Here is a 245785-nt window from a genome sequence, read left to right on the forward strand (position 1 = left end):
GAACCTTGAAGCTGGACAGGGAAGATGCCTCTCTTTAGGAAAAACCATATTGGACAAAGGATATTTGCAGGGTAGGTGGAATTAGAAACCATAACAGGAGGAAGCAGAGGTTCAAAGTGTGGCATGAGGTTGTTCTGGAATCCAGTGGGGCCCTGTCTTTCCCCAGGAACACTTGTGTGCTCTGAGAAGGGGAGAGATGTAATAAGTGAGTCCAAAGAGGCCCATGCCATTCTGCCAGGTAAATCTGAAAGAATCATGCCAGGAGGAGTCCTACACCTTCTTCTTTGCCTTTGCCTGCCACCATGAAGAGAGCTAAACTCTGAGAGTCTGGCAAGAGAGGAAAAATGGGGAATCACAGGAATTCAGAGACAGGAAGAATTATCGAGATTTTCAGGCTGTCCTCTGGAGAAGGCAGCCACCCTGGGGACTTCCGAGGTGTAGGGGTACAGTCCACTAAGTGGGAATCTGAGCAGAGTTTCACCAGTGTTGGGGACTGGATCAGGAGGCTACAGCCCCAGGGGGCAGAGGGAGCAGAAGAGTCAAAGGCTACAGCCCCAAGGGGCAGAGGGAGCAGAAGAGTCAAAGGCGTAATTCAGATTCTAAAACCTGCCTCTTTTCTGGGCAGGGTCCTAGATACAATGTTTGAGTGCACTCAGATCCTGACATTTAACAGGTGGAGGGAGACAGATTTTGCAAACTAAAAGCCAAGGGAACTTCCCTGCAACACGAGAGGGGTGGGGGGCTGGGGAACATTCACAGGACTCCCGTGTTAATAGAACCTGACAGTGTCTAAAAGGCTCACACTTCTGTGTATGTGTGTATGTGTGTGTTCATTCTATGATCACTAAAACATAGTTAAAATTTACTGAACATTCAGTTTCTACGGTTACCTTCCTTAGAGCTATACCAGTATTTCACACTGAAACTTTGAAAATTGTACCTTTGAAAATTCAGTTAAATGCAATTTAACCAATGTTTATTCAGGAATGATTACACAGAGAACACAGAGGAACACAGAGGAAGTATTGAAACAGTAATAGTTAATATTTATTGAAGATTTACTATGTACCACATACTGCATCTTCATGACCACCTTATGCATTAAGTACTATCATTATCATCCTAGTTTTATAGGTAAGAAAATAGAGGTTCAGGAAGATGAAGCAAATCCCCAAGGATCACACAGCTAGTTACTGGCAGAGCAGGGACCCAAACCGCGAAGCATCTGACTGCAAAGAGAAAGCTCTCGGCTTCCATACAAAGAACTTGTAGTGTATATCGGCAAAATACTCAGATGAAAACCCCACACGGTGACCTTGGTTTCTATCCCTTATTTTACCCCTTACTTATTTTATTGTGCAAAGTAAGGTGTTAAATATCATATTCGTGCAGCTCACTCTGAAAACCTGCTATGAACATCAGGGTCAACCCTGTAAAATATAAAAAGGCACTTCGCTAACTCTGATGCCTGAAGAGAAAAAGGGCGTCTTCCAGTCCAGTCCGTGTCACCTGAATGCTGCTTGATGGATCTCCACGTTCACCCTTTACAAGCCAGTCTTTTAGATTCGAAACCAAGCCCCAGGTTCAAGCTAAGGAGAATTAAATCCACCTGCTCCGAGAAGTGCAGATTCCTAACATGAGTGGCCTGCGTGGGACAATTGGTGGGACCTGGACGGAGAAACACTGGCCTTTGGGTCGGAATCCATATGCAGCCTCCCCGCCCAGTGAACGCTGGCTCTGTCACAGGTAAGTGCGCCGCAGTGACAGACTGCGCAAGCCAGCCACTCTAACAGGGGATCCACAAAGGAGGCAAATTACACCTCTTTGGGGGCAAGGCTCAGTGAACCGGGAAGGGGTGCTGGAGGCTTACTCTGAGCTGCGGGGAGGAGGGGTGGAGTGGTGAAATGTTGTGAGACAGGGACAGGGAGCGGAAGAGAACCGACGTTTGCTGAGAATAGCCTGTCCGTCTCACCGATCACCTTCACAGAAGCCTTCATAGGAAAACAAAAAGTAACCCAAACTCTAGTGCATTCCTCAAGATGCCTCCAGAAAGCTAATGATTTTTGTTCCACTGAGGAATAAAATTGTCGACAGAGGAGAATATTCTTTTTCCCCATTATGGAAGTTGGCTGGGACTGTGGCGAAGTCCATGAGGAAGCGGTAGGCCACGCTCATTACAGTTTAACAAGCTTGGAGCCCAAGAGGCGAAGGAGCCAGAGGAGTAGGGGTCAGAAGGCGCAGGGGATGCTGAATGGGCCAGATGGGCGAATCACACCGCGGACAAAGAACTCACCCCTTCGACTGCTGGGCCACTGCCCTGACCTCCCAACAAACACCCAGGGCACAAATTTGTTCCCCCTTATCAGCTGCTTAGCTCAGCAGCTGCTACCATGAATTTCTGTTTCCGCGTCCTGCTTTTTACGAACAGTTGCCTTTTTGTCTAACTTTTGTGTGAGGAGGGAGGAGGCCGACGGGCCAGGAGCATAATGGAGAGATGGCGCGGTCACTGTTCAGAGGACTGAGGGCCTGAATGAAGTGTTTCAAGAGGGGCAGAAAATAGATTTTTTTTTTCTTTTTCTTAAACAACCTCTGGGAAATCCGGAGGCCTAGAGAACACATATGAAGTGCTGGTTATTCATTCTCTCCCCAGTCACTCCGATCAAGGGCATTTTCTTCTTGGGATTTCTGTTGCGGGGCGGAAGCAGTGGGCATGTGTGAATGGATTATAGATTGTTTGTGCCGAAACCAGCCATGAAAATAAGAGCTGGCCCGTAGGCCAGGCTTGGAAGGGAGCAGACCTGTCGAGGATTAGTGCGGAAATAAGTGAGAATCAGGCAGGGAGTCTGATGAGAAAGAAATACTGTACACTCTATCCTTCTCTCTGGAAGCAATTACGTGTGGTACCACAACTCCTTGGGTAGAAACCTGAATGGGTTTATTAACAAGGATTTCAAAGTGTTTTTGTGATAACAGGATACAGGGATAATGGAGTCTGGTGGCCGCTTCTGTGAGAAAAGTGGGTACTTCAAAGATACCCATTTCTTGTGAAAATTAGGTATTAAAAATTATGGCAGTGCAACAGAAGAGCAGGGAAACGGAATGCAATGAAATAGAAAAATAAGAAACATGTTTTCTTCTCTTCTCTTACCCAACAAAATTACTGTTTGATTTCCCCCTGTGGCATTTTCAGAATATCAGGGAACTGTTTATGCCCACTGGATCGGACAAGGGGAAGGTGGCAGGGAGGTGGAGAGAGGGAAAATCAGTCACCCTGGAAACGACCCCAAAGGAGGGGTCAGTGTCTCCGTGGCCCCTCTCCTCCACATCCATTTCTAACTCATACCCTCTGCACTACTTTGGCCTTCCCCATTCATGTGGATCAAACGTGGTCCAGTGGGTATTTGTTGCAAAGAACCCTGGGCTAGGTGTGGTGTAAGACACAAGGCTGATGAATTAACAATGAGGATGATCACTGGGGATCAGCTGACCTCGGTACATTTGGAGCTCACCGGTACCAGGCCTTGCTAAGCACTTCCCAAACAGAAGCTCTTAGTATCCTGACAGGGCCTCTGGAGCCTGGGCTAAATCCTGGTTTACTTCAGAGAGTTATTTGACTTCTCCAGGTTTTATTCTGTCATCTGTAAAATGGAGACAATAATGGTACCCGTATCAAGCAGGGTCCAGTCAGGATTTAACAGAAAGAACTGGTTTCACGGGTACTTCAGAGCTGAATGAGAAGGAAGGGAGTTTTGAAGCAATCACAGAGGGTAGCCTCAGTAAGCAGCTCCCACCTCTAAGGCTGGAGGAACCAAGGGAAGAGGCCTGGACGGCTAAGAAGCTAGACCTGTAGAGGAGAAGACCCCTGAAGTTTATGGGGGCCTGTGAAGCTTGTTATAGAATGTGGGAGGACAGTGGAGGCTGCATCTGCTGCTGATGCTGGGGGGTTGGGGAGTGAGGGGATACTGAAAGGCAAAAAAAAAAGCAAACCCAGAGAAAGGAGGCAATGCCCCACTCTGGCCTTCTCTCTCTCTCTCTCTCTCTCTCTCTCTCGCCCCCTATTGGCAGAAATTAATAGGAAACTTGAATCCAAAGAACTGCTTTACAGAGTCCAAGCACCGGCCATACACCAGAGGATAAAAAAGTAGATCTAGAGCCGAGAGAAATAGTTTAAAAACAAGCTCAGTATTTTATAAAAATATGATGGCATTACATGAGTTGATACTTATAAAGCACTAGAACAGTGCCTGGCATGTGGAAGTACATTATAATGTGCTTTTTAAAAAACAAATAAATACATTAATCCGCCAAAAACCAATGTAGGAAGTCATATTAGAATCCCAGTTTTATTCACGAAGATGACGGGGCTTACGGAGGTCACATAAAGTGCCCAGGGTTATACAAGCTCATCATTGGTGAAGTCAAGACTGAATGCGAAGCTGTTGTTTTTACTTCTTTGAGCCCCTTTGAGGTGCGGAAAAGACAAGCACATAAGTCAATTACTTCACAGATAGACAGACTATAAAAGTGCAATAGGACAGCTGCAAATAACAGACTTTGGGGAGCATGCGGAAGACAGAAAAGCTGCTGTGGGCTGGGGAATCTGGGCACACTTACCTGCTGGTGGATGTGGTGTTTGAGTGGAGCCGGGGAGAAAGGACAGGGTCTAACTGGCAAGTACCAGAAGCAGAAGAAACTACTTGAGCTAAGTCCCAGAGTGCAGGCATGTGTGCCAAGTCTGAGGACTGGGACAAAAATGTTCCTGATCATTCTCCTTTGGCATAAACAGTAGAGCTGAAGTATCTGAATATAATATAAATTCTATTAAATATAATAGAATTTAATGGGAATTAAAGAGTTCTTTTAGGGCAACCACGAACATGAAATGTTGTGTAGAATATTACACATTTGTGAAACAATGGGATTAGCCAAAAATTAATGAATTTTTAATGCACCTCCATTTTTTAAACCCATACGTAGAGACATTAAGATCTGCCTACAAAAGACAAATGGTCTTGTTTCAAGATAGCTGACTGGACTAAAACTCTTAATTTGAAGCTATTACGATATCCTTTCAGCGGTACAACAAATTTGGTTTCAATCAAGTCCACTTCTTGGACGGTTATGCACATATTTGGTTCACTTCCATTTTATTTAATTCAACAAACTGAATGCATTCTTGGTGCCAGGCGCTGTCTCAGGTATTGAACATGCAAAAAATTGCAAATGGTGGTTCCAGCCCTCAAGGAGCTCAATCCAGTAGGGTAATGGATAGCTATGCAAATCTTGGGAATCCAAAATGGAAAAGCAAAGGTACTAAGTGCATTGGGAATATGGAAAGTGGCCAGGGAGGATGGGAATGGAATTTCTTTCCAGCCACCCCAGGAAGCAGCATCACAACCATGGCAGTAAATGAGACGTGCAGGGAGAGAGGCCAAAACAAATTATGGAAACTCATTAGTTTTATCTAGTGCTGGACCAGATCACAGCACTGGCTAGCTAAGGAAGTCAGAGTTGTAGGGAGTTGGAATAAGTTCTGGAAAGTTTCTATGACTTGAACCTTGTCTCTGTATCCTATGGTTAACTGTAAAATTAAAGAAATTGTCCTAAAAGCAGAGATGGAAACCGTGCATGCCAATAGTAAGAGCTAACGGTGTCTGAGCATCCACTCTATGCCAAACACTTTAATATAAAATGAGTATTATATCTAGACATGCAGTTTTTTAGTCCCCAGGAACCCATTTTCCCCTTCTTCCTTGTAGTAGAATATGTGCCTTTCCCATTACAGACAATATTTTCCAGGCTTCCCTGTAGTTTGACCGTGACTTAGTTTTCATCAATAGAATGTGAGTAAAAGTCACGTAGGTAACTTACACGTCACTTCCCCAAAGAAGTGCCCTTCACTTCCTTTTTCCCCCTTTCCACTGGCTGGGAAGCCCATGTGGTTTCAGTGCTTCTGGGCACAGTAGGACACCTGGAGAAAGGACATGGGCTCCTGAACAGCTCTGTGGCAGAGAGCCCTCACCTCCTCTTGCTACTGCCTTCTGCTGCTAGGACCTCTCCTTTCCTGCGGCCAAAGATCAAAACACACGAAAGAAAGACAACATTGCTAGAATTATATCTGAGTTAAGAAAGGAGAGGCCACAGATGGGGACATGTGAGAGACTCTCATAAGATGTGAACTGTACATGCTTCAGTGAATAGATTATATAAAAATTATATTGGCTTGTTTGGAGCTTTTGTTGTTTCCGTCCTGGCTTCCAGTACAGTTTCGAATGACTGAGGTTTACCTATTAAGTGTTCTCCAGGTGAGAGAAAGGTCATTGTATCAAGCCAGGCAGACTCATTCAACAAACAGGTTTGGACCATTTGCTGTGTGTCAGGAATCAAAGACGAAAATACACCCTGACACACAATTTCACCTCTCAAGATTTGTTGACTAGTGGGATGATGTGCACATATAAAAACAGTATTGAGAGGAAAGTATCAACCCAAACTGTTTGTTTGTTTGTTTGTTTGTTTGTTTAAATCATGTATTGGCTTACGTAAATCTGCAGTTCAAGGGTTCACCATGTCTGCCGCTGCCCCTTCCTAGATTCAGGATCCTCTCCTCTCCCTCAGGAAGAATCTCTTTCAGTCTTCTTTACAGTCCAATCTTTATGAAAGTGGCTGTCCCTTTCCTTCATTCACCCAACTATCAGTTGGACAAAATTATACAAAATTTACTTCTCAGCTCACACCCTGAGCTGAGAAGTGAAGATACAGACGTTTACAGGCAAAGAGCCTTTCCACATGAAACTTACATCCTAGATGGAGACAGACAATAAATAATTAGAGAAATGAGCTAATGACTGGCTCTGGCAAGTTCTGTGAGGGGAAAAATCCTTCTCTCTATAGTCCCTCGTGGAGGCGGACATTGGATGAAGTGGAAGAAAGGCCTTCAGTTGACAGTTTTGTGGAGACCAGAGAGAATGAACACTGTAAGTAGAGGTGACAGCAAGTACAAAGGTCCTGGGGTGGGAAGAAATTGGATGGGGTGGAAACACAGGAAGGAGCAAGTGTGGTTAGAGTGCAGTGAGAGACAGAGTGGGATAGGGTTCACCCTATCTTCAGATTCACCCGAAGAAGTTCATCTTCTTCAGGTTCACCCGAAGAAGTTGCAGAAGACAGGCTGTGGGATAACCTATAGACATCCAAAAGAGTTTGGATTTTATTCTACATACAATGAAATGTTTGCTTTAAAAGGAATCTCCTGGCTACTATGTGGGCAAAGTATAAAATTAAATTCAGGACTAGATGGACCTCAAATCCTTGTCTGTCCACAGCAATCCATGCCTGGGCTCCACAAGGTACGCAGGAGCCCTTTTGGTAACTGTAGATCCTGTATCAGTGATGTCCCATAGAACTTCCCGCAAAGATGTAAATGTTCCCTATCTGTGCTATCCAATCCCAAGCTGCTAGACAGGGGCTCTTGAGCACGTGAAATGAGGCTAGGTGTGACTGAGGAAATGGATTTTTAAAATTTTATTCCATTTAAATTATTTAAATTTATAGATCCACATGTGGCTAATGGCTATTGTACTGTGCCGTGCAAAGCAACACTGGGTGTCTGGGGATTTCAGCTTTGAAACCCAAAGCCAGGGCCTTCCCGCAAAGGTGAGTGAGCAGAGGGCATGTTACTCCCTAAACGCTAACACCCTCTGTGCGTTCAGCTTGTCAAGATGGAGACGATCAGGAGGCATTCTGAGCTTCATTTTGCCCCTGGGGAGGCACGTGCACAGGGTTAAGAGGCGCCCCACGGGCGTCCTCAGGGGAAGTCCCGCACTGCGAACAAAGGTTTGGGGACCTCTCTTTCCAGAACACATAAGCCCTGCGCTCTCGCGGCCGCGGGTGCGGTGCAGCCCTTGGCAGGAGGAGAACATCGGACCGCAGCGCCTTGCCCCGCCTGCGACACCCGCTCCGGGCGCAGGACAGGTGGGCTGGGGAAGGAAGGATCCGCGAGCCGCCGAGCGACGTTGGAGGTTCGGGGCCCCTCGCCGAGCAGTTGCCTCTTCCTCGCGGGGATGGGGGCGGGGGTGGCGCGGGCAGTCACCCGCACCGGATCTGCTTCCCGGGCTTGCTTTCGCTTTGGCGGGGGCTTGGCTAGGCCTGCGCACCGCAAGCTAGCGGAGAGAGCCGCGCAGGTGGCGGCCGAGGACGGGCGGAGGCTGGTGCCTTTCGCCCTTCAGGACCCGCTGCCTTCTGCCCGAGGAGGCGTCCCGGGCTCTGACTCCGTGCCCTGAAGCGCGCGTGGCTCCTGGTTGGCCGTCAGGCACCCCTGACCTTGGTTTCTCCCCGGTGCCAGGTCTGCGCAAGGACCATGGGCGCCACGCTGGGCACGGGCGCGCGGCTGGCGCTCCTTCGGGGCCAGGCCTGCGGCGGCGTCCCGCGCTGGACGCCGTCCGCGTCCGCCCGCGGCTGCCACTCCAAATCCGGCCCGGCTCGCTCCGTGCCCCTGAAGAAGCGCGGATACGATGTCACCAGAAACCCGCATCTCAACAAGGTAACGGTCCCGGAGGGTAGGGTGGCCCTAGCCGCTGTCCTGTGGCGGGCCGGGAGGGGCGCCCCGCCTCCTGGGTCTGGGCTGGATCCTCCCAGGCGCCCTTCCAGAGGTTTTCCATTTTTGTCCTGCAGAGAGGCTTCGCGTTTGTCGGTTTGGCTCCCTCCCCTCCTTGCTCTTCTGCGAGGAAAGCGGTGACCGGTAGTGCAGGGCGCCTCATCGCTTCCACAAGAACAATAAAGACTGGTTACGGTCCTCTGACCAGTCTGACCTGTGGTGGGAGCTCCGCCTGAGGTTAGCCAATTCTGTTGGTCGCGGGTAGTTCATTTAGCCTCTGTCAAGCACGTTTTCTTATCTGTAAATGAGAGACAGTTGCCCCTGGTGTGTAGTGAGATTTAGAGAGAAAATGGAGGCAGAGTTCTTAGCATAGGACCTGACACCCAGGGAGAACAAATGTCAGCTACGGTTATAACTGTTATTCTGAGAAAAAGATCATTTTTGAGAGCTGGGGGGAAAAGGAAGGCTAGAATTACAGAACTTATAGACCTTAATGGCCATCAAAGATCCTAATTCAAACCTCTCCTTTTATAGATGAGAAAACAAAACAAGGAAAACTAGCTCAAGGTCACCAGCTAGTTAGTTCTGGCCCTGCCACTGGAATCCAGAGCGTGGTGCTGAAGATTCTGGGAGTAGAGTTTAGTATTACTGGAGTTAAAGCCCTGGAAGCAAAGAGACCTTGATTTAAGGCCTGTCTCCCCACACCTCCTCAAATTAACTTGGGCATCTCATTTAATACCTACTTTTACGTAGATATTTAGGTTCAACTTTCTCCTGCCTAACATGGATATAGTGACAGAACCACCATTCTTACCTCATCTGGTTATTGTGACAATCAAATGAATTACTAAACTTGAAATACTATTTTAAGCTATATAGAGTGCTTGATAAATAGGTAATCACTACAAAATAAAATTTTTAATAATTTCTTTGACTCAGAATTGCGAAATGCAAGTGAGAAAACACATGTGGAAAGGTTTTTTTGAGAAATAATATTATACAGATGCTAAGTATTAGGATCATTTTCTACAGAATTAATAGAAGAAGCTAAGGGGAAAAAAAATCTTTCAACCTCTGCTTATTGCACTGCTCCTTGGTCCCCCCACAAAAGACTGTAAATCTTTTGTATATTACTACTTTGGGATATTTAAAGTGTCTTATGAATTGTAATTGCTTTGGTAGCAAACTGGCTTGACCAACAGATACCTTTTACTAAATATGTAGAGAAAGGATTGCAGGCAAGGCTTGACCCTGCAGTGCAGATGGCGTCTCTAAGGATGCAGGTTCTCTCTGGCTCTCTGTTCTGCTTCTTCAATGTCATCTTTGTCCTCAGGCTTCAGGCAGTGGAGTCTTTCACCTCAATGCTGGCATCATCTCCTATCTCCTTTTCCCACACCGCACTGTGCAAAGATAGAAAGACATTTTCTTTGGGAAAGGAGGATACTTTCTGAAGCCTCAGAGATCATTGACTCTGATTGAATTCCCTTCCTATCCTCCAATTTTCCTAATTTAAGCCAGTCAGGGCTCACCCCTGAAATTAAAGCAAAAGTTTAAGGTAGGACCACTCCAGCTGGTTTAGAGTAAGAGGATGGGATTCCTCCACAACAAATCTGTGTCCTGTCATCAGACAAAGAAGGGGTTGGTACTGGAAAGCAAAACAATAAATTCCCACTACAGACTCCAGGGGTTTTGATAATACTTGCCTTAGAAGTACTGGCATATTATCAATCACCACTTACTGCTTTGGGACTAGTTTAAAAAAAATAAAGGAAGGGCTTGAATGTCTTCTTTTTTAGCCCTAAGTTTGGGGCTCCTTAAAAACACTTTTCCCTTGTCCCTGATATAATTTTTTCTCCTCCTAAATAGTAAAAGTGGGACATTGTCCATAAATCTAGGGGATCGGACCCTTTTGTAATGTTCCAAAATCTTTATATGTCCCTGAAGTCCGTTGATGCTGGTCTGGGGTGAGGCGGGTATCTGGGGTGATGCAGAGGGCTGGAGGAGGAGCAGTGGAAGGAGAAGCAGGGCAGGGAGCTGCTGAGGACGCCCTTCACTTCCCTCTGGAGCGTCCTTCTTGCTGTTCGGCTGACCTACAGCACTCAGAGAGAGTAGGCTCTTTCCATCAGCCAGCTGGGGCGACCTGCTGAGTTAAACAGAACAACTGAGGTTATCGCTGAGAACATAAGAGAATGGCAGCTTGGCAGGGAACTGCACTTAGAGGGTGGGTCTGTGGGTGGATCCTCCCCCCCCCCCCCCAGATTGTGAGCTCCTCCAGGGCAGGGGCTGTGTTTCATGCATTTGTGGTGGCACAGGGTAGTTGCTGGAAGATCTAGCAAGGCCATGGACATGAATATTAGCATTACATTCTTGCAGTGTGTTTACTAGATTCTTTTTAATTTTTATCTTTAACTATTTTTTTAAACTGATGTGTGGTTGACATACAGTGTATTAGTGTCAGGTGCGGTTGTTGCCAGAGGTGAGGGAGGTGGGGGGATGGGTGAAATAGGTGAAGGAGATTAAGAGGTGCAGACTTCCAGTTATAAAATAAGTAAGTCACAGAGATGTAAAGTGTATGTGTTCACTAGATTTGCATCCCACATTATGAGTATTTTTCAATTGCACGTTTAAAATTTTTTAATTTAAATTCAATTTATTTAACATATACTATATTATTAATTTCAGGGGGTAGAATTTAATGATTCATCAGTTGCATACAAATGCCCAGTGCTCATTCCGTCAAGTGCCCTCCTTAATGCCTGTCACCCAGTTACCCCATCCCCCCCCAACCTCCCCTCTAACAATCCTCAGTTTGTTCCCTAGAGTTAAGAGTCTCTTTTGGTTTGCCTCCCTCTCTGTTTTTATCTTATTTTATTTTTTCTTCCCTTCCCCTGTGTTCATCCATTTTGTTTCTTAAATTCTGCATATGAGTAAAATCATATAGTATCTGTCTTTCTCTGATTTATTTGGCTTAGCATAATAGCCTCTAGTTCCATCCACATCATTGCAAATGGCAAGATTTCATTCTTTTTGATGGCTGAGTAATATTCCAGTGTGTGTGTGTGTGTGTGTGTGTGTGTGTGTACACACCACATCTTTTTTTTATCCATTCATTTCTCAACGGACATCTGGGCTTTAGATAGGTCAGGAGAGACATTTAAGAAGCTTGAGGGCAGAGCATTGTCAGGAGGTGGAATTCTCCAGAAGAATAGCTGCTAAATAGACCAAGCACCACCGCTGTTCTATAATGAATGGATCTGGTTACTGCTCTGTCATAATCTCAATGCGAGATCCGTGACAAGCTCAGGGACCCCTCTGCCCTTGTCACACCACTGTTGTAAGGATCATGGGAGATGCCTGGGAAATCATTTTGAAAACTGTGGTGAGATAATCAGATGATCATGTGGACACTTCCCAGAGCTGGGGCCGGAGGAGCCTGTAGAGAAGACCTAGTCTGGAAGTTTTCAGATTATGGGTCACAAATTGTGGGACTTGAAGTTAGCTTAGTGGGTCTCACCAGCATTTTAATTTTTTTTAAAGTGGTACAAGCTTCGGCAGCACATATACTAATTTTTTAAAAAGTGGGTTAGAATAGAATTTAAAAACAGCAAATGCATTAAACGTAATAAAGAAGAGTGTTAAATCACCATGTGAAATGCTGATCTTCACTGTGGATTTTTGTTTAAAAAAACAAAAGCTTTTGAACATTGTTGTTCTCATTCAACACGTCAGTTTCAGATGAGGGAACAGACTGAGAAAGTCAAGTAACCTCACAGAGACTGTCATTTGTTGCACAAGTGGGCAGAAGCAGCCCGCCTCCTGAATTTCAGGCTAGCGAACAGCGATGACATTTCCCATGTACATCTGCTTTGGCTGATTTAGACGGATTCCTAATAATGATAGGGTTGGAACTAGATGATTCTGAGTTCTCTGCAGGAGTCTGTGTTTTCTAAGTCGTACAAATGCTCTGGTACATCAATTTTTATTTCCTTTTTCACTCCTACCACTCATCTCAGATTTGCACTAGATCTTTTCTATTATCCATGGTGACTGTGGCAACAGAGCAGAGCTTTCATTCTGTATTACAAGATGTCAGCCATATTTTACTTACATTAAATAGGCAACGATGTACTCCATTTCATCGTCATAGGCAGGTATCATCCCCATTCTGTTCAGGTAGCAAATGGGCCTTCAAACCATTTCTGGGCTCAACTTACCTATAGCCTCTCTTAGGAAGGGCTGTCCTATTCCCTGCTCCTGAAACAAGATTTGAGCACCACCCCCCCACCAACCCCGCTTGTCTTATTGCTCTGTGTTTGTTTCCTTTTGGCCTGAGCACCTGTTATAAGGTCTGGTTGGTGTTTCTTCCACCCTGGGCCCTGGGTACCCTGCAGACGGACTCTCTCTGACACATGATATTTTCTATATCTGACTTGAGATGCTCAATGAATATTTGCTCTTGAAATGACCTCAATTGAGGCATGGCCCCTTTGCTGTCAATGTTATTAATCCTACTGCCACTACTTTACAGTTAGCCTGATGCCCTCATTGTCTGGAAAAATGCCTACCAATGGCCTGTTTGAAGGAAAAATACCTCCTTGGCTCTTATCTCCCCACACTTAAGGACATTTCACTGCACAAGTCTGTTATTTCCCAGAGCATATCAACCTCCTCCTTTGACCCACATGCCAGTGATGGATTTTTGCCTTCTACCACCCACCAACTGCTTCTTGGCAGTTTTTCTTCTTGGGCTTGATATGCAGGGAAAGAATGAGCAAGAAGAGTGTTTAGATCACCATGATCACACACCTGCGCCTTTCAGGCCGTGGGACCTCCGAGCTGCAGGGCTCTGTAGGTAACCACTTTCCTACGTGGACCTGGCGCCTGGAGGTCACTGAACGTGCAGAGGTCCAGTGGCCAGTGCTGCGGCATTGGCTGCACGTCTGAGGTGGCACGGGTTTTAGCTCCATCTTCTGTACACAGTGGTGAGTCATTAGATTCTCATTTGGTGCCAGCTTAGAACTTGACCTTGCCTCCTTGGCATGAGGGGAATCTGTCCCACACTTGGCTCATCGATCTGTCAGGAGATGGTTGCTGGGGCTATCGAGATTGAACAGTTTGTTGGGGATGCTGCTTTCTGTCCCCAAAGCAGACAGCATAATGTACCTTCGTGAGACCCGTGCTTCGGGCAGGATGTTGAATTGGGCCCCCCTGACTGACAGAGAAACAGTGGGTTCTTTTTTTTTTTTCAATAGCTAAAAAGTTTAATAATTCATTTTTAAGCTTAAGATTACAGAAAATCTCTTCTCAGTTTGGGAGTGATTGCAGCGATGGTCCCAATGTTTTATCCATCCTGTATCCATCATTTTTTACCATGTAACCTCATACTCTTTTACCACTGGGATCAGAGTGTCCTACTATATCAATTGACACTGAGTTCAACCATGTGATTTGAAGCAGTGGGTTCTTAAGTCAACACTGTTTCCATGATGTATCAGTTCATTCTACACTGGCGCCTCTTGTACTGTGACTCAGGATGTTGAAGCGCAAATATTGTTCCAGTATTTTAAGAACAAACAAGCAGAGGCAGGTTGAAATTAAATCCTACCTTGTTGACTACTGTTCTGGCTTCATGGGACTGATAGCATTTGGTGTCAGGGCATTGTGCTTGGAGTGGCTAATGGAACTTGTATTCGTTTGGCCAAAGTTTAGGCAGCTGTGAAAACCCCAGTATGGAGACTTAAATGAGATAGAAGTGTGTTTCTCTAATCAACAAGCCTGGGTCGACAACTGCAGGTCAGTGTGTGGCCTGACGTTGTTGCTGTGTGTGTTGCTACGTTCTGTGGTCCAAGGTGGCTGCCCTAGCCTCTGCCAACGATTCCACACAGAAACCAGAGGGAAGGGGAAACGCCTCTTGAGGGCACAATCTGAACATTGCAGATGTCGTTTTCACTCCCACTCAGCTAGCCAGAACTTGATCATAGGCTGCAGCTAGCTGCAAGAGAACCTGGGAAACGCAGTCTGTAGCCTGGGGTCCGTATGTGCAGCTAACATTTCTACACCATTAAGGATATTGGGGAAACTGCCACAAAATGTTTCTCTTTGAACTTTTAACTTTTTTTTTAACTCTTTTAACTCTTTTAACTTTTTTTTAAAACTCTTTTAACTTTTAACATTTTTAGTGTCAACTTTACCCCAAACTTTAAAATCCATCCATTTCTCTCCATCCCTGCTACCTCCAGCCCTGCCCATCCCTTCATCATCTCGTGTCTAGATTTTGCAGGAGCCTGCTCATTGATCTGCTACCTTCCCATCGTCTTCCTTCAGATTCTCAGAACCACATCTTAGGAGGTTAAAACCAGGCACACATCCTTAACCACTCTCCTTCCTTCAGACCCCATATCCAGTCCTCCAAATAGTTCTTTCGCTGTATTTTTGGACGAGGTCTGGAATCCAGCCCCCGCGCACCATGGCTCCCACCCTGACCTAAGCCACCGACGTTTCTTGGCTGGGTAACTGCAGGGGCCACCTCGCTGCTGTCCTTGCTTCCCCCTGAGCTCCTCTTGTTTACTTGTGCACGGCAGCCAGCACCTCTTGTGCACGGCAGCCAGCGTGATCCTTTTAAAACCGTTTGACCACGTCACTCTTCTGCTCAAACCCCACAGTCAGAGTCCTTAGAACAGCTTGCCTCATTGGACACCCCCTGCCCTCGTCTTTGCTGCTGCCCAGCCTCACTTCTGCCAGCTGGCCTCCCTGCTGTTCCTCACACACCCTCAGCATGCTCCTGCCTCAAGTCTTTGCCCTGGCTGTTCCCCCTTCCTTGAACACATGTCCCCTCAACAGCCACATGTTAACTCCCTCGCTTTCTTCAAGGCTTCTCCCTTTCTCAGGGAGACCCACTCTGCCCCACCAGATGTCCTTGTGAATGCCCTGCACTCTTGGCCCTCCTTAATGTGGAGGGTTTTGATACTTCCTAATGTATTATTTAATTACCTTACTGAAAATACCCTTGTTTATTGTTTGCATTTCCTCATGACGATGTAAGCTCCGTTCGGGCAGGCATTCTTGTCTTATTTGTTCATTGATGTATCGGAGGCACTCAGAACGGTGCCTGGCCTGTATGTGGCGCTCAATAAACAGTTATTGGATGAGTGAGTCATTCAGAGACTTCTGCTGAGGCTTCTTCTTCTCATCCCTTCCCTTCACCTCCCTTTTCACCAAAGCCCCTGTCTTTCACCCTGGTAACTCTTCTTCCCCAGGGCCCCCCTTTGCAGTGTTGATATGCCCAGGATCACCTCTATCTGGATTGTAGATCACCAGGGCTAAGTAAATAACGTTCAGACCAACTTTTGGAAGTTCATGCATCACTCCGGTGACATTTGTATCCTGTGGAAAACCCACCAAATAGTCTTATTTCAAGCTTTGCCCGCATACCATTAGTTTTGTCTAGAGGCAGTATGTTTATTTTCATGTAATAAAATGTTAACACAGGGACCCTGCCACCTGTTCTAAAAATGATTGTAAACAGCGAAATCTAGATCATGGAAATAGCAACGCTGGAGGCACATGCCATACAGAAATACACGTGTTCTGGCTCAGACTTGGGCCAGCTGGCCTCTAGGCCAGTCTAACTCCAGGCTGTCAAGGTAGGGTGTCTGTAGATGCTTTTTTGGGCTCATCCTCAGTCTCCCTGTTTCCAGCTTCTCTTGGTCCTCTTGGACCTTTGTAAGCTCTAGGGCTATGGCTTTATTTTACTTGGCATTTTTGTCATTTCTACCAAAGGTTTATCATCTACCCTCTTCTTTCCAAATGCCAGTTTTGTAGTGAGAGGGGAGAAAAAGGTCTTTCATTCATAGGGCCCCTGCAAGGGGATCAGTCATGTGCGGCACTTCTGTTTGCAAAGACATGGACTATAGTCCACTTCCAGACCTTCACTTTGATGTGTAGAAAGTACATTGGGAAATCCTTTGGGGTGGAGTCTGACTGCCCGTCTGATGCAGAACACAAAAGATGCTCTATGATGGTGCGATGAAAATCTGAGGGATACCCTCCTGTTGGGGTGCTGAGGTCAGTGGTTAAAAGCATGCCTTCATTCTGTACCCAGATGGTTGCCTGGCAGCCTGCTTATAACACGGCACTGACCGAAAGGACTCAGTAAGGAGTAGAATGTACCCAGTCATTTGAGGAGAGGGATTTTTTGATGGAAAGATCGTCAGCTTTGAGAAACTTGAAAAGAGAAAATCAAAGCTGCATTTGCTTTTAAAAGTTTTATTGAAAGCTGGAGGGACTAAAGAATTGAATTGAATGATTAGCAACTTGAGAATATTACTTTTTTTAAAGCATTTTATCTGGATTCTGCACCACTGTTGGAAAGCAGAGCTACATGATGCCCAGAGCACACCTGATCCTGAAACATACTCCCCTGAGGTGTGGAACTCTGGAGGGGGCAGACTCTGGTAGTTCCTTTGGGTCCTTTTTGCTTTGCTCTTTCAGAAAACAGAAGGAGGGTGCTACCGTCTGCATGAGTTCGTATCCCTCCTGAGCTCCTGAGATGTCCCATGACTTTCCCAATAAGAGAAAGGAAGCCAAGTGCCTTCACATCTGAAGAGGAGCTGGGTCTCCACTCACAGTAGACAGTCTCTCCTCCCTCTTTCTCTGGTTTCTGAAGGATGCGGTGAGTTTTCCAAGCCAGATTCCTTCTGTACCAAATTTCCTTCCCTAGGGGAATGTCTTGTGGAGGGAATTTAAGGAATAATGATAGGAATAGCATTTTTTTAGGACATGCAATGTGCCCAGAATTGTTCTAAACAGTTTCTGTGCATTAATTCATTTCATATACTATAGTGTTGCGATGTATGCTCTTACATTCCAGATGTGGAAACTGAGGCCCAAGGAGGTTGGCTAGGTTACCTAACTCACCTAAGAGCATAGGGGCAGAGCTGCATCTCAAACCCAGGCCATCTGGTTGTAAGTCCACGTCCTCCCCCACTGTGATGCACAACCACTTCCCGGGCTCCAAGTGCCCTATCTCTTGAGACTGGCGCGTGGAGTCTGATGTCTCTGGGCCATTCCCTGTCATGGGCCTCTGACGGACTGTTAGCCCTTCCACCGGCTCTGTTAGATCAGACTCCGGGAGCTGGAGAGAACTTCGAGGATCATTGGATGCCTTCTCTTCACCCTTTACATGTGTGTAATTCTCCCAAGACTCCTTTATTTATCAAAGTTATTCAGTCAACATTTGCTCCATATCTGTTTTTTTTTTTTTTTTTTAGATTTTATTTATTTATTTGACAGAGAGAAATCACAAGTAGATGGAGAGGCAGGCAGAGAGAGAGAGAGAGGGAAGCAGGCTCTCAGCAGAGAGCCCGATGCGTGACTCGATCCCAGGACTCTGAGATCATGACCTGAGCCAAAGGCAGCGGCTTAACCCACTGAGCCACCCAGGTGCCCCATATCTGTTCTTTTTTAGGCAGTGGAAACCCAGTGGTGAATACAACCCTTCTTTGGCCTTCAAGGAGCCTATAGTGTAAACAGGGTGACGGTGGAACCAGTTAGGAAGCAGGAAGTTCAATTCAGAAGGTCTGTGTAATGGGAGGTGCATAGGTACTCGTGCTCTCTGGGGCCACCTCTGCCACTCCAGCTTCCTCGATGAGCCACATGGAAGTGACTCATTCATTCCTCCCACGCCTTCGGCATTTAGCTTATGTGGTCACGGCTCTCTCCCACATTTGGTCTCAGTCTACAGACACAGTGTGCATGACTGTCTCCATTTCAATGTCATCTTCAGAGCCAGGACCACGTCTGAGGCATTGCCAAGACCAGACACAATGGCTTCTTCATAGTGTACCTTCAATAACAATTAGTTGGATGAATCCCTTTCCCCTTCCCCCTGAACAGGTCAGAAACCATTATGGTGAAGACAGATAATATACAACCCCATTGGCCATCTCTTCTAAAAAGATGGTGACAATATAAATTATATTTCGATTCTCCTTGGGAGTTTGAGGACTTTGAAAGTGAAGGGAAATCTTTTGTTCTGATCATAGAAGTTTCGGGAATCTACTGCTTTAAGAGAGTCTCCTGCTCTGATGGCCTGCCTGATGTATGTCATCTAAGGGACAGAAGGCTTACGATGAGATTCTTTATTCTAGTCCTTTGAAGACACTAGATTTAGGCCTGCTGTAACTAACAGCAGGTTAAAGGGTTTTGGAGTTTGAAGGAACATAGCTCAAATCGATTGCGTGTGACCTCCCAGGGCCATGGCCTGTGACTAGGTGTTATGCAGCAGGGCACACAGGCTACCATTGAGGGGCTGGGACCCAGAGTTCCAGCTCCAACTCTCATTCACTAGATCTGGGACCTTGGAAAGGCCATTTCATTTCTCTGAGTCTCAGTTTCTCATCCGGGAATGGGGAGGATAACAAAATATATCTATCTCCCAAGGGTGCTTTCATGTTTAAATGAAATAATGCAGGTCAAGCATATTGTAAGTGCTTGGTTAGTTCTCAGTCAACCCATGTCTCTGAAGTTTCTGCTCCATTTTGAACACAAGGCATCACCCTGGAGCGTGTGGACCTGCCCTCTTAGAGCATCTAGTTCCAAGGAGAAGGGAGGAGCAAGAGATCCAAACTCATCTTAAGTCGGCATGCATACTTTCGATTTTGGCAGAGGTTTGCTAAGAGAGGAATGAGTCAAGGAAGAGGCATGTTGGGTGGAGGCACAATAATTTCTCTGTACTTGATGGAGCTTAAGCTGGATGTTCTAGATATTTGTCTGAAAGAAACTTGAGTAAAAATGTCTGTAGCAGCAGAAAACTCAAGGGCCATTTGAAGAGCTGGTACTTCTGAAAGTTGAAACTAGGGTCGAAGGGAGTGGCCACCATCATACCCTGCAGGAATCCTGGGACTTTGTCCCAATATTTTGGCACATCCTAACCAAGGTTTTAAAAACTAACTCTGAAAAACAAATCCAAATTTAGCTCATCTGTTTATCTGCCAGTCTGTCTTTGTAACATGTCTCTGTCTTTCTGTCTATCACTATAGCACTCTCAGTCTCCCGAGATTATGGTATCAAGACAGCAAGACAAGAGCACGTCAGCTCTGGCAGTTTAGCATAAAAGTTAAAATGTTGCTTCAAATCCAGCTAAATCGGGCATGGCGCACCTCACCGAGCTGGCGGCCAGACCGGGCGGGGAGCCTAAGCGAGTCCTACTGTCTCCACACACTTGGCTGTGGTGATTAATAAATCCTGACATTAAAAATATTTTAAATGAGGATCCTCCCTCTGTTAGAATCAGGATGAGCGTGCCTCCAAAGACTATTCACAAATCACCTGGTCCAGCCCTCCGTCTTGGAACAGACAATATCCTAACACATACCACGATTTTACAGGGAGGGTTTCTGAGACCCAGACAGCCTGCCTAGGAAGTGAGTTGAGGCGGATCCTGGCCCTTCTTGGGTGGTGTCTGTGTCCCTTAGACCTTCTGACTTTGAACGGGAGCACTTAGCTTGCCCTCGGAAAATAGCGCCTGAATCTGCCTCACCGACTTCCGTGGAGGGCCTGTGAGTCTCCTCACGGAAAGGAGATGCTTAAATATTGACATTGTCATATGTTGCTCATCTGAACATGTGCTGGTGCAGCTCCTGCTGTCAGCTCTTGGGGGTCCGTTTCTGAAGAGCAGACCCACTCCCAACTCCTACCGCCTTCACTTCAGGTGTTGCGTTTCCCTCTGCAGTAACGCGATCGTGACGACAAAGCATTTGACAGAAAGAAGGCTTACCCCTCACATCGTGCTCTCCCGTCTTACCTCTTTTATTTTTGGTCTTTTCCACCCGTGATTATTTGTTTTGACTAGTAAGATCTCTTCAGGTCACAGGACAGTGAATAGCAATGCTATTACCACCTGATAAAATAGGCACAGATATAGATGGTGTGGGAAACAAAACAAAACAAAACCCTATTCACGGCCATTTTTAGAAACGTGCTTTGAAATTCGCCCATCGGAGCTGAAAGATTTCCACTGTTCTCACACTCCAGGAGCTGGCAGCAGCTTCTCCTCTCATCTCAGGAGCCTTGGGAGCCGCCTGGCTGTGTCTGTGGGAATTGATGGCACGGGTGGACGTGGGGCACCTGCCAGGAGGTGCTGGGAGTGAGGGCCTGCCGAGCAGAGGGACTGTCTGACCTCCAGGAAGCCACCCGGGCTGCAGGGCCTTGAGCATCCTCAGCTGCTCCTTTGTTGACTGAGCTGATCGGTGTTCCAGTGTTCCGTGACCTTCTACTGGTCAGCTGGACACCGAGTCAGGTGTGTCTTCTGGAACTCATGATTGCTGGAGTGATAATATTAGAAATAATAATAATAATAGACACGTACAGAATGCCTACCCTGCCAGGTACTCTTATAGATGCTTTACGTATATTCTTGCCAAGTGGAGAAAAAATGGTGAAGAAAGTCAACTTTTCCTGTAGCTCTCTATGAGAGAGATAGCAAGTCAACGAACAGAAGTATACAGGTGGTTGTTGGTGGTTGAGGGGAAATGAGCAGGGTCCATTTGAGGAAAGAACAGAGGGTTGACTTCGGCGGAGGGAAGACCTCTCAAGGAGACGATATTTGCAAAGGTCCCTAATGTAAGAGGGGAAACCAGGATAAGTGTGTTTTGGGCAGAGGGAACGGTGCGTGCAGAGTCCGGAGGCAGCAAGCAGCTTGACCTGGAAGATTCTGAGCACAGACAATATGCACTCCAGCGGGAGCGTAATGAGCAAGGGGAGGGGGCCGCCTGAAATCCAGGTGGAGAGGACCTCGGGACCAGAGCGTGCAGGGCCATGGCGTCTGTGGGCCTAGCTTCATTCCCAGTACAGCAGGACACTCTTAAATGTTTCTAAGCGAGGAGGTGATAAAGTGGATTTATGTCCATGAAAGATCTGTGGAGAACAGGTCGGAGAACCAGAGTAGAAGCAGGAAGACAAGAAGGGGCTGCAGAATTAATGGGACCAAGAAAAGATGGCGCTGGCACGTGGGGGGTGACAGGGCAGAGGAGAGAAGTGGCTGGGTTGGAAATGGAGTTTGAAGGTGGAACGGATGGGACAGGACCCTGTGTCCTCTTCCTTCAGCTTCGCCAGGACTCCATCCTGCATTTTTCACACTGCCTACCCTCCATGCAGCTGCCCTCTCCCCCACCCCCCGCCATGTACTGCCGTACCTCCTATCCTTCCTCAGCACACCTCATAACACCTCATAATTATAAGGAAGTAGGAGGTTGGTGTTTTACCTTTGGAGCTTAGGAAGTGCTTCTTGATGGGTCGTCTCATTGGATCCCCACAAAAACCTTGAGTCAGGCATTTGTTTTCTAAGCGGGGGAGACCAGGGCCCAGAGAGCCCAAGTGAGTCTCTCAGACCATGAAGGGGAAACAATGAAGGGATCACTTCAGATCCTCTGAGACTTCACTGGTTTATTAAACAAATATCTGTGGCGCACCTTTTGTGTTCCAGGTACTGTGTTGGGTTTGAAAAAGAATGAGATGCATCAGTCGTGATCCTTGCCCTCAGGGAACTTACGGTTCAGACTTAAAACCTCATAAATGTAATGCAGTGTGATAGGCTTTATAGTACATTAAAAATATGCTGTTAATAATGTCCCGTGGAGAGAAAAAAGGGTGAGGTTTCTTAAAGTGGATGACCTTTGATCCTTCTTATAACAGTGTGTTCCATGAAGTGAAAAGGGAAATCTGCTCTGATTTGTCTCCTAACTACTTAATTTTCTTGCTATGTCAGGGCAAATATCTATACGATATAAAGGGGTTCCCTGGGTGGACAGAGTAGGGGAAAGGCGTCCTGAGCAAATATGGCAAAATGTCATGGCATGTGAGGCAGTGTGGTAATTCTGAAGGACAGAGTGTGTAGGGTGTGGAGGCTGGAGAGCAGGGCAGGGGTCAGACTTGGATGGGGCTCTGGGACTGCTCCTTGGTTGCCAGAAGAGTTTGACCTTTATCCTGAAGGGCGGGGGTGGGGGGTGGGGGGGTGGACCTCTTGAATGTGACACTAGGGGATTGGAGCAGTAGGCAGATCACTCTGGCCAGTGGAGGGCACAAGAGCAGAGTATCGTTAAGAAGGAGTTCATTACTGAATGGCAGATGAGGAGGGCCTGATATGGTGCTGGTGAGGTGGGCACAGACGTGAGAGGTGCCAAGGAACCAGAAGTCTGCATCCGTTCCAGAATTCCTTGAGTTCCATCATAGCAGTAAAAGTCCAAGATTTATTGTCAGTATCCCAGAAAAACAAATGAAAACCTAATATTTATCCATCAGGAATTTACACAGCTTAATCAGGATATTATATTCCTTTGTCTTTGCCTAGAATTAAACGGAGTAAAACTATTAATACTGGTTATCTTACACCAGGATCAGAAATTTCGCTTGGCTTACACGTTGTATGTCTTAAACGTTGAAGAATTATTGTAAGTGCAGGATTTCTCAAAACATGAAATTCCACAAGGAGTCCTTTGGCACTGGGGAAAATTACTAATGAGGAATTGCTAACTTGGGCTTGCTTTATTTTAAGTGTTTTACTCTGAATACTGGTGTGACTGGCCTTTATCTAGCTAACCATGGTCACCTTAGCCAGCATTTTGTCCTTATGGAGACATTGCCCTGCCTCCCATATGGTAATTGCCATCTCTGCCCTTCCCCCACCACAAAGATTGGACGAGACTATTTTAACACCAACAGAAGTCCAAGGGCCTTGCTTTTTCTTCCATGTTTTCCTTCAGTCCCCTGGAAAAACAGTAACTCCTCACCTCGAAAATGGAAAGAATATTCATTGTTTGAAAAGTGTATTTTCTCGATGAGACTTTCCTTCCTCTGTTTTTGTTTTTGAGAAGACTTAGGTGGAATAGAAACAAGGATTTGAGATTCATGCCAGATGAGCCTTCCACAGATTTGGCCCTCCACGGGCAGTGTTGCTGCTTTCACCATTGGATTGAACTTTAGCTCATCTTTTTCTTTGCTGAGTGCTGGTTTGTCTTTATGGACCATAATTGCTGGAGAAGGAAAATAGAAAGTCACAAGTTTATAGGATTTTTTTTCTTTTGGGGGGGGAGCTAATTCCACCCAGTATCCGTCACTCGTCTAGGTAAAAAGCTATTTTAAAGATTTTTAAAGAGGTGAAGTTTTCAAAGAATCAGCAGCACAGATACCTCAGTGAGCCAACTCTTGTTTTTCCTACATTCTTCGGTGTCATCTGGGCAAAGCCCTCTGTCACATGTTATGACTATAATCACGAAACTATGAACATCATAGAAAAAGTCCAATGATGAAAACAAGCTTTCCAAAATGAGAATTCTTGGGAGGCTAATAGTCTTAGAGTTCTTGCAGAATTGTAAAAGATCTTTGGTCAAACCCATTGGATCCAACCATGGGTTTCCCAAGACTTTGATCTTGGGAAACTCACTGTGTCCTATCACTGCAGTGGTCGTCTTTAATTCTCTTCTTCTTCAAAGGAGTGAATTTTTATAATGGGCCTAACCCTGTAAGCATTTCATAATATTGTAGCTTCAAAGAAGGAAGGCTGTAAACACATTTGCATCCACTTAGCTGATGGTTTGTAGATCTGAGGGACTCTTCGTTCCCTGCGTTCCACAGGGAAAGCATTTATTTCATTGGTTTTGCCTCTGAAGTGGAGTTCCCAACAACCCACTCAGAGAGGAAATGCTACAGTAATATCTTTGGTAGAAAAACGTCTTCTGATGTACTTGCTCTGGTGTTTGTGGTATAATTCTACTTCTGCCTTAAACTGTTTTATTAATTTTACTGCCACTTTTTTGTTTTCCATACCAAGTGAGTAAGACTTTTCTCCTACTTCCTTCTTGTCTTCTTGGTGTCAGGATGTGGTATTTAGCCCCCTAGAGTTGCATAGGGGTCACTAAAAACTATACTTAATTTAGATACATATTACACATTCATGCTTTTGAAATGTACTAACGTGTGCCTTTCATGGATCCCCGTGAAACAGAAATCAGATCATGTGTGCTTGGTTGACTCCCCAGTTGTTGAGAATGGTGATACTAGCCTCTGGGGTTCAGAAACCCTCTCTTCCCCATTTCTTCCCATCAGAACTAAGGGCTTAAGTCTGGAGGCAAGATCCTGGGGCTAAGGTATAAGGGAAAGATGTATCCCAAAGTAGCAATAGGAGAGACACCAAGCCAGGAAGGAGAGAAGAGAACCTGGGGGGTGGGGAAGTGGGCCAGTGGTGAAGGCCAAGAAGAACTGAGTTGTGTGTCTTGTTAGAGACCATAATAATAGGAAGAACATGACAGACAGGAAGAGAGGTGAAGAGAGAGGAGTGAGGATCAAGGTCCATGATAGGTAAGGTAGGATAGTTCAAGGTCAGAATGAATGACTGCTGGCTGCCTATGGAGCATTAGCATTTTGGTGGGTCTGGGAACCTCTGAAGAGGTAAGGCGGCTTCTTAAGAAAGCCAGACTGGGCTGAGCAGCTGCAGATGGCCCAGTGAGTGCAGGAGGCCTGAGGTCCCAGATGGCGTCATTCGAGCACACAGTGGTCTCAGGCTCAAGCTGTTTCTCAGCCTTGGGCTCACAGCCACTCACCTCTGCATACTGTGGCAGTTGCCCTGCACAGCCGCAGTTTGAAGGACATCAGACACCCACTGCCCCCACCAAAGTTCAAGGATATAAGACCCAGAGGCCCTCTAGCTTTCGGAAACCCCATGGTCTACTCTTTTTTGTTTCCATACTATGGTAGCCATCAGGGTCAGAAGCTAATATGTTCTGTGGATCTCCACCAAGCCGAATTCTCCTATTGTGGGAGTCAGTATACCAGAGATGTCCTTGGAAGAGTCTTGTCTAAGCACCAGAAAGCTTTCCCACAGTCTTGTTTTGTTGTCTCTTCTCTCTATATCAAGGACTTCTCAAATTGTTATCATTCACCTGTACCCCCATCTTACTAGTGAAGGAATGTTAGAAGTTAGGGCAGAAACCTACAGGTGGCTGTGGTTTGACCTTGAGGCCAGAGGTCAGTTCTGGCCTCACATCCACTCTCTCTCTGCCCACTGGCAGATGTTCAGACCACAGGTCCAAAGGTGAGTTCTGATTCCCATCAGCTCCACTCGCTCCGTTCCCTTATACCTCCAACAAACCACACCCACCTCCAGTCACCCACCCAACCACACAGAACCAGAGGACTGTATCACCACTCTCTGCCATCTTGGAAACTTTGAATCACATGACTCTTAGTGCAAAGCTGTGTTTCTAGCTTAATTTGAAAGAATATTCTCATTTCTTTCACCTTAAGTGTTCCTGCTTCATTTTCATGCCTGTGAGCATTTTAGTATGTAGAAAACAGAGGGGAATTCTGTCTACGACTTCACTGAGATCAGCATGGCTGAGTTTATGAATTCTTTTTCTTTTTTTTTTCCTTTGAGAAAAGATCAGCTTTGGATCCAGACACAATAGAAAGCTCAGGTCTAGGATTCTGGGATTTGAACACCACACAAGGGTATCCTCTGAGTCCTTTTTAGGGAAGTCGTCATTTATATCCTAGCTCAGATGTATGCTTCTGTGCCAGCAGTAATCAACTACAACAACATGTGGGGGAGATGTTTCTCCTTGGGACAAATATTTGGGTGGGAGGTTTGTGTTTCAAGATACTGAGCGCTGATGGTAAATAAAGCCATTTTGCTGTGATTCAATCACATCTTACTCATTCTCTTGTAGGATCGTGTGAAGGGAGATTATGTACATTGGGGAGACGCAGGTCATGCTTTCCCATTGAATAGATCTGTTAAAGGAAAAGGCATTATTTCCTTCCCAGCTTCTTTTTAGACTCAGATGAGAATAGAAATCTCATTATTAAAAAAGAACAAAAACAAGAATAACAAGCCTTTGTGGGAAAGCCCTGACTCCTGAGCCAGGAAACCTCAGGCTCATAGAGCGAGGTGAACGCTGGCTAGGGAGAGAAGAGCTGAGCAGCCATCCTTCTTGGCCGTGGATCCTTCATGGGGCCCGGGGACAGGATCCACACCCATCTCCCAGCTTCTGTTTCTGGAGGTCAGGAGATGATTGCTTCCACGGCTCCTTCTGGGCTGACATTCAAAATGGGCTCCATGAGGGTGATTTCCTCAGGGGCTTTCCAGCCAGGGGAGAAGGCAGAGCCATTCACATTTCTGCGAGGAGGGGAGCGGGGAAGGGTCCTTGGAGGAACTCTGGTTTTGGAGTTCCTGGAGGGACATGGTTTTGCATCCCGCCCTTGCCACTTACCTGCTGTGTGATCTTAGTTAGGCTACTAGATCTTTCTCTCCCCGCCTCTCGTGTCTGCAGACCGTGGCTAACTATCCCAACTTCCCAGAGTCGTTTTCAGTATTAAATAAAAAAGGAGGTAACATCTCTCTAAAGTGCTTGCTTAACCCAGCACCTGATGCACCGTAGGAACCCAGCATATGCTCCTTAGCTCCCTGACCCTTTTACTGCTGTTGACATCCCATTATATATATAAGAGTTCCAGAAACCTGCAAGATCATGTATCCTCCAGCCACACGCTGCTCTCCACGGAGCTTCCACCTTCTTTCCAAAGGAGCTTCTCGGTTAAGGAAGACACAGTAAATAATGCCAGCTTCCTTCCATGTGTGCTGTGGGTTGCGATTCCTTCCTTCCTTTCTCTCTCTCTTTCTTTCTTTCTTGCATTTGTTTATAAAAATCAGTAGCAAATGCCGATTTCCCTTTCCCCTGGTGGCTGTAATTGCTGTGTTCCTTTAAATTAAGGTCTTGATTGCAGAAATGAATGCAGCTGTTGTGTTCTCCATCCGCACAACCCCGGGGGTCCCGTGGGTGTCCTGCCTCCGGGGCTCCCAGTTCTTTCATCATTCAGGAGGAGGTTTCCACCTCAGACTCTGGGCTTGAGGTTAGTCTGGAAGGGAACAGCCCTTTGGGCTTTTCACCGAGGGGAAGTGGGAGCATGGGGGGGGGTGGGGGAGTGGTGGTGGTGGCTCAGGTAACCCCTGGGGCGGCAGAGCCGGGCATGGGGGCTCTGTGGGAGCTGGAAGCTGGGTAGAATTCATGTTAAGTTGTTTCAGTAAAGGCAGAACCAGGTGTGTGTGAGTGTGTGTGTGTGTGTGTGTCTGTGAGTGTGCGAGTCTGTGTGCACGTAGTTCAGGATCTCATCTGTTCTCATTCAATGTGCCTATGGTTTCCTTATTTATCGCCTCATCTCCAGTTTCTCCCACTCTGGGTCCAGCTTCTTTGTCAGCCTCCACTAGATGAGATTTTTAAAACATGCTCACTCCCCTTCTTAAAACTTTCTGTGGCTTCTTCCCACCCATAACCACAAGTACAAACTCCCAAACACAATGGCCGAGGCTTTTCTCAAGGGAATCCCAATCCAGCCTCCTCATCTCTCTCCTCACTTTGCGCTCTTTGCCTGCCCACACCAGACTTGCGAATGTTCTCAAGTGCACACCAGGCTGTCCCTCCTTCGAGCCTTTGTGCCTGCTGGTCCCTGGTTCCTCTTAGTTCTGACAGCCCTGGGGTCCCTTCCTCTGGAAATCCTCCCTGACACCTCCAGACATGAATGCAAGCTCTCCCCGGCTGTATCTCCATGTTATGCCACCGCTGTGGCTCTTACCACGTTCTTGCGATGATCTTGTTATTCTCTTCCCAACTGTGCTAGGGTCCCCACAGCAGCGACGGTTCCTTCAGTCCCAAGAGCCTGCCTTGGTGCATCACTCAGTTCGGTGGCTGAGTGAGTTCATGAGTTCACGCACTAAGTGTGTGTGTGTGTGTGTAGATGTTCGCTGTGGGTAAGACCCAGCCGTGGTTGGTCTTGAAACCCTTTGGGGATTCTGTATATAGACCTCTGTAAAGATTTGCTCATTGTGGATTCCATTTTATACTTTTAGTTCTTATGGAGATGCAAGAATCGTAGTGGGCAAATGGCAAATCCTTGCCACACAAATTGTTAGCTTCTCATTTCCTTTCATAGATCCACTCTGGTGGCCTCACGGGCCTCTGAAAGCCTAGATTTTAGGCCCCACTCTGCTGCTTACCAGCTGCTGTGTAACTACAAGCCAGGCACTGAAGGTGAAACCAACACTAACATTTTTAGGGGACACTGCTGTGACATGACTTTCTCATTCAACCCCACACCACCCTTTGAGGTCACCGTTTATTAAGTCCATCTGTCTTTTCTTTCTCTTTCTTTCTTTCTGTCGATAAAGAGAGTGAACATTAGAGAAGTTAAGTCACTTGCCCAAGATCACATACATAGCAAATAAAAGCCAAAATACATGCCACTCTGATTCTCAGACTTGCACCTGTTCTTCCTGATGGCTTCCTCTTCTCCAGATCTCAGTTTCCCCATCTGTCATCTCCTAGGCTGTCAGGGGAGGAAGGGAGGATGGGTGGCCCATGTCTCCTGGTGTGGGGAGTGTTGTCCCCATGGCCTCTGGCCTGGACGAGTCTTCTCTGGAACGAGTGCTGGCTGCAATGGCCAGGCACTGCTCTCCAGCCCAGACCATGACCTTGATCCTCCTCTTTAAGACTGTTTACTCTAAGAGGCAAATACTGGAATACCATAATTAGTTCCATTTATAGGTAGGAAAAACCGAGGCACAGAGAGGGTAATAGGCATCATTAAGGCCTTCCAGGAAATTAAACCTAGAAAGTCTGAGGCCAGACCTCCTTCATGCTGCCTCCCAACACCAATCCACAGAACAGACTCCAGTTCCCTCACCTGTCAGAAGCAATAGGCTTCTGCAAGGGCCCATGGAGGTTTCCTCTCTATTACCCTGATGACTAGTAAATGGTCTCTGCCCCCTCTGCCGGTCACTGTGGGAGCTTCTGCCTTCCCGAGATCTGGGGACTAGGTTAAACAAGGTAGCCCCAGGAGAACAGGAAGGGAAATAACCAAGTCAAAAGATCAGAGTTCCTATCCTGCCTCTGCCCTTTCGCCAGCTCGTGCTGGTCCCCCAACCTCCGTGAGTCTATTTCTTTACAAAATGAGGATAACATCACTGAGTTGTTCTGGGAGTGACATAGGTTCTCGGATATTTGTAAAGCCCTTGCCTTGGCTTGGGCTGTCTTAACAAAATACCATCGACTGTGAGGCTTACATGACAGACATTTACTTCTTGCAGTCCTGGAGGCTAGAAGTCGGAGGTCAGGGTGCTCGCGTGGCCGGGCTCTGGTGAGCACCATCTTCCTAGCTTGTAGTTGGTGGCCTTCTCTCTGTGTTCTCACCAGGCCTTTCCCGAGTGCAGGCACCTGTGCAGAGAGAAAGCTCCTGTGTCTCTTTGTCCCAGCAGAAGAACCCTGCCCTCGTAGCTTCATCTTAACCTAATCACCTGCCAAAGGCCCACCTCCAATCACACTGGGGATTAGGTTTCAACATATGAACGAGTGGGGGGGGGGCACAAATATTCAGTCCGGAACAGCCATCAACCAGCAATATTCATCATCATGAGTTAAAAAGGAGAAGGAAAGATTGCAGGACCAGCTACCAAGACCTCCTAGTTTGGGGGACATCTTAAGGTCACCTGCGAAGCTCTCGTGCCTCAAGTTCACGGGCAGTTCCTAATTCTTTAACAGTGCCTGGTGACATCCAGAACAGAGCAAAGATACAGTCTCACCCCTGAAGAATCGCAGTGAAGAATTTCATCTAAATTAACTTTCATCGTTCCTTATCATCGATTAGAGTTTCAGTTTGTCCCCGAGGGAGCAAGCCAAGTCTCGTGTTCAAAGGCACCTGCCGAAAAGTTTCCCAGAAAGACAACAGTGGACACACCCGCTGCTATCTATGACTTTTCCCCCCCCACAATAAAACCCCAAAAGACTAACAAACAGACACAAAACCCACAACCATTTCCAGCCCATAAATGTGGCCTTCTCTCCTACCTGAGCCTTCATGCAGAGTAAACAACACCTCGGGGGTGGGACTAACAGGCTACCAGCCCCTTTGTTGTTTGGATAATTTTCTTTTGGAGACACAGATCATTAATTTCAAACCAAAAGCCACAACTTTCCTGAATGACAGGTAAGCCGTGGATCGGACTATGAGCTAAGAGCCCTGGGAAGTCCGGTGTTTTTGTTGCTCTCCCGGAGGTCAGGCTGCCTGCTCCTTAGCCCACAGGACCGGCCAGCCCTGTCGGGAGGCAGGTGTGGGGCCTCATGGCTGCTCAGGCTGCTGGGGTCCAACAGTGAGCTCAGGCAGGGGTGAATGTGGCTCACTGACATGCGCTGTGGCCCCCGCATTCCCTGGTTCATTTGGGGAGAAGGATTTATTTATCTTTTTAATTTTATTTTCTTGGCAGGGGGAAGGAGGATTTAAATCCGGGCCTCCACTTCGGACTGACCAGGGGGAGACTTCCCTGAACACCTCTCTCAGGTCTCCCACTTTTTCCCTCCCTCTCCCTCTTCCTTCCCGTTCTCTTGCCCCCAAATGGCTGTGTGTTGGAGTGGAAGGACGGGGTGTGTTTTGGGTAGGAACTGGGGACTGAATTAATGGAATGGATCAGGGTCAATGCGGAGTAAGTGCAAAAAAGAAATCCTCGTTCCTTGTCATTGCTCCCATCTTGGACTCCAAAGGCACTTTGGTGACAGAGTCAGCACAGCACTGTGAGCTGGTGGCCTTGCTCTCATGTCAGCTTGGCCGCTACTGGCGGGCCAGCCACTGAACTGCCCTGAGTCCCGGGTCCTACATTGAGATGCTGGGATGTAACCTTACAATATCGCCATGATAACCCAGTGAGATAGCAGGGGCAAACATGGCTTGAGAGGTCTAAAAGTGCCGTTTATATTAACACCTGTATTAACTATAACATTTGTCCCCAAGGGAGCAAGCCAAGTCTCGTGTTCAAAGGCACCTGCTGAAAAGTTTCCCATCTATCGTAGCACTTTCCCTGGGGCAAGTACTGAACTAAGCATTTTCTAGATACTAACTTTTGTATCTCATGATGACTTCCGGTGGTAGATGCTGTTATTATATGCCCATTGTATAGAATTTGAAACTGAGGCACAGAATGAAGCAACTTGCTGCAGATCACACAGCTACTGAGTGGTGGAGCTGGGATTCAAGCCAGAGCACGCTAGCACCAGAGTCCGAGCTTTCAACCAAGCTTCTGTAAACATGAGCTGTAGTCTTGCAAGGACAAAGAGGCATGGGTCCTGATAGAGTAGATGTTGTCCATCCCATTCCCTGGCTTCCCTTGGTCCATTGGCCTCAGTCCCTTCCCCTGATTTGTGGGCCACCATCCTCTGTGTAGCCCATCTCAACCGCCACCTCACTGGGTCTGCTCTTCCTCCAAGATTCTACACTGTCTCCTATGAAATTCATCTCCTTCCTCCCTATTCCACTGGATACGCAGGGTAGGCACCTCTAGGCTGTTGAATTCTTCTATACTTTCTCCTCACCCCATGTCTCCTGTCCCAAAGTCCTATTGATTCTTCCTTCCCAAAGTATCTCTCAGCTTAGCTACCTGGTGCCACTATCCTGGGCCAAGTCCCACTGCGTGCTGCCTTTCTCTCACTGCACCCTCTTGACAGCTTGCTGCTCTGCTCCCACCTCAACTGACCGCACGTCCTGCCCCAAAACAGCTTGTGAGGGCTTTGTTCTGTCATGTACCGTCCCATTCGGAAACACTCAGCTACGATGGCCTGACAAATAAACCCAAGCTTCTTGGCCTGTTGCTTCAAGTGTCCTGTGAGGAGAGCACTGCAGCTTGGCTTCCCCCATTACTTCCCTTCACACATACTGTGACCTGGGAAAACACACTCTTCCTCCTTCCTGAAAGTACCTGGACCTCCCTGCCTCTTGGCCTTCGCTCAAGCCATCCCACCACCTGAAAGGACCTCCCCAGACCACCACCACGCCATCTTCATTTGTGCCTAAGTAACCCCAATGCCCATGGCAGATACTTTTTTTTTAATTAATTAATTTGTTTGAGAGAGAGCAAGGGAGAGGCAGGGGGAGAGAGCCTCAAGCCGACTCCCCACTGAGCACGGAGCCTGATGGGGGGCTTGATCTCATGACCCCAAGATCACAACCTGAGCCAAAAGCGATAGTCAGATGCTTAACCACCTGAGCCACCCAGGTGCCCCCAAGGGCACTTCTTTCATACTTCTTCTTTCATACTTCTTATGAAAACTTTCAAGATGCTCTCTTCCTCCCTAGCTCTGATCTCTGTTACCGTCTGGCCTGAGGAAGAACAAGCATTTGAATTTCGGATCAACCTGGATTTGTAGCCCAGATACCTATAACACATATTACTTCTCTCCCTTGCTTCCACTTCTATAGCAATGGAGTCCCAATGTCCCTTCTGGTTCCCTTTTATTTCTCTTGTTATATTTCTCCTCCATGCCCTTATTTTCTAGTTGTTTAATATAGACAGTGGAACATAGCATTTGGGAGGAAGGGCTGTAGAACCAGCATATCGTGGGGTCAAATTCTGGCTTTGTCTCCCTTAACCCTGTAACTCTGGGCAAATTGTCTAGGCATGTGGTGCTCAGGTTCCTGATCTATAAAACAGGGTTATTAGCAACAGGACCCCTCCTGTCATCATTAATGAAAGTGAAATGAGCTAATACCACAAAGCTTTTAGCACCGTATCTGGTACATAGTGACTCAATGTCAGTCTGTCCTCGGTCACATCTCTCCTGTGTGCCAGCCAGCTGACTGGAAACCGTAAAGCTACTTGATACTCTGCAAAGAGGAGTTTCTGTGGCTAAGGATTAAGAAACCAAACCCCCAGCCAGGCCACACAGTGCTCGATGGTGACTCAGTGGTCACTGCAGGAATGCGTGTTGGAGACCCACAACGTTTTTCTGTGGGAACCCTCAACATCCTGAGTCTGCGTCCCTGGGCGCAGGGGCTCGTGTTGTGCTGGGGAGGAGAGTGACTAAGAGCAACCTTTTGGCTGTGGTGACTGACTCATGAATGAGAGGAGTGAGCGGAGGGGGCTCTGCAAGCCCACGTCTCTGTGTGTGTTTCCTGGCAGTACAGCCCTGCCCCACGGCCCAGGGCTTCTATGGAGGGGTTCGTGTAACTGCGCACGTTTCCCTGAAGGAAACTGCCTGCCTGGGCCACTGCTCACACCTCCTGTGCCCACCCATGGCCCTGGAATAGCAGTTCTGCCCTCGGTCTCCTCAGCACGTTGTCACAGAGAATCAGTGCATCCGGGGCTGGGAAGAGCCTTGGGAATGGGGCCCAGGGCCCCTCCCCATTATGCAATTGTGAAGACCGATGTCCCAGGGGAAGCAGGAGAGTTAGCAGCAGTCAGGACTGGAAGCCTAAGAACTGTGTTCTTTCCCAGAAACCCTGCAATCCTCTGTGCTAAATGAACAGAGATGAGGACAGCCAATTCTGAGCCCAGTGTCTGGCACCAAGCAGGCATCTAACAGGGTCTGTTATGTGTTATTACCTACTCGTTTTAAGACTGTTTCAGATTGCCTTTGTCATGCCACTGGTTCCTGATGCATCGGGAGCTTTGTAGAGGATACAGCATGATTCAGCAAGTCTGGGATGGGCATGGGAATATTCTTTCAAGTTCGTCAAAGAGATTCAGCTGTGTATTTGGGTTTGGGAACACAGAGACCCCTCCGTGCCCACTGTTTTCCCATCGTGAGTGTGGCTCTAGTTCTTTCCCATTTCTTCATTCTCTACAAATGAAAGGCAGTTTTGTGGGTGGGCTGGACTTAGCTTTGGAAAATTCTGACTGGAGTCTCTAATTTGTACCCGTCTTAATGAGCTACGTCCCACCAAGACATGGATGTGCAACAAGGGAGGGGTCTGTGTCCTCTCAGGAGGCGGGAGAGCACAGGGGATGAAAACACCGGCTTCAGGATTGAAAATCCTTGTTTGAATCCAAAGTTATGTCATTTATTGTCAGGTTCCTTTAACTCCCCAGGCAAGCTGCAGGACCCCCATTTTTGAAGTGCTTATTACGCATTTTGTTCTACTCAGCACCTACAATCCAGTAGAGAACATCTGCCCCCCACGGGTCAGGAGGCTAGAGAACAGGGGTGGTGGCGGGGAGGCACATTCTCCAGCCTCCTGCTCCCCCCGTCTCCCGCAGTGATCTGGGTTCATCAGTGACCTAGGCGGTACGTCCTCTCCAGTATCTTTCCCATTCATGCCCTTCCTGCCAGCCTTGCCTGCCCCCTTTCCAGGGTCTGTGTGGCCCCCATTTTTTCTCCCCCAAGGACTCCTGGTGAACTCTCACTTCCTCTCAGCCCTCCCCCTACCCATTGCCTCCCTATTGCTGACAGACCCAGGCAGCCCTGTACAGGCACCAACCTCAGCCTGAAAAGCCCTTTGAGAATCCTGACACAGGCCTCTAGTAGCTCACTCACACTTATTAACATGATTACTCAAAGAATAACTACGGTTTCTGAGGAGAAATGCTTGGATGTTGCCATTCTGAGAAGACGCCAAGAAGTGTGTTTTCTCTGGGCCAGAGGCCTCATTTGACAAATCGGTTTCGTTCTGTTGATTTTTCTTGGCATTTGGACGTGTCTGAGGTAAACACTGTGGGAGGTTTGGTTTTTTACCTGAAATTGTAATGTTGCTTTTGGGCTTGGAAGCTCGTGTATAAAGCACCCAAGTTGCTGTTTAATCTCCACAGCGAAGAAAAGGCCAGAAACAAACTCCTAGGGGTCTTTTTCATGGAAACCCAGAAGTAGTGCCATCCATAGCAGGATGAGGGACACAGGAGAGTCACTGGAGACAAAATCCAATGAGGTGTCCAGCTCAGGCCCCTGGGGTGGGAGCCCCAAGCCTGCAGAGTCCATCTGCATTGATACAACTCTTCGAGCGAGTGTTCTCAGTCAGGGTCTTGTGATCAGAAATCCAAACTGCTACTGCTCGCTCCTTTTTCCTTTATTAATACGAGCACTGAGTCAAGATGGCTCCTACGCTGCCAACGTGGCCTTGAGCTCTCTTCATTAGGACTTTGTTGGGGGGCGCCTGGGTGGCTCAGCTGGTTAAGCCTTTGTCTTCGGCTCAGGTTGGTTCTGGAATCGAGTCTCATGTTGGGCTCCTTGCTCAGCAGGGAGCCTGCTTCTCCCTCTGCCTGCAGCTCCTGCTGTGTGTGCTCTCTCTTTCTCTTTCTCTCTGACAAATAAATAAATAAATAAAATCTTTTAAAAAAGAAGAAGAAGAAGAACTTTGTTGGGAAACCCCATACAGAAAACAGATAACAGCAATGAAAGGTTCACTGGGGGGATTTAGATCTTTACTTACAAGTAAGTCGTTGTTTGCAGAGCCCCTGTATTTCCCTGGGTTCTAGAGCTCTGAGAGCTCCAGGCCTGGTTCAGATGTGGTTTCCTCTCCTGTGTGCTTCATACAGCTTCATTGTCACACTGCAGGGATAGCCTTAAACCTCAATAGTTCACGTTTTATTATTCATATCCAACTTCAATCACAGTTCCTTGCCCGTCAGAGCTGACTAAGGAGGTGCCTGGCAGGAGCAGGTGGGCCGTACGCTCAGCCAGCAGGGTCATTTCTGAAGGCTGCCTTATTGAGTAAGAATGATCGCTTTGCCCAAAACCTCAGGCACCCCTGGCTTGTATCAGCTGGGCCACATCTGACCTCTGGAAGCAATGCCAGAAACCCAGGGCTCAGCAGAAACCCAGGACAGACAGAACTGACTTTCAGATGGGAAGACAGTGTAGACTGGCTAACGCTGTTTCTTTCAGAGAGGAAAATCAGAGTTTTAAGTGGCTGGTCTTCATACAGTGCTTACGGCTCCCGGTGATGAAGGTACTTGTAACCAGTCTAAGTGTACCTGTTCCTGGGAGATAATAGGAAATCTAAGGTGGAGAAAGGGCATCTTGTCTAAAGCTTAACATGTGGTCAGTCGTCTTTCTTCAGCTTAAGAGAGTGTTCCTAAGTTGTTTTTAAACTGTTTTGGGGGGTGCCTGGGTGGCTCAGTGTGTTAAGCCTCTGCCTTCAGCTTCAGGTCATGATCTCAGGGTCCTGGAATCGAGCCCCGCATCAGGCTCTTTGCTCAGTGGGGAGCCTGCTTCCCCCCTCTCTCTCTGCCTGCCTCTCTGCCTACTTGTGATCTCTTTCTCTGTGTCAGATAAAAAAAATAAAAATCTTAATAATGATAAACAACTGTTTTCTAAAGCTTTTCCTTAAGAAAACAAATGATTAGAAGCTCTGCATCTTTCTCTCGCAATGTGTTTTGAAACCCCATAGAGAGAGCCACGCCTCTGGGAATAGTCCAGCTGCTCTAAATGTTATAACAAAGGACTACAAGTTCAGGGACATGAACCCAAAATACTAGACATTCTCATGACCCCTGTGAGAGAGATAGTAGGGCTCCAGTTTCCAAGCCTGGGTTTTCTTTTCCCAAAAGACAAATCATCACGCAGTCCCATTGAATTCTCTGTATAACCAGCCAGCTTTTGTAGGAGCAAGGGGAGGGGGTGCATGAGGCTCACAGGTTTTTGTCTGTGGGGACTATGGGGTGTGTCCATGGAGAACATCATCAGGGAGGAAGAATGGACTGGCTCCATGCTTGAGCTAATCAGATGACAACCATAGTCACCTTCCTTGTTTGGTTTTTTTCATCCCGTATTTGCCAACAGGAAATACTAGATTTAGAGGCTTTTCTCCATGTGAAGTTTTTCCCATACCTGTGTAAACTTTTCTGTTGGTAAGACTGGGAAACTAGAGCCACAGAAGCCCATAATTTAGTCAAGATTCACATAGTGGAGGGTTTGGAACACTGGTCTACATAAATCCAGAGTCTGCCTTCCCACCTCCTGTCTTGGTTACCTAATCCATTACCTAGAAAGGAGATGGGATCCTAGACAGGTAACCAGAACAGAAACATTATATTAAAGTTTCCAGGGAGGACGAATGTCTGGATCAAGTTTTTAGTTATCAAATCATCTACAAGGTCAGGGGCAGACACAACTGTAGGATGCTGGTTCTCAACCTTGATGGCACTGAATTATTTGATGAATTTTAAATAATACCAATGGCAGGTCCTACTTCCAGAGATTTCAGTAAAATTTGTCTGAGATATGGCCTGAGCATCAGACATTTTTTTTTAAAGATTTTATTTATTTGACAGAGAAAGAGAGAGATCAGGCAGAGAGGCAGGCAGAGAGAGAGAGAGAGAGAGAGAGAGGAGGAAGCAGGCTCTCTGCTGAGCAAAAAGCCCGATGTGGGGCTCCATCCCAGGATGCTGAGACCATGACCTGAGCCGAAGGCAGCTGAGCCACCCAGGTGCCCAGCATCAGATATTTTTAAAAAGCTCCAAGGTGAGGGACACCTGGGTGGCTCAGTGGGTTAAAGCCTCTGCCTTCGGCTCAGGTCATGATCCCAGGGTCCTGGGATCGAGCCCCGCATCTCGCTCTCTGCTCAGCGGGGAGCCTGCTTCCTCCTGTCTCTCTGCCTACTTGTGATCTCCCTCTGTCAAATAAATAAATAAAATCTTAAAAAAAAAAAAAAAAAGGCTCCAAGGTGATTCAGATGTGCAGCCAAAATCGAGACCCACTGCTTAGGAAAAACAGAAATGGTGTCTTGGTTCTAGCGGTCCCAGCAGTACTGGGGAGGAGGTGGATGCAGGACAGGCAACAGAGATCAGCCAAGGCTGGGACCCAAACTGTCACACTAACTACTTGCAGTGATTTCTGTGGGTGCCAAAAGGTCGACTCTTATGTACAAGCTTGTTACTATTTTGTGTACTTAAATCTTGACTCTCCAAACAGATTATAAGATCCCTCAGAGTTTGAAATGCCAGTACCCAAAAGATGTCTACCATCTCTGCCATCATCCCCAAACTCTGTGATCAGGAGGGCAGGACCTATAGTTATTCTTAATCTCCCGGGCTGCAGAGCAAAAAGGCCTGGCACGTGGTGCCTAGAGGTGGGGAGGATGGGAGCATCTTCATCTAGGGGCATGGTCATCCATGGAAAGGGTAATATTTTCACATTAATTTATTCCAGAAGCCCTTCTGCTTTGGTGTCTGAAATGGGGATATGTTTGTGTACACTGTAACCAAAGCCACCCTTTTCTGGCAAGTTCATGGGTCTCTTGCCAGAACGTTAGCCTCCCTGCTTCTCCTTTGGTGCAGGTACACAGGCTTCTGCCTTACAGCAAATCAGCTGGTGAGGAGGGCCTTGGCAGAGAAGCTGTAAGGAGATTCACAGGGTCCGGCGGGTTGTGATTTTGAGGTTGATACTGAATCCTTCAGAGTGAGGAGAAAGGGGCAGACTTCACAAGTCAGCAAAAAAAAGCTGCCAAGAATGTGCTTGCCAAGTAGCTGTGTACATGATTCTCAGAGCCTTGGAAATTTCACTGTGTGTCTGATTGAAAAATTACATTTGTGGTCTCAGGCCAGGCAAGAATAAAAGAAATAACATACTTAATATTTGTATGCTTCTGGGCTGAGAAACTTTTAGTTTGAAAAAGTTGTTCTCCCGAAGTTGAAAATCACAAAGGACAAGCAACTTTGGTTAGAATTTTGTCAGAAGTCCAGCACAGTCCTCACGGCCATGATACAGAGGGGCTCGAAGAAGGAAATTGTTGAGCAACTGTTTGATTCACAAGCTAGATCCTTGCCACACACTATGTTACCCATGAAGATATTTTCAAAATATGAGACTATCACCCATCTGCTTAAAGCCTGTCAGTGGCTTTCCGGAACCTTGTGGAACACAAAACCAATCCATGGCATGGCCTACAGGGTCTTGCTGGACTGGTCCCATGGTACCCATGGTCTGTCTGCTCCTTCCTGCTATGGGGCACCGACAGGCATGCTTCTCTCTCCCACGCCCCACACCAAAGCCTCTAGCCACTCTTCACCGGTTGGTTCCGGCCCCTCCTTCAGATCCCAAGGGAAGTGTATCTGTGAGGATCTAGGCAGGAGTCTGAAACCACACCAGTTATCTGATCCAAGGGGCTATCCTATAACAAACCACTGAACAACGGCAAAATCATTAACTAAATAAATAAAAAGAATAAAAAGGAGATTCCAAGGTGGGGCTGGGAAACTATGGCCCACGGGCTAAATGCAGCTCATGTCAGGCTTTAATGACCGGTGAGGTCAGAATGGATTTTACATCAGTAAAAAAAGCTGTAGAAGTCCAATACACAATAAAGACAGCACGGGGCCCAGAAAGTTTGAAGTGTTTGCTCTCTGACCCTTCACAGAAAAGTGTGACAATCTGCACTCTGAGGCATCACGGGGGTGACGGCTGGGAGACGCAGCTACCACCCCTCGGTTTGCGGGAACAGAAGTGGAAATTCCTAAAACGCAGAAACTTCAAGAGGTGGCCCAAAGGCCTCCGACCCAGACCAACTATTGTCTCTGAGGTGGGGCATGGTGGCGCAGAGGACCTCAAGCTCCGCCTAACTGCTGCCTCAAGTAAGACCATTGCTGCTGGCCCAGAAAGCGCTGCAGGGACACATGCCACATGCAGGTACAGGGAGCCTGCAGAAGCGCGCCAGGAGGCAGGCAGGAAGGAGCAGGCCCTTCTGTCCCCTCCAGGCTTCCAGTCTCCCTCCATTGTGCCCTCCAGTAGAGCCCAGCATGAAGGCAGCATTCCAGCCCCCAGATCACAGCACAGACATTTGGGGAGCAGGTTTGGAGCATAATCATGCAATACTTGATGCAGGAAGCCTTCCCTGAACTTCCCCGTGTGCTCGGTGCCCTCCCTCGTGTCTTTATTCCATGGCGTGTCTTTTCTCCGCAGCTTTTCCGGCGGGAACCGGGGGGTCATAGCAAGTGCTTTACACGGTGCTCACTGCACCCGCACAGTTCTAAGTCCTTTCCAAGATGAAATCTTCCCAACAACCAAAGACAGATACTCTGTCATGCCCATTTTACAGATACTGAAATGGAGGCATACAGACATGAAATAACTCATGGCTTGACTCAGCTGGCAGTCAGAAAAACCAGCCTGTGGACTAAGGCGGTTTTGCTCCAGGAGTCTGTGTTGGGAAACCATCCTCTACTGCCCCTCAGTTTCATTTTACATCTGTGAATCTTGAGTCAGTGTTGTGTTTCCCTCACTAGACTGGCTTCACGAGGGCAGACATCAGATCTCTTCCCGCTGACCGTTGTGTCCCCTGGGCCCACCGCACAGTCTGACACACAGAAGGCTCTCAAGAAATACTTGTTGAATGGATAAATATGGGGGAATGGGAGTCCAAGAAGAGGGAAGCTAACGGTTAACTGTCCGAGCTAGGATTCCAACACCAATGAACTGGACTGTGGAGCCCGTATTCTCCCCAGCCATGAGCGAGCCCACGAGGGCTTGCCAGCCAGTGATGCATGAAGTTCCCGAGGATGGCCTTGAGGCACTATAAATTTCCCACTGTTCTCTGTATTTTGAACAAATGATAGTGTTCCTTGTGGTCTTCGGGCTATCCAGAATGTGTGACCAGCTATAATTCTGCATTCCCTGGTCATGCCGCATGAGAGAAATCATTATGCTCTATACAATCTCCAAACCAGGGAGTGGGGCCTTCCAGCAAAGCTTGCTTTCTTTCTTTTTTTTTTTTTTAATTAATTTCTTTTCAGTGTAACAGAATTCATTGTTTCTGCACCACACCCAGTGCTCCATGCCATACGTGCCCTCCATAATACCCATCCCAACCTCCCATCCCCTACCCGTTCAAAACCCTCAGATTGTTTTTCAGAGTCCGTAGTCTCTCAGATTGTTTTTCAGAGTCCGTAGAGCCCTTCATGCTGGGCTCTACTGGTTCACCTCCCCTTCCAATTTCCCTCATCTCCCTTCTCCTCTCCATCTCCCCATGTCGTCCTCGTTATTTGTTATGCTCCACAAATAAGTGAAACCATATGATAATTGACTCTCTCTGCTTGACTTATTTCACTCAGCATAATCTCTTCCAGTCCCGTCCATGTTGATACAAATGTTGGGTATTCGTCCTTTCTGATGGAGGCATAATACTCCATAGTGTATATGGACCACATCTTCCTTATCCATTCATCCGTTGAAAGGCATCTTGGTTCTTTCCACAGTTTGGTGACAGTGGCCATTGCTGCTATAAACATTGGGGTACAGATGGCCCTTCTTTTCACTACATCTGTATCTTTGGGGTAAATACCCAATAGTGCAATTGCAGGGTCATAGGGAAGTTCTATTTTTAATTTCTTACGGAATCTCCACACTATTCTCCAAAGTGGCTGCACCAACTTGCATTCCCACCAACAGTGTAGGAGGATTCCCCTTTCTCCACATCCTCTCCAACACATGTTGTTTTCCGTCTTGCTAATTTTGGCCATTCTAACTGGTATGAGGTGGTATCTCAATGTGATTTTAATTTTAATCTCCCTGATGGCTAATGATGATGAACATTTTTTCATGTGTCTGATAGCCATTTGTATATCTTCATTGGAGAAGTGTCTGTTCATGTCTTTTGCCCATTTTTTGACATAATTATCTGTTTTGTGTGGGTTGAGTTTGATAGGTTCTTTATAGATCCTGGATATCAGCCTTTTGTCTGTACTGTCATTTGCAAATATCTTCTCCCATTCCGTGGGTTGTCTCTGTTTTCTTGACTGTTTCCTTTGCTGTGGAGAAGCTTTCGATCTTGATGAAATCCCCAAAGTTCATTTTCACTTTTGTTTCCTTTGCCTTTGGAGACATATCTTGAAAGAAGTTGCTGTGGCTGATATCGAAGAGGTTACTGCCTACATTCTCCTCTATGATTCTGATGGATTCCTGTCTCACGTTGAGGTCTTTTATCTATTTCAAGTTTATTTTTGTGTACGTGCTGGGAAAATTGAACAGCTATATGTAGAAGAATGAAACTTGGCCGTTCTCTTACACCAGCAAAGCTTTCTGAGACACACACCATGTTAACTGACGGTGGTTATGTCTGATGAGGAGCTTAGCAATGGGGGCAGGGATTCTTATCCTTTTTATTCTACATACAGCATAGGGAATAAAATATTTGGACTTCATTTTCAAATAGCACACTAAAAAAAATCTTTAATTTAAAATATAGAAAAAATCATGTTCTTTTAGCAAATTGAAACAAAGTTAAATGGTGCTCATGACGTCAGGTCCACATTCTCACCCATTGGCATGTCCTCTGCTGCTCCCATCTGCATCTCTGGTCTCTCTTCTCTCTTCCCGAGAAAGCTCAAATACTTGCTGGAATCCCCATGCTTCATTTTCTCTGTTATTGCAACCTTTTGCAGTACTGTTCTACTCAGAACAAAGCCACCATCCCTGCAACTGTATACGAGGCCCTCTGTGATCTAGCCCTCGGAGCAGCCCTTTGGCCCTGGCTCTTTTCCTCGGTCTGATGCCAGAGCAGAAGCTCAGGGGAACTGGAGGGAAACAGCCGAGAAAGACAGAAGAATGGAGGGGTTTTACTAACCTTCGTTCATTGTTAACCTTCCAACTCACTAATAAAATTTAGTCGGTAAAATAGCCAGTTTTCTGCATGGACTATTTTAAGACCAGAGAAATAGATCTTAGTTCCCTGTGCTGGTGGTCTCAGATATTCCTATGAACAGAAGCAGCTCCAGAAACTCTGTATTAGATGTGACCCCGGGTAGTAATCTCATTGCCCTTGGTGGGGGGTATGGAGGAGTCATCTCAAAACTCCATTTGTATGGTAAGCATATTGTTTTTAGTTGATTCTGTGTTTATTAGGTTGGAGAGGTCTGTTAGAGAATTCACAAATTTCAAAGTCACTGCTAGTGAAAGTAGGTACTACATCTCTTCTGATTAAAACAAACTTGATCTAGATTAAGTAAAATAGAGAACCGAAGGCTAGAGGGGTGTCAGACAGATCCAGTCACTGGCACTCGGAGCAGGCCTGGGGGAACACTGGAACCAGGGACTGGGAGGCCCTCAGAATGCTCCAGCTTCTCTCCTTCCTTATTGCCAACAAGCTAATTTCTTCGACTTCTCAGTTTCTCATTGTGGGAAATATGGCTGCTTCACAGCTCCCAAGTTTACATTAAAATGCCAATTTCAAAGAGATACTAACTCGGCCATCTCTTAGTCCCAGTACTAAATTATAAGAGAGAGAATGTACTGGTCCAGCCTGAGTCGGGTGGCCACCCCTAGTCGAGTCACTGCTGGAGGGAAGAGGCCGCACTATACGTCTGGGCTGCCAGAGGGTGCGTGGGGTCGTAGTGATGATATTCACTGTGTTAAGGAAAAGGCATTTGTAATCACCATAAGGAAACGTGGATATACCCAGAGAGTTTGATAGCTGCTTGCTATTGAACTTACCTACTGATTAAGCTGTGGATTAAGCTGTTACTTCTATAACAGTGCCTTCGTTATTTGACTCTTGACCGTCTGGTAGCTTCAAACAGTATGAAACAAAATAATAATAATTATAGTAGTAATAGTAATAATAATAATAATAATAGCAAAGACTTACCTTGTACCTTAATAAACCAGACCCAATTCTAAGCACTTTGCTCTTTGTTAATTCATCTAAATTAATCCTCACAACAATGGCATCAGGTGGATGTGATTATGATTTCCATTTTAAAGATGTGCTAACTGAGGCACAGAGGACAAAGTCTTTTACTCAAGGTCACACTGGCAGTAAGAGGTGGAGCCAGGATTCGAATCCAATAGCCTAGCTCCAGAGTCTGTGTTCCCGGGAGAGTGGTAGGGAATGGCTGAAAGGCTCCAAAGACAAAGCTGGAAAGACATTCTGGGTTGGATCCATTCACCAAATAACCAAGAGGGACTCATCGGCTGACGATGGCAGCTAGGGCTAGGAAGGAGATGCTGCACCAGAAAGTGAAGAGGCAAGAAACCATCACAAAAATATGAATGGAAGGAGAAAAAGACTAGGCAAAAGAGGTGCTTGTGAGGCAGTGTGAAGTCGGGAAACCATAGCACAGAACTGGCAAAAAGCAGAGAAACACCATCCCAGTGTTTTTCAAAATTTGGTCCTTAGACCTACAAGCCCTTGGAAAAAATGCAGTTATCTGGCCCCTACTCTGGACTGAATCAGAAGTTTATCAAATCTCCCAGAAGACCACAGGATTTCGCAGACATTGTTAGGCACTCATTTCATGATTGTCCTGAGGGAGCCGCAGACAGCTTTGCGCACCCCCAGGACCCTGGAGGCCTCACTGCATGTGGCAGTGTCTTCCCTAAACCAGCTTCTGGGGCAGGGAAGTGTGTAGTATGATTTCTAATGATGCATTGATAGTAAGATCTCAAAGGAGAACCCGGACTGCGAAGCTTTCATTCTAGCTTTGTCACAAACTAGCCATGGCAGATACCTAAGGTTTCTTTTGTCAAGGTTGGATATAGGTTAGACTGGACCAACGGAAGTATCTGGAAAAGTCCTTCCACACATGTCCTTCCTTCAGTCCTGCTCTCTTCCGCATCCTGCTCTGCCCAGGGCAGACAGTAAACAATCAGACACTCCTGACTGAGCTCACTTCCCTGTATTAATCACAGTGCCCCAGGCACCCACTGACAATTGCTTAAAGTTGGCCTCCCTTTGAAACTTATATGTTATCTCTACGGTAGATGATCCACAGAGTTTTTGTAAACTCTGAAAATTCATAGCGTTCTTCAAGGAAAAAAAAGTAATTTCATTGTTTGTCTTAAAGGGTTCATTTTCATTCCTATAAAAATTCATGCAATAACTGTTTTCATATTTTGATTTTCTTAAGTCTCAAGCAGACCTTCTCTCTCCCAATTATTCCAATCTAGACTGTAATTATGATTTGAATGTTGTTTGTACTGAAAACCCTGTAAATCTTCATTATTCAGTTATGCTAAGACGTTGGACTAACTTGACTGTAAACTTATGTTTTAGATCGACTTGAATGTGAATACAGCTTTATTTAGAAGGACAAGTGTAAAGTTTAAAAGCAGGGGGGCATGGATGGCTCAGTCAGTTAAGTGTCTGCCTTCAACTCGGTCATGATCCCAGGCTCCTGGGATTGAGCCCCACTTCTGGCTTCTCTGCTTCTCCTTCTTCCTCTGTCCCTCCCCCTATATGCACATGCTCCTGCTCTCTCTCTCAAATAAATCAATAAATGAATAAATGAATAAATAAAAATATTTAAGAAAAATTTTTAGAAAGGAAAGAAATCCTTAAATTTTAAAGTATTTTAGGTAAAAAATATAAATAAAAACTTTCTGGGGCGCCTGGGTGGCTCAGTGGGTTAAGCCACTGCCTTCGGCTCAGGTCATGATCTCAGGGTCCTGGGATCGAGTCACGCATCAGGCTCTCTGCCTAGCAGGGAGCCTGCTTCCCTCTCTCTCTCTCTCTCTCTCTCTCTGTCTGCCTCTCCATCTACTTGTGATCTCTCTCTGTCAAATAAATAAATAAAATCTTTAAAAAAAAAAAAAAAAACTTTCTGAAGTGTTGAAACCAGGCCTGGCCTGCTGATTCCTTATAAATTCTTAGACCGGTTGTAAATAATTCAAAGTTTTGCTTTTTTGTTTAAGAATACTAAGGATGATGCTTATAAACTAGCAAGCCTAAGGAGAAAAAAGTTTTTAAAATATGGTACAGTTGACCTTTATTGTTCTTAAGTTCCACGAATTCTGTGCCAATAAAAACATGAGTTTTCTTTCTCCCATTGGCACTGGGTTGAAATTGCTGAAAATGGTGATTTTGCTCCTTTTATTAACCTCAAGGAACATTGTGTTGGGATGGGAAATGAATATTTTAAGCAGGCAAACTATCTTCCCAAAGCAATTATGGAGAAATCTGGAATTGGCCTGAGTTGGTGGGTTTTGATACTCTGATTTGGACTCAAAACTGAAACATTTTGGTTCTGGACACTCCTTTGTGAGGTCTGGAAGGGTTCCCTTGATATCAAGTATGTCCTGGATCCAAACCCAGACCTTATTTCCGAGGAGGCCGAGTCCCGATCTTGGGCTGTGTTGCATTATTTAACCAATCACAAGGCCTGAGAAACCTCACACTCTGATGGGAAAATGTTCTAAGACAAGTGGCCCTGGGTCAGATGGAGCTTATTATGTGAAGCCTCAGGAAATTGGACTAAGGCCCTGGAGGGCAGAGAGATTGGCTGAATTAGTAAAATGTCTGAATTATAAAGTGTTTGACCAGAAAAAGATGTATTTTGTGAAGACACACAAGTAGCTGAGACTAACTCCTTAATGAGCCTTGCCTGGTAGAGATGCCTAGAAGGTGAACCTTCCCTTTGTAATCCGCAGAATAAATACAAAATGAAGCATGTGATCAACTTTCTTAAATGATTGTTCACTTCCGCCTGATCTCCGTTCTCCCTGCAACTCTATGGCATGACGGAAAGAGGAGTGCCTCTGTAATCCAGCAATCAGAGTTCAGACGCTAGCTCTGAATTCTCTCGCATAAGGCCTGACGTATTAGGAAAGAGAAGACGTATATTCTAATACACTAGAAAGGAGAAGACCCTCTAAGGAGACAATGTGACAGCAGCTAACAGTGGTAACTGATGCCATAAACTGGTGCTTAAACTCTCTGATCTTCAGTTGGCTCATCTGTAAAATGGAGCCATGGCCTCTGCCTCACAAGGAAAATCCAATGGCCCATGAGCCCCTACCTGCTTGTCCTCTCCACAGGGCAGTTTCATCTCCTCCTGGTCTTTCTCTTGCTATGCCACCTGGTCAGCCAGCCTCCCGGCTCTTCTCTATTCTGGCTTTATGGGCTTTGCTGCTCTTTGTCCTCAGCCTGGAACCTGCTTCCTCCACTTTGCTCAGCATACCCCCTCCCCTCCTTCAAGTGCTCCTTCTCACAGGCCAACTTTGACCGACATTTTTAAGACTGTGACCTGCTCTACTGGCCATGTCTCCCTCTAGATCTTCCATATCACATTTGACTTTTTTTTTCCTTAGCATTCATTGCTAATATACGTCTTTGTTGACTTACTATGTTTATTGCTTATTATCTGTCTCCCAACCGAAGTATCCTTTAAAAGGGGTAGAGAGTTTTATATCAGTTTCTTTCATTGATGTTGCACCTAAAAGAGTGACTGGCACAGAAAAAGACACTCAATATAATACATTTTTTTTTTTTTAAATGAGTAAATGCAAGCTAAGTCTCCAAGCAACCAAAGAGCCTATGCAACACAACACATGTGATTTATTCTGAGAGTGGCCCTGGAGTCCCTTGCACAGAACCCTGTTGGCCCTTAGTTTTGGTATAATCCCCCTAAATAGGCTCTCTGGTTTCCCACCTTACAACATTTTAGAAAAGGGAAGATCTTAAAAGGTGGCAATGTGACAGCAGCTAGCAGTGATCACTGACACCTTGATCACAAGAGAGGAGATGGGAAACTTAGAAACAAGCTGGAAAAATTAGATCCTATGTTTGAGACCATTTTATGAAGGCAAATAGCCCCAGAGGACTTCATTCACATGTAATGTTAGGCATTTATGGCATTGAGAATGGTGATTACAGTTGTAAAGATAAGGTTGAATAATGTTCATCAAACCCTACTTAAGATAAAAATATGTATCATATACTGCAGTTCAGTAGGATGTGGAGTGAATGCCTAGTAAGTTCCAGGCACTGGGCTTGGTGCTAGAGATTTAAAGGAAGATGTGTTTTGGTAGTCTGGAGTGTGAAAGAGATAATGTAAACAATTTTAATTTTGTCCAGAGATATTGAAGTTTTAGCATTTAAGAAGGCACAATTAATTACACTGGAAAATTTACTTAAATAAAAGAGCTCATTCCCTGGATAAGTTGCTATGAATTAGTGCGAATCCCAAAGTTGGAAGAGCATTAGTCAGCCAATCAGGCTTACACCAGAAGGATACATTTGCCGCTCTAATTAATGTAGGGTATTTGATCCAAGCTCTTAACTTCTCTCCACTTACCAAAGGTACCATGTTGACAAGTAAGGTCAAATTTGGTGACCAAAAGAGCACTGACATTAGTTGCAATCATATTTTTAATACTCTAACACTCTATCATGCAGTTTCAGTATTATTCTGTAATTTTTCATATGAATAGTTTTTTCAGCAATGAAGTTGCCGATTCCTTAACATTAGAAACAAGGTCATAAATGTGACCAGGTCAGTGTTGTGTATGTTCAAATTTAGATCTAGCTAATATTTATTCTTTGTCTCCTATATGCAAGCTCTGTGCAAGGCATTTTTCCCACTATCTCACTTACTCCTTATATTGTTTTGTAAAGAATCTTGTGATGTAGATATTCTTATCACAATTTCTGGACTGAGGAAACTGAAGCTACTTAGGTTATTTATGCCCTACCTCTTGTAAGTGGATTTGAATTCAGGCCCTAGACTTCAGGCTAGGATCAGTGGTCTTGAATAATGAGCTTTGGTCCTGCCCTACTTAGTCTTCACTGAAGTTTAATGTCATCTCAGAATATTTTTTTGATCTTGGATTATTTATTTTCTTTTTGTCATTTGGACCCCACTTGTAGATCGAGTTTCACATCTGTGCTGCGGTTTAGCACCCAAAAAAAGAAATTTTATATATGATAGAGCCAGAATGTATTTTTCTTTATCCTTTGGTTATTTTTCCTTTCCTACTCACATAGTTTGTGGTTAAATTATTTTCCTTAGACTTTCATACTAAAATAATTTGTCTTTGGGTAGAAGCCAAGCACAGACCATTTTCAATTCTCTACAAGATTGTTTTTCTAAGCAGTTCAAATGAAAGAATTCCCATGCCTCACAATGGGCATTTGTAAGTTGGTTATTTTGGGCAGTCAGTGCTAGAATGTAGTCTCATTTCAAAACCTTGCATCTTCTTACTACACCTTCCCTGAGGAAACGACCCAATAGCTACATAGAAAACAAGAGCAGTGACCTAAAAGCCCACACCAGTTACTGTTTCCAGATTCACATAACAGTTTCCTTCATGTTGAGTTTGAAATTTTAATGAGGTTAGTTAATTTTCCACTTTCTACATAGCTATGCATAAAAATTTCTTCTTACCTTAGAGGGAACTAAGAACTGGAATGAAGAACCCGTGAACTAATCAAAATAATCCCATGGTTTAGACTTATCAAGCACTTATCTCATACCAGGAATAATGCTAAGTGATTTATCTACCTTATTATAGTTAAGACCTACAACCCCCTGTGGTAGATGAACAAACACTCAAAGAAATAATTTGTCCAAGGTCACTCAGCTGTAACAAATGCCAGATCTGGGACTCAAAACCAAATCAGGTTGGCTCCAGAACCCCTTCTATTCACCTCCTTAAACAAAAAAACAAACAAACAAACAACAAAGATTGTTATTTTGAAATATTTTAGACACAAAAAAGTTACAAAGAAAATACAGAGAGTTCATGTATACCCTTTACCCAGGTTGGCACATACATTTCCAGAATCATTTATTAAAAATAAGAAATGGATGTTGGTACATCGCTATTAACTAAATTCCAGATTGTATTTGGATTTTATCAGTTTTATCAGTTTTTCTTTCTTTTTTTTTTTTAAATTAACATATTCTGTATTATTTTCCCTGGTGGTAGAGGTCTGCAAATCATCAGGCTTACACATTTCACAGCATTTACCATAGCACATACCCTCCACAATGTCCATCAACTAGCCATCCTATCCCTTCCCATACCCCCAGCAATGCTCAGTTTTTGTGTGTGTGATATTAAGAGTCTCTTATGGTTTATCTCCCTCCCAATTGCATCTTGTTTCATTTTTTCCTTCCCTAACCCCACAATCCTCCACCTTGCCTCTCAAAAATCCTCATATCAGGGAGATCATATGATAATTGTCTTTCTCTGATTGACTTATTTCGCTAAGCATAATACCCTCTAGTTCCCTCCACCTCATTGCAAATGGCAAGATTTCATTTCTTTTGATGGCTGCATAGTATTCCATTGTGTATATATACCACCTCTTCTTTATCCATTCATCTGTTGAAGGACATCTAGGTTCTTTCCATAGTTTGGCTATTGTGGACATTGCTGCTGTACACATTTGGGTTCATGTGCCCCTTTGGATCACTATGTTTGTATCTTTAGGGTAAATATTCAGTAGCGTCATTGCTGGGTTGTAGGGCAGCTCTATCTTCAACTTTTTGAGGAACCTCTGTACTGTTTTCCAGAGTGGCTACACCACTTGCATTCCCACCAGCAGTGTAGGAGGGTTCCCCTTTCTCCACATCCTCAGCAACATCTGTTGTTTCCTGATTTGTTAATTTTAGCCATTCTGACTGGTGTGAGGTGGTATCTCATTGTGGTTTGATTTGTATTTCCCTGATGCTGAGTGATATGGAGCACTTTTTCATGTGTCTGTTGGCCATCTGGATGTCCTCTTTGCAGAAATGTCTTCATGTCCTTTGCCCATTTCTTGATTGGATTATTTGTTCTTTGGATGTTGAGTTTGGTAAGTTCTTTATAGGTATTAGATACTAACCCTTTATCTGATAGGTCATTTGCAAATATCTTCTCCTAGTCTGTCAGTTGTCTTTTGGTTTTGTTAACTGTTTCCTTTGCTGTGCAAAAGCTTTTGATCTTGATGAAGTCCCAGTAGTTCATTTTTGCCCTTGCTTCCCTTGCCTTTGGTGATGTTTCTAGGAAGAAGTTGCTGCGGCTGAAGTGGAAGAGGTTGCTGCCTGTGTTCTCCTCAAGGATTTTCATGGATTCCTGTCTCACATTGAGATCTTTCATCCATTTTGAGTCTATTTTGTGTGTGATATAAGGAAATGGTCCAGTTTCATTCTTCTGCATGTGGCTGTCCAATTTTGCCAACACCATTTGTTGAAGAGGATGTCTTTTTTCCATTGGACATTCTTTTCTTGTTTTGTCGAAGATTAGTTGACCATAGAGTTGAGGGTCTATTTCTGGGCTCTCTGTTCTGTTCCATTGATCTTTGTGTCTGTTTTTGTGCCAGTACCATACTTAAGACCCTTTTTCTATTCCAAGATCCAATCCCAGGGAACCACATTTCATTGTGTTGCCATGTCCCCCTAATCTGTCTGCTCTGGATACTTTCTCAGTCTTTGCTTTTATGATCTTGGCAATCATGAAAAATACTAGTCAGGTATCCTATAGAATTACCCCCATCTCCCAGACTGGGTTTGTTTAATGTTTTCTCATGATTAGACTGGGGTCATGAGTTTTTTGAAAGAATATCACAGAGGTAGAATCCTTGTTCTTTTTTTTTTTTTTTTTTTTTAGATTTTATTTCTTTATCAGAGGGGGGGGGAGAGGGCGAGCACAGGCAGACAGAATGGCAGGCAGAGGCAGAGGGAGAAGCAGGCTCCCGCCGAGCAAGGAGCCCGATGTGGGACTCAATCCCAGGACACTGGGATCATGATCTGAGCTAAAGGCAGCTGCTTAACCAACTGAGCCACCCAGGCGTCCTGGTAGAATCCTTGTTCTTAAACGTTTCCTGATCCTGTGTCACTTTCAGTCGTGCCTATGTTATAGACTGGCATTATATTTCTGTCTGCCGTTCTACCTGAGAAGCAACTACAACTGTAGTGTGGTTTGGAAAAACACAAAAAGGCAGAGGTTCATTTAAGTTTGTAACATAATGAGAAATCACATGATGACTTACTTATTTCCATATTGCCAGTTAACAGCTTGTGGAGAAATTCCTAATAAATTCCTAATGTTCAAGTGAAGAGAAGTTCCAATGTTTTAGGTGTTGAAAATCCGTCCAAGAGAAGTACACCTAAATATGGCAAACATTTTATTTAAAAAAAAAGTTTCTTTAATGCTGCTTACAATAATACAATGTTCAAAAAATAACATAAATGCCTGACAACAGAGGAATATTTACATAAATTGTAGCATATCCCCATGATGGTATAACACACAACATTTTATACACATATATCCATTTTAAAATGATGTTCATAAAAGGTAAATATTAGTATAGCTAATATATAGTGGGAAAAGCTAGATACAATATTGTATATTTATCACTGTCACAGCTAATGATGTACATACGCATGGTCCAAAAATGACTACAGGATAAAAGACAAAAATGTCAGCAGTGGTTGGTGAGTGGTAGGATTATGAGTAAGTTTTACTTCTTTCTACTTTTCAATATATTCCATGCAATTAGGATGTTCACTTTTCCTTTGTTAAAAAAATCAATCAATCAATCTATCTATCTATATGTATACTTATAGATACATTTCCTCCCGACCAAGGAAGAATCCTTGAGAGCAAGACAGATGAACTGGGCCTCATCCTCTCTCTAATCCCCAAGCCACAGCAGCCCCAGGTCAGAAGCTAACATTCTTGGGGTTGGAGGGGGTTGGGAAGAGGACTGAGGTGCTCTGCCACCATCCACCTCACACCTCCATCAGCAACACCCCCTCCAAACACTCGCATACCTTGACAGCCCTCCAGAGGCAAAGTGCTTCCCTGTAGCCTCTTGACTGTAGACTGAGAATGAGGGGAACACTTCCTAGCTCTGCGATCTCGAATCAAGAGATAAAGAACGGGCCAAGGGGTGTCCCACAGCTTGGATTTGAACCTTGGCAGATAATGTTACCTTTGTGCCTCTGTTTTGTTATCTATAAAATGGAAATATTATCTGTATCTACCTTGTGAGTTTGGGGAGAGGACAAAGTAAGTTATACCTATGAAGTGCTTCCAATAGTGACAGGGGGCGTCTGGCTCGCTCAGCCCGTAGAGCATGTGACTCTTCATCTTGGGGTCATGAGGTAAGCTGCGCATTGGGTGTAGAGATTACTTTAAAATTTTTTTATTAAATTAAAAAAGGGGCGCCTGGGTGGCTCATTCGGTTGAGCATCTGCCTTCGGGTCAGGTCATGGTGTCAGGGTCCTGGGATCAAGTACCACACCAGACTCCTTGCTTAGCAGGAAGTCTGCTTCTCCCTCTGCCTGCCACATTCTCTGCTTGTGCTATCTCTCTGTCTCTCTGACAAATAAATAAATAAAATCTGTTTTAAAAAATTAGGGGAATAAAAAAAGAAGGACTGTGCATGGTACATAGTAAGCATAGTAAGTACCCAGTGAATGGTCTTTAATATAATGGCTTGTGATGGAACCATTAATTTTTATTCACCAGGAATCTGAGAATGCTCTACTAATTGATTTCTTGGGCAACCTCCAACTCTGAAACGCAGTGATTCCATTTATCCAGAGGCTGTAGCTTCTGAAGCTGTGACTCTGAAAAATACAGGCAGAGTCTAAATGTGACCAGAAGCTAACTAACATCTATTTGCTTGGAAGAAGGGTGTATAAATTCCAGCTTAGATTTCTGAAAGTCAGAAAAACATGTCCCAAAAGGACCTCCAGCTGAAGGCTCTGGGTTTTTCAAGCTGGATCACATTTAAAAAAAAAAAAAAAAAAAGAATGTGGATCTGCAAGAGCGGATGTATTCTTACAGCCAAAAATCCTAAAAGTTCTCTTGTGGCCCCATATGACATGATTTAACATTTCAGACATTATGTGAAGAAGAAGCTGATTAATATATTTAAAGTGGTGAATGCTATAGAACTTTAGCACCAAACACTTAATATTTAATGAAATATTAAGAATAATGCCAGGATAAAAGAAACAGCTTGACTTGTTCTAGGCTAGGGGATACAGTGAAGCTATTGAAATGCTTAATTTCCAGAGCCATTAATTCAGGGTTGGCAAGTGAAGTGAATGTTTGGGTTAGAGGACCTAGCTTTTGGAGACCATGAAATAACTCCTTAGATACCTCATTGGTGACCGTTGCCAAGACGCTGTGAAGACAAAGAATTGAGGTCCAAGGTAAGAGAACCACCTTGGGGATTGGGAGACTCAGGTTCCCCAGGGAAGATTGTTCTCATTTTGGGGAGCCCTTCATGTCCAGCCTGGCTCCCTGCATGTCCAGACAGAAAGGAAAACAGGTCTCCAGTCTGCTCATGTGGCAATAAAGGGGTCTTGGACTCACGGCAATGTCGTAATCCAGCCCGTGTGTTTTGGATCTAAATTAATCCCAAATCAGGCCAGTTCAAGAGAGGATGTTTGAACCTAGTTGAGATGAGTTTGCAACTTCTACATGAATAGTAGAATAATATTTTCAAAGCATTTTGCAACCTCAAGTGCTGTAAGCCTTTAGGGCTAGACACATCCGCGTTTGAATCCCAGATCCACAGTTTATGAGCTGTAAGACTGGGGCAAATTACTTCAGTTCTCTGTTGCGTAGTTCCTTCTCGGAGGTGCTGAGAAGTTTAGACGAGATTCTGTTTCAGAGTCCCAAGTGCAGAGTTAGACACATAGTGAACGCCCAGCGGTCACAACAACTGTCACCTAAAGGTTCATCTTTTCTCCTCACAATGCCCCTTTAGGTAATGGTTGTTGTGGCCCTTCTTTTGCAGAGGAGAAAACTGAGGTAGGAGAAGCTGAGTACTTGTCGAAGATCAGACACGTAGAAGCAGAGGAAGAGCCAACATTCACGGCCCCATCTTCAGACTTAACCTCTAGGTCTTCCCATTGCATGACAAGGCAATGCCTTCCTTTGGGTGCAGCACCAACCAGAGACTCATTTTTATCAGCCAAATAAGTGTTTTTGGAGCAGCTACTTCTCTTTGTGCTCTTGGGAAACCAGTTTTTTATCCCCAGAGACTCTGGCAAAGTGGCCAGTTATGCTGTCCCAGATTTTCTGATCCAGAACCCAGGCAGCTGAACATCCAGTGAGAACAGGTGAGCAGGGGTGGGGGTAGTCCCCATAGGTACAGGTGGTGAAGGGGTGGATGGAGGCAGGGAGTAGTGGTGGCATGGGGTGTGAAATCTACGGTCCAAGTTCAGGATCTGAACCTGTGTCATCTGGCCTGGGGCGATATCTGGACTTGGGGGCTGTTCTAACCCAGAGCCACAGCTGCCTTAAAACTGGACAGCCTGAGGTCTTCCATTGTGCCCTGGCCTGTCTGGCCAAAAGTTCGTTCAGTTGTGGTCAGTGAAGCACTTAGCCCCTGTTGTCAGCTAGTCACTGTCTGGGTTTTGAGTTGCAGTTGAATCCCCATCATCTCTCCCTGAAGTCAAAAGCAGACAGCCAGTCATCATTCATGCCTGTCAACACAGACTTCTGCATCCCGGCCAATCTGCCTTTGGGTGGCAGATAAGCACCCCTCTCCTCCCCAACACACACACACGATTTAAGGGAGAGCTACGGGATGTCAGAGTCAAGCCAGCCACCCCTGTCCGCCCTGGACCAAAAGGCTTAGGCCTCCCGGTTCTCTAGTCTCCAGCCACAGAAAGGAGGCCAGAGAGACAGTGGAGCCACCAAGTCTGGGGGCTAAGTCCCTCAGAATGGGCCCTCTAGAGGCCTTGGAATGGAAAGTAAGAATGTCTTTCAATCTGACTTTGCTGTGCTTTCCACTTTTGTGCGTGGCATCCCTTGCCTGGCGTACCCACTGATTCCCACATTTGTTACTCCAATGGAAATGCCCCTTTTGGGGGCCCCTGGGTAGTGCAGATGGTTAAGCATCTGACTCTTGGTTTCAGTTCAGGTCATGATCATGATCTCAGGTGTAAGACTGAGCCATGGCTTGTATCCAGCCCCGGCTCAGGCTCCATGCTTAGCGTGGAGTCTGCTCAAGTCTCCCTCTCTCCCTCTCCACCTCCCCTCTTCTCTCTCAAATACATAAATAAACCTTAAAATATATAAATAAAAACCCTTTTCTCCATGCAATATCAGGAATAGTGTTTCTTTACCTCGAGGCTATTTAATATTTAGGTATTTAGTTTCTGCTTGTTGGTAATTTTTTATTATGAAATATTTCATACATAGAAAAAGTATAAATATAAAGGATATGTGGCAGTCATTATATGAAACATTGTAAATACAATTTGATGTCCTCTCTAAGCCCCTCCTGGATCATAGCCCTCTTCGTTTTGCCGCCCCTAAGGTAATCACCATCATAATTTTGGTATTTAATAATTCCCATGCATGTTTTAATGCTTTTAATACATATGGATGTATTATTAAATTATCGTCTTTTTGCATATCTTTAAACATCTTAGCAATTACGTCAAAGTAGGTATGCTTCAACTTCCTCATGTCTAAGATGGGTTTGCTTATAATATCTACTTTTTGAAGGTTTGTTGTGAGGACGAAATGAGTTAATACATGCAAAACACATAAAGTTCTACCTGCCAGTTAAGTGTTAAATAAATCTTAGCTATTATTATCATTATATTTTCTACTTACTGTACTTTAAGAGTTATCCATGTAATAGTTTCAGTCCATTTATTTTAATCACTACGTATAACATTCCATTATATCAGTAAACTGAAATGTACTTCTCCTGGCCTATGCTAAGAACTATTTAATTGTTCCCAATTTTTGCTATTAGAAACAATTTTGCAGCCAACACTTCAGTACATGTCTCCTTGTATGTGGGCAAGTTTTTCTGGCTTTCATGTAAACAAAGAATGTGAAATTGCTAGTATGTAACTTTAACATATATTAACTCACTTCTGACTAATATATTTATACTGGGCTGTGTGTGTGTGTGTGTGTGTGTGTGTGTATGCAAATCCTGAACATTACTAGCCGACTGTAAGCTCTTAGAAGACCGCCAGTGTCTTTCAGTCTTTCTTTGATGTGTGCACCCAGTGTAGGAAGCATACAGGTCTAGGTGACAGGATATAATAATTAAATTGCATGGACTGCGTCCCAGGGGTGTCTGTGTTCTGGAAGGACACACTTGGGACACCAATAGTCAGGTTGGTGGTCATTTGACCAGAGAAGGCTTTCACTGAAAATTCATGACGGACCAGGCATCATATGTACACTCTCAGCCGTGCCTCTCATTAATGGCACTTCTTATTGTTGGGTGTTCAAAACTCATCATTCAGCTTGCAAAGTCCAGTTTCTGATGAGAAAGCCCTGTTCTATTGTGTTTAAAAGCACAGATCAGAGTTCAAGTCCTAATGTCAGCCCATAGGAACTGCATTGCTCTTGTAATGCAGTTCCTATGTTCTTACTCCCGTAAGCCCCTGCTTCCTGATCTGTAAACGGTGCTAATACTAATATCTACCTAAAGGGGGGGCTTGTGACAATGACATAAGAAAATGCAAGTAAGGTTTTTAGCACAGTGCCTAGCACATAAAAAGTGCTCAGCAGTTGGTAGCTCTTACGATGGTCATGTTGATTATGTCATCCATTCACAAGAAGATGCACGCCCTTTTAGGAGTGAGCACAGCTAGAAGGCATCAGGAACTTCTGCTTTCTTCATTGCGCTGTCAACCATCGGCCTGTTACCTGATTTGAAACGTTAGGATATGAATGCATATACATTCACAATGTATTTGATCCCAGCCTTGCTTTATTTGGAGAATGGAGAAGCTTTGTTTTGTTCTCTGATTTTTTGTTCAACCAATAGATTTGGCTCTAATTCACAGAAAAAAAAAAAGATAACTTCTTTTATGTCTCTTGATTCCCTTTGGAAACTGGGGCAGCCTTCCAGGCCCAGGAGGGCTGCACACTTGAACCTCTAGAGGGAGTTTACGGGGTATTTGAGTCCATTGCTTTGCCTCTGGGCAAAACTGCATTTAAACTGTACCTGAAAATATTGCTATCATGAGTAGATTCTTGGAGAAAATTTCCAGGATCATTTTCCAAACTAGATTCAAACAGTGCCCAGCCTGCTTCCATCACATGTGCACTTAATTTTACTGGAATTAGGTTTCCTTTCAGAGTGGTCTCCAGCTCCCCACAGTGGCCCCTCCTAGGAATTTTCCTAAATTAAGCAAGCGTGCGTGAACTCCAAGAGACTCATGTCTTATCTTTTGGCTGCCTCTTTGTCCCTTTTCTAGAAGCAGGCATAGCATTTCACAAATAATGAGCAACTGCTAAAATTAACTTGCTAGATTTATCCCATAATGTATGGAGCTTTTCCTGTCTCTAAGAAATACCTCCTGTTATTTTTGTTTTTTGTTTTCTTCATTTGTAACCTTATATTTAAAGGAGTGTACTGCTCATGCTTAAATTAATCAGCTCTGGGGTAAAATGTATTTCTGTTCCTCTAAACAACAGCCTGGTTCCGAGCGCTTGGAAAATAACGTAACAGGTACATTTGGCTTATGGGGCAGTCAAAGGATAATCTTCTTGGGAGTGGGCCTGAAAGAATGATTCTGGAACCCCAGTCTCTTTCTGAAGGAGAGAAAGTAGAGGAGTGCCCTCCTCCAGTATCCAAAGGGCTATTGGGCAGAATGAAAAGTAGACTTACTCTGCATCTCCAGAAGGCCCACAAGGGCCTACAGGTAGCATTGAGTAGGAGGTCAACTTCTGCTCAATGTAAAGAAATACTTTCTAAAAACCACTGACTGCTCCATCTCTGGAAGTGTTTGATTGGAAGCTGAAGAAACATCTAGCAAGGATACCGCACGAGGGGGTGGAGAGGACTCTTAGATCCCTTCCAACTCTGCAATTCTGTGACTCTCTTACGGGAAGGGCCTGCTTCCCTATTTGCCTCTTGATGGTGATATTAACTTGATTCTTTGGGGTATTTTTCCCCTATAGTGAAAAAACTGTGTCTCTTAAGTCATTGGTGTTACACGGTCATTGGCATTATATATATTAGTGTAATTGGTGTTAATGGAACCAGAGAGGACAGAATGGGAGTGTGTGTGGTGGAAAAGGGAGAGAGGACAGGTGAGGGAAGCCTCACAGACCTGAAGACACTGAAAGATGAGAGAATTAGGGAAGGCTGGGGGTCTCCAAGGCAAAGTTATGAGAAGATGAAAGATCTTGGTTTATTCGAGGCATGAGGCATTTTCTGGAATGGTTTGACTTAGGGCCATCAGGGTAAGGGGAGAAGTAAAAGTTAAGAAGGAGGTGTGATATTCAAAATATTTAATGACCTATATGGTTGGGATCTAAACCAATCAAAACAGCAGCTAGCTATGTCTCAGTGCTATTGGAATACCAGATAAATATCAGCCCAATCAATAAGTCTGCAAAGTAATTTTTGACCAGAATATCCCAGACAAGGAGTGGCACAATTGAGAATGATCGCTCTGAGAAGAGAATGGATTGCTCAAATTCTTAAGGGCTGTGAGTGTAAGTTCACTAGAATTTATTCGGCAAACTTCAAGAAGCAACACTGCATTGAGCCATAAACCCAGCCATGGAAAATAAACCTAACCCTCAGCCCACAACAACAACGATAACAACAAAACCCACAATGTGCCAAAATGAAAATCAAGCTGTTGGTTTACAAGAAATGTAACCCTGTCTCCTTCAGTTGTTCTCTATGCCAGACTGGTTTTCAGGCGATGCCTGGTTTGGAATGGATTTGCAAAGAATTTGCTGAAAACCGCAACCTCACATGTTTACACTTCTTTCTCCCAGTGACACATGGATTAGAAAAAGAAATAGGGGTGCTTAAGACAGGAGGGGTAATCAGCAGATAATCCGAAGCCAGGCAAATGACCTCCATATCAAAACCAGTCAACTGACCAAAGTCTCCGCACTGCTCCACCAAAATTTCTCCACTTTTCCGTCTGGGGAGAGTCACCAGCACTGTGAACTATCAGTCAGTTCCCAGTGGGCACTGGTGTATTTTTTCTGTCATCCCTGAGTAAGAACACAAGGCCTGAGCAGCATCTGGTGAGCATCAGTTACCGAGCTTGTCAGGGGGTATTCTGAGGTACTAGCAAGCTCAGGGGCCACAGGAGGAAGCCTGCATAAAGGAATGTGAGAACGCTGATGGGGATGCGAAAATAGCTTCACCAAAGGCGGACCACTGATCGATTCTTTCGGGTCAAGGCCAGGTTTCCAACTGAGTGGCATTTGTGTGTGTAGCTCAAAGTGGCCAGAAACACCCCTTTCCCTTGCTGACCACAAGGAGAAACTTAGGAGATTTCCACAAACTCTAGCTCCACAGTTTGTGTCAAAGGCTCAGGAGGGAAGTGATGTACTTGGAGCCAAGCATGTGGTCATGGGCAGGGGAACTCCTGAGCCTCCTTCTCCTCAACCATAAAGTCAATCCTCACTCTTCTTGCGGGGATTGCTGTGGCCTTCTCATAAGATAAGATACAGCAATGAATAGATTGCTCGTTGTGTAAGTGTCATATGACATGGCTGTTATTGCTCTTCTCAGATGAGCTCGGATAGCTGTGGGGGTGGGGGCGGGGAGGTGGAGTCTTCTCCTGGCTACAACTTGAAGCCGCCGACCCCCAAATCCTTCTCTGGGAGGGACACAACAAAGGCTCTGGAAGCTCTTAGAAGGTTGGAGTGGAGAATTAGTCCATTGTTTCTGGGCCAGTAAGTTGGGGCCCTCTCCTCAGGGAGGGGAAAAGCATTGAAAGTGTCCTGGAGGAAGAGACTTGCAGTGAAAAACTTTGAGCTTTGGAGTCAGACTGTCTGGATTTGAAGCCTAGCCAGCTCCTCCCTCTCTGGCTCTATGACTCAGGGAGGCTGCTTGTCCATTCCATCTGTAAAAGCAGGCGTGATTTTCATAAATTTGTTTTTAAAGGGTTGTTATAACGATTTCAAATAATGTAGTTCAGGAGCGTCAGGGTGGCACAGTTGTTTGAGTGTCTGACTCTTGATTTTGGCTCTTATCATGATCTCAGGGTCATGAGATCGAGCCCCATGTTGGGCTCTGTGCGCAAGGGGAGTCTGCTTGAGATTCTCTCTCTCTCCATCTCTCCCTTCCCCTCTATCTGCACTTTCTCTCTCTAAAATAAATAAATAAGTAGTTGTAAAAAAAATAATAATGTAGTCTAATAGAGCCTAAAATAGTAAATATCAGTGAATAATGACTATTGTTAAGTACCACTGATTTCAATATACAGCTGGCCCTAGAAGGAATGAAGTGGTGGTTAGGGGCACCAAGCAGTTGAAAATCCTTGTGTGCTTTTCACTTCTTAGACTTCACTACCAATAGTTGATTGGAAGCCTTACCTATAGGAAACAGTTGATTAACACGTATTTTGTTAAGTTAACGCTTACAAAGGATTAATACATATTTTGTATGTATTATATATATTGTATTATTTCAATAAACTAAAGAAAAGAAATGGTTTTTAAGTAACTTATAAGGAAGAGAAAACATGCTTACAGTACTGTACTATATTTATTTTTTAAAAATTCACATAGAAGTGGCATCGTGCAGTTCAAACCTGTGGTGTTCAAGAAGGGTCAACTGTAATTCAACAAAAAATACTTGTTCATACAAATGCTACATGTGGCAAAGTTACATGTGGAATCTCAAAAAAAAAAAAGGAAGGTGAACACACAGAAGCAGATTAGAATGGTAGTTGCCTAGGGCTGGGAGAAATAGGGAGAAGTTAGTAAAAGGTACGAACTTTCGGTAAGGATCTGCTCTAATGCATAGCATGGTCACTGTAGTTGCTGATGCTGTATTGTGTAACCAAAATTTGCTGAGAGTGAAAGTGAAGTCTTCTTAAACACACACATATACAAATGGTAACTATGTGACGTGATGATTACATAATTAACTCGACACAGGGTGTACATATAAGGACTCATCCTGCTGTATACTTTAAATATATTACCTGTTTTTTTGTCAATTATTCCTCATAAAGCTAAAAATAAGTACTTGTTTGCAGAGGAAATGCCGAGTCCTAGATGGAAAGGGACTCAGAGCGCCCCTGAATCACAGATGAGAAGGCTGAGAACCAGAGAGCACGGCTCTGGGTCACATAGCTATTGGGAGCAGAGTCGCACCGTCCACACTAGCCTTTGAAGCCAGAGTGATCTCCTGTCCTTCAAGCCTCTGAAATGGAGGACGCTTACAGGTGTCAGAGCCCATGACTCAGAAGCACCTCCAGCCTTCTGAGTGCTGGTGGAACAGCATGTCCAGGTGCTCTGAGGAGTCACGGAGGGCAGTGCAGACTGGAAACCAGGTTGGCACAGCCCAGCCCGGGGCCCTGAGCAGCAGAGCGACAGAGTCAGAGGAGAGGCTGAAGAAGAGTTACATCACCAAGTCTCTCTTTGAAGATAGGGAGCCACTGTAGGACTTTAGAGGACAGAGTAACCTAGTCAGACCTGTGTTTTAGAAAACACTCCAGGAGTGCTGTGCAGACACCATCCTGCCTGGTTTGCCCAGGACATCGGCACAAGGGTGAAGTTTATGGAGTGCCTGTGTGTGTGTGTGTGTGTGTGTGTGTGTGTGTGTGTGTTGGGGTTAGCAGGGGGATCCCAAAGAGCTCTTGAATTCCTGGTGCAGATTCTCATTTTTCTCATCTTATCCTCACAACAGCCCTGGGAGGGAAGCAAAGCAGTTAGTACCAGCCCTGTCCTGCAGATGAGGAAAACCAAGGTGCAGAAGTGAAGCGCCTGCCTGGGCCTGAAAGCCAAGAAGCTGGCTCTCATTGTAGTACTATACACCACACTGGGTTGTGTAGGCTGTAACCATGTCTGTAGTAAAAGTCTTTTGCTCTAAAGTAAACTAAAATAACTCGAGGACAAGAGACATAGTATATGCTTAGTAAATACTTGTTAATTTTTTTCTATTACATACTACAGCGTTTAGTAACAAATTTCAGTAACAAATTTTGACAAATGCAGTTTTCCATAGCAAACATCTATAGTGTCAAGGGCATAATAGTATTTATAAATATTGAAACAAACTTTTTACTATCCTAGGAAGTCTATTTGAGTAAGAGACTTAGAAACTCAGCTTTAAGGTAACAAAATAATCTACAGAATGGGAGAAAATGTTTGCAAGTCATATATCTAGAGTCCAGAATATATAAAGAACTCTTATAACAAGGAAAAGATAAAGAAACTTTAAAATGAACAAAGTTACTTAAATAGACATTTCTTCAAAGAAGATGTACAAATGGACAATGGCCCAGGAAAAGATACTCTGAATCATTAATCATTAGAGAAAATGTATCAAAATCAGAGTGAGATGCCACTTCACATCCACGAAGATGGTGATACTAAAAAACAAAAAACAAAAAACACTGGGAAATACCAAGTGTTGATTAAGATGTGGAGAAACTGGAAACTTTGTACATTGCTGGTGAGAATGTAAAATGACTCATCCACTGTGGAATTTGCTGTGGAATCTGATTCAGCCACTGTGGAATTTGTTGTGGGGGAGTTCCTATAAAAGTTAAACAAAGAATTACCATATGACCCAGTAAGTCCCCTTCTAGGTGGATACCCAAAAGAGTGGAAAACAGACACTCCAACAAATGCATGTGTAAGAGTATCCCTAGCAGCACTCTTCACAGCAGCTGAAAGGTTGAAAGAGCACAGATGTCCACAGGTATGGATAAGCAAATAGGAGTGCACCTGTACAGTGGAGATGAGCCAGCCATGACAGGGGATGAAGCACTGGCACGTGTTACAGGAGGGACGAACCTCGAAAACACGCTAAAGTGAAAGAAGGAAGACCCAAAAGGTCACTGATTATATGATTCCATTTCAATGAAATATCTAGAATAAATATACCAAAATAGCAAGATCTATAGAGACAGAAAGTAGCTGCGTGGTTGCTTAGGTCTAGGGGATGGAGGAATGGGAGTACAGAGAGCAGCTGCTGAATGGCAAGGGTGTTTCCTTTGGAGATGATGAAAATAATTTAAAACTACATAAAGGGGTTGGTTGTACAACTTGTGAATGTGCTAAATGCATATTTACTTATTTATTCTTAAAGATTTTATTTATTTGTTTGAGAGAGAGAGCATGAGCAGGGCGGGGTGGGGGAAGGAAAGAAACAGACTCCCCACTGAGCACGGAGCTCTATGCTGGGCTCGATCCTAGGACTCCGGGATCATGACCTGAGCTGAAGGCAGACACTTAACTGATTGAGCCACCCAGATGCTCCCTAAATGCATTTTTAAATGGTTAATTTTAGTTTTAAAAATACATAAAATATAAGGACACCAAGGTGGCTTAGTCAGTTAAGTGTCTAACTCTTGATTTTGGCTCCGGTCTTAATCTCAGGGTTGCAGGTTGAAGCCCCATTTTGGGCTTTGCTGGGCCAGGAACCTACTTTTAAAAAATATGTATGTATATATACACATATTTGTATCTATATCTACACACACACACACATTTAAGTTACAGCTATAGGTATAGTAATATTCAATAGTAATTTTCTTAACTATCTATTAAAATGTCATTTCAGGCCACCTGGGTGGCTCAGTGGGTTAAAGCCTCTACTGGGATCAAGCCCCGCATCAGGCTCTCTGCTCATCAGGGAGCCTGCTTCCTCCTTTCTCTGCCTGATTCTCTGCCTACTTGTGATCTCCGTCTGTCAAATAAATAAATAAAATCTTTTTTAAAATGTCATTTCTAATCTAGTGGTTTTTACTTAGCTTTTTTTTGTTTTTTAAGAGTTCAGCTTTTTATTGAACACGTTACAGAAGAAGTTTAGCCGGAAAGACCAAAGCCCATGTCTTCGTCAGACTCCTCTGATTCTTCTTTGTTTCCATCTTCTTCTCAGCTGGGCTGGCCGTGCTGCGGGGGGGCAGGACCAGCTGCTGGGGCAGGTCCACCAGCCCCTACATTGCAGATCCGGCTCCTGACGTTGACATTGGCCGAGGCCTTTGCAAACAAGCCCGGCCCGAAAGGTTCAACACTTACACCCGCTGCTTTAATGAGGGCATTGATCTTATCTTCCGTGACTGTCACCTCATCGTGGAGCAGGCTGAGGGCCACATAGATGCAGGCGAGCACTGAGAAGGGTGGGCAAGTGCTAAGCCGGTGTGGCTGGGCACAGTGTAGTCGCCAGATGAAGTGAGGGTCTCACCCCAGCGTGGCCTTAGCTTCCTCTAACATATTGCATTTTTTACTCAAGAGTTAACTGTCTCCCAGATTACTTACAGAAACTGTGCCACAGTTTCCTCATCTGGCAAATGAGAATCATAATTGCACCTGCCTCAGTTAGTTGTTGAGAGGACTAAATGAGTCAGATGTAAGTTTATACCTATGTAAGTCTGCTTATAACCACATTAATCTATTTACATGATGTAATTTAAATATATTTGTATATGATTACATTTATGTCATATAGAAATTCCCTTTTATCCAGTTCTCAACTGTTTCTCAACAAAACAAGTTATAATGTGCAGAGAACATTGGTTTTATGAGGGGACCCTTCTTGGCTCATTCTTTCGTCTAGGAGATGGCCCCTTTGGAGCCAAGTGTGCTCTCTTGCTTCAAGGAGTTTTCCAGGCAGACATTAAATCCTCATGTGAGAAGGTCATGCTGTGTACACCGGTACTTCACAGAGCTGGATGGGTGGACAGGGGCCACAACAAGCCTGTTCTCAGTAGGTGTCTAGTGGGCTTCCCCCTCCCCAGCAACAAGAACTATGTGGCTCCACTTCCCTTCACAGTTCTTTGACCAGAAATATCCATGGCCCCTGTCCAGCTTCAAGGAAGGCTAGATTTGTGGAGGTACATGGCCTCTTTGGTCAGCTGCCAACTGTCTCTGCCACACTGGTTTGGAAGAAGTTCGCTACTGGTTTTGACCTGACCTTATAAACATGTTCCTTGGGACTGAATTCTCATTTCTAGTTCGGGGTCCCAGTACTAGGACCCCTGTAGTCACATCCTTTGGTACCGTACCTCAGGTCTTCTAAATGCAAGTCCTTATTCCTGAAAAGCCATTCATGAGTCTGGGTCTCTGCCACTCATCTAATCTGCTTACACAATTCTGGGTATTATCTGATGTTGAATTCCCAGCTCTCCACATACCATCTATCCACCTGAGTTTCTACCTTATGCTGGACCTGTCAGTCACACTTTCTCTGGCTGCCTGTTGCCAGAGCCTTTCCTCTGTTTCCTGTTGGACCTCACTATGGCTGTTATCCACAACCCGATCCACTCTGGTTTGACACACTGCCTCATCATCCAAGACCTGGTTCTAATAGGGGAGATGGAAAGCATAACAAAAAAAAAAAAAAGAGAGAGAGAGAGAAAGTGCAGGAAAGGAAAACAGAAAAGAGAGGCATGGTGACATCACGAATGAACATTACATGTAGAATGTGGTTCAAGTCTACACTCGGCCACTTACCATGTGCATGACCTTAGCCAAGTCCGGAACCTTTCTAAAATTGGTTTCCTCTGTTACAACGTGAGTGAGGTAGATCAGATGATTGTTAAGGTCCCTTCTGGCCAGTATTTTTTGATTCTACATGTAGTTAAGAAGCCTCCTGAAAGTTTCTTGGACTCTTCTGAGAGGAAGGAAGGAGGCTGGAGCATCCCCACTGACTGGAGGTGTTACGGGCTGAATTCTTAGGGGAAACTACTTAGGAGTATCCAGTCCTTCTGGTTAAACATTTTCCTGGACTTGACTGAGGAAAACCCAAAAACTGTGCCTTCAAAAATGGAGAAGGGGGAGAGTTGGCTTTAAATATATTTCATCTGACTATGATGAAAGTATTAAAATGGCACAAGTAAGAAATTTATAGGGCACTTTACATTCTGCTCGTTTTTGCACTCGTCAGAAAAGCTGAAATTCAGTATGTTCTCAAATTAGCTGAAGAAACCCCTTGTCAAAGACCCCTCAATCCATCTGGTTATCATTATTAAAGCATTATGGGGTGTGTGTGCTTTCCATAGGAAAAAAATGAATAATCCCTTCAAATATGTAATTTTATAGGTTTTGAAATATGAAGGCAACCATTAAGGGAGCTATCAAAGCAGCCTGAGGCACAGGGCAAGTTGTCAGGGGAAAAATATAAAAGAATTTTCAATAACTGAAGGTTCAACTGATTTTAATGCCAAAGCCTAGGATTGTTACAGAACTTCTTGGAATTCCTAAAGACTGCTGTTCCTTGCATGGAGGAATCTGAACCAAAAAGATATATTCTGAATCACCTGGATCATATTAAAGTGACGGGGGCTTGAAGGGGTAGAGAGGGGGGCCCCCAGGTGTGCCTAGGAGCACCAGTGCCCCCACCCCCCGCCCAAGCACAACACAGCTGAGAGCCTCTGTTCTTCTGACTCAGGCATTTTGTTCCAAGAGCACTGTGCCCTGGGCCAGAGTTGCCTCTTAGACATCAACCCAAACAAGACAACATTTTCCCTTAAGCAAAACATAGTAGAAAGAATGAGGGCCTGGAATTAGATCTTGAGCCAGATGCAGACTCCCAGCCCACCCACTCATAAGCTTTGTGACCCCGGGCCAGCACAGTGCCTCGTTCATAGAAGATACTCAGTAAATCCCTCGTGACCTAAACTGTGTTTCTTCATCTACCAAATGACGATGGTAGGAATCACATCATAAGCAGGTTATAATGGTTATATGGGTCAACCATGCTCAAAGCAGTGCCGGATACATTATAACCACTATATATGTATATATGGTGAAAAGAATATTCTGAAAGTTTCTAACAGGTATTTAAACACTCCCCAAACATTATATATAATATTTTCATTTTCTTTATTTTTTATTTTGTTTTATTCACTTTTTAAAATATATTTCCATACATATTATAAGACCTTCTCAAAGTCTTCAAAATCCTTCAAAGTTCTCCCTTCTACCATTCAGTGCTTTATAGTTTACCAAGTGCTTTTAGTGGAAGAACTGACTTGACCCTGCCCTCAGCCCTGCCCTGCAGAGATCCCCCCTGGCTTGTCCTGCCTGTGAGACTTGGTATTTGGCTGGAGAAACTTGCTGCTGACTCAGCTCCTAGACACCTCCAGTCCTAACAGGACACAGATTTTCTTTTCTTTTTATTAAAGATTTTATTTATTTATTTGACAGACAGAGATTACAAGTAGGCAGAGAGGCAGGCAGAGAGAGAGGAGGAAGCAGGTTCCCTGCTGAGCAGAGAGCCCGATGCAGGCTCCATCCAAGAACCCTGGGATCAGGACCTGAGCCGAAGGCAGAGGCTTTAACCCACTGAGCCACCCAGGCGCCCCATGGACACAGATTTTCCATCCTCATTCCCTACTACCATCGGGGGTTCCCTTGCAAAATAGAGGAGGTGATTTCACTGTTGCCATCCCTGATTTGGGGCTGGGATTGTTTTCTCACTGGATGAAAAAAAAAAAATAACTTTGAAACTTGGCATTTGGATGGGTATCTAAACGTCTCTTCAATCTACTTGTGTTTTGTGAGTTGGTAAATGTGTGGAGACAGAGAAGAAAGGGGGAAAGTCCTTAAAGAATGCAACACTGCCGTTAACTGTAATGAAATTGTCAAAAAAAATTTAGACCATAATCCTCAGTGCTAGTGAAAATGCAGTAGGATGGTTACTTAGACCCTGATTTGGCAGTGAGACTAAAAAGGCTTAAAATTGCTTGACCACTTTAGAATGTAAGTTTCATGAAGGCAGGGATATTTTGTCTGTTTTGAAACGTGTTTGTTATTGCTTAGTACTCTATTACCGATTTAGAACATTGTCCAGCAACTAGCAAGTGCTCATTACCTATTTGTTGAATGAATGAAAGAATGAGAGTTATCAGTCTCTACAGGCCCATAGCCGTTTAATCTAAAAAACAGTCAGACAAAGATAAGATAAATAAGATAAAAACCAGAAATGCAAACCAAGTGCATGCTCATCAAAGCTTAATTTATGATAGTGAAAGGTGGGAAGCAATTCTACAAAACAGGAATTATTAGATAATCAGTTGGAGTGTTTTTCAGTTTTTTAGTAATGCTTTAAAAATTGAAGTTTTAGGATATGGGAAAATGCTTATATAGTTTTAAGTGAAAAAAAAAAAGACCTGGAAATTTCATATAGAGTATGATCTCAACTCTGTCTGAACAAGTATTTTTCTTAAGCATAGAAAAGATGTTGGAAGAAAACAGACCAAATGACTCGGTGTTTATCTCTAAATGATGAGACTAGGTATAATTTTTATTTAATTTTCTTAACTTTTCAGTGGATATAAGCATATATGACTTCTAAATTTAGGGAAAGGTAGATGTTACAAAATCTCTATTGAACTCAGAGTCGGTTGGCGCTGAGGCTTGTGACTCCTCTCCCCTCTCTGCAACTTGCAGGTTGTGCGTTGATATTCTGAGACTTTGTGTAGCTCATGTGATGTCTGTGAAATATTAAGCATTAAACCAAAGGATGTGCTGATAGCTATTGATACTATTCTTACTCCCGGGGTACCGAAGTGGCAGCTTTTGAGAATGCTGTGCAGAGCATCGTGAGGTCCTTGTGGGATGGGTGGTGGAATTCTGGACAGGTTGGGCATGACCTTGTCAGTTCCCAGAGGGGGACCCTGTCTGTCTTGTGTAGTACGAGTCCGGCAGATGGCTAGCTTGTTGTGACGATTTGTCAGGGTGACGGTGAACCACAGCGCTGGTGCGCAGAGGGGAGTCAATTTCCCACACCTACAGACATCATCTCCATGCCCCTTCTCTGTTATCTTTTCACTCACAGTCGCACTGAATCCTCGTCATAACCCTGTGCAGAGGGGTCTATGTTAGCTTTTAGATGAGGAAGTGGAGGCCAGTGGAAAGGTAAACAAATTACCTGAAGTCACATACTTAGTGACCAGGGGAGCCGGAATTCAAATACAGCTCTCTTTGACTCCTCAGTTCTGGGCTCTTTCTGCCTCACTGCCCTCTTTCCAGAAGAGTGACCAGGCAGTTTGTGCTGCGGGTCTTGTGGAATTTGAGGATTTCCATGCATATTCCAGATGGTACGGTGCTAACCTTTTTTGTGGTTGCTAGCCAGAAATAAAGAAATTTTCAACATCTCAAAATCTGGATAGGAATTGGGTAAAATGCTCCTTTGTGGCTGGTTTCAGGAACAATCCTTAGATAAGTGGCTTATCTCAGATGTGGAGACCAAGCTAGCTAACATCCAGCAATTATCTGTGAAAACCATGCTTCCCATTGGTTACAGTGAGATGCCCTGTGTTTGCCCCCTCAAGGCCACAGGACTTACACTTCCCTCCTTGGATTTAGGGAGGTTACCACAGCTAGGGAAGTGTTCCTTGACCTCTCTGATAGCCTTCGTCTCTTGAAGCTGGATTCTGTTTATATTGTTCTTCCAAGTGGTATTTTTTCAACACAGCTCAATAGTCATTGTGGGACAGTCTCCCTCCCAATGCCAAGAAAGTGGCTCTGAGCATATGATAACTGTGCTGTTGTCAGCTTTGTGAACCAACTGAGGGACTCTAGAGAAAAGCCCCAGTCCACTGCTGGTAACAACCCAGTGCCATTCTTGTCACAGTGACTGAATTCTTTGGACTTACCTGTCCATGGTGTTTCATGGTGCTGTGACTACAAAAACAAAATCAGCCAGTGGAGAAGCTGGTCTGGCCGGAGAGATAACGGGAGGCAACACGGCTCCAATTCCCAGGCCTTGCTTACTCTGATTGCAGTCAGGCTGGGGCTCTGGGTGAGATTTTTGTTAACAGGAGGTATGTTACTTTGCTGGGGCTCCCATAACAAAATACCACAGACTGTGTGGCTTAAACAACAGAAATTTTCTTACAGTTCTGAAGTTTAGAAGTCTAAGACCAAGGTGTTAGCAGGCTGGGATTCTTCTGAGGCCTCTTTCCTTGGGTCACACTTGGCTGCTTCTCCCTGTGTCTTCACACGGTCTTCCTTCTGTCTGTGTTGTCTGTGTCCTGATCTCTTCTTTAAGGACACCAGTCAGAGTGGAATAGGATCCACTGGACAAAACCAGTTTTACTGTAATTACCTCTTCTAAAAAGCCTTAGCTCCAAATACAGTCATGTTCTGTAGAACTAGGGGTTAGGACTGTACCACATGAACTTGGGGGGTGGGGGATGAGCAGGGAAGGGAAACAATTCAACCTATAAAGGGAGACCCGTAGAGAATCAGAATCAGAATAGAACAGTCACTCGACACATTCCAAACCATGAAGGCTGATGTCTGCCAACTCCTCCAATGCTGGCGTAGCTAATCAGACCCTAGGAAAGGACAAGTGTCAGGGAGACTGTGAGGACTCCAGCACAGATGCCTAAGCAGTGCTGAGAAATAGAAATGGGGACTGGCCTCAGTTTCCCTGGCTTGAAACATCTAAGCGCTGCATGTTTTCTACCTTCCCCCAAATAGCTCAGTACACAAGGAGGCAACTTACTGTGCTTTCTCTCACTCTGAGAAGGACCTTGAAGCTATCTATCCCTTTCTTCCTCTCTGTTTGCTCTGCCCTGGTACAGAGCATCTTCCTCCTTCACCTGGACAGTGGCAGGGGCCTGTCACTGTCCCCTAGCCTCCAGGCTCTGCCCCTCCCCGGTCCTTCAGTTGGCTGCCAGAGGGCTCTTCAACGTGGAGATTAGATCCTCACCTGTATGCATGATTGCCTTCCCCGTTGCCTACAGAACAGTTAGAGTTCCTTAGCAGGGCACGTGAAGACCGTGCTTTAAAACACTATAATTAACTGAGCTTGCATGCTCAGACCTGGATTTCAATTTGGTCAGACCTCCCCCAACCCAAATCCTGCTGCCTGCCCCCAGTAAGTTCCCCCTCCCGGGATCTCTTGTCTTCCTCCGAAAACCTGCCCTGCTTTCCCTCTCTTGCCTCTAGGCTTGAAGAAATGTCCAGAGTCAAGGACTAATTCAAATGTAGCTTCTCTGTGAAGCCTTCCCACTCACCCCAGCCCTCAAGAAGAATCATTCTCTCCCTACTCTCTACCCCCAGAGCAAAACTGTGAGTTTAATATCTTGAATTGTTTCCTTTTCTTAACTTTGTCTCCATCCCTGGAATGGGAGCTCCTTAAGGAAGGGACTTTCTCTACTTCATCTCTATACCGCCCTGCCCCACACTGCCCCTTGCACAGAAGGCACTTAACAGCCTCTAGCTGAGTAAAGACATGAAGTCAAGGAGTCTCTCCATCGCGTTGTTGTTGGTCTGTGCTTGGGAGGCTGCCAGATTGACTGATGATGTTCTTTTCAAACTTGAATGACGAACCATGACCCTTCTGCTGCGGTAGCTCTGCAGTGCTTGTGGGCCCAGCACCCTCCTGGTGTGGGGCCGTTCGCAGGAGTGCTGTAGCCCCTCACCCCCTCACCGCGCTCCGGGGCAGTGCACCTGTAAGAACTGCGCATGCGGGGGCCAGGAGCAGTGGCTGCGCTGTCGGAGCTCGGGCCGGGAACAACCCACCGTGGCTACTCTGCAAGTGACTCCCCTTACTCATGTCTTGCCTCTGTGGCCTTCCAAGAATAAGATGCAGAAAAATGTTCCATCAGGGCACTCGGAAGCTGAAGAGATGCAAGTACTTGGCCACCGTGGAAAAGAGCAAAGCTGGAGGGGACCTAAGGGAAAAAAACAATCTAACGCAAAATATTTTCAGACATTTCTTTTTACCATAGAATCTTCTTCTTTCAAAGGAAATCTTGAGTAAGGAAGTCCAAGGAGTATCCTAAAACCTGGGTTACACTGTAGTAGAGGAAGCAAGACAGATCACTCTTCCCACGACACTCTCTGCTTAACACCTCTGTAGAAACTCCGAGGACCCAGCACAGTCCCTCAAGTCCACCCTGGCCTATCCTAATCTCGTTGTCCAACCCTGAATACCGATATTTATTCATTCATTCATTTATAGTCATTTGTTTTCCCTCTGTCCCACCGCCCCCCCCAAACATTTATTAAGCTCCTACTACCACACAAGCACTAAGGGAAAAAGAAGTAAGACACAGTGCTTGCCATAAGGAAACCTAAGAGTCTAAATGGGGAGTCAGACTTGTAAACAAACCCTTGCAGTAAATCTGAAAGCTATTTTTAGAGCTCCAAGTCTTGTGGATGACAGAGAGGTCAGCACCATGAAAGGAGAGAGCAATTGATTCTCCAGTCAGTGTCCAAAATAAAGTGGTCACTATTCCCTGGCCAGCGAGATTTATTTCCCGCCATCTGTGGCTAAAGGAATAAAAGAGGGACTTTCCGTGTTCAGACATCCCAGCTCAGACGGTCTCCCCAGCGGCGTGGGTGCTGAGGGCACAGAGCAGGTCCTGGGTGGTGATGGAGGTCAGGGGACTCAGGACACACAGCCACCAGCCCACAGAGAGCGGGGCCAGCTCCTTGGCCCGATTCTTTGGTCCTAGGGCTCTAGGGAGTTAAGAAAGCCTTTGTGCCCAGAGATCTTAATTTTTTTTTAAAGATTTTATTTATTGGACAGACAGAGATCGCAAGTAGGCAGAGAGGCAGGCAGAGAGAGAGGAAGGGAAGCAGGCTCCCCGCTGAGCAGAGAGACCAATTAGGGGCTTGATCCCAGGACCCTGAGATCATGACCTAAGCCAAAGGCAGAGGCTTTAACCCACTGAGCCACCCAAGTGCCCCAGATCTTTAAATCCCATTGTCACTCATGAGGAAACTTCAGAGAACCCAGGCTTTCTTTCACCAGAAATGAATTGAGCTCATTAGTAAAGGGCCCTCCCTGACCCTTCATATTCCAGTGGATGGACAGGCCATGGAGAGGGCAGTCGCAGCATCCCCAGGCTCCATTGGAGGCTGCCATTTTTGCCCCTCATGGCCCAGGGCCTGGGACAGTGCCTTACCCCGTTGGTTGATGTGTTCACTCTTTCTGCTCTCTAGAGAGCCAGAGGTTTTTAGAGGCTGAGATATGTGACTTGATGTGGTCATTTTTTACTGAGTCTCCTTTGACTTACGAGCCTGGAGAGAACATGAATTTAGTCACCTTGCAATGGTCTTTTCAGGGCACCGTCTGTGTTTGTGAGGGCCTGACATGGCACCTGTTTGCAGTGAGAACCCCTAAGCACTTACAAAATAAGGAACTTGCATGTACTTGCACACAGCACATGTTACAACTTAAGAAAGTGAGGGAACTTAATGCGTATTGGGGATGCATTCTGAACTGGGCACCGGTGCCTAGCTCACTAGATTATTAAATGGGCAATTATTGTGGTATTATTTCTGTAATGTCTCTCCCTCTGATCTGTGAGCTCCAGGAAGGCAAAGGCTGTGCCTGTCTTGTGCACTGCCATAGCCTGGCTCCTAGCATGCTGCCTGATGAGCAGGAAGGCACACAATAAATATGTTGAATGAGCATGCAAACTATTTTATATGACCTCCAGATGACCCTGTGGATTTGGTATTATTAGCCCACTTACAGATTAACATATTGAGGCTCTGAGAAGTTGAGTGACTTGCTTATGGCTCCACAGCCGGCCCTAACTACAACAGTATTAACCCACGGCTTTCCAGCTGAACCCTTACATACACCTGAACCCAGAAGTTAACAAGAAAAGAGAAGGAATCCGTCTTCCCAATGTTCTAGGAACAACTCTTGTTCTGCCTTCTTTTTAGATGAACCACAGGTTACTCTCTCATAATTATAATTTTATGTCCTACCAGGTTTCTGGTAGTGGAGGAGCATGTTTGCTAATAAAAATGCTGAAGGACAGCCTATTCCACAGTCTTTCTTTTGGGATGTGGTTCTGACTTTAAGAATGGAAAACATTTTGGGAAATGGAGGAAGGTGTGGACAAGAGCAGCTATGAAGGGATTTATCCCAGGGTTAAGGCTTGAGTTAAGCTTGGGATGAGTAATATTTACCAAAGAGTTGAGGCTGGAGTGTCCAGGGACAGTGGGAGCCAAAGCATAGAAGCGGCAATGAGGAATGCGAAGAGACCCACCTGCCTGGAGCAGACACAATTGAAGATCATGTCTTGACCCCACTTAAAAGCCTACAGGAGCTCCCTAAGCCACAGGCCTCTCAGCTAGACTCCAAAGCCCCCTGCGACCTGGGCCTGCTTTCCCTGTACCTGTCCAGGCCCCTGGCCTCGTCATCCCCTGAGCAGACCCCTGGGGCAGACTGCAGTGGCCTTGAGCTGTATGCCTCCTGGGCCTCAAAATCACTGTGCTTATGGATCCTTCAACCTGGAATGTTTCCTCTTCCTCTGCCCATCGGCCAGACTTCTGCTCGATCTTACCTTAGATTGTGTGTGTGTGTTTCCTATTTTGTTTTATTTAAATTCAATTAATTAATGTATAATGTATTATTAATTTCAGAGGTAGAGGTCAGCGATTCATCAGTCTTATATAATGTCCAATGCTCATTCCATCACATGCCCTCCTTAATGTCCATCACCCAGTTACCCATCCCTTCACCACCCCCGCTCCGCCCGTCCCCTCTGGCAACTCTCAGTTTGTTTCCTATGATTGAGAGTCTCTTACGGTTTGTCTCCCATTCTGGTTTTGTCTTGTTTTGTTTTGTCCTCTCTTCCCCTAGGATCCTCTGCCTTATTTCTTAAATTCCACACATGAGTGAAATTATATGATAATTGTCTTTCTCTATTTGACTTATTTTGCTTAGCATAATACCCTCTAGTTCTATCCATGTCATTTCAAATAGCAAGATTTCATTTTTTGAATGGCTGAGTAATATTCTATTGTATATATACACCACATCTTCTTTATCCATTCATGTGTCGATGGATATCTGGGCGCTTTCCATTGTTTAGCTATTGTGGACCTTGCTGCTATGAACATTGGGGTGCAGGTGCCCCTTCAGATCACTACATCTGTATCTTTGGGTTAAATAACCTGTAGTGCAATTGCTGGGTCATAGAGAAGCTCTATTTTCAACTTTTCGAGGAACCTCCATACTGTCTTCCAGACTTGCTGCACCAGCTTGCAGTCCCACCAACAGTGTAAGCGGGTTCCCCTTTTTCCACATCCTCGCCAGCATCTGTCATTTCCTGACTTGTTAATTTTAGCCATCCTGACTGGTGTGAGGTGGTATCTCATTGTGGTTTTGATTTGTATTTCCCTGATGCCAAGTGATGTGGAGCACTTTTTCATGTGCGTGTTGGCCATCTGGATGTCCTCTTTGCAGAAATGTCTGTTCATGTTCTTTGCCCATTTCTTGATTGGATTATTTCTTCTTTGGGTGTTGAGTTTGATAAGTTCTTTATAGATTTTGGATACTAGCCTTTTATCTGATATGTCATTTGCAAATATCTTCTACCATTCTGTAAGTTGTCTTTTGGTTTTTTTTTTTTTAATATTTTATTTATTTATCTGACAGAGAGAGATTACAAGTAGGCAGAGAGAGAGAGGAGGAAGCAGGCTCCCCGCCGAGCAGAGAGCCCGATGCGGGACTCGATCCCAGGACCCCGAGATCATGACCTGAGCCCAAGGCAGCGGCTTAACTCACTGAGCCACCCAGGCGCCCTGTCTTTTGGTTTTGTTGACTGCTTCCTTTGTGTAAAACTTTTCATCTTGATGAAGTCCCAGTAGTTCATTTTTGCCTTTGTTTCCCTTTCCTTTGGAGATAGGTCTGGCAAGAAGTTGTTGTGGGCGAGGTCAAAGAGGTTGCTGTCTGTGTTCTTCTCTAGAATTTTGATGGATGCTTGTCTCACATCTCTGTCTTTCATCCACTTTGAGTCTATTTTTGTGTATGGTATAAGAAAATTGTCCAGTTTCATTCTTCTACATGTGGCTTCCAGTTTTCCTAACACCTTTTGTTAATGAGGCTATCTTTTTTCCATAGGATATTCTTTCCTGCTTTGTCAAAGATTAGTTGACCATAAAGTTGAGTGTCCATCTTTGGGTTCTCTGTTGTGTTTCTTTGAGCTACATGTCTGTTTTTGTGCCAGTACCATCCTGCCTTGATGATTATAGTTTTGTAATACAGATTGAAGTACAGGATTTGGTTTTTTTTTTTTTCAACATTCCTCTGGCTATTTAGGGTCTTTTCTGTTTCAAAGGGATTATCCCAGCTTTGTGGAAAAAAAGTTGATAGTATTTTGATGGGGATTTCATTGAATATATAGAGTGCTCTAGGTAGCATAAATGTTTTAACAATATTTGTTCTTCCAATCCACAAGCATGGAACATTTTTCCTTTTCTATGTGTATTCCTCAATTTCTTTCATGAGTGTTCTGTAGGTTTCTCAGTATAGATCCTTTGCCTCTTTGGTTAGGTTTATTCCTAGGTATCTTGTGGTTTTGGGTGCTATTGTAAATGGGATCAGTTCCCTGATTTCTTTCTTCTGCTTCATTGTTAGTATATAGAAATACAACTAACTTCTGTGCCTTGATTTTATATCCTGTCATTTTGCTGAATTCCTGTATGAGTTAGTTCTAGCAATTTTGAGGTGGACCCTTTTGGGTTTGCCAAATAGAGTATCTGCAAAGAGTGAAAATTTGACTTGTTCTTTGCCAATTTAGATGCCTTTTGTTTATTTTTTTTGTCTGATTGCTGAGGCTAGGCTTCTAGTACTATGCTGAATAGCAGTGTTGATGGTGGACATCTCTGCCACGTTTCTGACTAGGGGAAAAGCTCTCAGTTGTTCCCCATTGAGAATGGTATTCACTGTGGGCTTTTCATAGATGCCATTTATGATATTGAGGTATATTCCTTCTACTCTACACTGTGAAGAGTTTTGATCAAGTAAGGATGCTGTACTTTGTCAAATGCTTTTTTCTGCATCTATGAGAGGATCATAAGGTTCTTGTCCTTCTTTTATTAATTTATTGTATCATGTTGATTGATATGCAGTTGTTGAACCACCCTTGCAGACTAGGAGTAAATCCCACTTGGTCATAGTGAATAATCCTTTTAATGTACTGTTGGATTCTATTGGCTAGTATTTTGGTGAGAATTTTTGTATCCATGTTCATCAAGGATATTGGTCTGTAATTCTCCTTTTTGTTGGGGTCTTTGTCTATTTTGGGGATCAAGGAAATGCTAGCCTCATAGAAATAGTCTGGAAGTTTTCCTTACTTTTTTTTTTTTTAAGATTTTATTTATTTGACAGAGAGATCACAAGCAGGCAGAGAGGCAGACGGGGGCGGGGGGGAAGCAGGCTCCCTGCCGAGCAGAGAGCCTGATGTGGGGCTCGATTCCAGGACCCTGAGACCATGACCTGAGCTAAAGGCAGTGGTCCAACCCACTGAGCCACCCAGGCACCCCTTTCCTTACATTTCTATGTTTTGAAACAGCTTCAGAAGAATAAGTATTTTTTTTTATTTTTTTAATAAATTAATTTATTTATTTTCAGAAAAACAGTACTCATTATTTTTTTAAGATTTTATTTATTAATTTGACAGAGAGAAATCACAAGTAGACAGAGAGGCAGCCAGAGAGAGAGAGAGAGGGAAGCAGGCTCCCTGCTGAACAGAGAGCCCGATGCGGGACTCGATCCCAGGACCCTGAGATCATGACCCGAGCTGAAGGCAGCAGCTTAACCCACTGAGCCACCCAGGCACCCAGTATTCATTATTTTTTCACCACACCCAGTGCTCCATGCAATCCATGCCCTCTATAATACCCACCACCTGGTACCCCAACCTCCCATACCCCCGCCACTTCAAACCCCTCAGGTTGTTTTTCAGAGTCCATAGTCTTTCATGATTCACCTTCCCTTCCAATTTACCCCACTCCTTTCTCCTCTCTAACATCCCTTGTCCTCCATGATATTTGTTATGCTTCACAAATAAGTGAAACCATATGATAATTGACTCTCTGCTTGACTTATTTCACTCAGCATAATCTCTTCCAGTCCCGTCCATGTTGATACAAAAGTTGGGTATTCATCCTTTCTGATGGAGGCATAATACTCCATAGTGTATATGGACCACATCTTCCTTATCCATTCGTCCGTTGAAGGGCATCTTGGTTCTTTCCTTAGTTTGGCGACCATGGCCATTGCTGCTATAAACATTGGGGTACGGATGGTCCTTCTTTTCACGACATCTGTATCTTTGGGGTAAATACCCAGGAGTGCAAACCAGGAAAAGACCCTACCAAAAAGGAGAATTTTAGACCAATATCACTGATGAATATGGATGCTAAGATTCTCAACAAGATCCTAGCCAACAGGATCCAACAGCACATTAAAAATATTATCCACCATGATCAGATGGGATTCATCCCTGGGCTACAAGGATGGTTCAACATTCGCAAATCAATCAATGTGATACAACAGATTAATATGAGAAGAGAGAAGAACCACATGGTCCTCTCAATTGATGCAGAAAAAGCATTTGACAAAATCCAGCATCTGTTCCTGATTAAAACGCTTCAAAGTATAGGGATAGAGGGAACATTCCTGAATCTCAACAAATCTATCTATGAAAGACCCACAGCAAATATCATCCTCAATGGGAAAAAGCTTGCAGCCTTCCCGTTGAGATCAGGAACATGACAAGGATGCCCACTTTCACCACTCTTGTTCAACATAGTATTAGAAGTCCTAGCAACAGCAATCAGACAACAAAGAGAAATAAAAGGTATCTAAATGGGCAATGAAGAAGTCAAACTCTCTCTCTTTGCAGATGACATGATTCTTTATATGGAAAACCCAAAAGACTCCACCCCCAAACTACTAGAACTCATACAGCAGAAGAATAAGTATTAATTCTTCTTTAAATGTTTGGTAGAATTCCCCTGGAAAGCCATCTGGCCCTGGACTCTTATTTGTTGGGAGGTTTTTGATGACTGCTTCAATTTCCTTACTGGCGATGGTCCGTTCAGGTTTTTTATTTCTTCCTGTTTCAGTTTTGATATGTTATAAGTTTCCAGGAATGCATCCATTTCTTCCAGATTGCCTAATTTTAGCTTAGATTTAACCATCTTTGCAAACCCTTCCCATCCACCATATTTGTGACCCCCAAGCAGTCAGCTTCTTTCTCTATACCCCTAACTCGTGCTCTGTTTGTATCTGTTTCTCTATCAGACTTCATGTTTGCACATCCTTGCCCCTGACCCAGCCTTCCATTCCTTGCCCCATACCCATCCATTTGAATTACGGGAAAAACAGCCTTCCTTATATCTTCAGTCCCTTCTAGAACATTGTCTCCAGCTCCATCTATTAACATCTGTAACCCTCACCCTGAGTTGACTTCTCGTTAACCACTCTCACACCTCTTTTCACACTGCCCAGCCCTCCAAGTCAGGACATAGGTAAGTATCCTTTCATTTCCTCTTATTTTAAAACCCTCTCTCATCCTCCTATTTAAACAAACAAGTAACTTCCACAGCAACCAAGTCTGCTTCCTTTCTCTAAGAGTTGTGCTATTTAGAGACACTGACCTTTTCTCCTTTTCATCACTGTCACTTAACCACCTTTCATTCCTTGAGGACTTTGGCACCAGCTTATAGACTTTCTCTACCCCAGTCCTACCATCATCTTGGGGGATTTCAGCATCAGTAGGACTGGCTCCTCTAACACTTTGGCATTGCCCAACCGGGAAACATTTCCTTTGCATTCCCCCGAAGCTGCTCCCAGAGTCACACCCTGGACCTTTGGCACTGAGTGAAATTCCTCTATGTGAACCACAGAAATCCTGGAATCAAAGAAATCGGTGATTGTAACAATATGCTCTGACCAGAGACACTGTGTGGTTGGCCAACTCTCTGTGCTCCCAACAGTCTTCTGTCTCCTGAACAATCCACCTCACCCACCCACCTACCCGTTCCAGTCATCACTCCTGGTCACCATCCTAATCCAGTCCAGCTTGGAGTGCATGGTCCAATTCCCACCCCTCCTGGCAGTGCCCCAGATTTTGTGCACCTTTATATTTCACTGTACTCTTGAGAGAAATCACAACCCTGGATAAACCCGGTGATCACCAGCATCAACGGAGGCCCTCTTGGGGCTGAGAATTTTCATGTTTCTCTGATCACCTTATTCTCACACTCTCTGCAACCTCTCTTTCAAAAACTTCTCCATTCTGACATCACCAGCCCTCCCTCCCCACAGATGATTCCTGCATGGGGCATGAAAGTGCACAGCACTTCCACATGTCAGAGCTTCCTTCCGTCCTGTTATAGCAGCTGAGGGGACCTCTTTTCACCTCTCTATCTGGGTTCTGTCTCCCATTCTCTACCTTCTTGAAGAATTCCCTGCATCAGCATTTCAACGTGCTCAAGCATCTCTGCCTGACACCACACACATTTAGTAGCCAAAGTTTTGGAGAGTTCTATGTGTTTTCTGTTTGTTTCCTCACCTCCTGCTCTCTTCTCCGAAACTCTGGTTTTCCTGGAGCTGACCTTCACTGGCTTACAGAGGACCTCCTCTTTGCTGAATACAGTATATGGCTTTCAGTCCTCATGTTTCAGAGAAATTCAGCAGTGTTGACCACTCCTTTCTTCCTTCCTTCCTGAAACACTCCTCTTTGGCCATCTTGTGACAACCCAACTTCTAGTTCCCCTTCTGTTTCTCAACTGTCCCTTCTCAGGTTCTTCCAGCAGCTTATCCTCCTTTATCCAGATTTCAAATGCTGGATTTTCTCCAGGCTCCGACCTAGGCTCTTTCCCCACTCTAAAGTCTCTCCATAGAGTCTCTAATTACCACCTGTTAGCTAACAGTTTTCAGATTCATTCTCTGGTTCTCTCTCTATGGCCAGACATGTGGATGTCCAGATGCCTACTGGACATCTTCAGGTGGCTGTCTCACAGGCTGTCAGACTCAGTATGTATCAAGTACAATCTGAGATGTGCTCCTCTCCTTCCACCCCCTCCCCCAAATATCCTGGTCCTCACTGTTGGGTGTCCCACCTCAGCAGTGCCACCACAGTTATCCATCTGGTTATGTTGGCGATGATCCTTGACCTCTCCCTCCCACTCAACCCCAAATCTCGTCCGTCACCAGCTCCTGTTCATCTTCTCTCCTCTGTACATCTCTTACCTTCCAGTTCTCTCCATCTGCACCCACCATTCTAGTCCAAGCTGCTGTTACCTTTTACCTGGACTATTAAAGGAATCTCCCAAGTTATTAGCATATTCTTAGTCCCTCCAAAAATTCTCCTCACTGTAACTGAAGCAACCATCTGCAAAAACAAACAAACTGAAAACTGTGAAGTCAATTATATCTCTTCTGTTTCAAACCTTTCTGTGTTTTCCCATTGCCCTGAGGCTGAGAACCCAAGTCCTTAGCAAAGTCACCTATATGCTGCACCATCTTGGTCCTGCCTGTGTTCCTTCCCCTTTCCAAGTCTTTAACATGCTGTTCCTTCTCCACTTAGAGTATTACTCTGCTGAACTCTGCCTTGGCACTTGGCCTAATTAACTCTTTATTTAGCTTTCATATCTCATCTTGAGTTGCTTCCTTAGAGAAGGCTTTCCTAATCACCTTCTTCCCAAAGGAAGCTACATCAGGGCTCCCAGTTCCTCCCATGCCTAAATAGCATCCTCTGCATCTGTTCTGTAGTATTTCTTATCATAAAAGGGTTCCTTGGGTAATCATTTATTTAATAAGTGTCTTCCCTGTTAGCATGGGAACTTCTCTTTTTCACAGCTGTACCCCCAGCCTGCATACTGCCTTGCACAGATGAAGTGCTCAAGAAATTTTTGTCAAATGAATGTCATCGCTTTGTTTTGTAACTTTGTTTGAACAACAAATCACTTTGTCTTGTATCTTCTATGTTAATTTCCCCTGCTGGAACATGAGATTCAGGCTTTTTCATCTCTCTTTAAAACTGTATCTAGAATTATATATTCACACAATATGTGCTAGTTGAATGAATGAATGAATGAACAATGTGTAGGTTAAGAAGAATGGGCAGATGGTGAACATCTCAGCAGAGACAGCAGTGAGAAAATCATTCTAAGGTCCTTATCTCACGCCTTGGATTATGTGGTTTGCATTAACTTTCAGCCATAAAAATACTTCAGAGATTTGTTCCCTGTGAAAAGCCAGCCTCTGATCCTGGTTTCTCACCAAGGTTTAATTGCCCCCAAAGCCCAGATATTTAACTTGAAGCTTCTGTTCTTTTTTCTTTCTTTTTTTTTTTAATGGGAAAGTAACAGAGAAATCCCTTTTTTCCAGACTTAGTAGACATGGCTTGGTTTCTGTCTTCTCCATAAGCATGGCAGCTGATGTTCTCTCTCTGTTATAAACCTGCCCAGTGCCAAGACACTCATCAAGGTTTTCCACTAGGGACAGAGAGAGACCTTGCTACAACAGTGTGCTATGATTAGTGGTATCACTGTGCTTTGGCACTAAGCCGTCTTTATGTTTTAAGGCAATAACATGATAGAGAAGTATATTAAATAGTAATATTTTCCTGTCTTGTCATTGCTGCTCATTTAAAAAGACAGATCTTTACTAATAAGTCAACATCTACCCAGCCTTCCTCCTTAAAAAATTGTCCTAAATGAATTTCTATTGTCAAATAGAATTCATCACAACATGAATCTGCATGTTGTGGATTAGAATTTGTGCAAAACTTTCATCTCCTCTTCTGTGCAGTTTGTCATAATCCCAGAGGTACAGGTGAAAAATCCCTGACTCCTCAATAATCGGCATTTATAGGTGGAGGCCTCGTGCTTGAATTTTAAGCCAGCAACCCAGGTGCTCTTGATGTACAGTGAACTTTGAGACTCAGAGTACTTAATTATAAGTTTAAGTCAAAGACCTTGCATCCTTCTGTGACTTTAGTGATGAGCAGACACACAGAAGTGCACTCTCAGCCTAGGACGCAGCATGTGCCCACACAGGGGTGTGGAAATGCTGGCCTTTGCTAGGAAAAATAAAGGAGCTTGCTGTATTGAAGGCTACCCATGGAGGCTGGCAGGAGATGAAGCCGAAATAATCCCTAGCTCATGAAAAACCTTGCAGACTTTGATAAAGGTGTTTTAGGTTAGGAAGTGAAACGGTCTAATTGGTTTTTGGAAACTGTCTGGCAGAGGTTCTAGAAGGTGCATTCCAGGAGCAGGGCAATGAAAGCTTGGGTGACAGTAGCTGAGCCCAGAGCCCAGAGCCCAGCTGTTGAAGAACCATTTGTTGATTAGAGACCAGGGATGATACTGAAGAGAACAGGATGATGAACATGAGCAAGTCGGAAAAGAGAGGAAGAATTAGAACCATTCAGGAGATAAAACTCCATCTGAACTTAGCAATGACTTGGATATGGGTAGAGTTGTGAGGAACACAGGATCTGCCTCTGAAGTTCCTCCTGGGCTCATAGGTGGTTCCAGTGTTGAGGAGAGAATGCAGGATGGAGGTCTGGCAAGGGAGAGGAGTTTGGTTTGGCCCATGTGGTGTTTGACAGGCTTCTGAGACGTATAGGTAAGCATGCAGGAACAGACGGATATATGCATCTGGAATTAAATGATTCTGGGGACATGATGCAAACCATTTCCCTTGCCTGCCACCAACTGATCACCCAGACTGTTGTATTGAATCTAACAGTCACTGGCATTAAGTTAGTGAGTCTTACTAAGCATCAGACACCCTGCTGCACATGTTATGAAATAGGTACCGTTAACCATCTGTCTTACAAAGGAAGAACCTGAAACCTGAAAAGTTAGGTAAGGTACCTAGGCCATGCCGCTTGTGAGGGTCAGAGCAGGGATTCGAACCAGCAATCCAGTAATCACTCTCCTGAGCTACAGTGTTTCTCAAATGTTGAAATCACACTTGTGGTTAAAAGTACACTTTACATCACAGGCCAACACCCACAGATGCCCATTACACATGTGTGCATACACTCACGCAGGCAACTATGTAAATAGTGAGAAAAACAGCTCTTACCCTGGCATGCCAGCAACTCAGCAACCCTGGCTGGCTCAGTTGGTTAAGCAGCTGCCTTCAGCACAGATCATGGGCCCAGAGTCCTGGGATCAAGACCCATATCAGACTTCCTGCACTGCAGAGAGCCTTCTCCCTCTGCCTGCTGCTCTCTCTACTTGTGCTCTCTCTCTCTGTGTCAAATAAACAAATAAAATCTTAAAAAAAAAAAAAAAAAGAAAAGAAAAGAACCTAGTACTTACCCTTACTGCTACTAATAATGCAACCTGATATTTTTCTACTCAAGTCTTTATCATCTTTTTTTTTTTTTTAAAGTAGGCTCCACACCCAGTGTGGAGCCCAACACAGGGTTTGAACTCATGACCCTGAGATCAAGACCTGAGCGGAGATTAAGAATTGGATGCTTAACAGATGGAGCCACCCAGGCGCCCCTATTGTCTTTTAAAATGGTGGTTACTTCCTACTAAATTGAGTTCACAGCCAGAGTTTGACTGAGTTTGACAAACATTGCTCTGTTTTGTTCTCCTGGGGCACATAATTCATTTCTCTTCCCAGGCCTGGTCATTCCCTCAGCCTTTGAGGGGAGAACACTGAGTGTTGCTACATGTGTCCCTCCTTTTTCACTCAAGAAGGTATTAAAGGTAAAAGGCTGGGGTGTAGTGGAATGAGGCCAGCCAGGAAACACTCACTTTGTGGTATAGACGGATCAAACCTCATCTTTTTTTTTTTTTTTTTTTTTTTTAAGATTTTATGTATTTATTTGACACAGAGAGATCACAAGTAGGCTGAGAGACAGCGGGAAAGCAGGCTCCCCGCTGAGCAGAGAGCCCTATTCCTGGCTTGATCCCAGGACCCTGAGATCATGACCCAAACCAAAGGCAGAGACTTAACCCACTGAGCCACCTGGGCACCCCTCAAACCTCATCTTTAATGGGGCTCATGAAGGTTAGTGCAGAATGTGCAAAACCACAGCACAGAACGCGGTGCAAAGCCGTGTGTGAGCGCAACAGCAATCGCTAGTGTGAACTTCAGTGGCACCCAGGCCTTGGGGTCTAGTCCAGCTCTACAGCTTCTTCCCTGCATCCCGCCAGGCAAGTGAGTTACTTCCAGGGTATTGTGGGAGGAGAATATTGAAGTGATACTTTGGTTCATTCAACACCCACCATGAGCCGGTCCCTTAGTAGGAACTGAGGAAATAGTGTTAATATCTTTATTCATTTAAATCATATCTTATCATATCATCATCTAATCATATCATTAATATCTTTATTCATTTAAATAATAATGTATACACTAACTTACAAACTGAATATTCCAGACTATTCCCTAATGACCTGTCAGTCAGCCAATGATGTATGGAATCAGCCAGCTCTTAGTGGGTCATTTAAAGGAGACTTTAAATATTAATTTCACTCAGCACAGGATGTAGGTCTTAGAAGAGGCTGGCGGCTCAGTGTCACTAAATGTGTAGGGCACAGAGTTGTTTATTTCAAGCCATCTGCACGTGTCCCTTTGGAGTAGACTGTGTCGCTCTAGACCACCCATGCTGCCTGTGTGCAAATCCCGGGGCCCTGTCCAGAAGCCGTCGGTGGGAAAGAGCTAGTTCATTACGTGCATGTCATCCCGAAACATGCAGAGCCCAGAGCTAACGATATTTATGAAGCGAGAACTTTTTTAGAAGACTTTCGAGTTCATTAAGTGCAAAGATGAGATTCTAATCTCATGGGGGAACAAAGCTCCAGTTCAGGGCTGATCGTAGAATCGAAGCACTGTGAATCAAACAGAAACAAGCCATGTGAGCTTGCGGTGCAACATTTCCTTTCCCTCTCTTGTAATACAAATCTGATTTAAAAATGGAAATACAGTTCAGATAGCATTCCTGGTACTCGAGCTTTTACCTTGCAGTCTGATCCCTTTTGAGCATCTCTTATTAATTTTAGATTTGTATCAAGTCCTCATTACTAGTTAAAATTTATCAGATGCCTAGTCTTAAACTCCAGGATTTACCCTGGAATTTGGGTGCCCCAGCTCTGAGTACCAAGGAAGATGAACACAGTGGATTGAGGGTAGAGGTTAGAGAGGGAAGAATACACAGGAAGGGAAAATCTAAGGATGCTCTAGGCTGCTGTGCCTCTCAGAAGCACGACAGTTATGCAGCCTTGCTTTCTTTGCCACACTCAGCATCTAGTAAGGACCCAGGCACAGCTCCATTGACTGAGTGCCTCAGATGTGCTGGCCATTGGCTAGGCACACCATGCAGGGGGTTTCAGTTGGTTCTCACAGCAATCTTGTGAAATGGGTATTATTATCTTCATTCCACAAATGAGGAAACTAAGGGTCAGAGAGGTTAAGAAAGTTGTCCAGGATCACACAGCTAGTGGGGACAGAGCCACAGTTTGAATCCAGAGCCAGTATCTTCAAAGCCCTATCTCCCTTCTCCTTTGTGTACCTGAACTCTGCTATTTTGCTGAGCACCCCAGCCTGCCAGGCACTAAACTAGTCTGCATAATTCCAAATTAATTCCAAAATACAAAGAAGTGTAAAGGCCACTGATTTGAATGAAAAGATCACTAGCCTGAAATTCCATGGACGCAGAGGCCAGATATATTTGGTCTCTCACTGTATATCGGGTGCCTATTACGTGGCTAATCCTCAAAACACACTTGTTAAGTGAAAGGTTACTTAAAAATTAATGAACCAAAAATTTGAAATGGAATTCAAAGTTCAAGTCCTGTTTCTACAACTTGCTAGGGACTTGGTTTTGGTAAATCATTTAATTCTCTTAGCCTCAGCGTTACCATCTGCAAAATGGGCAAAACACTCTCACAGCCTGCCTTCTAGGGCAGTGGTTCCCAACCCTTTCTGTACCTAGGAATAGCCCATGGACCTTTAGCAACTTCTCATCCAGGTTTCTGTCTCCAGAATTCTGACTTGCTGTGGTAGGATGTGATCTGGACATTTAACAGTTCCCTAGGTGGTTCTAATGGGTAGCAACTGCTGGAAACACTGTCATAGGGATATTCTTTTTCCTTTTGGGGGAATTGTCAAACATAGCAAGGAAACAAAACTGCCCTGTAAAACCTAAGAGGCAATTAAATAGAATCAGTTGTTATAAAGTCAGTCCAGAAGGACTCTGGGCCTCGAGCTCCTGCTTCCCGATGTCATGACAGAGACAAAGGCTGGTTGCTCCAGTCTCCCGTGTGTCCCCAGGTCAAAATGCCCTCCTTCCTGATCAGGTGGATGCATAGGAGGAGGATTTGGTTGATGTCAGGGCTGTAACAGGTTAATAGCGACCTGCTGGACAATTGCTCTGTTGGATGAACTTGTCCTTGGGCAGTCTCACATGCCATTCTGGCACCCCCGTGCACTCACTCTCCCGAACCGGGGCTACATGCACAATGCCTATTTAGAGACCCTCCCAACTATGTCTGTTTATTTGGTTCTTTCTGGTCATGGTTCACTCTTTGACCCAGGCCGCTCAGGCTGGGGCTGTATTGTGGGAGGAAGGAAACGGTCCTCCCTTGTCCTCAGCAGCTCCCCTGTCTGTCACCTTCCTCTGCTGCTACACTATAGAGGGACAGCTGAGTACGAGGGCCTTCAAGGTGCCAAGAACAATATTATTTAAAATTTTAAATAATAGTCTCTTGGGAAGAAAGGGTCATGAGGCATTCGAACCACCACAGAGAATTTTGCCAAGAGAATGACTCATAAGGCTTCCAGCTATCTACCTCTCTCCCCTTGTTTGGTTAGGACAAAATCCTGAAGTCACCAAGTATTTCAGGAGCGGGTTCTTCCATTTCTCTTGCCTGTTGGTCCTTATCCAACTATTGTGCATACGCCAGTCTTCCGATGGCAAAACAATTGGAATAGCCATTATTCTCACATTCTTTTGAACAGTGTATATTAGCCACATGCCTTCACCATGTCACTGACCCATCTGAGCCACAATTTCCTCTTCTATAAATGGGCATAACAACACCTGCCCTGTCTAGGACTAAATGACATGAACTCTCTGAGACCATTTCAGAAATAACAAAGCAAAAAAATATGCAAGTCATGCTAGGCAGAAAAGGCACCCGGCTCATATAGTCATAATTCCTGTCCTCAAGGAACTTATTATCTTGAAGGGAAAAGAGACAGAAAGGAAAGAAATATCATCAAGGGTAATTGCTCAGTTGCTTAGGGTCCTGAACTCAGAGGGATTTAAAACTGCAATTGTCACAGCCTTTATTTTTTAGCCCTTCTGCCACTTTTTTGAATTTGGGAAAAAATCTCAACATCCATATTCTCATTTGGTTCACACAATCACCCAGTGAAGGCAGCAGACTCAGAGAGGTGAAGTAACCTCTTTAGGATACACAGCCCCAAAGTAGAGAAACTGAATGAGAACTTTTACCTGCAGCTCCCTGCCCATTCCCCCATAATGGCACCTTCATGTCCTGGTCCTTATCCCATGGAGGGAAAAATGGGATTGTATTTCCCACCAGAGCAAGAACTTCTCTGTATATCATAGATAGAACAGTCACAGACAGCCTCGGTGAATTTGCAGCCCACAGCACCAAAGCCCAGTCTTTGAGCACAAAACTGGGTTTGGGTTAGTTCGGGCCACTAATGAGCCCTGTATCCTCCACTTTGGGGAATTTTCAATGTGTTTCAGGATCTGTAATTTTGCATCTGATCACAGAGCTATGTCTGGGGTGAAGGGACAGCATTCTCAGCCCTGTGTCTGCTAAGACTTCCCAATGCATGAGTTTCTAAGTCCCCCAAACGTCCATCCCAGGAGTGTTCTCGGGGGCCCTCATAAACCTGGGGCTGGGGGGTTTAGCGAGAGAACAGCAGCCTTATAACCCCACTTCCTACCTCCAAGAGTCCATGTCACCCTAACTCATGAAAGTCCCAAATGGATAGAGTCTACGCAAAAGGAGGAGAAAATGCCTTCTGGTCCTCTAGCAGCTCATCAGCCTTTACTGTACAGTTTGGGAGCTGGTGCGCACAGCTCTGTCCCAGCTGGAGGCCTCTCTCAGCTGATGGATGGAGGAAGTGGCTTAGGGCAGAAGCAGTCTCCTCCAAGCCTGATGTCATGATGGCGGAACAGAGTGCCTTTACTGTTACACATATGTCTGCTCCCCTTCCTTCCATAATAACACTGGTCAGAGGAAACACGGCTCTGTGTATGTCATGTGATCTTCAGGGTGCACTCACCCCTGTTTGCAGATGGGCTGATGGGCCTGAGGCTGATACAGAGGATCTCTCAGCGCCAGCTGCACTGTTAAGGTCACTGCCTCTACTTGGAGAAGCAGAATACTTTCACCCCTACTCAGATGAAAGCCAGCTCGATCAACAAACTTATTTAACCTGTGAACTCTCGGGAGTCATTGATCAGCTCAGAGGAAAATGGTGTGAACTTTGGGAACACATGGACCTGGGTTCTGCTCCTGGTTCTTCCACTGACTCGCTTGTGACCTTGAGCAGTTACCCTTCTGGCCTCGGTTTCTTAGTCCACAAGTGGAAATAATAATCACAGGGTTCTTAACCCAGGGTTGCTGTGAGGATTAGAGAAGCCAAGTGAGAAGCACATGTCTCAGTGCCCGACCCAGCCCCGTGAGTGCTCAGGAGAGGTAACAGTTGCTGTTGTTACTGACGATGAGATTACCATCCTGCAGACCTGTGTGAGCTGCTTTGACCTGCCTGCTGCTTACCACCCCAAGTTTAGGACCTAGTAGTTACTGCTTAAGAGATCAATCAAAAAATACATTCATGTGCTAAAACTGACACTGATGCTGAGAGAGGGGGCAAGGCTGTGTAATATGGGGTGTCAGCGACGGCCTCGTGGCCCTGGATGTGGATTAGGAGATGGAGGAAGGCAAGCCGTCAGAGCACAGTGGTCAAGGTCCTGGTGTGTGGCCGTGCATGGCAGCCAGAAAGAGTATGCCTGTCGGGGCCTGGGGAAGAGCTTTGCCCAGCCATGTGCGGGCACTCACCTGGAATGTGGTGACATCACCACGGCCCCTACTCCTCCAGCCCCCTCGACTAGACTAGCTCCTAAGCATGCTTCGGGGCTTATCCCCGGCATCTGCGAATAGACTTTCCTGGGCCACTGCCCTGTGAACAAAATAGTCACAGCTACCAGGAGAACACCTAGCACTCTCCATCATCATCGAACACTGCCTCTCTGCTTCACGCCCATTGTTTCACAGAATCCCATAATGGGAAAACAATCAAAGAAGTGGCTTGCCGGAGGCAGAACCCCAGAATCTCCATCATGTGTTAATCCACGTCACTCCTCTGATCGACTCAGGAGGGCAGCAAGCAGCACCTGTTTCCTCTGGGACTCCCCAGTGTCTAACAGGTCATCTTGGCACAAAGTAGGAACTCACCAATGCCTGTGGAAGGATGAGAAGAGATTGGCAAGTGCATCACAAGGCTCAGGGTCCAGAACTACTAGGCAGATCACCAAGTGGGATGGGGAGGTCTCCCCTCGGAAAAGCTAAGTCACAGGAGCCCTGTGCAGCTTGGATGTCTCAACAGCAGGAGGCTGGGTCAGGGGCACAGCCCGATGCAGCTTGCTGCCTCTGAGCCCTGTCCTTGGACGGTGGGGTCTATGCAGAAATCTCTCTGATGTCAGAAAGTTTTGTCCAGGAAACTTGGGCAATGCTGAGCCCATAGGGAAGATTTCAGCAGCTGGACCAGAGATGATCATTCAGAGAAGATGATAAGTGAGGGAAAATCAGGGCTGACACTTAAAAGATTCACCCTGGTACAGTTTAGGCACTGACCACTCAAAACAGCCCCAGTTCCTTAGTTCTAGAATGGGTCTGGAGCCCACCCACTCTGCCCGACTTTAACCCCTTGGCCATCGGATTGTGGTGGGAGCAGGAGGTCCAGAAGTTCCCTGAAAGAGGACAGAGCTGGTTGAGCGATCCACTTGGTCAGAGCAATGGCTCTGTAATAATTGAAACATTTCAATTGTTTCAACATAACAACTGTAGGTACCTACTATTATGTGCTGAACACTGCAAGGTTGACCTATGACTAAAAGAGCTGGCCATTTTTCAAAAGCCACTTGTTCTATTTTGAGAACTTTATTAAAACTAGATAATATAATACGTGACTTTTCCTTAACCAGGCACACAGAAACTATAATTTCTCAATGTGATAAGAATGAATAAGGGCCGCACTGCCAAATCCATGTTGCACAAGCCTGACTTCTATCTTAGGATTCCTGGTATACCTTATGGGAATTATGTGACTTTCTGACACAAAGACCTAGAGTTTTCAGTATCAATTAGCAAAGTTTATTTCTTCTGTAGAGAAATACAAATTCTAATACTTCTCTCCCACAGGCTAGTGAATCAGCTTGTTCCAATCCTATCTTGGAGGCCATGGTATCTGCAAAGTGCCTGCATTTCTCCTGTACAAACTTGTAAATCTGAAGTTGCCTTAACATTAGCTTCAGGATGAAAAGAAGCTTCTGGAAGTGTTTTTTTTTTTAATCCCTGAAATTAGCAGTTGCTAAACAGTCATAATTTTTTCCTCAAATACAAAAGAAGTTGGTGGCAATCAGCCAAGAGAAACAACTTCGGCTTGTAGAGAGAAGCAGGCTGTTATTAAAAGCCACAGCGGTCATTAACGAAGATGATGTCATCATTCAGGGCCTGGACCCTCCTGGGATCTCCAGGGCCAAGAAGAGATGATTCACAGTCTTTACCAAGCCAGTGAACGGTCACCTGCCTAATGGTGTTTGGTGAAAGTGCTCAGTCTCCAGGGTGGGGCGGTGGGTGGTTCCTGCAAAATGATCAGGGACCTCAGTGTCGTGACAGCTTGCAAAGCTGGTGGCCAAAACAGGGGATTTATGAACTGGTGACTTCGGACTTTGATAAATAAAAAGTTTGGTATTCTTGTGTGGAGAGTATGTAAAGAATTCTCTGTGAGTCATACTTTCAAACAAAGTGGAGCCTATCTTGGGGTAAATCTTTCTTACCATTTCAGCACTTCTTCTGAGAGGAGGGACAACTTTTCAGAATTTCATTAAGTTGAGGTATCATTATTGCTTTTTTTAAATTTTTTTTAAAGATTTTATTTATTTAGTTGACAGAGAGAGATCGTAAGTCGGCAGAGAGGTAGGCAGAGAGAGAGAGGAGGAAGCAGGCTCCCCACTGAGCAGAGAGCCCGATGCGGGCCTCGATCCCAGGACCCTGAGACCATGACCTGAGCTGAAGGCAGAGGTTTAACCCACTGAGCCACCCAGGTGCCCCATTATTGCTTTTTAAAAACACTAGAGGAGCCTAGTATTCTGAGATTCCTAAGTTACAAAACAAACAAACAAAAACAGAGAAAATTAGGAGTGACTAAGGGGTCTAAACTTTCATTTGCTTCTTTTCTTTATTTTTCTCTCTTTCCATTCTTCCCTCACCACTCCCACCCCACTCACGTTTTCTGGGGTCCGTATCACCAAGGTCCTAGGAGGAAAATACTGTAAGGGCAAGAATGCAGCTTGTGATCAAATCTTGGTTCTTCACTTGCCTCTAGTCAAAGAAATCATCACAAGAAAATGATCCCACCAAATGGACTTCCTGATTATAAGACGCATCCTGGTTAAGACGCAATAAAACATGGAGAATAGCTATGCAACTTCCAGAGCATGACATCTCTCTTGCTTTGCCTTCTTATCTAGAAAGTGGGGGTTATAAAACCTCCTTACAGTGTGGTTGTAAGGATATGGTAAGACTGAGCATTTATTAGACTCCATTTCTTGGAGCCAATGATCGCCAACAATCCTATGGGTGTTGGATGTGGTGTTGATATCAACAAATGGGCTTGTATCTCCCTGTCACTCTTGAACTTTATGTAGAAGAGTTTGTAGTAATTATAGGAGATGAGGTCTTTTTCAGCTGGCCGAGCAATGTGGGGAGTTCTGGTGCTCCCTGCCTTTTCAGTCTTCCCCACCCCCGAGGGGTCTGGGGGAAGCTAGACTGCCCTCCAAAAACTCTAGGTCTGCTTTATCACCCACACAGCCTTCTGCACTTCTAGGAGGAACCTAGCATTACCTGGGGCTCATTATAAATAGAGTTCATTAATTATTAGTTAAGGGCTGTTCAGAGTTCCCTACACAACACCCATGGGGATGCTGGTCCCTTCCTTGTCCTCCAACCATGACAACTACTCAGGGGCTTGCTACTATCATCACCACCGGAACCCTTCATGAGAAAGCCAGGGGGCTGAGAAAGCCAGGAGCTTTGAGGTCGTGCTGGCTGACTTCTACATAGAAGGGGTCTCCTTTACACAATGGGTGACACCTTATCATGTTGAGATAAAGGTGGAACAGCTGTGGTCCCCATGCCTCTCAATGTCCCTTAGGGAACCAGTCCCTGTACTCCTGCCAACAGACACTGTCTCCATAGGGCTTAACTGGGCCAGGGGGCAGATTCCATGAGCCCCACTGATTCCCCGTCTTCCTGCCAGTTCCCGAACCAGAAGAGGCTTGTTTGTGAAAGACACTTGTGAGAGAATGAAAAGACAAGCCACATACTCAGAGAAATATTTACAGAATACATGGGCAATACAAGACTCAGATCTAAAACATGCAAAGAATTCTTTTAAGACAGCTTTATGGAGTTATAATTCACCCATTTAAAGTGTACGACTCAGTGGTTTAGAGGTGTTGTATATTATTAATTTTTTAAAGTTGTGGGAAAGTAGAACAAAACGTACCATCTTAACCATTTCTAAGTGTATAGTTAAGTGGCATGATGTGTATTCACAGAATTGTGTCATCATCCCAAACAGAAACTCTGTATCCATTAAGCAAAACTCAACCATGCCCATCTCCGCCCTTAGGGAAATCTAATCCACTTTCTACAGGAGTCTGACTGGCTCCATTGGTGGAGCATACGACTACGACTCACCATCTCAGGGTGGTGAGTCCGAGCTCCGCATCGGGTGTAGAGATTACTGAAAAACAACAACAACAACAAAAAAAAAAAACCATAAAAAAAATCTCTCATCTACTTTCTGTGTCTACGACTTTGCCTATTTTAGATATTTTGTGAAAGTGGAATCATGTATCTGCCCTTTCATATCTGGCTTATTTCACTTAGCATGCTGTTTTCAACGTTCATCCACGTAGTAGCATGGATCAGAACTTCATTCCTTTTTGTGTTTGAATAAACCCTCACTGCACACAATCACATCTTGTTGGTCTGTTCATATGTTGGGTTGATTCCATCTTGAAGATATTGTCGATAATGCTGCGTTGGGTGTTGGTGTACCAGTGTCTCTTCAAGTCCTTGATTTCAGTTCCTTCTGGAATATACTTGGGTGTGGAATTGCTGGGGTCTTACTGTAGTTCTAGGTTTAGCTTTTGGTGGGCCTGCTAATAATTTCTGTTCCTACCAGCAGCATATGAGGGTTTTATTTTTTCCACATCTTCATCGACACTTGTTATTTACTGTTGCTTTTATTCCATCCATCTCCGTGGGTGTGAAACAACATCTCGCTGTAGTTTTGATTTTGCATTTTCCTGATGAATGATGCTGACGTTTTTCCCATGTACTAATGGCGATTTATAAATCTTCTTTGGAGAAATGTACTTTCAGGTTGTTTATTTGCCCATTTTTCAATGGGATTGCTTTCTGTTGATTGTTCTGCTGAAGCAATTATTCGTAGATTCTAGATATTAAATGCCTTACGCTATTTCCAGATGTTTTTCCCATTCTGTGGGTTGTCTGTTCACTTTCTTTTTTTAACTTTTTTTTAATAGATTTTATTTATTTCTCAGAGAGAAAGAGAAAAAGCAGGGGGAGTGGCAGGCAGAAAGAGAAGCAGACTTCCCACTGAGCAGGAAGCCCAATGTGGGACCCCATCCCAGGACCCTGGAATCATGACATGAGCTGCAGGCAAAGGCTTAACTGACTGAGCCACCCAGGCATCCCTGTTCACTTTCTTGATAGTGTCCTTTTTGTATGAAAATTTTTAAATGAAGTCAATTTACCTAATTTTTCCTTTGTACTAATGCTTCTGGTATCACAATCTAAGAATTCATTGCTAAATCCAAAGTCATAAAGATTTACTCCTATGTTTCCTTCCAAGAGTTTTATGATTTTAGCTCTTATATTTTAGGTTATTGATCCATTTTTAGTTAATTTTTGTATTGGGTGTGAGGTAGGGAACCAAATTTATTCTTTTGCATGTGGAAATGCACTCGCCCCAGCACCAACTCTTTAAGAAACTGTTCTCTCCTCCATTGAATGGATATGATGTCCTTGTAAAAAATCAATTGCCATAGATGTGTGAGTTTATTTTGAACTCTTGATTCTAGTCTGTCGATCTATTTATCTGTCCTTATGCAGTACCACACTGTTTTGATTACTGTAGCTTTGTATTACATTTCAAAACCTTTTTTTAAAAAAATGGTTTTGGATGTTCAGGGCCCCTTGTTATTACATATGATTTTGAGGACTGGCTTCTCTATTTCTGCAGGAAAGGCCATTTGAATTCTGATATGGGTTGCATTGAAACTGTTGATCAAAGAATTCTTAAGACTCAATAATAAAACAACAAAACAAAAAATGGGCAAAAAATCTGAACAGATACTTCACCAAAAGATAGACAGATGGAAAATAAGCATATGAAAAAATCCTCAGCATCAATATGCCAATAGGGAATTGCAAATTAAAACAATAATAGCATGCCACTCCATATCTATTACAGTGACTAAAATTTTAAGAACTGACACCACCCAATGCTAGAGACAGTGTGGAACAAGAGAAACTCAGAGGCTGCTGGTGGGAATGCAAAGTAGTGAAGCCACTTTAGAAAACCGTTTGGCAGTTTCTTTAAAAAGCTAAACATAGTCTTACCATATGGTCCAGCAATTGCACTCCTACGTATTTACCCAACTGATTTGAAAACTCATGTCCACACAAAACCTGCCCATGAATATTTATAGCAACTTTATTTATATTCACCAAAAGCTGGAAGCAACCAAGATGAATAGATAAATGGGGAAACAAACCACAGTAAAACCAGACTGGAATGTCATCCCATGATGAAAAGAAAGGAGTTATAGGGGCATCTAGGTGGCTCAGAGGGGGAGCCTGCTTCTTCCTCTGCTCTTCCCCCGACCCTGCTTGGTCTCTCTTTCTCTTTCAAATAAATTAATAAGATCTTTAAGAAAGAAATGCATTACGAAGGCACAAAAATGGATGGATGAAACTTTATATGCTTATGGCTATGTGAAAGTAGCTAGTCTGAAAAGGCTACACACTGTGTGATCCCAATGGTTTCACATTCTGGAAAAGGCAAAACTGCACAGACAGTGTAAAAATATTCAGTAGTGGGGTGCCTGGGTGGCTCAGTGGGTTACCTGGGTGGCTCAGTGGGTTAAGCCTCTGCCTTCGGCTCGGGTCATGATCTCAGGGTGCTGGGATTGAGCCTCGCATTGGGCTCCCTGCTCAGCAGAGAGCCTGCTTCCCCTTCTCTCTCTGCCTGCCTCTCTGCCTACTTGTGATATCTTTCTGTGACAAATAAATAAAATCTTTAAAAAAAAAAAAAATCAGTAGTTGCCAGTGGTCCAAGGCAAGGAAGGGAGGGATTGATAGGTAAAGCACATGCTGTCATGATGGATTCATGATCTTATGCATTTATCAAAACTCATAGAACTTTACAGTACAAAGAATGGCTCTTAATGTATCCAGATTTTCTCAAATCATTTAGTAGGTTGTTGGATCCCACGAAAGAAGGCAGACTGTGACAGGAGAATATAACTGTGTTATAAATGTATGATACAACTTCAGTGAAGGAGGTGGAAGGAAAAGTGATGACCTGAGTAACTTGGGAAATAAGTGGAGTTTCTAAGACTGAAGGCAAAAGGAACAGCTCGTAAGCACTATACTCTGGTGTACTAAGTTGATTCCCATTGCGGCGTTAGGTAACAATTCTGATACTTTTCTATATGTGTGCTGGAATCTAGTAACTAAGTACATAGACGGCAGGTGGGGGTAGCTAAGTCTCTCCTGGGTGGAGTGAGAATTTACTGATTCGCGAAGTGGTGAGGCTAGAATGACCCATGTGGTAATGGACTAGAGACATTTGGATGTAGTTACGTTTAGCTTAGTATAGATTCATTTCCTTGCTCTTTCAGCTGAAAGGAACTAGAAACAACAAAACCCCAGTAGTAAGTAGCACATTTATTAAAAAGAGCCCAGATCTTGGGTTCTAATGCCATGCTCCAAAGAAGGAATCAGGCATCACTGGGGGAAAAAAAGAAAAAAAAAAAAAGGCTGATTCTAGGACTAGGGTAGGCAATATACAAGACGGGCTTGGAGCATACTGTGCCAGAAAGTAAGAAGTAGAGGCAAGAGAGGAAAGACAGAAAGAGAAGAAAGAGAGAAGGAGAGAAAGAAAGAAAGGGGGGGAGGGAGGGAGGGAAGGAAGGAAGAAAGGAAAAGCAAAGGAGGAAGGAAGAGAGAGAAAGAAGGAGAGGAAGGAGGAAGGACTTAAGAGCATATGTTCAAGGGACACAGGAACTGACTGAAAGTTCCCAGTGGCCAAAGCTGGAAAAATTTGAGTAAAAAAATAAATAAAGCAGTATTGGAGTATAATCCAAAGTATAAAATAAATACCCACAAGTCCCTTTTCATATAGACAAGAGACTGAATAAAGACACATGGGAGAGAAGAGACCAATCTCCCATGCAGGAGAGTTCCGAAAAAGAAGTCGCTTTACAGCAGAGAACACGGGCAAGCAAAACCCAGCCTGGTGATCAAGGTTGTGATCAAGGTTGATCTCCACAGTGATAAGTCATGTTGAGACTATGGCTATTGATCTGATGTGAGCAAAATGGCCTTTCAGCTCTGCGGCCTTCTTTCTAAAACCCTGTAACCCCGCTGAGTCATGAGAAAACCATGAGACCAATGCCAGCAGAAGGTGACTTTTGGCTCTCTGCTGCTGGAACCTCCCTGCTCCTCAGTTTCACGCGTATCCCTTCATGCGTGTGTGTTTCTTTCTTGTTCTCTCAGGGGATGGCCTTTACACTGGAAGAAAGGCTGCAGCTTGGAATCCACGGCCTGATCCCCCCCTGCTTCCTGAGCCAGGACGTCCAGCTCCTTCGGATCATGAGATACTACGAGCGGCAGCAGAGCGACCTGGACAAGTCAGTGCCTAGAGTCCGCTCCCTCGACCCAAGCCCCAAGTTCAGCTGTCTCCTGCAGCACACGGGTTGTCTTGTACTCTCCAGGAGGAGAGGCTGAGAGCCCCTGAGAGATCCCAGCCCCAGTCCCAGCCCCAGCCCCAGGTCATCTCCCCAAGGGACTGGGCTTGTTAGGACCGAGGCAGAGTCAGAACTCGGAAGGGAGACTGACTTCCAGCAGGTGCAATCTGGTTGGTCCTCTGGGAAGCAGTGGCATCCGAGTCGGCCCGAGAAGCACAGTTAGGGTTTCATCAGACAGCGGTGGGATTCATAAAAGGCATTTCACTCAGCAGGAATAAGGGGAGCGCGCAGGACAAGTGTGTCGGGAGAGGGGTCCATCGTCCAGGTCCCTAGAATAAGGGGAATGTTGTGGGGAGCAAAGTGGAAATGCACAGCAACACCTCGGAAAGGACCTAGGATATCCTATGTTAGACATTTATGGGAACTGTAACTAACCCTGCCACCCCTCTGGGTTCTCCTAGGGAGGATATTCCATGAAGAGCCAACTGAGGAATCACAGGGTCAGCTTCGTCAGTTTCCCTACAGAAGGTAGTGACCTCCCAGGTCACATGGCTATGAACTGGTACAGCCAGGATTCGAACACAGTTCGCTCTGGAGTCTGCCTTTTACTGCTCTGCTATGCCACAGCTGGAGGCTTTGGCGCTTAATGGCTACAAGACTAGACCCCAGTGTCAGACTAAGTTCCAATCCTCATTCTACCACTTAATAGCAAAAATTACCCCTCACCGACTGGGTCATTCCTCATTTGTACAATGTGTAGATCAGTTGTATCGAACTCATACGGTTATGATAAGGCTTAAGTGCATTAGTATTCTAACATGCTCAGAACACTTACATAGTAACTGTAACTTACAACAGGAGGCCCTATGCAAAAGCTTGTAAAATAAATACGTCACCTTGCTGTGGGCTCCAGTGGAAATTTAGGGGGAGGATATGGGTTCCCCCTACATATCTGTAGAGCTTAATGGCCAAGATTTGGGGTTGTTGATGGCGTGGCTGTCCTCGTGAGGGTAGAGCTCAGCAGCATGTTAGGGTGATCCTGTTCCCACCTTCTTGTGCTCCCCTCACAGTAGCCACTGCTTCCAAATGGTAGTGAATGAGGAAATCTCGGCCTACTCCCCCCACCCCCCACCCCCGCAGTCCTGAAGGGCTGAATGCTGTGGATATCACTCCCATGAACTCCAAGGCCATACTGCAACTCAGGTCATATATTCACTCCCTCTTGTTTATTCTACCCACACTGGGTCTGGCTACATCACCCTGAAGAGCCAGCCAGAAAGTACACAATGAATTCAACTGACAGCATTACACATGCTTTGAACTTTGAACAACCTGAGCTTCCCTCTTCTGTTAAATTTACAAAGAATTAAAGTCCAACGTGAAATCCTCTTTGCTCATACTTCTCTGGGTTTGTTCAGCTAGATGGAACTTACCTATATAAGAGGGAAGACATGGTGGGCCCCAGGAGCAGGGGACTTGCCTGATCGTGGGAGCTCCAGAGAGCTTATTCCTGGCGCTCTGCTGACTTCTCTGACCCACTGACCCACTGACTTCTCTGACCCACTCATTCCCAGAATTCCTTATTTCAGCAGGTGCTCAGGGAAATGCTAAGGAAGCTCCCCAGCTTCTTCTGGGTAAGGGTAATGGTATGCTGGTAAATGTTTACTGACTGGTTCTGGGGCACCGAGGGAGCCCTGATTTGTAGCATTTTCCCATTTCCATAATGGGAATATTCCCAACCATGACCGATTTCAAGTTACCAACTCGAAATCACTGAATGTAGAACTGAGAAGAGATGTGTGTAAATGACTACTGAGGAAAAGAATGCTTACACCAGTAATGAGCTGAGATGCTGGCTTTTCTAAGCAGAAACCCTCCCTTCCTTCTAAACACTATTTTTAGTTCTGGACCAGTGCCTTTGGGAAGGAAGGAGAGACTGAGGCCCCAAGAAGTCATGTGGCTTCCCCAGAGTCACAAAACTAGGAAACAGCAGAGCCGGGATTCAAACCTAGGACCCTGTTACCACACTCAGGGATCATTGCCCTATGGGAACATCACTCTCACCCATTCCATGCCAGGGTTCAAGTGCCCGCAGGCTCTCCTAAGCTGTTGTCCAGGATGGGTGTGATGTCAGTAGTCACCTACACCCCATCATGAATTTCAGACCCTGGGTCTTTTTTCTCCTAGGGTTTTTGCATTTTCAGGACTATGAAATGAAAGGCTGTTTTCCTGGCTTCGTGATTTTAGGCTTCAGGGAATAGGTGAGAAAGAGATTTTTTTGGAGCGTGCCTTCTGAGGTCAGGTCGTACTCAGACACTTGAGAGCTCTGGCTGTGACAGGATCCAGCCACAAGGGGTGGGAAAATCACTGGTGTGTTCAATATCTTCCTGGACCCCACTCCGCCCCAGCCTGGTTGTCTTTTCTCAGTGTCCACCTCGTGATAACGTAACTAACCATGGCACCGTGGTTGAGATTCGAGAATCAGATTGCTTAGACTCAAATCCTTACTCTGCCACGAGACCTTGGGGAGCAATTTCATCTCACTGTGCCTCGTCTCCTTATCTCTAAAGTCGTCCACATTTTAGTACCTGCCTCACAAGTCCTTGGGAGTTTTATATGAATTAATGTAGAATATTTAGAATTGTGCCTACGCCATGAATAAGAGTAAGTACGATAAGGCAGATGATTCTCTCCTCATTTCATAGAAAATGAGACTCATGCTGAGGAGAGATGGTGATTTGCCCATGAACGTGCCATTGTACGTAGCTGAGTGGGAGCCCTGGGTCTTTGCATCAAGGGCCTTTTGTGCTCCCACCTGTAGGGCCCACGTGACCAGCTTGGTTCTTGTCTCCCTTTCCAAGGTACATCATTCTCATGACACTCCAGGACCGGAACGAGAAGCTCTTCTACCGCGTGCTGACGTCAGATGTGGAGAAATTCATGCCCATCGTGTACACTCCCACTGTGGGGCTGGCCTGTCAGCACTACGGCCTGACCTTCCGCAGGCCCCGGTGAGCCGTCCTGGGGCATGGGCTTAGGGAGGGGCTGTCTCCTCCACGGGAATTAATTCTTTCCTCTGACCTTGTTTAATGGGACTCTGGAGGCTGTGCCTGACTGAGCCAGAGGCTTGACAAGACATTTGATTTTAAGCACTTGCTCAGAAAATTACCCCAGGCACAGAGCAATGAGGGGAGTATGGAAGCAAGGGGAGAGCAGCGCTCCGCTCCGCTCCGGATGATAAACACCCAACATACTGTTCAGAGTTGTCCTGAGAGGTATTTCGGATTGGTTTTCTTTCATTATCCACCTAAAACACCCCATCCACCCACCCACCCTCTGCTTTTCTGGTCATCTCCACAGTGCTGACAGCTCTCTTACCAATTCGGGCCAATGAATAATGGAGTGTTGGATTCCAAAGACTGAATTCTTCTGCTGACTCAGAGAACCAGTATTCGTTCCTTCATTGGGGCTTGACTCAGATTCCACTTAAAATGTTGTTTTATTAGGCAAAAATTTGGCACTAGGTTTTCTTTAATAGACAAAGAATTTGGGGGAAGTTTTCTAAAAAGATGGCTTGTTTTTTGGTTTTGGGGTTTTTTGGTTTTGTTTTATTTTGTTTTGTTTTCCATGATGAGTTTAGAAGATATATTTTTTAAAGTATATAAAAAAAGGAAAAATGGGAGTATTTTCCCAAAATCCGCAGCACAAGGTGCCTGGTAATTATCAATACGTATTTCTAGCACTGACAATTAAAAAAGGGACCTGCATTTATTATAGGTAATGGGACATTGTTTTGGTCTGTGTTAGAACATGGAAAAATATAGTGTATTGTGCGGAGATGTGTCATTTATGTTTCCATAGAATTTATAAATCTTTGTGTATATATCATTTGATATATGATGAATATGGAATCATGGATCTCAAACATCTTTTGTTAATTTGGAAAAAACAGTCTTCCTGTGCTGATGCCAGCATTCGGGCTGAACCTTGCAGGCTGAGAGCCCAGGGACTAATGCTGGTTCCCCTCCTTCCTTTTCTGGCCATACATCACCCTTGACAGAGGGCAGTGTATCAGACCTCGTCTTGTGGGAGGTTGTACAACTGTAGACACCCACAAGTCCTCATCCCTCAGAATAGCCATGCTCCTGCCGTCCTGTGGGGGGCGCTTCATCGGGTTCCAGAGCAATTCTAGTGTTCAACCTCTCTTTCAACAGGAAAGAGATTCCTTTTTTCTTATTATCATTCCGAAACCCGTCCTGGCAGAGACCTTGGAAACTGACGGTACCTTTCTGAAGATGCAGGACCCTATTTACCTCCCAGTCCCTACTCAGAAATGATCCCCCAGGCCCTCCCTCCTGCCCAATGCAGGTCAGCTCATGATCCTCCTCTGAGGCCTTCAGCGGCCTACAAGGCTGAAAGAAAGAAGTCCAGCACTTTGACAAGAGCGAGTCTGTCACAGCCCAGCTCCTACTCAGAAATCCCATGCCCTAGCTAATCTGATCTGTTCCCCATGCCCAAGGATGCCTGGCGCTCCAGCCCTCCACCCTTTCACACTCGGGGCCCTCTCCGCCTCCTGCATCTGCCTGCTCTCCTCTCCTGGTTCTCTGTCCGTCAGAATGGAGGCTAGACTTTCAGGTTGCCCAAGACTAGGCTTCTCTGTCTTCCCTGATCCCCACTGGGTGGAACGGCTCACGCCCCCCTCGTGCTCCCCCTTAAGTCATCACACATACTTCTAGTCCATAGTTATAGTTTTCGTGCTTCATGTTTTTAATTATGTGTATATCAGCTGTCTCTACCAGAACACAAATTTCTTGAGAGGGCTGGAAACATGTCAGATCCATTTGTGTGGACTAGACCAGTACTGGGCAAGCACTTGACACTCTAATGGGAAAGCTGCATTGTATACTGGCTAGGAAGACCTAGGTCTTTGCTGTTGGCCATGAGATTTAGTCTCCTTGATGTTAGGCATGTTCCTTATCCTCTCTCAGCCTTAATTTCCACATTTATGAAATGCAGGTAATAATACTACTACTTCAGATCTCATTGTGACGGTAAAATGTGAGGCATGAATAAGGGACCCGGCATAAATGTGAGTGTCGATTTGCCTTCAGTGACCGTTACAGGAAGAAGGAAGAATTGCTAAACATAGAGTCATATTATACGTAGACGCCATTACATTTTTTAAAAGAAAATCGAGTCATTGAACACTTAAGGAACTCACACGTTGACCTACACACGCGATTTGGCTCTTCGAGAACTCTTTGTTTCCTGAAGTCCTTTAGCCGTAGCTCGCGGCCACTACTGGTTTGCAGCTGAGATCCTGTGGAAATGCAAGCCTTCCCGCTCCCAGGCTGTGTGGGAGCCCTTCTCCACAGACTCCGGGGATTAGGTTGTAGATTTAGTTGTGGGCTCCAGATGAACTAGTAATAGGGTCAGGATCCTGCAAACACAGCAGGATTTGTCTCCAGAACCCACTCTAGAATCCAGGGAACACACAAAGCAAAACTTGAGTTCATGAACATTTATGGAGCAGCTACTGGGCACGGGGCATCATGAAATTACCCCCAAAGAATGAATATGGTTCTTGACCTCCAGCAAATCCCTAGCACAATAAGGGGACAGGCAATAATGATAAGTTAAATATAATAAAAGTTTTTAAAAAAGAGAGATTTAATAGAGACAAAGAACTACATGGGAGTACATGGGAGGGAGAAATTTATTTTTCCCTGGGGACAGTAGGATTGCATCACAGAAGAGATATTTGAGCTGGTCCAGGTGAATGACTGGGAATTCCATGAGTAAAGAAGGAGGAATGGCCATTCCAGGAAAGGGTTTGATTTTGTAGACACCTATGTAGTCATCCTGCTTGGGTTTCTCCCCATCGCCTGTGCCTGGCAAGGAGTGTAAGGTCGTGGGTTGGGGAGGTAGGTTTTTACATCCATTGGCTTATATTGGATCTTCCCAGTGTCCTGTCAGGTTAGTTTGGTAGCAGTATCTCCATTTCCCAGATGGGAAAACTGAGGTAGCCAGAGGAAAGGAACTTGTCCAACATCACAGTTTCGCAACCAGTGAAGTAAGAATTCTGACCACGAGAATCAGGGAAAGCCACATCAAAGACATGCCATTTAAGCTGGGCCATAAAAGGTGAAAGCAAAGAATGGAGGAGGCAAAATTATTTGTTGACCCAGGCATACCCACCTTTCCGCTTGCTAGAATGTAAGGTCTCTGGGACCTCGTGGTGGGTGAAACGGGAGAATAGAGAGATAGAAGAATTGGCCAGTGTCTCTGCCCAAAAAGAACAAAGTGCTTGGTTCCCTTCCCAACCAAGCCCAAGGGGTTGGAGTCACGGGGAGCCGTGTCACTTGGGTTCAGGCCCCATTGGCAATTCCCCAATGGGTCAACAATGGAGAGGGACGTGTGTGGCAGCCGAGTAGGGGGTTCATATGCGTGGAAATAGGACCCTGCCATCAACTGCAGCCCAGAGAACCAGGTCAGCCCTGAGTGGGTGCAGTCAGCGTACTACAGAAGCTGGACACATAGCGTGGGAAACAAGGCATGTTGTCATCCCCGCAGACCTGCAGTTGCCCAGAGCAGAAGAGGATGATAAGCACAATGCATGTCCGCTGAAGGCCAGGTACTAACTATCCTACGGTCTTTATATATATGAGCTCATTTAATTAGCACAATCCCCTAAGAGGTGCGTATGACTATCATCTTACTTGTAGATGGACAAACTGAGGCACAGAGAAATGACTTGCCCAAAGTCACACAGCTCATACCCAGCAAGGCCTGCGTGCCAACCCATGCAGTGTGAACTGGAATGTGGACGGGTACCACCAAGCTCCACTGCCTGCTGTGGTCTGGGAGTGGTCCCGTTTGGTGGGCTTTTGGGGCTCCAGGAATATTTGATCGCTAGATCCTGTTTGCTGAGCCTCTCTTGGAAGAGAATGGGCCCGAGGCTGTGCGGGGCTGAGGCAGGCATGGGCAGACTGGACTGTGTTCTTGGATCCTTCCCTCACGCTCCTGGTACAGACTTACCGCATGTGTTTTGCACAAACCCTCCTTCAGATGATTACCCGACGAAACTATTTGACATGTGACATCTGAGCTGTTGCTCCAGGTTTCCATTTGGCCACTTTCCAGGTGTGGATTCCACACCTGCCTTGCTCTTGAAGGAATTGAGAATACAGGCTCCACCTCAGGCCTGAGCTGCCTCCGAGGCCTGGCTAGGAATGGCTTTATGGATTAGCATCTGAAAGGAGGACAGCCCCAAGGCCAAGAGGGAGAGAGCCAGCTCCTTCTCGGTTTCTGAAATGATAAACATTCCTGCCAGGTTCCCAGAAACAATGGAGTCCTCTGTGAAAGGGCCTGCCCCCCTCCAAGCTAACTAATGAGGTCCAGCCAACGCTAAAATTGAACTTCCAGCGTGCCTCTGCATCGCCTCACCACCTTGAGGGAGATGCGGGGCTATCTCATGGGCACCTGAATATCCCTGGGCAATAAACACGGCCGAAGGTTCTAGGCTTTGTGGAGCCTCCTCTGCCCCTTCCTTCTTCTCCTTTGGCACACCCTCTGTGTGTGCCTCCGTGGGCCATAGATCCTGCAGAGCCTGGCTTGAAGCAAGGCCTTTGAGTGTCATTAACATGTGACTCAGAAGAGGAGCAAGCCCTGGGGGAGCCCAGGCAGGAGTCCAAAATGCAACTCAGCTAAGGAGGGGGCTGTGGGGAAGCCAGTATGGGTGTAAGACTGCTATCCAGTGAGAGGGAATCCTCTCCCTCCCCCAGGCTCCTCCATCTTGACCAAACTGGTCAACTCTGAATCACAGGAACTGTCTACCTCGTGGGGACATCGTAAAGGTCAGAGGAGCTCAACGTGTGTGAATGTGCTTTCTCCATTGTCCAGTTCCTCACAAGCTTAAACCTTGTCTTCACCGCCCTCCTCTTGGGCTCTGAGAGATGTGCACATCCCTGGAACCCTAACATCTCCCAGCCTCTGTGTGCGGTCCCACCTGGATGGGTGATGAGGGCAGTGTGTAGGAGCTGGAAGGAGCACGGACCTTGAAGCCAGGCAGACTTGGCCTTGAATCCCCGTTTCCGATGACTATTTTCCAATGACTGTTGATGGTTTAGCAGCCCCTCAGTCTCCTCATGTGGGAAATGGGAGGGATGCCCATTCGTGTGGCTGCTTGTCAGTGAGATTCCGTGTGTCAAGGGCCTGCCCTCCTAGGTGCTCAGCAGCTGTGCCCCCGGGCTCTGTCATGTGACTCTGAGTCACCCTCCCTGGCTGAGGCAGTTCAGTCCTCTGAAGTGCCACACACTCTCTGGTTGGATGTGGACCTGAAATGATCTGGACTTGTGTCCCTGTTGGCAGGGACAGGTGCAGTCCTAGAGGCTGTGATGAGTGGTGAGGGGAGGGGAGGAAGTGGGCCTTGGCATCACCGGGCCGAGGCTCTGTGGAACACACCTGAAGTTGGGTTTGGATCTGGACAAAGCCAGCCTCCCTGGGCCCCAAGCCAGGCTATTGTCTTCCTTCTCTGCAAATCCAGTGACATGTTTATAGGACAGTAACGACTACCATTTATGGAATGCTGACGATGCCCGTGGCAGGCCCTCGGCTAGTTACTTCGGGTCCTTTATCCCTGAGCCCTACACGACCCCAAAAGGGGCTTCTTACTTTACCCAGATCAAAACTAAGGCTGACTTGTCTAAGATGTCCCTGCTGACCCAGTGCCAGTTTCCCAGGTTTCTCCTGCAATCCCAGTCGAGCTGCTCATGGCCCCGGTCAGTGAGACACGTGAGGGATTAACATGTAAGTTAATGTAACTTCGTGTTACATGTTAACTTCATGCAAGTTCCCTTGTATGACTGGCCTGCACACATGGTGGTCAGACACACACAATCCCATGATGGACAGAGCACTGGGACTGGGGCCCAGGGGAAATAGCTCAGCTCCCCCATTAGCCCCATGGCCTTAGAGCTCAGCTACTCGATCTCCCCAAGCCCAGATCACAGGGTCTGTCCACCTCGTGGGCACGTTGTAAAGGTTAGAGGAGCTCAATGTGTGTGAATGCGCTTTCTCCATTGCCCAATTCCTCACAAGCTTCCAAAGACATGACTTTTTCATCACTTCTCCTTCACCCCAGCGGCCAGAAGGGGTGCGATTAAGGCTCATACTCACCTCCTTGGGCTTCCTGTTTCCTCCTCACTATATCTGTTCAGCCATTGCCTCATTTTGTTTTTGCTTTTGTGCTTGAATCCCTACATGCTTTTATTTACTCTTTCATCTGGTTTTGTTTTTACATCGGAACCTCTTTACCTTCAACCATCTCAACCACTTCCACCACCTGTCCCTGCGTACACATACCCAAGGGCCCTGGGCCACGTGCCTCTGCATCCCAAATGCCAGCTGAAGCCATTGCTAACCCTTCACAGGACCAGTGAGCACCAACATCTTGACTTCAAGCCACTCTGGGAAACAAAAACAACGTTATCTCGGCAAATGTCCGAAGACCCCTGACACCCAGGGATGACCTCTGAGCCCATCATCACGTGGACCTCAGCCCCACTCTCAGCTGGTCCAGAACAGACACACACGCTCCCAGCATGATTGGAAGGCAGGCAGAAAGCAAGGGTTAGCATCCTCAGACCGGCTGTCTGCTCCCCATTCTTGGGGCACCGAAGTGCTGATTCCTTTGGCCGAGCCCATGCCTCATGTGGTTACACCAGGTTTCTCTGCCAAGCTGTTGCCACCGTGCCACTGAGAAGGCTCCCCAAAACACAGCAAGCACCCACCCACCCATAGCTGGGTCTGCTTAGCTTCTCATCCGGCAGCCCTGGCACTGGGCGCAGAGCACTGGATGAAGAGTCAGGATGTATGGTGTGGAGCCCTCTCCCTGCTTCCCAGCTGAACATGTAGGCAAGTCTCTGAGCTCCGTAGTCTCAAGTCAAAGCATAGGGTTGGACTGCATGGCTTCTGTGATCTCTACCAGCTCTAGCCACTGATGATCTAATAACCCAAACTCTATAACCAAGTTAGGAAGGAGATCTCTGACTGAGCCCCAGTTACATTATATAGCTGAGCCTATTTCCCCACCTGGAAAACAAACAGGGTCAAGTTAAAGCCATAGTTCTTAGTCACAGTTGTGCATTAAAAACATGTGGGAGCTTTTAAGACACAATCCCCAAGGTGGGTCCCGGGCAGGTTTCCTTTTCAAAAGCTTGCCAGGGATTCTCATGGGCAGCCCATACTACAAACCACTGTGCTGGGTGATCTCGACAGTTTTCCCAACTTGGTCTTCTGTGACTTTCGGGGCATCAATAACCTGCCATCCCTATTTCCTAGGCCACTCCAGCCTGGCAGTGAATCGAAGATTAAGGTCATGATAATAGAACAGAACCTCCATCTCCATTCACCCTTCAGCAAGCCTAACTATTGTAGCCGCTGCCAGGTTCCCTCGTGTCTCATTCACAGGGTTAGTGGGGAGGTTCGGGTGGGTTGGAAGGAGACCCTGGGTGCTTCCTTTCTCCTCCCCCAACTTCCTCCTCCTGTAGAGTGCACTGAAGTCCTCCCTCTCCCAAAATGCACACTCAGCAGTTGATTAGACAGGAAAACTCATCAGACCAAAGACCACCAAGCACTGGAGTGACCAGCGTGGCCTGGCTCAGAAGACGGGCTGGGCCCATTGGAGTCCTTGACAGGAATGTGATGGAAAAATGGGAAAAGTTATGTAGGGAGACTTTTACAGTTAGGAAGAGAAATTGGGCAAAAAGTGTGCTATGGTTTAGACATCAGAGTCGGGTCGTAGTAGACCAAAAGCAGATGCCAGCTATGAAGGAAGAGAGGGAAAGGAATTAAATGAGCAGATCTGGGGGGAGAGGACAGCAGTGCAGGTGGGAGCAACTGGAGGAAGTAGGGGGAGCGAGTGCTGGTTCCTAGCTTTCCACTCCAGCTCCTAGTCACAAATTTACCATAAACTCGTTCCCCACGGGTCCCTTAAGTGAACGCCCACCTTACAGGTCACTTGAAGAGCTAAGCCGGAAAAGGGCTGTGAAATTAGATGGATCTGATTAGCGTCCTGACCCCCTGATGAACTGGGTGGGTGAGGCGAACAGGTTAACCGTAGGGCATCACAGATCAGCTTGCATTAGAAGTACCCGGAGTCCTGGTAAAACGCAGATTCGAGGTGACCCGGATGCTGCTGGGGCAGGGACCATACTTTGAAAGCCACAGGATGAAAAGCTGGCGAAAGGTTGCCCCTGAAAACTGAATGGAGACCATCTGCAGGAAGCAGAAGGAGCAGATACTTCCAGGCCCCGCTGTGCATTCGTAGAAAAAGCTGCGAGTCATGAGACGAAGGCTTTTGTGCCAGTTTTAGCGTTTTGGCAGTGCGACTGTCAATGCATCCCTCCCCGGCTCTGGGCCTCTGTGTGCTCATCTATAAAACAAGAGAATTTTATTAGGGGGTCTCTGGGGCGTCTTCCCGTTCCAACCCTTCTAGTCTGTAAATGTTGAGCGGACTAGAGCACTGTGCTATATCCATTTGCCTCTGAGGTGTCTGGCATTGAAAGGAGGAAGATGTGAGAGGAGATGGAAACACACACTTACCATTTTCTGACAAGAAAAAGCTTGCAGGCTTATCCGCAGAAGTGTCATTTTGCTGAAAAGCTCTGACTCACACGTGGGCTCCTTCCCAGGCAGACCAGCTGGGCCATCCAGGGTCTGCCTTGGGTTGTTCCCGTGCTTGGGAATTGAGGCTGGAAGAGAGCTAAGAAGGTGCCACCAGGAGTGTTTCCAAAGCATGAGGTGGTCCAGCTTTTATCTGACACGAATGTCTCTTGAAGCAAGTTACATTGTGTCTGGATCCCACGTCACTGAAACACTCTGAAACAGAGAAACACAGAAGAAAGAAGGACCGTTAATTCTTGCATCTGAATTACAGGGAACTGACTTTTTCTTTTGCAGAGGAAGTTTGAAGATTTACATACAAAAGAAGTGAGTTTGTACTGAACTGCCTGGGACCTGCCTGGGACGTTAGCATCCAGAAGGAGCATCTGCTTTTTGGGGAGGACCGAGGAGCCCCTAGCCATCCATGAGTGTGGGTGTAGGGGCTGAGAGTAAAGGTGGGAAAGGTTGAGCCGCTCCCACAGGCACAGAGATTCTATTTTTCTGCTCAAGCTGGGAGCAAATGAGCTTTATTAACTAGAACAGGATGTTCTGGGTTTGACTTCCTTTAGCCAAAGGCAGATTTCCCTGGCAATTTAAACAAACTGATTTTTGTTTCTTTTTTATCGGACTCTGTCCTTTTCCTCCTTTGTCCCTGGCGATCCCAGCCATGCTGATCAAAAGAATAGGGGTGGGAGAATTTCCTTACTGAGAAGGAAATACGTACATACAGGCAGGAGTTGAGTAGACCTTGCCTCTAATAACCTTGATCTCTCGTTAACCTGTAAAATGCAAGGCAACTTGGGTTTGCTCACGCTAAGTTTAGTCCAAAGGGAGTGGCTTCACAAGAGATGCCCCCAACAGTGCATATATTTTGAAAGGCTCTGGGCTAGATGAAGAATAAAGGATCGTTGTTGTAAAATTTCTTGAAAACGGGTAAATTTCTGCCTTGCCAGAAAAGAACTCCACCCCCAGCTGGCAGATGCCTAAAACCCACTCTTATAGTCAGGTCCTTGGATTGGCTCATTGCCCCTACAGGAATCCCCTCAAATGTTTCATGTGCCCTGGATGGGTAACATTGAAAACTTTATCAATGAACTGGTTTCTTAGAGACTAATCTTGAACCAGAGTTTCCCAAAAACAAAGAGATTGCGGGCCCCTGGGTGGCTCAGTGGGTTAAGCATCTGACTCTTGGGGTTTCAGCTCAGGTCATGATCTCAGGGTCCTGGGTTTAAGCCCTGTGTCTGGCTCTGCACTCAGCAAGGAGTCTGCTTGAGGATTTTTCTCCCTCTCCCTTCTCTGCCCATCCCCCTGCTCTCTCTCTCAAATAAATAAATAAATCTTACCAAAAAACAAACAAACAAACAAACAAAAAAAACCCACCCACGGAGATTAGGAGTTAGGAAGGATAGGTTTTTGTGGGAACGGGAGAGTGATGGGAAGGGGTAGATCAGGAAGATTCTGTCTGGGACGCTGCAGATGGAAACAAGGCTGCGGCAGGGTGCCCAGTGTGGCCTCTACGCTGTCCAGAGGTTACTGGAGGGGAACAAGTGAAAAAGTCAAAAGAGTAAAAAGTAATCTGGGTGGTGGAAGACGGAAGGACTTCTCCAGCTTGACAGCTCTTATCATATGAGCTCCTCTCCTGGACCCCAGGCTTCAGGAGGGAAATGAACTAGGTTTTGTTCTTCTCTGTGTCTCCCATGGTGCTGAGCATAGTGCCTGCAGACACACCAGACAGAACGCTTAAAGACTGTCTTCTAATTAGGTTCAGCAAGCCTTGATTAAGCATCATCTTTATGGTTGGCCACCGTCAAGTACAGGAAAGATCCAAATGGAATAAGATAGTTTATTCCAGGTCTCTGACCCTGAGGAGTTCACAGGCCAGCTGCGAAGAGCATCTCTAAAGCAATGTAAGCCACTTTGTAAAGTGCGGTGGGGATTGTCTAGTTTATTCCGGAAGTATGCAAGTAATTCATTGTGGTAAGAAATCTCTCCACTGAATTGTTGTTTCTTGATCTAAACCTTGAAAAACAGATTTTGATTCCCATTGGGAACATGACCCAGCACAATCCCTTGCATGCAAAGATTTGTGGATGAGCTCCAAGCAGGAAGAACTGCCTGAGTGAGACACATGGTTGGAACAAGCCAGGATCACAGATGCTCGGGACTGGGAATGCGGAAGACATGTCGCTGGCTGCCCTTTCCTCCTTCACAAAACCCTGGTTGTGTTTTTGTTTTGCTTTGTCAGTGACCTTTCTTTCTCCCAGTGGCCATGTGCTTTGAAGAAGTCTTGGTCTTTCCCAGCACCAAGTAGTGGGTCTTAATTAATCCCAGCCAATCATGGTAAAGTCCTTCGGCCAGTGACAATTCTGGGCAAAGAGAGGGGAGGGTAGTCTGCCAGAGGACTCCTGGAAAGGTGTTTCTTGTCCCAAGAGGGCTCCTTCTTCCACGTCCACATGGGATGTGTGGAATTCTGTTAATCATTCTAGAGTCACGAAGAAAACAGCCCAGAGGGCAGGCCAGTAATGCCCCAAATGGTAATGCAGGCAGCCTGTGTCCTTAGTGACATTGTTGAGCCACTGAATAAACAAATCGTGGAGGTGCCTTCCCCTGCATTTCTTATTATGTGAAATGAACTTCCTCTTTCCAGTCAGTTGAGTCAGTGCTGTGTTGCTGGCAGCTGAAAGCAGTGTTCCTTCCTGAGGGGATGCCTGAGTCACCTCTGTCACATAGCAGCAGCTCACGTTGGTTTTTTGAGACCTCCTGATGCACCAGATACTCTTCTAGGGTTTCACCAATGTCACAGCATCTCTCTGTGGTAATACTGTTAGGCCCATTTTCATGAAAAGGGAAACTGAGGCACTATGAGCTGAAGTAACTACAAATGTCTAGTACATGGAAGCGCCCACCCCTCCGAGTCTCCAGAGTATATGCCTGAGCAACCTTCCTGAGTCTCTTCCCTCTGGTGACTGAGCATGTCCGGTGGGAGGACTCACCACGACACTGGCCCACGGCCCGTGCAGGGGGTCTTAGGAAACAGGCTGGGGGAGGTAGCACTGATGTAAGGCAGAGCGTGGGGTTGGGATTGTATTAGTGTGAGATCACAGTACACTTTTGAGTAGGAAACTGTAACAAAAGTGTTTTTCGAGAAGGACAATTCTTGAGGATTCAAGAGGAGAGGCCATAGGACACTGTTTTATTTACAGAAGCACCAGGAGAGCAGAGCCAGAGAGGGTCCTAGATGTGAAGATGAAAGTGAGGAAGGGGACCCTGTAGACGCTGGTGTGATGTGGTGGTGAAGAGAGAACTGTCAGATCTGAAGGTGCTGGGGCATAATGGCGGTCATGGAAAGTTGAGATGGACTCCAGAAATGGACCTTCAAGCTGGATGGTGACCACCACCATGACCACTGTCTTTCACTGAGTGGCCAGTAGGGTGATGATTCTGGTATCTTTATTATCTCTGACTCTTACAACAGTCCTGAGAGGTCAGATACCATGATTGTCCCCGGGTCACAGACAAGAGGTTCAGAGGCGATGGGGACCTTGCCTAGAGCCATCTGGCTAGTGCCTTCCAGGGTCTAAACACAAGTCTGTCCTCTTCCAATGCCTCCCTCTCCATCCTCATTGGAACTCCCTCTAGTCCTGCATTGTTGAAACTTGGCATTTCTGAATCATGGCTCCACAAATATTCATATGCCCCCCCCCAAACAACAGAGGCAAATCAAACACATTCCTTAGCCTGAATGACATTAGCAGTTGGTGTCTGCAGGAGCCCCATGTGCATCAGCTCGGTTAGAGTCTGCTGGGGGAAGACGAGGTGAAGTGAAGCTATGAAGGGCAATGCCGTATCAGGGTGCCCTGTTAGAGCACCTCAGGGAGAGAGCCAGACCTTGTGCCTTGGCAGGTCCTGCATACCTGCACAGACAGAGCCTTTCTGGCAGGTAGCGAGGACACACCAAGAGCTTCAGGGTCCTGCTACCATGACACCCCCTTGAGTTGGTATTGGGGTATTACATGGCCTCCAATTTTAGAAGCAGCCTGCACAGCCAACACAGATGTTACCAGTGTACCCCGGAACTCCCAGACAGCACTCCACTCTGGGTTCTGAGACAGGTGGAGGCATTGGCCTCCTACAAGGACTTTGAAAAGAGTCCCATCTCTTCCAGAAGCCTCAGGTGGAGCCCTGTCAGGAGGTGGAATTGATTAGCTCTGAAGACACCTGGGGCTCTAGCTGCAATTCTGCAGGTTCGCCTCCCCTTGCAGCATATAATGAGACCATCCTGCAGCTGTCCATCAACCAGCTCAAAGGCCAAGAGGGGACATGACAGCTTGCCCAGGGGTACAAGTCAGTGGGAATGGTAGGACTAGAACTCAGGTCTAGAGATAGATATCCGCCCCCCATCATTTGAATCAAGCTTAATTCATAATGATGACTTATATGTATAAAGTAGTTTGAAGTTTTAGAATGAATTCAAATACGGTCCCACCAGCTGCTCTGTGAACCAAACAGATAGGGCAGCCCCTTTCACTTGAGGAAATGAATGATTCCTAAGGTTGACTTCCCCAGGTTGTACAAATAGTGAGAGGTAGAACCGAACTGTTTCTATTTGCCATCCAGGACTCTTCTTCCCACCGCTTGATGATGGGCAGGAGTCATGTGTATTTAGCTCACCATTGAATACCCAGTGCCCAGCACTGAGCCTGGCATATTGCCTTGTTGGATAGAAGGAAGCTATATGGAAGGATCCACAGTTAGAATAGGAGCAATGATAAAACAAGCTTGGAGTCTCATTTCCCTGATGACTTCTAATAGAATCTTATCTAGATGAAGGGCACCTAGGTGGCTCAGTCAGTTAAGCATCCGACTCTTGGTTTTGGCTCAGGTCGTGAGCTCAGGGTTGTAGGATCAAATTTCAAATCGTGGGTCTCCCCACTCAGCAGGGAGTCTGCTTGTCCATCTCCCTCTGCCCCTCCCCCTATGCCCTCTCTAAAATAAGTAAATCTTTAAAAAAAAAAAAAAAAGAATCCCACATGAGATTCTATTAATGATTCTTTATAAACAAAGATCTTTAACTTTATTAATTTTGTTTAAAATTCTTAGTGTTTAATTTTTTTAACATTAACCTAAATGTTATTTGATTTCTTTAAGAATCTTTAGCAGGTAGACCTTCCAGGACCTGAGACAGAGTAGCACTCAGTAAGTGCCAGGCTAAGTGTTTCTGGAATTTAATAGAATGTGTAAAGCTAAGCTGGGGAGATAAAAGTAATTGCAGAGTTTCTATGTTACTGGGATAATTAAAGAATAACATTTATCGCCTTCTTTACAAAATAACTTTATCCACAAACCCAGACCTATCAGTTGGGAAGATCAATAGCTAGAGTGGAACACAGGCCACCTGGGGGGCTCAGCTGGTTAAGCGTCTGCCTTTGGCTCAAGTCAGGATCCCAGGGTCCTGGCACTGGGCTTCCTGCTCAGCGGGAGGCGTGCTTCTCCCTCTGCCCACCACCCCCACCCCATTTAAGCTTGTGCCCCTGAGCATTGCTCTCTCTCAAATAGATAAGTAAAATCTTTTTAAAAAATAGGGTTGAGGGAAATTGGAAGGGGAGATGAACCATGAGAGACTATGGACTCTGAAAAACAATCTGAGGGTTTTGAAGGGGCAGGGGGTAGGAGGTTGGGGAACCAGGTGGTGGGTATTGGAGAGGGCACGGATTGCATGGAGCACTGGGTGTGGTGCAAAAACAATGAATACTGTTATGCTGAAAATAAATTTTAAAAATTAAAAAAAGAAGAAGAAAAATAAATAAATAAATAAACAAAATAGCCAAAGGGGGGGAAAAAATAGAGTAGAATGAGATTATGACCTGCATTTCCGGAGTCTTGGGTTCCAGAGGATTAATAACCATGCCCAGCCCTCATCACAGAAGAAAGGCAGTAGGTGGCACTTGTTGGCCAGTGTGGCCTAGACCTTGCAGGAGCCTGTCAGTGCTTCTCCTGTAGACATCAGGTTGTCATGGTAACATTTCTACCAAGGGAAGAACAGATGCAGCCAGAGTGAACCTCCTTTGAGCAAATGGGGGTGGGGGTGGGAGTCCCCAGGGGTGAGAAGCAGAGAAACTTCTCTCTTTCTAGACGAAGATGGTACAGGAAATTTGAATTCGAGTAACAGTAGAACACACTTAGGCAGGGTGCTAGCTAGAATAATTAAGATAAATATGCAATTAAATTATTCTGATTATCAGACTGGGAGGTGAAACCTCTACGGAGGCCAATGATTTTAGATTTCTGTAAAAGTCCACTTACCACAGATTATAGCTGCCAGCTTTCTTTCCCATGGTTCTGATTCACTATGTCAGGAGTGGGGTACAAGGATCTCCGTTTAGAAACTGCCCGCAGCTCATTGTAGGCAAAGCCCCACCCCACGCCAGAAGTGTTTTAGATCTACACCGGCATCACATGGACCCTATTTTCATAAACTCTGCTCTGGGAAAACACGGAGCACCAGAAATCAAGTCGGAGCAGACTCTGCTATTCTCACCTGTTGGAAAAACTTGGGGAAAATAAAGGCCCTTTTCTACTTAGTCCTAGTTCAAAAACAAAACAATAAGAAGCTACTTCAGTTAATATAGTGCACTTTCTTCTAAGCTTACATTTTGCTAAATGCTTCATTAATTGACAGAAACCGGGAGTTTTCCCTTTGCCTGATGCCCTCACCCCAGGACAGACTCCCACCTACCCTTTAAAACCCAGCCCCCATGTCTTCATCTCTTGCCACTTCCTCGGTCTCTCTCCTCCCTCCCTCATGATGGAATATTTTGCTCCTCCCTCTATCTATCGGTGCACAGGGGCTTTCTGCTAATAATGTTAATGAACTCACTGCAGTATTACCCAGTGGATATTCACAGATCTGCTTTATCAAACAGGGAGCTTATTAGACCGTTGGACCGTGTGTCTATTCCTCTTTGTGTCTTTGTCCTTTTCTGTCACCCCTGGCATGGCAATTCCCATGTACTAGAATGAATATGAGCCCCATAAAGTCAGGAATTTTTGTTTGTTTTGTTAACTGAGATAAATTTCCCGATTGCCTAGAATAGTGCTTGTTACATGGGGGGGTGTCTAATAAATAATTATTGAAATAGTTCATGAATGAGTGCTTTACCTCATACAAGCCAATAGAAAAGGAAGACTGGGGGACACCTGGGTGGCTCAGTCGCTTAAGTGTCTGTTTCCGACTTAGGTCATGATTCTGGGGTCTTGAGATCGAGTCTCTCATTGGGCTCCCTGCTCAAATAGGAGCCTCCTTCTCCTTCTGCCTGCCTCTTTCTTTCTCTCCTCTCTGACAAATAAATAAAATCTTCAAAAGAGAGAGAGAGAAATAGAGGAAAAGAAAGAAAGTCTGGACCTACTATGTTTTTTAGCATAACAGCAAAAATTATTCATAATGACACCAATATTATCAGTCTCCTGAACAGAATAAGATCCCCATTTGATATGCCTGTCATCTGATAGCTTGGGGGTTGGCTATACAGACCCAGGATATTCTGAGAGAAAGCAATAATATTGAAAGCATATAGCTCGTACGTACATAAATCAGATCAAGTCAACTTTTCATAACCTTACTTATTATATTCTATTAACATAAGCCCAGGATGTGAAGGATTTCCTAAGCTTTTTTACATGGAATATAGGAAAATAAGCTTTCTTCTGCTGAGCACTGACCAAACCTGCCAGGCATTGTACTGTTTTCCATATGTTATTTCTTTTAATTGTCATATACAACTTTATTAGAAATGTTTCATTCTCCCTGTTTTACAGATGAGAAAACTGAGGCTCAAAGGTAGTCATTTGTCAAGGTCACTGAGCTACGAACCAGCAGACTTGAGATTGGCATCTGTGTGCGTCTGAGCCTCTGCTCTTGAGCTTCACAATAACGCTGGTGATTTGAGTTGAGTGGATTCAGTTGGGACTTACTCTAACCCAAGAAGCTGGCATCTTTCCCTGGTCATTTGAAAGTAAACACTTTCTTGTCCTTGAACATTCCTGACCTTGAGTTTTTTGAGACTTCTTCCTTTAAAGACATTTATAGTTGGGAGGCTACACTTGGTCTGAATGACAGGTCAGATGTCTCCCGGCGCCCCCTCCCGCTTCACTCTTGATGAGTAGCCCTTTTAGACATTTGGTTCCAGGCGCTTAAACTGTCTCTTACATGTGCTTCCAGGAATCAGGGTCCCTGAGGTTTGTACATATGTTTTCCCAGTGAACTTTTGTCCTCTTTGAAAACTGCATTCTGCTCTCCTTTATTAAATTCCAGCTTTCATGACTAATATGTGCTGATAGCTCCAGAAATGTTTATATAATGAATGAAAGTGGGCAGAGTCTTCCGCTTACAAATTGCTTCAAGATAGGGTGCAGATGCCTGCTCGTAGAATTGTCTCGTAAATGCTAGCATAAAATGGATGCGAGCTTTTACAAGTTCAGCTTGTCCTTGGCCTGGGGGCCTGTACAGTTTCAGAGGGTCTTGCTAGGGCTCTGAGCTCCTAGCCTGTTTCTCAAAGGCCACAGAAATGTGTGACTCAGTGGGAAAAACTTTGTGTGACTGCTTCTCAAATCCGCATCGGAAAAATCAACACATAGGATGTTTTTTTGCCTCTTTATCTTTCACATACCTGTAAACAAGGAGCCCCTGAGTTAGAGGAACAGCAATTTCAGACTCTCAGGTTTGATGATTATTTGCTTGGAAAAATCAGAAGTTCATGTTAGAACAGAGCCGTGTTCCAAAACGCTTACTGCTCAGAGACCCAGATTAACTAGCGGTCTTCTAGAGAGCAGGAAGGTGTGTGTTTATTTTGCAAAGTGGAGGCATGTGTGGGTCTGTGCTGTGTTCACAACCATAAAAGAAACTGAAGAGTGTTAAGTGTGACTTCTCAGGAAAAAGGGGGCCTGAAGCCTCCGTGATTATTATTTTTGGAGGAGTAAATATTTCAGTAGAAAAAGAAACTCCTTTGTACCAACTCTGTCTTAGTTTCCTTGGCACATTTTAATTTTTTCAAGTAACAGCTGAAACCACATTAACCTTCCCTGTTCTAATTGGAAGCATCTGTGAATTGTAAAATTAGAATTTTTTGATTCTGTGCTGATTTGCTATTTGGACAGGGGTGTCAGTTTCAGCTGAAATTTCCAACTATGACCTTTTTTTCCCCTCCTGTTTATAAATTGTCCAGTCAGCCAGTGATGTGATGGGGATACAAGGCACTCTTCATCAGCTTTTCCATGTATGCGTGCTTTTTGGATGAAAACCACACTTTCTTCTTTAGCTATTTGTACACCTTATCAGGATCCTTTTGATTCAAAGAGAACAGATGGAGAAGTTCTCCCAACCCTTGGAATGCGACTCGAACCATTTTCTCCTGCCAAAAAGCATTCATAATCATTGATACCAGAGCAATATCTGAGATTTGCAAATTCCAGGAAGCAAATATAGACAAATAATGAGAAAGTTACTCTGGTTGTTTTCTGCTAATAGAAGCGTGCATCCTAAGGGGCTTCGTGTTTTACAAATACCTCCTAAATCCAACGAGACGCCTGAGGGCACAGTGCCTCCTCACCTGGTCACCTGTGCTGTTTAGACTCCTCGGCTCCAGGATCCTACCTCCTCTGGTCCAGCCTCAGTATTCTCAGGTGTGAATGGGAATCACACCTGTCGCCCAGATCTGCAGCGATGAGTCAATGCCGTAGTATCTGTAAAATGTGCCCAGGGGGAGTGTCTGAGTCTGTTCAGTCTGCTGTCACAAAATACCACAGACTGGGTGGCTGTAAACTCTAGCTTGGAGCTAGAGTCCGGAAGCCCGAGACCAGAGCGCTGGCCTAGTTGGGTGAGGGCCCTCCCAGATGGCAGGTTTCTCCTTACCCTCACATGGCAGAAGGTTCAGGAGGCTTCTCTAGGGCCTCTTGTAAGACGCTAATCCCTCTCCTGAGGGCTCCATCCTCATGACTTTATCACCTCCCACAGGCCCCACCTCCTAATGCCATCACAGTGAGCCCTAGGATTTCAACATGTGAACAGGGAGGAGGGGAACACTTTCAGACCGTAGCAGGAGCTCAACAAATCTTGGCTTCTTTTTTAATTTCCCACTTTCTACACCCCGGAAGTAGAAATGATGAGTTACCCAAGGCCCAGGATAAGGCTCGCCAGGAGGCAAGACCAGTCTGAGGCTGGTGGGTCTACCGCTATTAAGGCTTCATCCTTTGGGTTCAACCCCACCTCTGCAGTGTGGTACCGAGTGTGCTGTCCACCTTTCCTGAAAGCCGAGAGAGCAAAAGACCATGGGTGATCGCAGCCACTTCACGTGTGCTCTGTGTCCTTTGCCAGGTTCAAATTAACGACGACACAGAGAGAGGATTCCAAAGGAAGGCACCAGAAAGATAAGCTTGACTTTGCATGGTGGACACCCCATAAATGTCTTCAGTATTGAATTTAATGGACGGGACCGGCAGATCAGTACATTTTCTGAAAGTGAAAAGGAAAACAAACAATAATTGTGCCAAAACACAAGCAAACCAAAATATGGAGTCACCCTGTCTGTGAACCAGGGTACAAAATTAAGCATCTCTTGGAGGGAAACTGATATTCATTCCTTTGGAAAACATTTATTAGGTTAATTAAAAATTAATTAATTAAGAATTACGACACTGTGAGTAACATTGTATTATTTTATTTAGTGCTCACACAAACTCAATGAGATGATTTAATAAATTAGTGGCTAATTAGAGTTCTGTTTAAATAATAAGCAACTAAGACTGAGGTTAAGTAATTTGCCAGAGTTGCCCAGCAAGTAAGGGTTGGTTAGAGCTGGGAGCTGGACTGGGGTGTTTCTCACTCCAGATCTGTGCTGTTGCTGCTACTCCATGGATTGATTTCTTCTTCTTCTCCTCCTCCTCCTCCTCCTCCTCCTCCTCCTCCTCCTCCTCCTCCTTCTTCTTCTTCTCCTCCTCCTCCTCCTCCTCCTCCTTCTTCTTTGCTACAAAAATTTAAGAAAGCTCCATCTTGGTTTTATCACATGCTTTTATTACTCAGTTTCTCCTTTTGTACCTACTTGTTATGAACTACGGAATTGGCGTGACCGACTCATGGTCTTTCCTCATGTCCTTGCGTCCTTGCAGAGAACAACCTAGAAAGTACAGATCTTGCTAGAGTATGTTGTAGAATCCTAGATTTTTAGAGGTTATCTCATCTACTTTACATTTTTCAGAGGGGGAAAACGGACTCCAAGAGGTCTGGTCGGCCTCGAACTTCCTCAGACTCACCAAGCTAGACATAGTGGTGCAAACCCTAGCACCCTTGTCCTGACCGCTCCATTCTCACATTCAGGGAAGGAGAGAAAGGAATAGATCATCTTTCTGGAAATCCCTTTCTGAAGGGGATACAGTGTCCATTGGGCTGTATAGGGGACCCATGGAAATCAATGGAAATGGTGGATTTGATCCCTGCCTTTCTGAGGCTTCAAGTCTGCGTGGGGGAAAATCATCCCACAGAAGCGAGAGGGAGGAAAACGGGGCAGTGGAGCCAAAGGGCCCTAGACTGCAGCTCTCTCAGCCCTCCTGGGCCTGCTTGTTCTGTGCTCCTTCCCCTCTTCCAGCAATGTCTCTGTCATACCCCAGTGTGCTGCTGCTGCTGCTTCTTTTTTTTTTTTTTATCTGGTCTGCCTCCCTCAGAAAACCTGACTAAATCAGAGGTAAAGTCTCATCCCTCGTTTCCCATGTGTCCAGCAAAATGCATGGTGCAAAGCAGAATGGAGCCTGTGCAGGGGGCAAAGCACTTGTTACCTTCAAGCACGAGAGAGCCAGGAAGCGCAGCCCACTGGGAGGCCCCCCGAAGGAGGCCTGTGGACGGATGTCTCACTCCTCACCTTTAGGCCTCACTCCAAGGACAGGAACACTCCATACCACTTGTTAACCTGGGAGGATCAGGAGGAGGAAAAGAGGCTTCCACCAAGGCTTTGTAACATCCCACCTAGAGGGAGACAGAAAGCAAACAGGATGGGCTGTTCAAGGTACAGGAAATTAGCTAGGGTTGGTCAGTGTGTTAAAAATAATCAAAATGTTCCTCATGGTAGAAAATAAAACCAAAGAAGGAGCGTGAGTGGCCTACCACGAACCCATCCCTTACTTCAGCCACGCTCCCTGCAGACACTTGACCGAAGCAGGGAAGAATATGATTTGTTAAGTTCCTCCAAGGCAGGGCCAGCTTCCTCCTCTTGACCTCAGGCGGGGCCTCACCGGCTGCTGGGCCGCAGAGGCTCTTGGGACTTCTCAGACCCTCCTCTCCTGCTGTGCTGCTGGATCCTACCCATAGCCTCTTTCTGCATTTCAGAGGATAACTTCCTTTCCTGCCCAAAATGTATCTGTCCTGGCAAAAAACAGGTGCTATGATGGTTTTGGGGCAACAGGGAGCCTTTGTTCCCGAGTTGAACGTGCCACCCTCCACCCCCCACCCCCGAGCCCAGTCTCGGTGGTTTGCCTAATGTCACAGGCCCTTTTTAATTAAGTCCTCCTTTCGTGTTGCACTCGCTGCCAAGAAGCCTAAATGAATGCTGTCTATTGGAGTGGATTTTGCTAGTCCCCCCCCTCCCCCAGTTCTATTTTAGGAAACTTCCGAGGGTCACTGGGCTGCAGGCAGAGATAACGGTTAAGAGTCTTTTTCTCAAGAAAAAACATTCTCCTAAGTGAATGTTATCTTGGCTTTTCTTTCTCTTTGGTGTCACTGAATTCTAACATTCCAGAGGATTTTTCTGGCTCTTGATGGAAACTGGAGATAACGATGTAATTGACAGGCTTTGTTGGATGGAGGAAACCTCACGCAGGCTGCTAGCCCTTGCAGCATTCCCGCAAACTGGGGTTTTCAGGGCTGCACGGGGGAAGGAATCCTGATCGCTGTTGCCCGTGGCCACCGTGCGGAAGGCAGCGTATTGATGCATTTGCTTCCTAAAGCTGCTGTAGCCAAATAGCACAAGCTGGGGCCTTAAAACCACAGGAACTCCTTGTCTCACAGTTCTGGAGGCCAGAAGTGTGAAATCAAGGTGTTGACAGAGTTGTGCTCGCTCTGAAATCAGTAGGGGAGGATCCTTCCTTGCCTCTCCCACCTCCCCTTGTTTGCCATTGGTCCTTGGGGTCCCTCGTCTTACAGACATATTCGTGCATTGGCACCTTGGTCACCACGTGGTGGTTTTCTCCCTGGGTGTCCCTACCTCTTGCTATGGAGACACCAGTCACACTGGATCAGGGTCCCCTTGTGACCTCAATTAAATGATGTCTGCTAACATCCTATTTCCAAATAATGTCACAAGTACCTGGGTTTAGGATTTCCATATATCTTCTGGGAGAAACACAAGTCAACCTGTAACAATTGGCTTCGAGTTTTTCTCACCTGGAGAATACGTGGCTATGTTCTCAGCTTTTAGCCCAAGTCATCAGTATCCGCTGCCACTGACAGAGCCCTCCTCACAGGCCAAGCGCTCCACAGTGCACCTGTTACAGGTAATTTCATTTGATCCTCACACAAGGACTTTGAGGCCTGTATTACTATATGTCCCATTCATAACTGCAAAAATAAAGGCCCAGAGCTGTCTCATTTTGGCATTCCGAGCCACTCAGCATACCCAAGACATATCTTGCTTTTGGGGTACTTACGGGCACTTGGTGCTGTGCTAGGCCCATTGTGGGGCAGGGGGACAGCAGTGAGTGAGACGGGTGTTGTCCAGTCTGCAGAGAACATTCAGTCTAGTAGGAGGAGGTGCACATGAAAGACACGATTTCCTAAATGACAGGTCCTAACTCGCACTGCCATAGTGCCCTTTCCAGGCGGGAATTCTTTCTTTCTGATGTCACTGTCTTGAGATCCACTACAGGAATGGTACTGCTGACACGAAGAGCAGTGAGAATTTCCGCAGAGCACGGGGGCCCTCACCTCCGCTCAGCCAGAGCTCTGACGTCTTTTCTTAACTAATGGGCATTGAGGAGAGATTTTGTTGAAGGGTGGGTACCATGACTGAGTTACACGGTGGAACAAAACGGCCCTAAAATTGTCCACTCTTAAAGCAAAACGTGTTCTGTGATGTTGCATCATGTCCCTTGTGGGTCAGCTGGGCCTCATACTTGGGCCTTTTTCTCTCTGGGACTGGGCTCCTGAAGTCACCCCATCTGAAGCCATACAGGCTGCTGTGGGAAGGGAAAGAAAATATGGTGAATCGCACCTCGGCCTTGAAACATTTGCACCCCAAGGGGTCACGTAGATTCTGGAGCAGGGTGAACAGCCTATCACAAATACGCCTGTCAGGCCACGTGGCAGGAGCACGAGGAAGAAGGGAGCCGGTGTTCAGCACAGTTTTGGTTACACATCCATCCATTCCCTTCCCCGTCTGCACATGTACCCCAAAGCTCCATGCAGGAGGCGGTCAGTCTCCCTGCTTCTCTGGCCCCTCCTTCTCAGCTTGGTCAGCAGGTCCTGCTGTCCCGGCATCAGCTAAGGGAGAATCTGGGTTCTGTTTCTAGAAACTGAAGTCACAAAGTCCAAATTGGCAAAAGCCATAAATCAGGGGGACAGCAGTCAGTGTTCACCAACAGTTTTCAGCAGGGGTTCCCCTTATACATCAACCTCACAACTCCACGTACAACACAATTTTAATAGCTACTCTACTGACTCACAACTTTTCCGGAATAAGCTGTATGTAACGTAAAGCAGGGCATGTATTCAGGTACGCCCTGGATTCCAGAGGTTGGCAGTTGGCCATATTCACTATAGGTATTTTTTTTCTTCCCTCAAGTTCCAAAATTGTTTCCTTGAAGTAAACAGGAAAATCTTGGGGAAGTCATCAATAGCCAAAGTTATTTTTGTTTTTTTCCTGTTCCGTGGAATGACTGTTAACCGCGAGAGAGTCCCAGGAGTGCTGCTGTCCCAGATGGCCATCTTCGCAGCCCCAGGAGCTGTGAAGGACACTCCATTCCAATTACTCAGAAGAGTCATTAGCCTTGATGAATGTTCAGGTAATGTTAGCTCACCACAGGATGTTCAGCACCTCAGGAACCCCCCGGGGGAGCCTGTAACTCACTCAAAAGCTGGAAATGCCTCTGTGTCTCAGCCCAGGGCTTCTTGGGGCTTCCCAATTTCCTGCCTCTTTTCTTGCCTCAGAGCAGGATGATAACATCTCACCAGCTGTCAAAGGCAATGCTTCACAGGGCACCGCTTATTTCAGGGGATTCTAGCTCCTTCTCATTGAAAGAAGATTGAAGCAGGCCCAGCTGTGGACGTAGACAGCTCCTTGACACATTAAGTGATGGCCCCATCCATCCATCATGGGCCATCAGGAAACCAGAGAGACTGGCCTGCTTTAGGAGGGCTTCACATTAGCCCTGACTCAGACTCACTCTGTTGGACAAGGTCAGATGAGCACCAAGGTTCACGTTGTCTGTAGGGCTTTCCGGTGTGCGGAGTTTTTGTGCACTTGCCTTGTTTCATCCTCAGTCACTCCGTCATGGAGAAGCCATTGCTTCCATTTCAATGAAGAGGAAACAGAGGCACAGAGAGTTGAAGTGACTTGCCCAAATCACACACTAAAGGAGCCACGTTTCTGGGATCTAAAAGACCTGGGCTTTGATCTCATCTCTGCTTTCACATCTGTAGTTCTTAATGTCCTCTGTGGAGTGGTGGTGATGCCCACCTGGTAGTCTTGCGAGAGAACTAAGATATGTACGTAAAGGGTCCAGCAGGGCTCCTGGAACAGAGATGCTCAAAATGCCTATTGGATGGATGGATGGATGGATGGACGGACGGACAAGTGAATGAGTGAACGAATGGTGAATGAGTGAGTGACTAAATGAATATTGCCCATTTGTGCTGTGGTTTTTCTTTCAGTTTGCCCTTGATACCAATCTCACTGAATGCTAGCTTTTGCAGGGAACATGGAAAACTTTTAGTCCCCCAACTGTGTATTGCTACAGTGTTTGGCCCTCACTCAGTGACCCACATAATGGAAGATTTTCCATCAAACTTTATGACTGTCTTCCTGTTTCATCAAAGGCACATATAACTGCCAATCATGGCTCTTCACCAACGTGCACGCTCACTTGGAATCATTCTAGTTAAAATGCAAATTCATAATTAGCTACTAACATCCACTAAGCGGTGCCCCATTTACTATGAGCCAGGTGCTTCACTGGCATTTTGCCAGCATTTGAACCCGAGCAGTCTGACTCCTGAGTCTGCACTAGCCAAGCAACATTAAGAGCCGTCCCTTGTTCAGGGATTACTATATGCCAACAGATACTATACTAAACTCTTTTGAATCCACATTGTCTTCATTAGTGTTTATAGCAAAGGTATGAAGGAGCTGGTGTCATGGTCTCATGTTAAAGATAAGGAACTGAACTTGAGGAAGGGAAGTAACTTGTCCATAAGCCACATAGCTGGTGGGTAGCAGGGGCAGGCTTTGACCCAGGTGTTATAGTTGTAAAGTTCTATTTATGATTATATTTAACCCCTAGGCTGTGCCACCTTCCATCTGCCATTTCACCAAAACCTTACTTGATTCTCTTGTAGCCCCATCATTTTCAGTGCTTTGCGTTATAGGAAGTTAGGTGAAAATTCCCACTGCAGCCTCGGGGACTCCGGAGGGTCTGAGGTCTCAGGAGAGACTAAGCAGGTGTAGGTAGGCCCACCTCCCACAGCCCTTAGGTATTCTTCCAGAAGTCACTAAGGAGGAATGCAGGGGAACGATTGTCTACATTTCTCACTTGACCAGAACCTCGTGGAAACAGCAAACCCCATCACCAAGTACTGCTGGGCAAGATAGTTTCCCCCGAGTGGAAAGTGGCTGAAGCAGCAAACAGGTTGATGAGGTCATTGAAGAGTTTACTTCCCTGGCAGTTTCTTCTTTCTGAACTGTTCTAGGGGCAGTTGTGTCTGGAAATGGGTGGATGGGCAGGAGACACCCATAGGGTCCTGATGGAACCTGCAATCCGTTTGTTTATCATCAGATTCCCTCACTCTGTTGGGGGATTTCAATCCCTCACCAACATGCATCAGAGAAAAAGTTTCCATTAGTGGCCCCAAAGAGCATCTCTGGTACATTTCATTCTATACCTCTAGCTGTGGGAACAAGAAGTCTGAGTCGATGGAAAGACCATGGACTCTGGACCCGGGTTCCACCAGGTTCTGATGCTTATGAACTGTGTGACCTTGAACAAGTCACTTCACTTTTCTGGGTATCAAGGTCCCCTTTTATAAAATGAGGTCTTTGGACTAGATATTTCAAAATCCCCATCCAGTCAATCCATTTGGGATCATTTGTAACTACAATTATGATAATAGATGGAGAAGCACTTTGAGAAGTGATTAAAAGCTCTTAATACATTTCAAAAGGTGTTATTTTTGCAACATGATCTCTGCCAAGCATTAAACTATATATGCCAAAAATGAGAGTAAGAGGATCTGTTGAAATTTTAGTAGCTCAAATTTAAATGTAAAAATCTTCATTTCAAGTGTCTTACCTCCCTGTCCTTATCTTCAATGAAGACAGACTGTTTTAATGTATCAAAGAATTTCTGTAATCATACTTTTCCTGTATTTAGAATTAATAACAAGAGCTTTGCTAAGATCTAGAATAGGGATCCTATCCCTTAGGATATGAGCTTTCTATTAAGTATCATTACTCAGGGGAACGTTGAAAATTGAAAACCGGAGTTGTTTGGACGAGGAACATTTCCAGAACAAGGGCATGTTAAAGGCTTTAAGAGGCCAAGGAATGCGTCACTGGGATTAATTAATTAATGCGTCACTGGGGTAAATGACTTCCCCAAGGTCACTCGGTGAGTCATCAGTGAGCCTGGGGTTGGGACTCCGTTCCCCCAGCTCGGAAGAACTGGCATCCTGTTGGTGTTATTGTTCTATGCAACTAGCTCTGGACAGCCTCAGGGGGAAATCACTTATGGATATTAGAAATGCAGCTATGGGAAAGTAAAAACTGGCAGAAACACACCCCTAACGAGACTTTTGCAGGTCAGGCCTCAGAGCAATGGCTGGTTTGAGAGGTGGAGAGGTGGTTCTTTAGAAGTTCCAGGCTTGTACGCTCTCCTTGACCCATTCACCCTTCTGTTGCCACCAAGGCAAGTTCCCCTGTTTAAACTTCCGAAAGCCAGATGAGGCTGCTTTTCTCGTGCAGGGCAGTCCTTGAAGTTCATTATTACCAACATAATGATCTCCCAAATTTCCTAGAGATGATTCTTAGAAACAAGTTCCAAGAAGCCAATCCAGTGCTTTGTTTTCATCTAGATCGATATAACTGAGCACCCCCTGGTTGTTTCAAAATGGTACAGTAAATGCCTGGAACTTGCTTGAGGGGCATCTGGGTGGTTCAGTTGGTTAAACATCTGCCTTTGCCTCAGGTCATGATCCCAGGTCCTGGGATGGAGCCCCACATCAGGCTCCTGCTCAGCGGGGAGCCTATTTCTCCTCTCCCTCTGCAGCTCTCCCTGCTTATGCTCTCTTTCTGTCATATAAATACATATAATCTTTAAAAAAAGAAGAAGGTAAGGGTGCTTCGGTTTCTCAGTGGGTTAAGCCTCTGCCTTCAGCCCAGAACCCTGATCTAAGGGTCTTGGGATCAAGTCCCTCATTGGGCTCTCTGTTCAACAGAGAGCCTGCTTCCCCCCCCCCCCTCTCTCTGTCTGCCTCTCTGCCTACTTGCGATCTCTCTCTCTCTGTCAAATAAATAAATAAAATCTTTTATAAATAAATAAATAAGCAGGTAGAAATGAAGGACCTGGCATCGGGTTAGATTAAAGGGGAGAGGACTGATTCCAGAGCTTTGGAATTGCTAAACTAGACATATATCTAGTCCTAGATGTCCTAGTACGGAGTGGGGGTAACATTCACTGAGGAAAAGAGGAAGGGAAGAGAATCAGGTTTGTCTGGAGTCTTTGTTTTGTCTTGTCTTTGAGTCATAGTGGTGGAAGATTAGGATCATAGACTTGGTTTTGGAACCCGTTGTGTTTGACGTGCCTTTGAGACATGCAGAGAGAGATGTCAGGGAGGTCAAGAACAATGGCTCTAAAAGCAGGGGAGGCGTTGCTTCCCAGGAGACGCTTAGCAACCGTCGGGAGATATTTTTGGTTGTCACAAAGATGGGGTGTTATTGGATGGTAGATAGAGACCAGCGGTACTGCCAAACTTCCTATAACACACAGGACTTCACTTCTCACAGCAAAAATTACCCAACCCCGATGTCAACGTGAGAAACTCTGGTCTTCAGATCGTTGAGTTACTGGCCCAATGCCTGGCCCAGGGATGAGCTGACAGAGAGAAAGAATAAAAGTAAAATGGACGAGGAAAATGGACGAGTATAAGTTTTTGAAGAATTGTAATACCTAATAGCTGGATGACCCTGTATGAAACACTAAGAACTTCAAGCCACCAAAGGGAAAAGGAAAACTCAGAGCAGAGTCACAGAGGCCAAAGGTTGGCGGGGGGAGGAGGGAAAAGTGTCGATGCTACAGACAAGCCAAAGGCAATGAAGACAAAATTCCAGTCATATTTGGGACACGGCAGTCATTGGTAGTCTTCGCAAGCATGACTTTGGCCTCATGGCTGTGAGAGAAGACGTCCTGCAGTGGGAGTCGAGAACTGGAGGCAGCTAGTGTAGACAGCACTGTTAAGAAGTTTGGCTGTGAAAGGGAGGAGAGAGAAGGAACAGTATTGTCAATGAATGTGGAAACCAAGAAGAGTTTGGGGTTCTGTGGTGGGTTTTTGTTGGTTTATTTTGTTTAAAATGTTTTATTATGGAAAATGTTTAACATGCATAAAATAAGCAGAGTATTATGAAGGACCTCTGTGAAAACCCCCTCTCTCCTGATCAGCCGCTGAAGTGACTGTTGAGTTTTCGCAGCTGCCGCTGCTTTGCCAGGCCCTTGTGCATGCACAGGTAATGGTCGGCAGGTCAATAATGTGGGTGGTTTTTATACACAGACCGGAAACTTCATTCTTTCCGTGGCTCCTTCCCTCCCAGAATGCCCCTTTTTGCTTCCGGGATGTTCTTCCAGCCCCTCAAGCCAGTAAGGCTTCGGCTCCCTGCTGCCTTAAGTTGTTTGCAGATTAGTCTCGCCTCAAAGAGCTGCAAATTCGTACATCTCTAGAGGTATCCTACCTGCTTTCAAAGTTAGATGCGCCTTCAGTTTCTACCTGCTTTGGTAGAAACTACCTCCATTGCCTTAAAATATATCTGTATTTTATACACTCTAAATGTTGTAACAATAGTATTATTTTAAAAAACAAACAGTTCTGAGTGGAGGTAAGGTGGTGGAAGAGTAGGGCATCCTAGTTTGGTCTGGTCCATGGAAACAGCTAGATAGTTACCCAGTCATTCTGAACGCCTGCAAAATCAACCAGAGATCTGAGAAGAGAATTGCTACCATTCTACAAATAGAAGAGCGACCACTTTCGGCAAGGTAGGAGGTGGGGAGATGTGAATCTGAGGAGATAAATGGGAAGAAAAACTGCGGGGTGGGGGAGGGAGCCGCTACTAGCTGGTGGGGGAACAGGATAGAGTAGTGGAGCCCCAAATCAGAACTTCTGGAAGTCTGGTCCAGTGCGTGATGTTTCTGCCTTTAGAAATGTGCTCAGGAGGCAAAGAGGGGTGGAATCCCAGGTGGCACAGTGAGGTCTCAGGATCCCCAGGGTCACTGAAAGAACGGGGCCAGAGTGCCCCAGAGCTCCCAGGCACCAAAGCAGGGAAGCTGGCTGCAAAGAGGGAGACCAGGTGCCAGCTTTCAGCTAGGGGTTTCCGGAAATCCCGAACCTCAGCACAACCAGGGACCACTCTCTGAGCAGGGGCCCAGCAAGAGGCAGAACCAAGGCAAAACTGCCCTTCCTCCCACAGGGTGTGCACTGCAGGAGTCTGTATACTTTGGAGACCCGAAACTGGGTTGTATGTGTGAGATTAAAAAAATAATAATAATAAAGCTTGGTCACAGGCTGGGTGAGCACAGGGAGCAGGCAGAGATAAGAGAGACCAGAGTGATGATGGACTGCTTTTCCCTGAGGGCTCTCTGAGGAGTAGGGGGCTTGAATTTTCAGTTTCCAGGCTAGAGAGCTGGGTGCCGCCATTTTCATCCCCCAACTGGCTCCTGAGATGGTCACAGGGAGTCTGGACCCCTGGCAAGGATGGTGTGATTCCCCCCGGGACAAACACTTGAGAGTCAGGGCCACAGGCCCCTCCCCCAAATGAGCTGCCTGACCTTCCAGCTATTACCAAGGTTACGGGTCACACAGAAGTGTAAACCTCCAGCTCTTGGTGAAGTATGTAGCATTTGTGGTTCTTTCTTATTCTTTAGTCCTTCAGTTTTATATTCTATTATCCTTTTCAACTATTTTCTTACTGTATCAATTTTTAAGTCTTTTTAAATTTTCATTTTTCACTTACGGTTTATTTATTTTTTCATTTTTGATTTTCATCTATTCAGCTTCGTTTGTGTGTGTGTGTGTGTGTGTGTGTGTGTGTGTGTGTGTGTATCTTACCTTTGTTGGGATAGTTTCCTCTAACAAACAGACCAAAATACATCCAGAATCAAGTTTATTGTTCTGTCCAACTTCTTGCCTGATTTTATTCCCATTTTTTTCCCTTTCCTTTTTTGTTTGGTTTCTGTTCTCTTCTGATTAGTTTAGTAGTGTATATTTTTCTGGTTTAGTTCTTATTCTTTAGTCCTTCAGTTTTACATTCTATTATCCTTTTCAACTATTTTCTTATCAATTATTTTTTAAGTCTCTTTCATTTTCATCTTTTCACTTCTGTTTATATATTTTTTTCATTTTTGGCTTCCTTTCATTGTATTTCTTTCTTGCCAGTTTTGAGATCTAGTCTCATCTAACAGAACAAAATATACTCAGACTCTAGTTTATTGTTCTGTTTTATTTCTTGTTGATTTTATTCTAATTTTTTTTTCTATTCTATTGGCTTCTGTTCTCTTCTGATCAGTGTAGTGTATATTTTTCTGGTGTTGTTGATGCCCTATTAGTATTTTCCCTCTCTTAATGTCTGTTCTTTTCTGGACATAATGACAAGATGGAAGAACTCACCCCAAGAAGAGAACAAGAGGCAGTATTCACAGTCAGGGATCTAATAAATATGGTTATAAGTAAGATATCAAAACTAGAATTCAAAACTAGAATTTAGTGATTATAAAGATATGAGGTGACCTTGAAAAAAGTATAGAAGACACTAGAGAATCTCTTACTGAAGAAATAAAAGCTAAAATCTATTCAGGTCAAAATAAAAAAGACTAATTGAGATGATGTCAAAAATGGAGGCTCTAACTGCTGGGATAAACAAGAAGAGAGTGAGTGATACAGAAGACAAAATGATGGAAAATAGTGAAGCTGAGTAAAAGGGAGATAAACAATCACTGGTTCATGAGGGGAGGAGTCAACAGATCAGCGATGCCATAAAGTAAAACAGTATTAGAATAATTGGGATCCCAGAGGAAGAGAAAAGAGGGAGGGGCAAAGAAAGATTATTTAAAGAAATTATAGCTGAGAACGTCCTAGTCTAAAAAAGGAAACAGGCATTCAAGTAGAGGAGGCACAGAGGAACCCCCCCCCTCAAAATCAATAAAGATAGGTCAACACTTCAAAATATAATAGTGAAGCTTACAAATTTCAGAGATAAAGAGAAAATCCTGAAAGCAGCATGGGACAAGAGATTCTTAACCAAGAAAATAGAAATATAAGGCTGGCAGCAGACCTATCCACAGAGACCTGGCAGGCTGGAAGGGACCGGAAATATATTGAAGGTGCTAAATGAGAAAAATATGCAGTCAAGAATACTTTATCCAGCAAGGCTGTCAATCAGAATAGGAGAGACAAAGAGCTTCCAGAAAACAGAAGCTGAGAGAATTTGTGATCACTAAACCAGCCCTGCAAGAAATATTAAAGGGGGTCCTTTAAGGGAAGAGAGAGCCCAGAGTAACAAAAGACCAGAAGCAACAGTGATCTTACAGGTAATACAATGGCACTAAAGTTGTATCTTTCAATAATTACTCTGAATGTAAATGGGACAAATGCTTCCATCAAAAGACACAGGATATCAGTTTGGATTAAAAAAAAGAAAGAAAGAAAAAGACCCATTGATATGCTATTTACTAGAGACTCCTTTTATTTTATTTTCTTTTGTGGGTTTTTCTTTTTTAATTGTGTTGTTAGTCACTATAAAATACATCATTAGCATTTGATGCTGTGTTCCAAGATTCATTGTTAATGTACAATATCCAGTGCTCCATGCAAAATACATACCCTCCTTAATACCCATGACCAGGTTCACCCATCCCCACACAACCCCCTCCAAAACCCTCTATTTCTCAGAGTCCACAGTCCCAATTCACTTTTCTTTTCCTTCTCCTAATGTCCATGTTATTACTTATGTTCCACAAGTAAGTGAAACCATATGATAATTGACTTTCTCTGCTTGACTTATTTCACTCAGCATATCTCCTCCAGTCCTATCCATGTTGATGCAAAAGTTGGGTATTTATCCTTTCTGAGGGCTGAGTAATATTCTATTGTATATATGGACCACATCTTCTTTATCCATTCATCTATTGAAGGGCATTTCAGCTCTTTCTACAGTTTGGCTATTGTGGACATTGCTGCTACGAACATTGGGGTGCATGTGGCCCCAACATCTGTATCTTTGGAGTAAATACCGAGTAGTGCAATTGGCAGGTCATAGGATAGCTCTATTTTTAATCTTTTGCGAAACCTCCACACTGTTTTCCAAACTGGCTGTACCAGCTTGCTTTCCCACCAAAAGTTGTAAGAGGGATCCTCTTTCTTCCCATCCTCTCCAATATTTGTTGTTTCTTGCCTTTAATCTTTGCCATTCTAACTGGTGTAAGGTGGTATCTCAATGTGGTTTGATTTGAATCTCCCTGATGGTTAGTGATGATGAACATTTTTTCATGTGTCTACTAGCCATTTGTATGTCTTCATCGGAGAAGTGTCTGTTCATGTCTTCTGCCCATTTTTTGACTTGATAATTTGTTTTATTTTGGGTGTTGAGTTTGAGGAGTTATTTATAAATCTTGGATATCAGCCCTTTGTCTGTAGTGTCATTTGAGAATATCTTCTCCCATTCTGTGGGTTCTTAGTTTTGTTGACTGTTTCCTTTGCTGTGCAGAAGCTTTTTATCTTGATGGAGTCCAAAAAGTTCATTTTCACTTTTGTTTCCTTTGCCTTTGGAGACATGTCTTGAAAGAACTTGCTGTGGCTAATGTTGAAGAGGTTACTGCCTATGTTCTCCTCTAGGATTTTGACGGATTCCTGTCTCACATTGAGGTCTTTCATCCATTTTGAGTTTATTTTTGTGTATGCTGTAAGAGAATGGTTGAGTTTCATTCTTCTGTATATAGCTGTTCAATTTTCCCAACACCATTTATTGAAGAGACTCTATTTTTTCCACTGGCTATTTTTTCCTGCTTTGTTAGGATTATTTAACCACAGAGTTGAGGGTCCATATCTGGGCTCTCTGTTCTATTCCACTGGCCTATGTGTCTGGTTTTGTGCCAGTACCATGCTATCTTGCTTGAAATCAGGCAACATGATACCCCCAGCTTTGTTTTTCTTCTTCAACATTTCCTTGTCTATTCCAGGTCTTTACTGGTTCCATACAAATTTTAGGATTGTTTGTTCTAGCACTTTGGAAAAATACCAGTGGTATTTTTATCGAGATGGCATTGAAAGTATAGATTGCTCTGGGCAGCGTAGACATTTTAACAACGTTTATTCTTCCAATCCATGAACATGGGCCCATGAGTTTTTCCATCTTTTTGTATCTTCTTCCATTTCTTTCCTAAGTGTTCTATAGATGCTCAAGTATTGATCCTTTACCTCTTTGGTTAGGTTTATTCCAAGGTATCTTACAGGTTTTGGTGCTATTGTAAATGGAATCATATCTCTAATTTCCCTTTCTACAGTTTCATTGTCAGTGTATAAGAAATCAACTGACTTCTGCACATTGATTTTGTATCCTGCCACATTACTAAATTGCTCTATGAATTCTAGTAATTTGGGGGTGGAGTCTTGGTTTTTCTACATAAAGTATCGTGTCATCTGCAAAGAGAAAGTTTGACGACTTCTTTGCCAATTTTAATACCTTTAATTTCTTTTTGTTGTCTGATTGCTGTTGCTAGGACTTCTAATACTATGTTGAACAACATTAGTAAGAGTGGGCATTTTTGTGTTTCTGATCTCAGTGGGAAGGCTCTCAGCTTTTCCCAATTGAGAATGATATTCACTGTGGGTTTTTCACAGATGGATTTTATGAAGTTGAGGAATGTTCCCCAAGAAACTCATTTTAGACCCAAAGTCACTTCAACATTGAAAGTGAGGGGATGGAGAACCACTTATCATACTAATGGATATCAAAAGAAAGCTGGGGTAGCAATACTTAGATTGCACAAACTAGATATTAAACCAAAGATTGTAATAAGAGATGAAGAGGACACTATATCATACTTAAAAGGTCTATCCAACAAGAAGATCTAAGAATGGTAAATATTTATGCCCCTAACTTGGAAGCAGTTAATTATATAAACCAATAATAGCAAAATTAAAGAAACACACAAATAACAATATAATAATCGTAGGTGACTTTAACACTCCCCTTAGGGCAATGGACAGATCATTTAAGCAGGAGATCAACAAAGAAACAAGGGCTTTGACTGATACACTGGACATCACAGATATATTCATAGCATTTTATCCTAAATCAACAATACATATTTTTGTCAAGTACACATGGAACAATCTCCAGAATAGATCACATACTGGGTCACATATCAGGTTTCAACTGGTATTAAAAGATTGGGATTATTCCCTGTTTATTTTCATACCACAATACTTTGAAACTGGAACTCAAACACAAGAGAAAATTTGGAAGGAACACAAATACATGGAGGTTTAAGAGTATCCTGTTAAGGAATGAATGGGTCAAAAAGGAAATGAAAGAAGAATTGTAAAAAGCCATGGAAGTGAGACGTGGGTGGCTCAATATGTTAAGCATCTGCTTTCAGCTCAGGTTATGATTCCAGGGTCCTGGGATCAAGCCCTGCATCAGGCTCCCTACTCAGCAGGGAGCTTGCTTCTTCTCCCTCTCCTTCTGCCTCTCCTTCCCCCATTCAAGTTTGCTTTCTCTCAAAATGAAATCTTAAAAAAAAAAAAAAAAAGTAAAATTCATGAAAGCAAATGAAAAAGAAAACACAATTCAGAACCTTTGGGATGCAACAAAGGCAGTCCTAAGAGGGAAGTATATAGAAATACAAGCCTTTCTCAAGAAGCAAGAAAAGTCTCAAATATATAGCCTTACACCTAAAGGACCTGGAAAAAGAACAGTAAGTAGAGCATATATGTAGCAGAAGAAGAGAAACAATAAAGGTTAGAACAGAAATCAATGAAATAGAAATAAAAAGAATAGATTGATGAAACTAGGAGCTTGTTCTTTGAAAGAATTAATAAGATCAATAAACTCCTAGCCAGACTTATCAAAAGGAGAGATAGAGAGAGGGAGAGAAAGGACCCAAATAAATAAAATCATGAATGAAAGGAAGAGCTCACAACCAACACTAAAGAAATACAATTATAAAAGAATGTTATGAGCAATTATATGCCAACAAATTAGGCAATGCATTCCTATAAACATGTGAAATACCAAAACTGAAACAGAAAGATATAGAAAACCTGAACAGATCCATAACCAGCAAAGAAATTCAGGCAATAATCAAGAATATCCCAACAAAGAAGAGTCCAGGACCAGATAGCCCACAGGGGGAATTCTACTAAACATTTAAAAAGAATTAATACCTATTTTTCTGAAACTATTTCAAAACATAGAAATGGAAGGAAAACTTCCAAAGTCATTCTATGATACCAGCATTACCTTGATCCCAAAACCAAAGACCTTACCAAAAAGGAGAATTACAGATCAATATCCCTGATGAACATGGATGCCAAAATTCTCACCGTGATACTAGCCAGTAAGATCTAAGAGAACTTCAAAGGATTATTCCACGACAAAGTGGGCTTTATTCCTGGGGTGCAAGAGTGGTTCAACATCTGCAAATCAATCAATGTGATATACCAAATTAATGAAAGAAAGAACAAGAACCATATGATCTTCTCAATAGATGAAGAAAAAGCATTTGACAAAATACAGCATCCTTTCTGATCAAAACTCTTCACAGTGTAGGAACATACCTCAATATCATAAATGGCATCTATGAAAAACCCACAGCAAATATCATTCTAAATGGGGAACAACTGAAAGCTTTTCCCCTAGGGTCAGGAATGTGGCAGGAATGTCCACTCTCACCAATACTGTTCAACATAGTACTAGAAGTCCTAGACTTAGCAATCAGACAACAAAAAGAAATAAAAGGCATCCAAATAAGCAAAGAAGTCAAACTCTCACTCTTCACAAATGATATAATACTTTATGTGGAAAACCCAAAAGACTCCACTCCAAAAATTGCTGGATCTCATACAGGAACTCATCAAAGTGGCAAGATAGAAAATCAATGTATCCAGGATCTATAAAGAACTCCTGAAACTCAACACACACAAAACAGACAATCTCATATCAAAAAATGGGCAGAAGATATGAACAGACATTTCTCCAATGAAGACATACAAATGGCTATCAGACACATGAAAAAATGTTCATCATCAGTAGCCATCAGGGAGTTCAAATTAAAGCAACATTGAGATACCACCTTACACCAGTTAGAATGGCCAAAATTAGCAAGACAGGAAACAACATGTGTTGGAGAGGATGTGGAGAAAGGGAAACCCTCTTCCACTGTTGGTGGGAATGCAAGTTGGTGCAGCCACTTTGGAGAAAGTGTGGAGATTCCTCAAGAAATTAAAAATAGAGCTTCCCTATGACCCTGCAATTGCACTACTGGGTATTTACCCCAAAGATACAGATGTAGTGAAAAGAAGGGCCATCTGTACCCCAATGTTTATCGCAGCAATGGCCATGGTCACTAAACTGTGGAAAGAACCAAGATGCCCTTCAACAGATGAATGGATAAGGAAGATGTGGTCCATATACACTATGGAGTGTTATGCCTCCATCAGAAAGGACGAATACCCAACTTTTGTAGCAACATGGACGGGACTGGAAGAGATTATGCTGAGTGAAATAAGTCAAGCAGAGAGAGTCAATTATCATATGGTTTCACTTATTTGTGGAGCATAACAAATAGCATGGAGGACAAGGGGAGACGGAGAGGAGAAGGGATATGAGGGAAATTGGAAGGGGAGGTGAACCATGAGAGACTATGGACTCTGAAAAACAATCTGAGGGTTTTGAAGAGGCGGTGGGTGGGAGGTTGGGGGAACCAGGTGGAGGGTATTGGAGAGGGCATGGATTGCATGGAGCACTGGGTGTGGTGCAAAAACAATGAATACTGTTACGCTGGAAAAAAAATAAATGTACAAAAGTCAGTTGCATTTCTATATGCAACAATGAAACAGAAGAAAATTCAAGGAATGGATCCCATTTACAACTTCACCCAATAAGATACCTAGGAATAAACCTAACCAAAGAGCAAAGGATAAGTACTCTGAAAACTATATAACACTTATAAAGGAAACTGAGGAAGACACCAAGAAATGAAAAAACATTCCATGCTCCTGTATTGGAAGAACAAATATTGTTAAAATGTCTATGCTACCCAAAGCAATCTATACATTTATTGCAATCCCTATCAAAGCATCATCAGCATTTTCCAGAGCTGGAACAAATAATCCTAAAATTTGTATTGAACCAGAAAAGACCCTGAATAGCCAGGGTAATGTTGAAAAAGAAAACCAAAGCTGGTGGCACCACAATTCTGGACTTCAAACTGTATCACAAAGCTGTAATCATGAAGATAGTATGGTATTGGCACAAATACAGACGCATAGATTAATGGAACAGAATAGAGAACCTGTAAATGGATCCTCAACTCTATTGTCAACTAATCTTTGACAAAGCAGGAAAGAATATCCAATGGATAAAAGACAGTCTCTTCAACAAATGGTGCTGGGGAAACTGGACAGTGAAATGCAAAAGAATGAAACTGGATTTTCTTACACCATACACAAAAATAAACTTAAATTGGATGAAAGACCTAAACATGAGACAGGAATCCATCAAAATCCTAGAGGAGGACAGGCAGCAACCCCTTTGACCTTGGCCACAGCAACTTCTTGCTAGATACGGCTCCTCTAGGGAAGGGAAAGAAAAGCAAAAATGAAGGGGGACTTCATTTGGGAACTTCATCAAGATAAAAACTTTTGCACAGCAAAGGACACAGTCGACAAAACCAAAGGCAACCTACAGAATGGAAGAAGATAATTGCAAATGACATCAGATAAAGGGCTAGTATCCAAGATCCATAAAGAACTTATGAAACTCAATACCCCAAAAACAAACAAAATCGAGTCAAGAAATGGACAGAAGACATAAACAGACATTTCTCCAAAGAAGACATCCAAATGGCCAACAGACACATGAAAAAAAATCTCAATATGACTCAGCATCAGGGAAATACAAATCAAAACCACAGTAAGATACCCCTTCACACCAGTCAGAATAGCTAAAATTAACAACTCAGGTTGAGGAGAGAATGCAAAAAAATGGGAACACTTTAATGGCTGGGAATGGAAAATGGTGCAGCCACTCTGGAAAACAGTATGGAGGTTCCTCAAGAAGTTAAAAATAGAACTTCCCCTATGACCCAGCGATTGCACTACTATTCATTTACCCAAAGGATACAAATGTATTGGTCTGAAGGGGCACCTGCACCCCAATGTTTACAACAGCATTGTCCACAATAGCCAAACTATAGAAATAGATGAATGGATAAAGAAGATATGGAATGGAATATTACTCAGCCATTCAAAAAATGAAATCTTGCCATTTGCAACAACATGGATGGAACTATAGAGTATTATGCTAAACGAAATAAATCGGTCAGAGAAAGACACTTATATAATTTTATTCATACATGGAATTTAAGAAACAAAACAGAAGTATAGGGGAAGGGAGGGAAAAATAAAATAAGCTAAAAACAGAGAGGGAGGCAAACCATAAGAGACTCTTAACTATAGGAAAAAAACAGGGTTGCTGGAGGGGCAGGCGTTTGTGGGAGGATGGGGTAACTGGTGAGGGGCATTGAGAAAGGAACACAATGTAATGAGCACTGGGTATTATATGCATCAGATGAATCACTGAACTCTCCCTCTGAAACTAATAATACACTCTATGTTAATTAATTGAATTTAAATAAAATTTTTAAAAAATAACAATTTGGGGCATCTGGGTGGCTCCGTGAGTTAAGCATCTCCCTTCCGCTCAGGTCATGATCACAGAGTCTTGGGATCAAGCCCCACATCTGCAGGGAGTCTTCTTGTCTGTCTCCTCTCCCTCTGCCCCTCCCTTGGCTCGTGCTCGCTCTCTCTCTCTCAAATATTTTTTAAATTTTTTAAAAATAACAGTGTTTTTATTGCTGTCTGCAGAGAGTTTTCTCTGTCCAAGAGACTGCCACTAACAAAAGCCAGAAGTCCTTTTTTTTTTTTTTTCTTTTGTTAGAGATAGAGCCCAAGCTGGGGGAGTGGCAGGAAGAGCCAGCGGAGGGAGAAGCAAGCTCCCTACTGAGCAAGGAGCCTGAAGCGGGGCTCCATCCCGGGACCCCGAGATCATGACCTGAGCCGAAGGCAGACACTTTACTGACTGAGCCATCCAGGCATCCCAAGCCAGAAGTCTTTAAGATGATACAGACTTGGGGATGTTTTATGGCTCTATGATAATGGCTCTAGGGGAGAGAGAGAAGCATCCCTAAGTGTAAGACTTTAGAATAGTCATTGGAACGAAAGAAATGAATTATCTGCGGATGCAGAAGTTTGCGAACTTGGTGGTGGAAAGCTGACAGAGATGCGTCCCTTGGCTTCATGTGACATCAGAGGCAAGGTCACTAGTGGAGTTGGGGCAAGGTGAGGCCATTGGCGGTTTGAGAATGGAAAAGTTTAAAATGGTCTCTACAGAGAGTAGAAAGAGTGACTCTTGAGCAGAGAAACACTGAAAGAGCAAACACCGGACGATGGTGGACAGTGAACGTGGGTTGCCGATGAAGCATTTATGGTGATGCCAGTCAGCCTGCCCCGTGGTCAGGCTTTCTCCCCCTGCCCTTGGCTGCCCAGGTGGAGTACTCAGGGAACAGACAGTAGGTGTGTCCAGGGTTGGGAGTTTTACAAGACTGCTGGGACCAAAGAGCAGGGCCACGAGCCTTGCGGTGTTGACTAGGGCATGATTTAAATAATGGATCCAAAGTCCGAGCCTCTCACGAAGCCATGAGAAGTACTGTTTGGAAGTCTTCTCTGAGTTAGTGAGGGCAGTGAGAGGGGGGAGGCTGCTCTCGCACCCCTCCCCAGGCTACTCACATTGGCGACCCAGAGTGAGTGCCTTGTTCACAAGAAGAGCGGTTCTAGATGCTTTGGAGGAACAAAGGAAAGGAAGGAAGCAGCACAGACCAGCCCAGGCACACATACTCTCACACCCCTGATCCCAGGTCCACATACAGAGGTCTAAACACAAATAAAGTTTCTAAATCCAAGCGTATGCACTGTTAAGTAAAATACAATCCACCCTCCTGCCTTTACAGACGTTATTTTCCCGCTAGGTTGGAAGGCCACGTCTGAATTTAGAAGTCCCATGCTCCAGCATTGTGGGGGAGACGTGGCTCCCAGCTAGGAGCCCTTCCCTGCCCCAGCCCTAGCTCCATCCCCCACTGCCTGGGGCATCCTGTACCTGTCTCTGACAACCACAACCCACATGTCTAAGCTCCAGTCACAGCCCCAGGCCTAGGGGTATGCCCACCATGGTGTGGTCTGTGCTCAGAAGGGGGGACCCGGAGAAGAAGCCAACGTGGGTTTCTGGAAGCAGCCTTGGGGGTCCCTCAGTCCAAGAATTGTGGGGTCCTGTGTGCCTGGTCTAGCGGGAAAAAGGAAAGGTGCCACCTCTGGAGAGCACAAGCCCCATGGGGCACATGGAGTCCTTGTTTGGTGAAGAGGAGTACTTGGAGGAAGGCCAAGGCTGGGCCCTCTCAAATCTTGGGGCCAGGGACCCCTCCCTTGCCCAGGTCTGTGGGAAAACTTAAACAATGCAATGGTACACAGTCTTGTGGTCTGACTGCCTGGTTTCTCTGTGTGTACGTGTTTTTTCTCCTAGTGGGCTGTTCATCACCATTCATGACAAGGGCCACCTTGCAACAATGCTGAACTCTTGGCCAGAAGATGATATTAAGGTATGATCCTGTTTTCTTTGTTACTGCTCTGTTCTTAGGTGAATCCTTTTAACCTGGACCAGTGTCATGGCCAACTAGAAAATGAGCCATTGTGACACGGAGGGCAAGACACTGCCCTGCTTTCCCAGGCCCAGAGCCCAGACAGGTTAAGAGCCAGGCAGAAGTGCATCACAGAGCAGAGGTTTCTGCCACCCACACCCAGGGGACATTGCCCTTATCATTGTTATTGTTCATAGCAGTGGTCTGAAGATCCGTTCAGCGTGTATTGTGTACCTACTATATATACAGTGCCAGCTTCCATGGCAGATACGGGAAAATCAGACAGACCTTCTTCTCAAGTAGCTGACTTTTCTGGGGAAAATAAGACAGAGACACAAAAGACTAACAAGGAACTTGGTCAGAGATAAATGAAGCACATGGAGAGAGCTGAGGGTGTGCCCAAAAGGCAGAGATTACCTTCAGCCTGAGGGGAATCTAGGAAGACTTCATGAGGGAGGTGACATTGGAGCAGGGACCTTGAGTTGAGGGATAGAGTTTGACTGGATAAGGCTTTAGAGAGTGTAGGACACAGAGTGGGGACATTCTGCAAGAAGAGGCAAAGCTTATGGTGAACAGAACTTGCCCACCTTCGTGTACACAGGAGAGGGGTGGGGGGCAGGTGGTAGTTGTATGCAGAGTGATGAAAGAAACCTGCCACTTCTGCCTGGAATACAAACGGTACTCAAATACTCTAAGAAGAAAACATTTTTACATAATAAGCAGGATATACTATAATATGCAAAGTATATATTCATTCTGAAATCTAAAAGCTGCAGCTCTGTAGAAACTTGTTAGCCTCTGGCTACATGCCCAGATCACCTCCTGCCACAGGGAACATCTGTGGAAGAGTATGATGGGCTTTCACATCTAAGATCATCGTTGCCTCTGCAAATGATGGGCGCAAAAATGCAAAACACCTGCTAGCTGCCTGGCAAGGGCATTTCTGGCACACAAGCTGGGGAAGGGTTGGAGCTGATGGGAGGCAGAGGCCCTCCATCATGGCTTCCTCTCCAGGCTCTCCCTCCTGTTCCTGCCAGTTTCCTCAGTTTCCCCTGTCTCCCTCTGCTAGGTGCTGAGCTCAGCTTCTCCTCACACACCTCTGACCATCTGGGGAGCGGTAGCATTCAGAGCCAGAACAGGAAAGGCAGCATAGCTCTTAAGAGCCGGGCTCAAGCCACCACCTGGGCCCATGGCCTTTAGGGCTGCAGTGAAGAGCTCATTTCGTACATCTCTGTCTGAGTGTGGGCTTTTCTGCCCTGCTTATCTGCTCAGATTCTGGTATATGCAGGCCTGGGCTTTGCAGGTGTTGGTCTCAGTCCCAGAAGCAAGTTTCTAGGGCGAGTCAAAGATGAAGCTCTAATAAAATCTTGAGCACATTCAGGGAAGCCGGCTCACTGGATGGACAGCCAACTCCAGCCTGCCCTGAGCAGACAGGCTGCTGAGGCCGTATGGACTGACCCAGGCTCCAGCCTGGGCTGCTCACCCACGGTGAAAACTTGTGCAGAGTGGGCACGCAGTAGTCACCCAAGGAGCCTGAACCCAGGGAGCGGCTGTGAGGAGCATCTCTGAGGCCGCAGGCACTGAGCCCATAGCAGGGCCGTGCAGCCCCCACCAACACAAGCACGCCTTTGCACAGCCTACGAGTTGTTGAAGAGAAAGACAGGAAGCCGGTGCCTCTTAACCGGTAGGAAGGAGGTGCTCCTTTCTCCAGGCTGGCACAGAGCCTCAGTGAGGGGCTCGTGGGCTAGATTTCAGTCTCTAGTTGCTCCTTTGGTCAGGGCGCAACTTACAAAATATTTGCTGCCTGACTTCAACACACGTAGTTTGAGAACATTTTACATAGTGAGTGCTAAGTACCAATTAGCTGGAGACAGCCACTTTTGTGATTTCAGAGGAAGAACAGTGGAGCTTTAGGTCACCCCAGAGTAGGAGGGACTGGAGCAGACCTCCGACACAGAGAGGTGTCCGAAGCCTCTCAGGAAAACAAGCTTCCATGGGCATATCTGGACCAATGCATCTAATTCCCTTACCCTCCACACTTTTTGAGTAAACATCTGTAGGATTTCCCTGTAGTTCCCAGGATCAAGAAGGTGTACAGGCCCAAAATCTGGTGAGCGAGACTGACCCGGAAACACTTGCATAGACTGTGTCTGTGATGCCCAAGAGGGGAGCCCAGAGGCGAGGAGCTAGCATCCTGATGACTGGCTGGCCTCTCCCCCTGCAGGAGCTGAGAGCAGACAAGGGAATGCCTGCAGCTGACTCCTTCCCTCCGCCCTTTATTTCTATCTCCCTTTGGAGAGACCCCAAGATCAGTCACTGGTAACTATATAGATGACCCAGCTCTGGCTTTGCAGTCAGACATCAGGAATCTTCCATTCACTTGCTGGATGTGCAGATAACCTCTCTGGTCTTTGTTCTGTTAAGGTGAGGACGAGCTATGAAGTCTGTACGATACTAGAAGGCACTCGAATGGGCCTTGTCCTTGCTGGAGGTGGAAGAGACGGCTCTGGCACATGCAGCCATGCAGGGCAGAGAGTGCAGATGCCCAAGAGTAGCCCAGGAGGAGGCCCTCCTACCTGGGAATCACGGGCCACCAAGGGGCAGCCAATGAGGCCCCTAGACATGTTTGACTTGGTCCTCAGTTATTTTTGAAAATTTTGAATTTGTAAGCAATATTTAAAATCTGGAGACTTCATTTAGAAAAAGAAACATATAAACTTGGATTTATGGCTTTCTCTAGAAATACCAGGAGCCCATAGTTTGGCTAAATAGTGGGCCCGTAGTTGGGCACGTAAATAAGACAGGGCTGCTCAGGCACCTCCCCCCACCCCAGCTTACCCGACTCTCCCACCTGCCCCATCCACTGGCCTTTGCTGGAGGGTCCTTTCCTCTCACCCCTAAGGCTGCCCTTTCAAAGGTTCAACCCTAGTCTTTCTTGTTTGTTGTGTATTTCCTCCAGTTGCCCTAAAAAGAGATGAAGGTCTCCCTCCCTAGGCAGGGAATCCCCTTCAGGGTACTTTGGAGCTGGTGTGGATTCCCTCTCATTATTTCCTTTGGTTCTCACAGTCCTTGTGACCAGAGTGGAGAAGGAAGGGGTGCAGTTGACACCCCCAAAGTGGGTCCTGAAGGATGGATAGGGGTGTGTCGTTTCTCAGGTGAGCAAGCTGAGGTCTGTGACTTGCCCACAGTCATCTGTGAGTAGGAGCTGACACCCCCAGAGCCCTATAGCTGAGCCACCCTCTCTCCGCTGCTGAGTCGAGGAGGCAGTTTTCCAGGGCACGGGTATCTTTACACCCTGGTGGCGGCAGCCTCTTGGCTGGAAGGACAAGTGGTTCAGAGGAGCTTCTGAACCGACTCAGAAGATAAAAGGTGACTTCCCGTGGTTTCCCAGCCAGAAGGCGGAACTGCGAACTGCGGTATCAGAGAAGCAGGCTGGGGGGGTGTTGAGGCCAAAGCCCAGGGCTAGGGGACCACAAAGTTTTGCAGGCCGCTCTTGTTCATGGGGGAGGGGGCAGGCCAGGCCGCCCAGAGAGCTGTCCGGCATAAATCATGGATGGAGAGAAGTGAGAACTGCTGTTCTGACTCTTTCCCACAGTGGACACTGCCTCAAGCCTGAGGAAGACTGAGCTGAGAGCAGCCCTCCTCCCCACAGCTTTCCCAGTCTCCTAAATCTCTACCTCACCCCAGGCCCAGCAGCAGTTTCTAGGGGAGGCGCTGAGAGACAGCTGGATGGGGATGGGGGGTGGGAGCAGCCTCTGGGGTTGAGCACCAGCCACGTGGGCGTCCCAGCTTGGACCAGGTGCTGGTGCCGGGTGCCTGCCTGCTATGCCCAGGCCCACCATGTGTTAAACCCACTCTGTTCCCAGGGTCAGAAGGAGGGTAGTCCTTGGAAACATTCTCTGAGATGGATGTTAGTCTATCAGGGAGTATTCTTGGGATCAGTACCTCTAGAGGGAAGGGAAACAGGAGAAAGCCAAGGGAGAGGTTGGGCAGAGTGAAGCCTTAAGGAAGACTTAGCTGAGCACATGAGGAGCCTCTGGTATTAGGGTGGCCCTTAGTCAGGACAGGGGAGCCGGGCCTTATAGCCCTGCATCCATCAGTCATTGGTTGTGGTCAGGTGCCCTTCAGAACTGGGTGTGACTTGGGACGCCTGGGTGGCTCAGTTGGTTAAGCAGCTGCCTTCGGCTCAGGTCATGATCCCAGCGTCCTGGGATCGAGTCCCACATCGGGCTCCTTGCTCCGCAGGGAGCCTGCTTCTCCGTCTGACTCTGCCTTCCACTCTGTCTACCTGTGCTTGCTCTCGCTCGCTCTCTCTGACAAATAAATAAAATCTTTAAAAAAAAAAAAAAAAAGAACTGGGTGTGACTTGGGCAAAGTGGCTCTCTTTGGTCAAGGAAATTCACAGAGTAGGCTGACCCCTGAGGGCTCAGCTGAGGGAATGACTCCTTGGGTCCTGAAAGGGAGATGTGGGGGCACATCCACATATCCTCTACACGCAGCATCTGCTAAGTGCTTTACGTAAGTGACTTCAAGTGATTATTATTACCCCCATTTTACAGATAAAGATTCTGGCTATTTGCTTCTCCCTGAAGTTGTTCATTCATACCAGGTTGAAGCAGTCCCGTGGAGAGCCTCTGTTCTCCATGTTGTATCCACACTGGCCACTGGCCACCATTTATCCAGTTCCTCTCACACTGCAGGCAACATGCTAAGTACCTGAAGAACCAAAGATGACAAGAACCTTTACTTGCCTATAAGAGCTTAGAACTCCTATGAAAGATGAGGTTCTCATCTAACTATAATACAAGCAAGAAAGTGATAGGTGCTCTGGAGAGAAAAATGCCATGGGAACTCCGAGGAAGGAGTGACAACTTCTGGAAAGGGAGCAACACGGAGGAAGGTGACTTCCATACTGTTCCTGGAAGCACACAAGGATGGTAGGATTCGAATCAGGAAGATCATAGGGATTGAGGGGTAAAATGGCATGAGGTCAGGAAAGTACAAACCTTATACAAGGTTGGAATTATTTCATTTGGATAAAAAAGAAATTCAAAAAGCAGATGACCTAGACTGCGGAAGGCCTTAAACCACCAGTTGAAGATGTTTGAGCTTTATTGCATAGGCATTGAGAGCCATTGGAGGTGTGGGGTAAGGAAATGACAAAGCTGGGTGTGCTTTGGAAAATGAAATGGACCAAGGGGAAATCCAAGAGTGGAGAGACCCATCAGGAGACCATTGCAGTGGTCAGATGAGATGGATGGGCTCACCCAAGGCAACGACAATGCATGGAACAAATAGAAAAGTAAGGAGCATATTGACTCAGCAGAATTTGGTGACCAGTGGCTGTGTTTGACGAATGACAGAGAGGAGTTGAGCTTGGGAGATACAAGATAACAGAGGGAGGGAGGACAGCAGAAGTGAAAGATTTAGAAGAATAAAGGGAGGGACGACTAGGTGGCTCAGTTGGTTAAGCTGCTGCCTTTGGCTCAGGTCATGATCCCAGGGTCCTGGGATGGAGTTGCTTGGCAGGGAGCCTGCTTCTCTCTCTGCCTCTGCCTGTTTGTGCTCGCTCTCTCTCTCTCTCTCTGACAAATAAATAATAAATAAAATCTTCTAAAAACTTTTGATTAACAAATTAAAAATAAAAAGAATAAAGGGAAAAGCAGATTCATTTGGTTAGGGACTCAGGAATTTGGGAGGACTATTAACATACAAGTGGCAATATGTGCTTCGAGAGGACAGTGGAAGCCCCAAGACTTGCATGGCTGACTTTCTGGGCAGTTGGCCACTATGGCCTCCTCTTGGTTCCATTTCATTCACTGATTTAACAGATGCTTATGGCATGCCCTTCTTGTGGTAATGCTAAACTAGAGAGAAGATAAAACAACTACAAATCCAATATAGGATTTTTGTCCCAAATAATAACCATTGTTATAATCAAAAGCACAGCAACCATTCACTGATCACTTACTAAAGGCACCTGGTTAAAATGAGACTAATATTACTTCATCATTACAAAAATCTGATGAGTTAGGTCTGATTATCCCCCATTTTGTGGAAAATTAAAACTCAGAAAAATGATCTGTTTAGCCAAGATTACATATGGTGCATTATCAAGAAGCCTAAATTTAAATACTGGTTATCAGACTCAGGACCCCTGCCATTAACCTTTGGGTTGTTTGGTGAGATAAAATGTGCATTTTAAAAAATGTTAAATAAGAACCCAAATGTTTATGCAGCACCTTATGCAGGCTTGGCAGCAGTAGGTGCTTAGTCGATGTTTGTGGCAGGCAAGCATTCAAGAAGGACAAGCAGGCTAGCTGTGTGGCAGCCGTAAGTGCTAGGGGAAATCACATTAGATTGTAATGGGCAGGCTTTGCATACAGGAGAAAGAGAAGGACCTTCTAGCAGAGAGGACTTTGGGGCTGAGAAGGATGAGATCATATGTGAGTTCAGAGTATGTCTGGGAGGAGTGAGGAGGCCAGTTTGGCTGGAGTAGGTACCTGTATGCAGATGAGTAGCCAGAGATAAGTCAGAACATATCCTGGGCTCAGATCATTAAGACATTAAATGTTTTAGACTCTATTCTATGGACAGTTCGAAGTCACTCAAGGTCTTTGAGCCTGGGAACAGAGTAATGAAAATGGGCTTCTGACACAATGTATGAGACATTGGTTGGCAGGAGAGACTGGAAGGAGGAAAGATGTGTCTGGGCGGAAGCTGTTGTAATAACCCAGCCACCAGCTCCGTGAAATGGAAAGAGGGTGGCAGGCAGAAGTGAGGAGGCAGCCGTGCAGGAGAGGGCCCTTGCCTGGTTCAGGCTGGGAGGCAGCCCTGCAGATCCCGGTCACCATCTGGAAGGGCCCCAGAGTTGTAGGGATAACACCCTGGAGTAGGAGCTACCCCACCTCTGGTTAACTCCCTGCCCCTCAATGGAGAGAAATTCTAAGAGGATGGGAATGGAATAAGGAAGCTTTGATCAGGAGAGGTGGTAGAGAAATGCCCGGAGTCTGGGCAGCATGAAGGAACAGGCTCACCCAGGAGCAGAGGGTCAGAGGCAAGCTGTGGGAAGGGTCACACAGAGGCAGTGCAGAACTTGACCAAGAGCGCAGGTGCTTTAGCCTGGTTGCCATGGTGGTAGAAGGAGCCCGGAGCCAGGAACCCCACAGCTGGTTCGAATCCTGACCTGCCTCGTACACAAGCAAGGTGACTGTGGTAGGCCATCTAATCTTTCTAAGATACCTAATGTGGAAACAGCCAGTCTAGTGCCTGGCATCTGGCTGATATGTAACACATGTGTCAAGTATCTTAGAGCTTCTGTTTGCTCACCTGTGAGACAGCGATAAGAGTCCCAGACTCACCTATCTGCCAGGGCTGTGGGGAGAATCAGGTGCATGCAGGTTGAGAACATTCCCCATAGAGGCAGTGGATCAGTCTGAGGGGGACAATCATGATGGGCGTGGGTCTCTTGCCCCTCCTCCCCAAGTCCCCTTTGCAGAAGCAGAGGAGTGTTTGTAAGAATCTCTGTACTTAATCGCTACCAAAAGGCAGCACCAGCCTTTGCATGCCCTTATCCTTAGAGAGCTGGAGCGTAGACATGCTTAAGATGCCATGGGCCCTTTGGGCACCGGATCATAAACTCTCCCAGGACGAGAATGGGTCTTCATGTCTTTATCCCCAGAGCTCAGTGTGGCACCTGCATGGGTTGAGCTGAGCCCCGTGATGTCCGGGATCACAACACGTGAGGCTCTGGGACACCCATCCCTCAGCTGCTCCTAAGCCCTGGTCAAAGCCAGGCTCCGGTGGAGGGAGGGGTGGCCCCGTAAACATAACTCATTTCAAGATGGAGTGACCTATGAACAACTTCACTGTCACCCGGGGGCATCTCTGTGGTTTTACTTTCAAGACCATTCCTTCATGGTTTGACTCCTGCCTGACTTCCTATTCTCTCCTTTCATGCGACCAGCATCTCCTTGTTCCCCACACAACACCCACACCCTCCCCACCACCATCCTGCCTCTGAATTTCCTTTCATATCACGCTCCTTCCTCCGCACTGTACCCCCCCCCCCCCCACGGACAGCCTTCTCCTGTCCAAGGGGTGGCACCTGGGTCCTCTCTTCCTTACAAAAGGTTACCCTACTGGCAATAACTCTCTCTTCTCTCAGTTCCCACTGACATCGTGCTGCTCCGCACCCTCACTCTCCCTCCAGAGACATTAATTCGAAGTAGACATGTTTCATCTCTTTTTTTGCCCCTTAGTCCTTTAAGGCCTGAATCCATACAGACTTGTGATTACAGATGAGCAGAGGATCTGGCCTCGTGTCTGCCCATACTGCTTCATAAATATGTAGTGAAGGAATGAGTAAGTGAATATCTGTCAAAATCGTAGTAATTTCTACCCCCGTCAGCCTCACCGACATCTGTTAGCAAGTAAGCCCAAAGTAGCACGTAGTATGCCTCCAGCGATTATTTGCTAGAGCACAGTGGTAACCCCAGAACAGCCTGAGAACCCTCTGGGGTTCATAGGAAGCAGTGACCCCAGCAGCTACCACGAGAGCCCTGCCCTCTGCAGGCTGGACTTGTTGTACCCCAGCAGCAGAGGGCGCTTCCATCGGCCTCAAAACCCTGGGCCTGTGGCGGCAACACGAACGCTCGTCCCTCATGGTGTCCTTTCAATATGTCCCCGTGCCCAGATCTCGAGCTGGGAATATTTGCTTAGTTTCATGGAGGGAGAGTGACCAGATTTGGTTTCCCTCCAGCTGTTTCTACAGCCCCCTCCCTAAACCTCCCAGTGGGGGGAAGGTGTCCGCCCAGTTCAGTGGGGCTTCTCACCAGCCCGCCAGGGTTGGGGACAGGGAGGACTGCCACCTGCCCTGGAATGAATCCCTTGGCCTTTTCCCTGACCAGTGTTCCATCCCCCAGCGGAGGAGATCGGCACCCAGTTGTCAGGCCCCTAGCCGAGGAGATCGGCACCTAGTTGTCGGTGGGAGGAGTGACAAAATGAGCACTGTGTCATGAGAGGTGTTTCCCTGATTGTTTCCAGGCTGTGGTGGTGACGGACGGCGAGCGCATCCTGGGCCTGGGAGATCTGGGCTGCTACGGCATGGGCATCCCCGTGGGCAAGCTGGCCCTGTACACGGCATGCGGAGGGGTCAGCCCACAGCAGTGCCTCCCCGTCCTGCTGGATGTGGGCACCAACAATGAGGTAACGCACCGCCCAGGCCCGGAGCCCTGGGGCCAGAAGCTGGTGGCTGGAGGTGGGGTGGGGGAGGCACCTTTGAGGGGCAGTTATATCGACACAGCATTGGGACATTTCTTTCCTGGGTCCCCCTCGCCAACGCCCTTCCCTTTGGCTGAGAGGTAGGGACCCTTCTCCTCGCTGCCTTGGCCCAGCCCATTCCTTTCCCCCCCGACTACCGGGTCTCCTGGCTCTCCTGGTCTTCCTCCTCAAGGCTCTCTGTGCCCTCCTTGACCCCAGCTGGGGCCTTGTTTGCTTCCCCACTCTGTGACCCTGTGTGGCCTCTCTTGATCCAGGTGACAGAGGCTGCTGGGCGGTATTTTTCCAGCATGGTAGAGGTAGGCTGCCTCAGTGAAAGAATTAAGGCTCAAAGCACCCGGGCCAGGGGCTAAAATAGCTCAATCAGTCAGGTGAGTGTCTTGCAAGCCCAGGGAGAGAAGGTGCCCCAAGCTGTGCATGAGATCCTCCTACAGATTCCACATGGTTTGGGATTTAAGGAGCTCAAACCACAGGCAAGAGTTGGCTCCTCTAGGTACAATCCTGGGGCGTGGGGTTTGTGCGCATCCGCAGGCTCTGCTCTGGGTCCCTGTGTCAGAGAAGACAAAACATTACCCAAGAGTTCCTTCTTAATGATGTGCATCTCTGAGTTTAAACTTGGTGCAAATTCATCTTTTTTAAAATGGGAAAAAAATTGAGAAAATCAGAGAAGTGTTAACAATAACAGTTAGACACCAGTACCAAGCACGCTTTCCATTTTGATATATTTTCTTGCAGCCTTTCCCACCGCCCCCCCAAACATTTATAAAACCAAAATAGGGTTTATATTGAATATATAGCTTTGCACATACTTTTTAAAACTTTATATGTATGGAGTTTTCTCCCAGGTCATTAGCCGTTACTGCACAATGTCAGCTCCCTGGTGTGTCATAGTTTATGAAGGAAAGCTCCCACAGCTGGATACTCAGGTTGCTTCTTGCCTTTTTGCAAATACAATCTTTACTCTGAGCCCATGTTTGCAGATCAGACTTTGTTTCCATGTGTGATCATGTACTTAGGATGATTTCCTAGAAGCAGAAATGTTGAAGCAAAGGGAGTGGTCACTTTTTAGATTCTTGACTTACATTTGTTGAAAAGGTTATCTTATTCGCATTCTGCAGTGATCTTTCTCAAGACACCTGCTGTGTCTCTGTGTGGCCGCCCCCCTATTTCTAAACAAGAGTGAGCACTATGGCTCCTCAGGTGGAATGATGCTTATGCGGGCTTTAGCCACAGATGCCATCAAGTGAGAGGACAGCCAGGCAGATATCATTTAAGAGCTGGGAAATCCTAGGGGGTGGGAGTGGGGTGAGAGAGGACAAGGGGAGGGGGAGAAGGACTGCCCTGGGAAGTGGGACACTGTCCTGACAGTACGGGCAACCAGGTGAGTCCCCGCACCTATTCAGACTTGATCTCCTCATGGTACAATGAGGAACTGAACCAGAAGGTTTCTGAGGGTTTCTGCCTCTAAAGCTCTTCTCCATATACCTCCCCTCCAGCCTAGGAGACAGAAAGCAAGGTGGAAAGAGCAGTCTTCAAGGTCTGCTGTGTGCTGTGGTTCTCTTCCCTAGACCAGATGCCTGGGTCCTGTCAGGCATGGACATGGACATGGTCCCTCGACATGCACTGAATCATACCAGCGAGGACAAGGGTAGTGAATTTTGTTTCAGTTGTTCCTCTCATCCAGGTCCTCTTGCTGTGTTCCACCTGGATTTAATAGAGACCTCGACTCCCTCACTCCTAAAAGCTGGCTCCAAGCAAGACTGAGTCTGAGGCTAAGGCCACTCTGTCCCCTGGAAGCGCGTGGGTCGCCTCTAGCAGATGCCTAAGACCCCGTGTCGTTGAAGGTCTAACACTGCAATGATGTGCTGACCTGAGAGCTAGCCCCAACTTGTAATAAAGCCACGTGAAGACAGGCAGGAAGCACAGAGTAAGTCAGGGCCAGACACTTTTCACAGGCCACACCCTGTGTAAGCTTGACAACTCCGAGAAATGTATTTGCCCAAAAAGATCTGCCAGGAGTGGCAGGGTAGCGATCCTTGTCTCTGCTCTCCTCCGCCCACACCACACCTGCCTGCCTGGCTGCCTGCGGCTTCAGAAGGAAAGGTCATTTCGTGATTTTTAGAATTTTTGTTACTAAAGTAACATTATTCAGAATCTTAAAAGGAAAGGGAAATGGCATCTCTCCCACCATGCTCCGTCCGTGTTCCTTTCCAATATTCATCTATGCATCAGCGTAGATGGAGTAATGTGCCTGTATTTTTGTTCTCGTTTTTTTTTTTTGATTCATGTTATTTTATGAACATTTTTTATTTATTTAGCAAAAGTTCACTGAATGTTTAGTAGGTGTCAGGCACTCTGCCTGGCATGAGGGAGATACGCGAGAGCCAGGGCATGGGTAGGATATTCTAGTCGTCAGTGTTTCAGTGCCAGCACCTGATTGATCATTTTTAATGGCTAACGTGTTCCTTCTCCTCCCCATGTCTGCTTCTCCCCCTGGGGCTTTAGGCCTCTGAATCACTTCTCCCTCCTGGGTGTGGAAGGGAGAGCACTTTCTCCTGGGGCTGCCCCCTCCTGTCTGGAAGGACCAGAGTAGTCCCCAGCTGAGCTCGGGTACACGCGCCACGGTGCGGGGGAGAGGAAGCAGCTCCCAGCACTGCAGTGTGCCAGGCCTAGCTCGAGGCCGTTGTGGATTTGAATCTCATTTCACCCTCCCGCAGCTGTGTGAGATGAGGAATCCGAGACCCACACACGTGAACTATGCACCTCAGGCCCCCCAGAGCCGGGGTTGGAACCCGCTGCCTCTGGCTCTGGAGTTCCCTTGTCCACCATGGCTCACAACTTCAAGGGATTGGGTGTTTTGTGTTACAGATTTGGTGTTGAAGACCAAGAAAGGAGGTGCTTCGTGCAGGCAGGGAGCCCATGCATGCACAGGCCCAGGGGTTACCGATGCCATGAGCACAGTCCTCCTGCCCCAAAGAAAGGCAAACTCCCACCGGACCCTCTTCACAAAATTCAAGACACAAAAATCCAGAGTTACAAAGTGGCCAATGTTGGGAAGATGGTCATTGCGTTCTTCCCAAATGCAGTTACCATGTGATCTCCCACACTATAGTTTTGTGTTGTGTTTTTTTTTTTTTTTTTAACTGAGTCCATTTGCAAGATTCCCTCCTCCCTGGAAGTCTAGGGGTGTCTCTCCCTCAGAGTAAGCCAGAGCGATAGGAGAGAGACGCTTAACCTCTCATCCACGCATCCGTACAGGGAGGGTGCTGTTTGAGGAGCTGTGGTGTCAGGATAACTAGACTGTCTGTGTGTGTGTGTCTCTGTGAAAACTCCTGAGACTACAGGAGCTCTAATCAGAGTCCAGGACAACAGCCCTTGACGTTTCCTGTTGAAGGAAAACATCTGCTCTCTACCGCCCTGAAATTCTGAGTCACTCTTACATGCCGACCCCAAGGAAGTTTGGAAAAATAAATACGTGCGGCAGCGAGCCCATGAAGAGGGGCTATCCCATGATTGAGTTCTAAAGGGACAAAGTCAGGGCGTCCCCCACCACCAGATAAGCCCGCCAGCTGGCAGCCTCGGTGGCTGTGTGTGGATTGATTCCTGTCTTGTCTTTCATCCCCATGCAGCCAGATAGTGTCACAGGCTCCCACATTTGGAGGGACCTAGTTGAGCTACGGTTGAGCTTCACCAACACAGGAATGAGGAGTGCTGACCCACAAGCAGTTGAAACTCCATGTATGACTTTCCAGTCCCCAGAGCTTAACTACTAATAGCCTACTGTCGACGGGAAGCCTTACTGATGCCATAAGTAGCCAGTTAGCTCATATCGTGTGTGTCGTATGTATGATGTGTGTTGTACGGTCAGTATATACTGTACCATTACTGTGAAGTGAGCTGGAGAAAAGCAAATGTTATTAAGAAAATCACAGGAGAAAAAAAAACATTTACAGCACCGTACTATATTGATCGGGAAAAATCCACAGATAAGTGGACAAGAGCCACTCAAAGCTGTTGTTCAAGGGTCAGATGTACTTCTCATAAACCCCTCATTTCACCCTGGAGAAGGGGCACAGAGCAGAAATAGCTTCCCCCAGGACTGACTCCAAGCCCAGTGCTCAGGACACTCTGCATGATTGGTCCTGCAGGGCGACGCCGGGCTTGGCTTTAAGGTGGCCCCTGAACCTTAGCAGGCTTCTCCTGGCAGAAGTCTTGAGCCTTGATGGATTCTTTTTTTTTTTTTTTAAGATTTTATTTATTTATTTGACAGATGGAGATCACAAGTAGCAGAGAGGCAGGCAGAGGGGGGGGTGGGAAGCAGGCCCCCTGCTGAGCAGCGAGCCAATGCAGGGCTCGAGCCCAGAACCCTGAGATCATGACCTGAGCCTAAGGCAGAGGCTTTAACCCACTGAGCCACCCAGGCGCCTGAGCCTCAATGAATTCTAATGAGTGGATGTCTTTTTGGAGAGACATGAGGACAGACTGTCCACAGAGCCCAGTCACCAGGGCCCTCAGGGTGCTGCTGGAGTCCTGGAGAAACGTGGGTCCACCAGCAGAGCTGGGGTTGAAGGGTCATGTCCACCTCACGAGAGAGTATCATTACCGCAGCTGATGAACAGCCCGCACTTGGCCTGAAGTGCTGTCAGACGTGCTCGCTCTATGTGCACGTCACCTTCAAAGGCACCCCTCCAAGGATCTTCATAGCTGACTCCTGGGCTTAACGGAGCCCCTGAGACAGGAGTGGTAGGTAGACCTGCACTCAGCGGGAGAACTTGTCCTGTGTTCACAGCGTGAACCCAATCCCAGGACCTCCCCAGTCCCCCACGCTCCCTGAGGAACCTCTCTGTGGGCCTGTTGCTACAGGAGAGAAGTATTTTTCCCAGCCAGAAGCTTCATCTCTCTTCCCGCTTAAAGCCAGTGCTCAGCAAGTGTAGGGCAAGTAAAGAGGAGGAAACCATTTTTGTTTTCCATGACAATTTGTCTCCAAGGAAAACTTAAAATCACAGACCAAAGGGACAGAGCCTAAATTTGGACCAAGGTCTGTCCATCTCCAAAGCCCAGACCCCCTTCTGATTCTAAAGCCAGACCGGCCTGAGGGAGCACAGAGGGGGCACCCTGAGCAGGGCTGCCCAACTGGATGCCACTTTCCTCTGCAGACACCTTCTGCCCACTTCCAAGATTCCTTCTGCCTCTCCCGCAAGGGCCACCAGATTTAGCAAAGAAGACTAGAGGATGCCAGTTCAATTTAAATTTCAGATAAATAGCTAATTGTATTTTTGCAGATGTCCCATGTACGCTCCATGCAAAACTGTGGAGACATAGTGAGGCTAAAAAAAAAAAATTCTTGCTGATCTGAAATTTAAATTTAACCAGGCATTCTGTACTTTATCCAGCAGTACTTCCTGCTAAACACTTCTAAGCATTCATGGGAGGAAGTCAAGGATTGAGGAGGGCCTCTCTCAAGGAGAGAGTCCAGGCTGGTTAACGGTCCCACACCTTGCTGGTGACCGTTCTGATGGCTGCGTCACTCAGTGGGACAGAGGGCAAGACGGGGACTTCTGGTTTCATGTCGTGCCGACATAGCCAGGAGTGTTCTCCGTGTGCTGTGGGCCCAGCGGGCGGGCGACAGCGACCCCGGCTTCCATTCTAGCTGTCCCTGTTTCCCTGCCTCCTCTACAGGATCACAGCCTGCATCTTCCCTGCCACAACTGAGGTCCTCCAGGGGACCCGGCAGGGGGTGCGGAACAACCACCATGTCTCCTGGCCCCCACAGCATGGAATATTGGGGGAAAGGGGCCCTGTCCTGAGATCCAGTCAAAGCAAGGCTCCATTTCAGCTCAGCCGCTTTCTGGCCAACTCCACCCTCCTCGTCTGTAAAGTGGGGATGAGCATAGGGAAGGTGGAAGGATCAAATTACTTTTGCTTCAGGAGTGAATTACTTGAAAGTTCTATACAAACAGAAGGAGCTCGTTTTTAGTATTCTCCCCATATAGAAACTTTCTTTCCCACGTGTGTATGTGTGTGTGTGCTGGTAGGAAATATTTCAGGCATAAAACGTGTCAATGTAAGGAGTGCTTTAAAGCTGTCAGAGCCACCCCTCTCTCTCAGTGGTACCCTATTATGGTTGACCTTTAATTTTCAACACGGATATACTGAGAAGTTTTTGGAAAATCCTAAAAGTCTTCAATATTCCTGGAGATTTTCATTTGCCCCACAAACCACACATGCAGCACCGAGAAATTGCCCCTTTTGCTGCCAGATGTAGCAGTGATCCCGATCCGTCGCTGGGCAACATTACAGGTTACATCTCACTCTGGCCCCTGGAAGTCTCTGTAAGAACTAAAACTGTGAATCTTCCCCGCAGGTGTCAGGAGCGATACCGGCTTTATGGTTTCTGTGTGCGCCCTCTGGGCCACATGTGTGTGTTTCAGAGTAGAAGCACATCTGCGTAGTTTTGCATCCTGCCTTTCTCACTTTTGATAATCTCATGCACATGAGTCCAGGTAGCTGCCTTGTCTTAAAAACCACCGATTTTAATGACTGCCTGGCTTTCCATCAAGGCATCACATTTATGGTTCACCCTTGGCTGGATGTTTGCTGTCTCTAAGTGGTTTTCAGAGGGTCACCTCGAAGGGGGCATGTGAGGGTGAGCACCGATGTGCCTCCTGTCATCCTTCAGCTCGCAAACATACACTCCTGCCAGGGCGGAGCCCTAACCTGTCTCAAGGAGGGAGAGTCTGGGGTGAAGAGAGTGAGAAATGAAGGGCAGGGCTCACCTTCTTTTTTTTTTTTTTTTAATTTTATTTTATGTTATGTTAGTCACCATACAATACATGATTAGTTTTTGATGTAGTGTTCCAGGGTTCATTGTTTGCGTGTAACGCCCAGTGCTCCATGTAATCCTCCGTGCTCTCCTTAATACCTATCACTAGACTGACACATCCCCCACCACCTCCCCTCCAGAAGCCTCAGTTTGTTTCTCAGAGTCCACAGTCTCTCATGGTTCATTTTCCCCTCCAACCTCCCCTTCATTTTTCCCTTCCTTCTCCTAATGTCCTCCATGTTATTCTTTATGTTCCACAAGTAAGTGAAACCCTATGATAATTGACTTTCTCTGCTTGACTTATTTCACTCAGTATAATCTCCTCTAGTCCCATTCATGTTGATGCAAAAGTTGGGTATTCATCCTTCCCGATGGAGGCATAATATTTCATTGCATATATGGACCACATCTTCTTTATCTATTTGTCTATTAGAGGGTATCTTAGCTCTTTCCACAGTTTGGCTATTGTGGACATTGCTGCTGTGAACATTGGGGTGCATGTGGCCCTTCTTTTCACTACATCTGTATCTTTGGAGTAAATACCCAGGAGTACAATTGCCAGGTCAAAGGGTAGCTCTACTTTTAATCTTTTGAGAGACCTCCACACTGTTTTCCCAAGTGGCCACACCAACTTGCATTCCCACCAACAGTAAGAGGGTTCCCCTTTCTCCACATTCTCTCCAACACATGTTGTTTACTGACTTGTTAATTTTAGCCATTCTAACTGGTGTAAGGTGTATCTCAGTGTGGTTTTGATTTGAATCTCCCTGATGGCTAGTGATGATGAATATTTTTTCATGTGTCTGTTACCATTTGTATATCTTCTTTAGAGAAGTGTCTGTTTGTGTCTTCTGCAGATTTTTTCACATGATTATGTTTTGTGTGTGTTGAGTTTGAGGAGTTCTTTATAGATCTTGGGCATCAGCCCTTTGTCTGTATTGTCATTTGCAAATATCTTCTCCCATTCTGTGGGTTGCCTCTTAGTTTTGTTGACTGTTTGCTTTGCTGCGCAGAAACCTTTTATCTTGATGAAGTCCCACAAGTTCATTTTCACTTTTCTTTCCTTTGCCTTTGGAGACAAGGCAAAAACTTGTTCTTTCAAGAACAAGTTCTTTGAAAGAACTTGTTGTGGCCAATGTTGAAGAGGTTACTGCCTGTGTTCTGTAAGATTTTGATGAATTCCTGTCTCATATTAAGGTCTTTCATCCATTTTGAGTTTATCTTTGTGTATGATGTGAGAGAATGGTCATCAGCAGCAATGGACGATCCATACATGTATGTGAGACTGCATCCACTGATTCTGTGCAGGGTGTATGTGTTAGGAGGTAGAGAGAGGTGGGGAGGAGGCCAGGGGCAGACAGAGAATAGTGTGTGAGCGCTGTGACAGAAAGAGCTGCAGGAGGTAGAGTAGGGGTTACCTCCACAGGCCAGTGTTCAGATGGGCCTCTTTCTTGACCTGGAGTCTCTGGGGTATGATCTACCCTTGTGCCCTCAGGGACTAGTGCAGTGTCAGGCCCATGGAAGGTATTCAGTAAGCTTTCTTTGAACAAATAAAGTGTTTTCTAATTCAAGTCCAGATCAGTGGCTTTGGACAAGACCCAATACCTCAATCTAGATGCTGCCTGGAGTGGTTCTCAACCAGGGACACTTTAACCCTAAATAGACATTTGGCAATGGTTAGAGACTTTGTGTGTGTGTGTGTGTGTGTGTGTGTGTGTGTGTATGTGTTACCACTGGGGATGCTACTGACTTCTAGTGGAGATCAGAGATGCTGCTAAATATTCCGCAGTGTGCAGCTCAGCCCTCCCATTTAAGAATTCTAAGCCCAAATGTTAAGAGCACCACTGTTGAAAAACCTTAAAATAAACCCATAACACCTGCAGCCAGGATTTAGTAGACTTAGTCTGAGAGGATTTTCTGTATCAAGTCATCCTTGGTTCCTGAAGTTGGAACCACCTAGGAACCTCAGCCGATGGTTCAGCCTCCAGACCCTTCCAGAGATGACACTGACAAGGCGATGGACAGCTCACTTCCAACTGCCTCCTCCCTTCCGCTCCCTGGTCCTTCCCACTAAAGCAGGACTGTTGGGCAAATGGATGCTCTCTGTTCCAGGAGCTGCTCAAAGACCCTCTGTACATCGGGCTGAAACACCAGCGCGTGCGTGGGAAGGAGTACGATGATCTGCTGGACGAGTTCATGCAAGCTGTGACGGACAAGTAAGTGGGTCACCCTGTTCCTTTTGAAAGAGGACTCTGCAGAGATAGTATGACTCAAGTCAACACTGGTTTCAGCAGATACACAAACAAGAGGTAGGAGATGCATGCTTCTCTGGGTGATCTGAAAATCGCAACTTGACCCCACGTCTCTGGCAGACACAAAGCCAGTGGATTTGTTCTGTGGAGAATCTTTGTGAGCCAGTAAGAGAAAGAAAAGGGCCAATGATTGAAGGCTCATGACTGGGCCGTGGTTACATGTCGGATGTCCCAGGAAGAAAACCCCCTTGGCTAAGCTGTTCTGGTCTCTTGGCATGAACAGCGATGTGGTGAGTGGTGGAGAAAAGAAATGTACCCTTCTGACAAACTGGCTTTGGAAGGCAGCTTGCCGCATGAGCCATCTTTTTCCACCCGTACGTGAGGACCGGATGGCGTTAATTAGCCATCAGGGAGGCCACATGGGCTGTCGGCCTGCAAGATTTATGAGGTGTCATCTGCGCACTGGGGTATGTGATAATTGGCAGCTTCTGCCCCCTCACCTGCCCCGTCTGTCTGCCATCATGGCCACACACACACCCTGCTGTGGCTGGGGTGGCGCGGGGATGGAGTTCTGGAAACAGTGCCTCCCCCGACCCACATTTAGTCTGATGGGCAAGTCAGTGAGGATAGAGTTTCGGCAACTCAGCAGGCCCCTGCAGACCCAACAGGTCCCCTAGTCGCTTGAAAACCTCCAACGTTTCTCACTGTCCCAAGAGTGCCCAGGTCATGGCAGGGCTGGCCCGGTCGTCATTGGCAAAGGCCTCCCTTGCCTGCGCTCCGCCGCACAAACGGAAGCCTAGGCTGGGAAGGGCGCCGCTCTGGCGTCTGCAGCTTTGGGGACAGGAAAATTGGATTTGACTCTTGACCCCACCACACCTAGGTCTGTGACGTCATGGAGCAGGTGACTGAGTTTGTAAGTCTCCTTATCTGGGGATAAGAAGCAAGCATTTTATCGTTGTCATGGTTTTTTGTTATTGTTTCCTAAGATAAAAGAAAATAGTACTGTTACATGGGATGGGAAGGATCTTATAGAAAAGAAGTCATTAGGAAGGGAGTGTGGGGTAGGGGGGCCAAAGGTCCTGCGTAAGTGAGAGGATGAGGATCTGGTGCACACCTGGAGGGCTTAGCCTTAGACAGGAGCATAGACGTGTTGGGTTGAGTGGACAGGGAGCAGAGCGCTGGGCACAGGTACAGGCCGGTGGGGAGATGGGGTGCGGATGTGTGGGATGCCCACTGATTGAGGGCAAGGTCATCCACTGAGAGGGAGGATAGGGGCGGAGGTGGGGGAGGGTTAAGCCTGGAGAAGGCATGACCCACAGTATCCAAACTAGGGCGCTAGGGGATGATTGCTGGATGGCCCCTGGGTCCCCCCGCAGATCGCTGGTCATAAATTTAACTGATTTCTGTGTTTTTCTCTAGCCAGTTTCAAGTGTCTGGATGCAGGACAGGAAGAGGCAGAGAGTAGGATTTAATCAGGGTTGGATTTTGATAGACCAGAGAGAAAAAGAGAAAAGAATTGTGAGTATATTCAAGGGGCTGATGATGATGATGTGTCCTGGGGTGTATGCTGAGTAAGAAGGGACGTGAGGACATTGTGGGTGGGAGAGGGGACCATGGCATGCACGATCAAGGGATGGTAAGTCCTAATGAGGCTTAGGAATGATTGGGTTGGGTAAAAGGTAAAATAAGCTGGACAGAGAGGAGATGGCCATCAGGAAGTGGGGTGTTCACAGCTGAGATCATAGGGGAGGCGCCGCTACTGAGAAGTAACCACCAAAGCAGCAACCTGAGGGTCAGCTGCATTAATAGAGGCATAGCACCTAGAACAAGAGAGGTGAATGTCACAGTTCATGCTCCCCCTTGCAGACCATCCTCAACATCACATTCAGTTCCCGACCGGCTACAGTGAGGGTCGTAAAGACCTTGCGTGCCATTGGAGAGCAGTCACCATGACAGCAAGGGGAGAGAAAAGCTTAGCCTGGTGGGGAGAGGACGGAGGGACTGCTCTGTCCATAGCCAGATACCTTAAAGCTGTTGTTCTTCCAGAAAGAGGCCCCTCTCATTTCCATGTACTCACATGGAGAAGAACCAGTTGGTAGAATGGCAAAGGAGGCAGTTTTCAGCTGAAAACAAATCAGAGCTATCTCACAGCACACCTGACTCTCAATGGGAATGAGTTCCCTGTCACAGAAAGTGTTCAAGTATAGGTTGTGGGTAGTACTGTTACAGGAGGGAAGATAAGCCTCAGAGACTCTATTTAAGATGCCTTTCTTCCCCGGGATTCTATTCGGACCACACAAGATCCCTGTGGGGCTGGCAAGGATAGGTATTACTGTCCCGTTTCATGGAGGAGGACACTGGGGCCCCGGGAGTTTAAGGAACGGGGACTGCAGAGGGAATCGTGGGTGCTGGCCACATGGGCAGACTGCTTTCCACCCTGCTGAGTTCCCTACAGAGGAAGAGAAGGGAGATGCAAGGGCTTGGAGGGCCCGGTTTCTGCTTCATGTGTCCCGGGCGCGCTGCGGCTCCAGTGAGTCAGAAGTCATTCCACGATTCCCCAGAGAGAAGTCTCGCTCTTCGTGTGAGGAGGTTAGGTAAATGAATTTGTGAGAAGGGCTCCCATTTATAATCAGAATCGGCTGCCAGTCTCACAGGCATGCAGGCAGTGGGGAGGTCTGGGGAGGGGCGCACATCAGCCGAGAGGAATGTTGTCCTCAAGTGGAAATGATGATGGGTTGACAGCTGCTTGTTTTGACTGTCTAATAAGCTAAAGCAGATGTTTCTGTGGATACTGTAGGTGGGAAATGAGCTGGTCTCCCCAGGCGCTCTGGGGAATATTGTAGCCCCAGGATGGACTGCCTGGAAGCGAGGGGGGTGGGGTATGAGTCAGCAGCCTTGAAACCAAACACAATGTATTTTAAGAAAGCCCTTCTGGAGATGTTGACTCCTGCCTTCAACTTTCTTGTCTTTTTCCAAACATCCTGCTACTGAGAAGCTCCACCCCCTTGCCCCTGTCCACTAACAGGGGCAGAACTTAAGGGTTTTGGCCCAGAGAAAGAGTCACTGTGGCTCCACTACTATCCTGGAGTCTGACTGCTGGGGAGGGCACACCCAGACAGAAGGAATCACTGCGGGCTCAGAGCTGAGACCAAGCCTTCGGTTCCCCAGGCTCCCAGGGTGTACACAGTCATTCCCGCCTCCCTGCGCTCTCTCTTTCTCTCTTTCTGCCCTGCAGACCTGGAACCTGGTGCCTGAGTCACACACTTTCCCTGGCCCTTTCCACTACCATGTGTTTTTTCCTTTGGGTTACTTACAGTAGAACTGATGGGAAAGGTCTGTTTTCCATTTGTACCTGTGGCCTTAGCCCCGTCTGCTGCCTGGCCAGAGGGTGAGGTCAGCAGCAGCTCCTGCCTTTCCATGGGCTCGGGAGGGAAGCCACCCCCTTTCCCTCTTGCTCCCAACCCTAAAATAGAGGTTCTTAAGGTGCTGGGAGGAGTGATATAGGAGAAGGTAAATGATAGTTTAAAAAATAATAACAAACCTGACTTTTAAAAAAAAAATCATTTTCTTTTTAGCACCAGGAAAATGTTCTTTTTCAGTCTCTGCATCTTTATATGTCTGGTTCTCTCTCTCTCTTTCTCTCAGTCTCTCTCAATCTCTCTCTGTCCTTCTCTGTCTCTGTCTCTCTCTCTCTCTCTCTCTCTCTCACACACACACACACACACACACGTGTGCACACACCACCCTACATTTGAAGTTCACACCAGAGTAAGACTGGCACAATAAAATGTCCACCACATTCTAATATGAAAGATCCTACAAGATCACAGATCCTGCCAGATTCCAAGAGGGGGGAGAACACAAGACAAAATCCCAGGAGGCATAATCTATGGGGCATCACTGTCCCCTTGCAAACCCAACATCTTTTCGTGTGACAACATTTCTTTAAAAAAAAAAAAAAAAACTTTCCCTATCTCTATTTTCTTTTTTTTTTTTTAAGGATTTTATTTATTCATTTGACAGAGAGAGATCACAAGTAGGCAGAGAGGCAGGCAGAGAGAGAGGAGGAAGCAGGCTTCTCACTGAGCAGAGAGCCCGATGTAGGACTCGATCTCAGGACCCTGAGATCATGACCTGAGCTGAAGGCAGAGGCTTTAAGCCACCCAGGTGCCCCAACATTTCTTAACACAAAAATGAGAAAGGGAGACTCGCCCAAAGATAAAAAAAAAATGTACTAGATTGCTCCAAGATCCACCCACTGATACTGATTTGTTAAGAGGCTACCCATCCAGCTCCCCTGCGCTTTGCTCTTAGAGCCAGAAGGAAGCCTTAGCTGGCTTCACCTGCTACCACTGGCTCCCTTGCTCCCTCAGCCCTGTCATGTGCCCCACATGTCATTTTGTGAGAGCCGCACGCAGAGCCTACACGCTTATCTCCCCAGTCTTGAATGTCCTTCCATTTTCTTTTCTTTTTTTAAAGATTTTATTTATTTATTTGACAGAGAGAGACACAGAGAGGCCACAGAAGCAGGGGGAGTAGGAGAGGGAAAGCAGGCTTCCTGCTCAGCAGGGAGCCCGATGAGGGGCTCCATCCCAGGACCCTGGGATCATGATCTGAGCCGAAGGCAGATGCTTAACTACTGAGCCACCCAGGCAACCTTGTCCTTCCATTTTCACGGCTGTTTCCTTCCAATCATTCAGGCTTGGAGATGGGTCCACACCGAGGCAGCAGGGTCGCACAAGGCAGGATGTTGGCACTGAGAGTCCTACAGGAAACTAGGAACCTTCCGGGGCTACTCCGCCCTCAGAGAAGAGACAGGCTCTACTGGGCAAGCCCAGCAAACGACAAAGAGCTTGTGAGGAGAAAGAATGTCTCTTGGAAGAAACCAAAACACGAAGCCTTCACCACGGGTAGATTTAGGGTCTACATTTATAAGATACACATGGTTCAGAAATGAGTGTAAATTATTGTCTCCTGCCAGTGATTCGGTTGGGGAACCTTCCTGGCAGAAGGCAGAGTCACACTTCTCTGTAAGGACACTCCCACAGGCCATGCTGTGTGGAATTCCTCGAGGGGAAAAACAACTCCCCAGTGAAAATGAATTCATGATTCACTATAATCCACATGAAAACAGTCTGCACTGTGGGAAAATCAGATACACAACTAGTAGAAGAATTAGAAACCTAGGAAAAGGATTCTCAGAAAGAGTAGAGAATAGCTCTGCTTAATATATTAAAGAGATACTTTTCACAAGAACGAAGTCATAAAGAAAGTGCACAACATTGTGGGGGAAAAAAAAAAACCCAGCAAGCAAATTTGGAAAAGAACAACAACAACAAAAAAGCCTTCTGAAAATGGAAATGGAAAACAGACTCGTAGAAATCCAGCAGAGCATTAGGGTAGGACACCATCAGAAAATCCATGTCCTCAAAAGTAGTTCCTGGAGGGGGCACCTGGGTGGCTCAGTGAGCTAAGCCTCTGCCTTCGGCTCAGGTAACGATCCCAGGGTACTGGGATCACGCCCCACATCTGGGCTTTCTGCTCAGCAGGAAGTCTGCTTCCTGCCACCCCACCTGCCTCTCTGCCGACTTGTGATCTCTGTCTGTCAAATAAATAAATAAAATCTTTTTTAAAAAAGAAAGAAAGAAAAGTACTGCCTGGGGGCGTTTCATTCCATTCTTCTGCCTGATTATCCAGAAATGAAATGGGACATGAAGGTGTTTTATCAGGAAAGATTCATTCTCTTTCTTTCTTTCTTTGAAGATTTATTTATTTATTTGAGAGAGAGTGTGGTGGGGGGCCAGAGAGAAAGCATCCTCAAGCAGACTCTGCACCAAGCAGGGAGCCTGACATGGACTCAACCCCACGACCCTGAGATCATGACCTGAGCCGAAATCAAGAGTCAGACACTTAACCCAGTGAGCCACCCAGGCACCACTCAGGGAAGATTTTTCTAAGCTGCTACTGATGACACAGCATTTCTCAAGGGAAAGAAAGAGTGGATAAGACTGGAGGCCCCAGGTCCAAGCCTCCTCATTCCAAGCCAGAGGGGATATAGGAATTCCAAACCATCCCATGGCGTAGTCCATTCCTCTCACTTTCTCTTTGTCTCTCTTTCTCTGTGTCTTGTTCCTTCATACACACACACACACACACACACACACACACACGCAAACACACACGGTTTCTTCTTATTCTGCCACAAGTATTTTATTAGGTTAGTAGGTTGTTTTTTGATAAAGTTGGATAACTGGAAAACTCTGAAAAACAAAAGATTTCATCAAAATAAGGTCTATAAAGAAGAAAGTATCTAGATGCATCTACACCGAGCTAGTAACAATGCCTGTAGTTAAAGGATGAAGTTGCCTAGAATTTTTGCTTCCCAAGCCATTCATTTCTATATCATTTGATTGTGCACTAGCATCTCTTTTGTGACTAGAAAAAATAATGAATTTTTTTATAATGAGTTAAGCATCAATTCCTTCCCAGAAATAGTTCTTTGTCTTAAAAAAACAAACAAAACAAAACAATCCCACCCCATCTCCCTCTGGTGAATTCAGTGCTGGGCTAACCTAGGCTCCTGTAGACAACAAAGCAGTTCGCATGCATTATGTCATTTAATATGCTAATCCTATTAAGTAGATAATTTTTATCCTGTGCCACTAAAATAGAAGTTGCAGGGAGGGATCTTTGACTGTTCCGTTCACTGTTACATCTCAAGCACCCATAACAATGCTGAGTGTGCTATGGATTTTCAATAAACACTTGTTGAATGAATGCACAATTTACAGATGAGGAAACTGAGGCATGGAAAGGTTGGGGAGCTTGACCAAGGTCACACCTCTGGTTAATGATTGACCAAGCTATGAAAGGAGGTAGTCAAACTCCAGAACCCACCCTCTCCTTTGGATACTTTCTGTTCTTTTACGTGAAAGACAGTCCAACATACTCCAGACAGCTTCTTGATACAATAAGCAAGGAAGATAAATGGAGGGAAGGTCTTTTGGAAACTATCCTACTTAGCATACTCTTCCCAGCTTGTTCGAGGGCAGGGTTAGTGCCCCGCCCATCTTCACCACAAGGGGAGCTCTGGAGGAATCAGCTGTCAACTCCCATTTTCAAAACTCCGCAGCTGTCGGCAGTAGGGAAACACCATCTTTGTTGTTTGCTTTTTATTTTTATTGAGATATAATTGACATAGAATCCTGTGTAAATTTATGGTGTGTGACCGGAATTGATAAATATATCGCAATATGATGATCACTGCAGGGTTAGCGAACACCTCTGTCACATCATGTAATTATCATTTCTTTTTTGTGATGGGAAAATTCTCCAGCACCTGCGTTGATGAGCTGGCCCTTCTTGGTTCTTCCCTCTTTAATCACCAAACAGCAGGTGGTCCTGTTACCCCATCACTCACCAGAGCTGGGCGGCCCCTCCAAGTCCTTTCAGAAACTGCAAGCCGACCTCTATGCAGTCATCCCCAACAGGAAGAGCTGAGGATTTCTGGCTCTAGGCTTCTCCTGGTGGTTTTTAAATGGTAAACAAAGAAAAACCCCTAAGCTTGTGGCATCCAGACTACAAAGAAAGTTTCAAGATTTTAATTTTAAGAGCTCGTAAAGAGCATGAGGTTCACTCCCAGCCTTGATGAGAAGGTTTCAAGGAAGTGTTCCCATTCTGAGCCCTCTTAGCAGAGACCATCACTACTCAGTATTTTCATGTATATACTGAATTTTAGGAACACCTCCTGCTGTTCGAGCTATGTCTTACCTAATTTTCCCACCCAGGCCTCCCTAGGACTGTCATCTCACAATCTTAGACTACCAGAGCAAGAAACAGCCGGTTCACTTGACCCAACTCTGTCTCTTTACAGGTGGGGGAACTGAGACCCAGGAAGAAAATTATTTCCCCATAGTCAGATAATGATAAAGGCAGTGGGAAGTCAAGGGGAACCTACCCAGTTGCTTGCTCTGGATCGCATAATTCCTGAAATTGCTTCCAAGCTTTCTTTCAGCCTGTATTTATCATGTGTTTTCTCTGTGCCCCGGAGGGTGGCCAATACAGAGTAGACCTGTCTTGGAGAAGTCCTGCTTCCTGACATTGTATTCTGGACACAAAAAATTATCAGAAAGTTGTTCTAATTAGCTTTTGTTTATTTCTTCATTCATGTGTTTAACTATATTTGCGTTCATTCAGAGGACAGATATTTATTCAACACAGTGAGAAGTCAGAAATAGACTTTGTCTCAAGGAGTTTATAATCGACTAGGGAAAAAAAAGAAATCTCTCCCTTGAGTTTGTGTAGCTCTAGCATGCGCCTGGCCAAGGGCCCTGCCGGCAGCATTGATCAGGGTGGCCGGGGGAATGCAGTGGTCCAAGGGCTTGGGACATTGGGTGAGATTTAAAAGTCATGGCCTTCTTCCCAGAAAAGGAGCTGGCCACTCACTTTTACAGAGCACCCACTCTGTGCTGGGGGCTTTAATTATTACAGTGCCCTTAGAGATAAAGAAACTCCGGCTCAAAAGGTTAAGTAACTTGTCCAAAATCACCCAGCTAGAAATTACAAGAGTTTGGACTCGCCCCAAACCCATGTGAGTCCGAAACCTGAGGCAGTTTACAACACCCCACCCGGCCCCCCGGCTCTCCCTGCCTGGCTGGGAAGTCCCACCTGCGTTAACCTGAGCAGCGCCGGTAAAGGCAGCAGCCTGAACGGAGGTGATCCAAGGCTACTCTGCTGCTGTGGCCTCTGGAGGAACAGCGTGTGGCTCCAAGGGGAGCTGTTGTCTTACGGATGTGCGCGGCGGGGCGCTCGGCGGAGGGACTGTCCTCTGCCTTCGGTCATTCATGCTTCCATTCTTTCCCAGCACCGACTGGGCCGGGCAGGTAGAGGGCACTGGGCATGCTTGTTTGCCCAGAGCTGGAGGCCAGAAAAGGAAGTCACTGAGAGCTCCTTCTTCAGCTTTTGTGTCCCACAGGGGCAAATAAGACCACTCCCTTCTCTCAAGGACACTGCCCCATGCTGTTTTGATCTAATCTGTCCCCTGACCTAGCCAAATGGTTCCTTTTCTCCCCCCTCCCCCACCCCCGGCGCGGTGGCTCTCTGCTGTCCTGAAAGCCCAACACACGGGACCAGGATTTCCAACCTTATTGTCCTCCCCCCAGTCCAGCCAGTCAAGGTAAAATTTAGCCAGGTCTGTGGGGGAGGGGCAGTTGAGACGCTAAGGAGGTTGGAGATGTGACGGATGTGGTAGTCGTCCACCTGAAGAGAGCGATCACAACGGGCCACGCTGGTCAGAGAAGGTTCGTGTGATCTCCGTGGCTTTATGACAACTCAGATGTACAGCGTCTGGGCAGATCAGAGCCGGTGTAAATGCTGACACCCCCGAGCCAGCCAGCAGGTTGGTGGCTAGGAAACATGCACAGGCTTTACAAGCAGAGGGTTGAGGAGTGACGATGCTGTGTCCTGGAGGAGAAACCCAGTGCTGACCTCTGACCTTTGAGAGGCCAAGGGGTCAGCAGACTGGCCGCCATCCTCTTCCTAGCACTGGGATTTCTGTTCCCATTTGCATGTATGCCCAGGAGCTCAGACAAACTGGGAAGTTGAGGAGGAAATCCAAACTGTTCCTGAAGTGTTTTCTGTCTGGCCAGGGGTGGCCGTCAGAGCAGTGACTGAGGAACGGCCACATTATTCTGGTCCTTTTGCTTAGAAGTCGCTGCTTCCTGTAACTGTCTTGTTACTCAATGGGAGTTTTCCCCATCGGGCCAGAACGCCAGCCACAGGAGCCAGCCAGTCTGGCTGCCAGAGCCCAGCACATCAGGGGGATCTCCCAGGGCTGGACCTAGGAAGGGAAGGGCCTCGAGGTCCACCCTCACCTCCTGGCTGGAATCCCTTCTACAACTTCCGTGCCAAGTGAAAAGGACCACACTTTCCAGTCGCCAACTTCCAGTGACCACAGCATCACTTCCAGCGACTGGTAGCCTCTGTCCCCTGACCTAGCTGAGTGGTTCTGTATTTGAACTCTGTGCCGTAGAGAGCATTGAAATGTTGGTCCTTCCAATTCCCACCTGTTGGCTCTGCTTTTTCCCCCAAGGCCACATAAAATAAGTCTACTTTACTCCTTGTCCACAGAACAGAGCAGTTCTTCATGTCTTTGAAGATAATCATGATGCCTCATTCTACTTGGCTTTCTCTTTTTCAGGCTCAGTATTCCCACTTTCTCCACTCCATGGTTTCCAATTTCCTCGCCTACAGAATAGTTTCCCACTATGCTTGTGGTTCCTTTCCCAACCCACCCCCTAGCAGAATGAGTCACTCCCTTGTGCACATTGGGGTGGAGCTGTGGTGTAAGGGCTTCATATCCACCCCTCCACGATGGCGGGGTCCCAGAGGGAGGGACCATGTCTTCATCACGCTCTAACTGGTTCCCACCTCCCCCATTTCCCTGGGATCTCCCCCAACCCTGCTTCTCTCACCTCTCTTCTCCACTAGCTCCTTTACCTTATAGGCACACCCCGTCTCAAAAATGAATCCATCCTTCAGTCCCTTAACCCCCAATGGCACTCACCCCTACTTCATAGCCAAGCTTCTTGAAACTGATAATCACTGACTTTTCTTCCCCTTCCATTTACCCTTTAACCCCCTACAGCATGGTTTCCCCCACCACACCACTCTACTGAATGTAGTTTGGAAAAGGTGATCGCGGTGATCATCTAAACACCAGCCTCCATAGATACTTTCAGATGTCCTTTTACTTGACGTCCCAGCAGCATCTGACATTCCTGACCATAGCCCGTCATGTGGCTCCTGTGACAGCTGCTCTGCTGGCCCACCATCTACCCCACTGGCTTCCCTGTGGGCTTTCTTTTGCTGGACTCTCTTTCCCTCTGCTCCTTGGACATACATGCATCCCAGGACTCTGTCCTTGACCCTGCTTCCTGCGCACTGCACGTGCTCTGCCTGAGACCCTCATCCAGTCCCATGACTCTGACTGGTCACAAGGCCCTGAACTTCATGCTCCTGTCCACGGAGCCTCATGGAGCGCCTACTGCTTTGGGAACACGTCCACTTAGACATCCCAGCACCTCAGACTCAATCCACATATACCAAGCTTGTCTCACCAAGTAAGTTTGCTAGTCTTTCTCTATCCCCAACCTCAGTGAGCAGTGGACATCCCTGTCCCCCAGCCTGGGCTCCCCGTTCTCCTTCATCTTCTGCACCTGGCCTGTTAACGCATCCCTGCCGTTAAAAACCATCCCCTCCCTGCACACCGTGCCTATGGCATGCTACACTTTATACACATTATCTTACTCGATTCTAACAGGACTGCAAAAGATGTATCGTTAGCTCGATCTCTCATCAGTGAAGACTGAAATTTCGATTAAATAACTTGCCTAAGGTCACACATTTATTGTGCAATGGAGCCAGACCCATTGATCCCAAAGTTCTTTCCAATCCCTGACACTCTGCCAGTTCTCCTTCACACCGTGTAGCCTGCGCCTTCTGTCCCGCGCTGACCGCGCTGCCTGGCTCCAGGAAGACTTCATGGTCTCTCGCAGGAGTGGACCTGTCTTCTTGCCTCTGGTTTGTCCTCCCAGCTGTCCACCCCGTCTTCCACTGTACTGTGACAACGAACTCCCTAAAACACATGCACTTTCTTGCCTCCAGCCCCTCAGTGGGGCCCACTGCCCTCCAGACTGTCTAGGCTCTTTACACAGGCCTGTACCCAGGCAGTCTCCCCCGGCTGCTCCCCCTTTCTCCTCACCCTCCACCCAAGCTTTAGCTCTGTGTATTTTCCTGCAGCTGCTGGAAGGCCCCCTATTCTTATCCTACACGCACATGTTATTCCTCCTGCCTGAGATGCCTTTCTTCCTCCCCCACCCACACAGCCTTCCCGTGAACCCCTGCTCTTCCTTCAGGCCACACCTGTGAAACCCTCACTGCCCCTCGCCACCCCCCGCCCCCCACAGAGCTGCCTGCTCCCTTCAGGACCTCCCACATACCTAGCACATACCTTTATTATTACCCTGGCTACAGTAGGTTACGATAGCTTCTTTATTTTCTTGGGTTCCCATCAGACTGAGGTTCTTGTATTTGCCTTTGTGATCTTGCAAGTAAGGTGGTCCCTTGTTCACAGTGGACACTTAGACATGTTTGCTGGACTGGATTTTTAGGTCATGCCTAGGATAGATCCTGGGACAAAGGGGATATTCTGCTGAATACGTTTCTTTAATAATTGAAACGGAGGGGCACCTGAGAGGGTCCATTGGTTAAGAGTCTGACTCTTGATTTCAGCTCAGATCATGATCTCGGGTCGTGGGAGATCATGCCAAGTACAGAGCCCACTTAAGATTCTCTCTCTGCCTCTTCCTGTGCCTTTCCCTACCCACCCCCCATTTGTATACATGTGTTCTCTCTCTCTAGAAAAAATAATTGAATTGTAATACAAGGTGATATATGCTATGATAAAGATATACCCAGAGTGTCACGGCAGTCCAGGGAAGAAAAGAATCAGTACTACCCTGAGGGTAGGGAAAGCAATGGCACAGGGAAGCCTTCCTATAAGAGGTGACATTTAAGCTGGACCTTTCAGTTTGAGTAGGAGTTGGCCTGGGTGAAAGGGGGCCTTCTAGACCCTTGAATAAAAACACGGAGCTATGCAAGGACCCATGATATTTGGGAGACAGCAGGATGTGTCCGGGGTAGGGGAAGACATGGGATGGGCAGGGGTTGGGCATTAAGGTTGGGGCCAAAGTGAGTACCAGCCAAGGTTTTTGGACATAATCCTAAAGGCAGTGGGAGCCCTGTATGGATTTTCAGAAAATAAGTGGGCTGCACAGATTTGTGTTTAGAAAGATGGATTGGGGGAAGGGGAATAAACCTGGAGGAGATAAGATTATTATTGTAGGATCCTGGCCAGAAGAGGCAGTTGCAGTAAGCCCAAGGAGAGATGGCCTTGCTCTGAATTCACCCAGACCCCTATGGTACAAAATTCTTTCTGTGGAGAGTTGTGTCCGTCAAAGTGTGCTCTGCCATAGGTGGGGAGGGTGACACAGAAGGTAAAGTCAAAGAAGTATAAAGAACGCTAGGTTTAACAGGTTTCCTAATGCAGGACTTTTCAGAGCCTTCAAAATATATTGCATATGTTACATGTAATATTCAGAGTTTCTCAAATACATTAAGCCACAGAAACTTTCTGGGAATATCTCGAGGAACTAGGGCTTAATGGAATACATTTAAAAAAAAAAAAAAAAAAAAAGTCCAAGAGCTTTCATGATTCTGTCAGCTCTAGTTCCTGGGAGGAAAAGATAAATCAAAGAAATAGCTTTCCACCGATGACAACTGATGTTCTCACTGAGCACTCTGCTGTGAGAATCTGTGGGGGGGCGGGGGGTTGTGTTGAGGGACCAGACTGGCCTCCCCTGAAAATAGGAATGTTGCTTTTGGTCATTTGGTTTGGAGACAGGCTGAGCAAGTTCACCTGCTCCTCCCAGGTCCCTTGTGTTTGTTCAGGCCTGAAAGAGGTTAGATCCAGGTGTTTGAAAAAATGGCAGGTCCTGACCTATGGAACAGAGAAACCAGGTCTGCAGCGCCAGGAATGTTTTGCTCACACAGTGTCCTTCACGCAACACCCCACTTGCTCGGGGGTTGGGCAGAACATCTACGTTAGAATCTCCTCATCCTAGGCAGGTGGCAGGTACCCAGCTCTGTTAGTGCCAGTCTGTGTCTTGTCACAGTGTCATACCCAGCTGTCCCGGACACAGGTCGCCATTTGCAGGCTTCCTCATGCCTGAGCACTGAGGGGAACAATTACTCACCAGCCACCCATCGGCCCTGTGTCTTTAAGGGAACCCTGGCCATGAAATGCCTTCCCTGGAAGCTCCAAGGCCATTTCCCAGCTGAGTCCCCAGCAGGGTGGAAAAGTCTGGGCAGCTCTGCGCCGGTTTGGAGTGGGGCCTCTTCCGCCAGGACAGCGGTTCTCCAGCGCAGAAGCACCAGATAACCCTGAGCACCCGCCAGGGCTTTGGGTTGAAGAGTTCAGACGTGCAGAAGGAGACAGAGAAGCAGGGGCCTCCCCGGTGACGGGTAGCTTCAGGCAGGAAAGAAGGAAGGTCAGCCGAATGCTGCTAGCAGTAAAATCAGGAAACTGCCCCAAGCCCAGTCGCACACCTGAGCGGGTCCCTTCTTAGGGGCTCCTCTGTGCTGCTGTCCTACCCAGAGAGGGCCTGCCTCCGCCCTACGAGCTCAGCTGGTCTGCTGTGTCTCCGCTCTAAGCTGACTTGAAAATACTCCCTCTTCAGATGGGTTCCTGCCACATGTCACTCTTCCTGACAGTGGTCAAACCTCCCTACTTCAGATTTGCAGGAAAAAAATATGCATGAAGCTCATAGTGTATCTACTCCAGCTATCCCCTGAGTAGCTCCTCTACAACTCCTCACTCTCAGGGAGGGAAACTGAGACCCAGACGGAGAGGAGGACTCACCCAAGACTCAGAGTTTATGTCAGAGACAGAGAGTGAGCACAGTTTGCCTGTCTCCTGGTTTGGTGTTTTCTTCTCACCACATGGCCCTGTCTTTCCCGATGGAGAAAGAAAGCCAGCTCTGTCACCTGTTTAGCTGTATCTTTTACAAAATCATATTGCCATTAAGTTAGGGATAAGTTGAAGCAGTAACACTGCTATTAAGATAAGCGCTGGAGTCAGAGCTGGATTCAGATTCCAGCTCCACTACTTTCCAACCGCAGGAGAGTAAGTAACCCCTGGGCAAAGAGCCTCACATCGGTAGCTCAGGACTCCCTCTCTGGAAGGGCACCTACTGCATAAGGTCATGTGAAGATTAATTGAAATAATGTATATAAATAGCTCAGCATGAAGCCCAGCCAGTAAGAAGCACTTGGTAAAGTTTAGCAATTTTTATTACTGTTGTTAATAGTTGTATCTTAATGAACATGTAAGGCAATTATAATTAACTTTTTTTTATTATGTTATGTTAGTCACCATGCAGTGCATCATTAGCTTTTGATGTAGTGTTCCATGATTCATTGTTTGTGTATAACACCCAGTGCTCCCTGCAATCTGTGCCCTCCTTAATATCCACCACTGGGCTCACCCCTCCACATACCCCCCTCACCTCTAAAACACTCAGTTTGTTTCTCGGAGTCCACAGTCTCCCATGGTTTGTCTTCCCCTCCGATTTCTCCTCCCTTCACTTTTCCTTTCCTTCTCCTAATGTCCTCCATGTTATTCCTTATGTTCCATAAGTAAGTGAAACCATATGATAATTGGCTTTCTGCTTGACTTATTTCACTCAGCACAATCTCCAGTCCCATCCATGTCGATACAAAAGTTGGGTATTCATCCTTTCTGATGGAGGCATAATACTCCATAGTATATATGGACCACATCTTCTTTATCCATTCATCTGTTGAAGGGCATCTCGGCTCTTTCCACAGATTGGCTCTTGTGGACATTGCTGCTATGAACATTGGGATACATATAGCCCTTCTTTTTTTTTCTTTTCTTTTTTTTTTTTTTTAAGCCAAAGTGACTTTTTATTTTTTAATTTTTTAATAAACATATAATGTATTATTAGCCCCAGGGGTACAGGTCTGTGAATTGCCAGGTTTATACAGTTCACAGCACTCATCATAGCACATACCCTCTCCACTGTCCATAACCCCACCACCTCTCCCTACTCCCCTCCCCCCCAACCCCCCTCATTTTGTTTTGTGACATTAAGAGTCTCTTATAGTTTGTCTCCCTCCTGATCCCATCTTGTTTCATTTATTCTTTTCCTACCCCCCAAGCTCCCCCCCTTGTTGCATCACCACTTCCTCATATCAGGGAGATCATATGATAGTTGTCTTTCTCTGATTGACTTATTTTGCTAAGCATAATACCCTCTAGTTCCATCCATGTTGTTGCAAATGGCAAGATTTCATTTCTTTTGATGGCTGCATAGTATTCCATTGTGTATATATACCACATCTTCTTTATCCATTCATCTGTTGCTGGACATCTAGGTTCTTTCCATAGTTTGGCTATTGTGGAACATATAGCCCTTCTTATCACTACATCTGTACCTTCAGGGTAAATACCCAGTAGTGCAGTTGCAGGGTCATAGGGAAGCTCTATTTTTAATTTCTTAAGGAATATCCACACTAGTTTTCCAAAGTGGCTGCACCAACTTACATTCCCACCAACATTGTAAGAGGGTTCCCCTTTCTCCACATTCTCTCCAAAACATGTTGTTTACTGTCTTGTTAATTTTGGCCATTCTAACTGGTGTAAGGTGGTATTCAATGTGGTTTTGATTTGAATCTCCCTGATAGCTAGTGATGATGAACATTTTTTCATGTGTCTACTAGCTATTTGTATGTCTTCATTGGAGAAGTGTCTGTTCATGTCTTCTGCCCATTTTTTGACTTGATAATTTGTTTTTTGGCTGTTGAGTTTGAGAAGTTCTTTATAGATCTTGGATATCAGTTCTTTGTCTGTAGTGTCAGTTGCAATATCTTCTCCCATTCCATGGGTTGCCTCTTTGGTTTGTTGACTCTTTCCTTTGCTGTGCAGACTTTTTATCTTGATGGAGTCCCAAAAGTTCATTTTCACTTTTGTTTCCCTTGCCTTTGGAGACGTGTCTTGAAAGAAGTTGCTGTGGCCAGTGTCGAAGAGGTTACTGCCTATGTTCTCCTCTAGGATTTTGATGGATTCCTGTCTCACATTGAGGTCTTTCATCCATTTTGAGTTTGTGTATGGTGTAAGAGAATAGCTGAGTTTCATTCTTCTGTATATACCTGCCAAATTTCCCAACACCATTTATTGAAAAGACTGCCTTTTTCCACTGGATATTTTTTTCCTGCTTTGTTGAAGATTATTTGACCATAGAGTTGAGGGTCCATACCTGGGCTCTCTGTTCTATTCCACTGGTCTATGTGTCTGTTTTTGTGCCAATACCATGCTATCTTGGTGATCAAAGCTTTGTAATAAAGCTTGGAATCAGGCAATGTGATGCCCCCAGATTTGTTTTTCTTTTTCCCCATTTCCTTGGCTATTCAGGGTCTTCTCTGTACCCTATGAATTTTAGGATAATTTGTTCTAGCACTTTGGAAAAATGCCAATGGTATTCTGATTGAGATGACATTGAAAGTATAGATTGCTTTTTAACAATGTTTATTCTTAGGTCCGTGAGCATGGACCCATGAGTTTTTCCATATTTTTGTGTCTTCATCCATTTCTTTCCTAAGTGTTCTAGAGTTCCTCGTATAGATCCTTTACCTCTTTGGTTAGATTTATTCCAAAGTGTCTTATGGGTTTTGGTGCTATTTTGAATGGAATTGAATCTCTAATTTCCCTTTCTACAGTTTCATTCTTAGAATCAGCTGATTTCTGTGCGTTGATTGTGTATCCTGCCACATTACTGAGTTGCTGTATGAGTTCTAGTAATTTGGGGGTGGAGTCTTGGTTTTTCCACATAAAGTATCATGTCATCTGCAAAGAGAGAGAATTTGACTTCTTCTTTGCCAATTTGAATACCTTTAATTTCTTTTTGTTGTATGATTGCTGTTGCTAGGAGATCTAATACTATGTTGAACAACAGTGGTGAGAGTGGGCATCCTTGTCGTGTTCCTGATCTCAGTGGGAAGACCAGCTTTTCCCCATTGAGAATGATATTCGCTGTGGGTTTTTCACAGATGGATTTTATGAAGTTGAGGAATGTTCCCTCTATCCCTATACTCTGAAGAGTTTTTATCAGGAAAGAATGTTGTATTTTGTCAGATTCTTTTTCTGCATCAATTGAGAGGACCATGTGTTTCTTCTCTCTTCTTTTATTAATTTATTCTATCACATTGATTGATTTGCGAATGTTGAGCCACTTTTGCATCCCAGGGATAAATCCCACCTGGTCCTCGTGGATAATTTTTTCAATATGCTGTTGGATCCTATTAGCTAGAATCTTGTTGAGAATCTTGGTATCCATATTCATCAGGGATATTGGTGTGAAATTCTCCTTTTTTGATGGAGTCTTTGCCTGGTTTGGGGATCAAGGTAATGCTGGCTTCATAGAAAGAGTCTGGCAGTTTTACTTCTGTTTCTATTTTTTGAAACTGCTTCAGAAGAATAGGTATTATTTCTTCTTTGAATGCTTGGTAGAATTCCCCCAGGGAATCCATCAGGTCCTGAACACTTGTTTTTGGGAGGTTTTTGATCACTGCTTCAATCTCATTACTAGTTCTTGGTCTATTCAGATTATTGATTTCTTCCTGTTTCAGTCTTGGAATTTTATAGGTTTCCAGGAATGCATCCATTTCTTCTAGATTGCTTAACTTATTGGCATGTACATGTTGATAATAATTTCTGATGATTGTTTCTGTTTCTTTGGTATTAGTCATGAACCTTCCCCTTTCATTCATAATTTTATTAACTTGGGTCTTTTTTCTTTTGGATTAGTCTGGCCAGTGGTTTATTGATCTTATTAATTCTCTCAAAGAACCAGCTTCTACTTTCATTGATGCCTTCTACTGTATCTCTAGTTTCTAACTCATTGATCTCTGCTCTTATCTTAATTATTTTCCTTCTCGTGTATGGGTTAGGCTTAATTTGTTGATTCTCCAGTTCTTTAGGGTGTAAAGAGAGTTTATGTATTCAGGATTTTTTTTTTTTTTTGAGTGAGGCTTGGATGGCTATGTATTTCCCCCTTAGGACTGCCTTTGCTATATTCCATAGGTTTTGGACCAATGTGTCTTCATTCTCATTGGTTTCCATGAATTTTTCAAGTTATTCTTTGATTTCCTGGTTGATCCAAATATTCTTGAGCAGGGTGGTATTTACCTTCCAAGTGTTTGAATTTCTTCCAAACTTTTTCTTGTGATTGAGTTCAAGTTTCAAAACGTTGTGGTCTGAGGATATGCAGGGAATAATCTCAGTCTTTTGGTATTGGTTAAGACCTGATTTGTGACCACTTATGTGGTCTATTCTGGAGAAAGTTCCATGTGCACTCAAGAAGAATGAGTATTGTTGTTTTAGGGTGGAATGTTCTGTATATATCTATGAGGTCCATCTGGCCGAGTGTGTCATTCAAAGCTCTTGTTTCTTTGTTGATTATCTGCTTAGATCAGTCTGCTGCTGAGAAGGGCATGTTAAGATCCCCTAGAATTAACGTATTCTTATCAAAATGTCTCTTTATTCTGATTAACAGTTAGCTTATATAGTTGGCTTCTCCCATGTTGGGGGCATAAATATTTGCAACTGTTAGATCTTCTTGTTGGATAGACTCTTTAAGAATGATGTAGTGTTCTTCTGCATCTCTAACTATAGTCTTTAAACTAAAATCTAATTTGTCTGATATGAGAATCGCTACCCCCAGCTTTCTTTTGAGGCCCAGTGGCATGAAAGATGGTTCTCCAACCCTTCACTTTCAGTCTGGATATATCCTTAGGTTCAAAATGTATCTCTTGTAGACAACATATAGATGGGTCCTGTCTTTTTATCCAGTCTTCAACCCTGTGCTGCTTTATGGGAGCACTTAGGCTATTCACATTGAGAGTGATTTTTGAAAGGTATGTTTTTATTGTCATCATGTTGCTGTGAGGACCTTGTTTCTATAGATTGCCTCCTTAAATTTCTGTTCTCTATTACTCTTGGGTCTTTCTTCTTTTATAGAACCCCCATAATATTTCTTGTAGTGCTGGCTTGGTGGTCATGTACTCTTTTAGTCTTTGATAGTCTTGGAAGCTCTTTATCTCTCCATCTATTCTGAATGTCAAGCTTGCCCTATAAAGTATTCTTAGCTACATGTTCTTCTCATCTAGTGTCCTGAATGTGTCTTGCCATCCCTTTCTGGCTTGCCAGGTTTCTTTGGACAGTCTGATATTATTCTGATGTTCCTCCCTTTGTATGTAAGGAATCTCTTCTCCCTAGCTGCCCTTAAAACATTTTTCTGAATTTATGATTCATGAATTTCACAATCACAATCAATTAGCCCTCTTTCTACTCTCATTGAGTTTGAGGGGGTATCCTCTCTGCCTCTAGGACATGAACATTTGTTCCATTCCCCAGACTAGGGAAATTCTCAGCTAGCATTTGCTCAACTGTATCTTCTAGTCCTTTCTCTCTCTCCACCCCCTCAGGGATCTCGGTTGTTCTAACATTGGAATATTTCATGGTATCATTTATTTCTCTAATTCTGTTCTAAGAATTAGAATTAGTTAATTAGATTAACTAATTGACTAATTAATTAACAATTAATTAATTAACTAATTCAGCTTCTAAGCTGTTTGTTCCTTCTGATCCTCTTTTTTTTCCTTTTTGATCCTCCTTCTGATCATTCTTTTCTATCAGTTTGTCTTTTAGATCACTAATTCGATCTTCTGCCTCATTTACCCTAGCTATTAGAGTATTTGGATTAAATCTCATTGATAGCATTTTGAAGTTCTGACAGATCAGCTCTCACTTCTGTCCTTAGAGATTCTATTTTCCCACTAATGGTCCTCTCCAACCTAGCCACTGTCTGGATAACTGTTGCCCTGAATTCTATTTCTGACATCTTGCTTATGTCCATATCCAATAGTTCTGTGGCAGAGGTCACAGCCTCTGAATTTTTCCTCTATTGGGCATTCCTCTTCCTAGTCATTCTGGTGAGAGGTGGTTGAGGGGATGTATTGTTGAAAATATCAACTATGATCCAGGTAAAGGACACCCTGAAAAGTTTCAGAACAATTGGAAGTCACCACCAAAAAGAAAGAAAAAAGAAAGAAAGAGGAAAAAAAACCAAAAAGCCAAAATGAGCCCCAACAGAAAGATTTATAAAGTACAAAAAAAAAGAAAAAAACAAAAACAAAAAGACCGACAAAAGAAAAAGAAAAACCCAGCCAAAATGAACCCCAAGAATAACATTTATAGAGTACAAAAACAAAAACAAGCACACAGAAAGACAGCAAAAGAGGAAAAAAAATAAAAAGACAAAGTAAAAAGGGGGGTGATGGAAAGGTGGTTATAATCCCTCAATGTGGGTGAGGAAGGGTATTTCAGTTCTTCCTGGGTGTATTTTGTTATCAATGTTGGAATACTCAACTTTCCAGAGATACAGGGAAATTAAAACTGGTATGAGTGTGTATGTAACTGAATAGGGAAAAAGGACTACCTTGAAGCATATATATATATATATATATATATATATATATATGAAGAAAAAAGTTTATATATAAAAAAATTCAAGTTAAAAAGTTACTATGGAATATATTGTGTTAAACATCTAGTTGAAATGTAAGTAGGTAAAAAAAATAAAAACAAGAATCATGAGAATGAATTTTTCTTAAAAGAGAAAGTTGTATATAAGAAATATATGGGCTCTCGGGCAGTACCAAGAGCTTAATATTTGTTTTCCCCTGATGTTGGGGTTTTATGGTGGTTTTTTTCCCCCAAATGTGCTGAATTTATTTGTTTCAATATGATTCCATGTTTTGTTTTGTTTGTTTTTTTATTGACATATATTATTTGTTTCAGGAGTACAGGCGTATGATTCATCAGTCTTAACACAATTCACCAAACTCAGCAAAGCACATACCCTCCCCAATGACCATCACCCAATCACCCCATCTCTCCCACCCTCCTCCCCTCCAGCAACCCTCAGTTTGTTTCCTGACATTAAGAGTCTTTTATGCTTTGTGTCCCTCTCTGGTTTCATCTTGTTTCATTTTTCCCTCCCTTTCCGTATAATCCTCTGTCTTGTTTCTCAAATTCCTCCTATCAGTGAAATCATATAATTGTCTTTCTCTGATTGACTTATTTCACTTAGCATAATACCCTCTAGATCCATCCACGTCATTGAAAATGGCAAAATTTCAGGGTTTTGATGGCTGCATAGTATTCCATTGTGTTTATATACCAATCTTATTTATCCATCCATCTGTTGATGGACATCTGAGTTATTTCCATAGTTTGGTTATTGTGGACATTGCTTCTATAAACATTTGGGTGCATGTGCCCCTTGGGTCACAACATTTGCACCAGAATTGCAATTGCTGGTTTGTAAGGTAGCTCTATTTTCAACTTTTTGAGGAACCTCCATACTATTTTCCAGAGCATCTGCACCATCTTACATTCCCACCAACAGTGTAGGAGGGTTCCCCTTTTTCCACATCCTCACCAACACCTGTCATTTCCTGCTGGATGTCTTCTTTGCAGAAATGTCTGTTCATGTCCTCTGCCCACTTCTTGATTGGGTTTTTTGCTCTTTGGGTGTTGAGTTTGATAAGTTCTTTATAGATTTTTGGATACTAGCCCTTTATCTGATAGGTCATTTGCAAGTATCTTCTCCCATTCTGTTGGTTGTCTTTTGTTTTTGTTGACTATTTCCTTTGTTGGACAAAAGCTTTTGATCTTGACAAAGTCCCAAAAGTTCATTTTTGCCCTTGTTTTTTTGCCTTGGGCGATGTTTCTAGGAAGCTGAGGTCAAAGAGATTGCTGCCTGTATTCTCCTCAAGGATTTTAATGGATTCCTGTCTCACATTGAGGTCCTTCATCCATTTTGAATCTAATTTTTTGTGTGTGGTATAGGGAAATGATCCAGTTTCATTCTTCTGCATGTGGCTGTCCAATTTTCCCAACACCATTTGTTGAGGAGACTGTCATTTTTCCATTGGACATTCTTTCCTGTTTTGTCAAACATTAATTGACCATAGAGTTGAAGGTCCACTTCTGGGTTCTCTATTCTGTTCCATTGATGTATGTGTCTGTTTTTGTGCCAGTACCCTACTGTCTTGATGATTACAGCTCTGTATTAGAGCTTGAAGTCTGGAATTGTGATGCCACCAACTTTGGCTTTCTTTTTCAACATTCCTCTGGCTATTTGCAGTCTTTTCTGGTTCCATATAAATTTTAGGATTATTCGTTCCATTTCTTTGCAAAAAATTGATGGTATTTTGATAGGGATTGCATTAAAATGTGTAGATTGCTCTACGTAGCATGGACATTTTCACATTTTTTCTTCCAATCCATGAACATGGAACATTTTTCCATTTCTTTGTGTCTTCCTCCATTTCTTTTATGAGTACTTAATAGTTTTCTGAGTATAGATTCTTTGCCTCTTTGGTCAAATTTATTCCTAGGTATCTTATGATTATAGGGGCAATTATGAACAGGATCAACTCCTTAATTTCTCTTTCTTCCATCTTGTTGTTGGTGTATAAAAATGCAACTGATTTCTGTGCATTGATTTTATATCCTTCCTCTTCACTGAATTCCTATATGAGTTCTAGCAGTTTTGGAGTGGAGGCTTTTGAGTTTTCCACATGAAGTATTATATCATCTGCAAAGAGTGAGAGTTTGACTACTTCTTTGCCAATTTGGATGCCTTTTATTTCTTTTTGTTGTCTGATTGCTGAGGCTAGAACTTCTATAGTATTATGTTGAACAGCAGTGGTGGGAGTGGACATTCCTGCCATGTTCCTGACCCTAAGGGAAAAGCTTTCAGCTGTTCCCATTGAGAACGATATTTGCTGTGGGCTTTTCATAGATGGCTTTTATGATATTGATATTATGATATCCCCACACTGTGAAGAGTTTTGATCAAGAAAGGATGCTGTACTTTGTCAAATGCTTTTTCAGCATCTATTGAGAGTACCATATGGTTCTTGTTCTTTTATTAATGTATTGTATCACTTTGATTTGCTTATTTTGAACTGACCTTACAGCCCAGGAATAAATCCCACTTGGTTGTGGTGACTAACCCTTTTAATGTACTGTTGGATATTATTGGCTAATATTTTGGTGAGAATTTTTTATAAACATAGATTTTTATCCCCAGGGGTACAGGTCTGTGAATCACCAGGTTTACACACTTCACAGCACTCACCAAAGCACATACCCTCCCCAATGTCCATAATCCCACCCCCTTCTCCCAAATCCCCTCCCCCCAGCAACCCTCAGTTTGTTTTGTGAGATTAAGAGTCACTTATGGTTTGTCTCCCTCCCAATCCCATCTTGTTTCATTGATTCTTCTCCTACCCACTTAAGACTCCATGTTGCATCACCACTTCCTCATATCAGGGAGATCATATGATAGTTGTCTTTCTCTGCTTGACTTATTTCGCTAAGCATGATACGCTCTAGTTCCATCCATGTTGTCGCAAATGGCAAGATTTCATTTCTTTTGATGGCTGCATAGTATTCCATTGTGTATATATACCACATCTTTTTTTTTTTTTAAGATTTTATTTGTTTATTTGACAGACAGAGATTACAAATAGACAGAGAGGCAGGCAGAGAGAGAGGGGGAAGCAGGCTCCCCGCTGAGCAGAGAGCCCGATGCGGGACCCGATCCCAGGACCCTGGGATCACGACCTGAGCCGAAGGCAGCGGCTTAACCCACTGAGCCACCCAGGCGCCCCTATACCACATCTTCTTGATCCATTCATCTGTTGATGGACATCTAGGTTCTTTCCATAGTTTGGCTATTGTGGACATTGCTGCTATAAACATTCGGGTGCACGTGCCCCTTTGGATCACTACGTTTGTATCTTTAGGGTAAATACCCAATAGTGCAATTGCTGGGTCATAGGGCAGTTCTATTTTCAACATTTTGAGGAACCTCCATGCTATTTTCCAGAGTGGCTGCACCAGCTTGCATTCCCACCAACAGTGTAGGAGGGTTCCCCTTTCTCCACATCCTCGCCAGCATCTGTCATTGCCTGACTTGTTTATTTTAGCCATTCTGACTGGTGTGAGGTGATATCTCATTGTGGTTTTGATTTGGTGAGAATTTTTGCATCCATTTTCATTAAGGATATTGGTCTGTAATTCTACTTTTTGATAGTGTCTTTGTCTGGTTTGGGGATCAAGGTAATGCTGGTCTCATAAAATGAGTTTGGATTTTTTCCTTCCATTTCTATTTTTTGGAAGAGTTTCAGGAGAATAGATATTAATTCTTCCTTAAACAAGTGGTGGAGTTCCCCTGGGAAGCTCGTTGGTCCTGGGCTCTTGTTTGCTGGGAGATTTTTAATTACTGCTTCAATCTCCTTACTGGTTATACATCTGTTCAAGTTTTCTATCTTCCTGGTTCAGTTTTGGAAGTTTATACATCTCTAGGAATGCATCCATTTCTTCCAGATTGTCAAATTTACTGGTATATAGTTGCTCATAATAAGTTCTTATAATTGTTTGTATTTCTTTGGTGTTGGTAGTGTTCTCTCCACTTTCATTTATGATTTTATTAATTTGGGTCCTTTCTCTTTTCTTTTTGATAGGTCTGGCCAGGGGTTTTTCAGTATCATTAATTCTTTCAAAGAACAACCTCCTAGTTTCATTGATTTGTTTTACTGTTCTTTTGGTTTCTATTTCATTAATTTCTGCTCTGATCTGGGTTTAAGCTTTCTTTGCTGTTCTTTCTCTTGCTTCTTTAGGTATAGGGTTAGGTTGTATATTTGAGACCTTTCTTGTTTCCTGACAAAGGTTTGTATTGCTATATACTTTCTTCTCAGGACTGCCTTTTCTGCATCCCAAAGATTTTGAACAGTTGTGTTTTCATTTTTATTTGTTTCCATGAATTTTTTAATTCTTCTTTAATTTCCTGGTTGACCCATTCATTCTTCAGTAAGATGGTCTTTAGCCTCCATATATTTGAGTTACTTCAAACTTTCCTCTTGTGGTTGAGTTCTAGTTCCAAAGCATTGTGGTCTGAAAATCTGCAGGGAATAATCCTAATCTTTTGGCACCAATTTGTGACCTAGGATGTGATCTGTTCTGAAGAATGTTCCATATGCACTAGAGAAGAATATATATTCTGTTGCTTTGGGATGGAATGTTCTGAATATATGTGTGTTGTCCATCTGGTCCAGTGTGTCATTCAAAGCCTTTATTTCCTTGTTGATCTTTTGCTTAGGTGATCTGTCCTTTTCAGTGAGTGGGATGTTAAAGTCTCCTACTATTATTGTATTATTGTTGATGTGTTTCTTTGATTTTGTTATTAATTGGCTTATATAATTGACTATTACCTTGTTAGGGGCATAGATATTTAAAATTGCTACCTCTTCTTGATGGACAGACCGTTTAAGTGTGATATAGTGGCCTTCCTCATCAGATAGTCTTTGGCTTCAAATCTAATTTATCTGATATAAGCATTGCCACCCCAGCTTTCTTTTGATGTTAATTAGCATGGTAAATTGTTTTCCACCTCCTCACTTTAAACCTGGAAGTGTCTTTGGGTCTAAAATGAGTCTCTTCCAGACAGCATATCAATGGATCTTGTTTTTTTCTTATCCATTCTGATACCCTGTGTCTTTTGATTGGGGAATTTAGCCCATTTTCATTCAGGGTGACTATTGAAAGATATGAATTTAGTGCTATTGTACTGTCTGTAAGGTGACTGTTACTGTATATTGTCTCTGTTCCTTTCTGGTCTGTTACTTTTAGGCTCTCTCCTTGCTTAGAGGATCCCTTTCAATATTTCCTGTAGGGCTGGTTTGGTGTTTGCAAATTCTTTTAGTTGTTTGTTTGTCCTGGAAGCTTTTTAACTCTCCTTCTATTTTCAGTGACAGCCTAGCTGGATATAGTATTCCTGGCTGCATATATTTCTCATTTAGTGCTCTGAATATATCATGCCAGCCCTTTCTGGCCTGCCAGGCCTCTGTGGATAGGTCTGCTGCCAGTCTAAAATTTCTGCTGCTGTAGGTTCTGGACCTCTTGTCCCAAGCTGCTTTCAGGATTTTCTCTTCTGAGACTTATAAGTTTTACTATTAGATGATGGGGTGTGGACCTATTTTTATTGATTTCAAGGGGGGATTCTCTGTGCCTCTTGGATTTTGTTGCCTATTTCCTTCCCCAAATTAGCGGTGTTCCCTGCTATAATTTGCTCCAATATACCTTCTGCTCCCCTTTTCTTCTTTTGGGATCCCAGTTATTCTAATATTGTTTCATCTTACAATATCACTTATCTCGGGCGCCTGGGTGGCTCAGTGGGTTAAGCCGCTGCCTTCGGCTCAGGTATGATCTCGGGGTCCTGGGATCGAGTCCCGCATTGGGCTCTCTGCTCATCAGGGAGCCTGCTTCTCTCTCTCTCTCTCTGCCTGCCTCTCTGTCTACTTGTGATCTCTCTCTGTCAAATAAATAAATAAATAAATCTTAAAAAAAAAAAAACAATATCACTTATCTCTCAGATCTTCCCCTTGTGATCCAGTAGTTTATCTCTCTTTTTCTCAGCTTTTTTACTCTCCATCATTTTGTCTTCTGTATCACTAATTCTCTCTTCTGCCCTATTTATCCTAGCAGTAAGAGCCTCCATTTTTTATTATACCTCATTAATAACATTTTTTATTTCAACTTGGTTAGATTTCAGTTCTTTTATTTCTCCACAAAGGGATTCTCTAGTATCTTCTGTGCTTTTTTTCAAGCCCAGCTAGCATCTTTATAATCACCATTCTGAACTTACTAATGTCCGTATAGATTAGTTCCCCAGCAGTTGGTACTGCCTCTTGTTCTTTTTTTTTTTTGAGTTGAGATTTTCTGTCTTCTGTCATTTTTTCCACAGAAAAATAGATAAATGATAAAACAAAATCTAGAAGGGTAACAATGACCCCAGAAGAATATACACTAACAAAATCAGAAGAGACCCAAAACCAGGGGGAGAAGAAAAGAAATTTTATATATACATATGTATATATATGTATATATATATGTAATATATATCATATACAGGATATATCTGTATATATACATGTATATATGTATGTATGTATGTGTATATATATATGTGTGTGTGTATATGTATGTATGTATGTGTGTATATATATGTATGTGTGTGTATATATATATATATATATATATATATATATGATTAGGCTGGTGACTAGACCAGAGCCACACACTTGATTTGGACTGTATTTTGGTCTGTTAGAAGAAACTGCCTTCCAAAATTAAAAAAAAAAAAAGTGTGTGTGTGTGTGTGTGTGTGTGTGTATTATAGGTAAACATGATGAAGGCATAGAATAGGACTGTAAAGATGAAAAATTTTAAATATTTTTAAAAAGGAATTGATAAGGGGCACCTGAGTGGCTCAGTGGGTTAAAGCCTCTACTTTTGGCTCAAGTCATGATCTCAGGGTCCTGGGATGGAGCCCCACACCAGGCTCTCTGCTCAGCAGGGAGCCTGCTTCCTCCCTCTTGCTCTGCCTGCCTCTCTGCCTACTTGTGATCTCTGTCTGCCAAATAAATAAGAATCTTTTAAAAAATTAAAAAATTAAAAAAGGAATTGATAAGAAGGTGGTTGAAAAATGGGGAAAAAAGGAAGAGAATGTAATCAGGCTGGAGACTAGAACAAAGCCATATGCTAGATTTAGGGTATATTTTGGCCTGTTAGAAGAAACTGTATCCTGAAATTTTAGAGGAAGAAAACTTATATGTATACAAAAAATAAGGTTAAATACTATGAAAGGATTCAGTATGACTATAAAAATGAAAATGAAAAAAGATCTTTAAAAAAGTATTGATAATTGGGGCGCCTGGGTGGCTCAGTAGGTTAAGCCGCTGCCTTCGGCTCAGGTCATGATCTCAGGGTCCTGGGATCGAGTCCCACATCGGGCTCTCTGCTCGGCAGGGGGCCTGCTTCCCTTCCTCTCTCTGTGATCTCTTCCCTTCCTCTCTCCTACTGTGATCTCTCTCTGTCAAATAAATAAATAAAATCTTTTAAAAAAAAGTATTGATAATAGTTAAAATAGGAAAGAGGAAAAATTCCAAAAAATAGAAAAAGAAAAAAAACAAATTTAAAAAATTTAACTTTGAAAGACTAAAGAATCATGGGGAAAAAGCCATGAATTCTATATGCTGTATTCTGCTAACATTGGTGTATTATAATTTCAGTCTCAGATGGTCTCTTTTACTCAGGAGACTTGGTCCTGGAGAGATGTTCTTGCTGATCTTCTGGGAGTGGGGCCTGTTGCAGTGATTCTCAAATGTCTTTGCCTGACAGGGGATTATACCACCCTTGCCAGGGGCCAGGCTAAGCAATCGGCTGGTGTTTGCTCTCAGGAGCTTTTTTTCCCTGAACACTTTCCGTACGGCTCTGGAGGACAGAATAAAGATGGTGGCCTCCCAATCTCTGGCTTGAAGGAGCCGATAGCTTGGGTCCCACTCCTCAGTGTGCCCTCAGAGAAAAGGAGTCCATCATTCCTGTCTCCCAGGTCTCTGGCCACAGTCCATGCTCACCCAGCCTGTGACCAAGCATTTCTATCTCTGATACACAGCCCCATTTGGAGTTTCCAAACCCAGCAGATTTCTGCAGCTTGCTATCACACTGCTCCTCCTGGTGGAGGAAGGTGGGTGTTTCCCCAGATCTGCCACTTGTGGGGTCCCTACTCAAAGAGCAGTGACCTGACTGTGCATCAGATCACAGTTTAAAGTAACCCCAAGCTGAGAGCCCTCTCCTTGGCATCTTCTCTGCAGCCAGCTTCCCCACTCTGGTACTGGGGAGCTCTGCCACACCCAGACGTCTACCCCTGGTCTCTCTGTAACCCTGAGGGTCCTGAAACCCTGTCCCAGCGATGTTTCCATACCAACCCCCCAACGCCCTGCTTAGACTCAGGAACAATGACTCTCAGTGAAGCAGACTTCTAAAAGTTCCAATTTTGTGCTCCACTGCTCTGCTGTCTGCTGGGAGGCAGTCCCTCCCCCCAGGGTTTATCTTCTCATATATCACCTCAGATTCACTTTTCCACATGTCCTACCTTCCAGAAAGTGGTCACTTTTCTGTTCCTAGAATTGCTGCACTTCTTTTCTTCGATCTCCTGTTGAGTTTCTAGGTGTTCAGAATGGTTTGATAACTATCTGGCTGAACTCCTAGGACCTGATGATATTTAGGTCTCCTACTTCTCTGCCATCCTCCCTACTCCCCCAGGCTTTTACAGTTTTGTGGGGACCCTGTGGTTGTTGTCTTCTTGTTCTTTCAGCTTGTCTTCTGGGGGAGGGACCTACTCAATGTTTTTTAGTCAATGCTGCTTGGGTGAAGTTGCCCCACCCCCATCAAGGGGCTGGGCTCTGTGGAAACTGGTTTTTTAGGCTTTTGTTCTCTGGAGGTTTTTGTTCTTTGGCAGCTTTTCACACCTTTTCAGAGGGTCAGAGCAAAATTAACTTCCTGTGCCCAGACCTCCCCCTTAGAGAGAAGCTACAGTCTGCTCCTACTTGAATGTTCCAGAACACATAGCCTCCCCCCTGCAAACTCCATTGAACACTGCAGACTCCCACAGGCAGGGTACACCCCCAGCCACCTTCTCAGTGGTCACCCAAGGCCTCCACTTGTTTCTGTACCCCCATGCCACAAAAACCGTGAGCAATACCGGTCAGGGTGAGCCCAGTCCCAGCAGCTGCAATTCCAGTACTGCTGACTGGAGCCCAAGCTGGATGCACTCAGCCCCAGTGGTGGTGGAGGCACTAGAGGTGGCTGTGGTGGCCATGGCAGCTGCCAGCCCCAGGCTTGAGCCCATGCCAGGCTCCCAGACACCAGCAGGTGCCAGCTGTAGCCATCCTGGGACCATGGGCTTAGGTCCATGCCTGTAGCAACCCAGTCCCAACAATTGTCCCTTAAGTCCCTTTGTTCTGTTTGAATGCTGTTATTAGTCCCTTCCCAACTCATAGTCACTGGTCTCCAGGCTATTGCTGGTCCCCTAGCACAAGGCATTTTCACATTGGGTATTACTTTCCAAGGGCTCATTTCTGGTGGCTCCCTCCCCCTTCTATTTATCATCCAATATTAGTCCATGTACTCCCTCCTCCTCTGTACCTCTCCACTGATGACCTTCTTCCCCTGTAGAGATCCAGAAGTGTATAATCTTATATCTTAGGCTGATTTAATGGTGTTCAGAGTACTCTGGAGGATATGTAGCTCATTTCAGGGGACCGATTGAAAGAGGGTCTCCTACTCCTCCACCATCTTGCTCCTCTGTAACATTTAAATGGGTGTTTTGGTGAAGTCCATTACCTGTATTTGAATGTACATGGATAAATTGAGAACAAATTTTTTTCATCTAGACAATTTAGATTTTCACTTTAAATTTTTTTGTTCTTAATGGGCTTTTAATTACATTAACAAGTGGGCAGGCAAACTCACTCATCTACCAACTCCTTCATATATCTAACCCTTTATAAAACATTTATTGGACAAGTAAACTATCAGCTCATCACAGGTGTTCAGTAGATGCTTTTGGAAGGATGAATGGATGTGTTGATGAATAGATGGATGGAAGATGCTGAAAGCAACTGAAGTAGTCACCTTTAGTTCACACAGGCCAGTAGTTTGGTTTTATGAAAAGCCATGAGGGGCTAAGAGACTGGGAGAAAATTGTAAAGGTCCCAAAGTTCTCAATGGAGACAAAAGGTGCAAGGTGCAGTAGGAATGAGGGAAACAAAGGACAGGCTGTCAGAGACCAGCGTGGACAGGAGACATTCTGGAGTAAGAGTGGCTCCTGGAAAGGAAATATGCAGGGAGCAGCTATGGGGAAGGGTATCTGAGGTGGTTAAGGGTTCTGAGGGTCCTTAAATCCAAGAAGTTCTAGGAACTAAGTCTAGTTATTGGGTAGAAAATTCACATTAGAATTGCACAAGATGTGCAGTGTGCAAGTTAGGATTAAAGTGACCTGAGTTAATGAGGTTTTACTCTATCTCATCAAATTTTTCCTGGAGAAATTTTTCTTATATAAAATGGAATGTAGGAGGGGGCCAAGATGGTGGTTTAAGAGGACTATAAACTTACCTCATCCTATGACTACAACTAAATAACACTCACATTACTGTAAATAATCTAGAAAACAATCCAAAGACTAGCAGAACAAAGTTCACAACTAAAGGTAGAGAAGAGTTCATTTTGAAGAGGGTGGCAAGCACAAGGACCCAGTAGGGAGCTAAAGGGACCAAGGACATCAATGGGTGGAAAGGAGCTGGAAATATGGAAGAGAGAGAGAAACAGACTACCACACCAAGGAGCCCACCCAGAGACCACAAATCCCCAAAACACTGGGCTCTGAAAGTGAGAAGGGCCAAATTTTGAGTCCTTAAATCCTGGAGTTTTAAGTCAGAGGACTCAGCTCTGGGAGAACCCAGAGGGTGATAGGACGCTGAGTCCTTTCACTTCAGAGAGACAGCATAACAGCCAGCCTGTGGAGATACAGCCTAGAAGCAGCAGTCTGAAAAACACCGTGGGCAGACAGAAGGGAGATTTATTCACACATCTCAGAGCAGGTCCTGGAGGGGCAGGTTCTTGGAGGGGCTCCCCCAGGAACAAAGGAACTGACAGAAGCCATCTCCCTATCCCATTCCCCAGCATAAACACACAGCCACGTGTGGACACCAGCACAGACTTGTTTACACCAAGCAAGTTACACCTAACTTGCTTACACCAAGCTCCCCTCCCAACTTCAGCAGGTTTACTCCTCCCAGTCACACTTGCTTCAGTATTGGCACTGCAGACCCCCACCCCCAGAAGACCAACACTACATCTCCCAGTTTGGGCATGTGCAGGGCCTCTGTCCCTGCAGTGGTGGTTGAAGGCTCTGTGGAAGCCTGAGGCACACATCGTTAAACTTCTGCACATTGTTAAAATTGTACACACTGCCCACACAGCCCTGGTCCCAACAGCAGCCCCACCTTTTTGAAACTGCATGCCTCACCTGATCAGGGACCAATCCCTGCCTGCAACAGGGAAAGAGATCCTCTACAGATGAATGGACTGAAGGAAAAAGGCAGCCAGGACACACAGCAGGGCAGTGCAACACACACAGGAGACAACCCTCAAGTGGCAAGTTCTGATGACAGACGATACCACACTGTAGGACCTGAAGGACCTCTTCTTCATAAAGCCATTACTTTCAAGAGAAAGAGATATTGCTGAATTTCCTAGTCCAAAGAAACAGATATGGAGTTAGACAAAATGAGGAAACAGAGGAATATATCCCAAATGAAAGAACAGGACAAAACCACATGAGGAGACAAAAGCAAAATGGATATAATATGCCTGATAAAGGATTTAATGGTCATAAAGATACTCACTGGACTTGAAAAAAGAGTGGAGGACATCAGTGAAACCCTTAACAAAGAGATAGAAAACACAAAAAAGAACAAATCAGAGATGAAGAGCACAATAAACAAGATTTAAAATACACTAGGTGGACTAAATAGCAGGCTAAAGAAAGCAGAGTAACAAATGAGTCACCTGGAGGAGAGAGTAATGGAAAGTACTCAAGCTGAGGAGGTGAGAGAAAAAGAAAATTATGCAAAATGAGAATAGACTTAGGAAACTCAGTGACTCCATCAAGCATAAAAACATTTCCATTATAGGGATTCCAGAGAAAGAGAAGAGACAACTGGTTCAGTCAGAAGAGCATGTGACTTGGCCTCAGGGTCATGAGTTTGAGTCCCACAATGGGTGTAGAGATTACTAAAAAATAAAATTTTAAAAAGTTGGGGGGGGGTAGGGGGGCAGAAAATTTATTTGAAGAAATAATAGCTGAAAATGTACCTATCTGGGGAAGGAAAGTAAAATGCAGATCCAGGAAGCAGAGAGATTCCCCCACCCAAATCTACACAAGGAGGTAGGTCTATATCAAGACACATAGTAATTAAAATGGCAAAAGTAGCAATAAAGAAAAAAAAATTAAGCAGAAAGAGAAGGGATCCCTGGGTAGCTCAGTCAGCTGAGTGACCAACTCTTGGTTTCAGTTGAGGTCATGATCTCAGAGTCCTGGGATTGAGTCCCATGTCAGGCTCCTTGCTCAATGGGAAGTCTGCTTGTCTTCCTCTCCCTCTGCCCCTTCCCCACTCACACACACACTCTCAAATAAATACATAAATCTTAAAAAAAAAAAAAGTGAAAAGAAGACAGTTATATACAAGGGAAACCCTATAAGGCTATCAGGGGATTTTTGACCTGAAATTTTCCAAGCCAGAAGGGAGTGGAGTAATATATTCAAAATGTTGAAAGAGAAAAATCTGCAGTCAAGAATACTCTATTCAGCAATGCTATCATTCAGAATAGAAGGAGAAATAGTTTCTAAGACAAAAGCTAAAGAAGTTCATGACAACTAAATCAGCGCTACAGGAAATGTTAAAGGGAATTAGTTGAATGGAAAGGAAAGACCATAAACAGAGTAGAAAAATAGGAAGGAACGGGGCACCTGGGTGGCTCAGTGGGTTAAAGCCTCTGCTTTCTGCTCTGGTCATGATCCCAGGATCCTGGGATCGAGCCTTGCATTGGGCTCTCTGCTCAGCAGGGAGCCTGCTTTCTCCTCTCTCTCTCTGCCTGCCTCTCTGCCTACTTGTGATCACTGTCTGTCAAGTGGATAAATAAAATCTTTAAAAAAAAAAAAGAAATATAGGAAGGAATAAAAATAATTATATCTGTAAAAATGAGTCAAGAAACTAACAAAAGGATGTATATGCAGTATGACACCATATATCAAAAATGTGGTGAGAAAAGGAATAAAGCACTCAAATGTAAGCAGCCATCAACCTAATATAGACAGCTATATGCAGAGTATGTTATATACAAACCAAATGGTAACCACACATCAAAAATTAGTAGTAGATATGCAAAACATAAAGAGAAAAGAATCCAGGTATATCACTAAAGAAAGTCAGGAAACTAAAGAAAGTCAGGAAAAGAATCCAGGTATATCACTAAAGAAAGTCAGGATCCTCTGAAAGGATCAGAGAAGAACTACAAAAACAACCACAAAACAAGTAACAAAATGGCAATAAATATATACTGATGAATAATTACTTTCAATATAATAGATTAAATGCTTTAGTCAAAAGACATAGAGTGAAATGTTTATAGCAGCAATGTCTACAATAGCTAAACTAGGGAAAGAATCCAGATGTCCATCAACAGATGAATGGATAAAATAGATGTGGTATATATATACAATGGAATACTATGCAGCCATCAAAAGAAATGAAATTTTACCATTTGCAATGTCATGAATGGAACTAGAGGGTATTATGCTGAGCAAAATAAGTCAATCAGAGAAAGAGAATTATCATATGATCTCTCTGATATGAGGAATTCAAGGGATAGGGTGGGGAGTTGTGGGGGGTAGGGAAGGAAAAAATGAAACAATATGGGATCGAGAGGGAGACAAACCGTAAGAGATTCAATCTCACAAAACAAACTGAAGGTTGTTGGTGGGTAGAGGGTAAGGGTAAGGTGACTGGGTTATGGACATTAGGGAGGGTATCTGCTATGGTGAGTGCATAATGTGTAAGACTGATGGTCCACAGACCTGTACCCCTGGGGTAAATAATACATTATATGTTAATCTTAAGAAAAGACATAGGGTGATGGCATGGAAAAAAACAAGATCCATCTGTATGCTGCCTATAAGAGACTCACATGCAGACTGAAAGTAGGGGTATGGAGAAACATTTATTATGCAAATGGAAAACCAGAGTAGCAATACTTATATCTGAAAAAATAGACTTTCATACTAAGACTGTAAAAAGAGACAAAGAGAGGCACTATATAATAATAAAGGGGATAATCCGACAGGAAGATATAATAATTGTAAACATTTATGCACCTAACATGGAAGAACCCAAATGCATGAAGCCGTTCATAACAAACATAAAGGAACTAATTGATAGTGACACAATAATAGTAGGGGATTTTAACATCCACTTACATCAGTGGGCAGATCATCCAGAGAATCAACAAGAAAAGAATGGCTTTGAATGACACACTGGACCAGATGAATTCAACAGATATATTCAGAATATTCAATCCAAAAAGAGCAGAATATACATTCTTTTCACGTGCATATAGCACATTCTTCAAAATAGATCACATATTAGGCCACAAAACAAGTTTCAACAAATTCAAAAAGACAAAGTCATACCATGCATATTTTCTGACCACAATGCTATTAAACTAGAAATTAATCACAAGGAAAAATCTGAGAAGACCACAAATACATGGAGGTTAAATAACATGGTACTAAACAATGAATGTGTCAGGCAGGAAATAAAAGGAGAAATTAAAAATACATGGGAACAAATGAAAATGACAAACAACAGTACAAAATCTCTGGGATGCAGCAAAAGCCATTCTAAGAGGGAAGTTTATAGCAATACAAGCCTACCTCAAGAAACAAGAAAAATCTCAAATAAATAACCTAACCTTACAACTAAAGGAGCTAGAAAAAGAAGAACAAAGAAAACCCAAACCCAGCAGAAGGAAGAAAATAATATCAGAGCATAAATAAATGATATGGAAGAAAAAAAAAAAACAGTAGAACAGATCACTGAAACCAGGGTGATGATTCTTTGAAAAGATCAGCACAACTGGTATGAGCCAGACTCATAACAGGATGGAGGGAGGGGGAATGGGACTCAAACAAAATCACAAATGGAAGAAGAGAAATAACAACTGACACTACAGAAATGCAAAAGATTGTAAGAGAATATTATGAAAAATTATATGCCAACAAATTGGGCAACCTAAAAGAAAGGGAAACATTTCTAGAAATATGCAACATACCAAAACTGAAGCAGGAAGAAATAAAAAATAGATTGATTACCAGCAGTAGAATTAAATCAATAATCAGAAAACTCCCAACAAACAAAAGTCCAGGACCAGAGAGCTTCACGGGTAAATTCTACCAAATATTTAGAGTTAGTCTTCTTAAATTTTTCCAAAAAAAAAAAGAAAAATAGAAGAGGAAGAAAACTTCCAAATTTATTCTGCAAGGCCAGGATTACCCTGATACAGAAACCAGATAACCAGATAAAGTCACCACAAAAAAGTCACCACAGGCCAGTATTTCTGATGAACACAGATGCAAAAATTCTCAACAAATTATTGGCAAACCAAATCCAACCACACATTAAGAATCATTCACAACAATGCAAGCTGGTGCAACCACTCTGTAAAAACAGTGTGGAGGTTCCTCGAAAAACTGAAAATAGAGCTACCCTATGACCCAGCGATTGCACTACTGGGTATATATCCTAAAGATACAAACGTGGTGCTCCGAAGGGTCACATGCACCCGAATGTTTATAGCAGCAATGTCCACAATAGCCAAACTATGGTAAGAACCTATATGTCCAACAACAGATGAATGTATAAAGAAGATGTGGTGTATATATACAATGGAATACTATGCAGCCATCAAAAGAAATGAAATCTTGCCATTTGCGATGATGTGGATGGAACTAGAGGGTATTATGCTTAGAGAAATAAGTCAATCGGAGAAAGACAACTAACTATCATATGATCTCCCTGATATGAGGAAGTGTAGATGCAATGTGGGGGGTTTGGGGGGTAGGAAAAGAAAAAATGAAACAAGATGGGATTGGGAAGGAGACAAACCATAAAAGACTCAATCTCAAAAAACAGACTGAGGGTTGCTGGAGGGAGGGGGGACGGGAGAGGGTGGTGGGGTTATGGACATTGGGGAGGATGTGTGCTATGATGAGTGCTGTGAAATGTGTAAACCTGGCAATTCACAGACCTGTACCCCTGGGGATAAAAATACATTATATGTTTATTAAAAAATTTTAAAACTAAATTTAAAAAAAATCATTCACCACAGTCAAGCGGGATTTATTCCTGGATGCAAGGAGTGTTCAATATTTGCAAATCAATCCATGTGATACATCACATCAATAAGAAAAAAGATAAAAACCATAATTATTTCAGTAGTTATGCAGAAAAAGCTGTTGACAAAGTATATAATTAAAAAAAACCCAACAAACTAAACTTAGAGGGAATATACCTCAACATAATAAAGGCCAAATATGAAAACCCACAGCTAACAGCATACTCAGTGGGGGGAAACTGAGAACTCTTCCCCCAAGGTCAGGAACATGACAAGAATGTCCAGTCTCACCACTTTTATTCAACATAGTCCTAGCCACAGCCATCAGACAAGAAGAAGAAATAAAAGGCAAACATTTTGGTAAGGAAGAAGTAAAACTTCCACTATTGGCAGATGACATGGTACTAGATGTAGAAAACCCTAAAGACTCCACCAAGAAAATACCAGAACCTAATAAATGAATTCAGTGAAGTCCTCGAATGCAAAAACAATGTACAGAAATCTGAAGCATTTCTATACATTGCTAATGAAGCAACCGAAACAGAAATTAAGAAAACAATCCCATTTACAACTGCACTAAAAAGAATAAAACACCTAAGAGTAAACTTACCCCAAGAGGTGAAAGACCTATACTCTGAAAACTATAAAACATTGATGGAAGAAACTGAGGACAACAGAAAGAAATGGAAAGACATTCCATATCATGCATTGGAGGAACATATTGTTGAAATGTCTATAGTACCCAAAGCCATCTACAGATTTAATGCATTCCCTATCAAAATATCAGCAACGTTTTTTATAGAACTAGAAAAAACAATCCTAAAATTTGTAGGGAATCCTAAATTACAGAACTAGAAAAAGCAATCCTAAATTTTTACAGAACTAGAAAAAACAATCCTAAAATAACCAAAACAATCTTAAAAAAAAAAAAAAAAACTGAAGGTATCACAATTCCAGACTTCAAGATATACAAAGCTATAGTAATCAAAACAGTATGTATGGTACTGGCAAAAAAAAAAAAAAAAGAAAAGAAAAGAAAAGTAGACACATCAATAAAATAGAACAGAAAGACCATTAATAAACCCACAATTACATAATCAGATAATCTTCCACAAAGCAGGTAAGAATGTCCAGTGGGAAAAAGACAGTCTCATCAACAAATGGTGTTGGGAAAACTGGACAACCACATGCGAAAGAATGAAACTGGACCACGTCCTTATACCATACACAAAAATAATCCCCAAATATAATAAGAATCTAAGCATCAGACCTGAAACCATAAAAATCCTAGAAGATAATACAGACAGTAATTTCTCTGACATCAGTCAAAGCAACTTCTTTCTAGATATGTCTCCTGAGACAAGAGAAACAAAAGCAAAAAATAAAGTCTTAAGACTAGAGCAAAATGAAAAGCTTCTGCACAGCAGAAGAAACAACCAACAAAACTAAAAGACAACCTATGGGAGAATGGGAGATGGTATGTGCAAATGACCTATCTGATAAAGGGTTAGTATCCAAAATACATGAAGAACTTATACAACTTAACACCAAAAAATGAATAAATAACCAAGTAAAAAATGGGAAGAAGAAATGAACTGACATTTCTCCAAAGAAGACACACAGATGACCAACAGACACATGAAAAGATGTTCAACATCACTCATCTTCAAAGCAAGGCAAATCAAAACCACAATGAGATATCACCTCACACCCATCAGAATCATTAAGATTAAAAACTCAAGAAACAAGTGCTGGCGAGGACGGGGAGAAAGAGGAACCTTAGCGCACTGTTGGTGGGAATGCAAACTGGTGCAGTCACTGTGGAAGACAGTATGGAGGTTCCTCAAAAAATTAAAAACAGAACTACCTTATGACCCAGTCATCACACTACTGAGTATCTATCCAAAGAAGATGAAAACACTAATTCAAAAGGATACACGCACCTCCATATTTATTGCAGTGTTCTTTACAGCAGCCGTATTATGGAAGCAGCCCAAGTATCCATCAGTAGATGGTGTGGTCTGCATACACAGTGCAGTATTATTCAGCCACAGGAAAAAAAAGAAAGCAAGCTTGCTGTTGGCAACAACATGGATGGAGCAAAAGTGTATGACACTCAGCAAAAGAAGCCAGTCAGAGAAAGACAAATACCACACAATTTCACTCATGTGGAATTTAAGGAACAAAACAAGTGAACAAAGGGGTAAAAAAGAGACAAACCAAAGAACAGACTCTTAACTACAGAGAACAAACTGGTGGTTACCAGAGCGGAGGTGGGGAGGGGGGGGTGGGTATGTGAAATAGGTGAAGGGGATTAAGAGTACAGTTATCTTGATGAGCTCTGAGTAATGGATAGAATTGTTTAATCAGCGCGTTATCCGAAACTAATATAACACTGCATGTTAATGACACAGGAATTAAAAAATAAATTTAAAAGTAAAATATAAAAAGTATGATAAAAATTTACTCCTGAAAAACTAAGTTTAACATGAAAACTCTGAACAAAGGTATTTATTTCTAATTCTTGCCTTATTTTTACCTCAGAGTAGTGTTGCTTAAAGGTCAAGTGTGTGTGTGTGTGTGTGTGTGTGTGAGAGAGAGAGAGAGAGAGAGAGAGAGAGAAAGACAGAAAGAACATGCATCCATTGCTTTGTTGTCTGACCTTTTCAGCATTTTAGCTCCAGGCCAGTCGTGGGGCAACACTGGGTGTCTTGTGAGGATTATATATAGCAAAATGTCACCAGCAACCAAAGACATTCTGTCCCTCTCTCAAACCAAATACTTGAAATTCACACCCTGGAAAAAAAAAAATCCACAGTAAATTTTGACTCAGCAAGAATAGCATTAGGTTTGTGCACAGTGGGTTTTCTTTTTCAGTTTTTTCCACTGTATAGAAGCAGGGGAGCCGGATGGTGGGCCTGGAGAGACAGCGAGCCCCTCTCCTCACTCCAAATAGCCCTTGCTCTGTGACTGTGAGGGAGAATTGTTGCCAAGAGGACATGTGTGTTTCGCACGTCACAAGTAAAAATCACCCCAGTTTTCATGCTCATAAGAGCCCACGGCAGTTGCCCGGGCAGACATGACTGTGCCCAATGACAGATGGAAAACTGAGGCAGAAGTGACAGGAGTGAAGTGACAGGTGTCAGACCACTCGGAGCCAGGTCAGGCACACCAACCTGCTGACCCATGCCCAGCACTGTTAGTACCTTGACCATGGAAGTCACAGTCTCTTCATGTCTGCCCCTGTCACATGAACCCACCTCCAGTCCTCCCCACAACAGCTTCAACTCACTAAGATTCTGGAAGGACCGTGGAAGGAGAAGTATTTACCTGCCGCTGGATTTCTATCGTGCAGGGTAAGCCAGGCACAAAATTAGGACGTTGAAAAAGAAGCTTCTGGGCTAATTCAGTACTATGCACCCCTCATAGCCACCAGCCTCATTGGAAGGATGCCCCCAATAGCACAGGGAGGCCCCCAGCTGCGTGCCCCAGCTGGCAGGAGGCATAAATCTTTCCAGGCCCCACATTAGTCCTAAGCCTCTGGTTCACACCAAGTGGGGAGTGGCAGACCCCTTCTCTCTATCCCTTGCCCGAGCATTCCTGGCTGATAAATCAGGGCACTTTTTCTCAATGAACGTGAACTCAGATACTGTTAGACACAAATGGATCGATGTATGTATGTCTATGTATTAGGTAATTTCTAATAATTTGTGCCATGCTTGTTTCCAATAAAAGGCACGAAAATCTCACAATGAGGATCAAGAGCAAGAATGGAGTCGGGGGACGGGTGTGTGCAGAAGGGCAGGCTGAGGTTGCCCACGGCACAGGAGCAGAAAACCAAGTGCTCAGCAGACTCACAGCATCAGCAGGAAGAATGGGTTATGGATACAGTGGCTTTGTAGGAAATACGGACTTTTCCCTGACCCTGAAGTCTAAGAGTCAACTGTAGGATAGATTTTGTTATTAAGCTGCTATCAAGCAGCTTAATAGGCAAGGCCTTCACCCACAAAGGCAGGATTTCTCAGAACTTCTGGATGGTCAAAATCCAATCTGGGGGTGGTCATGACCACACAATGTATACGTGTATCACAGTATCCCACTGTACAACTTAAACAGATGATTGTTACTTGTCAATTCTACCACAATAAAGGTGGAGGGCATTAAGGCACATTCCCGAGCCCTGCCCCAAACTCCCTGAGTGAGAAGCTCTGGCAGATGATCCTGGGCTCTGTACTTCGAATAAGGTCACGAACTGATTCAAGTGTCCCTAGAAGTTGGCCAACACCCCTATTAAAGGGTGGGGAGATGACAGTGGCTTCATGTAGTGGCCTTTGCCAGCCTTCCTGCATCTGAGCAAGGATACAATGCCTGAACCCAGCAGAGTCTCTAGTGGAGGAGCTCCAGGTCTCAGACCTGGAGAAACACCTGCAGGCTGCAGAGCTCTCCAGGCCCCAGTGGTTGGGAAGTTGGGGTCTCTGCATACACTTGGGTGGGAGTGATCTTGCTCCTGGGATTTCAGATGGCTGCAGGCCCCCAGAAGGGCAGGCCCCATTTCAGTCTTTCCATCACACGCCAAGATCTGCCATCCATAGCCTATGCTAGCCCCAGCCTACATTAGAGTCAGGGATGGGGGCTCAGAGGACCACCAGGCCTGGCGTTCCTGCTCTCTCCAGTTCTGATCCTCATCCATAATGGGGCAGGTAGAACCCAGGGGTCCAGGAGCCAGCCAGATGGCAAAGAACCCCAGTCCAGGAGCCAGCCCCACTACCTCTTGTCCAGTGCCTGCTCACTCCCCAGGGCAGGCTGGGATCTGCCAGGGACTGGCTGTGGGGAGGCAATCACAAATTCTTCCCTTTCCCCGCCCACAGGTTTGGAATAAATTGCCTCATCCAGTTCGAGGACTTTGCCAATGCCAATGCCTTCCGTCTGCTCCACAAATACCGCAACAAGTACTGCATGTTCAACGATGACATCCAAGGTAAGGCTCGCCCCACCTCACAAAGCCACTGAGGACTAAGGCCTCCCCAACAGGCCGCCCTGGGTGCCAGAGTGGGGGCACTCCCCCCCCCCGCTCACCTGCTGCCAGCCACTGGGGAAGAAAGAGTCTTTGTGTTGGGGTCAGCTCCCACTTGGCTAATTCTTAGCTCTCTGACTATGGAAAAGTCCCTTTGCTGGGCCTCAGTTTCCTCACCAACAAGTGATAGGATTACTGCTTCAGAGCAAAGTCAGAATTACGTGATTCCCTAACTGAGAGAAAGACTCCCCAAGGCTGCCATTTTCTAGCCAGTTGAACTTGGGCTAATCACATCTCTGAGCTATAGTTGTGTCGTCTAGTCATTGGGAATGGTAAGAACTGTCTTGGAAGATTATTATGAAAATTTTAAGAGCTATATAGAGCTATAGAATTTCAAATTCCATACATTTCAATGTATAGAAAGTACTGGTACGTAGGACTCATGAGACCACAGCATCAGTCCCCATAACAATGGCCTTTCCCAGCCACAGTAACTCACCCTTGGATTTCCCGAACTCTAGGTATAGCCCTTCAGGGAATCACAAGAGTCCCTTCTCCTAGCTTGGCTGGCATATATGCTACTCAGAATGATAACTATGAAAGACATTGACACCAGGGCGCCAGGGCACTCCAGAAGCCAAAGAGAAGCATCTTCTAGTTCAGGGTCAACCAGGTTACCTGTTCTATGGCCCAAAATATCTGAAGGCACTTGCTTCTTGCTTGGAGATGCCAATATGTGAACCTGGAGGGGGGGGGGGGGCTCACACATCCATCTCTCCTGATCCAGACCCTCTCAGTAAGAACTTTGGGAAATCTTCTCAGTATTTTTTAAGTTTAGGAGAAACTTCAGGATGTACAGATTATTATTTAACAAATGATGTTTGGCAAGCAAAATCTTTCAAAAACAAAGATGTATGTCAGAACAAGAACAAGCTGGTGGAGGACAGGTGTTGGTCCTTGGGAATAAAAGATTGGCCAACACTTTTTTTTTGTAGATGAGACCCAAAAAGGTCACAACTTTTCATCACATCAGTTAGGTTGACACCCAGGAGAATTCAAACCCACATAGTAATAGCTAAGGTTTAGAGCTGAATATTTATTGTACATCCAGCACTGTTCTAAGCACTTTACACCTTTAATCCTATGAGATTTTATCATCTCTGTCTCAGAGATGAAAAAACTGAGGCACAGAGAAAATAAGTAGCTTACATAGAAAGTGTAGTGTTGAAATTGGGACTCTAAGTTCATAATCACTCGCCACAGTGTTCTGAGACCTTACACTATTACAGAACCAAAGGCCCCTTCCTTTCCTGTGACCCACATTAAGGGCTAAAGAAATGTGATAAATGGCGCTTTTTTTATCAGTCATAAATTTTCAAGAGGCAGGATAGTACAGTTAAGCATATTATTAGACAATTAAGATCAAAATATATGACTTCAGCACTTGGAAGCATGGGTAGCCAGAGAGGGGAGTCCCCGTTAGGGAAGCTGACCCATGGCAACCCCTGCCCGCTCAGGGGATGCTGTCCCCCCAGATGTCTGGGCCTGGGCCAGGCACTGGCCGCCAGCCCAGCCTCACCCAGAAAGTGGGGTGCTCTGTATGGACAGAGCAGCCCATTCACTCCCTGCCCGCCTGCCCGCCACCTACCTGTTAGCCCAGCGGGCAGGGGTGGGACGGTGGCCCTGGAGGAAACAACTGCTGGCTGGCCCCTGACCGATTCCCCGCCGCGGCCCTCACTCGTGAGTCAGCAGTAGGACAGCCGTCCCCCTGGGCCCACGAGGCTGCCGAGCTCAGAAGGGGGAAGTGGAAAACAATTCCGCGGGGGCCGCACACCTGGTACCCTCCAGATGTATTCAGTCATGTGTGTATATCCTCACAAACACGGGCACAGGCACACATCCAGGCCCTGCCACCCCTCTGCCTCCACTGCCCCCACCGCTGCCAGAGAGCCCCGCTAGGATGGAATTAGGGCTGTCCACTCCCCAGTCACAAGCACATTTGCATTCTCCCACCCCCGCCCCAGAAGCATAAGGCCCCCCCTTACACCCGCACCAACCTCTCTGACCTCTGACCTCCTTCCCTGTCTGTTCTCTCTCCACATGGAAGTTCTGCTCCTCAGTCCTTCCCCATCATCGTCCCCCAAGGAACCCCTGCTTGGCGTCCACCACCCAGTGGCACCCAGCCCACCACCCAGTCCACCACCACCTTCCCTGTCCCAGGGAAGACCTCACATCGGCCTTTGCTCCCGCAGTCTGACGTGGGTCCCCACCGGGAGCTCCCGTAGTGCCCGATTAGTGCTTTTACCTCACTGCACCCCAAACACCCACACTGAATCGTCTGTCTCCCCAGGAGACGATAAGCTGCCCGAGGCAGAGACCATGTCACTCATTCTCATTCCCCGGTTCCCAGCATAGTGTTTGGCCCATCGAAGCTGTTTCGTAAGGAGCTGGGAGAGAATGAACCAATGCAGTCTGCACGCACACGGACCTCCTCAGAAGCCCACCCGCAGCTCCGGTTGGTGGGTCGAGCTCGGACACCTGCCCCTGCAGCCTCTCTCTGTCCAGGTCCCCATGCACGCTCAGAGGCAGACATAACTCCACATGTGCACCCTCACGCACGCACACACACATGTGTAGCATTTTTAATTAAATCAATTCACCGGTTTTGTTTCCTGTCTATAGCCAGTTCCAGCAGACTGCCTTTTGCTCCCAGGCAAGCCAGGTGGGAAAGTTTTCCGGGCCCCACAGCAGACCGCAGAGGAATTTCCCATTCTTTTCTCAGATATTATAGACTGAAGTCATGAATCTAAAATGCGTAGCAAGAACTAACAAATAGTTCCAGAATGTCAGGACCCCTGTAATATCAAGTCTTTGATCAGGACAGCCTGACGGTTAGGTACGACCGCGTAAGTGACAACTGTGAACAGACGGGCAGAGGAGCACGCCCCCCCACCCCACTCCTCCCCAGACCTTCCTTCAAGAAAAGAGTCGTCCCACCTGCTGGCAGAGCTGTCAGCTGCATCAGGCAGAAAGTCTCAGCCAGAGAGAGCCACCTCGCCCACAGTCCTGCCTGCCGAAGATGCCCTCACATAGGGATGAGGGAATAGAAAAGCCCAACCATTGTGGCCTAGTGCAGGACAGTGCGGAGGGGACATCTGAACTCCAGAGCTCCCCACGGGGTCAGCTGAGGCTTTAAGGACTACCTACAGCCCCGCTTCTCCTCTGCCCCATCCTGCTCCCCCCAGCCCCTTCCAGAGGTGCTGATCCCAAGGGCATTTCTTGGTAACCTCCAGAACACTCCATATGGCTCAGAATCTGCTTCCCAGGGAGCCCAACCTATGCAAAGTGATAACATTTTGCATGCACACAGGACTTTGGATGTAAAAAGTGTTTTTTGTCCACAGTATCTCACAACTTCCTCAGATTAGCTCCTCTCCCTTCAGGGAGGAAGACATTGCGGTCTCATGTCACTGAAGAAACTGAAGTTCAAGGATTACCTTTTGCTCCCGGTCACATAGCCAGAGAGGCACAAGGTGGGACTAGAACCTAGTTATTCCGACTCGGCTTCTCCTTCTGTCTCCATGACACCGGGCTGTCTGTTCCCCCATGGGCATGGGGCAGGGCAGCAAGTCCTCTTGCTAAGGATTAAATTCCAGATGCAGAAGTGGGGCTGTCCCTGATCCCCAGCAGCCTGCTGCTCCCATCTTCCCCATCCCTCCTCCAACTCCCCCAGTTTACAGACCAGAGAGGAGGCCCAGAGAGCGGAAGGGGCTTGTCGCCATCACCGGCTGGTTACTGACGGGTCCGGGACCAGAGGCCTATGATGTGTGTTCTCAGTGCTAAGTGGGCAATTAGGAGATGGGCGAGGGATTCCAGGACTCGTGGGACAACACGGACGAGTAAGCTCATGCTAGGATCGGCCCCTGTTACCTCCAAATACAAAGTGAAGAGAAGTGAGACCTAAAGCCATATGGCCATGCTCAAAAATAAAGAAGGAACATCCGGTGCAGAATTGAAGAGGGTTGAGAGAGAGGAGGAGGGAGGGAAGAAAAGAGGAAGGCATGACAGGGGCAAACAGACAAGAGGAACAAATTGCATGTGGTTGCTGGGGCCAGGCCCAGCCCACCCCAGCAGGACTCATTGTCAGACTCTGCCCAGAACCCCACACGTGGTAGGGACTGGAACCCAGCTGCCCACATGAAAATGAGACTGGGGCCACACTGCCTGCTCTGAATACCAGCCCTGCCTCCCCTCCTTGGTAGAACAAGGAAGATCTGACTGAAGGCTTCAGGATCCCACCAGACTACACTCTGAGAGGGCAGAGCATACCAGGGGCTGACCAGGAGCTCTAGTACCTAATCTGGATGGTGTCCTGGCCAGTGCTGCTGTCCCACATGCTTGGGCTTCCCTGACCCCACAGGGCCGTCTGCAGGGCAGGACCTCAGGAACCCGAGGGCTGGAAGGGTCAGGCACTCCCCAGGGCTGCCAGCGGACTCCTCTGCCCCCACCCCGGTTGACTCAGAAAGCCTCTGCCACCCCAGGCTGGTTCTGTGAGCCAAGCTGCTCACGCACTGACCTATGGCCGGCAGTGTCTGCAGGCATTTTGGAAAAGGCAGGGGCTCAGGGGACTTGTTTCATCTGGGCCCAGAGAAGCATCCTGTCTTAGGGGAGGGGAGAGAGACCCAGAAGGGGACCAGCAACAGCAATGGTCATGCTGGGGGACAGGCCAGCTGTATCCTTTCCCAGGAGCCAGATGCAGGATGCTGCTGGCCTAGTGACCTTGGCCCTCCAGCCCCCGCTGTGAGCTGTGCACACCGTGCGCACAGGGCCAGGAAAGTCGAGCTGGCTTGTCTGTTCCCCAGCATCCGCCCACCCCGCCAGCCTGCCCTGGACCTGCACTGCTGCTGAGTCCGACCACATCCCCGGGGCCAGAGGGCCATCAGGCTGCCACGTGGTAGGTCAGACCCCTGTCACCCTTTCACGCTTTCAAGTTTTATTTAATTTGTGCGCTAGAGCGCTTAACACTCAGACCTTGGCTTGAGACAAGCCGAGGTCTGCATCCCCATTTTTCTGCTTTCTGCTTTGACCAAGTAGCTTAAATCCTCACAGCCTTCTTCTCTTTATCTGCAAAATGGACACAACAGTGTAAACAGCCAGGATGGACAGAATGACCATGATGCTTTTTACAAAGCCGTTATCTCTTCTGGGTGGCTGGAGCCTACACGGATTCACCGTGTGGTGTTTCCATCGTGACCACTGTTTGCGGGCCCAGGGTGTTCGAAGGGCAGCAGTGACGTGTAGACAGGGACAAGCATGTAACCGTGCTCAGCGCGAGAATGAAGACCCGGGGTGCAGAGTAGGCTCCTACAGAGGTGAGAGACGGGGGAAGGGTTGAGAGCCAAACACAGAGCGACTCTGCAGGGGGTGAGCGAGCGCGGGAGGGGCAGACCTGAGAAGAGAGGCAGAGCCTTTAGCCGCTCGCCACGCATGCCCTCTTCTTCCACACCATTGACTTCTCCCTGTTCTCTGAATTTTCGCCAACTCTGATTCCGAACGGGCTGGACCGTCTGCCTAGAATTCTCTTCTGTTCTTGGCTAACTTCTGTGTCTCCTTAAAGGCTCAAGCCTCACCCCCTCCAGGGTCCCACCTCCAGGGTCAGGCTTGTCCCACAGGGGTCTGGCTGACCGCCCCTTTCCCCAGAGCCCAGGGCTCACCCACTTTGCAAAATGCCTCCACGTTCCCCAGAGCCCAGACGACATGATACCAAAGGGGCAGATGAGGAGGAATGGCCAAGCACTGGAGACTTTTTCCCGCCAGTTTCTCCTGTTTACAAGAGACCAGGAGCTATTTCCGGCTCGTAGGGGTCCGCTGTCCCCTCCCTCACACCATCACCGCGCACAGAGAGCAGCATTTTCTGCCCTTTCCCATCTCTCTCCTCGCAGTGAGGCCTCCCCTGGCCTTCTCAACCTTCTCTCCAGAGCCTTTCCCCCTCCCCCCCCCATGAAGCCCTGTGTTCTGTGGCTGTTCCTCCCTTACTGGGCTGTCTCTAGCCCTGAGGTTCCTGTAGGTCTCTTGCCTCTGATCCTGGCTCCTTGGGGACCTCCCATTACCCTGCTGCATCAGGTAAAACCCCAAAGCAGCCAAGAAGATGGTAATTATTCCCTCTGGCTCTTCCCAAATTGTGTCAGAAGAGGTCTACCCCATCATCTGCACAGGCCAGGAACTGCCTTCTGTAGAGTCCAGAAAATCTCTTCATAACACAGAAATAGGGCTGCAGTGGTCTAGAAGGTCTTTGCTTGGTATCCAATTAAAGGAACTTGAACTTTCTGAACATATGTGCTGTTAACAACCTACAAACGGACAGTTTTATTTATCCTTCTAGCCTCAAGGCCTAGCACAGTGAAGGCCCAGAACAGGCCCCCAGGACACAATTGAATGATGAACGAGCGAATGAATGAATGAATGGTATAAACAAATGCATGCCAGTAGCTAGCTGCTGTGGGAAGGCAGAAGCAGGCCTGGCCTTGCAGGGGACAACGCCCATCCCCCGCATGGTCCCCAGCCTCGGAAGCCACCACAAGTAGACCCTGACCACGCCTAACTCCCCGTCTGAGACAGCAGCCTTGCCTCACGTGAGAAATGGCTCATTCTTCCCTTTTTCTCCAGAATCTGTTGTCCAGCATAGAAGTTCCTATAACTTGGCCAAATGGGACTGCTAGAAACTACATTTTCGGCTTGGCCTTCTGTGCTATTTCTTCAGCATACCACCTCTAACACTCCATTTGCAGGAAGTGTAATTATGGAAAGCTCCCTCTGAAAAGGAAAACTTGTTTTTCTTTCATGGTGAATAGGAAACAACCAGTCACACTTTGGGTGGCCTGTGGCAATCATGGGCACAAGCCAGATTCAGCAACATCCCTGGACCCCTGGGCCTCTCCAGGTGGTTACCTCCAGAAAGCTAAAGAGCTTCCTTCCTCTCCACTTTTTTTTTTTTTTTTTAAGATTTTATTTATTTATTTGACAGATCACAAGTAGGCAGAGAGGCAGGCGGGGAGGGGGAAGCAGGCTCCCCACTGAGCAGAGAACCCAACGCAGGGCTCGATCCCAGGGCCCTGAGATCATGACCTGAGCTGAAGGCAGAGATTTAACCCACTGAGCCACCCAGGCACCCCTCTTCTCCACTTTTAAATCCCTGACGCATTACCCAAGAACTGCCCAAAATGAAAGTTCACGATGGAGATGCCTCAATTTGCCAAACATTAAAAGATGGGGCTCGAGAACTGCTGTTTTTCCTCTTGGGCTCTGGTCTGGAACTAGGGTAACTTGCCACCTCATAGGATGGCCCCAGAGGAGGAGCCCAGGAAGGCGAGCAGGAGAGTAGGGCTCCAGGAGCCAAGTGCAGAGAGAGCTTCCCACAAGGAAAATGAGCAGCGGTATCCAGTGCAGCTGAGAGGTCAAGGGAAGCAGCAGCTGAGGACTGAGCGCTGAATTTGGCCACGTGGTGGGTGGGACAAGTGACCTTGTCAAGAGGTGGGGACAGTTGCTTGATTGGAATGGATTTCAGGGAGAGTGAGAAAAAAAGAAATAGAGGCAACAAATATATTCCGTTCTTAACAAGTAAGAAATAAGGTGGGACTATGCAGTCAACAGAAAGCCTTTTAAAGGTGGAAGCTTCATGATTTATTTGTATGCTGATGGCAGTGATCCAGGGGAGGAGAAACTGAGGATGCAAAAAAAAAAAAAAAGGAAAAAAAAATTACAAGACAAATTCCTTGCGTAGGCAGAATGGACAGGATCTAGCCCATACCTGGAGGTGGTTGAGCTAGGAGCAGGTGGTAACAGGAAGAAAAGCAAAATGTAGAGACATGGAGGCAGAGGGTTTCTAGGCTTAGTGGTGGGGGATTCAGAAGTTCTCTCCTGCTTGTTTCAGTCTTCTTTGAACCTCACTTTCCACTTTTGAAAGGAGAAAAAAAAAGCGGGGGGGGGGGGGGGGGCTCATAACACCTGCCTGGTAGAGTTGTTGTAAAGATTAAATGAGCAGACGCAGCTAAGCACACATGCAGCCCAGAGTCAAGGTCACGGTGTGTGATCAATAAATGGCAGTTGCCCTCGCATCCTTTCATGGAAATGTTCCATTCTTCCCTATCAGATTTCCCATTGTTTTGTATCCTCCACCTCTTCCATGGCATCTATTGCCTAAGTTCTCTTCCTTCTACCTCCACTGCCCCCATCCCCTAGTTGTCCCCTAGGAAAGCCCCTCCCGCCCCTCCTGCGGCCTTCCAGTCCAGAGTCAGGAGAGGCTGGCAGAGCTTCAGAGACCCTGAAGGGGTAGAAGTAGCACCCGGCCACCCCCCTGCCCTGCTTTGCTTCCAGCTGGGTGATTGGCGGGGGCTTGTTCCCTCCTCTGTGCGGTTGTTGGAGGTCATGCTCTCCGGTCCCCATCCAGCACCGAATTTCTGCAGGTAAGCCCAGTTGTTCAGCTTGTAGGTTCTAACACAAGTTACATGGCTCTGAGAAGGAAAGGACCCAACACGCATGGGGGGGGGGGGGGGGGTGTCTGTGGGAGTCTCTCTGCTGGAATGTCTTTGGCGCCATCTGGTGGCGGATGTCCTGCACATCTCCTGTCAGGAGGCAGAAGATGGTCTCAAACACGGATGAGCAAAACCCCCCTCTCTCTGGGGAAGGGAACTAGGACTTCACCTAGAGAAGCTGTCTAGCTCGGTGCACCTCGGGTTTAAACGGGCATATAAATCATCTGCAGACCTTCGGAAATACAGACTCTGACTCAGAAGAACTAAAATGAGAGTGGCTCTTGAGAGCCAGAGAAGAGGATGGGTGGAGGTGTTTACGTCAAGACAGAAACGGGAGTAGCTGACATAAGACTAAGAAAATCATAGCCAGGGGTATTTAGGAATTTGGAGGAGGGTCATACCATGCAATTCTCACTACCTATGTAAGCGATTTAAATAATGACTTCACTGCTCTTTGATGCTTTCTTGGCTGTCAGCTTGGTGTTCCTTTTGAGGGCAGTACAGGGCTGGGCCTGGCCAAGATACAGCCCCATTTATTCGGATTAGATAAAAATTAGTCCTGGGAAAAGAAGGGGAGGTTAGGGATGCCTGGCCAGGGAAAACAGAGCGTCTGACAGAGGAGATCCTGTGCACTGAGTCTTAAGGAATAAATAAGGAACTGCAGAAGGTCCTACAGATGGTAAACATCACAGGCATAGCACGTAGGTGTAAAGAGACATGACCTGTTAGGGAATGATCGCGAACATGCCTGGTACATCGAGTACACGGGGAGGCAGGAGGCGAAGGCAGGCTGATGCTGATGATACGCTTTTCTATACAGGAACTAACAAAAAGCGTATCGTGAACAACTTTTTTATAGTTGCCATCACACTTGCAATCAGTTGATACTAATTAGTCTTCCTTTACAAAGTTATACTTCCAGCTAATACTTTCTTTACAAAGCAGGAATGAACCTATTTTGTTACCAAGGGTGTCCTTGGTACCTCAGAGTCTGGTACACAACTGATGCTTAATAAATAAATGAAGGCAATGAGTTCTACACAATGACCTCTGACTACTGATTATGTTACAGTTATTGGTGCCCAAGCCCTGGAGAACAGGGAGTTCCCTGAAGGCAGGGACCATGTGTGATTCACCTTCCCTAGTGCCTAGCATGGTGCCCGTCACCTGGTAGGCCCTCTGTGCATGCACTGTGAGCTCCTTGGGGACCCTCAGAAGGGTGTTAGGAAAGCTCCCAGCAATCCTCAGTCCAGGCTGTGGGACCCAGTGTCCTCCAGGCCATTCCTGTGTGAAGGCTGGAGAGCCTGCACCCTATCTTCTGTGTCCCTACCTCGGGGTCCTGCATTCTGATGCCACAGTGATGAACATGCATTTATTAGGCTCCTGCTGTTTGCTGTGTCCCCTGTCTTAGCCCAACACATGCCCTCTAAGCCAGGTACAAATCCAGCCCATATTCTGGAAGAAGGCCCTTCCCCAGAGCTACAAAATGCAAATGCCTTTGATAGCTGGAAAGAGAAAACAGAAAATTCACTCATGTTTGCACTCTGCCATCTTGAGTATTTGGTTGTCCCTTCCAGATTCCATGTGTGTGTTTCATTGCAAACAGAATCATGATATGTAGACCTTTTAAGGTTCTCTTCCTTCCAACTAACTCAATGAAGCATGGTCTAATGGTTAAAAGCACAAGACCTAGAACCTGATTCCCTGGGATTCCCTTAAAATGTTCACTCTGTTAATGTGATCTTGGATAACTCAGCAAACTACTCTGTACTTCATTTTCCCAGGGTGTAAAACGAGGATGATAATAGTTAGGATTAAATAACTAAACATCTTTGCAGTTAGACATGTAAAGCACTTGGAACAGTATCTGACATTAGTTACAAACTTAATAGCATTTTCTCTTGCCATATCATCTACATATGATCATTCTTAATAGTGCAGTATATTCTGAGTGTCCGCACTAGCTAATTTACTGAACTGTTACTCCTTTGTTAAATGTTTAAGTTATCTCCAGTCATTCTGTATTATAAATAACACAGTCATAAATATCCAAGGACATGCATTGTGGATTTTTCCATACATAGCTTCCCAGAAGTAGAACTATGAGGTTAAAGGGCACAAGCATTTTATGCCTTTGGTCTATATTGGGAAATAGCTTCCCAAAAAAGGCCGTAGCATTTTAAAATCCAACTTATGCTGCAACTTCTTACTATTCACCACTCCCTCACCAGGCTTGGAGGACATCAAATTCTTTGATTTGTGCAACTTTAACAGCCCATAAGCAGTCCCACTATAACTTCCTTTTCTTTGACTGTCATGGAGGCTAACGGTGCCCATGTGATTACTTTATTGTGAACTCTATCAGTAAGTGTCTCCACCAGTTGCTTTAACAGAGAAGACTTAGTACAAAATATTGCTTACTACGTATTTTAAAAATGAAAAGCCCTAAGCACTTGTTCTCAGTCCTGAGGCTAGGGCACAAAGAGAAGACCAGGTGGCAACTGGTTAGTGTTGGTGTCTCCGAGGTGTGTGCTACAAGGCTAGTTCTGCAAGTGATGGACAAACTGCAAACTGAATTCAGGTGCTGCTTCTGGAATATTCTGTTGCTGTAGAAATGGAAAACCAAGGCTGTGGGGTTTCCAAATTTAGAAATATGAAAATGCAACATGTCTACTTAAATTTGAATTTCACAGAAATGATGAATAACTTTTTAGAACATTTGTACTAATATTGCATGGGAGGTATCCTAAAAAAGTTATTTATTGTTTATCAAAAATTCAAAGTTAAGCATCCTACACTTTATCTGTCAATCTCACACGGCAAGGATGATGCTGGATGAAGCATCTGTCCCCCTCACCTAGCTTTCCATCACACTGTGGTGCCCATTATTGGCAGAGCCCAGCATAGAGCCAGTTGGCAAAGCTCAGAAGTAGTTTGCAGACAAAGCCAAGTGAAGGGTGGGTTTGAAACTAAGAAACAATTACCCGATAATTGCCATAGTCCATCCTTTCAACCATTCAGCCTCCATACACACGGTTCTATACCCTGGTACTTCCAGACAACAACAAAAACAACTCTAACAAAGTGCCTAATAAAATACATCTTTCCAACAAATGAAAACATTCTCACCTTCTCCCCAAAGTGGGAGGGACAAAGTCTCTACAGTCATTTTATTCGTCTCTGGAAAAGAGTCACACTACCCATCTCTAGGCAGGATTAACTGTCCTTTAAACGCAGTCACAATCACATTTGAAAATTCTGTCACCTAAAGACTAAACTATAGAATTAACCTCCAACAATACTTATATAAACATATAAGAGGAAGGAGAAGGGAGACTAAATTAGCTTATACCATTACATAAATCACATCATCATCAAGGCAGAAACTATGCCAAGCTGCTATAGTCCTTGTTTCTGTCATCAGTCATGAGGCCATAGTCAATGCTTCTGCGTTTCTTGCTCAACCTTCCATCCAATGTTTTCCTGTCCTCAGGGCCACGGTTGGCCAAGGTTCTTTAGTTTGGTGACCATACCTTTCTTTCTGAAGAATGTGAATCCTCAGTGGTCCTGCCTCTCTTTGGTTGCCATAGCAATCACTACTATCCCCTGGTGAGCTTGCAAGTACTAGGACATGCCCCAGAGGATCCCCTGGGCTTGGATCTAGACCCTCCTGCCCTCAATTGCCCCTCAGTCATCAGGTAGCCTGATAACAGCCCGTCAAGTAGCCCCGTCTTTCTTTGTCCATGGTTTTGTGGCAAAAAGAGAACCAAATGACAAGGTGGCAATCTCAACTCTGTTTGGTAGAACCATGTTGTGAACTCTTATAGAAGCGCTTGTCTCTGGGGAACCAACACCTCCAATCCAGAGCGCATCCATTAAAGAGACTGGAAGCAAAATTTCTGCAAATGAGTTATTAGGTGAAATGATGAAAGGAACCACTTCCACTTCTACCCCTTGATTTCCAGACCCAAGTATTCTGGCTGTAGGAGAAAGGGTACAATATACTGTTTGCTAAGTCAAATCCTGTATTGCCTCCTATAAGACAGAACTTCACCAGCTTCGTGGAGTGTCACCTCACCGGAGTCTTAAGGAAGTCTTCAGTAGCCCATTCTACAGATCTATTTGGCCACCTGCTCCTGGGTGGCCAAGTACATGTCAAGACCACTGAATTCCATGGGCATAAGCCTGTTGCTTCACTTCTGTTACTGTGAAATGAATTCCTTGATTAGAGCCTTATTGTCTGGTGTCTATCAGGATGATGACAGGGCATCCCCAGATCCCAGACATCCCCAGACTGTGGCACTGGCAGAGTCTTATATACAGGGGGAAAAAAACGTATATCCAGAGTATTTGTTTATTCCAGGGAGGAGAAATCTCTTTCCTGTCTATAATGGGAAGAGTCCAAGGCAATCATGCTACCCGGTAAGTGGTCCCCAGAGAATGATGACATACCAGTAGCTCCCTGTTCACCTCTGCCATTAACAGGTTAGTCACTGAGCAGTAGCAATAGTGGGTCAGCCTTGGTGACAGGGCATCCATGCATAGTTTCCATCCTTGCCACCATGACTACTTTGTACAGAAACTCACTGTGTAATCCCTAGGTGACTGGAGAAGGATGCTAAGATACACAGGACATGCCACTTTGCTCGCGTGATTGAGGGAATCTCTTTCATCATGCCCTTTGGAGAACTTTCCTATGTGGCACAAATATATTCGCAATCTATACTGATCCCACCCTTCCCCAGATTTCCTCATCACCAAGCTTACTATTCTGTTCTTTCTAAGTCCCTGACCATCAGCCAAACCATTAGCAACGGCCCATGTATCAGTGTAGACTGTAGACCTAACCATCTCTTAGACCAAAATGGACCACCAAATTTACCACTTCAAGTCCTACCCATCAGGAATATTTTTCTCGCTCTCACTCTTCAGGGCTACCTTTTGCTGGGGCTGTGCAGCTGCAACCATAAACTTCCCATTGATGCCAGTGTATCATGAAGAGTAATCGGTAAACCAAGCCCAAGCTACTTTCTCCTTGGTCGTAAGGAATCCCTAGTGAGGCCCTAGGTGTGCATCGAAGGAGAAGAAATCATGCTTCAGCAGAAGGTGTCAAATGAGTCTGAGCCACCTGCTCATGAGACTTACTTGTACCTTCCAGACGGGCTCAAGCCACTGATGATGGCTGCTGCTGGGCACACCCACCTCATGGCTTGGTGGGTAAGACAGCTCAGATCACAGGGTCACTTCATGTCTCATGGCTAGTTGGTGCCCTCATTTTTAATTTGCTTTTTATCTATTTATCCCTTAAATTATTCTGTGAGGCCCACATTTCTTTTCAGCTTCTACTATATTTGTCCGTATCGTTTCGTTTATGAATGCTGGAGGGAGCAGCCGCTGACTATCTGATCCTCCCTCCCAGGGTCCAGTCACAATCCAGGAGCTGTCTGTCCAAGAACAGGCACCTACAAACAGGGCGTATACTTGCTCCCAAACCTGCATGCCTGCAGCCCTGACCTCCGGAAGGGCTAAGCAGAGGTGCTTGTTCTGCAGCACATTCCAGGCATGGGGGACTCTGCCAATGGTCTTCTCTCAGGGTGGGGAGCCAGTGGCCAGAGACTGATCTCAGGGCACTCTGTTGCAGGCACGGCCTCTGTCGCTGTGGCAGGGATCCTAGCTGCTCTGCGAATCACCAAGAACAAGCTCTCCAATCACGTGTTTGTTTTTCAAGGTGCGGGTGAGGTAGGTGCCATCAGGAGAACAAGGATCAGTGGAGAAGCATGAAGGAAGGGAGGTGCTCAGGGGTTCAGAGAAGAGGAAGCAGCCAAGGTATACCGTGTTAAGTGCAGCTGCCTGGGCACCAACATTTGGGTGTCCCAAGGACTCCTGAGCCTCCTAGAAGAAGGGGGGAAGGTGCAGAGAAGAGAGGAACTTGGTAAAGCTTCTGACAAATGCTGAGCAGCTGTTTGCCTTGTGTCTGAACATCCACTGTACGATCCCTCCCAGGCAGCCATGGGTATCGCCCACCTCCTTGTCATGGCCCTAGAGAAAGAAGGCGTACCCAAGGCAGAGGCCACAAAGAAGATCTGGATGGTGGACTCCAAGGGGCTCATTGTCAAGGTACGGTCAGTCTGGAAACCTAGAGTTTTCCTGACACCTACAGCCACTGGAACTGGACTGTAAGAGGTCTCTAGGGGAGAAAGTTCTCAGACAAAACACAGTACAACAGGGGAGTAATGTTCTACCCTCCAAAGCAGAAGATACATCCCAAAGTAGCCTTAACTGCTCTGTCCAAAAGCTTTAATATGTGGGCAACTGCGTGTATGCATGCCCCTTCCTGCCTTGGACTAACCTTCAACCTCAGTAAATCATAGTTTTCCAAAAGTAACACACTCTCGCCTGTCCACATCCTTGCATATTTTGTTTCTCTGCCTGAAATGCCTTTCCCTTTTGCCAAACACCCACTCTCACCCCACAGCCCCATCTGTTTCCTCCTTGTCTTCTGTTACCTCCTCCAAGAGGCTTTCTCTGAGCATCTAGGTCTCAGTCCACTTCCTACATTCACGCTCATGTAGCCGTCCCCCACTATACGCTGTACTTGCCACACTGTAAGGCAGTTGCCCTTTTAATTGTCTCTCTCCCCACTAGGCTTTGTAGTCTTCATATCAATGCCTGGCATGTGATGAGTCTGTAAAGATGTTTGAGGTATGAGTGCAAGAATGAATAAGAAACCGTCTGACTTCGGACTGGACTACAGAGAGGGGCATGTTTAGATGGCCTCCAAACTTAGAACTTCACTGACAGCTCCACGTTTTAGTGCCCCAAATTCCACTAACAGAGAATGTCAGTGAGAGACTTTTTAAAAAGATGACAGAGATAGGAATGGGGGAAGTCCAGGGGGCTCTCAACCAAGAATAGAAGAGGCCCTCAGCAGAAACTGACCTTCTGTTGTCTCCTCTGGAGCTAGATCACCACTAGAAGGAATTACTCCTCACACCCCAGGTCATTCCAGAGCACAAGGTGGCGCAGGAAGAAGATGCCAGAGGCTGCCATACTTCCCTCTTGCCACCTTTCAACATTATTTTGTTTATCCCATTAAGCTGACCCCTACTTAAGTCGCTCTCAAAGCTGATGTCTTCACTCTGATTCTCATGAGAACAGCTGACCCAAAGGAGTCATCAGAACACCTGTGCCATTTGCCAGCCTGTCAACCCCTGACTCCTATTTGAAGAATTGAAAGGATCCTGAGCTTGTTGCAAAAGCCAGCTGTGGCAAGCCTGTCCTAGGGCTTAGCTTATTATTATGCACAGGGCGGTCCATGGCTCTTGTAAAGTACATTCAGATTAGCTTTCTGATCCTGATGGCTCAGGCCCCCATCCCTCAACTGGCCCTGGGTGCTGGCTGCCTTGGGGCCAAAGGTCTTGGTCACGCTCGGGCATTTCATGAGAGCCTTTCGGCCCTGGCCCGGGAACCATGACCCTAAAAGTGCAAAGCAAGGCTTTATGGATTCTCCATGTGTGGTTTGAGCTAAAGAAATCCCCCACACAACCCCACACTGTGACACAAGCACACATTACAATCCTTAGTTCCCATGCAAGTTTTCCCAGATCTGATCAAGAGGGTGAGCGACAAGGCTTCTGAGAGCTCAGACCAAAGCACAGGGCTCTCAGGGAATGTTCTCGGGATCTCCAGAGGCACCCATGTGTTCTCACTGCCAGGCATCATGTTCTCCTTTCCCTGCAGGGGAGGAGCCACCTGAACCACGAGAAGGAGATGTTTGCCCAGGACCATCCTGAAGTGAGCAGCCTAGAGGAGGTGGTGAGGCTGGTGAAACCCACGGCCATCATAGGTAGGAGGAGTCAGGAGGCCCACCGGCCAGCCTAGCTAACCCTCTTCACTTGCAGGTAGAAGCTAAGGCTCAGCCTGTCTCAGCAGGCACAAGGAATCAATGGAAACCACCCTCTCCCCCAGACCCCATGGCCACCGCAGTGCCACCATCTTTCGCTGAGGGACGACTCTATAAAAATCATAGAACTAAGGGACCAAGTTGAGGCTCAGTGATGCAGAATTATACAGTTCAGTGGAAAAGCACAGGGCTGGTCTGAGAGGAATTGAGCACTGCTGTCCCGAACAGGGGACCCTGGCATCTCTCCCTGTGTTGGGAGAGCCACGTACTCTGAAGGACTTTGCCCAGGACCAGGCAGGGACCTGAAAGGACCAGTGTTCCCTCAGGCATGAACAGGAGGTCTTGCCTAGCTCACACAAGAAGACCCTTTTCTCTTTGGCTTCCTGCATCCATCCCTATGGTGAATGCTATCTCCAAGATTCCTGAGTCTTCCATATTGCACCAAGAGGAATGGGGTGTTTATAAAGAGTAGGCCGCCCTACTACCCCCCTTTTCCCTGTAGGTGTTGCTGCCATCGCAGGAGCCTTCACGGAGCAGATTCTGAGGGACATGGCCTCCTTCCACGAGCGCCCTATCATCTTTGCCCTGAGCAACCCCACCAGCAAGGCCGAGTGCACAGCTGAGAAGTGCTACCGGGTCACTGAGGTCAGCGGGGAGTCCTTCCTGCCCCAGGCTGAGAGGACATAGTAACAATAATTATGAGTAACCCTATGAGGGTGAAGAAAAATCCCCACTTTCCTGATGAGTAAACTGAGGTTCAGAATGATGAAATAAGTTGCCTGAGGTCACATTGCTGCTAAAGAGTGGAGCTGACCCTCAAACCCAGGTCTGGCTCCAAAGCCCAGGCTCTCACCATCATGTCATACTGCTCAAGGGTCCTCTAGAGACAGAGCTTTGACCAGAACCTGAGGCATTCATAGACTTTAGGTCACCTGCACTCCTGTTGTGTCCTGGGTTAGCCCTCTTGGGAGGTGACAGGTTAAAAACCTCTACCTTTCAGTGATTTCTTGGCTGCCAGGTAACTCAGTGAGAGCTAAGCTTTCTGGTCAAAGGAACAAGTGTGCTTCCAGCACCTGCTGTGTGCTTGTGCTGAGCACGTGGGAGAGAACGAAGAAGGGTAGGCCACCATTACTGCCTGAAACCCATCTCCAGGCTCCATCTCTGCTTTTCTTCCTGCCTCCAGGGCCGAGGGATCTTTGCCAGCGGAAGTCCTTTTAAGAGCGTGACTCTGGAAGATGGCAGGACCTTCATTCCTGGGCAAGGAAACAATGCCTATGTGTTCCCAGGAGTGGCTCTGGGAGTCATTGCTGGTGGCGTTCGGCACATCCCAGACGAGATCTTCCTCCTGACGGCAGAGGTAGCCCCATCCCTGCTCCCTCGCGTGCGTGCTCCCAGTCAGGTCTGTGATCTCTCCCAGGTGCTAGGCTGGCCCCCAGAGATTCCTTCTCTCATCTCCTCTACCCTCCTGCCCCTCACCCCAGCAGTAGATCCTCAAGATGCGTAACCCTCAAGCTTCTCTCAAGATCCCCTCAAGGCTTAAACATCTCTCAGAACACACACATTTTTAAGGGAAATTAAGGAATAGTCCATGGCAGGAGGCGCTGGCAGTGCAGGAACGTCTGTCTGTCTGCTCCTCACCTCCCAGCAGTGTCCACATGCATGCCCAGAACAGAGGCGAGGCCACCAAAACCATCACAAACGGGGCTCATGGACCATGACCAGCAGCGGAGTCTTCTGACCACTGATCTTGGCCACGTTACTGGGGGAACTTATTGCAGAATAAGGCCCACCAGGGCAACTTTCTGTAAGAAAGGGATGGGCCACAAAAGCCTGGTTTGTCTGCTCTGAGGACCAGGATCTGGAGCACAGATACAGGGGTGCTTCTGCTCTGGGTACCTTCCTAGAAACACTGTCAAAATGAGTCTTTGCTGGAAGTGAGGAAAACAAGGAAAGAATTCATTAAGAATGACAGCTCATGTTCCTAATGTCGGCTGCGAATCCTACCAACCACAGTGGCTTACATCCACCCCGTGGTTACTAAACGACAAGCCCCTGACATCTATCTTCTCTCTGAGCAAACTACAGGAATGTCTCTTCAGGGAGGGTAAACTAATCAAAACTATAAACACACACTAAACATATTTATCCCCAGTGAGCTTCAAAGGCTCTGTGATTTCTGACACATTCTCATTTCCCCTCCCCGTGGCACTGGTGAGAGCCCCAGGCCAGCAGGACACGGGAACGGCTCCCACACAGCCTTAGCCAGCTCCTTTTCTAGAAGCCCTGCAAGGAACCATCTCATGCTCTAAGTTCCTTCTTCCTGCTTCTTGGTCTTTGAGCACTGGCTCCACAAGGACAGCAAGTGAGGTCTCCTGCAGGTTTGTCAGCCTGCCCCAGGCCGTGTGCACACTGGCTATGCCTTTGTGCCACAAGCATCTGCCCATCTTGTGTGACCCTCCTGTATCTTTCTTCTTACTGCTCTGTCAGTTGTGGTGCCCCTGTGGCCATGGGTGGAGCTGTGTGAATCCCCCCATCAGATGGAAGGAGTCATTTCCTGCTTGGAATGAGCCTTAAAGCAAACTCCCCTGTGGCGCAGAAAGATGGCTGCTCCAGCCTTCCTCTGTAACCCCAAAAGACATCGACACCCTCACCCCCTAGAGCTTGGGGCGTTGGTCAGCGCCATTATTTCATGAACGGTGTCAGGAACCTCTCCTCAATCCACATGTTAATCTCTTGCTGCAGTCGGGACAAGTCCTCCCTCTTAGGAGCTGACAGTCTGGTCTTTAAAGGGCTGGCAAGTTACATTTCTGAAAGGGGTACTTAAAAGTTTAAGACAATGAAAGTTGAACCTGATTTTCCTATGGAAAAAAATGATGTAACTTTTAGGAGAATTCTATATCTCATTCCACCTTGACAACTCTCTAAACCAGATACAGTGATCATCCCGATGGGATACCCAGGAAAGTAAGGCACAGAGAGTTTAATCCGTGCCCCAGGTCACCAGGCGCGTGAGCAACAGCACCAGGAGGGCCCCAGAGGATTTCCTCCAAGCTGCAGCAGAGCCTCGCCAGTGCCCAGCGTCTGAGAAGGGACCGCCAGCCACCATCCTGCTCTTCAGTCCGCAGGAGGACTCCTCCAGATGCAGATCTCGCCGTGGACCTCCTGCTTCAATCTGGTCCCATCTTCCATACCTCCCCCAAGAAAATCCTTGAAAACCCAGAGCAGTTCATCTCTCTCCTCATTTTAGACATATGAATGGCTCCTCAATGCTTACAGGGTAAAACCCAAACTCCTTCATACGGTTTCCATCTAAGGCATGTCATCACCAGGCCCTCCTTTTCTCTCCAGCCTTCAGCCTCGCCCTCCCATTGACCAAGCCAATGTTCTTCTTACAATCTAGAACTCATGCTCCCTCCTGCTGCCTCTCTCCAAGAAATTGCATGTGCTGTTGCCTCTCCCTTTTCGAGTAATTCGTCCTCTGTCCCATCTCCTGGGAAGCTTTCCTGTACATGGCCGACCAGGCCCTGCCTTCCTCTGTGCCTACGTGCACCCTCTGCTTGCACTCACTTCCGTGTTATAACTGTTGTACCTGTTAGTCATTGTCCACTGCCTCCAGACTAAAGGAGGAGAAAGGCTTCTCTGCCACAGACCCTCAGCAACAAGCGCAGAGCCCGGCGTATCCTAGAGCTCAGTTAGTGTTTGAATGAATGAACGGAAAGGAGAGATAGGAGCAGGGAAATGAGGCGGAAGAGGAGGAAGCCCACGTCCCTGAGGTCAGCCAGACTCTGAGGCAAGACCAGCTGCTCTGGCTCATCCATTCTGGGATGCAGTTTTCAGAGAGCACCACGGCTCTTCCCAGCTTTAACTCTGACACAAGATGACTGGGTGGGAGTGGATTCAGAGCCGGCACATAACAGAGGCTGTTCTGCAAGGCTGGCTGAGCTCCAGCATCTGAGGCTGGAGGAGACGACTTGAGGTGGAGAACGTGGCCTCAGAGACCAGCTCTGAACCGGGGAAGGTGTGGGAGGTGCTGTTCCCAGGATGCTGGCATTCGCTGTCACTCACTGCGGAAGAAGGCTTTGCTCAGGACTGAAGGGCGAGCAGCAGGAGCTCTGCATACAGGGAAACAAGATGGCCTAGGTGGGCACCCACGATGTTACTAAGCATGGGGGAGAGGCTGGAACTCGGGGAGGGTCTCAGCGATCTCGATGCAATAGGCTGAACCAGCCATGGGGAGATCCTAGAGTCTGCTTCACAAGTCTCAAGTATATTCGTCTCAGTCTTCGTGAATCTCCTTTAGAATTTAGGGTCCATGTAGTTTAATCTCTCAGCCAATCTCACAGAACAGAAAGGATGTGTCCTTGCTTAGAAGCCCAAGCATGGGGGCGCCTGCGTGGCTCAGCTGGTTAAGCGTCCGACTCTTGATTTCCGCTCAGGTCATGATCTCAGGGTCGTGAGATGTGGCCCCATATTGGGCTCCACACTGCGCATGGAGCCTACTTAAGATTCTCTCTCTCCTGCTCCCTTTGCCCCTCACCCTCTCTCTAAAATAATAAATAAATCTTTAAAAAATAATAAAAGTCCAAGCATTAAACTGCCCTGGGGCCTTGAGGGGGCAGAGACTACAATGGGAAGTGCACTGGTTGGCCACCTCTGAGGGGTGAAGGGAGTCTCTGGGGTAATGGTTTGGGTTTGTTCTGGGAAGATGGAAACTCGGCTTACTCCTCTTGGTTCTCTCTCCCCAGCAAATTGCCCAAGAGGTCTCTGAGCAGCATCTGTCACAGGGGAGACTGTACCCCCCACTCAGCACCATCCGAGATGTGTCTCTGAGAATCGCCATCAAAGTAAGGAGCATCCTACCGCCAGTGATATGGCCAGCGCAGCTCGACAACTTCCACTCGCTGGGAGTTTAGGGGAGCTAAGGAGAGGGCAGCCGTAGCGGCGTCCTGAGCTCCCACGCCAACTCTGGCCAAGAAATGCCTGTCTGCAGCTCGAGCCCCACCCCCACACCCACTCAGGCCAGTTCTGGGAAAGCTCCTGGATTTCCCTTCAAACACCAGGCAAAAAGGTCAACAAAGTCCACAGTCTTGTGGACCAGAATGTGGGTGGAATTTTTTAAAACTGAATCATAAGTGCCCATTTATACAGAAAGGCCAATTTTCATGGCATCCTGAAAAGAGCTCTGGGAACCCCTTCACTTTCCTGAGCCTCAGTTTCTTCCTTTTCCAAAGGGGATGGTAATTCTTCTGAGTTCTGAAGACTAAAGAGGACAGCCAGAAAGCTCCACACTCAGAGAGTAAATGCTTATTCCTCCCCCTTTTCTCAGAATGCCTGGGCCACACGATGATCAGGTTCCTGGAATAGTCCAAGGAAAAATGTCCTCCTAGAGACCTTGCAGAGATGGTACATTTTCAGAGAATCAGAACACAGTACAATCAAGACTGGCCCAACATGGATAACTGTTGAATAAGGGTTGCGTTGGGGTTTATTATACTATCATTGTGATTAGTATATATATTTGACATTTTCTGTAAGTTTTAAAAGTAATTTCAGAAGATGCATTGCACAACCACACATGCTCCCCATGAGCTGTCCATTGTAGGCTCTAGAGTCAGCCCTGAAGACTAATAGTCCAGATCACGGCCCCAGCTCCGCACTGTCCATTTCCTTCCTTTTGGGGATGTAGAGACTAATGCTCTTCTGAAACCAAATCTGATACCCAGAGAACAGTGTCTAGGCTCTTCTCCCAATTCAACCCACATTGGGGGGGGCTGGATATCAGGTACTGGACACCTGATGTGGCCTGCTGCCTAATTTTATCCTCACACTACTCCAGAGAAAGGTCTCATAACTCCCACTTTAGAGATGAGGAAACTTGAGGCTCAGCAAGGATAATGTCACCACCGAGAACCCAAAGGCAGTTGGAAGCTGGCGCAGACTTGAGTCCGAGGCCTCTTGAATGCAGCCTAGTGTTTATTCACTGCATCACAGCTCCCTACCCAGGTGGAAAGCTCCAAATGCCTCCTAGCCGGTGGCTTCAAGGACAACAGTTTATAGTTGCTCGGGGGCGGTTACCCTTCCACAGGCTCCCAAGTACCCTTTAGGCAACTTTTAGGCAGGTTCCTCCTTAGTTCCATTTCCTCAGCCTGTATGTTTTTCCTTAGGTCCTCGACTTCGCGTACAAACACAACCTAGCCTCCTACTACCCGGAGCCCAAGGACAAGGAGGCTTTTGTAAGATCCCTGGTCTACACTCCAGACTATGACTCCTTCACACTGGACAGCTACACATGGCCTAAGGAAGCCATGAATGTTCAAACAGTCTGATGCAGTCTCAGAGGCTGTGTGAGTCTGGAACAAGCCCAGAGTAACAACGACAATATAAATGGGTTCTAAAATGGCCATCTTTGTCACTGTGTTTTTCCTTTGAACTTTCTGGTGTGAGGGGAGATATCCAGGCACATAGTGAATGACATCCTTGTCCATGAAGGCCCTGAGAATTCTCTTTTCTTAACCCTCTTCCGACTTCCTGCCCAAGAATTTCTTCATCTAATTGCCAACAATTAGCTAGATCTTGTGGGAAATCTAGAATCCTTCCTAGAATTCTGCCTTTACAGAGCTCAGAGTCTAGTGAAGGAGATGAGATGTGGACACGATTCGTTTTTCCACAAGGGGGAAAGTGATAGAGTCCATGAAAGAAGTGCAGATAAAGGTCAAAGATATTCACAGAAGGGAACGGAGACTTCCTTGTGAGAACATAAGAGAAGGCTTCGAGGGGAGAAATGTGTGCAAAGTCCCAAGAGTGAAGATGGGTAGGAGGCATGGGAACCTGAGGAAGGGAAGGGCAGCCACTGAGCAGAGAGCACGGCCCACTCGTGAGGGAGCGCAGTCCCAGCTGGAGGAACACGCACCCTTCAAGACTCAGGTAGGTGTGAAGGCTGAGGGGCTGAAGGCAACTCTAGTCAAAAACTATCCCTCACATGTGGGTTACTGAATAGTAGGATTACTTTTTGGTTATTACTAAAAGGAAAACTAGAGAAATGTGGGCATGTCAGCAGGCCAAGGAGTGAGGAGGAAGAGAGGCAGTGAGGGGAAGAGAATCATGAAGTTCTAGGAAAGCCCTGATTTCATTTTCCTGACTCTGGTACTCTTCTCTCTCTATCTCTGCCTCTCTCTCTCTCTCTCCCTCCCTCCCTCCCTCCCCCCCACCCTTCACTCTGAAGGAATTCAGCAAACCAGAGCAGTATTCTTAAAGAATGCCTTCAGTCTGTCATGTGGGTTTCTTAGACAAGTTCAACCACAGCTTTCACCTCCTTCTGTCTAGCAGAGCCCACACCATGGGATGGGGAGGTGGAGAAAAGCCTACGGCCACCGCAATCAAAGGCCCTGATAAATTTCTAGAATCTATTGGTTCTTTTAACCTCTAATTTTATTGGATAACATAGAAAACAGTAAATCATGCTAAGGGAACTACCACCCCAACCCTTGCTGCCAGCTCAGCCTCAAGATCCCCACCTCCCAGTCACAGGACTGTCGGACTCCTAGCACAGTAATTAGCAGACACACTAGTCATCCCTTGCCCAGGTCTTGTTCTTCCAACACCCACTTCCTTGGTGCTGGTGCTCAGCCAAACACATCCTGAGAAAACATGCCTGTTCTACAATCCCTGGGCTCATGGAGAATGAGAACTTCTTCAGAAGAGGATTTGAAGTAAGCTGCAATCTCAATGCCAGAGAACCTCTACACTGTCATTTCTGTGTCCTGGCCCACCACTTCTGTACCCCAGCTGCACGTCTTTTGTACTCAGTGTCATAGAAAAGTAGTAGAGAAAAGCAATGACGTAAAAGCAGGTTCTTTGAAAAGATCAACTAAATAAATAAACTGTAGCTATACTGACCAAGACATAAAGAAGATACAAAGTACATTTCCTTTGTTTCAACCACACTAAACACAGGCACTTTCAGGCCTGTACCCTTATAAATGCTTGGTCTCCATCTGCCAAGTTCTTCCCCCCACCCATTCCCTGCCCTTTCTCAATTAAATAGCAGCTCACTCCAGCTTTCTGCTGGAGACATCATTCATCTTTGGAGTTCAAATGCATCATTGGAGTTCATCACTCATCTTTGGAGTTCAGATGAGAAAACATCTGAAGTCATCCTGGACAGAGTTAATAATTAGATTAGAAATCAGAAAAAAATAGGAAATTTCTAACCATTTGTAAATTAAATAATACGTTTCTAAATAACCCACGGTTCCAAGAAGTCGTCACAGGGCTAATCATATATATATTGTATTGAATGAAAAATATTCAAATTAATGAGTTTTATCTAGAACACTGCTTAGAGGAAAATTCTGTAGCTCTAAACAAATGCCTTTGTCAGTAAAAAAAGAAAAGTCTCAAAACAATAACATGAACTCCCTGCAGAAACAAACAAAATCCAAAGCAAGTTAAGGTTAGAACAGAGGGGTGCCTGGGTGGCTCAGTGGGTTAAGCCGCTGCCTTCGGCTCAGGTCATAATCTCAGGATCCTGGGATCAAGTCCCGCACTGGGCTCTCTGCTCAGCAGGGAGCCTGGTTCCCTCTCTCTCTTTCTGCCTGCCTCTCCGTCTACTTGTGATTTCTCTCCGTCAAATGAATAAATAAAATCTTAAAAAAAAAAAAAAAAAAAGATTAGAACAGAAATAATTGATCTAAAACAAGAATTTGATTAATAATTTAAAATCTTCCAACCAAGAAAAGCACAGGCCCAGGTGCCTTTTTTAGTTAATTCTATTAAATATTTAAAATAGGAATAGTACTGGAATGCCTGGCTCAGTCGGTTGGGCGGCTGTCTTCGGTTTAGGTCATGATGCCAGCATCCTGGGATCGAGTCCCGCATGGGGCTCCTTGATCGGCAGGGAGCCTGCTTCTCCCTCTGACTCTGCCTGCCATTCTGTCTGCCTGTGCTCGCTCTTGCTCTCTCTCGCTCTCTCTGACAAATAAATAAAATCTTTAAAAAAAAAAAAAAAAAAAAAGATGGTGTGGTTATGTAGATCAATGGAAAAAACCTGAGAATTCACAACTAAGTCCTCACATTTATGGCACATTGATTTGCCACAAACCTACCAAAATACTTCAGTGGGGGAAAGGATAGTCTTTTGAACAAACGGTAGTGCGACGCCTGAATATTCACATGCAAAAAGTTAAAAAAAATTAAGAGAGAGACATTTACTTCACACCATACATAGAAATTAATTTAAAATAGATCACAGGGGCGCCTGGGTGGCTCAGTGGGTTAAAGCCTCTGCTTTCGGCTCAGGTCATGGTCCCAGGGTCCTGGGATCGAGCCCCGCATCGGGCTCTCTGCTCAGTGGGGAGCCTGCTTCCTCCTCTCTCTCTGCCTGCCTCTCTGCTTGCTTGTGATCTCTGTCTATCAAATAAATAAAATCTTTAAAAAAAAAAAATAAAAAAAAATAAAAAAAAAATAAAAAAAAAAATAAAAAAGATCACAGACCTAAATGTAAGCTAAAGCTATAAAACTTCTAGAAGAAAATAGAGCAGAAAACTGTGATTGAGAAGAGTTCTTGGATAGTTCAAAAGCATGGTTTGTAAAAGAAAAATTGATAAAATTGTAATTCAGGGTTTTTGTGTGGTGTTTTTTTTTTTTTTTTTTTTTTTTAGTTTTCCTCTTGAAACATATAATTAAGAGAGAAAACAAGCAACAGACTGAGGGGAAGTACTTGCAAATTATATATCTGAGAAAGGAATTATGTCCAGAATATATGAAGAACTTTTATAGTTCAGTAAGAAATGGACAAAACCACCCAATTAAAAAGGTTGATGAATGTTTGAATTGGCATACTACAAAAAAATATGTGAATGGCTAACAAGCACATGAAAAGATGCTTAATATCACTGGGTCATTTGAAAATTAAAACCATTTCACACTTACCAGAATGTGGTAAGAAGACGGTTAAGTGTTGAGGAAGATTTGAACCTCTTCTAACATCACTTTGTCTTCTAAGCCCTATGAAATTAAGGGAGCGTTTCCTTTGTCTTTTTAATCCCAGGGTCCTGGGATCGAGCCCCTCATCAGGCTCCCTGCTCCTCAGGAAGCCTCCTTCACCCACTCCCCCTGGTTGTGTTTCCTTTCTCACTGTGTCTCTGTAAAATAAGTAAAATCTTTAAAAAAAAAAAAAATCTTCATTCTAACTCCCCAGGCTCTCAGGCACAGGCCCAGAATTCAGCATGTGTCATTTAGTATACTGGATGTTGTGGTTGTGCCACCCAGATCCCTGTGCAGGGCTGAAACACTCATTTCCCAGCTGCCAGAAATATTTATTAGCTGAAGGTTCACAGCTGCATCCCTCTCTGGGAATTGCACTTGGCTGAAGGAAGGTACTTCATTCAAGGGTATGGCTTCTTCCCCAGGGACAGCCTGCATACAATGACTGGTTGACTCAAGTCCAAATACTCAACCCCTTTGCCCAGCTTGAGAGCTCCTTACGAGATTAGCTAAGGCCAGTTTTACAACTAACTATATGTATCGCCATTTAACAATTGCCGCCATTTTCTGGTTCTGTTACTCCCTCACAGGTGTTGAGACAACTCCCCAGTAAATCTCCAAATGCAAATATCAGATGTAGTATAGGTTTCCTGAGGAACTCAACCTGCTACACGTGGAGGAAAATGGCCAAACTTCTCAGTTTTCTAATCTGCTGTACCAGTCCCACATGACCACCAAAAGCCTCTCTGGGTTTCTCTTTCTCTCAGTAGAGAGCCCCCACTCACTTCCCTGGACCAAGTCTGATTCTTAGCCCACGTCCAGAATCACTGAATGCCCCCAGTGGGGGGTGAGGGGTGGTGAAGGGGGTGGAGTTGGCCACTCACCTCAGGAGAGCTCCTCCCTCTCTGGAACTGTTCAACCTTGTTCTTGTTGCTTTTTCAGCTCTCCGACAGGTCTTCAAACATACTCCTTTACAAATTTTTTCTTATTTTTCTGGTTGTTATAGTGTAGGTGGTATAATGCTGCAAATTTCTACACCCTATCTGGAAGTGGAAGTCTCTAGGAACAGGTTTTCAAAATTCCAAATGTGTGGATATTAACTTTTTCCCCAACTTAATTGAATGATAGTCAAAGAAGTTATTAGTATTACTTAAATATTTTTAAATTTGCTGAAATTTTATGGTCAAATGTAAGTAACATGTACTTACTCCTAAAATAATACAGATTCTCACTGTCAGTTGCAATGCCCCTTGTATGTTCATAAGCTTAATTGTTTTGTTCAAATCTGTATCTTTACTGATTTTTGCCCACTTGATCTGTTTCTGCAAGATGGATAGTAAAATATCCCATCACTGTGGTAAATTTGTCGATGTTCCTTATAGTTCTCTCTGTATTTGCTTTATACATTTTGGACCAATGTTGTTTGGTGCATGAAGTTTAGAATGGTTATAACTTCCTGGTGAACTGAAACTTTAATGATTTTTATCTCTAGTAACGCCTTTGCTTCTACTTTTACTAATAATAACACATCTCTACCATCCTTTCTTCCTCCTGCAATTCATTACTTATTTAGATGGTTAGGATCCTGTACTAGGTGAATGGTGAACACTGAAATTATTTCTGCTGCAGAACTATATTCCCAGACAGTGTGAATATATGGTTAAACTAGCACTAATACAGGTCATCATTTCATCAATTCCATAATAAAACAAAGTATCAGGTACCCAAATACAAAGTTACACAGTTCAAAAAGCATAAAATATTAGATGTCTGATCACTTCATTAGTAGAAACCCACTTCTCTTTTGATTGGGAAGACAAGGAAAAAAACATGCTTCCGAGAAAAACAGTTAATGAACAACTTCTAATAGACATGGTGAAGAATTACAAGATTTCAGAAACTTTATAAATAAGAAATGTTTGGGCTATAAAGCATCTCTGCCTTAAAAAGAATTTTTTTCTTGCTAAATAAAAGACCTATTCTATACACCCTGCCAAGACAAAGGCAACATTTTACTAGAGATATTTCATAGCCTCCTCCCACTCTCTCTTCAAACCCTCCCCCTCTAAGTTGCACCCCAAGTGTAAACATTAAAGTAACTGTAAGACATTTTTGTCTGAAACCATTACACACATGTGCTTCTGTACAATGTGTATTTTACATGAACTTTCAACCACAGATTTGTGATTTTTCAAAATGGAGGCTTTCATAACTGGCACAAAATGAGCTTCATAGAAAGACATTAAATAATCCCTTAAGTCTTGGTAAGAATCCAATAAAAATCGATTTTTGCTAAAACCTGATGTATACTGGTGTTCATGTGGGATGGTAAACATGAAGGAAAAAATAACCACATAGGCCCTACTTACAATGTTTGAAAGGACTAAAGGAATAAACCACATATGGTTTACAGTGCTGTTCATAATTACTAGCATTTTAATTATATAGAATACTAAAAATATACAAGTATTGTGCTGGATATTTTGGCACCTAAGCTCTCAATTTCTTACTTTTTTTTTTTTTTTTTCTGACATGGGAATAGTATGAAGCCAAATATAGAGGCTGCAATTCTGTCATGCTTGTGGTTTTTTTCATGATTCCTATGGAAGCTTCATTAGACTGGTCATTCATTAAGCCTACATGTTGGCTAATATGTACGATAATTAAGTCCTCTCTCAAGTTCCATTTCCAAGGCAACAGCATAAGGGAGCCAAGTTTTATTGAATGCAACAGTTGTTTCTATGACCACTAGAGTCCTTGTAGCGCAGCCGCATTTTAGAACGGTATTTCTCCAAATACAAAAGTTGCTTGCTGTTAAAAGCTCCACGCCGCTTTTGTCTTATAAACTGTACTGCATCTTCGTTTTTCATTCCACCTTCAATTAGGGCTAGGGCAACAAGCACTGGCGTTCTCCCAAGACCCGCAACACAGTGGACAGCAATACAACAGCCAGGTTCCTCCCGAAATTTAAGGTGTACGAGACTCAGCCAGTCGTCGACAATCTGGTTAGATGGCGATGACCCGTCATCGAAAGGCCAATCCAGAACCTGGATGCCTTCTTTCTCCACGAGAGCAGTGTCGTAGGTGGCTTCACATACTCTTACTATTGTAGTAACTCCGTGTTTCTTAAGTTCTTCTATAAACTTGTTTAAGGTTGCACTGGTTGGGCTGTGTGTAATAAGGAATCTCATGTTCCTGTACGTGACTTCCACGGGGGCTGGCCGGCTCGTTGGAGCCATGTTCATTTAGCTGAAATGTTTCCAATGCTTGAAGGCAGAAGTGATGTGAAGAAGCTGAAGGATACGCCCATATACTCCACCGGAAATTCTCAACGCTTGGGAAAATGTAATGGAGAGTCACAGGAAACGCCACGAGCCCCCTAGCAAGCAGCCGTCCTTGGGGTCAGGAATACTGAGGCAGCGGAAAGGGAGCGCGCCCGGGTTTACCCCATCCAGGTCTTAATGCTTGGGAAACGCTCCGAGGATTTCAACTCTACACGTGCGCGCCCAGGATAAGCGATCGGCCGGTGGCTTCCCGGGGGTGGGGGAGCAACGCGCCTCTGCAGCTCACTGGTCCTCGCAAAGGTCGTGCTGTGCCTGGCAGTAATCTCTGGGGCCCTTCAGAAACTCCATAAAGGCGTGCCCGAGACCACCACAGACAGGAGCCTGTTTACTCATTAAAGACTGTGGCCTAATCATACAACCAGTCCCGCAGCGGCGACACAGGCGGCGGCGGAGGCCTCGGCTGCGGGGCAGGGAATGGCAGTGGCAGCCGTGGGGCAGCAGTGACCCGACACCAGGCTCTACTGTGCTCCTGCCTCGAAGGAGCCAATCCGCGAGCGGAGGCGTTCTTGCGTCACAAGCCCGCCCTTTCACAGCAGGCGTGACGTAGGCTCCTCTCCACCAATCGCGGCAGGGCGCTCCGAGTGGCTGCAAGCGTGAGACCCAGCGCTGGCCCGCCGTTGTCACTAAGGCGCGGCTGGTTGGGGAAGGAAGGCGTGGTGCACACAGAGACGCCACGATGGGAGGGAAGAGAAGGTATTGGGGGAAGAATTCCATCCATGCCCATCCATTGGCTCTGAACGATAAATCTTTTTCCAGCGGTTTCGTGTTTTGGCTGACTCGGGAACAATACGTTCCTAGACTTTTTCTTTAATCCAGTCTGACAATACTGGTCTTTTTACTGAAGACCTTCGTTAGTTTACATTATTTTACTTAATGTACATTATTTTAATGTACATTTAAATTTATTAAATTTATTAAATTTATTTAATGTACATTATTTTATTTAATTTTATTTATTTAATTTATTTTATTTAATTTACATTATTTTATTTAATGTTTTTAATTTAGTTAATTTACATCATTTTATTATTTTACATTATGTTAATTATTGCTATATTTGCTCTCATTTTGTACTCTTCCATATATTTATCCCTTTTTTCATCTGTTCTTGATTTCTTTTGGATTAGGGTTTTGCTCCTCTGAATCTGTATCCAAAATCCTCTGCTGTGTTGGGGATGATGTGATTGTGGTTTAAGCGTACCAACTGCTACCGATTAGATACTGTTCTAAATCTAACTGGCTTTAAAGAAATTCATTTGCTGTAACAACTGTATGAATTAGATAGCTTTATTTTATAGCTGATTTTTAAAAAAATTAAACTTAGGCACAGAAGTGTTACTTGCCCAAAGTTACACAACTAGTAAATGTCAGGGTTAAGATTTAAATCGTGAAATTCTGGCTCTGGAGTCTCCCTCTCTAACATATATATGTCCTATCATATACCTTTTTATTCTTTTACTACTGAAATAGCTTAGAAATAGTCAAACATTCTAAATACTTTCCCATGTCTTCAAGGAACTTAAAAGACTTTAAATATTAATGTTGTCAAGCATTTTTTTTAACACCACCTATTACATTGTTTATAAAAATCAGTCTTTGTTTAAATTTATCCAGTATGTGATCAGCTTCTTTGCTCACTATTCCTCCTTGCACCACCACCCTTTCTTCTAAGATTATTCTTTATTTACCCAGGAGCATCTTCTGGAGGTTCCCTTAGTTCCTGGTATATGATCAACTTTGAATAATATTTTATATAACCTTAAAAATATGCATTCTCTCACTACTGAAATTGTTGGTAGACTTGTTCCCCCCACACACACACTTTGGTTCTTTAATGAGTATTTTTTTTTTTCTGAAATTCTCTTATTTGGGTTTCATTCTTATTGTTTTGCTGGGTATATAATTTTACATTGACATTTATTTTTGTAGTCCTTTGAAGACATTCCTTGTCTTCAGGTTTCCTCTCTAATAGCTGTAGAATTTTCTAAAATATCTAGTCTTTGGGCATTACCATGATACCAAAACCAGATAGTTCAAAAAAGAAAACTATAGGCCAATATCCCTAATGAGCATAGATGTAAAGATTTTCAAAAAAAAAATATTAGCAAACCACATTCAACAATGCATTAAAGGCTAATTTGCTATAATCAAGTAGAATTTCTTGGTTCAATACTTGCAAGACAATGAACCACATTAACAAGATAAAGGATAAAAATCATATGATCATTTCAATACATGCAGAAAAAGTGCTTGTCAAAATGTATTTGTTCATGATAAAAACTCACAACAAAGTGGATTTAGAGGGGAAATGCTCAATTAAGTCCATATAGGACAAACCCACAGTTAATATCACCCTCAATGCTAAAAAAACTGAGTACTTTTCCTTTAAGATCAGGAATAAGACAAGAATGTCTACTCACCACTTTTATTCAACATAGTAGTCTTAGCAACAGTAATTAGACAAGAAAAGGGGGTAAAGGGAGGGCAAATTAGTAGGGAAGAAGTTATACTATCACTTCTATGTCATTATGCAAATGACATAATACTATACATGGAAAACCCTAAAGACTCCACCAGAATCTGTTAGAGTAAATAAACACTATTTTATCCTAATATCTTAATGTGATAGGATATAAAATACAGAAATCTGTTGCACTTCTATATTATGTATACACACACACACACACACAATAGGAGAAAGAAATTAAGAAAACAATTCCATTTAAAACTGCACCAAAGAGGGGCATCTGGATGGCTCAGTGGGTTAAGCCTCTGCCTTCAGCTCAGGTCATGGTCTCAGGGTCCTAGGATCATCTGTATATATATGTATATTACGTAGCTCACCATAAACGTAGTTTCTTCTTTTTTCCTTCCTTCATTTCTTCTGTAATAACTCAGTCCACTAGATGAAGTGGAGCAAGGTAGTTGTCTGTGAAGGAGGCAGGGATACTGGAATCTAGGGGTGAGTAAGAAGGGCTTTCACGCAAGGGTCAGATGGTAATAGTAGCCTGGTACAGACTATTAGTGTCCAAGCAGAGTGGAGAGAACATATAAGTAAGTGTTCCGTAAGTATTTATCTGGTAACACATTGAGGGTAATGGGAATCCGTATTTTCACTGTCAGATACAAGTTACAAACATAGAAAGGGAGAAAAGTAGAATTAACGCTAGGATTTTGGATTGGAATTGGTTGCATCTATGTAAACTCTTAATTTTCAATATAAAGAAGATAGTTATGGAAATAAAGATGTGTGTACAAGAGGACTAGAGTAGCCTGGAACATCTTGTTATGACAGAAAGTAAGGAAATGTTCAAAGAATGACAGGAATATGACAAAAGGACAGAGAACACAAACCAAGGGAGACTAAAGAGACCTGTCAACTAAATGTAATCGGGTATCCCAAATGGGAATTTTTTATACTTTTTTTTATTATGTTAATCACCATACAGAACCTCAATAGTCTTTGATGTAGTGTTCCATGATTGTTTGTGTACAACACCCAGAGCTCCATAGAATACGCGCCCTCCTTAATACCTACCACTGGGTTCACTCATCCCCTCCCCCCAAAAAAAACCCTCAGTTTCATCCCTGGAGTCCACAGTCTCTCATGGTCTGTCTCCCCCTCCGATTCCCCCCTACCCCTTTATATTCCCCTTCCTTCTCCTAATGTCCAAATGGGATCTTGAAACAGAAAAAGGACATTTGGGAAAAACTAGTGCAATCTGAATAAAGTATAAAGTTTAGTTAATGGTAAAATACCAATGTTGTTTCCTCAATTATAACAAAGGTATCATAGAAATGTAAGGTATTAGCAATCAGGAAACTAGATGAGGAGCATACAAGAAGTATCTGAAACCATTCTAAGATTTTTTAAAATTATTTAAAATATAACAAAAGCAGAGAAGCAAGTTTGAAGGGCCTCACTGGTCATGATTTTTATATCAACTCATTGAATAGAAATCCTTAAATCCATACCCATACAAATAAATCAATATGGAGAAGCCAACACTCTGCCTTATAGTAGAATGCCAATTAATAAATGGAACAGGAATGGCAGAATTAGTAAAATCTGTATTTAACAAGTGTCAACACAATTATTCAGCAAAGAAACATCAAAAGATGCCAAAACCAGTGGGTGAAAGTTGATGAGGAATGAGTTACTTATTAGCATTCAAAAGTATCTAACACACACACAATAATTCATTAAAGAAGATAGCGTTAAAACTTGAAGTTATCACTTAATCAAATGATCAAAATTAACATGACCAGTGATGGGACAAATTGAGTTGTGAAGCACCTGTTAGGATGATTATGACACATCCCATCTGTGATATTCTTGAAAAAAAAAAAATCATGGCTGGAATTTTATGATGAGGAAAAATCAGACAAATCCAAATGGAAGGACTAAAATCTTTAAAGGTGTCAGCCATGAAAGACAAGTAGAGGCTGAAGACTTTTCCAAGTTGAAGGCGATTAAAGAGATAATGGCAATTAAATCTAACACAGATTTCGATCCTTTTGATAAAAAGGACACTATTGGGACAACTAGAAAACTCTGAATTGAGCCTTTAAATTATTTGCGGGGGGGGGGGGGTATTTATTCATTTAACAGAGAGGGAGAGTACGAGCAGAGTGGGAGGGAGAAGCAAGCTCTCTGCTGAGCCAGGAGCCGGATGGGGGACTTGATCCCAGGACCCTGGGATCATGACCTGAGCCAAAGGCAGCCACTTAATGAACTGAGCCACCCAGGTGTCCCGAGTCTTTAAATTATATAATACTAATAAATCAATGTTAATTTTCTGATTTTGGTAATTATATTGTGGTTTTATGGGAGAATATCCTTATTTATAAGGTACTATATCCTGAAGTATTCAGAAGCGATAAGACCTAGGTTAGCAACTTGCTCGATCTTATTTCTGCTTGGGATTTAGGGGGATAGGAGGATATTTTTACCCTTCTTCAACCTTCTCTGTAAGTTTAAAATAATTTCAAGTAGAAATCTAACTTAAGCATTAATTTAAAAGGCCTGGGTCATATATAATTATCTGATGCTTTCTGCTTGGATTCTCATTCTCACTTTGTGTTGGTCTCTGGAGACATTTTTAGAGCTTTACATTTTTAAAAGTTTTAAAAAATATTTTAGCTAGTATTTTTAATGGTTCCGTAGCTCCCCCCGCCCCCGCCAAAATTTCAGATTATGGCAGACTGGCATTGTCCACTATGTTCCATTTTCCCCATATTTAATACTAGCATTCCCTGAGTATTTCACTAGACATTACCACCAAGCTAGAGACTTCAATTCCCAAGTTCCCTTGCAGCATGGTGGGGCCATGTGATTAAATTCTGGCCAATAGGACATAGACAGAAATAATGGTACCACTTCCGGGTTATACTCCTTTAAAAAAATGCACACTGGTTCCCCTGCCCCTTTCTCCCGAGTTGCTAATTGGGAGATGGTGAGAAATGGAGCAGTTGCCTCGACCCAGTGGTAGAAAGCACAGGAGAACCTAGTAGCCACCCTACTATCTTAGACTACTTACCTCTAGACTGTTCCTTGGGAGGAAAACACACTTCTGTCTTGTTTAAGCCACTGTTATTTGATCTCTGTTCAAGCAGTATCCTAACAAAATGTAAATAAAAGGGCTGAAGTACTACCTGATTTGGAGGAAAGGGAAAAGCGGGAAGAATAAGGACTCAAAACGACAATAATACGCTTCTGGCGCTGGCCAAGATGGAGTAAGTCCTCTATAGTATTTCTCTCCGACTGACTCAAACTGAAGAGAACACAAAAAGCAGCTACTGAGGACACAGAAAAGTACACAATAGCAGATGGATTGCATAAGTAAGTCAAAACTTGAAGAATGACTAGCATAGTGATGACTTTACTGGTAAATTTATTCCTCCTCTCGCTTTGACCTAATAGCAAAGCTTTCTAGCCAAGGAGCCAGGGAAAAGTCTCCTTGTGGGCTGAGCAGTATGAAGAGAATACCCTAGTTTCCTCTTTTGTCCCTCCCTGGCATGCCACAAGGCCAGCAACATCATGAAGCTGGACAGGGGTCACATCAGCAGCAGGAGTGGTGGAGACTTTGCAAGCACCTGGACCCAAGGGATCCTGTCTTGTCCAGAAAAACAAGGAAAGGGGACCCTTCTCTTCAGTAGGATGAGAGTGATTTGTTATTTCACTCTGTCTTGTCCTTCGCTGCTTTGCCCCAAGGTCAGCCCATCATATAGAACTTTAAGAAAACAAAGGGAGTCAAAACTCTGAGAAAAAACCTTGGCTTTATAGCCAGAGGACTGGGAATAGGGGATTTGAGAATGTGGGAGAAATTCCAGTGAGCAGAGGGCTAGAGAAAGAAATCCTCTAATTCCACATGTGAGTCACTACAAGCCTCACTCAGACTTATTCCCCAGTTGCACCTGTGAAAACACAGGCTTTCAGAACTGAACATCAGAACTGTTATCCACAGAAAGTGAGATAGAGGGAGGGGAGTTAAGATGGTGAAGGAGTAGGGGACCCTAAGTCTGTCTGGTCTCTGGAATTCAGCTAGATATCAAATCATTTTGAACACCTATGAAGTCAATCAGAGATCTGAGAAAAGAAATCCTGCAATTCTACAAACAGAAAAGCAACCTCTTTTTGGAAGGAGGAGGTGAGGCGCCTTGAACTGGGGTAATATATCAGAGGATATGGCTGCAGGAGAGAACTTAAGGGGACTACTGCAAAGTACTGTAAGCAGTAGAGCGCAAAACTACAACTTTAAGAGGTCTGCTCCAGTGGGGGATGTCCCTGCACAAAAGGTGCTCAGGAGGTGAAGAGGTGGAATCCTAGGTGGGACAGTGTGGTCTCAGGATCCCCAGGGTCATAAGAATGAGGGTGCTTGTGTGCAGCAGAATTCCCAGGCACTGGAGCAGGGAAACTGGCTGCAAATAGCGAGTGTAGGCACTGGATTTTTGCTCAGTGTTGCCATAAATGAAGCAACCACTCTCTGAGCAGTGCCCAGCAAAAAGCAAGAACCCCCTCCCTCCCCTTGTGACACCCCCACCCCCTCCCCTGGGGAGGAACAGTGCCACAGTCTATAAAATTAGATGCCTTGAAACTTAGTGCAGTGCTTCAGATAAAAATTCTCAGTGGAAGGTTGGGTGAACACAGACTGCGGACAGAGACCAGGAAGACAAAAGGGACTGACTGCTTTTCTGTGACGATTCACTGAGGAGTGGAGGATGCAAACTTACAGTTCTGGTGCTGGAGAGCTGGGCACCCGGCATTTTCATCCTGTCCACCGGTGCTGAAAGCCTTCAGGGAGCAAAACAGCGCCGCGTAGTGGAATCCAGAGCCCTTTATAAGGACGGCGTATTTCCACAAGTGCAAGGGCACCTGAAAATCAGTTCAACAGGCCCTCTCCCAGAAGACCAGCACAAACAGCTCACTCACACCAGGTTTGCTGATTACATAGAGAGCTGTAAATCTTCCATTCTTGGGGGAAGGAGTATATAGAATGGGGCGAGGGGGTCATTATTCTTTAGTCTTTCTGGTTTTTTCAGCTATATTCTTATTTTTTCCATTTTTAATCCTTTTTTATATGGTATATATGTATTTTTAAGGTTTTATTTGAGAGAGAGGAAACACAAGCAGGGGGAATGGAAGAAGGAAAAGCAGCACCCCTCCACCCCAAGCAGGGAGCTTGACACAGGTCTCAATCCCAGGACCTAGGGATCATGACTGGAGCCAAAGGAAGATGCTGAATGACTGAGCCACCCAGGTTCTCCATATTTTTTGTTTCATATATATATATATGGAAAACATATATGTTTTTCTTATTTGGGGATCTAGTCTCCTTTAACAAACAGACCAAAATACACTGAGAATCTAGCTTATTATTTATTCTGTATAAATTGTTTATAGAATAAATAATATTCTATATTGCTCATTGTTTTGTTCTGTTTTCTTTCTTTTTTTTTTTTCTTATTGAGTTTTGTTTTTGTTTTCTTCTGGTTTATTTTGTTTGTTTTTTTCTGTTGTTACTGTTGTCTTCTTTTTCTATTCTTTTCTCAACATAATGATGAGACAGAGAAACTCACTCCAAAAGAAAGAACAGGAGGAAGTACTCACTGTCAGGGACTTAATTAATACAGATATAAGATGTCTGAACTAGAAATTAAAACAATAATTATAAAGATACTAGCTGGGCTTGTAAAAAGCATAGAAGATACTAGAGAATCCCTTACTGGAGAAAAAAAGAACTAAAATCTAACCAGTTCAAAATTTAAAATGCTATTACTGAGATGCAGTCACAAATGGAGGCTCTAACAGCAAGAATAAACAAGATAGAAGAGAGAGTTAGTGATATAGAAGACAAAATGATGGAAAATAAGGAAGCTAAGAAGGAGAGAGAAAGACAACTACTGGATCACAAAGGGAGACTTCAACAACTCAGTGATTCCATAAAGCAAAATAATGTCCAGATAATAAGGAACCCCAGAAATTAAAGAGAGAGGGGGCGCCGAAGGTTTATTTGAACAATTTATAGTTGTAAACTTCCTTAATCTGGGGATGGAAACAGGCATCCAAGACCAGGAGGCACAGAGAAGTCCCCTCAAAATCAATAAAAATGGGTCAACACCTCAACATATAATAGTGAAGCTTACAAATTTCAGAGATACAGAGAAAATCCTGAAAGTGACTTGGGATAAGATGTCTTTAACCTTAAGAGTAGAAACATAAGGCTGGCAGCAGATCTGTCCACAGACAGCTGGCAGGCCAGAAAGGACTGGCATGATATATTCAAGGTGCTAAATGGGAAAAATATGCAACCAAGGACACTCTATCCAGCAAGGCTCTTATTCAGAATAGAGAGATAAAGAGGACAAACAAAAACTGAAGGAATTTATGAACAGTAAAATAGCCCTGCAAGAAATAATAAATGGGATCCTTTGAGCAAAGAGAGGGCCCAAAATTAACAAAGACCAGAAAGGAAAAGAAACATTCTACAGAAACAGTAATGTTGCAGGAAATACAATGGTACTAAATTCATATCTTTCACTAATTACTCTGAATGTAAATGGACTAACTGCTTCAATCAAAAGACATAGGGTATCAGAGTGGATTAAAAAAAAAAAAAAGACCCATCAATATGTTCTCTATAGGAGACTCATTTTAGACACAAAGACATTGAAAAGTGAGTGGGGGAGAACTATCATGCTAATGGACATTAAAAGAAAGCTAGAGTAGTAATTCTTATATCGGACAAAAATAAGAGATGAAGGACACTATATCAGTATAGTGGAAATGGAAAAACATCCCATGCTCATGGATTGGAAGAAACAATACTGTTAAAATGTCTATGCTACCCAAAGCAATCTATGCATTCAATGCAATTCCTATCAAAACACCATCAGCACTTTTCCTAGAGTTAGAACAAATAATCCTAAAATTTGTATGGAATCAGAAAAGACCCTGAATAGCCAGAAGAACGTTGAAAAAGAAAACCAAAGCTGTTGGCATCACAATTTTAGACTTTAAGCTGATTTACAAAACTGTAATCAGCAAGACAATATGGTATTGGCACAAAAACAGACACACAGATCAATAGAACAGAATAGAAAACCCAGAAATGGACCCTCAACTCTATGGTCAACTAATCTTTGACATAGCAGGAAAGAATATCCAATGAAAAAAAGTCTCTTCAATAAATGGTGCTGGGAAAACTGGACAGCCACATGTAGAAGAATTAAACTGGATTTTTTCTCTTACACCATACAAAAAAAAAAAAAAAAAAAACTCAAAATGGCTTAAAGGTCTAAATGTGGGACAGAAATTCATCAAAATCCTAGAGGAGAATGCAGGCAGCAACCTCTTTGACCTCACCACAGCAACTTCTTGCTAGACACAACTCCTCTAGGGAAGGAAAAGGCAAGGGAAAGAAAAGCAAAAATGAACTATGGGACTTTATCAAGATAAAAAGCTTTTGCCCAACAGATGACACAGTTGCAAAACTAAAAGGCAACCTATGGAATGGGATATTACCTCTTTATCTCATCAGATAAAGAGGTAATATCCAAAATCTATAAAGAACTTATCAAACTCAACAACTCCTCCTCCCGAAAAACAAAACAAAACAAAACGAAATCCAGACAGGAAATGGGCAGAAGATGTGAACAGACATTTCTCCAAAGAAAACATATTAATGGCCAACAGATACGTGAAAAAATGCTGATCACTCAGCATCAGGGAAATACAAATCAAAACCACAATGAGATACCACTTTACACTGGTCAGAGTAGCTAAAATTAACAACTCAGGAAACAACAGATGTTGGTGAGAATGCAGAAAAAGGGGAACCCTCTTCAGTTGGGAATGTAAACTGGTGCGGCCACTCTGGAAAAGAGTCTGGAGGTTCCTCAAAAAGTTGAAAATAGAACTACCTTCCAAACCAGCAATTGCACTCTAGGTATTTATCCAAAGGATACAAACACAGTGAATGGAAGAATCACATGCACCCCAATGTTTATAGTAGCAATGTCCACAATAGCTGAACTATAGAAAGAGCCCAGATGACCATTGACAGAAGATGTGGTACATATAAACAATGGAATATTACTCAGCCATCAGAAAGAATGAAATCTTCTCATTTGCTATAACATGGATGGTACTGGAGGGTATTATGCTAAACGAAATAAGTCATAGAAAAACAAATACCATATGATTTCACTTATATGTAGAATTTAAGAAACAAAACAGATGAACATAGGGAAGGGAAGGAAATTATAACAAGATGAAAATTTAAAGGGAAGCAAACCATAAGAAACATTGAATTCTAGGAAACAAACAGGTTGCTGGACCAGGAGGTGGGTGGGGGGAAGTGATAATTGGGTGATGGGCATTAAAGAGGACACTTGATAATAATGAGCACCGACTATTATATGCAACTGATGAATCACTAAATTCTACCTCTGAAACTTAAAAAAAAAAGAAGAAAAAAAGAAGGTAAGATAGAACTTGATCCTGAACTTCAAGATTTTGTTTGCTCAAAACAAAAGTAGAAAAAAAAATCAAAATTTTCCTGAGGATTTTAAGACCACCCAGAGTTTCACAACATAATATTCAAAATGTCCAAGATACAATGCAAAAATTATTTAACACACAAAGAACCAAGAAAACTTAACTTCTTTACAAGGAAAAAGACAACAAATGCCAACCCGAGATCACCTCAATATTGGAATTCTCAGATAAAGACCTTAAAGCAAATATTATAACCATAATCCATGAGATTAAAAACTACGAAATGAATGAAAAGATAGATGTTCTCAGAAGAGAACTAGAAACTATTTTAAAAAGGAAATTTTGGAACTGAAAAAAAAATAAAATTCACTGGGTTCAACAACAGAACATAGACAATGGAGGAAAGAATAGGTGAATTTGAAGATAAATTACAGAAATTATCCTCTCTGAGAAACAGAAAAAAAGTAAAAATAATAATGAATAAATCCTTTGAGACCTGTGGGACTATATCAATAGGTTTAACATGCATTTCACTGGATTTCCAAAAGGAGAAGAGAGAAGTGCAGAACAAATACACGAATAATGGACAAATCCTTCCCATATTTGGTAAAAGGCAAAATTTTTAAATTCAAGAAATTCAGTAAACACTAAAAATAATAAACCCCACAGACCACACCAAAGATATATCATAAACTACTGACAATCAAAATAAAGAAATCTTGAAACAACCAGATAAAGACACATTACAGGGCGCCTGGGTGGCTCAGTGGGTTAAGCCGCTGCCTTCGGCTCAGGTCATGATCTCAGGGTCCTGGGATCGAGTCCCGCATCGGGCTCTCTGCTCAGCAGGGAGCCTGCTTCCCTATCTCTCTCTCTGCCTGCCTCTCCATCTACTTGTGATTTCTCTCTGTCAAATAAATAAATAAAATCTTTAAAAAAAAAAAAACAAAAAAAAAAAAA

General features: G+C 45.1%; 2 protein-coding genes and 1 long non-coding RNA gene across 5 annotated transcripts; 1 reads left to right on the forward strand and 2 right to left on the reverse strand.

Annotated features, from left to right (window-relative positions):
• The first annotated feature begins 7723 nt into the window (after positions 1–7723).
• On the forward strand, positions 7724–226899 carry ME3 (malic enzyme 3). Of its 3 annotated transcripts, none has more exons than XM_059187132.1 (15): positions 7727–7971; positions 8342–8539; positions 98854–98987; positions 101906–102055; positions 143015–143090; positions 152175–152336; positions 161344–161447; positions 203919–204028; positions 218237–218334; positions 218599–218712; positions 220336–220441; positions 221001–221143; positions 221682–221855; positions 225244–225342; positions 226663–226899. In XM_059187132.1, the coding sequence occupies exons 2-15, from the start codon at positions 8357–8359 to the stop codon at positions 226822–226824; spliced, it is 1815 nt and encodes a 604-aa protein (XP_059043115.1). In that variant the 5' UTR covers positions 7727–7971; positions 8342–8356; the 3' UTR covers positions 226825–226899. The 3 variants fall into 3 exon arrangements, with proteins under 3 accessions (XP_059043123.1, XP_059043115.1, XP_059043106.1); XM_059187123.1 differs by having other exon boundaries at positions 7728–8018; XM_059187140.1 differs by lacking the exons at positions 225244–225342; positions 226663–226899 and adding an exon at positions 223429–225144 and having other exon boundaries at positions 7724–8018.
• On the reverse strand, positions 104725–111274 carry LOC131839561 (uncharacterized). Its single transcript, XR_009356981.1, has 3 exons — positions 111029–111274; positions 110649–110924; positions 104725–110478 (listed from the first exon to the last, which is right to left on the reverse strand). It is a non-coding gene; the product is annotated as an uncharacterized LOC131839561 (long non-coding RNA).
• A 5888-nt stretch (positions 226900–232787) lies between the features above and the next one.
• LOC131839566 (protein tyrosine phosphatase type IVA 1-like) lies at positions 232788–233727 on the reverse strand. Its single transcript, XM_059187156.1, has one exon. It carries the CDS (start codon positions 233725–233727, stop codon positions 233200–233202), a length of 528 nt encoding a protein of 175 aa, XP_059043139.1. The 3' UTR covers positions 232788–233199.
• Between the last annotated feature and the right edge of the window lie 12058 nt (positions 233728–245785).

Source organism: Mustela lutreola, chromosome 1, assembly GCF_030435805.1.
Source record: "Mustela lutreola isolate mMusLut2 chromosome 1, mMusLut2.pri, whole genome shotgun sequence".
Lineage (NCBI taxonomy): Eukaryota > Metazoa > Chordata > Mammalia > Carnivora > Mustelidae > Mustela > Mustela lutreola.

Coding starts and splice junctions, on each gene's coding strand:
- ME3 (XM_059187132.1), top strand. CDS start 8,357: ATGGGCGCCACGCTGGGCACGGGCGCGCGGCTGGCGCTCCTTCGGGGC. Junction 218,335..218,598: donor TTTTTCAAGGTGCGGGTGAG/GTAGGTGCCATC, acceptor GATCCCTCCCAG/GCAGCCATGGGTATCGCCCA. Junction 225,343..226,662: donor CTCTGAGAATCGCCATCAAA/GTAAGGAGCATC, acceptor GTTTTTCCTTAG/GTCCTCGACTTCGCGTACAA.
- LOC131839566 (XM_059187156.1), bottom strand. CDS start 233,727: ATGAACATGGCTCCAACGAGCCGGCCAGCCCCCGTGGAAGTCACGTAC.